This window comes from Neodiprion fabricii, chromosome 1 (assembly GCF_021155785.1).
Source record: "Neodiprion fabricii isolate iyNeoFabr1 chromosome 1, iyNeoFabr1.1, whole genome shotgun sequence".
NCBI classification, from domain to species: domain Eukaryota; kingdom Metazoa; phylum Arthropoda; class Insecta; order Hymenoptera; family Diprionidae; genus Neodiprion; species Neodiprion fabricii.
This window is the reverse complement of record NC_060239.1, coordinates 1,168,315-1,440,950: the sequence shown is the minus strand read 5'-3', so window position 1 is coordinate 1,440,950 and position 272,636 is coordinate 1,168,315. Positions and strand designations below refer to the sequence as shown.

General features: G+C 45.2%; 6 protein-coding genes across 19 annotated transcripts; 3 read left to right on the top strand and 3 right to left on the bottom strand.

Annotated features, from left to right (window-relative positions):
• Nucleotides 1-11,826: 11,826 nt before the first annotated feature.
• LOC124183832 lies at nt 11,827-12,563 on the bottom strand. The gene is made up of 2 exons (XM_046572901.1): nt 12,447-12,563; nt 11,827-12,381 (listed from the first exon to the last, which is right to left on the bottom strand). The coding sequence occupies exons 1-2, from the start codon at nt 12,547-12,549 to the stop codon at nt 12,020-12,022; spliced, it is 465 nt and encodes a 154-aa protein (XP_046428857.1). The 5' UTR covers nt 12,550-12,563; the 3' UTR covers nt 11,827-12,019.
• A 15,378-nt stretch (nt 12,564-27,941) lies between these two features.
• On the top strand, nt 27,942-108,195 carry LOC124177909 (paired box protein Pax-8). Of its 4 annotated transcripts, XM_046560863.1 has the most exons (12): nt 27,942-28,861; nt 42,072-42,297; nt 44,848-44,877; nt 82,501-82,666; nt 85,439-85,636; nt 96,987-97,240; nt 101,821-101,906; nt 102,079-102,358; nt 103,328-103,426; nt 103,728-103,958; nt 104,239-104,334; nt 104,797-108,195. In XM_046560863.1, the coding sequence occupies exons 2-12, from the start codon at nt 42,153-42,155 to the stop codon at nt 105,108-105,110; spliced, it is 1,899 nt and encodes a 632-aa protein (XP_046416819.1). In that variant the 5' UTR covers nt 27,942-28,861; nt 42,072-42,152; the 3' UTR covers nt 105,111-108,195. The 4 variants fall into 4 exon arrangements, with proteins under 4 accessions (XP_046416819.1, XP_046416845.1, XP_046416825.1 ...); XM_046560889.1 differs by lacking the exon at nt 42,072-42,297; XM_046560869.1 differs by lacking the exons at nt 27,942-28,861; nt 42,072-42,297; nt 44,848-44,877 and adding an exon at nt 71,978-72,315.
• Nucleotides 108,196-111,166: 2,971 nt separating this feature from the next.
• On the bottom strand, nt 111,167-117,384 carry LOC124177929 (cysteine-rich protein 1-like). The gene is made up of 3 exons (XM_046560903.1): nt 117,250-117,384; nt 111,802-111,954; nt 111,167-111,567 (listed from the first exon to the last, which is right to left on the bottom strand). The coding sequence occupies exons 1-3, from the start codon at nt 117,287-117,289 to the stop codon at nt 111,524-111,526; spliced, it is 237 nt and encodes a 78-aa protein (XP_046416859.1). The 5' UTR covers nt 117,290-117,384; the 3' UTR covers nt 111,167-111,523.
• Nucleotides 117,385-117,450: 66 nt separating this feature from the next.
• On the top strand, nt 117,451-124,065 carry LOC124177906 (transient receptor potential channel pyrexia-like). Its single transcript, XM_046560849.1, has 8 exons — nt 117,451-119,164; nt 119,401-119,653; nt 119,724-119,926; nt 120,001-120,207; nt 120,279-120,613; nt 121,289-121,850; nt 122,048-122,298; nt 122,389-124,065. Exons 1-8 carry the CDS (start codon nt 118,751-118,753, stop codon nt 122,552-122,554), a joined length of 2,391 nt encoding a protein of 796 aa, XP_046416805.1. The 5' UTR covers nt 117,451-118,750; the 3' UTR covers nt 122,555-124,065.
• A 4,650-nt stretch (nt 124,066-128,715) lies between these two features.
• LOC124177834 (protein pangolin, isoforms A/H/I/S) lies at nt 128,716-259,877 on the top strand. Of its 11 annotated transcripts, none has more exons than XM_046560730.1 (13): nt 128,716-129,129; nt 129,635-130,394; nt 131,721-131,796; nt 148,371-148,474; nt 236,896-237,118; nt 242,729-242,819; nt 244,039-244,134; nt 244,352-244,489; nt 247,816-247,898; nt 248,016-248,146; nt 248,855-249,020; nt 251,993-252,062; nt 255,837-259,877. In XM_046560730.1, the coding sequence occupies exons 2-13, from the start codon at nt 130,245-130,247 to the stop codon at nt 256,276-256,278; spliced, it is 1,770 nt and encodes a 589-aa protein (XP_046416686.1). In that variant the 5' UTR covers nt 128,716-129,129; nt 129,635-130,244; the 3' UTR covers nt 256,279-259,877. The 11 variants fall into 11 exon arrangements, with proteins under 11 accessions (XP_046416686.1, XP_046416677.1, XP_046416670.1 ...); XM_046560721.1 differs by having other exon boundaries at nt 129,618-130,394; XM_046560714.1 differs by having other exon boundaries at nt 128,716-129,380.
• A 2,289-nt stretch (nt 259,878-262,166) lies between these two features.
• On the bottom strand, nt 262,167-267,605 carry LOC124180650. The gene has a single exon (XM_046566398.1). It carries the CDS (start codon nt 267,603-267,605, stop codon nt 262,167-262,169), a length of 5,439 nt encoding a protein of 1,812 aa, XP_046422354.1.
• Nucleotides 267,606-272,636: the final 5,031 nt, after the last annotated feature.

Below are 272,636 nucleotides of genomic sequence, written 5' to 3'. Positions count from 1 at the left end.
ACCGCAACGAAACGGATTGTCATTGGGCTGTTAATGTACCACTGAAGAATGATTGTCTCTGTGTGGCGTCACTTGCATAATTGATTTGAAATCGTCGACGAAGAAAAAAAAATGCATACAAACTTATGCGATACTTCTGGCGAATTCTTATCGGAAGTTATAAAATTTGGCATAATGTACGAGCTTCCTTTCGTAGACGTTCAACTACGTAACCGGTCGTTGAAATTTCTCGCTTTTAAAAAGGATGGCAAAGATTTCGTCCATAGTTATTATACTGCAGCGAATACTGTGTATATATGTATATAATGTATTATGCTTAACATTTTTTTTTCGCTTTAATTAATAAAATTCTTTAAACCGACGGTGGTTTTACCCGCCTCACTCCTACAAACCCAACTCCTTGTGCCTCGACTTTCGAGGAGGAGAAGGAGAAGGAGGAGGAGGATGATGATGATATAATTATTCATAACGGAAGTACAATTAAGGAGCGGCGGCTGGCGAGCGATGCTTCCTTTCCTAATTACACTTCCGGATGAGTGGTCATTATAGTTATATGTAGTTAAATAGGGACGTTTCTCCGCCTCCCGACTATCGGCCTCTCGATCAAAAAGATTTTCGGGCACGATCAACGCTTCTTCGAATTTGAAATCGTATCATTATAGCCGTACCGATCAGATTGCTTCGAGATCACATTCTCTCGGAACGTTTTATTAAAATTTCTCACCCGAGGCCGAAGGCAAAAAAGGATGCGATCTCACTAATGGTCAATTTTTTTTTACCTCCAGTTAGAATTTTATTACGAAGCTCAGCGTCTTATTTTCCCCAATCAACAAGTATTGACCTTTAAATTGAATCGGAAGTTTGAGGTTTCATGCTGTAAAATATTTTTATCCAAACATTGAGAACCATGTACGATGTCGGTACTTGTGCATTGAACGCCGGAGATTATTGAAACTGAAACATTTTTTGAACATTTATACTTCAGAGGAGGAGAACAGTGATTATTAAGGTGGCCATCCATCTGAGGTGGTCAAAATTCCAAAAGATTTCCTATCGCTCGTACAGAGGAAGTGAATCAACACTTAAGAACGAGTTTTTTCACCGCCGTATAATTTATTCGTACAGCGTAGAGAGTTCAGAGTTTGATTTTACTTTTACCTGAAACAGTTGTACGAGCCCATTAATGTATACACGAAATACATCCTAAATTTTGGTAAATAATTTCTTTGTTACATTCTTAGCGCGTAAAAAAAAGAACTCGTTTTTACACACTTCGAATTGACACGTAAACCAATTCTCTGACATAATGTTAATCGTGTAACACGTGTACATTTTTTAACACGTTAAACTCTACGCTATGGTTGAGCAAAATTTTTACTCGTCGGTTCTTTCGAGGGGGAGTTTAAAAAAAAGCAAAGAAACAATAATAAAAAAAGGCAACAAAATGGGTAATTTGAGGAATTCCGCTCCACAGTATGTAGCGAAAGGAATCTAAAACTGGCTGGCCGGGCCTCTTTTGCTCTTTTTTTCCTCTTTCTTGTCAGGGGTTATATTCCTTCTTGTGGGTAACTGCTCAATTATCGGTTAGCGAATTGCCTAGCCCTCGAGTATCGAACCGTCATCGAGAGCGTCTCGATGCCGATGGAAGGATGAAGCGCAGTCCGGCGCAGCGCAGCGCAGCACATCGGAACGGGGCATAAACCGAGAAAGTCGTTGGAGGTTTTACGTTGATCGATTTGTGGTGATTTTATGCCCTTGCCTGTCTATACCTGAAACACGGCTCGCGGTGTTCCGGAGTTCAAACAAGCCGCGATATTTTATATCTCCTGTAAATCCGACACGCCGTTTCACATATATTCCGTCGCGTTACTCCCGCTGCTGAAAATTTCACGCAACACTTGACTCCTTTGTTGAGGAGTCTCTGTTTCTCTCTTTCTCTATTTTCTTTTTTTTTCTTTTACTCTCTATTTACGACCCCCGTAACTCGGAGTATAGCCTGGATTTATCAGCGATCGCCTTTCTGCAAGCGATCGCTCATCCTCGGAAATTCTAATATTTAGCGAATCGGTTATCCGATGTCACTTCGAATTTGCACTTCGTGCTTTTGCGTACCGATCGTGATTTCTTTTTAGCAAAAGCCTATCTGTCGAGTCAACTGGTGTTGCCGTTTGGTGAAATTTGTCGTGAATATATAAGTATTCGAGAGGGGTGTAGAAACAATCCCTACATATCCGTTTCAACATCGTAGACGATCCACCTAATGATCCGGGGTATATTTTTCTAACCGAAAACAACTTAATCCGTCGCATGACTTTTAACTTCAAAAATATTCTCCCTCTGCGTTTTCGGGCGAGTCAAATTTAGTTCCTCCGGATTAAGAGAGCATCCGGAAATCCTAGACGAAATCATACTCTGATGCCTCGAAAAATACTGTATCAAATTTCTATACAGCAGAGAATTGCCTCGATTCCGGAATACGCGTAACGACTCGGCCGTTCCTTGCTCGCGAATTACTCATACCCAGGTATGTACCTAGGTTGCTTATACTTACATATAAGTTAGTTACGTTACTTAGTTCTCGGCACGCGCACGTCGAGTCTATCGCTTCCGGGCATCAGCGTGCTCGCGGGCCGCAGCTAATTGCGCTTTAATGCGCAAGCGGCGTTTCTATATTCTCCTCTCCTCTCCGCTCTTCTTCCATCCCGTCCTCTATATTCTATCATCTCTCTTTCCCCCCTCTCCATAATTCCTCCAGCCCCCTGCAACTCCCATCGGATATAATACGTCTTCTTTTCCCCGTCGCGTTGCGGGCTGTCGGCGCAATCTGGAGCATCTAGAAATAATGGAAGACCAAACTGGTCGCGGTATATACGCGGTAATCGGAAATCACCTACGCAGCCTCTGATTGCCGGAATTTGACCATCGGAACAAGGCACGCCGGGGCTTTCAGGTCCGATATGGCGGAAATCGCTTCTCCTAGTCGGTCCTATTTATTGATAAAAGACTTTTTTCACTGATTTTTACAAGTTAGGGGTGTCGGAAAGCTCGCAGGAACTTTTCCGCACCTTCACATTTGGGTAATTAATCTTACGCGATCTGTCGATTATTGTCTCTCCGACGCCATATTGCTCAGCCTGTAGGGATCGTCATTTTGCAATGCGTCGCATGTTGAAAAAAGATTAAACTAACGCAACCAGGCTAACAACTGACGATTGACAGTCTTTTTTCGCGTGTGGATAGTTGAACAGGTATAATATCGATTACGTCTAGTTAATTTACGTGAGGCGAGTAATTTGAAATCCAACGAATTACGATTTGCTTCTTTTAAAATTGAACACTTAGCTTATGTGGCGATAAAATGGCGCCGCCAACAACCGGGCTCTCTGACGTCATGAGGACATTTTCCAATTGCCGAAAACGAAGATTATATTGCAACAAAATTTCTTCGTGAATGCAGTGCATGTGGAGAGAGAAACTCCAGGGTAGGGAAGTTGCACACGGTTCGAGAGCGGGGATCCGTTTTATTCCGATATTCCATAAGTTTGTTAGTTTCTGGCTCGTTAGGTTGGTCAGTAATGACGCGGGGCCGCAATTTCGAGTAATTTGCGGCTCTCGTTAATTTTGTGGATAAAAATGGTGAAAAAAACGGTATCGCAACAAATGAAATAAAATGAAACGCGGGTGCAGGGGCGCCGAGGCGGAACCTCACTCGAATTGTAAAACCTCATACATATGCACACGCCGGCGGTACTCGGACTCCCTCGTTACTTCTACCTACGCATATACGTATACACCGTACGCGCATGTCACACACTCATGCAAATCCACCGTCCGCCGTAAGAACCAACTGGAAAAATGAATATGCAACCCCTGGACCAAGGCCATGCCATGCAGGGTAGCTTCTGCCGCCGTGCAGATGACGGAAATATTATTATTTAGAACGTGTACTAGGGGACGATGGAGAACCAGCAGAAAATCCTGTTTATCGAGGGGTTATGCATAGTCGGGATTTTTCAAAAATTGTTTTTTTTTCAAGTTCATTTTCGTAATGTACATATATTCAACTATGTGCACAGAAAATGTCATGTCGATCCGACAAATGTTCTCAAAGTTACGCGCACGTTTGCAAATACGTCCCGAAGCGTTTGAAAATGCTTTTGAAACTTTGAAACGCATTTTTATCAAACTGTGTTTTCAAAGATGGGTGGCAAGATTTCTTGGAAACAGCCGAACCGATCAGTCTTAAATTTTTACACGAGCTTTGTGAATATATTTTTCAGTCCTTGATCGAAGGTTTTTCTCGCCGATAAATATTTTTCATTTTATAAACAAATCAAGGCGAAAATTTTTATGGAAAATCGAACTTTGTTTTTTTTTGATTAACCGCCGTTTTGGTAAAACTCAATATTTTGCTGATTGAAAAGACCAGCTAATACTTTATATTAAGTAAATATTTATTAGTTTTTCATTTCGGATAATCCAGTCCAGAGATATATTGCTCACCGCAAGCCGCCTTTTTTTAGAGGCGCTTCCGGAGATCGGTTATAGCTGTTTTAAAAAATCATTGTTTTTACATTTAAAAAATATCGGAACGAAGTTCAATGTCACCCCAATACGTATATAAATTTATATATCAATAAATTGAAATGTCTCTTCGTGAAAAGTCCTCGAAAAATAGATTTACATAACCCAGGATTCGTCACCCCGTTTCGATATTCTGCACCTGAAAGAAATTCTCAGTCTAGAAGTTATCCGGGCGATAAATCCGAGGGAATGATAAAAACGTCGCAGTATAATACGAGTGATAAGGACGAAAAAAATGCAACTCTTTCACCTTTCTAAATCCGTTTATCGTGGGATCGGTAGCCAAGGACTGAACCGGAGAGCGGAGGGCGTTTGAAACGTGCAGGTTATAAGTAGAAGCAGCGCTTATACGGTGCATTTAGGTGTATAATTTCGGGTTGTCCCTCCCGTACGTCGGCGGACGTAGGCCGGCGTGTATTACGTATACATCCAGGTTTTATATACGCGTCTCTACTTTTCTAGAATCGTAGCCAGTAGTCCCTGCACATAAACAGCCGGTAACGCATGGGCCGCATATATCTGGAGGAAACGAAACATTAAATCGAGTCTGGGGGGCTCGGACGAGTCGGCGGGTGTTTCGGTGGGTGCGTCTGAGATTTCCTGTCCGGTGTGGCCGACGCCTATCCTCGCATGCTCGCGAACGATGTCGCCGGCCATTCCCGATCGCAAGTAAAATCCTCCCCTGTACGAACCGAAGGTGCATGAAAAAACGTTCCCACTCTTTCAGGGTGGCGACAGACCCGGAAAACTGGGAATAGTCAGGGAATTTCGTCTATCGGGAAAAGTTGGGCAAAGGTCAGGGAGTTACGACGAATAAGTCGTTTTCACACTTCAGCCATGCTTCGTAAGTTCGGTTAAGCTAACTTTGGAAAATGGTAAATTGTTCAATTTGTAATTGTTTGTGCGAAACGAAGCAATGCGAGGGTGTTTTTTACAACCAAATTTAGAGCTTTTGGTCATAAAAGTTGTCCAACATTCAATGCCAACCGCTTGATTCTTTCCTTTTGGATCGGAACGCAAACCGATAACCGGGGGTTTAAAGACTAAGGACGACGCGTAATAGCAGGATGTTACAAAGCCCGTGTCCGGTGGACGGGCCCAGGCAGGCGGTTACATTATTATGTCTGCAAGTTTCATAAATGAAAGTGTCTTCATTCATAGACGAATAGGTAGAGGTATAGGTGCAGCCGCTGCGGAACAGCGTGCGGGCGCGATGGCTATATTTCCATACAATTGTCCGGGGCCATATTGGCTTATGCCTTACGATATCGACATTCCCTCGCATCATATTATACATATATTTAAACCTGCATACGTACATAGCACCATTATATACAAATTTCACATTATGCGGACCTTCGCTGCTGCATGCTGATAATACAGTTGTTTAGATATTGCGACATTAAGTCGTACTCCCGGAGTAGGTATACGTATGTATACGGTATTCATATCCGCATGCAGAAGTGCTGGCGGTCCTTCGCCCGGTCGGAATATCTCTCTTACTTTTACGCTCCATTCTTATATAAGGACGGCGATAAACTGGAGCGAATGGAACGGTTCGAGATTTCGGTTTGAAACTGGTTGGCGAACGGGATCGAGAAGGATCTACTTTGCCTGGTTTCCGAGGACATGGTTTTGGAATTTTCCAAAAGTATATTACGGATCTGCCCCTGGTACCAGAGAACCACGACGGCAAAGAGGCCGAGGAAAACCCCGAATAAGACTACGAATGTTCAACCCCTCCGAGGGAAGGATGGACGGAAGGACTTCGGAGGCACTCACTGTGACGACCCGTATCCGGTCAGGTGTTCCCCCTTGCCCCGAAGAGCCGCAACGCGGCCACCTCCTCGCTTATGGCCATTCCGCAACGGCCGAGAGATTTCTCCCCCTCGTCAAATATCAAGCAAGGATTTTATCATCCTGGTATTCGACGCTGGATACGACAGAAATGACTTGCTCGAGCGGCCAAAGTTTGACGGAAGCGATGAGAATAAGCTCGAAGTAAAATCGCAGCCCGAGTACAAAGTACGTACGACAAGGCGTGATGTGTCACGGTGCTATAAATAGGAAATTCGTTTCAAACTACGAGTCCGCGAGTGACATCCGGGATTATGACGAGTGGGTTGCGATTATGGTTGCCCAACTCTCGGTCCGTGTCCGAGTTCCGTGGGTTGTTATCGGCGGTGCAATTAAGTTTCGCTACACCTGGAAGCGACCGGACGGCGAGTAATATTCTTCGAGACAATGGCGCGGCGGAGGGGGAGAGGAAAGCAGAGCTTTCGCAACGATTATCCGTTAAAAATCTCTCGTCTCCGGGGCAGCTTCCTGCCTCGGTGGACAGTGGACAATGACCAGACTCCGCTCCCGGCGGTATCGCCGACGATCTGACTCGCGGAAGTCGCCCTTACCCTCGGCGAGGCGATATGCACGCGCGATGTGTGCCGCGCGATAGGTGGAATCTACCTGTGCCTCGTTTCCATGCGTTCAGCGAATACGTGCGTGAGTGCGTGTTTCGTACGGATAGAGCGGCGCGCGGGCGGCCCGCTGAGGATATGATGGCTCGTGGCGTTATGCTCCGCGAACTGTTATGCTCTGCGGGCACCAGCCGACCATAAGCTAGGCTACTTCGTTTCGCTCGATGCCGGGCCGCTTCTCATTATCAACACATCGGCGTCGCACTCCGCGAAACCCGCAAACTTAAAAAACCATCGTCCACACCTGCTTACGCCGTGCCGAACGACTCCCGAACCACTCGTTTCGTCGGCTTCGTAAGCAGCACCTCCAACAAGTAGTCGTGAGCACCTCGGGACGCTCGTCGCAGCCTCACGATACTAGACCTCGACCGTTTCTGCCGTTTGTCATCGACCGAGTCCTTCGAGCCCATCCTCGATATTCCTGTACTTTGACGATGCTCGTCTGGTTTCGCAGGTTTCTCTTCTTGTCTTATTGTTCCGCTATCTGTGAAAATAATACTGTCACAAAGACCATGCAGCATGGTCTTTTGCAAGCTTTCTTATCCTAGTAGGAATTACACGTCGGTATGCGCGAGGGAACCCTGAGCTTTGGATTGCCAGGATGAGGAGGAAGCCGGACTTTCGAATCAAGATGAAGAGGCCCGGATTGGTCAGGGATGAAAAGCGGCTACGCCACTGAATCTGGGCACGAGCCACGGCGTCCTCGTACGTTGTCTTGGCCGTCTCCGGGCGTCGTACGCTCGTCTCCGTCGTGTTCGCTCCACGTATTCATGGCCCGAAGGCTCTGACCCGCAGTTCCTCTCCGCAAGAAGAGGAGCCGACGAGGTAAGGAAGGCGGACGGGAGGAAGACGGAGGCGGAGATTGAGGGACAAGAAGAGGAGGAGACGGAGAAGAAGAAGAAGAAGAAGAAGAAGAAGAAGAAGAAGGAGAGGTGTCTTCCGGGGAACCAAACGATCCGGGACTCGGGTCCGCGTGCCACGCGCACCGCCCACGCCGTCGTAAACACAGGAACGAGAGGAGACACACGCGCACCGTCGTCACACTCCGTTCCCAGCTGGTACCTACCGCTGTTCGTCGTGCGATAATTTCACTCGTTAATTTACCACTACAACAAGACCCGACATGCCAGATATCTCAGACACGCGCCGAAGGCCTCTTTCGGACCAGAATCTTGCGAATTAATTACGGTATCGGGATGTCGGGCACTCCGGAATGACAGAGGCCGCTTTCCAGTTATTACTGGACGTCGTTTTCAGCTTGTCGTTGAATCCTTAACCGTAATCAGGATATCCACCAAGAGTTTCAAATTCTTTGTTCTTTGACTCTCAGTAATGAACAACAAATGCGAAGCTGTACCATGGTGACCAGTGGTCCTGGGAGTCCTTGAGGTGCTGGAAATGTTATATTCTTAAGGTTTACCACGAATGATATATTTATTTGTGTTCACTGAGTAACCCTTGTATAAAAAAGAAATTCCCGGCTAGAATCGCGTTTTCCGTTTTTCCCTACCAACAGGTTGTATAGTAGAAATAACTTACATCTCGTACGTCGCGCCGACTATGTACAGTACCCTCTGACCTCTGCATTCGCGTATTTTTATTTTTCCCGAATATCCTTGAACAGCCTGAAAATGTCCTGGAAATGTCCGTGAATTTGTTACGGACTGTTTAGTGAACACCGTGTATACGAGTTGGTGCTCCAGTATAGTTTTAGAAAAGTAAACTTTTACGAATGACTCGAAGGTGCGTAAGAAAACCGTACCTTCTCGGTACCTGATCATATCAGTTCGATGAATCTATCCAATTATTTCAATATTCCGAACAATTTCTCGAGCGCGATTAGATTAATCAGCGCCGATTATGAAGCCAAAGGATCGTGGAATTCCCCGACCGTACGGCGGAGGATTCCCACAAGCAGAATCGTGGCGGCTGCAGAAAGTGGCGTGGTACAAGGCAGGTGGCTCGAGTCCTCGGCATCCAGATCATCCGGATCATCGCTGGTTTCCCGGCGTCCTCTCGCCTGTGTACCTCTGCCAAGCCAATACACGCAGCTCGAGTGCTGCCTCGCAAACTTGATGGAAAAGTTCTCCGGCAGGCTGGCTGTGGCTTCCGCATGATAATTAATTATCGCTCCGCGTGACAGGGTCGCAAGAAGCCTCGAGGTTCAACAGACGCCGACATCGCGGCGAGAATTTTTACAGGTATCTGCACTACACGCACCCGATGGGGATCCTGATTATCTCTACGGCCTCCGAGTCGCCGGTCTCGAGTCTCAACCAAGATCTCACGCATGCGAATTTGTCGACTGTTTACTCTCTGTTCCGGATCCCGTCAGGTTCCAAGCATGGAAATTCTCGACGTATGTATTTGTTGGGAAGTGATTTCCACTCCCGAACCTTCGGATATCGCCAATTTATATCGCCTCGGGACGGATAAAGGATGCAGGAGCGTTCGAGGAGGAAGGGTGTGGTTGAATCTAGGCTTCTAGGACGTCGTCGTCCGGCGGCCGCACACGTGGCGTCGTGACCCGTCTTCGAGGCTCGTGCTCGGAGGATCCGTGTTTGAGTTATGCCCTCGGAATGCCGCTCCAACCCCTTCCACGTCCGAGCTCGAGCCTCGATGGTCGCGATCCCGTCTCTCGCCGAGCTCCGGTGTCAATTTGTCCTTTTTCGATTATCGATTTCTCCAGTTTTCGTCGGCGAGCAGCCAACTCTCGACGATTAACGGATACCGGCAGCCACGATACGATAGGGAAAAAATCTTCCGTCCCGGCTGCCTTGGCCTCACGGATCGGGAAGGCGTAAAAGCCAAAAACAGCAAATAGGATATCTACCGTGCGGCTTAATCTCTCGAGGTGGTGGTTTAAGTCGCGGCGTCTGCCTGCCTGCCTGCCGACCTGGGGGACAATGCGGCATTGTTTTCTTCGAGGGAGGCAGCGATGCTAGCCGGCTTGCAAGTTGCAGGCAACGGTAGCGGAGATGCGGTAGCCGTGCTCGATAGCCACCCATGTTTATTGTACGTGTATAGCGAACAAACAAAAGCAAAATACACGCCGGATGCCGTGCGGCACTGGTATAGGATATGTCCGTACACCGGGGGCAGGGGTCCTGGACCCCGGCATCAACCTTTGCATTTACCAGAACGCGAATTCTTCATTTTCTGCAAAATCGATATTGCCTCTTTTATCCGATCAATCTTGTACTCGAACTGGTGATACATCTAAGGAAACCCCGTCGGAAAACACAGGAAATGAAAATTGATTACGGTTTTCTTCGCTTCGGAGGCACGAGATATTCCTGTAGTCGTTTCAACGATTGTTCCTACAATCATCTAATGAATGGTTTAATTCAATTATTTGATTATTTTAAACCGCAGTGTTTTTCTTTTGTTTTATGGTACGAAGCTTGTATAACTATAATAAGAAGATAAAAAAATTTTAATTGCGGGTAGAAGGACGTTTCTATTTATCCGAAAGATATATAATATACACGTACATAATACTAGCGCGACGATTTAGAAATCAGCTGAGCTGCTACTCTAACAATGGTAATAACCATGGTTAAAATCTCGCGGCAAGATCGAACGTTGAATAAAAAAGCGCCAAACTGTGACAAGGACATAGTTGTTGTTATAGTTATTAGCATAGGCAAAGTTTTCACTAAATACCGCAGTGATTTAACTATTATATAAATAAATTGAAAAAAAAATTTTTTCAAACAAAAATCGGCAAACAAAGTCGGTATAATATTGGATTAATCGTGTCACGATGGCGAGTATACGTAGCTGTATAGCGTATACATATAATACACGTTAGGTTATAAGTATAAAATATAAATTACGAAGGTAACATTATACGTAGGTATAATAATAAAGAACAGCAGCTGGTACATACATTAATTATATTAGCATATTAAAAATAAATTTGGCAATTTCCACAACAATGGTAGATTCCGGTATTTTAAATGCAAATTTGAGAGAGTCGCGTACGCGGGCGGCAAGGAGGGGAAAACGGGCAAAAGGAAAACGAACACGGGGAGAAGGGAAAAGGGGGAGACAAAACCGAACGAAACGACACAAAGCAAAACAAAGCAGGGTGAAGCAAAAAAGAAGAGAGCGAGAGAGAGAAAAATTAGAAGAACACACCGTAAGGGCATTACAATTTATATTACTACATGTGGCAGCGGTACTTCCGGCGCGAGCATAGGCGCAGTTCCGGTCACTCCGGGAGGAGATTCTCCATCCTACATCGCTAGATTATCAACTCCCGCACGTCGCTGCTGCTCACCGTATACGCGTGTATAAATTATACATGTACGCGGAGCAAAGTAATTTACACTTTCGGACATCCAGATATTGTATGACCGCCGGATTCAAATCTCGGAATAAAAACTGAGACTCGTGCGCAAATACCTGTCTGTAATTTAGCGCGTAGGTCGAACAGATAGGCGTAATCATTTTTAAATAATCGTATTGTTTTCTACAGACATGAAAAATTGGGAACAAAATACAAATACGTTATAATTTATTATTACGTATCTGAAATTTTGGAGGATTTCGTGATCTTCATTCTTTATATGAAATTCCAGGGTGTCGTCGAAGAATTTTTAACGAATCTTCGTCTACATCGAACGATTCGTCAACGTATCGATTTCATTATCAACTTATTTATTATCAACTTGTTCGATTGGGTGAGAAATAATCGCGAGACAAACTTGATGTAAATAAAAATATAAAATCGATAAATTAAACCGGGTGTAAGAACTTCGAGAAGTTTGTAATTCATTTATCAAGTATAATTTGACAAAAAATTGTGAATCAATTTCACAGCCACCAAAACGCGATGGTGAAGTTTCATCGCAATTAAGACGCTCAGAACCTACGCGTAGGAATTCTAATCTACGCATACAAATTCATACGTCGTAGAATTCCTCACCTATCGAAGAAAAGGTGAGAAAAAGTATCTAATAATCGAACCGGCGCTCGTTTCCTCGATCGGCGGGCCGATCAATACCGCGGATCCCAAAGTCGCCACTCTTGGCGAACTGGACGATCCTATCAACGGTGTCTTGGAATCTGGCGAATAGTTGCTGTGCCTCCGGAGCCGTCGTAGATTGAAATATGGCCGCAGCGTAGGCGGCGGTAACCTGGGACACAGCTTCCTGTGCAAGACTGGCGGCCGCCTCGATTCCGTCCGACGGATGACCGTCAGCCTGAGCGGCGACGACGCGTCGCACGTATTCCTGTATAAGTTCGACGAGACGATCGTCACTGAGGGGCAGTTTTCCGCCGGAAATGGCCGCGAGGGCGGCTCGGATGGCGGCGTCTGCGTAAAACCGGGTTAAAAAACTTTTGCAAGGTAAAACGTAAGATCCTCTCCTCTTCGCTCACCTCTCAAGACCCCGCGCGCTTGGGCGTCGGTCCGCAGGATCAGGACGGCCGTCAGGAGCGCGAGGATGCCGAGGTTGCAGCGAAGCCCTCGAGGAGTCTGCATCCTTGCGACAAATGTTCGTTACAAACTGCGCGAATCAGCCGATCAACGCTCTCCTTTTATAGCCGACATTGTACGCGCATATGTGCGCGGATGCAGTTCAGAGGCGGGAGAGACTCGTTATGCGTTGCGCAAATAGAATCGCTGCGACGATACATTTAGTTTTTTTTATTATATCACAGCGCTGGTTGCCGTACCTTCAGAGCGTAATCACCTCCGTGATGCAGACGGCCGATCCCGTGCGTTTTCGGAGGAACGCGACGGCCGAGTTCTCCGATCCGTGACCAACCGCCCGCACTTCCGGTTCACCGATTCGTCCGCCCCCCCCCCCCCCCCCCCGCATTGCCACGAGCTCGAAATTCAGGCCTCCGGACACTCAAGGATCGTCTTTCGACCAACGTTCCGTTGCACGTCACACCTTCCATTTCCTCCGACGAAGTCGAAAGACGTTGGATCAAGCCCTCGACGAGGGAACGAAACGGCGCGAGGAAAACTAGGAAAATACGGCCGCGGTTCCGCTGATGGAAAGCGCAACGTGCATGCGTCGTGGTAGGCTGGACGATAAGCGGGGGAGGCGGCTTCTTCCGGCTAGAGTTGCAGGCCAGTGTATGTAATGACAGTCCGGTAATGTGTATCATTCCAACATCCTGGGGACGACCGACGTCCTTTCTTCGAAACGCTGCCAATCCGCCTTTCCCCCACGTGCCACGGAACGCCGCGGCTTTCTACAACGCCGCGGTGAATCGTACCTGAGGACACTTTGCGTCACGTTTGTAGAACGGAGCAAAGGCGTCGATGATGTCTCAAATCGAGGCGCGAGTATCAAACGGCTCCGGGCCTCACCGCGGACGTAATCGGGGTTCTCGATCTCGGAGACATGCTGGATAAGTCGCGATGTTGAGCAGCTCTTCGGCATTCGCGGGGTGCCCCGCGAACAAGAGGATCCATCCGTCTTGACGTCGGGGGTCGCCGGCATTGTGCGTTTGTCTTTTGGCTCCGATAGGAGAAGAATGAGATGCAGGGACAACGCGGGCTGCGCGCGCCCTCCGTCACTCCCTGCGGGCCCAGGGATTCCGACGACTCTCATTGTCCGCCGGGCCCGCACTCACACCTAGTACAGTCCGATTCACAAGTCGACCCGGTGCCCCCGAGGTCCCCCGGAGTTGATCCAAGATCTTATCGAGTCCGTACACCGACGTGCCTAGACCATCGAGTCTACCATTATCGCCTCGTCACCCGTATCCTAGCCTCTAGCCTCCACGCCTCGGTTATCGAACCAAATGATCCATCGCCCGACCCCGCGATCGATCGTTACCTCGACGATTTTCCAAAGCGTCAAACTCGTCCCATCGACGTTCAATTCGCACCACTTTCGAGTTTCGTGGCTTGTCTCCGAACGATACTGTAACGGCAACGGAGTTTCGGCGTGTCGTGGTCCGATCACTCGACTCCTCGACCAAACTTCATCCCAAGCGGGTTGCTCTCGAGCTCTCGATTTTCGGCTGAGAATCCTCGTGATTTCGCCGATTCGGGAAAGTCGCGTCGCAGTTGGACGTCGCAGGCGACTGGCGAGGATCGGAGCTTGAGGACGTGGCCTGGTACCGCATCGGGGCAGGAAGCCGTGATTCGGTACGGCTCGATGCAGGGGGTTCCGCCTGAACAAGCTACGTCACCGCCGGCCGCCGGTTATGGAGCGATTCGAGTGGCGAGGAGAGGCTCGACTCATCCCCGAGAGAGCCGGGCCACCCCCTTCGAAAAATAAGGGAACCCGTGAAATTAATAAATTTATATTACCAGCATGCCCACCTAGGTTGCGGAGAACCTCGCTCTCGATCGCCTTTTGTTAGGCTTAGATGGGACCGCATGTACGGATGATATTATACCCAGAAGCAAGCGGCTGTAACGCGGATACACCGAAACGAGCCCTCATTTCACATTTGACACACAACGGGACTCGCGCTGCCGCCGGGAAATGGGAATCGGATTCACAGTTGGCTCTGAATTAACCTCCCGACCCGGTATTCTTTCCTCGAAGATTATTATTCCTCAAAATTACCATGCTTCGCGCAAGAACTCCATTCGCCTATAAAAAAAGTCCAGGACCGCAATCGCTCGTAGCGCGGTCGGAACGATTCTTGCGTTCGCTGCGCGTCTTCGCGTTTTAATGAGCGGAAGAAAACGTGACGGATTATTCCACTCAATTTTCATAATTCAATCAAGCTACTTGCAACATTGCCCAACGTTCTTACGAGTCACCAGTCGCTGATTATTGAGTCGATTTCGCGAATAGAAATAGCAGAATCAATTACCTCGTTGTACTTTCTTGTGAAATGATCGAACGTTCGGTACAGAATCAACCATAACGACAGTCCAATTAATTGGGCGGATTTGAATGAAATGAATATCGTAATTTCTTTGTGCACTTTCGCTGATTTTCAAGAATCACCTTCCCAACCGCAGGTACGATGCAGTTTCAGGTTTTACAGTTCTGCGACGAGACTGACGACGAGCCGAGGACAGTTTGCGAGGATGATGGTAGACGTACCACGTGTCTCTGACAAGTAACGACCTCACGGGGATTCGCCTTCCGATAAAATTCGATGTAAACTCGGTCGTGATCGAGATCCCTGGGTCATCGGAGACGGGTAGAAGAGGCGCCCGTTGTCGGAGAGACTGGGATTACGGGCAGAGGTGGAAGTAGCTCTTCTACCTATATAAGACAAGTCAAACAAGTGTAACACGAACAAGGCCGGGTACAAAAAGCGAAACCATTGTTACTCCGAGCACAATGCAGTCACTCTTCCTTTGACGGGATGAAAAATAATCCTACGCTTTGTCTATGATACTGGCGTGCAGAGGCCTTACCCGCACAATGGTTCGCCATTCGCTCGGTTCAGAGTTAAACTCGAGTAGGTGCCTCGACAGGGCGGAATTACACGTTGCTCGTCCACTGGTTTTCAAAACCAAGCGTGCTTTCGATCCGTTTTCACCCGAGTCCAAACTTAGAGTCTGCTGAGCTCCTACGTACGGTTTCGAGATAGTGAAGCATGTTCTATTTCAATGCAATATCAGAAGCTACTTTAACGCTAAAAATGACCAAAATTTCCCAATTTCCCAAGCTTACGCTGAAACTAGAGGCCGTTTAGAACCTCCTTCAACCCTCCGTATGAAATTAAATTATAATCCCAACGCATAGGAATTGGTTTACACATGCGTTTAATCGTATTTTCTGTATATTCAATCAGTTGAAAGGGTTTTTATTTTCTCAAGAATGTTGATTAAATACGGTTGAAAAGCAATCGGATCATTCATCCAATACCATCAAAATAGGTTCAATCGTCTACTGAGAGCGTCAAAGTAGGGTTTGGTACTTCAAGTTTTAGGAGTTGGAGGGTCAATGTAGGATTTCTAAGTTCAGTTTCCTTCAAATTAGGTTCACGCGAACCTTGGAGGGTCAAACGCAGTCGCTAAATTTCGACTCGCGCAAGGGCCAAAAGTCTCTTTCTGCACCTTGCTCAATTACACGACTACGCAGTCTGACGGCAAAGAGTCGTTCAGCCGCTGCATATTCGATCGAACCGCCTGTTGCACCGGCAAAAACGAAGCCGTATCTAGTGGCTCAATGCCGCGAAGAGAAATCGAACGACAAATTGAAGGTATAGGTATAGGTATGGTTATAAGTACGGCATAAGGAAACCTCGCGGCGGAAGTGAGGCGAAAAAATTCTTAGCCCCATTGTGTGCCACCTGATTTTTCCTGCATTTACAATCCGCATGGTCTGAGGTCTGCCTATCCTCTGTTTCTCGTTTCTTGCTCACTGCTTACCGTTAACTCGTTATTTAAACCGAACGAACGCAAGCTCGTTCTCCAGATTGCTCCGCGCCCATTTTGAATCGAAAAATAAAGTTTACCGCGATCTTCTTTCTTGAAAAAAACAAATATCAATCGCAGGTTCTTCGAAAATACCGAATACCGCCTACACTGTCGGAAACGCCGAGGTGACTTTGTTCCGAGAACCTCGATCAGTCAGTTGACTAAATCTGCGGGTGAAAAAATAATCAGCAAACAAACAATGAGCGGATGTTTCAGACAATTTCATAGCAGTTGGTATTTCCCTAAAAAACTTGAGTGACGGTCTTTCTGTACGTAACCTTCACTTCATCGTCACCGTGGTGCGTGTCGCTAATTATCACCAAATTAAAAAAATTCTAACTGACGCTGTCCGATTTAAGGATAGGTACAACTTGACGAACTACGTTGGAAATCGATGAAAACCGAGCGAAGCTCGATCGATGTCGTTAACCCCTGTGCGGCGTTATTATCATCGATCACGAGCGAATCCCCCACGCCGACGGCGATAAGTCTGTACTGCTGTCGCCGTTCCAGCGGCGCAACGTTTCGCATAGATGACCCAATTCTGCAATTTGTCACGCCTCTTATTCCACACCTAGCTTTCACTCGGACTTCTATCGTAGTAGACAGACAACGCGGTTCTACTCCACGTACGATTCCACCAGCCGGATCGACTCGTTTGCATCGGTGTGGGTGACCAGCTATGACTGCTGTTCCACGGAGGGCGGACTTGGACTTGCACCGAGTGAGCTATCACGCTCCTGCAGTCACCCGGACAACCCGCGACACAAGCCAACAATACCTTCGCACAACCTCGAAGCCTCCTAGTCCAGTATCGCTTGAATCAGGCCGCAGAGATTCGTCCCCTGACCCTCGATGCTTGGCGAAAAATTTCGGGCCGTAGACCGTGAAAATTTTCTCACGGGAGTTTGTGATTTTTCTCAGACACGTGCAAAATATTTTCGTGTCGCGGTTCGATTTAAATTTTTTTATTCAAGCTTGACTGGAAAACTGAGGACATTCTTTGCGGGATGTAAAACTTGAAGACTTGGTGAGAAGAGACGAGAATTTTGAATTCTGTTGGTGAAAGAGTCGAGAGAACGCTAATCTTGTGGAATATTCAATCTGCATGCCAAGTAGGGCTCTCTAGCACTGATAGAGACGATAGTTCAGCTCTGATTCACGAATTACGTGCACGCGGCTCTTCTCGACGCTCTCGTTTCGCACACAGGCGTAATGTCGTGGCTCTGGCTTTGATGCGTACTTTCTTCGAAATGACCAAAGGAAGCAACCGGAAAAAGTCGAGCAGTCGGTTGTAATTTGAATAACAATTTTCGTCCATCGTTCTTCGGGACGCGACGTTTTCGGTCGCGTCTGCGTTATCCTGATATCTAAAATTCGAAATTCAGAGGTAAATGGTGCAAAACGTCAGCAGTGCTTGTACTCGGCACCAGACTTATAGTTACCCGATAAACTCGATGCAAGCTTGAGACTCGGGGGATCCTGGAGATTCGGAATGCGCGTAAGAGTGTTGAGACCTCGAGATTGCCGAGATCAGACTGCAGGAAGGCGTTCAGCCGCGTTGCTACGTGGGCCGCCTTTCCATCGGCTAAAAACTTGACTCGTTCAACGTTCGCTACTGTTGCACTCGGGATCTTGAACGGGCGAATTTTCGATCGGCGTCGTTAGTCCCGCAGCGGAAAAAGTTCCAAAATCGAAAGATAGCGCGTCGTGGATTTGTCGCTGCGACGGGAGGTTGGGTCAAAAACCGGTTTAAATCACCCAGGGGTCATTTTTCGAAACGAATTCAAGTCCGCCGTGTCGTTGGGTCAAACCATCTCGATCGCACTTAGTCTTTAGTTGTCTTTATGCGGCATGTTTCCGGTCCCACTGAGGTCGCACGTGACTCCGATCCTCTTGACTTCACCTCGCAGGAGTCTTTCACAATTTAATCCATCTCTGGAGCGATCCCATGCCAGGCCCCAGTTATCGTTTACATGTGTGAATGAACGCCGTTCGCTGGGTATGGGTGAACCGCGAGCTTTACCCACAGCCAGAGATCCGGACGAAAGACGGTGGCCACAGACGATCGGCCGCAGGCCGCGATCGGAAGCCCCGCCTCATTATTTTTTCGAAACCGCAAATCTCGCGGTGCGCGTGTGCGTCGGACAATATAATCCTCCGAAACTGCCGCTCCGAGTGTCGGTCTTTGCCCGAAAACGCGCCTCAGTCCATCCACACCGTCCGCAGGTGTGGGTATAGGAAATCGGTATCGACAGCCACCGTTCGGCAGCTGATCAATGTAATAAGGTCTGATGATCGCGGTCGAAAAATTCACACGTCAAACAGCCCGGCTGGGTTCTCCCTTTTTTTTCCTTTGCTGGAATGGGTTTATTACATTGTGCAGCGCGTAATATTCGTGTTCTATATCACCCTGGACCTTTAATACAGATATTTATTTATTCTCAGATCCTCCGTCCGCACCACCGACTCTAAATGACCACTGCCAAACATGTTCGGTGTGTATCGAAGGTAATTGTTTCTCCCAGTCATCTCGTTCAGGATTTTCCATTCCCGTATTGATCACATCACTTTTCCAATATCGATAATCATTCGCTACCTCAGTCAGTATCGGAAACTTGCTAATTATTATTGCACAACGAATGAAAAGATCTCTTTGGATCGTGATACTGCAGAGTCTGAAACTCGACAGTGAGACTTTCAGCGGGGCGGCGAAAAAGGGGTTGCAGGAAAGTTCGTGGATATTGAAATACGGAGCTAGGAGCTAAGTGAAACCGAAATCGAGAAGAGAGGCTGGAGTACCGGGTGTTTTGGGCTACCGGAGTTACGTCCTGAACCGGTTTACCTAGCGGCCGAATCGATGAATGAACCCAAACACCTAAAAAAGTAGACCAACGGAGCTCAAGCTCGACGCCGTAGCGCCGAAACTCGAAGTCAATCGGACGGCCAGTGACTTTTCCGAAAAACGGATCAGTCTGCTTGAGGGGATCGATTTTCCGCGTGCGGAAATTGATTAATCGAGCGGTTAACGGCAACCGCGTGATCTACGAGGCACCCGCTGCCCGTCACGCGAGCTCCGCAGCCTCCGGCTCGCTGCACGGATAGCCTTGCATCCTTGTCGCGAATTGTGTCTCGGAGGCTAAACATTAGCATAAGCTCGTCCCGGCGCGGCTGCGGTGCCGTTATTCCCACTGCCTTGCCCCCGGCAGGCAGACCGGTAAACAACGCGGCCGATTTTTTTGCCCTCATTTTTTCCGCTCTTGTGCAAAATGCGTTTCACCCATTTTGCTCTCGTTATTTTCTTCCTCGGTGTCGGGCTTCGAACAGATATTGGTCGTAATGGTTCTCGACTCGAGATCGTAATTTTACCCAAGTCAAGTGAATTCGTGCTCCCCGCTTCGGGGGATTCAGAAAATGCAGGTATACACCGTCAGTTTCGTAACTGAACGTGAAGAAGAGCCTCAACTTTTTATTTCTAACCTGGTGCCAGTTTTTGCCCTGCCATTACACTGCCCCGCGGACTATTCTGTTACGAATCGCTTCCGGCTGTTGAATCGACGCTTAAAAGCCGGTCCACGGGCGATTAGGTGCTCAAATACAGATACCTACCGTAACTGCCCCCTAGAAAGTCATGGAATCGTGAAAATAATACATTACTCCAGTCATAAACAGTATTCATCTTATTCGAGGACGTTTTCAGCGACGTAGAGATCAAGAACGAGAAGAATAGAAAGAAAAAATCTTTCGGTCTGATCAATTCGCGTCAAGCTCCAGAACGAATCACCATGTGATCGTTGGATGATTGTTGGTTTTGCGCGGCTGCGAGGCAAAAGAAGACCGTGCGTTACGTTTCTCAGGCAAAAACACGCTTCTGACACAGTGTCCCAAGCATTGGAGACATCGAGTTGCGGATAGCTCTGTTCCCTCCCTGAATCCTGCGAGAAGAACATTCGTCAGTGGTGTTCATCGGGATGACAATGTCGACGGTTGATCAGAGTCTCGTGTAGAGGCGACAAGAAAAGCGTAACGGCCATTCGGCGGGATGAGCCAAGACTCTCGGCGTTCTCCGCTGCAGGCCGTATCTGTCGTTGCAGCGTCTCTTCGAGTCTTGGCTGTGTGTCGTTTACCTGGAAGTGGAGTGCCGCGTCATGGTTGAGCGACCTGGCAGCGACGGCGGCTCGAGCTGACTGCCAGAGTCGAAGAGACAGGTGCATCCAGGTGTTCTCCAACGCCCCCGGACCGACTGCTCCTCGAGTACTCGCGTAATTATATCCACGACGCGTATGAACGATGTTCGGTCTTCGAGCAAGCAACTTGGTTCCTCCTCTTCGATCGCAGCTGTGCCAGCTTATCGGCGACCATTGACTCTCTGCACTCGAGGCAGTTTCCGCAGGCGGCGCTTTTCTCACGGCTGTAGACGTTCGCTGTCTTTCGATGAGAAATTGTGAGAATTATCGGACGGCCGGTCTAAACCGTAATCCGAATAGTCTATCACGACAGCGAATGGCCAATGGACCATAGACCGTTGCTGCGCAAATCTGTAATTGAGACAAGCCGCTAATAGCTCTCCGTCAATATCCCATTTGTATCACCACCTGCGGATAATCACTGTTTACCTCGAGGATTGTGGTCACTGGCCAGTGATCACTGACCAATACTGCAGTGTCCAGTGCGTATTTAGCCTATTTCTGGTCGGATTCAGGTCCAGCCGTGCTCACTGAGGGGCGAAAATCGGTTGATTCGAAATTTAAAAACCCGTTTATATTAGGCATATCCTACTTGGTTTATCAATTCGGTTTCAACCCACCGAGCCCAGTCATACCGGGATGATGAAAAAAGTACTTTACCCTGCAACAGCTGTCGAGGTTTAGTATAGATTTTTCTCTTTTCTTCGTTTTACTTTTGCCTTTGTCTCTTGTTTTCTTGTATTTGCTTCTTTATTTTCCGTTGAGAAATTGGTGAAAATAGTTTCGCAATCTGCGGGAGTAACTCCGCGCGGGTGAGTCATTGACACTTTACGTAACTATCGAGGTTTCCCTAATAAGAGAAGTATGTATATATATAAATATCGTCGGGTTTGCGGCCGCAATAATTCGGTCCTTCGAATCCCAACATTGCACACATTCACGTTATGCACACAGACAGTTGCGGCTTGTTCAACTGTTTGATACGTAGGTACGATGATATTGAGAAACTCCCACCCACCTTACGAATGAAGGATTATGTAAATGATCGAGCTGTAACACACCAATCGCCTGTCACCGAACCTCCACCATTCTTAATTCTGAAACCAATCGCTTCTCCTGATATATGTATATGTTGAATGGGTGAGGCTGTGTTCGTTAATTTGACAGTTGAACGTGTACCTATACAGATATTGATATTAATTCTTTGCAGAGGAATAAAAAATTAACGTGTCGTGATCGTTTACAATATTTTGATTACTCGCAGGTGTTTTTTTAGCACTAATGTGATTGGATATATTTGAAATACAAAGAAAAGCGAAAAGCTCTGATATCGACTGGATCATTCGAGTGCCAAATATGAAATGAACGTGTATGTTCGGAAAAAAGATAAATCTCGAACAGACGATTCGAATCGCGATTGAACTTGGTTGGGTTGACCATCCGGCCGGTATAAAAAGGTGATGTATTCAAGTCCAACTGGCTTTGATACCCGAAATTGTGAGTATTGGCTTATGCTGTGGGCACAATGATCGATAATGCGCACGGATACTAAGAGTACTAGATGGAAAGAGAGAGAGAAAGATTAATAAAAAATGTTAGCTACATCTAAACCGAAAAACGAACAATCGGCATCGATCATGGGAACGTCCTCAACCCAATTTTATGGTTGATTCAACCTCAAAAATATGGTATACCTATTCTTTATTAATTTTATGGTCTAGATGTGTTTGCACTGTCGGATTGTCGTACAGTGAGTAAATCAAGGTTGACGAGAGGGTCTTTTCCTCGTTGTTAAAAGCAAAGATCGAAGAAGGAAAGAAAGCAATCAAACAAGGATCCTTGCTGCATTCCCGAATGGCGCAAACTTCGTTCGTAAAGTCCGCGGGGGTTGAAGAAGCCGGGGTTAATCGGCCCGAGGAGAGATCGGCGGCCCCCCGTGAGTGTGACGGACGTTGGGCCCGCGGCCGCGGGGCCTCGGGTTTCTTTGCCTTGGCTTGTCTCTCGTTGCCTCACCTTGTCTCTCCTCGCCTCTCCTTGCTCGCCTCGCCTCACCTCGCCTCACCTCGCCTCCTCGCAGCCCAGGAGGATAGCCAATGGGAAGTCGGTGGGCGACGCGCCTGGGAGGAGACTGTTCCGCGCCGACAGGCGACGTAATCACCCGGCTCTGGCTGCTAGATGCTACTCTCTGCTGCCCTCTCGCCCTCTCTGCCCTCTCTCGGCTCAGGCCAACGGCGGCCCGCCGGCCGGGCCCAAACCTCACGACCCCGAGAAACTGCCACGCGCCACAAAGCCTATACTGCGGGAGATCCTTGGCTCACCAATCCTCTCCACGCGACCAGCTTCTCATCCTAATTCCAATGCGTCGGATTTTTATACCGTCGTCAATGGTCGCCTGTGCCGCGACGCGTTTCTGGGGGATGTCCGTGGTCGTCGACTTTGACGCTTATGTTCTTGAAATTCAATTTTTCAAGTGATCGGAAAAACAGACGTTGACTAAAGGAGTGAAATACCGAACGGATTTCATTCATCGCTGATTCTGGGACGGTCTTCATCTTCCCGATATTCGGTCTCACGGTCCGTGGGATTTAAAATTAACTACCGACTGACCAGCGGGCCCTTTTCCAATTTCAATCGTTTGGCTTGCCATCTCCGGATCATGATTTTGTTGGGGTATCCGATACTGAATTGAGTGGTGTGATTTCCTGACTTGGTGGAAAACGAAGACCTGCACTGGTATTTTACATCGAAGACGCGACATAAGCCTTGGTGGTGGTTTTTCTACACCCAAGGTAGGTACAGGCCGGTCCTGACGAGCACCAGGCATCGAACATGCGTCGAGTCAAGCGGTAGACAGCCACGCTCTGGCGGGGTGTGTAATCTCCTATTATTTTCTCATTACTTTCAGGGAGAAAGATAGAGAATATATACAGCCGGGGCAGGCGAGCCGCCTCTGGGCAGATCGGGGGACGCACCGTGGAGTGCAGGTTGAGTCGTTTTAACGCGCCGTGGCCTTTACGAACCGAGTTGCCGACGCCGGCAGGGCCGATGAAGGCGTCCAAACAATAACCAGCCAAGGGTCCACCTCGGGCGCCGCATCGACCGATGATCTACCTCCTACGACGTCCTCGTCGAAAGGGTTTACCCTAGGCCTGTTTCCATACTTTTTTACACTCCTCTCCGACGAAGAAGAAAAAGCAGAAGAAGTCGAAGATGAAGACGAAGAAGCAGCGATTAAAGTCGGTGTAGCTGTTGCAGCTATACAACAAAATAAATGAGTCAGCAAGACGGTCAAGTTTCTGCCGCGTGAGAGATGTCTTCGCGAAAGGTTCGTTTGGAACCGCGGTAGCGCCCTGCGTGCATATCCGAGTACGCGCGTATGGTCGTGGAGAGCGAGGAATCGGGTATACCGGAGGCTAGTGCAAGACTCGGCGTTGCTGCAGCCTTGCCGGAGGCTAGGACACCGGGTGCCGCCTCGTCTGTCTCGATTAGCGAACGCGCGCCGCGACGTTTTCGCCGTCACGACGTGGCCCCGCAGGATCCGCTCTGTTCCCCTACCGCGTCGCGGCTAATCGCGAGGTAAACGACGCCCGTTGCTCCGGGCGCTTAGCTCGCCACGCTCCGCGCCTCGGCTCCCTGCCTCCTGGACCACACTCGGCGGTCGAACGAACGCCCGAGGCTTCGCTGAAGCGAAGAACACCTCGGGGAACCAAAGCGCGTCGCCCCCGCCCCACGGGGACACTGGAAACGCAATCGAGAGCCGAGCTCGTCACTCCGATACCGGCTAATCGTTGCCCCGCGGTCACCGCGAACCACTTTGTACTTAAACGACGCGGCTTCGAGTTGACTTTGCCGTAATGGATATCGGCTCCGTTGCCTTCGGTCTTCGACTTCCACAAACGTACCGCTCGCCGCTCCTGGCCCTGCAATTAAAACGTAACGACCGTTATTAGCGCGCGGAAGAAGCTCTGGAAGAAGAGTTCATCACCGCGAAATACCCCGACGGTATGGATATCGACATCTCTAATGTTCGACAGGAAGCTGGGCGAATCGGATTTGGTATCGGCTTTCGAATTCGGACAAAGTGCCGGTACCGGCTGGTGGCTGTCTTCGTCTACCGGTTCATTCCCTGGTCCGTCTTCTGCGACATATAGAATCATGAACGATGTGCGAGTTGAGCCAAAAAGAGAGTCAAATTTGAAAGACACATTGCACATGGTATCTGCAATGTTCGGCAAAGGTCGTAAAAAGCACATAAGTAAGTAAGTCCTCACCAGACAGACTCGAGGGGAAGAAGGAGGACGCGGATGGCGTCAGGTGCCAAAGCCGTTGACTCCTGGTGTCCGTTGGTATCACCCATTAGGCGAACCCTCCACTCACGAAGCGCGTGCGTGTCTTGGAAAAACGGCTGATCGTCCCCTCGTCCTCGAGTCTTCGGAAGTCGAAGAACTAGCCCTGGAGTTTAAGGGCCATGTGCTAGCCGAGGGGAACCGGAGGGGCCCTCGATCCAACGGCGAGCTTCTTTCCCGCCAACGAAGACCAGCTGATGGCATCAGACACGCGGTGTTTCCCGCACTTTTCAACCCACCAATGAAATTGGCTGTCGGAATGATAAGGCGATGGCCATACTTTACACTTTTTGGAACACCTCGTCAATTCACTACGTGAAATCCTAGTGAATATAATCCATGGAATCCATATGGTTCGTTCCGATTTCCGATGGGACTCTATAAGAATCTGGCAGATCTATAGGAATTTGGAATGGATTCTATGAACTTACTCTAGAAATTTTGAGTACCCAATATAACGGTAGCTTCGAAAATTTCAATCTTGAGGTTCAAACCCTGTTTCGTGAGCGTTTCCTTGTCAGGAAAGACTCGTGACTGTAAAATCTGCGAGCATTCCCTTCCATCGAAGGTTCCTCTCCCTCGTTTCCTGGTTTTCAGAGACGCGTGGCTCGAGCCGTTGGACTCGGCTACCGGTCAACGGCTCGAGGAGGGCGCGACGCCTTCTCGTTTCGTTTCAGTTAAATAGCCCCGCGTTTGGCGCTGCCCATGTGTCTGCCGATATTCGAATGCAACCGATGCACTTGTTGTACAGCTGTAGCACCTGTTTCCCACTCGGCCTGTCAGCAGTCGTCGTCGTTCGTCGCCCCCCGAGTAAAGTGCGAGGTAGGAACAACCGCCCCTCGACATCCGTTCGCCTCGTTCGTTGTCCCCGCAGTTCTGCCTACGTGGTAATCGCTCTTCGTCAAGGATTAATGACTGGCTAGCCCACACAACAAGGGTGGCCAACCCCCGCTAGGATTTAATAAAGTAATCAGCCACCATCGAATCTCTGCATTTAAGATTAAAGAACCATTGAAGCACCAATGCTCCGATATTTTGTCTTACATTAGTTTAACGTCGCGTTCGTATGTAAAGTTTCATGCGGTCATCAAGCTTCTTCGATTCTTGCAAGTGATGAGCACGCCAAAAATTAAACCAAGTAATGAGGAAGAAGAAAAGAGACGTTTGTTTGCTTAAAACGATATGACCGGGCGTAACGTCAGCTCTCGGCGTTGCGACATGTCCGCTCGTTCTACATGTAGACATTTTCATGTATCCACGTCAGGCGTTTTTCGTGGTGACAACTTTCTGCCGCATGTGGCGAAACTGCGTTTTGTTATCTCGTGACCACGAGTCGTGGTGACGCATAGAAAGTTTGGCGTTTGTGTATAACGAATGCTGCTCCTTCGAAGTTGTAAATTCACCTCACAATATTTTGCATAACTTTGTGTCACTTGCAGAATTACAAGATTGCAGATGGAATGGGAATCGAATTTCCGCATCGAAATCGGCGAGAGACAGTTTTGTTGCAACTCAAAAATCGTGAACATATTTGGTAAAACGGAAAAAGGGCATTGTGTCTGAGAGCTTGAAAAGCTCAGCACGGGACCGACTGAGCGTGGGAAATGAATGGATAAGGATATAAAATTGTCGGTAATAAGCAAACAAACGGTATAACAGTGTCACGGTATTCGAGCCGGAGCGATGAATTAATTAGTAGATAATCGTCGACCGCGGACGAGGCAGCGATGGAACAATTTCAATTTCGAAAAGCTGAACGATAAAAGTGCGATTCGAGTCCCCGAACTAAAGCTCACCGGAACGATAAAAGTTGGCGGAACGATCGAGCTTTGTGCACACCCATAAAGTTTATGCAAAGAGTCGAATTTAAATGACGTCGATTACGTCGGGGGGAGAGAAGCGGACCATCGCACCGCCATAACGTGACGGCGCACAGGCGGTAGGGGAAAAGCCACGGGGTGTTTCTTGATCAAGAACCGTGCTTCCGCTCGTCGTTCCACCTGTAACGGTATTGGCGCGAACGTTTAAGCGGTTCACAAGGGATTTGTGAACGACTAATGACTGCCGATTCGTTATTTCTCACTTCGCTCTTCGTTCCCCTCACCGCCTCCGATATAGTTTCCAGATCCATTCTCTACACCCACCCGTCGTAACACCTCTTGTGGAAAATTGTACTTCATTTCAATTCGTTCCCTTTTTTTTCGGGTACCTGGTTCTATTTGTTGTTCGACTGTTTTTTCTTTTTTTTTTTCTTTCTTTCCTCTCGCCGGTTTCTTTTATTTCCTCAACGCGGCAAGGAAACTCGCTTCCGAAACTCGTGTACACACAGCGATTAGAAACGTTTCACGACCGATCATTCTATCATCATATTTTCCATACTCATCGTCAGTATCTTCCCTCGAAAAATGAAGTTGACTCTTCGTCCACGGTGACGTTTCAAAATCGACAAATAGAATAAAATAAATCGGCACACAAACGGGCATAGACGGCAAATCGGCAGCTCCTAAGCCCCGTTCATAACATCAGGGACTCTCTAAATCCGAGGTCATCGACCCTCGGAGGCTGGTCTCGAAGAAAAAGCCGATTTGTCCCCCGTGAAAGGGTCGGGCACCTGTCCCTCCGGGGTTGTAGACAGCTCGGATGATCGGGACTCCGATCTCGATTCGGTGTTAGCTCGTTCGTTCCGGTCGCGGGGGCGGAAGGAGTAGCCGACCGGACGGACGAAGAGGGGGAGGGGGGCCGGGGACCCATTCCCCCCTCCCGCCCCCACCGCGCCGATCTATCCCTCCCCCCCCCCTTCCCCCGTTGCCACAACCCCTCACCCCTCATTCCTGGGGCCCAGGAGCGCGAAGCGCGAGCAGCAAAGACAGCTCTGGGACGAAGGTACAAGCGTCAGGAACCTGAGGAGGGGGACCCAGGCGAGACCGAGCACTCCCTCCGCGGGCCCCGACGTCCGCCGTCCGCCGACTAGTCCAGTCCAGGACAGCACGCCTCCCGCTGCACGCTTCAAGAGGTACGCAAGCCTAGGTGATACTCTCACGGACTCTCGCCGACTACGGTCTCGTTACGCTACGCGTTTTACTACGCCCGCGTTTCGTTGCGTTGCTACGTCGCACCGCGATCTACAGCCGACAGATCGATTCCTTTCGTTCGATTTTTACCTCGTCCTTCGGGAGGCTGCGACGAAAGTGCGCGAAAGATAGAAGAGGAAGAGGAAGAGAGAGAGAGAGAGAGAGAGAGGGAAAAAGAGAGGGAGGATCTGACTCTTCGACTGTGACACACATCCAACTGAGGGAAAACTCCAGTGATCATCGATCCGGAAGGATTCACTCGGTGATCAACGACCGGTTCGGAACACACGCGCACCTCGCTTCCTTACTCACCCCCTTGTTGCGGAGAAGTGACGTCGCGGTGAAGTTTTACGGGTGGTTATTTTCCCGCTAACTTTCGAGTATTCCGTTCTCAGTTTCGTTACCGATCGTTCGCCGATCGGCGGATGAAACCACGGACCGGCGTATTTAAGTGGAAAAAATGTATCCTACCGCGGATATGGGGAATAATTAGTGCGCGAGAATTACAAGCGGATCAGTGTGAACTTCGGTAGAATTCCGACAAGCCCGGTCACCGCCAGTGAACAAAACGTAAACCTCCCGAAGCAAACGGATATGAGATAACGGTGTTTGAGAAGTGTCGAGGAATACGCGACAGCGCGGGAGTGCCGATCGCGGGGGAGGATCGATCGATCGATCCGTCGATCCGTCGGTCCGGGCGGCCTGCAGCGATCCCTGGAGATTTGAACGCTTGGGAAACCTGGGCCGCGACGCTTCCAGCGGAAGTTGGACCTCCGGGGAATTGCGGATCTCGACTCGGGCGTCCGCGCGACGGTGAATCGCCGGGCACACATCCTAGGTAAGTAACCGCGGTTTTGCATGCCTGAGTATTGCGACGATCGCGTGTCTCGCGTTGCCGCCTCTCTCAGCCCTGCCTACCCGTCTATCTCTCTGTACCCGCTGCATATACCTCCGCCTGAACCCGGGCCAGCCTGGCTCGCCGATTATATGGGTTAGGCGCACTAGGTGCATGGTTACAGGTGGGTTACACAGCTCGGATACCCGGGCACGGGGCCCGCACGCCACTACTGTGTTTACATTCGCCAATTACAGCCGCGATGCAGTAACGCTCCGTAAATATATCTCCCTTGCGATCGCGTTCCTCGGTGTGTGCACGTATCAACTCTATCCGGAAAATAATGAACGGGCAAATATCGACTTCGAGCCGTCCGTGTGTATGTGTGCGTGCGCGTGCGTGTGCGAGCGTCTCGTAGGCACACCTATGCCCATGTTTCTTCTAGCCTGCATCGCCTCTCTGCGTGCAGCCTGCCTGATTCTACATTATACTGCAACTCTGCATCGCCTTCTCTCCACTGCCCCCGTCCCTCGATCACTACTCGGTCGAGAATTGATTATTATTCCCCATTTTTTTTTTCTGTTCTTCCTCGTTAGAAATATATTCCGACAACGTCTTTTTGCACTTTGTTAAAACATTCTTTCACAATTATTTTACACGATGACTGATATTTTACCCACGATTTTTCACACTCTGTTTTATCGCCCAAAGAGTGACGAGAATATCAACGTTATTGACACCAAGAATTCAATGGGCAGTACCGATCATCGATTTGGAACGATTGCATGAATCGATTTGCACGCTGCCGATTTATGTCCTGAGAATTATTATTATTAACAGTCTTCTCGCGGTTGTTAAAATTTGAGATTTGTTTCATTCACGATTGTATTATTTACAATACTTCAAGATTGGACGTAATTACTCACGTCCCGATAGACACGGTTAGAGATATGCATATTGGATTACCTACGGTACGTTACAGTTACTGCAGGCGAATCGATCTGCGAAGAAGAAATTAAAATCGACGAACACCGTTAAATAGGGTATGATCTACACGTAGCTTAAGCGATGACAGAGGGAAAAAGGCCAGAGAACAACAATTAACTGAATCCGATTGAAAGACCGTTACTTACGTTCTCGAATCTCTAAAAATCCGTCTCTCAAAGCGCAGTAATCCGCTGATATTCTCCGCGTCCCTTTGTAAGCTGTCATTTATTGCTCTTTTGAGATTCGAACTTTTTCGCAACTCTGCGAGCTCTGCCATTGAAAAATACGAAAAATAGCAAAGAATTGTGAAAACGGGGAAAGGAACAAAGTATCTTCCCTTCCGGCGTCGCGGCCGATGGGGGTAGTCGGCGTCGAGCCCCCAAAAGAAGTTCGTTCGTTTCTCCTAATAGTCGAACGTTACACGGTAGCATCTGCCCTTGGCGGGCGCCGCGAGGCGAAGGGCGAGTCACCCTTTTCGAAACGGGACGTGCAACGCAACTACGCGTTCAAGACAACTGCTACTTCCGAGGCAGTTGCTTGAGCGTCAGGTGGTAGTCGGCCCTAGAGAAATTTCAGCAGGCCTGCGTCGGCCCTGCGAGTGTATCCTTGTATTCAACCGACGATTATTGAGCCAAGATAAAACCGCGATGCTCCTGCGATTGTACGTAGGTACAAGCGAAGATAACGAACTCCAAATTGGACGGGTTCATGGCACGAAAGCGGATTGGACCCCAAGAAAGAACCCCGCAGAATCCTTATGGAAACTGGCTTCCCTTCGAATTGGCTGGATCTACAGTATGTTACAAAACATATCCTCTCGATCAAAAGTTTTCATGGACACAAGTCCCGCAAACTAGTTGCTTCCGAGATATAGACTTCGGAAGGGGGGTCGATGGATTTTTTAATATATATGGATGACGCGATTTTTATGAATTACAAAGCTTCGAGGGGGACACGAAATCAAATATAACACTCAAAGACTGCAAAGCCGATTTACAGAGACTCCGCAGACGTGTGGAAAACAGGACAAGTCGATTATTGAAAGAGTCAGAGAGTCTCGTTCTCCAGGCAAAATCTGACGTCGCACCTCCTTCCGGTAAACCAGCGAGTTCATGAATGGAATCAATCACAACTGTCCGCCTATCTTCGAGAATCGACTGCACAGTTATTTGAGTGATTTGTCTGATTTCAAATCCCCTTAAAGTTTCCATGAGGGTTCTGCGGGGTCCTTTCGAAAAAGAGTTGGAAAAAGACGCGAGGCGCGGGTGCGGTCGTCCCGTTTAGTTTGTTGGTATCCAGAGCGGAGACTGCGGAGCTCGTTCGACGGTTAATTGCATAGTGGCATTGCACCGAGTTATACAGTTAGACGTGCGGACGCGCGAACCGGCCGCGTGCACTCGGCTGCATGGACCCGAAGATCAGCGCTAGAGCCGTGCTCCCGGATTCTATTTATAGGACGCGTTATCCTGACACATTAGCTCCTGCGCAGCTGCGCAACTTTCCCGCTCAAATTTTAATCCCGTCGCGGGAATTTTTGCGCGCGAATTAGCAGCGCAGCGCCCGGCAGGACTGCGTCGACACGTTTTCTGCATGCGAAGTGAAAGAACTCGTTTCGCCTGAGCGTATCAATCAGGACTCCGTCTTCCGGATTCGAATAACAGATGTGCGCAATCAGTGCAAAGGAATTCTTGAACGCGTATTTTCCTTCAGTAGTGTCGTCGATAAATACGTTAGAATATCGTTTTTATTTGTGTATATAATTTCTGGGCTTTGGTTACCTGTGGAAAAACGGATTGTTGAAACTGACGCGAATGCAACCGTAAGAGCGTTGCTACGTTGAAGTAGCGACGAATACATACCGCATATTTACGACTGGCACAATATTCACGTGGGTGGGGATAACGGCCGTGGGTTTCGTCCGTGAGTATTAATTGAAAATTATTCGCGATACCCGGGGGCTCCGGAGTGATCGCAGCTCGAGTGAGGCCTGAGTCAGTTGATCGGGATAGTTGTTAGGCCATTAAAGCCCATTGTAATTACTCGGCGCAGTGGCAGCTCGGTTGGAAATTTTCACTAAGTCATAAATCGAGTTATAGTCCGCTTATAAGTCGTAAACTTAGCTATTAGTATGTATATAGATCTAGGATATATAGATATTGTACGTAATAAAGTCAAAGTGCGTGGAACAGGTGCAACCGTCGACTATGCATGAGGATTCCTCCTCTGCCCACTCTCGGGCAAGGTGAAGGCAAAGCCAACCGATAAGAGCGCACGAACTTGAGCTCGAGAAACCGGCCAGAATATCGTTACCTCGGAGTTTATTATTATTCCTCCTCCTCCCAACAACTTGTGCTCGTTGTGAATCGACAATTTTCGTCGAATCGAAGGACGAGGGTAACTCGAGTAGTCCGAATCCAAGCTCCCATTGACGCAGTTTATCGAAGCTCGGTTATCAGCTGCGCGAATAACCGCTTACAGAGCGAGCGATTGATTCCTGGCGAGGAATCTTCGACGTTTTCATTAAAATGCCAAGGAACGAGGGAATCAAATTATCGACCAATAAACCTGGGATGCTTCTGAAACAGTTCGCCTGGCATCGAGAGCACCTCACGCCTCCTCCGCGAAGCCAGACGCGGATAAGTGCAGCATGGCAGTTGCCGCCCGCTCGCCCGGAGTTGATGGTGATTTTGCAATAATTGAACGACGGTAAATCGGCGATTGCTCGTACAGGTGCGTTTATAATTTCATTGCACACGGAGGCTGGATGAAGCGCGGCAACGAGCCGCAGCCGCGTTCATCTTCTCATCTCCGGGATTGAAGCGCGGTTCGCTTCGGAATCGGAGGCAGATACCGACCGATTGCCGACGCACACCCTGCAGACCCGATTCGTGTCTAATCTCTGTACATATACCGCAATTACACGGCAGAGGCGTAGGATGCGCCGCATCGCCTTCCCTCTCGCCGTATCAAACCTAACTAATTGGAATTGCAGGTTGTAATAATGCGAGCAACTAATAGCCGCACCGCACCGCGTTGCTCCCACCGCGCCGGCCCGGCTTCGGCTTGCTGCTGGGCATTACGAAGAAGAGCAACACCCGTCCGCCTCTTCGTGACTGGCAGGATTTCAACGAGAGATCCCTGCCGATGGTCCTACGCAAGGCGAATTGACCGCGTGTGTGCATTAATCGAGTTTCTTTGTTACCGCGAATGCAGCCAAGGATTTCGCGCTTTTTCACAATATTTACCATGCCCTTTTCTTCTGAAATCCAATATATTCAGATGCGGATATACAAAAAGCCGTCATCCATCCAGCATCTCGGATATATGTCTGAGGTAAGTGTATCGGTTCTTGACCCTGTCCCAATTATTTACCATTTTTCGCTGTATCTGTTTGATCCTTAGTTTTGAAATTACCAAAAAATAAATCGGTAGTGTGTATAACCCTCTAGCAATTGGTTTGGTCATCGAGAAATTCACAAGTTGTGTTGTCAATTTACAATTTTGAAAAATAAGATGGTTAATAATTGGGTCTAAACGTGTCGATAACTGGTACGCTTACCTTACCTACGATACTTGTTGCGTATCGAGAATGTTTTTTGCCAGTTTTCGACTATTCTTCGCTTCTGCGGATACAGCGTGGCCAAGAATTTTAGCGATTTTGACAGAAGGTTGGGGAGTCGGTGGGATTTGATAGTTTGAAAACCAGAATAGATACCCATAACGTGAGGTTTTGAAACATAAATTTCGGCAACGATTTCGCTGAAAGAGACGCACAATTTGGTATTATTTCACGCTGGCAGTGTTGCAGGTAACGAAACGGAAAAATGTTTCGTATTAAAATTTGCACGTTCATAAAATTGAATTGAGCAAGAGTAGTGAAAAAATGTAGAAAAGATGGTAAGACGTTATCTGGCGTCCTTGGGGTGGTCGAGCTGCGGCCTCGTAAAACGGGCTTCGCGGGTGTGTAATAAATAGTTAAGACAAGGCGGATTCTCTCGGACGTTGGTGAGTTGAAAAGTTCGTTTCGCTTGTCGCGCCTCGACTTTAACGAGGTGAGACCGGGCGTTGTTTAGCACGCACGATCGGTCCCCTTGTTTAACAATCATTATTTGCGAGCTTCGGGTGATATCGGTAGATCGAATCGAATCGAATCGAATCAGATCGAATCTTCAGCGCCGAGTCAGGAAGGCGAGCGGGCGCATTGTGAGCGTAACACGTTCTCCATACCGCATTTTACACGTTCGCTCATATTTACAACGGAAACCGGCCACAAAACAGAGCCACCGTACAGTTTGTCGTCGAGGTATAAGTCGCTGAGTGGCGGAGAAGGTCCGATTACGGGTAATTGCAGTCGCTTCGAGCTTGATCGAGGACCCTGGGAGACCCTAAGGTTCGAGACTCGAATCGTCCCTCAGTTTTACGTCTTCGATTATTCGCAGTCCGGTATCGCACGGAAAGTCCTGCATGTGCTACAGAGAAACAGCCTAATTTTCTTTCGAACAAAACGGCAACCGCGACAACGGAAACGAGTCAAATGGTATAGAGAGAGAGAGAGCGAGAGACGGAGAGTGAGAGCGAGAGCTAGAATAAAAGAAATAGTAAAAAACGGAGGTATAAAAACCTGAAAGGAATTTGACGTCCGCTGGGAGCATCCGGCCTGAGGGGAACCCGCAGCTCCGCGTATGTCTGTTCAAGTGTACAAACCATGCCTACCAGGCACCTAAATGCGTTAGACAAACGCTCGAGTTTGGCGAGAGTGAAACTATGACTCTCATCGTGTCTTTCGCAATATTACGCTGACGTTACTATTTTATTTCGGTTCTTTTTTTTTTTGAGAAAATGTTTCTTTGGTCCCGAATATTTTCCAAAATCATCGAATGTTGTTCGCAGAAGATCGATGTATTTGGTATTTAATGCAACCAATTATCATACCCCAATAGTCAATTTCCATCGCTTGTCTTTCAATTCCTGCTACTGTACAAGAGATGAGTCTCAAGAACTGCAAGGACCTGAAGTTAGACCGTTATTTTATCGCGTTTCTATGGCCATAACTTTTATTTCTAGTTACCGATATTACAATTATATCGCAATAACCGCGGTTACTAACTCCAGTTGGGCATAATTGTGGTTCTCGACTCGTTTCAATCCCTGAAAATTGACGACAAGACTGACCAGACTGATACCGATTCTCATTCTTACTAGACAGTATTTTTTTCACGTATACCGCGAAACAATCGTAGCAAAGGTAACGCGTAAAGTAGTTCGTCCGAACGAGTAGGCCTAAGCAGTTGGGTTGAAAAGCGTGGTAACGGAGTAGTCAGCCGCGATAAAAACCTTGTCGACTTCCCGTACCACCCACCATCGGCCAAGGTCATCACCGTTACGTGCCGAAGCACAGGGCAACTTTATTCCGTCGTCCGGCATGGCACCTGGTATCTCTGCCGAGCGCGTAGCCGTCAACCTGCCCGTCAAGGTTATCAACGAAAACGTGGGTGAACTTGGATATGAGGAACAAAATTGGCGCGTTGGCATTAAGTGCCGTTTGCTCCAGTTCGCCGCCGCCAGGCGGGCAACACCGATTCAATGAATGAGGCAGTTTTGGTTCGGCAGTCTTATTTCGTCGGAGAAAGATACCGAGATGAAGAATGGAGAGAGTGAGACAGAGAGAACTCGCGGCCCTTGGTTTAGAGTCACCGGCAAAAAGTCTCACTCGACTTTCCCATAGATGCGGGGCAGGATGTTCCAGGACCAATCAATTGAACACGCCGGTCCTTCTCTGTCTCTCTGTTCCTGATCCGTTCCTCCCTCGCCTCCCGTCTTCCTCCTCCCTTTCCCCAGTCTCGCTATCTCGTCTTTCGATTCTTTCCACTTTGCTACCTGGCCTGGCTCTCCCCGATTGATTGCTTGACCAGTGACCGAGCCACGCGTCGGTCGCAAGACTGCGACCGTGTCGAATATTAACCTCATGTAAGACTCTTCCCTCTTCCCTCTTAACTCCGGTGTCGAGCGTCTCGACTTGGGGGTGAGAAAGGGGATCGTCGACTGCCGTTCGTTTGGAAAATTTTCGTCGCAACACTCTTCGTGAGCATTGTAAGCCAGGTGGTAATTTTCTCTTGACGCGTTCTTGATCGGCAGCGTGCCTCGGTCCTGGTACTACATGCACTGGGTGGGTACGGAGTAAAAGAAATTCATGTTCGTCGTTGGGCATCGAGTGTGTTACGGTGTTACACCAATACCGAGGAAACGTCGATTATACACCTGATCGTGCCCGATCAAGCCGCATTGTTAACGTTGCCGCGAGTCGGGAGGCTTTGTAAATCGAATGATAAAAAGCTCGCCGCGAGACGAGAGTTGGCTAGCTCGCATCATCGGACAGATTTATCAACGACCATTCCGAGGCGGTGCACACTCATACTCGTACCTGTACCGTTACAATATTATGTATAACCCATGAAAGAGAATATAGTCGAAAAATTTGGAATGCGAGCAAAGTGTGTCACTACTCCAGATTTATTGTTTAGGTATCACAATAATATGCCAAGCGGTAACCTGCAGGCGTATAAATCGATCCATATTTTCGATCGAGCCAGTCGGACTTTCCCCTCTTCCGCATTTTCGACGTTCTTATTCACGATCCTCACTTGCCAGATCACGTCGCGAACGGCTCGTGATTGTCGACACAGGCGCGCATAATCATCATCGTCGTCGTCATCATCTCTATATATTTACCTGTACATCGCATCTAGGTTGATGCTACCAGCTTCCAGCTTAAAGAGGGGCATCGTCGTCACGATGTAGAGAACAAAACTCGATCACCCGTTGATCGATCGAGCCGTACGAAAAACGTCTCGTTCCACCCGTAATCGGTCCGACAGCCACGTTCCGATAGCCGAGCCAAGAATATACGGCACAGCTACCGCGATCCTCGAACCGGGCCAAGGTTGGAAAATGTGGCACCTAGGTCCTATTTCGAGTTCATTCAGGATCGCGTTGGATCGAATCCTACGTACAGCGTCAGGCGATGGAAATCCGTGCCGTGGCTTCGTCGAATCAATTTATTATACGGGTAGGCACTGTCACCGAAGAATATTTCGAGAATCACGTCGATTCCCTGAGTGTGGGTATTGTAAGCGCGTAACTGTACTCGTTGATGATGCTACACGCTCGGGTCCGATTGATCACAGCACCGAATCAATCCGACCTACCGTTAGCCGGAATAATTTAATCCGTGGAAGCTAAATCGAGTGGCTGCAGAAGCGCAATATTCCCTCAACTTCTGGGCCGATCCATGGCCGATCGTATCAACAATCCTAGAGCCGATCTTCCGGTTCGGGTAAAATCTGCGCGGCGCCGTTCCGTGTGAATAATTGTTTTTTGCAACATGGCTGCTCCGCAGTCGTAATTCATCGGGTATATAGACGTTACAGGTATACCTCTGCATCTGGAGCATAATATCCGTGGCGTCTAGACGACCATGCCGATCGTTTGTTCCGATCCTCACACCACTTTAATGGCCAGTTGAGACTGCCCTGTGCCGATTACGAGTACAGAATGAACAGCGCAAATCACTAGAACCTCTTTCTTTTACCTCTCCTTCCAAACAGTTGCAAAAAAGAGTCTCTATAACAGCTGTTAATCACATAGGACGATCTGAATAAAGCGCGTTTTCGAAAACTCTCACGGTCTTAGGCACGAATTAAGCTGTAAAAGTTAGGAAGAAAAACTTTCAACTGCGATTTGTCTTTATCGCACCGAATGGATGCGAATTCAAGCAGACTCCGTGCAATCGCCAATCATACCTACGTACCCGTCTCGCACATGCGAAGCTGTCACTCGGCTCGCGGACCTCGTGCATGGTTCAACGTACGTGTTCTACCGACGAGGGCTGCGGGAAGCGAACGTCTTTCGGTCCCGGTGAAGAATTTTAGCCATGATTAGCCAGCGAGATGTGTTTGATACCGTGCAACGAAAATGGGCGAACGAGAGACGAGAAGTGGATGCAGAAATACTGCCGGATTGACAGGTAGAAAGCCCAACAAGTCGCAGAGCCATGCGTGCGGTACCTTGAGAGTCGAGACTTGGGATCGTACGTAGGCCGCGTCGTCCTGTCCCGTCGCCATGCTCTACTAGGTACCGTGCGGATTTTTCTTCATTAATCCATAGATTATACCGGGGCCGGTATCATACGCACATTGAATACGTAACGCGTGTGTCACGCGTTTGAGTAATAGCGCGGTCTCGCCTTCCCGTGCAGATATCATACCTACCTTGCACCGTGACACATGCGTCCACCACTCCGTGTTCACCACGGCGACAACGAAGGCTGGGATATTCGTTTGCGCCTGGCTCAGGACGCGATCCAGTACCAGTCTGAAAAAGAACGTACAAACATTGTGTAATTAAGTGGCACGGTAAGTGGATAAGTGCGCAAGCAGCGAATAAGTATGAAGGGAGAGAGGAGGGTATCGTGTTGCCATGAAAAATAATTGTTCCGCGGGATGCGGAGAATCGATGAATAAAAAATGGGCGGATAATAAGACGGGGAAATGAAAATGGGAAAATTTCGCAAACAACGAACGCACCAGCCAGCCGGCAACACTCGAGTCCGTTGCGCAAATTGCTAATTGCCGCTGCGTTCCTTTTCTCGCGGCATTGAGTAGATTGGCAGATAGCCGCGCGTGGAATTAGCGAGGTGCGTGTCAACGGACGAGACGAGCATGGAATCTGCCCGAAGAAGAAAAGTAACGAAGTATAAAACCGCGAACAAAGAAGCCTCGGCGTCGAACCGCGAAATATACGAACGAATTACGTGTTGCTGTGCAGTTTCACAGGTTCCTGCGTAAGGATCAGGAGGCAAGAGGTGCAGGAAGCGAGGAATAGGTTAATAGCCAAGTGTAAATATACATGTATACCACTCCTCTTCCTTTTTCCTCGGGGGTAATTGGGGAGGGGGTGGGTGCCGTTCGAATGCTTCTTCGAATTCCTCGCATAGGTCTTCGTTTACGAACCAAGAAGTTGCATAATGTATGGCAGAACCTGCCATCCTCGCCCTGAACCTGCTATTGCAGCCTCTTCCGTGTTACGCTTCTACTTCCATCTCCGGCTGTTCCGTCAATTTGAATATATTGTCACGCATTGTTGAACCCCTCCTCGAACCATCGCATTAAAGGTACAATTCCGTTGTACAAATCCCACGGATCATCCGCCACTATTACTCTGCTCGACTTCTCTGACTCCCAACGTCTACTTCTCCCCGTGAACGTTTGCGATTTTGGACTCCGAAGAGCCGAAGGTGCAGCTCTCGCCTTTGATCGTTGCCACTGCGACGAGGAGCCGGATGAGGATATGTTGTCTGCACGACGGACACTGAGCATGTCGCGAATCATTCAAACCATCCAGGCGTCGAACTGACAAGATGCTGCCTGAGTGTCTCATCTCTGAACCACAACCCGAGTCGAAATTTAGCGCCCACTTCAAACCCTGCGTAGGGTTAAAGATGGAAAGTAGGTTCTATTTCAATGCAATATCAGACCCTACTTCGAGGCTAAAAATGTCCGAAATTTACCGATTTACCAAGTTTACGCTCAAAGTAGGGTCTGATATTGCACTGAAATAGAACCCACTTTTCCATCTTTAACCCTACGCAGGGTTTAAAGTAAGCGCTAAATTTCGTCTCAGGCAGACGTCCGTCGAATAAAGAGGCCTCCTTTTGGCGGAGTATCTTCTTCTAGTGTCGAGTGGCCGTAGAAAGACGAAGGTCGCGAAGGGTGGGTGACGAGGTAGGCAGGAGGAGAAGAAGAAGGTAGTTAGCGAAGTACAAAGTGGTTGACGGCCCGTAAACAACGGTTAAGCGATGCCTGGCACCCCGGTGCAAACAAACTCCCACGGCAATCTTTCGCTCGCTTGGTCGAGTTAGACGGCAAGGGCCGAGGCAGGTACATCGGTCGGAGGTAATACCTTCGCGTAATACGTGCAATGTTCGACGCACGCGGGGTTATGACGCGAGTAGGCACGGAACATCGGCGGGTGCGGGACTGCTCGAACTTTGCTTAAAACTTACGAGCCAATCTCTCCGGCGTTTACGCAGCGCCGGTCTGCGTTGCGCGTTGCGTTCTCCACCCGGCCGAGGTCCATTAGGATACGGAGCCGTCGTATAAACCCAGAATTGCCGAGTCTGCTGCTAGACTCCGCTGATCTACACTCCTACTTCACTCGCCAAGGCGCTCTGAGTGAAATTCCAGCGAGAGTAGGCGCATCTACGCCGGTTACGACCCACTCAATACTATAGCCAATTTTCTAAACAATTCCCGGCCCATTTTGCTCTTTGCTTATGATCCTCGGACTAGCGCAAATTGAATATTTTGAACGGGCTCGATTCGTGGTATATCCGCGCCGGCTGCGGGAAGAGAGAGAGAGAGAGAGAGAGGAGTGAAATGAAAATACGGGAACGCAGGCGGGTTTCGCTAGTCGCGTGTAATTGGCCCCGGTCTCTTACCAGGAAATAAAAGTTGTGTAAAAGATACCCTGGACGCAAGATGGACTTGCAGGTAGTGGGTACGGCAGAAGAAAGAGCAGAAGAAAGGCAACGCAGGAATTTACCAGCGAAATATAGCACTTTGACTGGATCTATTATACTCGTAGGCTGCACGTATAGGTACTCGTACTAGATTACCGCGCGCGGAATATAATGGCGTTGAAACTAGGCGGGGGCGACGACGGCGGGCTAGCCCAAAGAAAAAGTGAAACAGTTACTTTCCACCTGATTTATATAGCCGCTCCGTCCGTCCGCTTGAGGCCTCTCGTTTCTTTGTTATTATCACCGTCTCTCTCCCCCCGTCGATTTCCCTCTCTCTCTCTCTTACTCTCTGCGGCTCTCAGTCCCGAGATGAAAATATCAACTCCGTACCAATATCGTCCGGTTTTACCCTCTCCCGGACAAGAAGAAAACGTCTCGAAAATAATTCCATCGTCCCTCTCTCCTCTCGTTCGACGAAGAACGAGACGCGTACAAGAGAAGGAAGGTGAAAAAGAAGAGGAGAGCATCGAGCCGACACCAGAAGCCTAGGCCTTTCATTCGTTGGGCCGCAGGTCTCTGGTACCTACCAAGCTCGACTTTTCTTGCATGTACTTCCAACACCGCACACGCTACACCGGGTGCGATCCGGCGGGATGGGACGGCGGCCCTGCAGCACGGTAGGAACGCAATTACACTTCATTCATCCGTTCATTCATCGGCGGTAGCCGGAGGAGCCGAAGGCGGAATATGAGGTGGTACGGCAGTGAAAAAAGAAAATAAAAACAAAGAAAAAAACAAAAAAAAAAAATAAAAAACCGGTAGGTCGAAGGAAGAGAAAAAGCAAGAAGAGTGGGGAAGAAAAAAGAAACGGTGAGCCTGCACGGTAAACCATTACGTAGAAAGGGGCTAAGAAATCATCTACTTTTGACCACAAAAAGCGTAGCACAGGCAATTCCGGAACGTGGACCACCAGGTTTTATTTTTAGAGCTCCGAGCGGGGTTTGGCCATGCCATCGCATCCACCGCACCACACTGGGTCGTTCGAAATGTGTTGGTAACAACGATGCCCAGTCGCTCCGTGCACACTCTATCAGCGTAAGAAGACGTGACCACCGCCGCGGGACGGCGAGGGACACGAGAACCAATTCTTAAAACCCGGAGCAACTCCTCGATCCTTCGTTCATCTCCCCCCGCCGCCGCCACCTCACACGCTCCACTTTTTATTATGCTTTTATTCTAGTCACTCGATGTGGCTATCCATTCCTCAACTACACCAAAACCCGCGCGTGTGTAGATCCGATCTCGATCTGCGTAGGTACTGCACACGTGCACTGGCAGACAGCCTTGTTTGGACTCTCTCTCTCTCTCTATCCTCATAACATCCTCGGTACTGACAGATAAGGTAATTGACTCGCAGGTTCTTCAACTCGATACATACGGGCACGCGGTTTCGTGATCGGATTGTGGAATGTTATAACGATCGCCGTGCCGGGTGGGGCAGAAATTCATTCATTCCGTTGCAAATTAGCCGCTACGGATACCGTCTTTATTAGCATCGAATCACGTTACATTCCTCGAAAGATCGCTCTCGAGCAAGTTTTAACCATCGTTGCTCCTTCGCCGGATCGTACCGGCCTCCCGAATCTCTAGAAGTCGTCAAGATCTCCCGATTTCCCAAAACCCAGCACCCATCTAATTTCGTGATTTCAGGATCCGTTGCGCGTCGGCTTTGGATCGGAGCCTCGGAGGCAGAGGAAGGACGAAGCGGTACCAGGACCTCGGTGCACGGCTATGATCAGCATGGAGCTGCCCTCGCACGCGACGCAGCACGGGGGGCTCCACCTTGGGGACTCGGCGCTGGCGTCGATTCACCCGCACCCTCAGGACTCCCTGGGAATGCACCACCACCATGCCTCAGGCAATGCAACACCCGGAGGTATGAATGAGGACTCCGAGAAAAAACGTATGTTTCTTCTTTCGAATCCATTCTTTTTTCTAAAAATCACACCGGCTCGCGGTGTAAATGTCTCACGGGTGTGACAAAGTCGGGTGTTGAGATAGGATGCCAATCTCTCAGTCGTGTGCCGGAGCGCCTCTTTTCGCGGTAATTGCTCGCCGAACGCTTCTTGCCAGCATTATTCGCGCGTTTGCGACGGGAGCTGGCATTCCGGTGTAAAAAGACACGAGGCGTCGGAACGCGGCTTTTTCACCGTCGATTAAACCGCCATACACGCCGATACATCGCGCCGATCATCTCGTAATTCAACCGCAGTATTATATACACCCGCCCGTAACCTTATACGATCCATACACGACCAGAAACCGACGATTACCCGGCTACGCTGTAACGCGTTCGTATCGGTACAACCGATTAGCCCGAAGGAGACAGGAAAAGTCGGCAAGACGTGGGCGTAGAAAAATCGAAGGAAACGGGGGGATGAATTCGAAACGGTGCGGGTGAAGCGAAAGCGTTTTACGATGCGGTATTAATTACCGCTTGTCGCTGCTATCGGAGTTTCTCTAATGATCAGCGCGGAGCATGACTGTCCGAGATGCAGGGAGGAGCTGGCGGGAAGATTTCTTTGAACAGAGACACTGCCGTGGTACCGCTGTGGTTCCGATCGCGTTTCTACTATCGAGCGATCGAGTTCGAGCAGGTATATTTTCGATCGGCAGTAACCGACGCTGTTTTCTTGCACTGTACACAAACACTCACGTAATACGGTTCGGGAACAAACGGGCAGCTGTTTCGGCCCGTAGGTGAGCCTCGACTGCCGGGGGCTGATGCGGACGGCGTATTAAGCAAATAACCCAGTAGGTAAGTAAGCGGTAAGTAGGTACGGGGCGAACGAGATGAAAGGAGCCGCGGGGGCCGGGAGCCAGTGACACTGCACGAGTCTGGGTCGTTAAACCTAATGATATCAAGTATTTGACAAAGCGCGTCAGACGGACGATGGACCGGGAAGAGACCGGGGGAATCGAGAGGGTCGAGAGGATCTAGAGGAAGAAGCGTGCGGACCACGCACGAAACGCGCTCCGCCGATCGCCGATGACTCCGGGCCCTGACTTTGCTGTTCCCTCGTTAATACGCTCAATATGTAACTGCCTCCCGGTATCACTGACCCGGGATGAGATGCCGCGCTATCCTGATCGCTCGGACTCGATAAACCTGGCATACAAATGGGACTGTCTCTCCGGAGGATCAATTCGAATGCCTCTATATCACGCCGAATTAACCAGGAGGGTTTTAAGATCGAGGGGCGAGGGGGCGTCGCGTCCTCTTCGTCCTTGTCACGATCGGCTGACGGGAGCGCCGTTTTTCCCCGAACGACAAACCGTCCCATCATCGACGCGTCGGGTTCCACGCGCGATATTTGAATCGTCGAAGCTGCAGGATCGGAGGAATCGTCGGGTGCCGGGAACTCAAACTGGTGCTGGAAAAAATCGAAACTGGAAATATTAGCATACGCGCGGCTGTCAGGGACGTAAACTTCGTTAGGAGGCACGTGCATCGAGGTAAATGATCCGGGTGTTCAGGCTGCGCCGAAGCCGACCGGCAAGATCGCGTGGTAGTGCATGAGTTGATTAATGGCGATGATTGTGGCTCGGGGTACGCTCTGTGTTGTTATTCCCTCTGTTGTGGGTAATTTTTTGACCGGGTGACGTCGCTTAATCCGGCTAATTAAACGGGTTTTAAGACATTTTTTACAACCACGGTTACTTAATCGACTTCCGATCCCAGCTGTACTTTGATCGCGGTGTTATACCTGCGTAAAACCGATTCGTCCTGCTCGACGCTGCGCGGCTAGCGGCGCTTTTTACGTCGTTCAACAGTTTCTAAGCACCTTTTACACACGACTCGGAGTCTCGACAAACGCTCCAAAGTCACTCCGCGCTCAGACTTGAGCCGAAGAATTGTAATAATCGCTCGCTGACTGCAGTGAATCACTCGGTACTCGCGATCGGTTGGCCCACACTGATAGAGGCCAGCCCGGGACGCGAAAACCGCTATTTTACCTTGGATGCTCTTTTTGCACGACTTTTACCCCGCGATATTTTGCGCAACCGTCGCGGCAGGGTTTCGGACATTTTTGTCACGCGATCGGGCGCGTATAATGATCAACTTGTATCAATTTTTCCTACCTCGAGATTGATTTTTTGTTCCCTCCACCCGCGGTGAGACGTCGTGCGCGTGGACGCCGGCGAGTGCGGGGCAACGTTTCACATTCCGACGTGTATATTTTCACCGTGTATTTATATGCGAAGGCACTTCAAGATAGCCTTGCAATTTATGGGGTTAAATAAAGGAAGACTCACGATGCGGCGATAGCAGCTCGCGGTACAAATAGGCTCGGCCGTTCGTGCCTACGGTACAGAACCCTGGCAAATAAAGGTATTATCCTGTCCAGCGTCACAATGCACGACGTTGCACCGATTGCGTCGGCCAACCCAGATTCTAATGTACCTCTTTTTTGCTTTGCCACAGATGACGGGAGCCACGGGATGAACCAGGACGGTGAGTAAAGCCCGCATCGTTTTTTATTCATATTCTTTCTCCCCAATGTCCAAAAAACTGACCAATCCAGTACCGGGATTTGGACGGACGACGTCCCTCGGACTTGCGACCTCGTATCAGTATAGTGATTTTTTCCGACCCGCCCGAGGCGAGGAGGGAAGACAGTCGACTTAACAAGTGAGGGGTCAAACGATCTCGCTCTCTGAAAGTCGGGCGCAGCAGTTCGGACGGTGAAGCGTAATTACCCGGGTTGAAGGGGTGAAGAAGGTGCGGCAGCCCGGGGGGGAGAGCGACGTGGTGCGAGAATGAGCCTCTTTAGAGAGCGAAGGTATCTCGAGCCGGGGTATTTACATTCGGAAATTGTTTACGTCAGGGTCAGAGATGAGAAGTGTCAGGAGCTCGTTCTTCGGTGGTGCGTGCGTGGAGCATCTCCGAAGCGTTATCCTCCCTTGATAATTCTCTCCTGCACGTGGGCCCAGCGTCTGTACGTTTATAAATAAACAGTCAGCCGCGCTGTAAACTGGTTTAACGACAACCTCTGCGATACCGCGCCCCCGGCATCCTCATTTCCGTGATAACTGTCGCGCGTTATCACCGAGATTATCGTTAGCGGACCTGCGTCCTCGTCCTCGTGGTTTTCCCACCCCGGGAAATTCAGCCGCGGATACCAATCGCGATTCGCCCTTCAGGCCCCGATATACCGTTCGCAAAAGGACGCCCGTGACGCCGTACGGATCCGGCGGTACCGCAGGTCCGTTGTGTGGGTGCGGAGTGCGCGCGGACCTACATACTTCCAGTATCGCGCCTCTCCTCGAGGGCATCTCCTATATCCCTGTTCCAATACCTTCCGAACGCCTGATCGTTCGGTAACTGACTCTGGTTCGTCACCCGTTGACCGTCTAGATGATCAAAAATTCACCTCCTCTCCAAGAGTCAACAAGATCGTTGATTTTATTAAAGACATATACCATAATCCGTTAAGATGAAAAACAATCATTCTGTCACAATTTACTCTACTGATCCATGATTCGGTTCACGAAACTTTACTTTGAAATTTAACCATCGCGATAACCAATCATTGAAGATGAATTTATTTTGCGCAGTGCTTTTGATACGTAAAAAAAAAACATCCAAAAAAACGGTTCGTTTGACTTTGAGCTTTTCGAGGTCAGTGATATAATTTATCGGGCCGATTTAGCGACTAGGAAACGCGGTCTCAGCTCGCAGGCTGGACTGCACGAGAACAAATTGAACAAGTAAACTACCCATGGAGCCGGAGCAGGTATAGCTGTTATAGGATATGTACAGAGTATAAGTAGCAATATAGTGAGAACACGTATAACTACGCGCATCTGTACGAACGGTTAGGTGTTGGCGTACCAGGTACCTGGGTCCGCTCTTCGCGCTGTCCCAGGGGTGTGGCTCTCTCCTTTGCAACGGTATCATCAACGAACATCGCCTCATGCCTATGTGGATCTAATGCAGAACCGACGCGTTCTGCACGCGGCTGCATCGCAGTCTTTGCACGACTCCCCAGTCTCTGGGCGAAAAGCAAATATCCTCAAATTTGCTCCTCGTACAATACGTCTGTGACGGTCGAAGACGTGTCCGTTGCTTTTTTCCACTCTGGGTCGCAGCGGTTTTTGTCGCTTAAACGCGATGGCGATTAGTCGGAGAAAAGCAGAGACAGGGTACCCCGTTTGCAACTGCCGATTGGCGCTGAGCTGGCGCGTGGGCGTGATTGACGATCGGGTTACGACCGAGCGCCGGTTGTGCCGCGTTATAACATCGGGGAGCGTTAGTTGCCCCACATGGTTCGAGAGAGCCTGTTCTCGAAGCTCGAGGAAAAATGATTCTCGCAAAGCGGGGAAAAATCGACGCTGCGAAAGAACGGAAACCTGATCAGGAGGTGAAAATGACTGAAGGCCGTTGGACGTCGCGAGCGCGTTGACTGGATGTATAGCGGTAAGGTATGCGGGATGACGATAGTAGGTAATACGTGATCATCTACATCGGTATTAACGCGGGATGTCTACCTACCTGTAAAATAATACGCTCGAGTTCTGGTACAACGCGCAATTATTATCATACATATTACCGAGAGATGCTTCTTGCGCTCCTCTACCGCAGTTATTCCAGTTATTTCAATTTATTATTTTAATAGATTCTCCCGGCTCGCGCCCGTCTCTCAAGACGATCGCATAACGCGCCTTCCTCGGCTTAGATCATCTACACGCGCACGCGGCCTTTGCGGATTAGCAACGATCGAACGCTATTCGCGTTCAAATTGGGCAACAGCCGATTTTCGTCCTTTCGGATCTCGTGGTTCGATCGCCGTCTCGAACATCGCGTCAAAAATAAGCCCATCCATCACTTTCATTCGTTCTTTCCTATTTCAATTTCTTCCCGATGAATCGATTCGGTGGATGATGGGAGAAAAATTTATCACACCTTAATTGCGATCCCTCGCTAACGCCGTCAAATTGAATTTCCACATCGTGCACCGCATGCTCGTATAATGCAGTGAGAGATTGCCGAGGACAGCGTGTATAATCGGTATCCTGTTACGTGTGTATCGTGTACGTGCATGTACGACGGGCGATGGGGGCACGTAAAAAATACCAAAGACTGATAGCAGATCGTAGACAGATAATAATGCAGAGCGGAGCTACTCTAGATGCCGTAGAGAAAGTAGCGGGCAACGGACAGTCGGTGGATGCATAGCAGTGGCCGAGCCAAGGTGCTCGGAACACTGGCGCACAGGACGCGCGCCGTTTGCAGTGCTCGTATTATTCGCCAGGTAAATCGCGAAGCGTCGAGATTGCGGAGAGAAAAGTTGGTTGAAAATCCAGTAACGACCGTCCGTCGGTCAACTCAAGCTCTACGGTCATTCGGACGGAAGAGTTTTTAGACTGGACGACCGCTCTACCGCTAGACCGAATAACTGAACAAATTTCTACCGATGGATGAAAATGCGGTTTTTCAGCATCGCGACTCCTTCGATGTAGCGTACAACCAACGACCATAAGTTAATTCCCCGATTGGACACGGTTTCCACCGGCTGACCGGTGCTTGGCCTCCAAGACGACACCTGTTGACAAGGTGTTAATTAAACGGGATCGAACGGCTGCCGAATGGTTAAAATCCTTCATTACAAGGTGGAGGCTTAACGGTCGTTCTTTAGAAACGAAGAATGGGGAAAGGCGGGTGTCGGTAGCTACGCTCCTCGACACGCGCGGCAATTAGCTCGTGAGTAGTGGTTATGGGGACGGCGGCTCGCCAGTCGGCGGGACCGACCCTTGCCCCATAGATTTACCCACCTACGAACTGTAAACCGGCCCACCTCGCCATCTGGAAGCGCGTTCGGAATAGCAGGTTGCGGGACGAATTCCGTTCTCGTGTTCACCTTTTTACACTTCGTCGCGTCATCGTGCAGGGGGGAAAACAAACGTCGGGATGGATGATTTCGAAGATGGCGATAGTCGCGACGCGGGAACTACAAGAAGTCAACGGAGCATGATGTTGAACCCTGTAACAGTGCAGGGATTTCGGAGGGGGGGGTTTGTTTGCAGTGCAGCCACGTCGACCGAAACAGCAACGGTGCATGACGCCGTTACCGTAACGAGGCTACAAGTTGTAGACCATTCTGCCCCGCAGTGTTCAACCCTTGCACTATGTCGCCATGCATTAAACTGAGCTCAAACGATCGCAGCTATGACCATTCCGTATGCGGTTCCAACGTTACACACGTTTACGTGGATTAGCCATTCGTGATGTTCGGTTACACTCGAAGATGAAGAGAAATATATTGCAACTTTGGCTATTTCAGTTTTCATGCTCCGTGCAAAGTCATGGTGTCCGGTAAAAAATTGGTAACAAATTCAAGGACATTAAAAATAGAACATTTCCAGGAGACGAGAAAAATTCAAGGACATCTCCAGGACACCGTGAAAGTGCTTTTTCGTTGACTGCAGCTTCGAACATTCTTCGCTGAGTCGTACTTCTCGAACGTATCGCTTTCGGTTGAGACAGATATCGGTTTGATGAGAGTTGAGAGAAAGACGAGATGAACGGGAAGAGAGCCGGAGGCAGAAGAGCGGGAGGCGGTAAGAGGGATCAGCTGGGAATAGAAAAAAGGGAAGACCCCCCGGCAGGGGCAAACATAAATTAAGATGGAGGACTGATTACGAGGCGAGGGCAGGCTATCATTACTTATCCAGGGTATCGTGACCGGTCGACCCTGCGCCGGTCCGCAGCAGGCTGCACGGCTTGACGTACGCTGACTCGTGCCCGCGATAATACGATGGTGGGGAAACCGCGAATTACAATTCATCTTCCCTTATTCCTCCACGTATGCATCCGTCGATTCACCCGGCACGATACGCGATCGGCAACGTAACATTGTATCTGGTCGGAAGATCCTTCCGCTAATCTCCAGCCAGACGGGGCAGAAGATCCGATTCTATTCCTGATTTCTTCCCAGTTTTTCTTTCTCCTCGATACGTGCAATTAGGCGCAATTACGTTCGCCGTTTATAGTGGATATTGCAAACGATATCGTATATTAGATATTATACGTGTGTGTAGGTATGTAACGTGCAACAATCGATCGGCCTGTAACGGCAGGCGGGCGGACGGAGACCATTGCGAAATGAAAGTTGTTGGTTAGTTGGTATCGGTAGCCAGACTGACCTTTTGACCTTCCCTTGCCCGCTCGCAGGGGCGGGATAGGAACCGAGATACAGGCGGGTATTATGCGCCGATACAATATATGCCTGTATACCTAACCGTAAAGCGGCGATTTAATAACTCGATTTCGAACAATCATATGCCTCGACAATTATTTCAGATCTTATCTGCCATCCACCTGGCCTGCGGGTGAAAGATATAGAAAGGGGAAAAGAGATAGAGCGATGGCATGAGATCTGTCGAAGCGATGAACCTTTCAAATTTTCCTCGAAAAAATATCAAGGGGTCACTAAGGTAAGTGTCCTATTGGCACAGGGTCAATAACTGGGACACTCGACTTACCGGCACTGGTTCCAATGGTTCCAACTGGATCGGTAACGCTCGGTGTACATTCCGCCTACCCTTCGGGGTTGATAGTGTAATGTAATACGCAGTCTTTGGCCCTATTTGCATAACTGCTTTGACTTTTAACGGGGATGACAGCTCGAGTCTGATAGTACGATGTTAGGACTGGTTGTAATCCGGTGCTTCCGCGGTCTGCATGCACGAACCCCGTGCTCATGTACGTCGCTGTTGCACATGCGAGAACTGCGATACGCCCACGCCCTGGATGCTGCGAACTCGAAGACCCCGGACTCGCAGAATCGAGAATCCAGTCCTGCAGCTGTCTCGCTTCTTCGCTACAGAGCGTCATCGTCAAGACCGACGCAAGACACGAACGCCTAATTAACACGTCAAGATGGCGATAGATAACTCGACGATCCGATGGCGAGGCTCTTCTCCCGCTTTAGGGAAAGATTTTTCGATTTCACCTGTTCGCACCGTCGCAAACATTTCGGAACATTTGTAGCTGAGCAGATAAGGAACCGTAGATATAACGCAATATGCGATCACCTTCCTTGATGATGTTGGTACTTCTGGATGACCAGACGATGTCATCCGACGCTTTCCAGTCATTCTAATTTTGCGAAGCTGGCATCTTTCCTCGTCGCAATCCCCATCGCTGATCGTGGTCTGACCAAAAGGGACTCGAGTTCTCTTGTGAGATGAAATATCAACCGATGCATAATGAAAAAAAAAAAAGCGAAGAAAATCTCAACGAGGCATCGGTTTGAGAGTGTGTACGAAGTCGACAAGGATCGACGGTGGTCATTGTCCTCCTGTGTTTCATGGGTTGGTTAACGGGTTGTATTATAAGCAGAGCTGCCAGTCGCGAGAATTGCCCACCGTCAGACTAGCTGCCTATAAATAATTATAAATAAATTATTATCAAGCTCATGGTGATCAGGAAGTGTAGCCTGCCATCTGAGAGACAACGCGGGCTCGTTGGCTCACTCAAACAAATTACGAAGTAGGCAGTCCTGTGTCGGCCTGGAAGGTGTATGGTGTATGCCCACGTACCTGTATACCTACATAGGTTCAATCCGAGGGCTGCACACGAGTCCGCGCAACTCGGTATGAGACGGTTGTTACTCACTGTAGCACATTATAGTGCAGAGTGTGTATAATATGGTGCGCCAGCGAGGCTCCTGCAGAAATAAAGGAAGGATGAGGATAGCGAAAAAAGGCTGAAGTAAACCGAAGCAATGGAACAAAATGAAGAAGAAGAAGAAGAAGGAGAAGAAGAAGAACAAAAATGACCCAACGAGTCGGAAAAGTTCGAGCACATATGAACACCGGGCAGTGATTGGATCGTGGTGCATTAGTAACCTGTTTGTTGCTCGGCAAAACACCGATCGTTTTATCGTTTTAAGATTTATTCGATTTATAGACCGGTCATAGACGCCTTGCAGCGCTGACTACGCGCTGCACGCCTTTCCACCCAACACCACCTTGTAGAGTGCATTCTCTACAGGGTGTGTCCGGCGAAATTGACTTACCAGGGGATGAGCCGGAGAAAGGAGAAGTGGAACTTTTCGTAAAAAATAGGAATCAGCAGCCACCTGGCAGAACGACCTCGATCGGTAAAGGTCGATCGAGTCCAAAGGGAAACTTCCTGCACTCGGCAAAAAACTCACCAGATACTCATCTTCTCACTCTGGGCGTCAACGTCGGCTCTCGGGTCACTCACACAGACGCCAAAGCGTAGCCGCGGCGTCTTTCCGGGGGGTTCTGGACTCGGGCAGAACACCGGAGCTCATTGTCCACGTTCTACCGGGCCGTTGTTGTCTCCGCACATGCATGGCATGCCGTGCACCTCTACCTGCCGGTAACAATGACGCGTTAGGACCGCCGGCCATTGTCCGGTTGACGTGTTAATCCACGCCCAGTGCCCGGCTAATGCGACCTCCAGCAAAGCCTCGGTTCTACGGCGTAACAGGTGCTCTTCGTGATGAATCGGCCGGGTCAACGATCCTTCAGCCAAATTTTCACCTTCGGCTTGCGTCGATTCACACTGTGGAAAAATTATCGGTACCTGTATTGTTTGTTTCATTATGTACATCGCAGATGAGTTATACGGAACATGCGATCGCATTTTCGTTACAAGGCGCTGACAGATATCATTAGAAACTGCAAATAACGGTCAGCGAACTTCCGGTGATGGACAATTTGAAGGTGATTACGTCAGTCTTGGAAGAAGGAACGAAACCGGTGGAAATATAAAACCTGAGGGACGGAGGTGGGGAATTCTTAGAGCAAAAAAGAAAACCAGATGAAACTAGTAAAGAGTTTGCAAAATAAAACAAAATCTCACTTCCGCCGCAAAATTCCTTCGCGTACGGGGCTTTGTCTTTGCCTTGGATCACGATTTGTTGCAGTGCGGATGGATGATTGTTGCTGTTTGGCAGTGGCTTTAAAATATAATAATTTTATCAAGCGTCGCGTGATCCAGTCGCTTCATACTTGCGGATATAAAGATCATTCGGCATCGCCTGGTGAAAAAATTGAACTCTCGTTAAGAAGCTGAACGTGCACTGTTTGAAATTAAGATGGCGGGAAACGAGGGCTAAAGTTGGTACAATGTCTGGATCCGCGGACCTAGGGAGAGGAGAGGAGCCGGTGTGGAGGATCGAAAAGCGATTGACCGGACGTGGATAATGACTGCGGTCTGGTCGCACCGCGGCCGCAACCGCGCTCGCAGTCTGGTGTTCGACGTATGCTGTACAGGTAGCGAACGGCATCGGCATCGGCATCAGCATCAGCATCAGCATCAGCATCAGCGTCGGCATCAGCATCAGCATCAGCTACACGTCGCCGACGCCGCTCTCTGCGGGCTGAAATGCCGTTAATACAATACAACCCTGGCGGTGTGCGGTTTTAGGATAACAGGTTGTCACGCAGCAGGCCCCGCAAATAGTTTTCGGAGATAGGCGACAGAGGCTCGAGATGGTGCGCAGACTTCGAAATCGCCGTGAAATTATTAATTTTTTTGGGGTGGGAATATCAAAAACGGGACGAACGAAACGATTCATATTTGTCTTATATGTGAACTCAAAACTTGGGCATTCGGATTATCGGCGTGAATATAAGGCTTAAAAAGTTACCTGATTCGTATGAAACTTGGTATCTACTTTGACGTTTTTGAGAACGACGAGATTTTGTATGAAGTCAAAGTTAAAAAAAAAAAAAAAAAACATCAAAGCGTCACTGATTCCGAAATTACGAATTCTTACCTCAGATTCGTATAGAACCAACGATCTCGAACCTCGTGATTTTCAAAGTTGCAGTAAACCGGAATCAGCAAGGAAAAACACATGCTCGAAATGGGTAAATAACTAGCTTCCTTGCGTCAATACGCGCGCTAGAGAAGTTTCACTTTCTTGCACTTTACGATCCAGTGTCACGGTGTTCTTGTTGGTTTTATTTATATCCATGTTCTATCCGTTTCAGTCTCTGTATACGTCGTCACATTGATAGGTTTACTTATACCTGCAAATTTTAATTTTAATTTTTATTTCACTTTATCTTCTAGTTTTCAATTTCAGCCTACTCGTACCTTGTTTCTTGAGACAACGGCATGATAAATGAAATTCCATCTGTCGATCCTCGTTTTACGCGCAGCACCTCTGTGCCATTGAGGAAGCTTTCCTGCTTTCCAGCCCAACAAAATTCGTTCCATCCAATCACCGAAATTATAATAAGAACCGTCTAATGTCTGATCATCTTCGACGAACCACGCGTTTTTTTGCATCGATTATCATTTCGCGACCGCATCACCGCGCTAATTGCAGCACGTATCACGGTATTCCGCGGGCCGGTAGGAGGTGCACAAAGCGGCTCGTGTCGGTCGTCCTGACCGACGGTTAAACGGTTAAAATTGTTCAATTATTATTTAGCTTGAAATAATGATATTACCTGAACCTGCGAGCGGTAGGTAGATACCTGCCCGTGTAAGAGGCGGCATAGCAGCTTGATGCGAACTACTCCCGCCATGCTTCGTTGCGTCCACGCGAACGCTACATTCACAACTTGGAGCTCCCTGAACGCCCGACTGCTACAGTGCAGTTATCTATCCACTCGATTGTCATTATACATTAGCATTACAGGTTATTATCGCCCTTCTTATATACCCCGGTAATAATTCAGATCCAAGGCGTGAAGATTGTAATTGAAACTTGTCGCGCTAAATTTTCACGGATCATTTGCCGATTCTCACCTTATTCTTACAACCAATTGGGGTAAGTTTTTATTTTCGAGTGTCGTAGAAAGCCTCGATTTAATCTAACATTCGTAAACCCATCGACCAGCCACCCTATGAATTATTTATCCTGCAGTTTTAGGCTTATACAAATCTACCTCGAATAGGTTTTCAATTTTTTTCAGATATTGTCCCGTACTTTAATCGATGAAAATATCAATCCTGCGCAGAAAGATTGTAAACTTCACAGGCAATGTTTGACAAGTACTTGAATGAAATTTTCGGAATTTGTTCATTTTCTATGAAAATTCCAATGCCGAAAATCTATCCATGGGAATAATTTCGTAAACTGTGTACATTTGACGCATGAAATTGTACGTCTACCGGTTTCAACTAACATCGTCACGACGATGACCGAGGCATACGCGTCTTCCGGTGTCTCGGGATACGACAGACAGCCGAATAGATCGAGAACGTTGTTATTTAGCCGCGTTATAAGCTTATAATTGTTTAGCGAGAAAAGTGACGCCGCTCTGTCCTTGGAGCTCGTACGTTATGTGTAGGTATAGCGGCGTCCGATTTCAAGGTTTGACTTTAGAAAGATCTCAAGGATCGATAACAAGAAACAATGGAAGCTGCGTAGGTATTACACAGCGGCATCGGGCGCTTCAACCGAAGCCCAACATTTATTTACAAACTGGTAGAGAGCTGCGCAGATCCCGCGGTAAACACCCGTAATTACAGCCCTCCTTGTTTCGACTCGTTTCGACGACGACGTTACTCCTATTACTACTCGGAAGAACTCTGCTCGCGGAATTCAGTACCAAATGTAATGTAGAATGTAATAAATAAGCGAATAATCACAGGCACGGAAAAGCTGTATGTTATAGTCGTATATTGCATTCTTCTTGTAGGAATGCTACATTTATTTTTTCATTATTTTCGAGGGAACTGAAAAGAGAGTTGCAATTTTGGTAACAGTACATTATGTAACAAGGGGGTAATCTACTTTTATTTCTGTATGGTTTGTAAAAGATTTTATTTCCGACTCAACTCTGGCCACATTATTCAAGAACATTTTGGAATTTTTTCATTGAAATTAATAAGAAAATAGCCGCGTGGCGCATATCCTGACATCGCGGTTCAAAAAATTTCGAGTTATAAACACCTTTTCGAATTGGAGGTCGTATTCCGTGGGGCTGAACTTCAAAAATCTAGCCACATAGATAAACAAGTTTTAAAGACTATGTTAAAATGTCAAATCAAACGGATAAAAATTGATTTAATTTCGATGAAAAAATTCTAAAGTGTTCTTCAAACTATAAATAATATATCCCGTAAATTCAAATTGCTCCGAGTGTTTTCATTTGATTAAAAAAACAAAAAGTCTTAAGAATATGTACGATTTTGGACCCTCCAAGCTGTACATACCCCTCCGTCTTAACATCACGGTTGAGCCGGGAATAAAAATTATACCCGATACGTTCATCGTGGTTGAAAGTAGCGACGGGGCGGTGGCAAAAGCTGCCGTAGGCAATGGCGACGGGTAAAAAGGTGGGTGAAGATACCGCAAGGTGAAAAGTGCAGGAAGAAGCTGAACGAGCCGAGATAAGCCGACGACAGTTTTGCTTCCTACACTTAGGCGGGCAGGCGGGAATAATCCGGAGGCGGAGGCGGAGGATCTTGAGATGCGCAAAGGATAGCGGTCCGTATCGAAAATCGAGATCGGTAAAAGTGGTCCGGCGAGGCCGACGCGATTTCTATCTCGGGCTCTCGGTGCCGGTCCGGTCCGGGTCCCGGAGGATGATTCCCGATCGTCCGTATCCCGATAATCATTTTACAACCTCCGGTGTAATCTTCCCCCCTCGCCCCGCGTCTAATAAGGAGGCCAACTCGAGTCCTACAGGTATATTCACGACTCCTCGCCTATTCACCATCGGCACACGGACGCCTCGACGGACTCCCGATCCTCCTCGGGAATATCAATGCTATCTTACTGCCGGTACTACGGCTTGCTCCTCGGGCAAACGGGCCCAAGTGAATAGCCCATCTTATGCCCCATCGATCCTCGTCTCATGCTAACAGGTGGTCAGCCCCACGCCGGCGAGATCCTCGGAAAAACGTTCCTTGCTAATCAAACAACGGATTCGTTTCTCAATTTTTCTTTTAATTTTTGTACATTCTTTTCACTTGCTTTCGGTTCGCTGAATTTTCTCGAGCGACATTTTTTAATCGAGGTGAAAGTAACGCGCAACGGAGCTTGTTCTTCGCGATTTATATTTCGTAACAACACGGTCGAGTTTTAAATAAATTATTGTATGAAATGTTGAAAAATTATTAGTTGAATATAAGAATTATGTGTTTTATTTCTGACTGATCGGTGAAGCGAATTGTGAAACAAAATTTGCAATACTATTTATCCCATCCCATCGTCATCGTTTATACATTTTTCTGTACTTCAAACTTGTTTCGATTTCCTAAAACTTAAAATCCCACGATTCGTCAATGAATCGAAGTAGGCAAACTGCACAACCATCTGCAACGTGACTCGTAGGCATAAACCGCGTCAGATAGGTAAGGTCAACGTCTTTCGGCGAAAGGGGCGGCCGATCGAAGGCGGTAATTGCGACGCGGAGAACGAGGTGAAAACTGAATGGGAATATTATAACAGCCGTGCTGTACAAACTGCGGAGTGAGTGATTACTGTCAGGCTCGCCTCGGGGCCGCTGTCTTCACTCGTTTAGCGCAAGGGCGATGATCACCCGTCGAAAAAGATCTCACGCTGCGTCGCGACGCCCACAATGAGACGATCATTGCCCCCCCTTCGTACCCCTCGTCTTATTCTTCTTCTACTAGAGCAATCGACCAAGTCCCTGCCCGGTTCTGCGGTTACAGTCTATTGCCTCGTCGTCGCGACCATGGGAACTCCTTCGCGGAACACTTCCGTGTTGATTAGCTGCCCGATATCCTCCTCCTCCTCCTCCTCTTCCTCGTCCTCCTCCTTCTCATCTCGACTCATCTTCGCTCCTCATCCCTTCTCCTCCCTTCTCTTCCCGCTCCCCCTGGGAGCCGGCATATTCATCCCGCAGGCGGTGGTACTTCGAGCTGTGGTTACGAGTCGACGGAAAAAGTGCGTATTCGATTCCGTGGGACTCTTCCTTCTCGTTCGAAGGCACGGACCGACCTCGGTCCAAGTTTTTGTCGCAAGCTGAAGGGACTAGAACTTTTCAGAAAGAAGATATACTCGCTGGGTGGGTCGAGCGTTATTCCAACTTTTTATAACTCGAGAGTTGACCTTACAGGTTTTTCGAAAATACATTTGTCCGCGGATCTTGACCTTCCGAGACTATATTCACATCACAATTATTCCCTCGCTGTAATGTTGGACTAAAAAGTAAATAGAAAAAAAGCGAATTTTGCCACTACCACTTTTTACAATCAGGTAAATAAAACGCAGGCGATATTCCAACCCGCCAATTTTCAAGACGAAAACTTGTCAAAGGAGAAACGAAAAGGATCAAGATATACGACAAATCGTTTAGTCCGATCTGACGTAGAATTGCAGTGAAAATAATGAAACGATTGCGGGGTATAAGGACTACGACGATCGCTCGGCCATCGTCGTTGGGTTTATAATTTTCCGTTTTGTAAACAATAATTTATCCATAAAATTAGCATAAACGGTCCGCTTAGCACCTTCGACGATGCGAGCAAGCGGAAAGATTTCTTTCGCGGTTGACTGGCTCCGGTTGGATAAATTAACTCGACGTCCGTCGAGTCCGAGCAGCAGCCCTGATCCTGCAAGTCCCGGTCTTGTCTTCCGCAGCGTCTCGATCTCGTCCTATTCGATCCGTCAGTCAGTCGGTTAGTCGACCGCCAATCCGCACGCTGCGAATTACCGATCCCGACTCGCGATTATATTCTGGGTGTAATCGCACCTTCGGCTGTCGAAAGGTATGAAAGTTCCCGTTGAAAGGGAAAAATCCGGAATCGATTCGGGCGGCCTTCTTGTTCCGCGAAGGATGCATTCCGGGCGCTACTCAGGGCCGAGGATATCATCGGCGTCCTTGCCCCGGGGTAAACGGGGGAACCCGGGAGGACCATTGACCTCCGCAAGCCACTCGGTCGGAGCTCGCCGAGAGAGGTTCCAGCTCTTCTTCCTGGGCGATCGAGCGGCCAACGCCCGCGACAGGTGTCCACGACCGGCGCCACGAACCGCGCTTCGCTCCTCTTCGGGTCTTGACCCAGGTCAGGCGGACGCTTGATCCTTCTCGGCTTTCCCTTTTCAGGAAGGACTTTATATATTTTTTTTCGCTTTTTCCTCACCCCTGGTACAATTTTTGAAGAGTGATTTGGTTTAGGATATGGTCGTGGTACCTAGACATTAGGTTTCAGATTAAATGGTAGATGTTGAAATTATAGGAAAAGCTATACCTGCCTATGCTTGAAAAGTCATGGGAATAACAATCGTTGACTAAAAGTTTGTGGGATGCAGTAATCACGAATTGCCTGCACCGACTTTCGACGGGGGGAAAAAAAAGGAGCAGTTAAAACTTGCAACAGCAATGTTTTCACAACCGACTTGGGGAATCGAATTAGATACCGCGGTCACTTATGGAAGCGATATAATGGTATATAATACATTAACGAGGAGAAAATCCGTAAAGTGAGAAGGACGAAAGAATAAAAGAAAAAGAAAAGAAAAAAATGAAGCGATAGCCTTCGACGGAGAATAATTGCGATGTGTAAGACGCCGCGTTAAACGTTGCACGTATAATACTCGGAGACAAATAGCGTCGGGGAAATCGATTAACGTGCTGGTGATTAGCTGTAGAAACGGTAGGATCTGTGACAAGAAACATCGGCAGGCCGCGGAATAGTGTCCTCGAGGAATGGCGATTAGCAATGAAATACACGCGCGAATATATAGGCGAGATAACCGTAACGCGGTTAGATAGACGATAGAGGAGATCGTGAGGCGGAAAAACAGTAAAATCTTAATGACGGTGTATTCGGTCGGATCTCCAGGCTGCATTGAGTCACTCGCACAAACGCGCTTATTGTGTCTACCGCGATGGTGGGCAGTATTATTATTAGCGATATCGCCCGCGGCGAGTCGAGCTTGCAACGGGAATCGGCCGAACGAAACAAGCCGTGATTCTGGATCCCCTGCAGTAGATACGCCCGCCCCTGATCCGCCCGGCTAACCTCACGCCGGATCACTTCACTCCGCATCCCTGCGTTCGGTTTGTCCAATCGCACTTCTTCCCTTTATATATAACCTGTTTTTTCAAGGTGTTGCTCGAAAAATTTGTGACAAATGTTGAAAAAAAGATTGTCGCAAAATCTGGATGAGGTAGGAAAATATTCAGAGGTTTATATACCAATTAATATTAAATTTTTTTATTATATTTGTGCGTACACCTTACGGACTTGTATGTATATATAAGTTTATTTTTCTCGTATCGTGGTCCAAGGAGTATCGCATCACCTTAATATGTCCCTGTTTCGTTTTTAGTACTGATTTTTATGAACAATCATTAATTGGATCGCAAATAAGTCCGTACAGTGTAGACATAGAAATAAATGAATAATATTTCAAATTAAAATTGGTGGCGACATTTAAATATTTTCCTATCTCATCCAGATTTTACGACAGTTATTCCTTTCAGTATTTGTCACAAGTTTGTGAAGTGGCACCTTAAAACAAACGAGTTAAAAATGAACTACCCTACGGGACATGCAAATCCGTGAAGATCGAGCTTTTTCTGCCTGAATCTGTTTGTTTTATACACGCCGATCCTTTCGAGCGATTGAAACGCGACGATAAAAAGCTAAACGATTCGTATAGGAAAGGATTGACAAGTCTTGGCGATCGCTTTTATAAATTCGCAGATCCATCCGATCGCCGTGCAGGATTCCCGGCGCGATTGCTAATGACTTTATATGCATCCGACAGAGAAGATGGATTGCGCAGTAATTTTCCGCCTTATTCCTCGCTCGTTTATATTCGAAGGTAGATAACCGCGACGGCGCGAATGAATTCAGCTGGTTAGCCGAAGACGGCGTTTAGCATGTTTTGTGCGGTCGTAACTCGCGGAAGCTTGACTAGAACGAAGAGGAGGGAATCCAGGATCCCGACTCGTCTCGAAATCGCGAGTCTTTCCCGTCGTCCTCCTTCCGGATGAACTCGAATCGCACTTTTCCGGCACAAGCCAACGTCGTTCGAAAGTTCCGCAGGCAATTATTCAAGGGGTTCGGACTCCGGAGTATATCTACTCAAAAAAAAATAGGCGCGCGCAGCCGAGGCTGGAGAAATGAAACGCGACGTCGCGTCGTTCGGTACCGTAAAACGGCATGAAACGTATGTAGATATGTAGCCCGAGTTCTAACAAGCCACCGGACCGCCGCTGCGGCTCCAGGACCGTTGCTCGTTGCGATCCCCTTCCTTCCTCTCGGAATCCGGTGCCTCGCGTTCGCCGTATACTTACCCAGGTAATACCTACACTGCGCCCGTGCACGCGACCCACATTTTACACCCGTATCTCCATGTTACACACGCGGTCGTTCCGTCATTGTGTGTCCGTCCACATAATATTATAAGGCTTCAAGCGCGAGTCGGACTAGCGGTTCGAACACCGATGCGGAATTCGTAGGATATCCGAAATTATTCTTCGAATTTGTCTTTTCCTCGATGCCTGTTTGAAAAATTGAAAAAAAAAGAAAAAACCCCGCGAACGCTGCACCAAGTTTTCCTTTTTCTAACGATCAAACTGGGGGGAATATATTTGCATGGCGTATCCTTTTAAGGATCGCGGTAATCACGCGCCGCGAAACCGCTCCGCGTGTCGACATGTCGGCTAACGCGAGTGAAACGCAGGCGGTATTCGAACGGCCGAGAATTTCGTTGGTCTGCGACGATAATGTGCGAGAACCCGAGGCAGGCCTGTCTCGCACGTAGGAACCTCCTGTGCTCTCGCGCACTGCACCACCGGAAGTGTGATCACCCAGTGGAACCTGGAATTCATCCGGCGCAGGGGAAAACGAAACGCGGGCCACTCTTCTGGGCGAGTGCAATTTTTTTTTCCCAAGTATAGAACGTTTTAGTTACACTTACGACCAGAGTTGTGGAAAGTTAATCCTGCTTGGATCATTGAATTATAGCTCGAGTCGAAATTTAGACCCTCGTGTAGACCTGCAAGTCCTACGTTTGGTTGGAAGACTAACTTTGTATAGAAAAGAGAATCCATTGTAGACCCAAGCTTGGCTGATATTTCCATTTCTCTCACATTTATGCTTAGAGTAGAATATCTTTAAAAGCTCTACAGGTCATCTCTAGACTCAGGACTTCTACGGGTCCTCTGTATCCTCTATATCCTCATGGCCTCTACGAGAGATGAAAAGCGACTAAACGGCGAGTCTTCTAGTTCGAATCGACGGTATAAGCTTCTCCTCGGCTTTACTCCGAGTGCAAGCTCTCTCCAGGTGAATTTGGCGTGAAAATTATTGAACAATAGAGAGAATAAGGGAAAAGGAAGCGAGTAAAGGATTTCCCGGAATGTAACTCAGTACGAATCCCCGACAAGGATCTTCGGAGCAGGTGCAGCACTCGTGAGCCGGTAATTTCCGTAAATACGCTCGGCGAAAACCTCACTCAGAGTAGTCGGCCTCTATTCATCCAATTCCCGGTGAAGAAACTTTAACAGTCTTGCCTATATCGCCGTATTGCTTCGTCAAAGGATTCCGCCGAACAGGCTCAGCTTTCCTTCCGCAGCTATTCCTCGACCAAGGACGAATATCGACCACCCCCGACGAGATTTTCGAAACTGGAATTGGGTAAAGAGCTCGCGAGCTTTCCTGGGCATTCCGTCTCTCTTGGTTGTTCGACTTGGAGATGATTTAACAGAATTAAAATTAAGGCTAATTTTATGATTTCTGCGGGTTACGAGAGCCTCGAAGTTGTACGAAAGGTACAGTCAGGCCAAATCGAAGCAAACACGATGACAGCGTGCCGTTCCATTATGGAATTCCCTCGTTCTCTCTAGCGATGGCCACTAAGCTAAAAATAATCGAAGACGACTTGATTGAATCGGTAAAAGTCAACCGATTAATCGCTTATTTCGAATTTTTTTTGAAAAGGTGTACAATGAAGCCAAAATTTTGTAAATTTCAGAATGCAGTCTCAATAGCGGAAGAGTTGTTGATAATTTAAAGTTTCGTTCAAGATATTTTTCAATACGAGGTGAAAATATTCATTCATCTTTCACTTGTTATATCAAATAGGTACTTAGTAAGTAGGACAATGATAATAATTGAAATTTTGATCCCATAAATTGATATCGTATCGCGTCGTTCGTGGGAGTAAAAATGAAAAACCGATTGTGAGGAAAATGAATCGATTGTACTCGATTAATCGGGAAAAGATGATCGATTCAGTCGCTTGTTTTTTGTAATTTCCATCTTCCTTCCATTTTCGCCGCAGGCCTCGTCCGATTCTCGAGTCAGCTTTAGCCGCAGGTTGACGCGGTGGGATCGGGAGGAGCGCGACGTGGGAGCGTCCTTGTGTTTGCTCCCGCGGCCCCCATTGTCCGTTGTGTCCCCCTTGACTTACTGGCTGAAACGCGAGCCTCCGCAACGCTCATCGAGGATGCTTTAAACTCCGCGATTCTATAACACACATAGCGCAGGTGCGCGGTGAAAGTGTAGCGCCTCGCCTCGCCTCGGCGAAGTCGAACCTTCGACCCCCGGAGCCCGAGGGTGTCGGATGAAAAACGAAATTAGCCCCGACGCGCCGCGGCCGGCGTGAGAATAGCGAACCGGCTCCGGTACCTAATGGCTCCACGGCTTCGGTTTTTCACCGAAGGTGCGAAAACGCGAAGACGACCCGCTCTGGGAACGAAGTCCGCGTCCTTGACCGGCTCTATCGTGCGACCGATCTCCGAGAGCCGCAATGCCATACGGATCGCGGCTCTCTCTCGGATTTCTGGCGGCGAGCCCTGAGTACCTAGGCCCGTTTTTTGCCCTCCGAGTCGCCCCGCAGGACGAGTCCTGGATTCGAGGCAATTACGCCCGCAACCGCGGTCCGCTTTCATGGGTTTCAACTCCACTCAACTCGCGCCTCGTTATTAGATTAGACCAGGGCTCCCGGTAATTCGGATCCCGCGATCGACGCGAGCCAGATCGGCCCGCTCCTTTCATCTACCGTGACAGAAATTTGAATTTTACTCCCTACGCCGTTCCTGGAAACGTTCTCTAGCGGCGTTAATGTTCCTACGGCTTTGCTCGTTTTTTTTTTTTTTTTTTCTCTATTCTCTCGTCGCAACACAAAGCCGACCGGTTAACCCGTGTGCGCTGAACTCCCTGCACAATGCCATTCTGGAATTGATCCAGATGCGGTCTCGCCTGTGAATCGTTGAACCTCCCTGGAACGAGCAAGAGAGAAGATGAAGGAATGAAAAAATAAAAATTGCCCTGATACAAAAATGAGAACGACTGGGAACAACGCTCGACTGAGAATCTCTGGCGGCGGCGCGTAGTTAAGGGGTTAGGTGGGTTTCAAAAGCTCAAAATAGGTACATTTTTATGAATTTTTTTTTACTTAATCAACAGAATATTTCATTCCATCAATTTAACACATAAAAGATACATATTTTATAAGTAGTTTGTGAAATTTTCATTGAAAAATATTGAAAATTAAGGCGTGGACACGTCGTCTGCTATGACACCTCAAAAAAAAGTTCTCTCGGCGTAGTCAGGATAACTCATGACAGATTCATCTGAAATGCAAAAACCAAAAATTTTCTGTTAGTAGATGTTTAAAACTCGTACTTGGACGAAGGAAAAAAAAAAAAAACAAAAATTACATTTTTGGCGGCGTTGAAAACAAAAAACCCTTATTTTGAGTAAAATTTGCACCCTTCATGGCCTTGAAAAATTACTTGGAATAGAAAAAAAAAAAATTCCTTCGTTCAAGTACGAGATAATGTTATTTTGAAGAAGTGTGCAAGATTTGAAAGAGATCGGTTCATAAGTTTTCGAGAAATCGTGACTACCGATTTCAAAAATGTAGTTTCGAGAAAAACGCGATTGAAGATTTACATTCAAATAACATGTAAATAATCGTACTTACACCATATAATGATGCAAACCCATGTTTTTTGCACGTGCCATCACTTGACACGGTAACATCTGTCGTATCTTCAACATTATTTTCATCACACGTTAATTTTTTTTCTTGATTTGCAGCAGACAACAAAATTGATTCGGCAACAGTTATAACGCACTCATGTATTTTATCAACATAAAAATTGTACGTTGATGCATTCAAGAATGAGGAACTTATATCCATCAAACCACAGAATTTTTTACATCCGGCAAGTCCTAAGCCTAGTATTCGCATCACAAAAATAAATGAACAATAGCTAAGCAGCTGCCTCGATGTATCTGCCTCCATATACCTGCGTCACGCTCGGTTATAGCCTGATGGGTGAAACATCCAAAGGCTATATCTCTTAGAATATGACTCGGATCGTTTTAAAATTTTAAAGGAATATTCTCAACATATTCAATTATAAGATGAGCAAAAAAAAAAAAATTCGATTTTTTGAAATTTTGAAACCCACCTAACCCCTTAAAATAGTGGGAGTCAAAGGGGGAGGTAGTGCAGCGTTCCTCCTCGGTTTCCTCGGAAGGCTCCGAAGCGGAGGGTGCAAAGGTACGGTGTACGGTGTGCACGGCGGGCGGGAGCGTGCTGAGACAATGGAACATTAAGCCGCAGCGCGGTTCTCTAGACAGGAAATTACAGGGATCACGGGAGATTGACAGAAAAACGGTCGAAGCGCTCGGTCGCCGCAACGAGGACCAAACTTCCAACGGCGGCACCCCGGCGCTCGGTCGCCCGAACTTTCCTCCTCCGCAATCCGAAAATTAGATAACCGATTCTCACGGGGAGAGCCGGCGACTTCCGGCCGACTCGGCATCGCCGCGGGTCGGCGCATCCGCTGCGAGCTTGTAAAATCGCGTCCCAGGGCGAGGCGTGCTGCAGCTTTTTAACCGAGAGCCGTGCAGTCGGGATGATTTATCGGCGTGGATCTCGAGGATCCCGAGCCTCGTGCCTTGGCTTTTTCACTCCCGCGTAGACGAGTTTCGTTTTCATCGCGGATTACGAGAGCTGCGGGTGAAAACAAACCAGACAGGCGGCCGGAAAGTGCGAAAGAAAGCGACGAGTGTAATATGCAAGGCGGGAGGAGTATAATATTCATCGGCGCGTAGCTCGATTGCGTACCCGCAACGTCGATGGCAATTATCATTAAAATCGCGTTAATTAATCCTCGTCCTCGAAACTCTGGGGAAAGTTTATTTTGGCCGCTGTGCCGGCGGACGCGGCCGACGATGACGATGACGATCGAGACACACGAGTTCTGTCTGTATTTTGACGAGCCTTGAGGGAGAGGCGCGCCCGGGAGTTTATCATCGGCGTCTGACGACGAGGCCTCGGTCGACCACAAAGGCAGGTTAGGCTCGACCGAAAGCGTGAGTTTGTACGTACAGAACGAGTCGGTGTGAGCGTTAACGCACGCCCGTGATTCACAGACACGCGTATCCTACCTGCGGTAATTGCCTCGATGGCAGAAGCCGGCAGGAAACGATTTGCGAGGCCGGCTGCGAGTCGCTCTGTCCCGGCATCCAGCGGAGCTGCCGCGATGCTATTCCGACCGAATGACTCACCCCGGTGATCCGGTCGTCTCGCTGACATGACGTCAGGCGGTCCGTCCGAAATTAAAATTGTCCGATTTTACCACGCGGCTTATACCTGCGCGCCGATACGCTCGTCCGCAAGGATTTCGACAACGAGTCGCGAGCTTTTGCGGTCGGCGCCGCGCTCTTGCGGTCTGACGGTGAGCTTGCGGATCAACGGAAGCTGCCGAACTCGATTTCAAAGCTAGGGGTGCCGCTCTGCGCGTACCGCACACTCGCCTGACCTCGAGGAACCCAATTATCGGTATCCGCCCGACCGCAAGACTCCGCTAAAGAGTGCCAAAGTGCCCGATCAGGGACGCGCGCTTTTCGCTCCCGGTCACTTATCGCCGCTGGATTCGTGCGGCCGCTTCGCGCGTGCAGTTTTTGATCCTGGTCCTGGTCCCCGCGGCCTCGCTCGGAGAAAAAGAGACACCGCACGAAGCTGATCGGATTCCGTGCTCCCTAAGGACAACGCGCGTATCCGCGGCTTGCGACGAAAGCTCGTGTAATTCAGCGAGGAATGTCTCGACAAAACTCATAACTCGGGTACCTGCCTACCGCACGCTGGGGAGTTGCTCGGTGTTTTGTAACGCCTGTGTGTGTGTCGAGCGCGGGAGTTGCGTAATGCGGCATGCGTTGCCTTAGCGCTCAGGGAGAGGTTTCGACTGATAGTAATGCTAATGCGGCGAACGCTGTACTACACAACGAGATAATCACCGCCTTACCTAATGCACTTTCTGCTGCGCTGCTCTGCGCCAAGAACGGCTTCGACTCGAGCTATGCGTATAAGAGACTGCGATGTTGTGCCCACCGCATGCCGTGCACCATTCAACATTCAACGACTGCATCTCGACGTCGCTTCGACTCCTTATAAAGACACTTCGCCTCGTTCCGTTGCCGCGTTATGATTTTCATTCTCTACGCTATTCAGCTTCTTTTTTCCTACCTCTCTTCCGGTGATCGTTCGCTAAATTTTTCCGCGCGTATCTGGGCAAAAAAATTGAGACCACTTCCAACGTTTACGCACTTCTCCTTTCCGTTAACGCGTCTTGCGCTTCAGTCACGAAAAGTAGAATCCTGCAGAGGAGTTGGTATTGCGGCGAAACTATTAACTCTGCAGAGTTACCGTAAGCTTCGCGCCTTTCGGCATATTTATAAACTTGGCTGGCATCGGTATTCTTTGAGCCGATTCGAGGCTTCTTGATTATATTCCGACCGTACAAACTATGACAACTGTTGCCAGAAGCATGATTTCGTTGCTGTTATTTTCTCGTTGAATGCAAAATCCGCAAACCATGTATTGACGAAAATTCAAACTAAGCTTCTATGGTCCAGATTCGTTGCGTGGGCGATAAAATTTGCAGCAATGGCGGCAGGTTCATGATAATCGGGTGAATTTTTGTTGGTACAAGAGTGAGAGTGCCTCGTGACTCGGGTAACGAGAATCTACGTTTCCGACAAAGTCGGACAATATCCACGGTACACGGCTGCTTCTACTTTTGACGAATATCTGCTGCCACCTAACGCCACACGACGGAAGTGCCTCGGGATCTCCCGTCTCTCTCGCTCGCTCTCCCGCTCTCCTACTCCCTCTTCCTCTCTTCTCTCTTTCTCTCCCGATGCCTCGTTCATTGAGCAAGGATGTCAACCGCTACGTCTTTCGAACTGGTACTGTAATACCGCACACATGACCGTATAACGCGTTATAGTTCCCTTCGGCTCTCGCACGATATCACTAACGCAATTTATTGTTATACGAGTTCTCGTTAATTTATTGACCGGACAAATACGACAGAGAGAGAGAGAGAGAGAGAGAGAGAGAAGGAAGAAAGAATAACAAAAAAAAGAAAACAGAAACAAACATTAATGATAATTAATATAACTTAAGGAAACAGAAATAGAGAAATATTCACACTCGCATAAATCTTCCAGTCGTTTATGACACATGCTTTATTGCTTCTTTATTTGTCTGGCCTCGGGTAATCATTCGCCATCCACCGCCTCTACACATACAGACGACCAGAATGACCGTCTCGGTGTTTCCTGTTATTCATATATTCATGAGGGGAAATTTCAGTGCGGTAAGATTTAAACGAAGAGTCCGGCTCGACGAATTTTTTACGCTACCGCACATGAAAATATTTCTAAAAAAAATTTGTCACTCTTTTCTCGCCTGCGATCATAACATGTAACCCGCGCAAACCGATCGGCCGATCAGCGGAACGGGATTCTGCATAATTGCTCGGACGAGATTTTTTTTTGCGGGGGAGAGGGGACTCGAAGGGTTCAAATTGGAGAGTCGAAAACGTGCGGAGGGACGCGAGGCGATTAGACTGAATCAAGCGGTTAAGCCAACGGCGGGATTATAACGGCTACCGCCGGGTGCGGTGTAATCAAAAATTTGGGGCAATAAATCTCCCCGGAATTGAGAGCGGGGCTCAGAACCAGCCCGCAGTTTCGCCCCCGTGTAATCCGGCGAAAATCGGCGCTCGACGACGCTTAATAATAATTCGACGATATAATAACAGTCCTTGAACGCGTTTACGCGTGCGCCACTTCTGGTCCTTCCTCAGCCTTCGCGATCACTGGCCCGATCTGTATTAACGTATAAAATCGTTGTATACGATCGTTGTTCGCTCGAGTTCGCGCCTGGGTTTCGGCTCAGTTGTCGGCCGCCCTGTAGGGGTGGCTGCCGAGAGTGAGAGGGTGGGAGGGAGGGACAGGGCTTGGTGCGGCCGGGGGTGGCAGATTGATCCGTCACGGAAGGCGAGCACAATCACCCCCATTAGACATTATGTGTTTCCCGGTCACATCGAAATCCAAGAGCACCGTACCCACCCCCCAACCCTCGTGCCGCCGCCCGTTTGGGCTCACCGAAATGCATTTTCGCATCGCCCTGCGGATGGAATCCGTCTATACGACCGCGCTTTGTACGACCTATTCCTGCACTGTGTCATAGAAAACTGTATCGGGGAGATATACGCGAATGTGGTGGGTACCTGGGATGAAATATGAATAGAAAGACAAGAGTGAATCAAAGGTGGTCTCTGATGGTCTTTTTTATTTACTCGAAAGGCATACCGACGATAAGAGGGATCTCACTTTGCTACTCTTGCGAGAGATTATGGCAAAATAGTTTCAAACTGTATCGCGATTACAGTAAAACGTGGCACGATTAACTTACACAGTATAGAATGACTGTTATTCCTGTCAGTACTAAAATTTCTAATACTTACAGCAACGATCTCTCTACGTCAAATTTACTATTGCAAAAGTCGTGTCAAAATATGTCACGAGTGACTGTATCGAAAAATACCTACCTACTAGATTATCTGCTTACAGTCGCAAAACTGAAAATTGTCGATCGTTACTCGCTGAATGAAGAATTTGTTTATATTTTTCGCTGCAGGCAAACCACATGCTGTTATAGAAAAAAAGGTGGCTTAAAATAGTCCGTTTATGAACTTGAGAAGTGCATCGGTTGAGCTGCAGAGCATTTTTTCACACAAGCTGTTTTTGAAAACGCGACATAACGGCATTTGTATCCCGTGATACGTGCAGCAGAGCTATATAAAGCAATGCTGCACCTACGTGCGTTGCAACGCCACTCGCGCGATAATTCATTTTTGATAAATATTGTCCCGCACCGAAACGAGGCGCAATGTGTCACTCTTCGCGGTCCATGAGTCCGGGCTCGTTTAAAAAGCTCCCAGGAAACGAGAAGCACGCATCCGACGCTGAGCATACATGCGTACACATGTACAGGGTGGGCTTGAATAAAAAAAATAGTCAACGACTCGAAACGTTAATAAAATCCAAACGTATTGAACGATTTTCGAAAACCTATTTTTGTTTTCTCGAAAACTGATGCTGACAAAAATTAGCATTAAAGAATGTTCAACTCAATTTCCTTCTGAAATTGTGATTCGAAGATTAATTCCGGCATATTGTAAATTCTCAGAAATTTTATTCACATAACGTGAAACGTTTCTTGTAAAATTAGAATCAAAACCCACGCTTCAAAGTTAAATTTCCGTTTTCAGGACATTCTCCAGAAAGTCGACTGTATGATGTCGAGAAGTTCACCAAAATTGATTCGGTCAACAACCAACCACCAGGCAGTTATAACGAACATTTTAGACTTTTCGAGATGGTGTTGCGACTGACTTTGTTGATATATCGACTTTTTACAAAACCGGGTTTCGAAGAGCGTTTATCTCAGCAGCGAATAAAGATATTTCGGATATTCAAACGCGACATGAAAGATCCATTCTTCCAGACTTGAGGAAAAGAAAGTTTTCGAAAATCGGGCAACGCGTTCGCTTTTTATTCACGTTTCAAATCGTTCCCGTCCTTTTTCTGGCCACCCTGTATTCACCCACACATCGGGCATACGGGGACGGTGTTGCAACTCAGAGCCGCGTAGGGTGTAGGAGGGGGAGGAACGAGGTTGAAACTACCGAAATGAGTGATCGGAGAGTCACGTGTGCGGGCCGATGCAGCTCTTTGATTTCTCCTCCGGCTCCCGCGAGCCGTCGACACGGGTCTCTGGGTTCGGTTCCTCGACTCGTCCTCCTCCTCGGGACCGCGAGGTGCCCGTCGATCCCGATGCCGCGTAGCGCCGAGCCACCCACGACGCCCGGCGTCGCTCGAGGCTCGTTTGTCACGCGACAAATAGCTCCTCAGCCTCCGCCTCTTCTTGTTCTTCGCCGGCTCTTATTCCAACCGTCACCTCCTTACCCAGAATACATTACCGGCGTCGCGTAGGCCTCGCGATGTTCGATTTCCGCGATTTCTCGCCGCGACGCCGGTCTCCTCGGCCCCCCGACGCACGCAACGACAACGATATGGATAAATAAGGAGGATTTTTCTCGCCCGTCGTCGTCGACGTCGACGGCGGCAGCGGCGGTGGCGGACCACCGGTTATTATACGCCGCGTCACGGCGATGATGTATCCATCCTGGTTCAGATTGTCTCTCTCTCCGCGAGATGAAACCACCGAGCGTGAAATATGTACCGCACCCCGGGCGCGCTGGAATCTCGAAGGACCTTCGCTCCTTCCATCCTTCCTTCCTTCCTTCCTTCCTTCCGTCCGTCCTTCCTTATTTTCGAGATTACATCGCCACCTCCAAGACCGAAGCGACATACTAAAACAATGCGACATTACACGAGTCTATAATTCCCATGTCTTGTCAAGCTTCCGAACCGTCATTCCTAAAAAATCGGCAGAATTCTCTTCGCCGTTTTCACGATTGATCGAGGTCGGCCCGAGCGAAAAACCCGCACAAAGAGACTCCGATCCGTTTTCTCCTTCACCCCGTCACCGCTTCTCTCTCTCGCTCTCGGAGGCATTCAGTTCGAGGCGAAGAGTGCAGCTAGTGCGGAGCGGATTTTTAAAAGGCTCCGGCACACACACGCACACACCGAGCCCCCCTGACTCTTCGGGGAAACTCAATGAAACTTTCACGTCGCCGCAAGACGTTAAAGGGGGTATTTTTGGACGACGAAGCAACTATTTCCATATATATGGGCACGGTGACGGGGCATAGATCATAAGCAGCACCCCCTTCAGCCACGCTCAGCCACGCGCCGGCACGTGCCGCAGCAGCCGCGCGGCGAGTCGCGGCGCGGCGCGGCCAAAACGAGCCGGCGACACCGCAGCGACAATCCACTCGAGCCAGCCAACCCTTAATACCCTAGCATCGCCGGAATACAGGGGTTGTTACTATACTTACGCGTTGTTTTTACGGGGGGAAAAGTCGATAACCTCGAGCCAGCGATCCTTCAATTATTCCGTCATCCATGCCGAAAAGAATATTTTATCCAACCGCAGAGGAAGACTCGTCATTCAAACGGAGAAACGTCGTTGAATCGTAACGTCATCGGCGTTCATTCATTCCGGTTACGCGATTTACCCGCTCACCGACATTTGACTCGGCGATCCGAAGGGCATGGAATCTGAGTGAAATCAAAACAAACTTTGAGCCTCGGGAGTAAGAGGATTTGAGTGAGAGAGAGAGAGTGAGAGGGGGGGGGGGGGAGAGGGGAGGACACCTGTCCAAGCCTCAGTCATGAGCCAAGTACCGCGACGGGACGAGCGATTTACGAGTACCTGCCAAGCCGTGTTACACGCGCACAGAATCGGGACACTTGTTGGTGGTAAAAAAAATCACTTGCGTGTGCGGTGAGCGAGGGATGTGTACGGAGTTTATTTAGCGGCTCGTTAATCGGTCTCCGCGGTTACGTTAACGACTAAACGAGTGAATTTAGTGGGGTTCTGTATCGGCGGTTGCGATTAAAAGGTGATCCTTAACGATATGTCAGTGGCCATTCGGCACGCGAACAGCTGCTGGGGCGATGATCAGAGCTGGCAGAAACAGTCCCAGGAACCCAATGAATTCTACGTAGGAAACGAGCAAATATTCCTCTTGAGTAAGTGGTTGTGGTTACGGTTTGTACGATAAGTTTATCTTTGCAATTTTATCCCACCCCCCGTAGATTTTCGTCGTTGCGATTCTGCGCAGGTAGGGATTTTTTTCTTCCCTCGTAGGAAAAGGTTGTGGGAAAAGATACCGTCCGACCAACGAAACTCTCAGGTCGATTGGTTTACGCGCGAAGTTAAGGAGGGGAGGGGGAGGGGGGGGATAATATATATCCTCAGAGGAGAGACGACGCGTGTCACGTAAAGCGAGAAACATACGGCGTGTGTACAATGCTTCGATATTACCGAAAGGCCGAACAGTGACAAGAGGCAACGGCGAGTTTACGTTTGCGCTGTGTACTGTTTGCGGGTCGACAAAGCCTCGGGTAAACTTTGACTGTTTACTTTGACTATAATTTGGATGAATAGAGGGAAAATGGAATGAGAAATAATACCACAAGTCGTCACCTTCCGCCGTTCGTTTCGCCGAGGCCCGGAGGTGCAGGTATGCGTGTGTATACGTGTAATATACGTGAGAGCTTATTCGGCATAAATAAGCTCTTGATGGATAGAGCCTAATAATATTACGATCTCGTGCCCTTTACGTCCCTCGGGTAAGAACTCCGGGGGTGTGTTTGACATTTAGCATTTCCCGCGGGGCGCACCGTCAAACCGAAACCCCGATACATCGCATCGCTGAGTTTTTTTTTTTTTTTTTTTAATCTCTTCTTTCCCTGGCGCAAATGATCACTCCGCGTTGCTCCGTGCACGAGGGATAATGGACAGCTAATGGCTCATTGTTTCGGACTCCCGTAGAGAATAAATCGCGCGGCATCGTACGGTTTGACGATTGCGTGGGTTAATTAGGGACTCCGAATATCCCCGTGTGTTGATATTCAATGTTCAGGTGTAGCAGAGGTATACATATAGCCTACACGTACACGTAACGTCGACAAGCGATAACTTATCGAGATCCCTGATGTAAATAGCGCACTTACTTATCCGCCGCCACCGCCACGTCGGGAGCCGCGAAGTTAAAAATACCGAGTCAAGTAAGGGGAGACTTTTTTTGCGTAATGAAAGCAATCAATTCAAGTCCCTCTCTTTCTCCCCGGGCGAACTCCCAGCCCCCCCTAACCGAACATCCACCCTCTCGTCCCTTCCTCTCTCTCTCAACCGCCGCCACGGGGGAAGTTTCCTTTTCTTGGAACCCCACCCCTGCAGACACCGGCACCAAGACTGCTGTACGTACCGCGATGGTCCGGGTCGAGCGATATCCCGCGACCACTTCTGTAGTCATCATAAAATGCCCTGCTCTCAACTCTCGACGATTGCCGTGCTTCTCTTTTTCCTCCCGCTTCTACTTTTGCTTCTTCTTCTTCTTCTCTTTCCTCTTCTTCTTCTTCTTCTTCTCTTGCGAGGAACGGGGAACTCAGCGGCGGCAGCGGGGGTGTATGAAATAACGAAATAGGGTTTATCCCGCAGAGAGCAACCCGTGCACACAACTTCGCCAACGGTTGTATCCGTGTACAAATATATACGTTTGCACACTGTACAGGTTGTATAGGTGTACATGTATATATGTATGTAAGAGATTCGCGGGACTCGGAAAAGCAGGAAGAAACGAAGAAGGAGAACGAGAAAGAAGGTTGGATGGGGGGAAGGAGGGAGGGGGGAGGGGGGAGGGAGGGACTCTGGCCTCTTTAAAACAGCACTAAAGTATCGTTAATCTTGGGAAAAGGCCTCTTATTTCCTCGTGCCCCTGCCGGCCCCCTATCCTCTACGAAACCCAGGATCGCAAACTAGTTAGACACATCCGACTTGATACTGCAAAAATAAATTGCTCCTTCTCTCTCTCTCTCTCTCTCTCCGTATCTTGATATAATACATTGCACCGATTGTAGATTTTTCTTCCTTCATCTAGCGTGCGCCCTTTTCTACATGGCGTAAAAAAACAATTCTCAGCCCTTTAAATGCGCTTGCAACGATACGCAGCGAGAAGAAAATCTAAATTTGAAAATTGTCGGTAGTACCTACTCCGACGCAAACCCTGGCAAAAAGTAGAATAAAACAAAAAATGACATGATTGATGCTGCGAGGACTCGGCGGAGATCACGAGGAGGACGGGAACCACCCCCGAGACCCGGACGTGCACTGATTACGTGTCCCGGTGCACTCGTGATCGATGCACCCCGCGGCGGGCCGGCTCATCTGCATCTGGCGCTGCCCCCTTTCTGCCCCCCCCCCCCCCCCCCACCCCAACCTCGACCCCCGGCACCCCGATTCGCGTGTTTCTCTACGAGCTGCGGAGATAACCCTGCATGCACCCGAGCGACCTTCTTCAGCCCTGCTGCACCCGTTGCTCCTCGGTGCAATCATGTTACGGACATATTGCACGTCAACGGGGACTGAGCTCCTCGTTAGTTTCCGCAAATTATATGCCAAACTGAGAATCTCACTCCTTTTATAACCGGATTATAAACGGAATTGTGACAAACGATGCCCCTGCCGATATTCCGCAGCCGCCTGCGGTAGGCTGGAAGTTCTTACCGGATATTTTACTTTCGTTACCAGTTTTCAGTCTAGTATGGTTGGGCTTGTCGTTCTTACTATCGTCGTTATTCTAGCGATGAGAGATTATTTTTATTTTTTTTTCCAGGGGAATTGTATTTGTCGTTGCAATTTGATTGAAATTTTATCATGCTCAAATTACACAATTTGATGAAACTTGGAAATACAAAGAAAGGAGCGACGTTAAACCGTGTACCATACAGTAACAATAATATACACTTTGTAAACTGTAACGAGTATTTCCCATTTGGAAAAGGGATAGGGTGAAAATTTTTATCTTCTTGTTCGAACCGAGATACCTTTAACCTTTCCACTCATCGCTATCACTACGAATTAATTATCTGCACAAATTATTTTTGAAAAAAACTACCATCCCTACGTGTTGTATAATTATCAGGCACCTCCGTTACGATCCTCAAATCTCGATGCTCGCTAAAATCTAGTTATTGCTTATGATTTTTCGTCCCTTTTGCCTGACGTCACGCTACGGTGCCGGTGACACATTATCTGCGTTCCATACGTGCCCGTACGGAAACACCGGTCAATCCGCACGACGAAGGTAGAGGGTATGTAACGCGGGACATCAACACGCGAACGTGTCAGCATCGCGCCCTTACAAAGGTGTCGCGATTCCTTAACGTTGCGGCGGCGCAGGAGGACGGAAAGACGTGTAATATACAAGACACACAACGAGCACCACGACGACGAATGCAGGCTGCACCTGTCGCCTCGTGGCCGTCGAGTGTCTGGTGACAACGCGAAACTAATTCCGTACACCTACTGGATGCCGAGTAGGTGTTTAAGTATAGAGCGCGGCTGTAAAGAATGAGTGAAAGAGGGCGCCGGGTTGCGGGGGTGTCACACTCGAACGTAAGCCGGTCCGTGTGAGATTCGCGGCTCGGTGGCGATCCCACAGAGGCTGACCGCACCTTCCGGCCGATCGGGGTGATCTCTCCTCTCCTCTCCTCTGCTCTCCTCCCCTCTCCTCGTCGACCCCCGAGCGAGCCGATCCACCTTCGGTATTATACCTCATAGGCTAGGAGACGCGATGTTCAGTATTTCGCTGATTGTCATCAAAAAACATGATCCTGTATACTGAAAAATATATACTTATATATATTGCGGATTTTGAATACACTGGAAAGTTTTTTTTTTTTGTAAAACTCGCTGCTCAATTCTATACGCGTAAGCTTCTAAGTGCACGACTAGTCTCAAGGAAAACTCACCGTTCGAACTTTTTGGAAAAATTTGATACTGCGAGACTCTTGGTATATCTGTACTTCAGGGTTTTGGGATATCGTCTTCTGGGAGCTAATTTTATCAGCGCATTTTTTTGCAGTCGTTCGAACGGTCACATAATTTTTTGGCTTACGGGTAGAACGAGAAATATATGTTGGATGAAGTGTATTTTTGAAAATTTTGTCTTGTATGATTTTTATTGTTGGTTCAATATTGAATGTTTTTCATTTTGTAAAAGGTTTCAATTTAATTTGGTACTTTTTCAATACAGAAGCCGATCCTAAAGACCTAGACTCAGGCGAGTCTGGGATTATTTTTACTTTTACTTTGGAAAACTTACGAGTTACTCATTATATTAAATCCATTACTCACAGGATACGTCAGTTACGTATGATAGAATTTTTTCAACTTCTACAGACTTTGAATTCCCAGGTACTCCAACTTCGATACGCAAAGCCTGCAATTTTCCGCTTCGAGTCATTTCTCCAATGTCATTTGAGCAAACAAGGAGAGTGCATGCACGTTCGATCCCCTTTTTCAAAAAACGCGCAAAATCCATAAACATGCGTATCGTCACGTATACGGAACGAAGAGCATCCCCACGTGGGCACGCGGGAATTAGCCAAGGGGAATAATCGATATTGTTTTCGTACGGTAACAACAGCCCGAAGCGCGAACGTGAATCCGAGTTCAAAATTGTCGCGTTTATTTGGCGGAATCTTTGCCCCGCGATCCCGTCGTAATCGAGTCGGATAGTTCGGTGGTGCGGAGAGCGTCGCGGGAGCGTCGCGGGAGCGTCGTCGTAGCAACCCCGAAGCTCGTCCCGCCCCTTTCGGCCACGTGACGCTGCCACCGAACGAATCGGTGCCCGGCGTCGCGATGCTGGATCCTTGACTAGGGGTTGGGGGCGGAGCGCCGTTCGAGAGCGAGGAGGAGAGCCACCGCGCTCTCTCTCTCGCGGGCTTCTAGAAGTCAAAATCACACGTGCCACGCTGCCCGCGAGCAGCCGCCTCGCAGCTCCGTCCGCGCCCCCGATTTTCGCGATTACGCCAGTGCGGGAGGGTTATAAGTTTGTTTGTTTGTTTGTTTGTTTTTTTATTTATTTTCGGGGGAAAGAGTAACCGCGGCCGCGGCAGTGCAGTGCGTGTCGGGAGTTGTGGTGCCGGTTGATTATTCGGACGTGTATAAAGGTATAGGTGGTCAGCGGTGCGAAATGGAAACGTAGTAGCCGAAGTGAAAAGGACGTGAAAGGACGAACGAAATCCGTGCGACTCGTGGAAATCTTGTGCGATATTTGTTTTCGATTTTATTTCTATTCCCTTCCCATCCTCGGGGTCGGAGAATCGTATCCTGGGCCCCGGGATGAAGGGGCCGCCGGGCCGCCGCAGCGGTCTCGAAGAGCCACCCGCGGTCCTCGACAAAGGATTTCTTGACGACGGTTTGTCCCCGTGAAAAATCAACGAGGATTTCGTCTGTAAGCGCCAAACCGAGATCACCGGCCTCGGGCTTTTCAAATTTGACAATCGGTGCGGGGGAGGCGATTCCGAGTGACCGGAGAGGAGAGAAGCCCGGAGTAAGAACGGAGCTCGACCAGGTGCTCGAAACAGGCGCCATGGACCTGAGCACCGCCTATCGATACAATCAGAACATGATGGAATATTATACCTGTAAGGGAGACGGATGTTACCTCGTCTAATGAATCTAATGAATCATGATTTTTTTCACGACGAGTCGGTAAAATGCTCGATCGGTTCCTGATAAAATTTACATCCTTCGCGCGTGATTTTCGAACGTTGTCGTGCTAATTTCGCTTCACAGTGACAAACGTGCGGTTGTTAATTAAATGCGGTAGCAACGGTGAAATAGTTTTCTAGGATAAGTGTGAGCGGTTGTTGGCATTTTATTTTTCTTCTTCGTTCTATCAATTTTGCTCCGTCGTTGACGTTTGCTGCTTCTTTTTATTTTAGTTTCAAGGAATCGTGTGACGTGTTTTGATTTTGCGATTTTTTGCACCCTGAGCTCTGTATTCCGTCTAAAAAGTTACATAATTTCTATAATTATTCTCAACGATCTGCACGGTATACTATTTGTGTACGTCAGATTCGTTTCTAGCCAATCGTTGACCAATTTGTTTGTCTGTGACAATAATCTCCGGCGAAACTTTGTTTATACAAGTATTGCAAATTTTTGATAGAGGAGCGGGAATGATGTGGAAAACATTATTATTTTTTCTTTATTTTCTATTGCAGAAGAGTATAATTGAGGAATTACTTGAGCTAATGCTATCTTTAGCGCGTCACTACCGCTGTTAATAATAATACAAATGTTGTTCACTCACGCGATTCATATTTTACTGTCGGAAATTCTGTCCGCTTCGTCGAGCCGTCGCATCGCCGATCGACGGTCTCTGTACTTGGAAACGTACGACGTAACAATCTGGTACAGAATATTCGCAAACTGTGAAAATTGGAAATTTTATTCTTTGGAGACAAGAGAGTGCAAAACGGAAAAACAAGAAAAAAAAAGAACAGGAATCAAATTACAGTCAAAGTCAGAGATTTCGTTCTCACACTCGTTTTATCCATGATATGATATTATTCTACTTCCATATTTCTCATTTTCTTGTTGTGTCAACAGTGCGGATTAAATTTTTTAATTACAGTAAAAAATTGTTAAATTCGTACACTGAGCTTCAATCTGTATCAGTAAGAAAAATGGCAGCTCTTTCGTAGCGGATATTTCGCACGCGGATGCGATACTCCGACGGATGTGAATTTTGTCCAAGACGTTGTTTGTTGGACACTTCGACCACTCGTTGAAAAGATTTTTTACCGTGTTATCACCGTGAGATGTAATTACATTTACACGCAAACAAGTATTGACGATTAATCTTTTTTTACATCAAAAAGTTGCGCAAGGAAATGTTTCGAGTACGACTGTAAGCCAGATATGTCAACGAATTTGATTATCGAATTTGGGATTTGTAACGCGTTTCGTAGTTTTAATGTAATAAATATTTTTATTCCATTTCAAATTATTTTCGGCAAGATTTATCATCTCGATGTGAATCGGCGAGCGGAATAACAGAGTTCCAGCTATCTATCTCGACAGGAAACGACGCGGAGTATACAGAATATACGGTTTATACACACACGTCGCGACAAAAGTATCGAATATCACCTCCAGGATATTCCCGCCGTATTCGATACTCCGTCTTCTCTGGTGACACAAGTCGCGGCGCGTGAGTATTCCTTTACCCCGGTGATTTGAGATCTGCGTGAACGCGCGTGCCTTCCACTTTTCATTATGCATTCACCTTGCATGCGGATTCATACCCACACACCTACGTACAGATACGATTCGATTTTATACTGCGTGTAAATCATGCGTCTAGTCCTTGAAACTAAAGAAATACTAACTCGTCGAAGCAGAAATCGTTTCAATCCTGAATTTTCACTTTAGGGAGGCTTTTTTTTTTGATATGACAGAGAAACTTTTTCGGAATAAAAAGAAAAATATCAGGTTGGGGTAAGAAACTAGAATTTTCGATTGACAGAAGGATCAGAATATCGAATTTTCATAGGCGCGAAAATCTTGAGCATACAATTTTGAAATTCTAAAAGTCCAAGTATAAAAAATTGTAAATATAGAAAGTCGGAACGTAGAACAGCAAAATCGCAAATCTTTATACGATTCTATATCATCGAGAGAAATTCGGACGATTGTACAGTTCGGTATTCCACGTTCTGTCTTTTCTTTTCTTTTACTTCTCCATACCTTTACTTTAAAATTTATTTTAAATTCTATAAATTGAGCTTTCGCTTCTTTAAAAACTCGATATTCTGCTCCATCAATTTAATGATCTTTCTATATTTTTACCCACGCCCGAAACATCACAATTACATAGCAGCGCATCTATAATCCGTGTATATATAATATATATATGTATACGTATATTGCGTGAGTTCGTTTTGTGCTTCGCGATGAATTGTGAAGAAGAAAAATGAAGTCAACCCTGGAGGGTGAAGTGCGGGGGGGGGGGGGGGGGCAATCGGAAGCGAGGCGATGGTCGCTGACGGTCAGAGAGCGATCGGCGTAGGAAATCCCAGAGTGTCCATCTCACAGCGGAGCTTTTTGCGTATAACCGCGATTTCGATGCCCCGATGCCGCGCCGCGGGGCGCAACCATAAACGCGGATAGCAATTGATTTGCGACCGGAAGTCGGGAGCCGTGCAGGCTGCAGTCCGATTTCGATAACGACCGTTCACCGCGCTTAGCCGCAACGCGTATATGTGTCTGCTTTCTCTCCGAATATCCTCATTGTTTCTTTATTCTCTCGGCCGATCGATCGGGGAAAATGAGAGGTGGAAAAAACGCGGAATCTACGCGTGTACGCGCGGACTTCAACTTCCTAGCCATCCATGCCCTGCTCTTATTTCAGCAGCGGGGTGAAAACGTTTTTATCGCTTCTCGGAGACCGACGTCATTTATCACTGCAAGTTGCAGACGTCATTAGTATTCCCTTTACAATATCGCGTTAGTCGAAGCTAGATTCCCAGGTCTGGAAATATTCTCATTCATTTTCACCGTTTCGCTATTGCGGCGAAAAATTTTTCATCTACTTTCGAAATCAACGACGCAGAGTTAACGTTTGTCGCTTTTCATTCGTTTCCACCGCGCTAACCGTCGCAGGAAATTTATCGAGCGTTGCAAAGCTGCGCCGTGACAGGAAACGTTTGAGATTCCGATCACCTCGGGTTCTCTGTTCGCATACCTACTCGATCTTCTTAATTTTGAAAATTAAGACGCTAACCGATTCTTCGACCGAGTTGTGCGGATGAAAAGCAGCCTCTAGTCCTGCGAATTGAGACGACATCTGGCTGCCCCGGGTGGCCAACGGAGAGAGAAAAAATAAGAGAGAAAGATAGAAAGACAGCCTGGCGGTTGGTTATGAGATTATATACCGTTGGTACGGCAATAAATTGACGCATAACCCGGTGCGGCCAGTGGCCTAATATTATAATGGAAGTTTTGGCCTGTCGGGCATGGCAGGGCTGCGAGGCACCTTAACACGCGCGAAAAGGCCTCGGCGACATATGTCCCTGCTTTCGGGCCAGCGCACCAATGATCAAATGATCAGCCGCCCCGCGACAACAACCCCTAAGAACCACCCCTCCGGCTAATAGAATTATCTCGTGCCCTGGTCTCTGTCGACGGTGTTATTACGACTCGATGTTTCTTTCCACGTACGTCTCTCTCTCGGCGAGAAGTTTGTTCGAGCTGCTGTTTTCCGACAAGGCAGCCATGAAATTGACGGTTCGCTGAAATTCATTCCGTAGCGAATCGGGACCAAGTTACACTCGGTACGTTACAATCGTTGACGTTGTTTCAAAAATTGCAATTCTGCAGTGAATAAGCGGATTTAGACTGGTCATGAGCCAGCCTTCGAACTTTCCATTCTCGCACTGCAGGTTCCAAGTTCGTGGCGAACGAAAGAGAATGATATACCGAATTCGAACTTTGAACTACAAATTCAAATTCGTGATTAATGATTTTAAAGCCCTCGGATACTGTATTACATGAAAATATGACGATCTTTTTCATTTCGGTTTCGATTGGTTATCGGTGACCCAAAAAAGTTCCGATTATTGATTTCTACTGTAATCGGGATATTTGAAGATTTTTTCCCGTCATATTGAATCGCTATTTTAGATTTTGCAATCTGACTTCAGATTCGTGATCAGACAGCCAACGAGCCGGCGAGTGCTAATTTTCAGCAAAATACACATTATGTTATTCCATTTTTTCAGCTTATTCATTTAGCAAAATCTCAAGGTACCAATTTTCATTCAAATCCATTAATCCATTCTCAAAATAGCATAATTTTTATTTGCCTTCTTGGAATTTTGTTACTTAAATAATTGAAAAATTACGGTACCGATCAAAAACAAAATCTTATCGGTTCTAAGTATGGAAAAGCCGCAACGATTGAGACCAAAATCATTGAAATCCGGTAACTCGTTCGGTAAAAAAATTGACGACACACGTAAATACATGCGTATAAACATACACGCGGACAGACGTCCATCTGAAAATGATCGGAGGTCAATCTCTAAACTTGAAAATATGGAGATATAGTGAAAACCAAACTGTCGATTTTCGCGGCGACTGCAATAACTTCCTTTTTTCTTTGAAAACCGAGAAACGGACAGTTAAGAAATAAATCGGCCGGTTTTACTTTATACCGCGATCGATTTCAGATCGATTCCTTATTTCGGCACGTACCCACCCATGCGTTATACACTCGGCACGAGTTGACCCGACAGCGTCGAAGGGTAAAAAAAGACTTTCAAGTCTGATCGTTGTTTTTTCTTTTCTGTTTCCAGGCCACGGTGGAGTAAATCAACTTGGGGGCGTTTTTGTTAACGGAAGACCTTTGCCGGACGTCGTGAGGCAGAGAATCGTCGAGTTGGCCCACAGCGGCGTCAGACCTTGCGACATCAGCAGGCAACTCAGGGTATCTCACGGCTGCGTTTCGAAGATACTGTCGAGGTGAGTAGCTCGAGTTTTCCTTCGAGCATCGATTCGCCTTTCGTTCGTTTCTCGTTCTTCCGCGCCTCGCGAAATTTCCTCCGTTCCTTGGAAATTCGCCGCTCCGCGATTGCCGCCGGAAAATTCGGGATTCGTGATGCGTCGCGGTCGAGGGGTGCGCAGGCGAAAGTATAAACGACCCCTTGCCCCTTGCGGGAAGGAAGCTGGCGCGACCGGAAGCTCAAGGAATGGAGGAAAGCGATTGAACTACTCGAGGGTCGAGTATAACGGCGAATATTTTTCTGTTCAATACCGAGATGTGCGCGTCGAATGCACTCCTACCCATTCACAGATAAGTCGACGAGACGTTAAACCAACGTGTTTAAGGTGGTTGTCGAGTCGAGAATCAATACTTTTTAGTCATTTCATCGCGAGGTAGTTGCACTTTGTGTGTTGGGTGAATTTGGGTATCGGCAAGCCACGGGAAATTTTTTAACGACGCAAGACATGGTAGACTAGTACTGTAAACAATGGCTTGTAGTGATTTTTATCGATAGAGCCCGGATTAATATGTAGATAAATGTTTTTTATTAGAAAACATTTTCAGTCCTTATTTAGTTTTTTTTACGTAAAGTGTGATGTTGGCAGCAAGAAAATGCAGTTTCAATTTTCGATAATTTATTTTTTTAAGTCTACATTGGATATACACGTTTTGTCATTTTAAATACTATTTAAATATTTGTCCGGGTACCCAGTGATAAACATAGAGAAATATTGAATCGACTGTTAACAAGAAACTATTCCAATGAATTTGTAAAAAATAGTTGTCCCAGTAGAACGAACGACTCTTATATTCTGCAGCGGAATAAAACTAATCTACTAGAAGATCTGTATTTAAAATCTTGAGCACAATTTCAGTGTTCGGCTTCCTGCTTTGCCTCAGGAAAACCATCTTGGCTCCCAGATGCGTCAATAATTTGTGAAATATTCAATGTTCTATACTATATCGTATCCGAATACACAAAATAGTAACAGATACTTTCTTTTACAAATTCGGGATGACTTTCGAAGTACAATGTAGGGATTATTTTTGGTTCAATTTTACTTTCAAATTTGCAAAGAGAAAATAAATAGAATAAAATAAAATAAAATAAAATAAAATAAATACAATGACTATTATAATATGTATTATTATTTGCATAAATATAATCCAATTTATGAGTGACGAACGTAGCGTTAGAAAATTTGTACGCCTATCTGCTTAGATTTATGCGCTCACTTGGGTAGCAATTCTGGCATGTATGCATTAAGGATCTGTTATTGTGAGAGGCCGCTAGCGTGCGGTCCGGAATCGTCGCCAATTCCGGGGGTCCATCAAACGGGCACGAGGCCGGTTATGCCCGGGACGAAAAAACACGAAAACCGCATCGGGCACCGCCCGGGGCCTTCCTTCCGGTATTTCCCCTCCACCTCTAGCGAGCCCTTCGCCATTTTATCGTCGTCGCGGGTTATTTTTCTTTTTCCTTTTTCTTTTTCTTTGTACTCTGCAATCTGCAATCTTATTTCACACTCGAAGAGTACGAATCGACGCACCTACGTCTCAAATAATACCGTTGTTCGAATGTCAGTTTGTTGGAAAGGGTTGAAATCGCGTAGAGACGATGTGGAAGAAAAAAATGTGCGATTCATACCTTCACGAACCCGCCTTTTTTCCATCACACTTTCAAGTTCACCATGCATTTCGGAACGTTATAACACGTTGCAGCACAACACGTGTTCGGATATAAGCGACTTTCGGTAGATTTGTGAAAACGAGAAGAGTAAATCAACTCTGGAAAAGGGTGTACACGAGGGAGGATATCGCGAATAATAAGAGAGAAGAAAATATCGTACGTTTTAAATATATGTATAACAAACACCCACACACTGTATATTATTCACCCGTCGAGAATATAATACGACGCCATGTGTTCGCGGGTGAAATTTTTCCTTTTTTCTACCCTCGACTCGAGCCGGGATGTGGGGAGGGTCATAATCGTATAAACCTAATCGCACATACAGTGCAGAACGATGCCTATACAGGCTATTCCTGGTCTGGACCCGCCTTGAACAACAGGGCTGAATTTTTATGCGATTTTTATGGAAAAAATTCGATCAAAATTTTACCCTTTTGGAGTGCTTCTTTTATGCCAGGTTTTTTTCTTAGTTTACTTTTTATTTCTCCCCCCTCTACCCTGCGAAAGAACGTTGCGAAATCCCATGGGGAAAAGTGGAAAATTTCACGTTCGCACAAGCAGAGAATCTCAGGCGTATCACGCGTAATATACTTACGTGGAAAACTGTTCATGGGTGAGAATTAGAGAACGCGGCGGCGGCGGCGGCGGCGGCAACGAGACCGGCATCAATCAGGACCTTAAACCGAGTCCGGGGCCACAACCGAACCATTATTGCGGGCTCTCCGTAATTGAATCAAAGTACGAGCGAAGATATTATTTAACTAATTAGGCACAAAGGGCTCGTTGAGAACACGGCCACCCCGCATTGATAAGATCGGACGCCGCCTAGGCCATGACGGGGGGTCCGAATCCACGTATTCTATATCTACGTAATGGTCGATCCTGTTGTGTCCATTTCTCGAACGCGGTTGTTGCGTAACGGTGAAATTTTGGTTCGGGCGTTTGTTTTTCATTGGTTTTTTTTTTTTTTTTCTTTTTACTTTTTTATTTTTGGTTGCATCATTTATTTTTACGAGGCGTTTCCTTGTGTATATACGCACGTTCGTTCACCCCGCAGGTACTACGAGACCGGAAGCTTCAAGGCCGGCGTGATAGGCGGCTCGAAACCTAAGGTAGCAACGCCGCCGGTCGTCGACGCTATCGCCAACTACAAGAGGGACAACCCGACGATGTTCGCGTGGGAGATCCGGGACAGGCTCCTGGCTGAGGGCATCTGCTCCCAGGACAATGTTCCCTCCGTCTCGTCGATCAACCGGTGAGTCGAATGAAAGAATAAATAAAATCAGTCGCTTGCAAACTTATTAATAGATTCTGCAGAGGAATACGATTACTTTGACTCTCGTCAAGCTTATACGATAAATGTTACGATTTTCGACGAGATCCTTGAAGTTTTCAACAGTTTTTGGATAGAAAATTTGACTCGATAAAATAAAGATGGATGTAAAGATGTATGCTTGTATTACGAACGTCATTTAATTGGAAATTATTACACTTGACGATCAGCGGTGACGAGTTTGGTTTTGTTTTCTCGTTTTTCCGTCAGACCTTAACGAAATCAAGAAACGCGTAAACTCCTCTCCCTTCCCATGAAATATAGACATATTTTTCCCCCGTCTCGCTCACACATCGAGTTTCGAATCGGGCATAAAATTGCATTGAAAAAAGTTCATACTTATAGAAACCCCTTCGGTCGATACGTACATATATAATAATAACAGCGACGCTCAACTTCCGCGCACATCTAACAAACTAATTTGCGTGAGGCACCATTAACACTAGTTGATCGCGTTAGCGGATTCCACTTGTAGCGAATTCGATACGCGTTACACTCAATTTCATTAGCACCCACGAAGAGCGCAGGGGGAGGAGGTTGAGTGTTGCGGGGCGAAGGGATCCGGGGTTGTAGATAAGCAGGAGATAAAGCCGACTGAAGTACCGGCTGATTAAATCTCGGGACATATGTGAGCAGATCAACGACGAGCTAGGTGACTGACGGGGGCAAGGAAACTCGGGGGTTGAATGTAGGCTGTGTTCGAGCATTCGACTATTCGAATTTCGGGCTCGGGGGCTGCCTGTGAAGAGGGGCGCCTCCCCCTCCCCCCCCGCCGCCCTTGCCGCCATATCGCCCCCTCGCCACCTTTCCACCCGATCTCGGGTTTGTGCGGTGCTGATACGCCGTAATGCCCTCCCCTGGGGGCGCCGCATCCACCCCCGAGTTCCCGTTTCTGCGCCGGGAACAGCCGGGAACGTGGCTCCGTCGATCGGCCCGCTTCGCCCCCCCTGCCCCAGCCGCGGACCCCCGGGGGCCAAAAACACTTGAATTAATCCCCCAATTCCCTCGGCGGACCTGCCGCGCTTCTCCAAAAGGTCAACCAGCCCTCGGGACTATACCATGCCGGTAGTCGTTGTACGCTTATGTTCGCCGCCCTGCAGTAGTCGCTGGTTGTACTTTGTACCGATGAATAGCGATAAGAAAGATCGCGGGGTGAAGAAACGCAATCAGGTGCGTAGGTACGCGTGTTCAAAGTGAAGATAAGAGCCTGATAATCGTGTTGGATTGTTGTAAGAGAGTCGAGAACCGAAGATTTGCATCGAAAAACAACATGTTGGTGGTCTGGACTGATCAGTGAATTTAAGATACGGATTGTTTTTTCCTTTTCGACTCATTTTGTACTGCAGATCAACGGGATCGATGATTAACTTTTTTATTTCACGGAAAAATTCTCTGCTAACTTTTTGATGAAGATAATGTTTCGAATGTCGTCAGCCTGACAGTGCAGTCGTCTCGTTGTCAGCGATTAGCGATCTCGAGTGTCTTAACCTCGATCCAAACACTCGAGCGATCGGTGTCGGCATATGCCGAAGCGACGGTGCTATCGGTAATGGCTGTATAATATCGAACAAACGACACGGTTGTCTAAACAAAACGAGTTTTCGCTTCAATCATCTACAGTACCGCTGTAATTTGTCAGAATTGTTATAAAGTCATCAGAAATCACGTGAAATCGTGACATGAGAATTAATTTGGAATCATGGTACAAGTCCAAGTTCCTGGGCCTTTCGAACTGATATCGGGTCAAGTTTTTTGAATTCATGAAGTCAATTTTAGTCTTGTTGCTTTTCTTCCCGGGGTACATTGAACTGATATTGTGTTTTCATTCGTAGGCAATATTTGATTGAATTTCAGTTACAAAGCGAAATTCCCGATTCGAATTTCGGGTTTGTAAAGAGCGTTGTTACACCAACGGGCATCAAGTTATACCGCCGCGTCGGAAAACGGTGGTTTCGTATTCCTAGGATTGCAGCCAAGGGTGTGCCGCTGTGGCTTGTTGCTCGAGCGAGGCCTCCACCTCCACCTCGCCACCTCATCCTTATCCTCCTCCTCCTCCTCCTCCTCCTCCTCCTCCTCCTCCTACTCCTCCTCCTCCTCCTCCTCCTCGTCCTCTTCCTCGCTCCTCGTCCTCTTCCTCGCTCCTTGTCCTCTTCGGCCCCGCGCGATCCGAGAGCCCAGATGTCGGGTATTGATCTGAATCTGGAGAGTAGATCGCTCGGAAAAACTCGCCTCGAGTCCTTCTATAGAGAGGATAAACCTCCGCGGGTGGGAATGTACCGGCTTGTATACCAGCCCCCTCAAAGGTTGCGGAGTAGCGGAACAAAAAATTAGGTACAGATCGAGCTCGCGCATAATGCGAACATTCAAACCAATTTATAAATATACCCACACAAGCCTAGGATCCGCTAACGATCTTTCAACACAGACAAATTATACGCGAACGCGGGAACTGAGCGAGAATTTTTCAATCGCCACGACGTCCGGGCAATTCCAGCTATCCTTTTGTTCCACGTTTCAGGATTTATCACCCCAAAACCGACCATCACGCGACATATTTACCTCCGTTCTTCTGTTTAGGGATGAAATATATCCTGGATGTTATTTTCGCAAAGAGCCACTCGACCATTATTTTACTTGTACTAGACGATCGTTTTTCTCGTACGTTTCTTTTTCTCGTTCTCAGTTCGGTTTTTCTTCTTCTCTGTTTCCCCCCTCTACTCTTTGTCCGGAAGTGACGCGCTTGTACTCAAGTGTCTCGGTTAGGTATCCGTTACACAATTACCCGTCGGTTATTTTAAAACGCAAATGCTGCAGTAAGGAAAAATTGAAGCGATCCTTTGACGAAGGGGAATCTGAAACGAGCGTCCTGCGGTAAGAAAAAAAGAAAACATTGGAACAAAACTCGCCGCAATCTAGCATCAAAACTCAATTGGTCCCTTCCGTTTCTGACAAACTATCGCCCTCCGATTAGACTTGTGTTTTGTCGCGCGTAGGTCAGCGAAGGTTTTCGCCGATTGACCGAGAACCACGAGGCTTCGATGGAGCGGAAAAGGATAGAAAAAGATAGGGAGAGAGAGAGAGTGAAAAACGGGGATAAGGCGAGAGCGAGGAAGGCAATTAGTCGGAGCCCGAGCTCAGTGAGTAGAGGAAAACGATCCTCAGCCATCGGCGGTGAATAAACGAGCAAAAAATCCCGGCCATTTTGTACGAGGCAGAAGACACGAATTTGTTTTTGCGACAGTGCGACGAATCGAGATCGCACGGATCCCTTTCCAATCCTCGCCGATTTCACGGCTGTGAACTGACCGAAGCTGCGAAGCTCCGCTCGAACCGCGGCGTGGTGCTTTGCCAGCGAAAAGCGGCCCGGACCACCGGGATTAAGGCCAAGGACGAGGAAGCCGGCCGCAGGGGTGATAAATACGTATCTGGACCAACAGGAAGCCGGGAAAAAGGCTTTCTGCGATGCTGCCGGGGTTGCGGGTTCCATGGGCTCCGTAAAGTGGTGCGGCTGGATAGGCGCGAGGAGGAGGCGGCTGGACTCTGGATGGCTGGATGGCTGGATATCGGAGCGTGCAGGGGAACCTTGGGCAAGCCTGCTCGGTGCCTATCGATCCGCGCCTAAGAGTCTGCCGTGAGCTCCACTCGCTCCTTCCATGCACGTAGGTGTGCCGCCGTGCGTGCGATCGTGTGCGCAAGTCGTATTCCTTAGGTACCCGGCTTAACCGTGGGGGTGTGAGTGCGAGACACAACGAAACGACTCTCGTCGAGCAAACCGTAAGATATACCTCGGCGGAGAACCGCCTGCTCAACCGTGACTCCGCAGCCAAAGCCGAGCCTATCAATATTTCCTCCTGAAAATTCCCCGTCCTTCTCATCCCCTTACCTATCCAACTCGCTACCGCATTTTCGTTGCGCTTTATTTTTACCTTTTTTCAAGAGATCGGTTCAATTTCACTACTTTGAAACCTTGGGAAAAAGACCGGCAAACTTTTGGAACGAAGCTGTCGTCGGCGTTGTTCGATTATGAAAATTGGTCACATCTTTGGTAGTTCGGAAATTATCGTCGCGGATTAGGTACTGGAGTCTAAAATTAGCATTCAAACGGTATCTCGTCAGAAATCAATCCTGCGTTTGATTATTTTTTCGAAGTCAGGATGGTCAGGTTCACGGAAACTGCAAATCGATCGTTGATCCCATGCGAACAATTTATTCCCACCGCTTGTTGCGACAAACCTCCATAGCTGGCTGTCCGAACGGAATATCGCCGTACGAGTATCGTGAAACAGAAAGCAGAAAATCGGATAACGTCAGAGCTGACAGAATCGTTGGAAATCTTTCGTCATGGGAGAGCTAAAATCAACTTGGCGTCTGCGCGAAAACTGCGAGTGTCGAGCTTCCGGTGCTCTTTGTATACCAAGCTTCTTCCAACTTACATGGAAATGTCACCGCACTTGGAGAGTAATCTGTACAGTGCAGGTTAATCGTTTTTCGGTATAGTTTGACAAGGAATTACTCCCTGAACATACTCCAGAGGCCGACAATGGTCGAATCCGAATACGGTAAAAACCGCTTGTGTGGACGGAACGGATGTCGGAAACCATGCGAAAATGTTGACACCGTGTACCCAGAAGGTGTTCGCGGTACGAAGCTGGAAGGCCAGCGGAGCGGGAGAACGGTCGTCGAAGGCAGAGGTGGCGTCGGATCGGACCGAAGGAAGTCGAGCGAGAGGCGTAACAGTTGGTAGAAAATCTGTCGAGCGAAATCTCGCTCTCGGGAATTGTATCAATCCGTCATCGCGTAGATTTTTCTCGGTGTGGATACCGGGAGCGGGACTCTCGACTCTATCTGACGGGTCAATCTGCCGGATGCACAATAAGGGCGGGTCCATTACTTCCATGTCATTTCGCACCCCTGCGAAAACTCCCGCGCAGCCATATGGCCCGGCGTAAGCAACGAGGAACGGCCACGCCGACGCTACTTTTGTGCCACTTACTCGACCTCCGCTCTACTCGAACCCACATATTCCTATCTACCCTCCTCATCTCGCGATTATTAAATTACACCTACATAAATAACCCGCGGAAATTCACTCCGCCCAATATCGCGACAGGTGTACCAACCGTGTACGTACGTACATCTTGATCCGTGACGTGCATTGGTCCGTTTCGCGTCGAAGATGATCGCGGTGCCTTAAGGTGGATGAAAATTCACAGGTGTCAAACCCAAAGTACCTTTTTAAACGATCGAAACGGAACGAATCCTTGAGATTGGCACAAGCGTTGACTGTGCAATTGCGGAGTATCCCCGTCGTTCGACTCGTCGAAATGACAAAGAGGGTTTTCGGGAGTAACGAGATTTACGTGAGCCGGGTATTCGGGCAGACCTACGAGACGAGGAGGGTGTAGGTGGAGGTGTAGGTGCAGAGGAGAGGAGAGGGGTGGGGAACGGGGATGGTGGAAGGGTCGCCATTTGCCTCGGGCGGGTAGACACGGCGGCGAGGGACATAATTTTGTTTTACAATATACGGCATAGAGAGACAATATGGTTCCCGGGTGCGGAGGTACGTTAAAGCGGCCATATTTGCGGAGTGTAACCCTCCTCCCTTATTCGCCAAACGCGGTAACGTCGACGGCGGCGGAGGATCCCCGGCCGACGGAGGGTGAGGGCGGTTACCACCGGCGCGTATCCATAACGGCCCTTTGTCTGAATAACGCAATTATTACCGCGTTTCATCATACCCTCCAGCCCGAAATTAGCCTCAAACGAAGTTACAATTACGCGCCGGTGGCGGCGGATCCCTTCGACTCTCTTACACTCGGAGGATCGGAGAGAACGGGCCTGGGAATCGGGAGGAGGGCAACCGTTGCCCTGGAGACGTCAGAGGACAGACGGAGCCACGACGGGACCGGAAGCTCGCCCTAATATCGGGGACCCTTTTCCACAGCTTCGCGAAAATCCTACCCCGCTAAATTCCATTTTGACTCGACGATGCTGCCGCGGATTCCCGGCCACCTATTCACGCGGGCTTTATTCATTCCGATCAAAGTTTCGGGTAATGATATCGCGATACGCCCACTCGGTGACCCTCGCTTCCGCCGACCTTTTCTACTCGGCGGCCTCTGCGGTTTTCGAGAACCCCGAGACACGGGAACTTCCTCGATTGTCAGCGATGGTTTGAAATCAAGAATCCGAGGTCGGAGGACCGATGCGAGGAAACCAAAGAAACCCTCTCTACGGATACTCAACATTTTCGGATATCCGGTTCGACTGCTTGAACGAGCGTACAGCTCCCATAAAAATGCGGCCTTCCGACGCGTTTCGATTCAGGCTTTGTAGTTATAGAATTTTAATCAGTGCCTTGGTCAAGAAACCGTAACGACCGATTCTCAAAGTTCCAATCAAATGATAATGCAGCTTTTCTGTAAAGCAGAATGTTGCACGTGTAAAGAGGATCAAATCGGTCCGTTGATTGCTAAATAAAAAAGAATAAAGAAAAATTGACAATCCACCGAACGATCGGACCCTTGCCTCGACTTCGGAGGTGTAAAACTAACTTGCCATGCTTCCCATGAGGAGGGTGCCCCCCATGGATGGTGAAAGGGGAAGGGAGGGGGCAGCGTGGAATGATACATCGTAAATCGAGCGAGCTATATGGGACTGCGAGCGGGAAAAGCGTCCTCGTCGCTGTTGACTCGCCGGTGTATTCCGGGGGGCCCCCTGGGCCCTTTGTGCAGTCGGGGACACAACGCAAACAAACACGGCGTCCTCTCGACGGCGGCGTGCACGGCATCCGAGGCGACGGTGCACCGGGACGTCAGGGATACTCGGTTAATATAGTCGTCTCTCACTGTGTACCAGCGCCGCTGAACATCGCGGGTAAATGCTGCTCGGGGATCGGGATGCGGCAGCTGCTCCTCTTTGACAATGCGATTCAGGTATATACGCCGAGATAGGTGTACGTATAATATAATGCACTCCACGCTGCTACCGTACACTATACACACGGCAGTTCATCAAAATGACGAAATGGCTCGACCACCAGGGGTGCTCCTCGTCCTCGAATACCGTCCGCCTCGTGCTTTGTTGTCCGCATCCAGCCCAATACTCGCTGGCGTTGCTGCTGCATCGACAAATTATTCACTACTCGATTACCGTGCTGTACGGACTTGTACCGTTCCGGTATAAACCGGTTCATCCTTGCTAATTCCGATCGGATAATTATACCGATGACGTTGATAATCGATTGACGAAGTTTGTCGTCGACTTTCCCAACGGCGCTGAACCAGACCAGTCATCTCGATTCTCTCTCTTATTTCGTAAACGTTAATCGTATCTCGCGTGTCGCGTTGCTTCACTTTTTCTCCTCGTCGAGGGTTTGCACAAAGGCATCCGTGCTGATTACAGGAAAATCCGAATTACCGCACGGGGTAAAAAGTTACGCAGTGAGAGACCCGACACGGTGGTTTCTCCGAGTGTGCGCGTCGTCGTAGTGCAGTACCTACAACGATCGCGTCGTACATGGTCATGTACGTACCGCGGAGTGTGTGTAGTACATAAGTAGATGAATTGATACACCGTGGCGTTGCCTGCTCGCCTAGGCATCACACGTACGTGTATGTGTGAGTATATGTATAACCCAGTCGTGCAGTCAGAGCATTGTGAAGCGCCGGTGCACACAATGCCCGTGTATATCCGTATAGGTAGAGTGACTCCCGAGTATTGTGCGGCTGCTGCACCGGAACGCGACCCTCTTGACTTTGCCGTTTCCCCGTGAACCGGGGCTCGGTCGAACCGAGTGGGGGATACCAAAATCCCTTGTAATCCGTTCTCGAGTGCCGCAGGACGCCGCCTCTTACCGTAATACTCCTAATACCACTCGTAATAGCTCCATCCCGAAGTGTGAAGCATGAATTTCGCAACAACCTTTTACCCGGGCGTTCCAAATCCGCGGACAATCAAAATTTCAGGCCGTATTTTTTCGCCGGTATAACCTTGCCGGAATTTTCCACACGAGGGGGATGAATGTGTTACGTTTTCACAACTCCCACCGGGAGACACGCTGCGTAATGCGATAAAGTTTTCGCTAGAGTTGAGCTGCAGAGGTAGGCGGGAAATTCGCGTGTATAAAGTTTTATTTGCAATAATTTAGCCCAGTGGATATGGGCGGCCTCCCGTCGGTCGGCACAGCTGGCTACGGGTCTGGATACGCGAATGTACCTGCACACGTATGTACAACGTGTAACGAAGGCACGCAGATACTCCTCCACCACTCCTCTCTTTACCCACTCGGAATGTAGAAGACCTGGGTCATATATTTGATGGGATACTTGGCATAAAGTTGCGCATAAAAGTAATGCCGACGTTAAAGTTTGCGGTTCCAGACTGGAGCCGCTGCTTTGCCTCCGCTTCGTCTCCTTTTCCCCCGCCGTATACAAGTTCCGAAACTCAAACGTTATCCACCTCCCTAATACCCATAGGTACCGGTAACGCTGTTCCACTCCGACTCTCGATTTCTCCTCGTTTTATTCATTTCTAACGGTCGCATGAGATCTCCGTATACGTGTAAAACTTGAATTTTAACAACTTTGCGAAGAAGGCGTCTTTTTGGAACAAGACTTGGTCGGAACGACTCGTTTCATCGGTCACGCGTGTGCGCAGGATGCTTTAATTCCTATTTCCACAAACGATATTCCCTGGCTTCGTCACTTGGAACAATTGTAACAATCATTTTTGTCGCATCGATGAACTTTTTTTTCATCACTCCTGCAATGATTCAAAACGACCGCAGACGAGTTTCCGGCTCTTTCACTATATCGCGTACAGTTCGGAGCGAATCGATGGTACGCAATTCTTTGTTTCTACTCAATTTCTCCTTCTTTCATTCTTCGCTCTCATCGAACGAGGAACTCTTTTCACCGGGCTGTACATACCTAACATCACAATTCTCTGCTCATCTCCCTGTTCTTTATCCTTTTCTGGTTTTTCTCGCTCTTATTCTTCTCCGCGAGAGCCGCGAGACACTCGAGTTAAGACGCGGGAACGACGACCTCGGCAGCGGCGGGGGTGGAGAAGGAGGACTCGGGGTAGTTTAGTCGTCGAGTGGCCGTTAGGGAGCGATCGTCCGGCGCCAAGGGAGGCATAGCTTCCACCCACGTGGCGCCTCGCCTCGCTGCCCCCATAATTCTACCCCACCTTTCCACCCCCCGACCCCCGGCTGCGCCTCCTTCGAATCTCTGCGTCCTACGACCACCGTTCCCGGTTCCAACTTATCCTTAACCTCGCGGTGTTGCGCCGCTTCTCTACAATTTATCCTTTACTCCCTAGTTGGCGTCTATGTGTTGCAACCGTGAATGGTGGTTTAGTTGTTGGAAAACGTAAGGTCGATATTTTGAGTCAAACCGAATCGGTGCGCGGGATCAGGTAAGCGCTCAGAGTTTCTAGATTTTCCGAAAAAGAGGGAAAACTATTTCTAACGATAAATGAAAAGCTGTAAAATTCTATAAAATTTCTTCCGACATTTCGGATCTTCGCAAAGAAAAACCGAATAGATGGAATTGAAATTTGATATCTTTCGGATGAAATCTGCGGCCAGACTTTGTAAACAGTATCTACCGAAACAATGCGGACTCGTGCGAATTTCATAAAATCTCCCTGATCGATCTCTAAGTGATCTTCATTACCACGTGAGGTAATTAAAAAGCAATTCCGGAGTTCGGAAGCGGCAGAACGTCGTTGTTTGCTCTCCTCTCGAGTCCTCGTGTCCTTGCGTCACGTGCCATCTGTATCCACAGAACCTGGAGCACCCGCAGCGCTCCAATAACGCGATACTCGAGTGGCGCCCGAGCCGCGATCACCGAGGGCATCGCAATTTTGTTAAATCGAAGCCAGTCGGGCATGCAGGAGCCGAGATTCGAGCGTAACGCAAAGCGGACACCGCGGTGATTATCGGCCTAGACCGATTTCACAATCGTCTGCACTCGCGGCCCCCGGGATGCGGGGGTGAGGGACGGACCTAGACGCGAGAATCGGGCCTAATCACCCCGAGTTAGCGGAGGTCGAGGTATCTACCCAACTTCCAGAGCTACGGGGCAACAGGTGTCGCCTGATTGATCACTGCGTCGCCCCCGAGCCGAAACACCACCCCTGAATTTACTTCACCACGCATAACCATGCAGAACCCACCGCCTGGTCACGAACTCCTGAGATCGAGATCAAGATTAAACTGATCGATATTCGGTAATCGGTGTTAGCCTCGGGCAATTAGTATGTTTCCTGCACGGTCAAGCGATGGTATCAGGACAGGTTATGGTGGTTGGGGATTAAGGAAGAAGATAAGGTTACCTTCCATTCAAACGCGTGTTGTTTCTATCAATCTGATGAATGAAAAAAACTCTGTATCCAAGTTTGTCGCGTCGTTAATTCCACACCCGACGTCTAGATCTGTAGCTCGATGTTTTCAAGGTGTTGAAAGTAGTTTTGGAGTAGCTTCTTCTACCGATTAACTATTCGCGGCAAATGAGACGAGGCGGCAGTCGACAGCAAGTCGAGAAAAAAGCGCCAACGACAGCGGGTGCAATCTCGAGGGGATGAGAAATGATAAATATAATCTGATACCAAGGGCAAACTAGCAAGTAATACCGGCTACAATATTGGCTAGCTAATCGATGCGGACGTCTAGTGGTTGTCACGATGTATGTAAAGGTTCCCCGGTACGGGGTATCGGAGTGTTGTAGGTACATCATGATGCGAGATCGATGCGGATGCACAATACACGTGCGTAAGTAGACGTCGTAGGTATCTTTACGTGTATCGGACGAAGAGAGGATAGGGGGAGAGGGATGATGTAGCACGGTGAATCGCCGGCACCACGCGGTGTTTCGACGCGTGGCAAAACGCGAGTCATCATCCTGGGTTCCTCGTCTGCATCCGTGAATGCGTGTATCGGCACAGCCGACGTTAACCCGCCCAGAAGGACCTATAATAACGTATAATATACGTGTTGCATACGTCGGCAGTAACCGGGACCGCCTACGAGCGACCCTCCTAATCGTAATTAATCACTCGATAACCGAGGATCCACTCGACCGGTGAAAACAATGCCGCGTGCGGTGAATAGCCACCGCCATGCCAGTTTCGTTCGACTTTGGGTAGTCGATCGCTGCGACCTTTCTTCTACCTGCGTACACGCGTTCGCCGCGGCAGATCAACGACCGTCGTCTAATCGCAATTCTTCTTCTGGTTATTCTTTTTCATGAACCATCCATCGCTTCAGGATCGTGAGGAACAAGGCTGCCGAGAAGGCGAAACACGCCCACCAACAGCAGCAGGCCCAGCAGCAAGGACAACCCCAGGGTCAACCTGGGTCTGGCGGTTCCGTATCCGTCATCACCCACGCCCCCGCCAACGCTGCCGGACACCCTGCCGCCACTGCCCCCAACGCCTACAGCATCAGCGGCATTCTCGGTATCCCGGCTCACCATCAGGACCCCAATGGAAATAGCATAAAGCGGAAACGCACCGACGACGGTAAGAGACCAAATTCCGCTATTTCCTACAGGGTAGATTTTTAAGCGTACTTTACGGTATAAGAGCTGACCGAGCTCTGAACGAGTCCAAAAGCTTCACTTTGTTATATTCTACTTGAAATATTGCAAGAATCTAGAACGAAATGAGATGTAGACTTTTGAGCTATTCAGCTTTTGTTACAATCGTCGTACAAGAAAACAATGCTTTTCGCAAGAAACAAGACGATTATTATGCAGCCGTACTTTGTTGCAAACTTTCGGAGATAGAGTGGCTCGCGGTAGGAGGAGACGGATGTCAAGGGGTGTGCATACCGAGGTGCTCCTCGCTCTGATACAAATTAAATCTATAACAACGGGAACAAAGAGAGAGAGAGAGTGAGGGAGAGTGAGGCCTGTAAAAGTGACTTACGCGAGCGCGAAAAGACGAGGAAGCAAAAAGCGACAAAGAGACGCTGAGGAGGGAGCGGCGGGGAGGAGCGGGGGGGGGGAGGGAGGGGGGGGTCTGAATCGAGAAAGGAAGAGGTTCGACTATATAATTGCAACAATGGCGTATTATTCCGGGTAAAAAGACCGTAGTGCGGTAATAATCGGGTTTTGTTTCGCAACAGCGATGCCGACGATGGCGTCTGTAGCGTTGTAAGGTGCGTGCGATTATCGACACGAATTTCTAATTCGCGCCCGGCTTGCCGGGCTATCGGTCAAATGTCAACGGGCCCGACGCACGTGCCGCCATTCATTTCTACGTCACGCGGCGTGAGTATAACGCGTTTGAAATATTCCCGACACGTGCACGACTACGACGAAGGCGGTGGACTCGGGGCCCCGGGTACCCCGCTCATCCGCCCCTGCGAAACCGTGTCGAATACTCGAGGCGGCCGACCTCCGGTTTCTTCCCTTGGTCCATTTTGTATTTATTTATTTTTTTTTTTTTCTAGTTTTCACAGAGAATTGTATTTCTGTTACATTTCTCTGGGTACGTTGGAAGATCGAAAAATGTTAAGGAATAAAATTAAAAATTAACGAGTAAGGTAGGACAAAAATTGCGATAACAACGGCGACGCGTTGTAACGTCGGTGCCTTGTATACGTATACGCAGATCTGAGTCGAGGAGAGACGAACAGGCATCGGGAAGAGGAACTCGATTACACCCAGGCGACTGCAAAGTGGCGCGTAGGTACTGCGGCGAAAGCACTCAATGCCCTGGCGACGAGCGTCGGGGCGAGCGTATCGGATTATAAACTTCAAAGACCGCGGTCGGTTCTAATTCAAACGGACGGCGGGTGCATTAGCGCTCATCAGAGTCGACGCCCGGCGTCGTTTTCATATTTGGCTAAAATCCCCGGCGACGAGGCCGAGTCACATATGCTGCACATGGTTATTTTTTAACCTCCCAACGTCGTCGCAGCGATTATTATGCTTATGCATACAGCGCAGAATTTCTTGCGCCTTTGATCGCATGCAAATCAATTAGGTATCTTGCGCTGAAAACTGATTTTGTTCCGAAAAAGTATAACACCGAGAGAAATTTTTAGTTCCGGTTACCGCTCGGTCATTAATTATTTTCGTTTTTTATCACAATCGAAAAATATAGTTGTAGGTAGAAAATGAAAATTAGTTTCGTAGCTGTTACCAGAGAGTCTAGCATCCGTTACTATTCTTTCTCATTACGATCACTCTTACTACATTTTCTTGCAACTGTTGCGAAAATTTAATGCTTGTGCAACGATAAATTGACGATAAAGCCTTATTTAACTAAAAAAGTAGAGTACACCGAAAAAAACTGATTTTGCGTTGAAATTACCAAAAAAGGATCGACGGTAGCGCAAAATGGTTCACTAAATTTTTCTAATTACTGTAACAAATGAAATTTTTCTCACTGCAGCAAACTCCGGATGAAAAGTATTGTCTCTAATTGGTCATAAAAATTACCACGGTTATATAATTTGCACAGATTTACACGGTATCGTTGCAATGTTTCTATTTTGCTGATATAATTCTGCAAATGAGGGAGAATAACAGCTGTGTTAAATTGATTAAATACTGGAGTATAATTGAGTTGATTTGCGGTGCATATTTGAAATTCGAATCAATGTTTTCGGTACATCTGCCCCGTCCCTCCACTACCCCCGGGTGAGATTTTGTCCTGTCAGGGTATTTCGAGAGCGTGTGCGTGTCGGACCAACACGTCGACGTTGGTATATTACAGAGGTCGAGGGGTGGGTACGTAGACGGGGGCCGGGTTCATCCCAAAGTCCATTATTACCCTTGTATTGTATCGCTCGACATTGACTCAATTGCTTTCGAATAACGCATGGGAAACTACCGGGGTCCTTTCAAACCTATGATCGAATTATTCAATTTACCGCTCCTTTCAAGGAGACGTTAACTTTTCTGCCTACCTCTGGCGTCGCCGGTTTCTTTCCCGGATACCCTAGAATTTTCCTTATTCATGCCCCCCCTCCCCTCCCCGGACGACGGATACCAGAAGCAGGAGAAGAAGCGCTTCGACATCCGCTTCTCAATGTCAAAGGAGCAACGTCGTGACCCCGAAGAGCCAGCTCAACGCTGCGAATTCCCTGTTTTCCTCCATTTCTTTAATCGGTACCCAGTGATCCGTTGACCTTGAATTATACAGATATCTAATTAAACCTCGCGCCGGCAAGTGTACGGGAATCCGCCCCCGTCCAAAGCCACCCCGGCTTCTCGGGAGGAGAGAGAAAACAGAGAGAAAAGTCGGATGCGCGTTCAATTACAACGACAATTAATCCAAACGATTCAATCGTAAAGTCGAAATTCAACGACCGCGGCTCGGTCAGCTGGCGGGCTGGACGCGCGTACCTCCGGCAAGGCGGATTTTATGGCGGTCATCCCGAGCAAGGGGCGAGTCCCGTACTGCCGCCATCAGCAGCGGGTTCCGAGTGGTAGTGCCGGAGCGGTGTAAAACACGGGGGTTGTGTCGGCGAACTTTGGCGACGCGACGGTGTAAAATGCGTGCGTGTGAGGATGGCGCACGCACACGCGGACGAAACGCCGGACAATCTGCGATTGGAGCGACTTGACAGGGTGGACGGGATTTAACGAGCCCTCTGCTCGACGCTCGTCCCCGGACCCCAGGCCCCCGACGGACCGGTCATTTAATTATTCGAGATACTCGAGCCCCCCTCCGCCCCTCGGATCCACTGTATTCCCAAACGAACCCCGAGCAGCCAGGAGAGCCGGCGTTGTTCGTCGCCGGATGTAGGCTGCGCCCGCTGATAATAAAGATGTGTGTACGTATAATGGAGTCGAAATTGTTTCTCTATATCCATCAATGCCCGCGGCGATGCTGCACCGGCTCTGCCGCTAACACGTGCACAACTCGTTCGATCCCAACCGACGACTCGACGGATTCAATTTAAATCGCACGTTTCATTTGTGTCTTTGGCCTCTCGCGCAGGTGACGTCGATCTACCTGCCATACAGGCCCTTTCCGGATACCGGAAATTCATATATCCGTACCTTGGTTCGAATCGACGGGGCGAAATCAGCCTTTTTTATCAATTTCTGCTCTTGCAGCGGCAGATCCACGTTTTCTGAAATTAAACGTCACTCACCGATTCGAACTGGAAACCTTGCCGTCCCTCGAAGTGAAATTTTTCTCGAAATTACACCTGAATCGCCCTGTATCCGCGGTACGAAACCTCGACTCCAGCTTGGCATCATTCCCTCATCTTACGGAACAATATGCGGGGTGAACGCTGCTCTTGGCGAAATCGATAAGTGTCACTGTACTCGATCCAAGACCGTTCCGCGAAACAGTATAACTATACACCCGTGTCTGATGTCAGAACGGGACGTGTGTTTCAGGTATGTGGGCATGTAAGATCGCGCTGAGTAGTAAAAAAGAGAAATACAATGTACATCGATACGGCCGCAGAACAGCTTCGGGCAAATTGCGGATCATTCGATAGCTTTGGTATTACTGACAATGAGTAAAGTAAGAGGGAACATTGAAGGCCTGTTTTACTCTCCTAGAATTTTCGAATATTCGAAGGGAAAAAGGTCTTCCACCGATCGAAACCACGATCGATCTTTCAATGGAACGAAAACGAGTCTTTCAATCGCATCCTGCAAATTCCACAGTCCGTGGATGGGGCGCCATAACAGTTAACGACCCTACTACCTGCGATATAGGCCAGGCGCAAAAAAGCACATTGAAGAAATAAAACAAAAAAACGTATGGACAGTTCCGGCATCGATGAACCGAATAAAATTTATACATTATAACCATTCGTGGCGTGTTTAACGGGGGCTTAGTTAGGTGTAAAACATTTACGAAGCGCCAGGGACGCGTCATTTTCTCATCGTAAATCCCGATATATAATAAACACGCGATAGATGTGTAGTAAATCTTTTTCCCGGATGCGGAGCGGTGACGGCAAATATGTCCGAGGTATAATAGGCACGTCGTGCATGCCTCCTCTGTACTTGAGATGCTGCACCGCCCGCCTTCGAGCTTTTTTTTACCCATATAATACCCACGCAACGGCCTATTATTTGTATCTCTCCGTACCGTTACACCCCCGCTTTATCTGTCCGCAGACGATAATCGCGACCTGAGCGATCACCCGGAGGACGACTTGAAGAGACAACGAAGTAGCTACAACGGAGATCAGCTCTACTCCAACGTAAGTCGACGTTTCGTTCTATCGTCAGTCGAAATATGAAACGACACCAGTCGAGCCTTCTAGGATTCGATTGTACTGGAGAAACTGCATTTTTTCCGTCACGGTCAAGCCACGGGAGACACGTTTGTCCGACGTTGCTTAATCCTCCTTTCTTTGTTCCTCTTTGACGCAGCTGTGGTCGAGTAAATGGAGTATCAAGGACGAGCATAAGCTCCTCAGTGAACTTGGGGGCGGCGGAGGAGGTGGCGGAGGTGGCGGAGGTGGGGGCGGCGGCGGGGGCGGTGGGGCGAACGCCGGTGGCGGCGGTGGTCCGGGGTACTACGAACACGGGGGATTCCCCGGGTCCGCCGTGGCCACCTCCACCGAACTCTACGACTCCCTCGGCTCCATCGGAACGATGACGCAGGCGCAAACACCCCATCTTTATACCCCGCCCATAGGGGGTACCATAGGTGAGCTTCTCCCTCTATTTGCCCTTAGCTTTTTCTTTCCCTCCTGCTACTTTTTTCACATCGTGTTGATCTCCTTCTCTCTCTTCCGCGCTCTGCTCTGCCTCTTGATTATACTTATCATACGTATATCGCACCTTTGCTCCTCGTCATCGCTGGCCGATTTGCGGCTGTGCAATGATTGCGAAAAGTGCACGTCTGTTTGTTTGTATTTTTTTTTTTTTCCTTTTTTTTCTTCTTCACTTTTACTGTATAATTCAAGTAGGTATAGTCTTGTTTTAGTGGCCGTGAGCTTTTTTACCGTTATATCATCTGCAGGTAAATATCTAGATGCAACGGCGTATCGCTGGCTTTGTGTTTTATATGCTTTACAATTTCGCATTTCCAAACGATGCATGATGGCGGTGGCAGGCAGAGGTCAAAGAACGGTATCGCGGTGGTTTGGGACCATGGGAAGCTCGAATTTGGCTGATTATCATTCCTGAAAATGGAAGATAAAGGCGTAATGTTTCTAGTCGTGAAAAAAAGCCGCGTGATCGACGTCGCCGAACATTTTTTCACCTCGCCTTGCATCGTGTGCGTATTTGGCGCGTACCGAACTGTACAACAATAACCTTCGATAATGGATTGCGTCAAATGTCACTCAGACACATGACTCCTGCACTGTGCCGGAGATCGGAGAATAATAACGTAACGTGGGTTGGGGTGGCCGGATTGAACCCCATTCGAGGGGACCACGGGCAACGACAACCCCCGGCTCTGACCTCGGGAGCTATCAAAAACCCTTTCCGGGTTTTCGCAAATCGGCGAAAGTAACCCCCTCTCCTATTTCGGGTGAAATAAAAAGGACAAAAAGAAAGAACGATTAAAGGCGAGGCGAGGTCGGCCAGCGACGTCGATAATGCGAGCGGATCACTGAACGTTGTCGAGGGATGACTAAATAGGGAAAAACCTTGGGGGATTTTTCGAAAGCAGGTGGTACCTTGACGCCCCTCGCCCCGTTGACGATGCAGGAACTTAAATTAAGCCAAACTCTGGACCCGGCTAACATGTCGCCTTACCATACCACGGGTGAGTTCACGTTCACGTTCACCTTCACCTATGTAGCAAATTTCGCGGTTCCAAGTCGACTCCGCGTGTCGCTGAGAACTCGACGAAATGGTGCATAAGCTTCGATAACACCGCCAGTTGGTCGAAGATCGTCACGAGAATTCGTCGAATATAATTGTCGAAGAGGAAAGCTTGGACCAACCGGGGGTGGAACGCGAACCAGTAGACACCGCCGATCGTTTTTATTTAACTTTCGTTTCGTTATTTCGTTCAATTGGCTTGTGCTTGATTCGAATGTCGTGTTGTGTTGTGCATGGCGTAGGAGAGAACGGTGCCGTCGCAGTGCCGTACGTTGTCGTTGGGGCGGGCGGGGGCGAGCAGAGTCCGCCGATATCGCTCCACAGCGAGGCTAACGCTGCCCCTGCCGCCCCCAACACCCCCGGAGGGGACCCGGGACTGACGGTCCTTCAGCCACCAGTTTCCCAGTCCCAGGTATCGTCGGCTATACCGCCTTACTCCGGCATGCTGCCGAGCTTCGGACACTACGCCACCGGTGAGTACCCACTTCGATAGTCGCGAAACAACGTACTTTCCGCTTCACCGATGCTCCGAACTGACCGACCGGTCACGAGCCTCGAAGAGACTCGCGCTTTCTTTGCAAAAAGTCTTCCGTAAAGTCACTCGAGCTCCTGAATAAGTCCTGGATGCAAAGGTGACTTCAGCCACGCGGGTGACCCCGTTGACCGCAGTTTGATAAACGGAGTTACGACGCCTGCCTTCGCAACGAATAAATCCTTTGCTGACCCGGCTCTTTTTATCTGTCTTATCAACAGGCGGTGGTGACTACGCCTACAGCGCGGCGTACTCTCAGTACTCCAGCGCACCTTACAGCGGTTACGGGTACGGGACGGCGACAAGCGGGTTGCTCAGTAAGTAAACAGTGAGTATGAGTACCGATTAGATCAGGTAGATCCAAGAGTCGTCATTTATTCATCCTAACGTAAGACAGTCTGCTGTAAATTGTCCAGATCCAGGATATTCGCATTTGCCTATAGATTTTCGATGAAAACTCCACCTCAGCTCGATGCTTAAATATAGTCACTCCTGTATCGTACCTAAAGCTGACACTCTGTCTAACGGAGCGAAATGTCGTGAAGATTCGTCACAATATTCCGACGTAGACGTTATTCAGTGTGCCGATATACGAAGGCGCGTATTGACCCGAAGACCTCTTTTTCTCGGATAAGGACCGCTTTTCGAACCTTTACCTTGACGATTAATTTTGCGTTGTTTCAAGCGGTTTGAATAGCGGCAATTCGACGAGAAAGAAGTCTCGATGATCGACCGACCCTTGAGGCTAATTTTTCCCCCCTTGATCTCGCGTTGCTTAGATTCGACGTACTACTACTGCAATGGGGACACGCTGGCGTCTTCCCATAACGCTGGGCAACAGGGAGGCGGAAGTGGGATGGGAATCGGTGTCGGGTGCGGCAATAGCAACAACGGCAACAACGGCAACAACCACAACCACAACCATAACCACAATCACAACGCGGGTTCGGAGAGCAGCGCAGAAGTAGCGAGCCGTTCGCCGTTGGCAGCAACGAGGGCGAGCAGCGGCGCTAGCGCAGCTTCGCCAACCGGAAGCGCCTGCGTAAAACCCGAGCATCCGATCGCAACGCCCACGGATTTGTACCTCGGTTGAATCTCGTCTTTCGTTATCGTGACGACGAAAGTGCAGTATTCGATTTGTGAACTGACGCCATATCATAACGGGGAGGGGGAGAGAAAACGCCGACGAGGGGCTTGCCGAAAGTTTGATGAGGGTGCAAAGGGAAGGGGGAAATCATGACCACTGATCTCTTATTCTACGGACGTAGTATGTCTGATGACGAATGACGTTATTGCGACGAGTTTCGCGGTTCAATTACAACGTACGACGATGCAATGTCATCCGATTGTTGCAACGCGCGGAGAAATTGTAGATAAATATACCAAACCTTCACCCTGAGTGAAAGTATCGAATTGAGGATAATCGTATAATTGGACTTGAATGATAATCGTGAGCGGACGGTGACGCTTTCAGCGTTCGTTGAAATATTTCCTTTTCTGGTTGCAACGTTGCACGTGGCATACGTCTGTCGTGTACTATATGTATATAATGTGCGAATCGGGGTGAGAGGCGAGCCGATACCATCATCGTCTCTGAAATTCGATTAGTGAAAGAACAATATTATACACGCAGGTATATTCCGGTGACCCGCGAGCAGCTGCCGCAGCTTTTAGATAGTTTAATTTTTATCCTCAATTAACTGATTAATCATTAATTCCTATAACATAGAGCGTAATTTTTATGCAATCATTTTGCCAATCACACCGAACATACCTATTTATACACACTGAGATACATGCTATCCTTATTATGACTATGATTATGATTATGATTATTATTGTATTAAATTATAACTTGAATAAGTTGCGTTAACGTGCGCAGATGTAATAATAACGTCTCCCCGGTACGTACTAATTAAAACCCAGGTAATCTTTTGTTATTTGTATGATATCTATAATTAATTATAATAATCGCGGTTTGATTGAGATTTATTTATTTCTATTTTATTTCAATTTTGTTTTCTTTCTTTTTAAATTTTCTTCTCTGTTCAAATTATAACGACACATTTTTATTGCAATTACATCTATTCGTCATTATTATCGTACTTTTAAGAATATATTATATATACATGAATATATATATATATATACATATATATATATATATATATATTTTGTAGAAACCAAAGACCACGAAGTCGTGTTCGACAGGCAGAGTTTACAGCGACTTTAATTACGCGATTCTTATTATTAAAACTATATTATTATTTTTATATTATACTTATCTGTGCAGGTTACTATAGGCATATACACACGTACAAATATACGGAGAGTCCTTCTTGAAAGGACCCGCTCGACAATTGCTACTCGTCTAGTTTATAAGCGTGGCCAACTTCGTAAAAATGTTACCAGCATGGTAGGCAGAGTCACCGACGCGTAGTGTCGATTCTAGGGAATTTGTTCTTACCAGCAAAGATTTGCTTCAGGCTTCAAGCACGGATGTCAGCCAATCAAGATTAAGGAAGTTGGATCGCGCGCGCTACGAACAGATCCTTTCAAGAAGAACTCTCGGTATATGTTATCATCACGATTATATCATACATAATTGTTGTAAATAAAATTTATTATACACGGTGATGCGTGCACGACGTTTTTCAATATTATAGTATACACATAAATGTACCTATATATGCATGCATATAAAAATTGTATGAATAGCTCGAATTGTATGAGAATAAATGGATTATTTTTCTTTCGTAAGGAAGACAGTTTATGTCAAATAACAGCTAAAATAAAGCTGTCGAGGGATATAACACCTGCAGATGACAAAGTCGCAAGTTGATGAGAACAAACAATAATAATAAACAATGAGTGTACTAAAAATCGACTAAATTTCAACTCTTTGACAGCACCTACATGTTATGTACATGTATATAGGTATATATATATATACATACATCTAAAAGCCGGTACGTCACCGTGTTTTTATTATTATTGTCATAGATATACATATATACAAATCCTATGTCTAAACCGACTTTCGTTTAATTTGAAATAAATAAATTAAAAAAAAAAACAAAAGCAAACACGACTGCGACAGCAAGAAACTAAAGAAAAACGAACAAGACTAAAATTTTCGCGAATCGATGGTCGCTGTGTATCCTTCTCGATTAATCTATAGTATATTTGTAAAGACTATACCTCGCGCGCGTTACCCTATTTTTCTTTCACGTCGTAGATCTCTGAAAGAATTTTGACTACCCCGTTTTGCACCCCCATTTTCGGTTCGCCAGTCGGAAGTGGCCGTCGTGTCTCGCCGCGGAATCGCCTTTACAGTCTCCCGATGTCCATACAGGGGCAGAAAAGCTCGCCGGAAATTTTTTTTTTTTGCGAAATGAAACTGAAAGAAAGTATAGAACCAGACACTCGTAGGTATGCTAAAAGACGTACCGTATGAGATGATCGTTCTGATTATCACGTTCTTAATCATAATATTATATAAATGCTTATATATAATATTATATTACTGTACGATAATTACATTTTATTTTCTGTACACTAGTAGGTATATATGATACGATATATCACCACCTATGTAAGATAGATTACATAAATTGTAACTAGTGAAAATCAACCTCTATATAATAGAATGTAACATAAATTGATATAAGTATATATCAATATATTTGTATAAATATATGTATATACATATACTTTACAGGTATATATATATAAAATAATGTAATACTGCACTTGATGATATGTCAAAATGACGATATTCAAAATCCAATTCGTGGTAATTTTAATAATAATTATTATTATTCTTCTAAATTTCCGCGTCGAACATTTTACAAAAATCAGGAAGAAACCAAAAAACTTGAATAATAATAATAAGAGTAATAACGTATTCACCATTAACTCGAAGACAGAATCGCATAACAATTTCGTGTCACGTTTGATTTCCGCGATCCTCGAGAAAACAGAGTCTGATCGCGATCTGTAATAATAATAATTATTATTATCAAATTGGCGTATTTAATTATGATCTTATACGTGCATATTTCACCCATAATTTAAACACGACCATTATCTATTACTTGCTACGATTTATCCACAAATGTACGTACTTTTCATTGTTGAAGCTACTTTATGAATATTATTAATTTTTTTTTTCATTATTATTATTATCATTATTATTATTATCACTATGACTATTATTAGTATTATTATTTAATACTTTTATTATTTATTAATTACATACGATGATGACCTATGTGTAATAAGTTTTGCCAAAGAACACTATAAAAAAAAAACGAAAACAAACAAACAAACAAACAACAAAAAAGAAAAAAAAAACAGAACAAAGCAATATAACGGTAATACTTTATATATTATATATATACAGCCCACTATAATAATGCAATTGAAATAAAAATTTTAATAAATGAATAAAAATTATATAAAAAAGGGAAAATAGAACGAAGCAAGAAAGAATGAGAAATATAACGATTTAAGGAATTATATAGAGAATTATGAAATGGAAAGTCACCTCTCTAATACACATATATACGTACATGTATATGTATATATGTATATATATATATATATATAAAAATATTGAACAGTTACCGTCAGATCGAAAATGCGATTGTGTAAATGTACAACACCGATTCAGAATTCTACCGGTACATTCCTCGTGAAACAGAGCTACGAGAATTTCAACAACAGAGAAAAAGATTACGAGAAAAACTTTCAAATTAACTATTGCGACCGGCAAGTACGCTACAAGGATTCGTATTTAAATTATTTGAATCTGCATATACACATACTTGCAATATATACGTATAGAGCCAAAATTTAAATCAGTTAAACTTTTATTACACGCGTAAAGTATATAGTATACTTTTGTACAATAAATTTATCGTTGTGTTGTGTTGTTTTCTAGAACTTATAATTGATTAATTGATATCGTCCGACTCTCGGCGTTCGATGTGCGTGCGTTTTTTCCGCGGGTGTGATTACGTGTACATGCGTGTTTGAAATGAACAAGCCCTCAACCTAAACCTCCGAACTCGTCGTTCCGTTTGCACCAATCTTTCTCATGTTTCGCTGTCGAGTCATGGAGAATTGAAAAAATTATTAATAGAAAACAGAAGAAATGAAAGAAAAAGAGAAAAAAAAATAAATAAATAAAATACCAAAAGAATGAAAACTCTGTAAATCCTTTTTAAATAAATATGAAGTTTATATATCCTTTCTCTGTGTATTATACTTTCAACTTTGCGTAACGCGATCGTAGCTCAGATTTCTTAATTAAACGTTTGTAAACGATTTTATGATACTTACTCGCATTTTCTTTTTTTTTTTTTTTTTCGCCCCTCGTTTCTTACAACCAACCTGAGTCGCGAAGAAAAAGTATAAAAACGCGTCGCGGACTTGGAATATCTCGCGGTGAAATTTCGGTTCACAGGAATCGGCACACTTAGAGATCTATAACCTGCTTTATCGCGCGATATCTCATTGCCCATAAGCGAGGAAAATCAATCGATACAGAATTCGAATCAAAGCAATACTTGACCGAGGACCACTTACAGTTTGGTAAACAAGGCCCATTTCCAATTATGAGAGGCCGATTTTTCGGTCACCGAACCCTTTCGAATTACGAGACAATTAATTCCGGTTCTATTTTTCATTTGGAGCCGGTAATTGGGTCGTCTAGGAAACTCGCAGCGATGATGAGGCTGCAATTGGCTCCCGCCATGCAGTAGCTGAGCTGTACAACCGAACCGGGACGATTTTTCGCCCAGCTGCAGACCTTTTCATCGGATCGAATTATAAGCGACGCGTTTATTCGCGAGAGCGTATCTTCTCACCTTGCGTGTATAATTGCACCGTTCCATTCTGATTAAAAATATACTTGTAGTACAGATGCCTTGTTCTCGCCTGCCGTCAGAATCTGGAGCGATTTCTAATACGCGCTGTCGCGAATGCGCTTTTTTCAATATACAATTCCATTTCATTCCGCGTCGAAGCTGGGGCCTTTTTTCTACATCTCCGTAGAGGAAATGGAAACTTTTCGGCGTTCGCGATTCGAATTACCGATCAATGAATATCGATATGGGAATCCACCAATATGTGGGCAATATTTGTGTACTATTTGTCAGTGTACGGCACGGGTGAATTAAAAATAATAAATTTGAAGTTCGAGGAATATAATCGAGGAAACAAACGAGGTGTAATCATTGAATTTGGCTCAACTCGACCGCGGTCGAGAGACTCTTGGTGTTGTAAGACGGTTTCGACTTGCGGTTGACTTGCGGAATTTCCGCTGATCGTGTTGTGTTAACAGTTAGTTATTTGCCGCTTCAACTTTTAACGAAACTAGTCCGTTTTATATACGATGGGTGTCAAACCATCGTCGCCGTTTTATACCCTAGATCGGTATTCGTGTGGGTGTAGCGCTCTCGGTGAGCGAAGCTTGTACACAAATGTGTAAAGTGGACTGCGACGCATCTGGAGCATAACGATGTTCGCTTACTTTTATGCGCTATCTTTACTGGATTATTTATGCGCCTATCGAGATCTCGAATCCCCTTATTCGTATTCTTCGCGCCTATTAAGGCGAGCATTAATAAGCCCATTCACCTGCCCCTCGACTCTGTTTCACAATCGAGATGTTTTTTTTTTTCTTTCATATCGAGTTACAAAGTACCGAATGCGTGAATGAAAAAATTGCAGACTTTCTGCAAGAGTGCGTGAAATCAGAATCAGTTCCAAACCGTATACCTAGCGTGGGATCCACAATATTGAAACTTACCGCTGCTAACTTGTCGACTGCTGGTAAGGCAGCTAGATTACCATTCGAAACTGATAAATGGCTGTCTTACCGGTCGAGGATCCATAGCATCTGAGCTTTCCGGCTAATGGAAAGTTGCGTTTTATCTTGACCAGTTAAAGCATCGACTCGTTTTACACTGCAAGCTTACTAATTGCGATATTGCTCGAGCTGCTCGTTCGATAAATTCAAAAGATGCAACTGGCAAAACGACTGCGAGTACACGGGATGAATAAACGGACCTGATTGTGAGATAAGACGTAAATGTTGTCCGGTTGTCAGGAATGGGTAACGAGGTATCGAGTTATAATCACTTACGAGTCATGACGATATGTTTATTAGTCCGAACGATCATTACATGCGAACTTTGTCATGTGATTTTTTTTCTAATCTTATTCTGTTCCAATAAATGCATTACGCTTGAACTTTGTGCGATAGCTATTGTAACGTTATATGCATGTGTAATTACAAAACAATTGTTATTTTATACGCTTATAGTTGAAGGTACTTTATATCAGCGATGTATAATTAGGTACGTTATGCTTATTACATAGATAATGTAGGGTGTATTTATGTGTCGTTAACATATACGGTTATTATACTGGCGTTATTGTGGTTGGAACGTTTCTCTTGGAATGTAGGTCGCCACCACCCTCAAGTGTAAAATGCGTTTACTTCTTGTAAACATAACTCTCAGCACCGCCTCGTCCAAAGCCTGTAATTATCATGGAGGGATTTTATGAGCTATCCAACTTTAAGACGTGAGAATTTTTAATGGTAATTAATTTCTACAAGCTAAATGTGAACCAAAATGAAATTGAAAATTGCTAAAGGAGAATAATAAAATGCATAAAACTTGAAGAAATTCTCGTCCGCTTGTGGCGATTATGAATAATTCTGGTTTCGTTTGTTCGCAGGCATCGAATCGGAGAATCAAAAAGTGTCTCACCTCCGGGGCCGAATAACGCGGCGTAACAAGGCTGATTGCAGTACGGTTTACCCTCATGCTCGGCGTGGCTGCCGGGGGTCAAAGTCTTGTTGCACTTTTCGCATCTCAGACATGCGCTGTGCCAGTCCTTTCCCAGGGAGGTTTTTCGTTCCGCTGCACAAAAACAGAGAAGTATGGAGACTTTACACATATACGCGTTGTAGAAAACAGGGACAAAAGGAAAACCAACGGGTTGTAAAAGGGGGAGGAATAAGCATAAAAATGCGAGACGACTCGCAGGCCGCGCTTTGGAACCAAGAGAAATGAATAAATCGATGCAACCGAGCCGACGCATTAGCAATTTTCTAATTAAGAATTTCAAGAAGACACCAGGCGTCCTCTGGGACCCGGAGCTTTCTTTCTCATGAAAAACCCCTTTTCACGCATGGTGTGAACTCGGCGATATCCGCGGGGAGCGAACATGGAGCCCGCAAAACCGAGCATTGTCGCACCGGGTGTTTTGTTCTTTTCAAAGAATCCGCGGCGCATGCATGCATCCATCATCCCAGATGAGTTTGCGATATCGTATTAAATGGGGATGTTTATTACGCGCCGCTACTCGCCGCTAGGTACTTGAATTACCGCATCGTGGCAATCACGAGTAGATATCGGCAGCCGTAACAGCCAATACCTTTGTTTCTCAACGGCACCGATTCATCGTTCCACCGAAGAGCGTCGAGTGCACCGCGCCGATATAAAATCGGTGCACGTCAAAATGTATACAGATTCACAGTTGTCACGCGGAATCTCATTGGTCCAAATGATCGCGCGAAATTTCTGCGAACAACGGGGCTGATTCGTGAATCCAGAGTAGAGTCATTAAAATTTGACGTTTAGAAATTGGGATCCGCAATCCGTAAGGTCGTGTAATACTCCTACCCTTACCGAACGAACAAACTCACCCTTTTGCTCCCTATATTAGATAAGCAAACGAACGGAAATACTTCAAATTTCGACGGTCCATACGTAATTATTATAATTCCTAGTTCTCGTCTAGCGACTTCGATATTGTATGAAAACAGTTTCACGAAGGCTCATTCTACTCCTCATTGTTTCCGTCATTGCCCAAAGTATCTAAACCGTGCACTCTTTGACCCCTGAAATGCGGGAAATTTGGGAATAGTAACACGTGTTAAAAAACCGCACATTTTTTTGACGATTATCGATGCACCGTCGAAATTTGAACCCTATCCATACGTTTATTTAATATAGGAAGCAAACGGGTGAGTTTGCCTGGTCGGTAAAGGTAGCAGAACTATACGACCTTAACCAGCGTATCCAAACCCTCGAGGGTTAGTTATTAGCGCGAACAATTCGCAGACTGCGGTTGTGTAGTGGCTCTCATCTACGGGTCCATCAGCGTAACAAATCCGCGTTATGTAAACCAGAAGCATCCAAGTCGCTCCCTAGGCCGAGAGATGGAAAGAGTGCTGGCCGGAGGGACGAGGAGGAGGATAACGGATGCTGGGCAACCCCACTTTCATTGCCATTTCGCCGCAAACAAACCTGTCGCTCTCATCTCCGGGCGCCCGGTCCGCTCTTCTTGTTATTACCTAGGCAGAGAAGAAGGCCGTCGGAGCGGGCAGAAGAGCTTTGTTGCTGTCCTCGCAGGCGGATGGATGCTTCATTGTTGTACAGTGGGCGACGGCGATGTCGAAACGCCGGGTCCGTATACGCAACCTTCCTCTCTACGGTTTCGCGCCTGTGTAGATTTGCGCACCGCGTACACCTGGCCAACTTCACTCCGCCTCCGAGTCCTGACGAACTTTCGACCGAATCGCTCCAAGCTCATCAACGACTCCGATGCTGCCATCGGCAACCCTCGCGACTCTTTCGACAAAGACGAAACGTTCGGAGTAGGGTGGTCCTTAAAAAGGTCATTTTTTAATTTCCAGCAGCGCGCCCCCCAAATCGGCCCGACGTAATTTTAAAATAATTCCCTAATTTTCTCAGATTTTTATCTGGACTCTAACCCGTGTATATCAAATCAAATCTACCGAACAGATTTAGACAAAATTTGGTATAAGAGGATTTTTGGGTCGCTGATTACGAACTTCAACTCAGAATTACAAAATTCAAAGTTTCGGGTCCAATATGGTGGATTCAAACCCCAAACGTCACTTGATATTGCCATATTGGATTCACCATTTTCAATTTTGTAATTTCGAGTTCAGATTCGTAATTACCGACCCACGAAACCCCCCTGAACCAAATTTCATCTAGATCCGTTCGGTAAAACTGATTTCCCCTGAAAGGGTGGAACGGGATCCATCCCTTTTGGGACATAGGTTAGAGATGAAAGTCTGAAAAAAATAGGAAATTCTTCTTGAACTATCTCGAGCCGATTTGCCGAGCGAGCCGGTCGAAATTAAAAAATTACATTTTCAAGGATCACCCTAGTGCGCAGCTACTCAAAATTCACCCCTCGTTTCACCCCTCTTCAAGAATCACCCACGCATATTTACCGAGAGAATCAACGCCGTCGAGTGTACATGCATATCGCCGCACCCGGCTGATGAGTCCGGATACTCGGTGGGTAGAATCAGAAGACCGCAATACGGTAATTATTTTTTTACCAACTTTTGATCCCTTGACTAATTTCTGCCTACATGCTCCCGTTTCTGCAGAGTCTACTCATTTTTCACGGTTCCAATTACTCGACCGAGGCTACAATTTTTAGCTACATTTCTATATTTCATAGGAAACGTTTCAGGATTGGTTCGGTTTGTGACCGGATGATACCGCGATTGGCTCGTAGATTCTTTTCGGTCACCGCGTAGGTGCGGTTCCACGTATGGATACATTAGTTCGTATACGCTCAAGTATGCAACGCTGGTGCGTGAGACGCACGACGCTTTCAGCGTCACTCGTCAACGACTCCGAAACAGAGCTGGGCTCTATTCACGAGGTAGACGGGTTTTTATCAAAAGACTCCGATGTACAGCATGCGTCGGTATGCACGAGGTACCGAACCGTGTAAAACGGGGTCCAAAAGTGCGCGCCTTGTACGCGAAGCGAGAGTCGTATTATGGGGCCAGAAGTTAGCCGCGTTCGTTGATACTGGTATGATAATAAGTACGTACTTATTGGAGAAGATTTTGAGCTATATCGAGAAAGAATTGTTGCAGTTACTCAACGCTGCTACGCTCATGTAATCAGCTGTAGTTTACCAATTTCTTAAAGCTTAAATATCTTATCCGCCGACAATTTCGAGATTATTTCACTGTGAGGGGTGTGCGAAGGTTTATCGAATACTACGAAATGTTTCGTAAGCTGATAATATAACGCGATACCGATTATATGGGAAAACAAACAATACACCTAGGCGATAAGCCGCCCAATTACGTTTAGTGCCATTTATTACCGTATAACGACATAGTTTCCTGCTTAACCGTGCAACTGACGCCTGATATTTTTCAACGACTAATCGCTACCTGATAATTAATTTTATACGCTCACGCGGATATCCGTCGGCTTCAACGAAGCGTCAGCTCGCGTAACTTTCCTCAATTTTTCACAAGCTTCTTTTTAACTCTGTTTCTGGTATTTCATTCGCGGTGTAAATACTGACACTGCGCGTCAAGGAAATACGGAGAACCGTGTGTTTGAGGCGTAGCGTTAAACGCTGTGTATAAAATGTTATCTCAACACTCTCGCCGTGAAACCGATCAACGTGCAGAGCCATTTCCTTCCGCAGGGTCGTAATCGTTGCTTTCACCGTCATCACGGAGGGAGGATCTATCGTTAATCAATCGATCGGAGGAGTGAAATTCGATTACGTTACAAAAGAATAACCTTTCGACGATATGATTATCAAATCGAAGGTTTACCGATGTATAAATCGACGCGATAAATGTACAGCTTTTCGAATTCAAGTCTCGTGATCGATCACTGTCGGATTAAAGAGGAAAATTGAACGACGCGCTCATCGGTAAAGGTGAAAGGTATGAAGTTCTTTTTTCTCAACTCGCATGTACTATATTGACGTACGACTTCGAACTGACGTCCATGTTTTCACACCTGTACGTATTAGAGCTCTGTGTACTCAGGTGCAGTTGTAACCTACGCGTAACTCGCAGCGTGGATAGAGAAAGTTCTTGAAGGTTGAGAAGATGAGGTCACGGTTAGGTCCGCGTGATTCATCCGTCCGCATAATTTTAAACAACCTGTGCATAATTTCGCGCTTGGCTCGGATTCGGTAGCAAAAACTCAACGAGAATCGCGTCGATTTTTCAAGTACGCTGCACGAGGAGAGTAAAAGAGAACGTGTGCCTTCTTTCTTACGCATAACTGAGATCATCGCTAATTAAAATACAACTCGAAAGTCGCGTTATCGAGGAATAACAGCGCCGATAACAATGCCTTGACACAGTTCCACCATCCGCTGACACACAACGCGTTTCCGCAAGGACGTTTGTTTCTCTTCGACTTTGTTCGCAGAAATGCGCTCGGTTCGTTGCACCAATTACGCTTCAACGAAATTGTGGACGTTTTCTTTCGTTCTTGTAAAATTGTGTTTGCGAATTTTCTTTCTCTTGTTCGTTCCGGATCGCGTTGCGCTGCAAGCAAACTGCCGACTCTCGCGCTTCCTTCGTTTTCGCAACGTTTGTCAAAAATCGCTGACCAAGAGAGACGCGTAAACGAATCGCCGGTCGTGTTGGCAAGGAATATACCGTCACGTCCAGTCGAGAAAACGTAAATTCGTGTTATAAAATATTGTTAATTTTTACATGGAAGTCTCTCGACATTTTCCGCATCCGGTGGTGCACCGCGATACGGAGCTCAGACATCCGTCACCACATTCGTTTGCGTTTGGCTGATGTATTCACGTGTTGACGCTCACACATTCGTAACGATAATTATAATTAATCACAGAGGGACCCACCCACATACACCGAGGCTCGTAGCTTATTACGGCATAGTCGTAAATAAAAGTGACGCGGGAATCTCCGTATCATCAAAACTGAATCCTAGCGAAAATTGTAAGCTCGGTGCTAAGACCCGCGACACTGTTTTACCTAAGGCTTCATTTGTAATTGATTTAACTCAGCAGCGTATCAACCTGCAAACCGATTTCCCTTCTACATCAAAACCGACAATACGAGAGAATGAAACCGGAGTAAACAAGGAATACTAAGAGCGTTGTTAAGCGAGCCTGAAATTATCCTTGAGTTATATACATTCGGTAAATGGTTTCGACCAGTTAACCGCAGCTTCCGCAGCTCTTTATTTTTTGCCCACTTTATCAAACTTCCTTACAATAATTTGAGTTGTACAACTTCTTTTTCCAGGCAGTGCAGATAAAAATCGACACACCTTTGTTCAGCCTCAAAGTGTGGAACAGGGTGCAGAAGAAAAATGGGGAAAATCTAATCTAAGATGGAAAAGCAGTGGAAGCAGAAGACTCACCGAAGTATACCGGCTTTTCGCACTTTGGGCAGTTCGGCATGATGCAGGCTAACTGGGCGTGAGCGTGGCTAGAAGCGAATCGTCTCTGAAGTCTGACAAGCGTTCTTCGGCGTGGTCAACCGCTGACTAGATCGCGTCTGGTCCCGGTCGCCGGGTTTCCCCTCCTCTGACCTTCCGTCCTGCTTCTTGCGTCCCGCAACGCGTTACGTTCTGCGTTATAATGCATCGCGTTCGATCCGTTCAAGCAGCCACTCGAGCCGATCGCAGCCCGGCTCTGAGAGGTGAGATCACCGCAAACGCTGATGTAATCGGTTCGTATTTTGGCCTTCTTGTCATCCGGCCAATCGCAATGTTTCTGGAATCAATGCAACAAGCACCCCGATTCAAAATGCCTCCACTGGACGCAGAGACCCCGAATTTTTATCACCCTCGTACTCTTTGGCCCAATTTTTTAGGGTCAAGAGCGGGTGATTTGTGCTCCGATCTATTGTGACGCTTGGATTGATTGACATAGTACCTTCAAGGAAGGTCAATTAGATAGTCCGAGGGTTATTTTCTTTCATTCTCTGAGAAATCAATTCATTCGCTCTTCTTTTCACCCGTAGGTCAATACCTTGTATAATTGACTTGCGCCTAAAGCTTATCGCCGCACTTAAATTCGACAATGATCTGTGGTGAATGGAATCTACTGCTTTGGCATAGAAGATTGAAGGAATAAAGGAGCCAAAGGAAAGGAGAGAAAAATAATGGGTAAGAATCTCAGACGCTGGGAGAAGCTCGGCGGGATCTGATATTGATTGATTGAGACAAGGTCGAAGCCATAAGTCATCGAGGCGCAGGCTGGAAAGTTTTGATCAGCCTCTAATACCTACTCCTGTCGTAGTAAAACCTTACCTGCGTCTGCGTAAGCAACCTATGATTTCCTTCGTCCATTCTCATTCTATTGAGTATGAATTTCGTCCCACGCACGTGGAGAAAGCCAGAAAAAATTTATTACGATCTATGCCCTATGATCTCTGATACGATATATATCGAATAATTTTCCAATTACCGCCAGTGACGAAGAGAAATTAAGACTGACTCGAGTGAATTTCGGAACTTTGACCGATGTCGAGAGCTCCGTCTCCTTGGTTCAATGTAACAATTCAGAATCAGGGGCTGGGCTCAATCTCAGACGTAAATCTGGCTTAGCCGAAATCTGTGTTTGAACCAAGATTTCGTCGTTACCAGGCCGATATACAGCGGGGCGATAATAAGGTTCACAAGAATTAACCAGGAGTAATAAGCGCACCGAGCAGCGACATTGCAAACAGCTAAATGACTTCCTCTGGTAACCACATCCTCGAATAAATAATGGAAGTGGAAATTGTTAGTGGTGTTCTTTCGTTCGTGGGTGTTGGGGGTTAGTTGCGTTTGATACTCACGAGATTACAGTCGGAGTAAGGATCGCTCTTTTCTTGAACGCCGTTCGTAGATCCCCAGGTTGAAATCTGATCAAGAGATGACGGTCTGCCGGGCCCCGGCGACGAAACTCGAGCTCATGACGCTCGTCGAGAACGGCGACGTGAAACAAGCGGTGCAAATCATCGAGTCCAGCAACACAAACGACCACCGAAGTTTCGTCGAGCCTTGCGGTTCGCTCCGAGTAACCCTCGTCCACCTCGCAGCCTGGCAAGGATACCTCAGCATCCTCCAGCGGCTTGAAATCTCGAATGCGGACCTTGACGCGAGCGACAAGTTAGGAAGGTGTGCGCTTCACCTGGCCGCTCAGCAAAATCACGTCGACGTCGTAAAGTGGCTTTTGGAGCGAGGAGCTGCCGTCGAAAACCGATTCGAAGTCAGATTCTTACCCAAGGATGAACCTTACAGTGCCACCGCTTTAAACTCCTGGCCAAAGTGCGATATCGGACATAGTGTACGTACAAAAATCACAGTGTGTCCAAGGAGTCGAGTCCGTAGACAATTGATTGTTCAGATATTTGCGAAAGGGAAAGCCGGTTGAGGCTTTTATTTTTTCATTTCGGTAGGATTACCAAATTTTGTAAATTCATTCTTATTTTACAAGTATCCTGTTGATATACGTATAAGTATCCGGTCGCATGGTATTTCCGAATAATCTAAATCTTAATCCAAATCCATCCAAATCCTCAGCTGCCACTGCCGGAATGTTGGGGAAGAACGGCGCTTCACCAGGCGGTGAAAGCTGGACACGTCGACATAGTGAACCTCCTCCTGAACGCCGGGGCGAACCCGGATGCCCGGGACCAGCGAGGAGTGACGCCCTTGCATCTGGCCGCCGTTACTGTGGACTCGAATGACCCAAAAGACATGTCGCGGTTCGAGAGGATCGTCGATATCCTCGTGTCCGCCTCGGCGTCCGTCAACATCGTCCACCCGGACACAGGTGAGTGTCGATCCAGTTCCCATCGTCTGCGGTTCAGTCGCAAATGGTTGACCTCTTGCTCTCCACCAAGGCACGACGGCGCTGCACCACGCCGTGACCCTGGGTAGCCGGGAAGCTACGAAGCGACTTCTCGAGGGCGGTGCCTGGCCGTCGGCTCGTTGCATCGGAACAGGAATCACCCCGCTACATATTGCGGCTAGCGCCGGGTTCCACGACATCTTACGGATCCTGCTGTTTTACATGGACTCCTCCTTCGTCGATGTCCAGGACGAGGTTAGTGTGTTTTTGAGTTCCAAGTTGCCGGCACGAGGTGGAATCCCGACTCACATTAAGATGGCTTCGCGCAGGTTGGACGTACACCGCTTCACGCGGCAGCCTACCAAGGTCACCTTGCTTCCATTCGGGTTCTGGTAGACAGCGGGTCTAATTTGGCCTCGGAGACAAAGACGGGAGTGACGGTTATCGACGCCATATTCGAAAACATCGCCCGGCCGATCACCTTCATCACGAACATTCTAGACTCGCTGGTGCGGGGGACGGACAAAAACGTGAACGTAAGCACACCTCCACCCTAGTCCCTCTTCATCGGCGCTGATCTACAACAAGACTGATATTCTCCTTTCAGCAAGTCGTCTTGGACTTCAAGCCGCTGGCACCCCGAGGCGAACTTCAGATGGCCGTGGTTTCTGCCCTGATTGGAGCTGTGCCGAGCATCGAGCAGATGACGATCCTCCAACACCCGCTAATCGAAGCCTTCCTTGGAATTAAGTGGTACCGGCTTCGTCCGTTCTTCTTCCTCCTCGTGCTCATCCACGTGGTCTTCGTCCTCTCCTTGTCGTGCTACGCGATGATCCTCCTTCAGAAAGTGTTCGACATCGCGATACCTGCAGGCAGAGTCCTCATTCTCTGCGCCTGTATTATTCTTGGCCACAATCTACTCCAGCTGCTCATAGTGCCGAGGTGATTCTTAAGTATGGACGTTTCGGTGTCGAGGTCTTAATGAATAAGGTCAAATTTCGACGTTTTGACTCTGAGGGGGGTCCTCCTCGGAAAAGTATCATGTGTCATTTACTGTAACTGATAGAAATTACATCACCATTGTTTCACCAGAAGGAAGGAAGAAGAAAAACATTGAGAATCACTTACGTTTAAATACAATAAACCTCACGTGGGAGGTGAAACTTTCAATATAAAAGATCAAACAGCCATCGAGACGGTGAAAATACATAAAAGTGTATAACGGCGGTAAATTCAATTAAACGTCAGTTATTCCATGTGGTAGTCCAGTCATCACCCGAGCAATGACATGGAGAGGGATAAGTTTATTCTCACACTGAAATCTACCTTGATCCACCATTCTTAGAATTAAAAAGCTTACCTAGGTTGAGAGAAAAATGACACATTCTTATTCGGTTCCTTTGGAGACATAATTTAATTGAATTTAAGATCAATTAAACGAAAGTCAGGCGTGATAAATTTGACTTTATTTATTGAGACCTTCGAGATCGAGACGTCCATACACATTATCAAGATAACGCCGAGAGAACAGTTTTATTAGCGATTATCAGGCTCCTCGCTAATTGTTGCCGAGTTCATTCGATCGACCGAGTTATTATTTGAGGTTCACTTTTTCAGGCACCACACAAGGCAGTTCGAAACCTGGTTGTCAGCCATCTGTGTGACCATTTCGATCGGAGTGGCGATTGCCGGAGAGTACCGTCCGACCATGATGGAAGCAACGAACCAGGCTGAGAGCGAAAGCTTTCGTCAGTGGATCCTGCAGTCCGTCAGCGTGGCCATACTCATCGCCTGGATCCAGATAATGCTGCTCATCGGGAGATTTCCAACCTTGGGGTACTACACGCTCATGTTCTCGACCGTACTGAAAAACGTCTTCAAGGTGCTCATAGCCTTTGTATGGCTTATCGTTGGTTTCGCTCTGAGCTTCTCGCTTCTGTTCTGCGGCGGCGGACAGTTCACCGACTCCTGGAAGGCCGTGATCAAGACCATGGTCATGATGACCGGGGAGTACAACTTCGACGACCTCGTGAAAACGATGGATATTACGGAGAAAAACGTCGTTCTCCAATTTGTCGGAAGGATCGTTTTCCTCATGTTTGTCATGCTTGCCAGTATTGTGCTGATGAATCTAATGATCGGTTTGGCGGTCAGCGATATCCAGGGAATCTTGAAGGAGGTAATTTAATGACCTTTGAAACTCTACTAGCGTTGGCATGGTCCTGGTGTTATTCGAGAACGACGGACCTACCTGAAAGCAGGTAGTGCAACCAGCAACCCGACCCGGATTGCCCTTGACTATGAGTTATATCTGTGGGAGAGATCGGAAAATGACTCAGCTAATGCATGTAAATTTTGAAATTCCTGCGCGACTAGGGCTACATCCGTCGGTTGCTGAAGCAGGCCGAGTTCGTTGCTCACTTGGAGTGGGTGACGTCCCACCGGATTTTCAAAAGCCGGCTGGTTCCCAGATACCTGAGGATGATGTTCGAATCGAAGAAGATGATCCCGACCCAAATAACGCTCGGCGTGTTGACGGAGTACGGAAAGAAGAACACTGGGATTTCCGAAGAGCTGATCGACGCCCTTTTCGACATCGCCATGAGGAACCGGGAACTTGACAAAGAGTAATTCGGCTTAACGAAACTTTCTACGGCCACAGGCTACACATTGCCTACGGGAACGTTTCAAGTAAGCTTCATTGTTTTGTGTTTCAGGTGCGAAAGTCACTCCCCGTCTTCCAAAGGAAACGAAGACTGTTTCAACGAAACGGTAACTTCCTGCCAGCATGGAGTCAAGGAATTCTTTCGTGAAAATCTGCGCACGCAAAGAATGCAGTCCATAAGACGTAAGCTGGGTAGGCGGCGAAAAAGCGCAATCTGATTGAAAACCATAGGCAACGCGCGTTACGTAGGTACGATGGAATTTTACAAGCTGAATTCTCAGTGCTCGGGCATTTGTTATAGGAAAATTTATGACCGAACTATTCTTGCTGCAATTTTGTTTGCCGTGAACCAACGCTTGAACAATGACAGGTGATGGAAATTATCTTGCAGCCTAAATGAAATTCCAAGCGTCTAATGGTGGCCATATTGAAAATACGTCACAAACATATTTTATTAAGAACTTTAAAACGTAGATTTAAAAATTCAGCCAGTTCCACAGCGACGGATGATTTGAAGCGCGGAAAATTAAAATCTGAATGTGTAGTTAATCGGTAAAACAGGAACACGTAAATCTGAAGAAAAAAAACGTAATACTTATTCAACAAGACAAGTATACTCGATCAAAAGACGTAGCGAGAATAAATATGCACTGATAAAAAGCATAGCAATACTCGTAGAATTCACCTCAGCCGGTAATGAAGGCAGGCTCGTGTGTAGTCGTGTTCAGTTGCCGAGAGACTTGGTTACCCGCGAAATACGGTCCGTTTGTAGCCCTACAGATGTCAGAGGTAGGTAGAAAGAATGCCGATATAAGGCAAGTGAATTATCTGTGTTCAAACCTGAATTTCATCCGATTGAAATAATTCACTGGACTAGCAAATTTTAATGATAATATAGTCACAGCAAGATATTAGCTGTCGAAATCAAAATTTTCAACGCAACAGCAAAGGTTTCACAAGCATAGCCAAGCGAAGTTCCAATGTAGCAAACCCGTCAACTAAACTTGCAAATTCCTGGCTGCTGCAACCGAATTTTTTTGCTACGACGATATTGTTACCAAAACTTGCTGGTTTAGCAAGTTATTTTTTCTTTTCGACAAGTACTCCCTGCACCAGCTGTCCGGAAATCATTTCCTATACGTTGATTCAAATATACATTTTTGTGTTTGTACCGCATATTGCTATTTACGCACGCCGGCCATGCAGCAACTTCACAATCAGTTCAGTTTTCTTAGTCATCACTTTTGATCCGCAGGTACAAATGATCCGAGAATAAGTGATTTGTTTCAATTGGGTTATACATATGATATACTACTATAATTTTCACAAGCGAACAGGCACCTCTGATTTTTAAAGTACATTGTAAACCAGACCCCCGAAATCTGCAAAGTAGTCGGACAATTGTTCGGTCACGAGAAATTTATGATAATCATTTATAACGTGTCGGTGATTAAGGAGAAAATAATTATAGGTCTATATTTTATCACTCGGTTGTATTCGCAACTAATGATTTTTATTTCGTTTATTCTATACTACTCCATATTTATACATTAATTATAATTATTGGAGTACAATTATATACAGCAATGTCACATTTCCAGTAATTTTGTCTGATTCCACAATGATGTCGCATGCGTCTTCTTACCTGTAAGTAAAATAAATTGTGGTTTGTTTTTTTTTATGAATATATGTATATTTCCTTTCTTTTCATGTTCTTCATCTTTCATTACGCGACTTGGTTGCCTTCCAAGGATTCGGTCAGCCGTTAAACGTAAGGACGATGGACAGATCTACAGCAAAAAAACTGTACAGGTTTTTTATACTGTTTTTTTATGGATTTTGATTTACTGAAACCGGGTAAAATACTCACAAAGTACCATCACGTCGGGTTTCTTCTTCAACTCGTGTTTGTAGTTTCATTTAGAGTGAAAACTCCGATTTAATTCGAAGCCCGGTATTCTATTTTTGATTCCAAAAAATCCTGTTCAATAGTGATTCTTTACTTTCATTTAATATGCAGTAGAGTGAGACTGGAAAATAAATACAAACAGGGAAACAGAAAATGCAAAGCGGAAGCGCGTTCGAAACTGTATTAGAGAGAAAAAGAAAAGGTTTTATAGGCGAAAAGAACGAACAAGGAATGTTAAATACACTTCACAAAGAAATTGTTTCTTTAATTTTTATAAGAAATATTGTTTAGTTCACGTAATAAGATATTGGCTTTTTCGTTATTGTTACGTTTGTTTTTATGCAAACACCTTGTATTTTGCAGAAATACTGTACGTGATGCAGGGAAATGAAAGTCATTTTTGGATTCAGCACACTCGAAAACATAAAATTTACCAAAAACATCGCTAAATATTTTTTTGCAGACCTGTGCAGTCTGGAGACCTTTGTGGAATGCAAAGATCAAAGTGATACCTGGAGTTTTAGGCGGTACATAATCACTTGTATAATATTCGACGCAATACAAGGTTTCCGCGACAGGTGAATTATACGTATTAATCTTTAACAAACGTCCGACAAGTGACAACGATAGTCGTTATCGGAATTCTCTTATAATGATCATTTGATTATTGTTCAGCCATCAAGCGACATACATAAGTTATGAAATTTTATCGAACGTGTAAGGTACCCATGCATGTTATAACGATGACAGTGATGCCGGCATTAGCAGCGAGCTCGTTTCTACCAGGCATCGCTTTTCAATCTTGACTTCTCCGTACATCGACACACATTTACAAAAATATGTCGGCCTGAATATCTAATCTGAGAATCTAAAAAGCAGAAAAATACTAATCGGAAACACACCAGTCCTAATCCCCAACTCGTAAGCGAAAATTCAAGAGAGCGTTAATTCCATCGCGCAGGTAATTCACGGAGCTTTTCAACTCGAGCCGTCGATCCGGTTTCCCAGCGACAAACATACAAGGTCTGGTTTGCATTAATTTTATCTATAAATTGAAAATCCGACGAATTTTTACCCCTCCGCGATCTTACAATTAGAGGAATACCTGGGTAATAATTTGAAAGGCCGAAAGCCGTGATCTGTAAATGGTAAAACCCTGCATTCGACGGGACGGGGGATTAACGGATTGAATTCACTGACACACGAGTGTGCATAGTTGTCACCCAACACCGCGAGGAACCCAAAGAAGGTACATACTTACATACATACATACATACTACGACTTATCTCCTCGTCTCCTGGCTTGCGCGCGATACGACGTGTAGAGTGCGTCAGTGAATGACTGTCAAACTCTGACCATGACCCGCGAGTCTATTATTGTGTCTATGTACATCGAAGGCGTGAAATTACATACGATCGTGCACGGGAAGGATATACATGGAATCATCTACGCGGGGTTGTAATTGATATGACGTTAGACTTACACAAACCTGATGCCCACCGATTATACTTGCGCGTTTAGAAATGCGTTACGAAATTTTTATACCTGCCGTTATACGCTGCGTTTGGCGTCGAAGATATCGGGAGTAAAGATTGAAAGATATGAAAATAAAGAGATATAAAGTTAACGTTTAACTTTTACAGGATGTGCTGCAACGCGCGAGTAGGAAAAACGTTTCACCAGAAGCCATCGTGCCGAATTACGTTTACCTACGAAGTGCTGCCATCATTCTATGCAAATTTCTCCAATCTGACAGCTTCTCTCATTGTTTCATTGATTTTCCATTTCATAAGCGATACGCGATTCTGAATTTTGCATAGTTCAAATTGTTCAGATCACAGTTGAATGTACATATAATTCTGCACTTTCACTGAACGCGTTATAGAATGGGAAAAATTTCGATGCCCAACATTATGCCGTTTCATAATTATATCGATGCGGAGTACATGATGAAACGTACCATGTACATGAATATTAGATACACATAGTGCGCATGTATCACGTATCTATAAATATGGTATATCTATAAATTTCGATAACCAGAGGCACAATATCGTTCGAGGATTAACGACCGAGTTACTAATGGATACTCATCGTCGAGTGTGATGCCTGTTCTCCTTAGATAGTCGATTGCATTGTGTTATCGCGAACACACAACCGTTACGGAGATCGCGAGTCGATACGACCGAAATTTTAACACCAACTCATTAGCGTTATTTATATACTTAGTTTCAGCTCCCGCGATCTTCCAAGATCCCCGCAGGTGATATACAATATGTATACATATTTATATACATATATTATATACTTGTACAAAAGTACACGCATATTGCATGTATAATATTCGCACTGTTAATCTGTGACCAACGATCCAACGATAAGCCAAATAACGTATACGTATAACGTTTATAATTGGGATCGGTAGAGACGATGATTAAACCGCGTGCCCTGCGTGTAGATTTTGCAAAACGTGGAGTTGGTCGTTATTGTGAAAATCGTTAAATGTGAAAAGGGAAAGGGAATCTGTTTTTCTTGCCGCTGCTGCAACGTGCAGGTGAAAAGAATCGCGTGACGGTCGCAGCGCACCTTCTACCTTCCACCTTAAGCCTCAGGTGAGCAGCCGCCAGGACACGAACTCCAAGTTGTCCTGCGGCACTGACCCCGGGACGAATAAATTAACAATCTTGATACATTATTGTCACGCAATGTTTGTTTTCATTTCGACTCGACCGTGCAGGACAATTGTGCGTATATAATGTATAACCCCACTGCAGAACAGACTTGCAAATTCCTTACCTCTACAAGGTGAAGTAAAAAAGATGCAACGTTGTAGGTATAACATGTCTAATAAAAACGATAATCTATGATTAGTGTAGGAAACTAATATTTGGTTAGCCGGTGTATAGCTTCTATCGCTCCGAGAGTGAGTTGGGTTGGGTAGAAAGGTTCGGGTACATGGTACGGATGTATTATGTACGTGGGAGCTGTGGGTAAGTCGAGACCCAGTCAAGAAGGGTTTCCAGGAACGCCGGGCCGGGTCAAAAGATCGTATTGCCAAAGATTTCTCAAAGGCTGGTGGTGGCTCCGTTGTTCTCTGAATCACCGAAATCTCAGTGGTCTCGCATTGTTCCCTGCGAGGCTCCCGTTTCTGTAATCCCGTTTCTTAATTCCGATCGTCGACCAAGGCTGCGTGGATCACGAGGGGGCTGAGGAGGAGGAGGAGGAGGAGAGAGAGAGAGGAGGTTCGCGGATCGACAACCTGCGCATACGTAATTCCTCCCCCTTCCTCGGAAAAGCACGGGCTTATTTTCGCGCCTTTCGGAGATGCGAGAGATCCTCCGGGTAGGGTTCGATACGAGGAGGCGGCCCAAAAGACAAAAAAGGAAGCTAATTGAACGGGGCCCGCGCGAGGCCCGAGCCTGCCGGCGCAAACGAGGTAAACTGCATCGTAAAGTACGGCCGGTCTTCGGGGCCTCGGAGGATCTCGTTTACTCCGAAAGGCGCGTATATAAGCTCCGGAGTCCGTGCGTTGTATGCACCTCGGATCGCCGGCCGGCTATAGAATCGCGTACAGGTAGGTGGGTCTCTCGTGTGTATGCACGTCGGGTGTTGCGTACAGGTATATGTATACGAAACTTCGGTCGCGGCGCGGAGCTCGAGGAGGGGGGCGGGCCCGAAACGGCCGAAACGGCCGACGGGTTCTCTCTCCTCGGTTCACGATCTATAGGCAGAGGCACCTATCACGCAGTCATTAGTTTCGTGGCTGAGGAGCCGGGCGTCGGTCCCACCGCCTCATATCTCATCTCGACGTGGAGGGGTGCAGAGGCCCCGGCTCGGGCTACCTATAACACAGGCTCGAAACAAATTTCCCCAAACAGTCCTCTTCTCGGAACATTCCAAGTCAAACATCCCGCTTCCGTACCTTCGATCGTCGGGCCTTGTTGCTTCGCACCGTTGATACGTACGCACGACGATTCGAATTCGGATCGTCGCCGAAGCGGGACTTCTGGACTCCGATTGTTCGATGCACGACGATATCGACGGTTGAAAAACCTTCCAATAACGGGTGAGAAGATTTTCAGAGAAACGAACAACAAGCTAGGGATAAAGGTCCGAAAGCTATGTCGAATCTGTCGTTCCATCGAGAGTCGATAAATTCGTTGGCAGAGCCGTAATCCAGCCTGATCCAGGGTCACTCGGGAGGTAGGCGTGTGTCGCAGGATTGTCGCGCGACGAGAGAGATCCGAGAGCGAGCGTAAGAATCCGTGGCGGTGCGTGGTTTCGTTTCGTAGGATCGAGGCGAGGGCGCAGCGTTCGTGCGTTTCCGGCGTTGCTCGGCCGTCGTCGGCCCGCTGACTGCCATCACTGGTTAGGTCGAGGAAGGGAAGCCGAGGCGTCGAGAGGCTCGCCGCGATTGGCCGAGACTCGGAGCCGCCCGCCGAACCTCGAGCTCCGTTCGCGCCGCCGTCTCGGCAGCCTCGCAGTTAGCACCGAGCAGCCATCAAGCTTACTTGGGGCCGTCTAAACACGTCGGTGTTTACATATACCGCGGTGGTATGATGGCCGTCCGCGTGTTTATTAACCCCGTTATTATTCTACACCACGATCACCCGCTGCTGCTGCTCCTCGATCACTCTACGCGGCCGCCACGCGGTGGTGCAGTTTTTAGGCGCTGCGCGCTCCATGCTCGCGTGTAAAAAAACACACACGACACGCACGCACGCACGCACACACACTCGACACACACGCAAACACGTACATACATACATACGCTCACCCACCCACATTTTGTATATATATATATATATATATTCAAACGTATATACCATATATACATACACGAAACGCAACGACATACACCCACCCACGTATCACATGTACATGTATGTATATACAGTTGGACGTGTGTGTATACAAGTCTCGTGTGTATATAATATGTAATAGTATATTACATGTATACATGCACACGTGTGCAGTGCGCGTACACGCTCGTTGAGTAAACTGGATTTAACGCGGCAGTTGCACTGATAATAATCGTTACAATAACAATAATAATAATAATAACGACAACAACAACAACAACAACAACAACAATAACAATCAAGTTGACAAGTTTCTTAATGAATTTCTAACGGTCGGTTTTTATTTTCTTTTCTTTCCTCGTTCTTTATTCTTCCCATATCTCTATCTCTCCTCGACGTCGTGGTCGTTGTTGTTGTTGATGACCCCCCCCCCCATCGTGCATCGTCTGTCTACCGACCTGTTTTAACACTGTGAATAATTAATTATTCTGTGCCCGCGTGTGCCTGTGTGTCATCGTCATCGTTTCACCATCATCATCATCTTCGTCGACGTCTCTTGTACAACGTAGTTTTGTTTTTGACAGAGAAAAATGAATAATTAATAAAAGTAAGAAGGAAATTCGTCGTCGAACGAGTTTTGTGAACGAAAAGAAAAACAAATGCAGAAAGGACGTGGGAGGAGAATAGTTGTGACCAATAAGTTTTTCGTTACTTTTAATTTAAATTCTTTCGTTTTTTCCCGTTAATCATACCATAAAAATGCGCGTATGTGATTTTACGCTAATAACGTCGTCACGGTGTGAAGTGTGAAGAAGAAGAAGCAAAAGAAGAAGAGGAAGATAACGAGAGGAAGAAGGATATTGATTCGATACATGTACAAGAATTGGCGCATTAATACAAAGTGTGTGGTGATCCTGTTTTGTTTCGTTTTGTTTTGTTTATTTCGGTTTATTATCCCTCGGAGAGCAGTGGTGTCGGTTAATAATCGTGCTCCTGCCGTCGCCTATTCTCTATTCACGGGGAAATAAGGAAGCAGAGGCGGGCATTGAGTTCGGCGAAACGTCGAGACAAAGCCGGACTCTCGCCTCCTGAAGCCGACGCCGCGGACGCCGACGCCGATAACGAGAGGACGGGATAAAGGACAATCGGAGATCGGCCGATCGGAGGCTCGAGCTAATCGTAAGCCGAGCGCAATAATGCCGCACGTCAGCAGCAGCGGCGGTGGCGATGATCTCGGAAGCAAGGACGAGGTCAAAATTTTCAAGGATGAGGGCGAGGACGAGAAACGATCCTCGGAGAACCTCACCGAGGAGAAGAGCTCCCTTATCGACCTCACAGAGTCTGAGGTTAGTCGTTGCTGATGATTATAAAACGAAATATAAATGTAGATAGAAAACGCGGGGCTTCGTTATCGTTGCCAACTTATGGCGATCCGCCTGATTCGCACGAGGTTCAAGTTGGTTGCCTTTAAACGCAGCGAAACAAACGAATCGCTATCGTGCAACTTCGGAGTGCTCGCTTCTCGTGATAAAACAAAACATAATCTAGGTATAAAACGCGGGCTTTGTTGTTGCCAAGTTCGGACTGTCCGGCCGATTCGCACGAGGCTCGAGTCGGTTGCGTTATCGTAAACGATTCGTGTGGAGGAAAAACCGTTGTTTCGCGATTTTGGAGTTGTCTGAAAACCGTAATAAAACAAAAACACTCATATTTCGAAACGTTAATTCCCTAAAAGTCGTTGTAACATTAAGAAAATAGTGATTTTTTCCCCAATGTTTCGTTACGATATCGTTACTAACATCAGGCTCGTTCAAACGCAACGGAACAAACGAATCTCTTACGCAATTTCATAGTGCTCGCTTTTCGGGGAATACGTTAACTTTATCGAATTTCAAACAATTGGAAGACCTTTTATGTCTGCATAAGACTCATCGCTTCTGCGAACTTGAACCTCGTTTGTTATGTTTTTTTTTTCTTCATCCACAAGTGAAATGCGTCCAGTTTTATTACATCACTCTTCTCGGTGACAGGGTGTTGCGGGTTTTCAAAATATCGATTCGTTTCTGTACGATTTACCTAATTTGAAAGGTGTTACAAACAGATCCATAATTCCTAGAAATTTTGTCAGATTTTTTTCCACATTGTGATAAATATGTATTTCACCTTATCATGTTATAATCTAATACCTTGTCTGAAGATTATTTCGAATTGACGCCTGTGAGTTGAAATCGTGACTAGAAAGTTATAATTCTACGCCGCTAATGAGATCGAACGCAAACTCGAATAGCAAACTGACTGTGTGCAGGAGGTATGTATACCCAATAATTTTTGCCCGCGGAGAAAACCTGGGATTATCATATTATAAGCTAGACTCGACGGTGAAATAAGTGTCCGTCCCAAGCCTGTGTTCAGACAACGGACGCCCCGAATATCCTCGAATAGCAGGTCCGTGTTAAAATCAAACAAACAAATAAACAAGCGCGTGCAGAAACGATTCAAGTATTATAAGAAAAATGAGAAACGAGATAAACTCGCTTGACGACGACGATGAGCAAACATCGTCTTATTATGCCTTATTTTAACGTAAACAAGGACGGGAAGTAGGCAGAACCCATCGTCGTTGGACACAGGTGTCACAGAAATCACCACACCCCGTATAATCTGTGTTACAGGAAAAAGGATCACTCTCCGGAGGCAGCTACTCGACGGGAAAGACGACGGCCAGGTCGGACCTCAGCCCCGTTTACGGTGAGTCTAGCTTTTTGCTCTCTGTTCATTTATCTCCTTCTCAACCTTCCCGCCAATCGATATAAATTTTCAACGTCGCGTTTTACCCTGTCCGTCTAAATATACCGTACAATATATTTCTCTCGGCGTATTAGTTCCGTCGGTACTAAAATTCTCGCCCATGGGGTGGGTTTCTGCGTGATTTGTTATCAATATCATCGATCTAATTAACGTTGTCTCCATTGTCAGGAATACAAGACGGGTGATAATAAGTGTGCGAGGTATATTGGAATTGGAAATGTGAAAAATAGATTTGAAATCTTGTCACCAGGATTAACCCGGTCGTCTTTAAGAACGAATTACGAAACGCGAGTAAGGCGGATGGATTGACTCCGTTTCACGTTAAACCGAGCGCCGAGACGACGACATAACAATGAGCGGCAATGATATCTCGTTGCGTTGTCGAGTAATTGACGACGGCGAGTCTCTCGCTCTCTCTCTCTCTCTCTCTCTCTTCGGGTGTAGGAGGCGCGTCGTATTCCCGCTAGATAGCCCCGAGTCATTTAGGCAACCGACTACAGCCTCGCTGGACGCTGCGCCGTTGTCCGTTGGTAGAGAGACACACAATCGACAAACTGCTTTTCAACATCGGCAAAGTTTAGTCCGCGGGATCCCTGCAGCACCGTCCCTTCTCTCCTTATTGTCAGTTCGTTCAGTTTTGTATTAGGCTTTGCCTGTTTTCCACTGCGACGTGTAAATGGAGAGGCAAAAAGCACCAGCAAACAGACAGACTTCTTCTCCTCAGTCGTCTTCTTTTGGTATGCCTAGGTTACACCTACCGCCCGCCATGCCTCCTCTCTTCTCTTCTCGTCTCTTCCTCTCCGCAGGAGACACGGCTTTGCCCCCCTTCCGTGCCGTCGATCCACATGGCACCCAACAGAGCCTGTTTTCTCGCAGTCGGTGCCCGCTCTTCTCACTTTTCTCGACCGCCTTCCTCCTCTTCTTCAACTTTTCAACTCTCCAGAGACAGGATTCGACGGTACCTGCCTTTCTGCTGCCTCCTGTTCGATCCTCCTCGTTCGGTTCAACATTTTGCCGAGTTCTACGGATCTCGATAAAACTCCATTGTACGACGGATATGTTCTTCTGGTAAAATTTCACCCGCTTCGGTTGGCCTGCGAGAGTGCGATAAATGATATATCAAATACGATCACCCGGTATGTCTTGTGGGCCAGAGATGCAGACGGACAGACTCTCCGGGGTCCCGCGCTCTGCTCTGCTGCACTTACTTCTCTTCCACCACTGCAACGTGCAGTCAGTATGGTGTATACACCTACCTTTACCTGCACCCTACCTGCCCGCCTCTCTGCCTACCTGCCCGCTAACGAGGCTACCTGCTGCACTTCTTCTTCTTCTTATATTTGGAGGAGTGCGAGAGAGAAAGGTTACGGGGAGCGAGGCACGAGAGAGAACTTGCCCAAGATCCCTCCTTCATCTTCTTCTTCTCTTCGCCCCCGCAACACACCTTGCCTTTGGGGTGACGACGGTGAAGGTGATGCTGCTGCTGCTGCACCACCTCCCTTTATAACTGGTTAAACAAATTTCTCTTGGTAAGATGCTTTTCCGTGAAAATTTCCGACAGGGCGAGTTTTACCCCCGGTCCTAACGTTTCACCTTCGTTCGGGGTTACCGAGGTGTTATGCCTCGCCTCGCCTCGCCTCTACGTTCCTCATTCCTACATGTTTTTTACTTGATTCATAAACGCGAAACCGTGCAGGTGTGTACAGCGCAGGGCTTAGATGTAGAAATTACGCGCATTTAAACCGGCCGGTCCCGCCATACCTTCTCTTATCCGTTGAGCAATGTCAAATGCTTGCCGGGTTTTTTCGTCTTTTTGAAAAATAATCGGCAAGGCTGTCGTAAATTCGTGATTTACGATTAATTCAATGAAAAAAGTATCGTGAAAATATTGTCGGAAGCTTTTTTGAGAACATTGTACCAATGTAATACTTTTAATTCTTCAAACAGCGTGTATTTTCTTTCTTTCTACTGTCACTCAACACGTGTTTGCTCAGGGTCTTTCGTATACAGAAATTATAAAACATGACGACATTGTACGGTGTAGGTACACCTTGTACTACTGCACTTGCCGTTGCTTTGCATTATTCTTTATATCTTTCTTGCGTTTGTTCGTTCCTTCCTTCGTACGTTTCATGGTCTGGTCCATTATAAGTTTGTACTTATGAAACGCTTTGTTCAAACAATTTCACACTACGAATACGAATACTATTACTACTTCTACTTCTACTTCTTGTACGACGACGGCGACTTGTCGCAAGGCCAAATATTTACCATTCCGGCACTATAACGGGTTACCTACGTACGCGCGTCTCATTGCTTGCTCCATGTTGTCCTTTTCTTTTATCATCATTTACTATCGTCGTCTTATTAGGACTCTTCATTTTCGTTTTCTTTGCACAGATTTGGTTTCTCGGTATTGTCGGTTCATTCTCTATTCTTTTTTCTCCGTTCTTTCGTTTCTCGTTTTTTTCATACTTTTAATTTACTTCGTACATTATTATGAATTGAACGTGCTGCAGGCTTACTGCTCGGAGTAAAACTTTTTGTGTTTCTTTTACTAATTTTATTCTTTCATGACTTATGTATGTCAAAGCAGTTTACGAAATTCGTGAACGATGCATAGTATTTTTATCTTCAAATATTGAATATCGTTTATTGAGTGTATAAGTAATTTAAGGCGAAGAGGGAATGAGATATGCAAAGATCGAGTTCAACGCGTGCTCGTTGAACCGAGTGTAGGTACCGAACGAATCAAGTATCTACTTAAAACTATGAGAAAAGATGAATCGAAAATGAGCTTAAACTCTAATTGCGGAATATTACACGCGCTGATATTGTTCCCAAAAGTATAATTTAATACACTCATCGTCAGCAGTAGGTGAAAATACTCTCTGCAGTATCCCGTGATGTGTCCGGAGGAGAAATCGCTCACACGAATTGACTAAATGACGAGCTTTTTTTTTTCTTCTCATCGTATCATAATTACGCTTCACACGTGGTGACATAGCCTGTAACGAATAGGAATATCAAGGATTATCGATCGTGCGAAGAGGACAATGAGGATAATCGTGGGGTGAAACGAGATAAAAATTAAGAGATAGAAGACTGAAAAGGTAGGGCGGAGGACCGAGAAGCTAAGAACGGTTTCGGGGGCGCGAGGAATGAGAAAAAGAGCGAAGGAGAGAGGGTGTAGGGAACCACCACCACCACCACCACTACCACCACCATCATCATCATCACCACTATCACCATGACGGCAGCACTATCGCCACAAGCAGCGTCGTGGTCGGTCGGAATCGTGGAGCCGCGTCCGTTGAGCGAGGTTAGCAATCTGTGTAGTGTTTTACGACAACTATAAATATGGCCATAAAGCTCTTTGTTTAGAGCAGACCCAGTCTGTGCTCTGTGGGGCTTTCGAAACTGCGTGAGCTCTGCCCCCTCGATCCTCTTTTCTCTCTCTCTCTCTCGGTTCGTCTCTCCTTTCCTCCTCCTCCTTCGCTCCTCTCACGTTGGGTTCGTTGCTCAAAGCCGTTTAGGTATGTAGCTTGACGGTTTGAACGGACCGGCGAAACAGCGGGTACAGTTCGTTTCATCCTTCGTTTGGTTATTACACCTCAATTTTTGTTTTGTTGGTCGAACTTCTTCATCTTCTCTTCTACTCCAGGGTGTCTAACGACCTCGAAAAATCTGAAAATTCTCAAATGTCGTGCAAATTCAATGCGACTCTTGGAAAGTCATGAAATTTTACTAACAAATCTGAAAATTTTATTCCTGTTATTAACAAGTGACTCAGATTTCAGCATTTTTAAAAAAATTTCAGTCTTGTATAGATAGATCGATTTAAAGTAAATGCGATTTGTTTTTTCTTCCTATGTACGGAACATATTATAATATTTATTGCGCGTATTGCTAAGATGATTTGGAAGCCAAAAAATCGTAATTTGAATGTCAAGTCACGCTTTCTATACTCTAAATATTTCTCGATATGGTCATGGGAAAAAAATTCTTATTTCGTTTCTGAGAAAACCTCAAATGCTTATTCGCTACCTATACGCGATTATCGGAGATGGATAAATCGCCGTCCGAAATCTATTCGCGGAGACAAGGGAGGTCCGGATTTGAAGAATACGAATCGGGAGGATCCTCGGGACCCAAGAGAGAGCCAGAGCTCCGAGCTTGTAACGTTCTCTTCTCACCCATGGCCGGCCACGTCGTATACTTGTCCGGTTTTGTTTGACCACTCGCCGCGTCCCTCGAAGCCGGTAGCCGCGGGTCGCACTCCGCGCGCTTCGTTCCGTAGAGTTTTTAATTAATTAAGTATTTCATTAATTAATTTACCCAAATTAATATTACAACCCTACCTTAACCTAACATAACATATTTACGTAACGCATCCGCTGCTATTCGGCTACCTACCGTATAATCACTTGGGGGGAGATAATTTACTGCCTACAAGGCAGTTCTTTTTGTTGTTTTTGTACATTTCGGAAGAGGTTCAGCATTTACGTCGAAAGAAATTATAACAATTTTAGCGAAATTGTGTCTCGACTACACGTTAACGCACGTAACAATTATAATGAATATGCGAAGTTGGTACTGTAACGATGCATGTTTTGGAGCAATCTGAGAAATTTGATAAATCACAATATATGGAACATACTCACGTGTATTTGGAAAAGCCAACTCCTTGAAAGTCATTCGGAATTTGCACAGTGATCAATTGGCTCTCAATGCTTCGTTACGTTATCGTTACTAACTTCAGGCTCTTTAGTTATTACGAATTGCCACTCCTTTTATTATTGTTGTTATTAGTTCGTTTTGTTGTTTTTTGCTGAACAATTTTGATTCTAAAGTTGAAACTGAACTTATGCACAGAAGAGAGATAATTTTACGTGACGCTACAAGAAAAATTGCCATATGAAAATTCAAGTTGGCCACTGGTCAGAGAATCCTGAAAAACCTGAACATGTCACGGAATTCTGAAATTCTGGAATAGTCGGGGAAATGTCAGGGGTTTTTGCGAAAAGTCAGAGAATCCTTTGTTATATTCTTCTTTCGTACAAATACGTCCTACAATTTTTTTAAGCTTTAGATAAATTAGATCGAATATAAACTTTGTTTATCATCCCCGGAAGTTTCTCTTCAAACTTTGAAAAACGATTGCGCTCATCGGCTAGATGGGACAGTCTGACCCAAGTAACAATTCTCACTTCCAATAAAAAAAAAAATTACATGGAAAATACGCGTATTCTCATCAATTTGCTGCGAGCAATTCATCCGAATTGATCAGGGAAAATTTTAAGATTATTGACTGGACAATCATCGGAAAGTCAAGGAATTTTCGTGATGGAGATAGTGCCCACCCTGGCAAATGAAGATCTTGCAGGGTATAACAAAAGTTGGCAACTGGCACTGTATAACAATAACAATGACGATGGTAATCGAAAATTACACACGTAATGACGCGTATTAACCTGTGCCCGTGCAGCGGTCTACGGAATTGGGAAAGCGGTAGGGTGGCTCTTATCGACCATGCGGGGATTAACATAACATAACAAGCTGCGATACTATCTCTTTTATACATAGATATATAGGTGTGTGTGTGTGTGTGTGACATATGTATATGTATAACTACATGTACTGAATATGGCGCAGAGAATTCCAGGAACGACAAGTGACACGGATCCATGTCTTCTTCGGCGTGTCGCGCTTCGTTTGTATTTACCTATACGTACGTAGGGTTGTTACATCCGTCTTTGGCGATAACGAAGTGGTTCTTTTTTTTTTCCTTATCTTTTCTCTGTCTTCACTTCTCTATTAACTGTCATATTTTTTTTTCGCTTGAATTTTCTTGTTCCAAGACACGTTTTTACAACGTACATACTTTAGTTATTACACGTTTAGTTTTTATTTTATTTTTTTCTACTTTCACCTTCTCCTTCCGTATCGTTCAAGTGTCTCTTTCGGCCCTCTTCTGCTTACACGGTGTCGCTGAGCACGTGTGTAACACGGTACACCATCGTAAATGCCGACGACGAAGACGAAGACGAAGACGACGAACGGCATCGTCCTTGTTTCTCTCTCGTTTTCCTCTCCTTATTCAACGTTGTCGTTACTCGTCGGTTGGAAACATTCGAGTCCGCGTGGCGGTGTGCATGAATTGAAATTGCTTCGTTAAGTCACCCGCGCGTGGAATCCTCTAACTTCTCTCCTCTCTTTGACGTTCTACGTATCCACGCGGCGTTCGCTTATAATATTACATTATATAGAGACGAGAGAACGTTATCGAAAATTTTTGTTTCCATTTCGCACACGCTTCTCGCTTCCTTTGGTATACGTATACACTTAGTTTACATTTTGTCAAACCTGAAAGTCGTCACACTGTTACAAAGGTGGGAAAAGAAGATGGAAATCATCGATGAAGAATCCTCGACGTTTTATTTCTTCTTTTTGTTTTCTATAACATCATATTCATTCTACCATTAAGTTTTTCGCTAAATTCGTTTCTTTTTTTTTTCTTTATAGAATCATGCGTGAGAAGCAAACAAATGTTGAGAAGTTACCGACAGTAAATTATTATACATTTTTTTTTTCACCCTGTCTTTCTCGTGTAAAAGTAAAGCTGGTAATAATAACTCAGCCTGTACCTAATTAAGCAGCGGCAAATTTTAATCCATTATTTTTGATTCCGCCTCGCAGCAAGATTATTATTATCGTTATTGTTATTATTATACCTCCTCCCGCAGCGTTCGTGTTTGTTTGCATACGAAGGTTATGTACGTATACGTATGTAATATAATGGGCAATATAACGAGAGATGAGAGAAGAAGAGGGAGTTCAAGCAGTCCAATTGATCTCGTTGAAAAAAAAAAAGATGAAAGAAAAAAATACAAAGTGGAAGGAAAAGGAAGAGAAAAGACACCGCGTTGAAGAGGTGCTAAAATACTTCTTTTCCTTCTTCTTTTTCCATCTCTTACACTTTCGTCATCGAGGGAGGCTAAAGAAGCTGAGGAACGGCGAGAGACGAGGGGGACGATCCGGTGCTTGCAGGCTTTGCTGCGACGCAGGAGGAATTTGCCGCTAATCTTATCGGTCGAGAGAAAGTGAGAAAATGAGAAAGAGAGAATGAGAATGCACGCTGAACGAGGCGGAATTTGAACTCGCGTGCAGTGAAACTTTGGAGGATTTTTTACGACTAGATAACGATCGTTGCATACACTTTGCCGATCATTTTATATTCTCCCGTTTTGTTTTTTCTTCTTTCAAATGCGTATCCGGTTCAAAATTTTAAGGAAACACATGTTGGGATTTTACGTTAATTATACTGTTGAAAAATTGAAAATCAATACTGTTGATGATTTTTGAACAGGCCGAAGATTGTAGCGTCATTGTAACGACGCATCTTTGTAAAAAGTCAACAAATTCAGTTTTCGTAACAATCAACCTCTTCGCCTATTCTAAAGATGCAGAATATTGATTTTTGTTTCAACATTTCGATACATTGACATTACTAACACGAGTCTCGTGATTTTTGTGTGTACGTATACGAATCGCCGTAACTTTTTCCACTTCATCAACCACCTTGGCGGAACTGATGACAGTGATGAGCCTTGTGTGTCGTGATAAAATTGTACACCATGTACGTGTATTACGAATAAAAAATATAAGTAAAAAATAACTCGAAGATGGAAAGAAGATAGATATTTATCGGCCAGTGTTACCGTTTTCGCGACTCACATTACTCACTCTGAGTGTAAATCTCACTCACTCACTCGCTTATTCGATCACTCGCGCCGCGTTGACTGGCTGCTTCGCTACTTCGATGACGTCACTTATAACTTACCACCTACCTACCTACCTACCTACCGGGCTTGTACAGTGCAACGCTATGCGTGCGTGGATATATAACTACAGCATGCGCGCGTGTGTGTGTCCATACCGCGTTATAAATGTACGAAAGTTTTTTACGCTTTCAAAAGTGTGTTTGGATCTATACGCGTCATAAATTCTGCTGGTTTTACAGCGTCTGCAGAGAGGTTATGACAAGGCGAGAGAGAGAACGGGAGAAGAAAAAAAAAAACAGAGAGAAAAAGAAAGAGGAACTTGTTCACACTGCGATTAAGTATACACGCGTGGAATGAAAATCAAAAGTATAGGTATAATATAACTATTCATCGGATAGAAATTTCGTGCTATTATACCTAATATCTACCGAAATTCATTCCAAAAAACAAAAAAGGAGAGCAGATTAAAAGTCTACAAGAATGCCAAAATATAAAAAATCGTCATGGAAGTGTGAAGTATGATAAGCTCGAACTCGATACTCCACCTAGTCTCTTTATTCGTGTTTTCGCGATTTTGTCAAATCGTTTCTAAATCGGTGCTGGGGGTCCCTGGGACCGCGTGGATTTTCGAACGATGCCGAAGGAGCAATAGAAGACGAAGAAGAAGAAGAAGAAGAAGAAGAAGAAGTCGGGGTATCCGGCGAGCAAGCAAGGCCTCTCCGCGCTTTCTTCCTTCGCGGCGTTGCCGTAACGTCGGGTTCGCTCTCTCTCCTTCTCACCCTCTCTCGCTCTCTCTCTCTCTCTCTCTCTTTCTTTAGGCGTCGTGTGTGTCTCGCCAGGAGCGAGCGGAGCGAGCGAAGAGAGAAGGTCGGTCGAACCGGCATCCGCGCCACAACCGTCTAGCCTATAACCAACGACGCCGGCGACGACGACGACGCTGCAGTTACACGCGGCCAGGCAACCACCATACCATGCCATGCCATGCCATGCCATGCCATGCCATGCCATCATCCCATCCCACAAACCGGCGAGATACGAAGCCCAGGAATTGCGCCCATTCCCCCTCCCCCCTTCTTTCATGCTCTCACTTTTCCGTCCGTCTCTCGGACTTGGGCTTGTTGTCGCTGTACCGAAACGACGCTGCTTTTTCTTGTTCTCTTCAGCCTCTTATTCTTGTACTCTCGAGATTCTACTTGCGATCACTCTCACTCGCTGTAATATCGGGATGCGAAATGTGCGATGAGGAGTTAGCTTGATTACGTATGTATGTAACATAATACGGGTCAATGCGAGTTTTGGGTCTGGGCTTTAGATGTCAAATTTTGATTTATTCCACGTAGGTAAGAAAAGAGAAAATGGTTTTATCAGATGAAGTTTACTTTTGTAGAAACCTGACGGATATTTCGGATTTTAAGAAAAATGACCTAGTTTCTTAAACATTTATTGTAAATTACGATTGAAGGAACTTTCATTTGAAATACTTTTATTAAAAAGAATAATATTATTTTGATTTTTTATTACCTGAATAATTTAAATCGTGAATCTTCTTCAATTTTTAAATAGCGCACTTACCTGGCTGCAAAGTACAAAGTTAAGAAAAAAATATTAATTTTCATTTCTTTAATATCACTTAACATATAATAATCACGTGCACAAATATGAAACGCAAAATCTTTGCAGACTTGTGCTAGCGAATTTATTAAATTGTTACGATTTCTCCCAAGACTACAAAAGCAAACTTTGAAAGGGGGTGTGCATATTTTACTATTACTTCGATGCGTAACAAAAAAAAAAACTGATCAACTTAACTCAGGCACAAAAATAAATTTTTTTTTTATCTATTCCGAAGATTGGAAGAATCGAAGTGCCCAAAACGTTAATCGTGCTCAACTAGTTATCTCATATTCTTCAATTCTTTTTATTTCAATTTTACCCCGTTATGAGAAGGGTGTCGAAAAGTATGAATAATTATAATCAATCACGTCGAACGCCCCCTCCCCCTTCAAATGTCTACTTTCAATGGTGCAACGATCATTTTCACAAGTTACACCCATCACCATCATCATCATCATTATCTGCTGGCTGCCTATCCAACATAAGTATGAAGTTAGTAACGTTACTACAACGATTCATATTTGTGAGAAATCGTTACTTCGAACCTTTGACAATATCTGAAATTTAGTAAACCATGATACAGACAAAACATATTTATATTTTGAAAAACCGACTCCTCGGAAGTCATTCTCTAATATTGCGCAGCAATAATTTTTCCCTCCCGTGACATTTCGTTACGTTAACGTTGCTCGCTAACTTCACAGCATCCTTATTCATTTTCCTATCTGTCCATCCACCTACCCTGTGTACATTATTTACCTCTCCACCTCTCTCTTCGTACACTGTAACGCATCTCTCTCTTTCTCTCTCTCTCTCTCTCTCGCCTCGAGAGTCGCGACGGCAGCAGCACCAGCAGCACCACCAGCAGCAGCAGCAAGGCACCCATTGTCCGTAGTCTTGGGGGCTTCTCTTGTTACGGCATACGAGCGTCGGCCGAGCCTCAGGATCGGCTTCCCCGCCTCCGCCGCCTCCTTTCCCGACTCTCGCCTCTCGGAGAGACGACGTCTGGTTGCCTGCACATGGACTCCCCCCCTCAACCTCAACCTCATCCTCATTCTCATTCTCATTCTCATTCTCATTCCGATTCTCATTCTATGCGAAACTCTCTTTCCAACACTCGTTTGTCCGTTTCGTTTTCTTCTTACCAACCTGCGACCGGCAGGATCGGATGTGTAGGGATATCCAAAACGCTGATGTATATATATGTTAATGTAAAAAATTTGAGTCAAATATTCATCTGCGTAATTGTAAAAATAGTATGTGCAAGTGCCGATCGAGTTTCAATAATTGAAAATTTTTTTTTTTTCAAAATCAATTTACAGAACTATACTCTTTGGTATGGCTAACCTCGTATATATTGTTGCAGCGGTAGTTTTCAATTCGATGTGTATAATTACTTCAAATTTTACTTGATCGAAAAAGGAAGAGGAAAAAAAAACGAAAAAAAAGTGCAACACAATTATTTTTACTTTCACTGCTTTATACGTACGTATCTATCAAAAAAAAAAAAAAAAAAGATTTCAAGATCCAATACACTCTTGCAACACGTGATTCTTCAAGGATCCTTAATTCTGACTCTTAAATAAATTTTTCCCTTCTCAGGGATATCTTGTCGTCTGTTCGGAGTCAGAAATTTATCTTTTCTTGCCCTTTTTTTCTCGGAATAATCTTCCGAAAGACTGAAAGGAGGATGACTTACAGCGAAGATATATTTTTAGGCCTTGAAAAACCCTGCGCAGAGTTTCAGTTTTTCATACTCATCGGTCTCCCCCCCCCTTTTTTTTTTTGCCCCTTCACAAGAGCAGGGCAATAGCTGTCAAGCACCCTGTGTTTGTGTCAGTGAACTTTGAACCGCTGTTCACCTGTTATGCCATGCAAACAGCTCATATCTATAACCTGATCCGGTAGAGATGTTTTGCACTTGTTACAGATTTTTGAAAATTTTTTTTTTGACATTACAGGACGCAGGGTGTTAATTGATCTTTGTAGATTCGGTACGGATAATTCGGTATTGATATTTGAACTTTGACGATCACTTTTTCAATCTGTAGTTACGTTCCGTATTTATATATCATGAAACGTAGAATGAATCTCTTGTTTGAATAATTTATTTTACATAGGTACACACTTCCTGGTTAATACTTCGTTGCGTTTTGGATCGTGATCTTTGGGTTGAATATGAATGTCAGGAAAGAAATAATAATTGAAGTGCTACAACGCGATTCATTGCTAATTAAAAAAGTGTGGAAAAACGGGAAAAATCAAATGAGTGCAATTTTTCTTTTAACGTAAACAACCTTTTTATGGGTACCACGGTGGAAAATCGTGAATCATTCTTTTTGAAACATCCCAGTACTTATATATTTTCTCACGGTTAGATTATTTGACTTCACATATTCTGTGATTCTTTCATCTTAGTCGTTTTCCATTCCTTCAGAATCGTCGAAAGGATTTTTCAACTCATTTCCAAAGGGATTCGGGCTTTGCGGACCTGTCGTGACAAGAAAGACAAGGCGAAAGGACGATACGATCGGATCCATTTCTTCTTACCACGATCTTAAAACCGAGACTAATTTCATTATTACCGTATCAAGCTATATATTGGTTCGCTAGAACGGCTGACGACGAGAAGAAATATCCTTTTGTTATTTTCTTATCGTTACCTATCACAGACACATTTATAACATATAGCTCGAGCAACAGAAGGGAAGCAAGACTCGCAATCAGTATATATGCAATATTGTAGCGGAAGAGATTAATTGAACTGGGGAATCAAAGGAAGCATTAGTAAATCGGTCAAGTTTATAGAATTCATACGCAACTTAATGTTTATTGTAATATTTATACGCTCGACAAGTCAGGTGTCAGATCGTGGAAATTTCGATCTTTGTTCACCAGCTTCCCTTGACCCAATTGAAAGAATCGTTACCTCATCTCCTACCTTCAATCCCGTGATCACGTTTTTCTTTTTTTTTTCTTTTTTCTATTCCCTTTTTTCTCTTACGAAGAGTGGATCCTCCTCATTCCTTGGAACGGCCCTGCCGCACCGCTCCAGGGTTCGGATAATACTTATACCCACCACATACATATATTCGTCCAGCATTATACCTGTGAGATGGGCTTGAGAACCTCGGGGTCTTCTCCCTCCCTCCTTCGCGCTGCTAAACCCGGCGTAGGATGCTGCAGGTTGGCCGAAGACGACGACGACGGTGGTGGTGGTGGTGGTGGTGGGTATGCCGTTGATGGACCAGAGCTAATCTAAAAATCACCGGAACTTCACAATTATAGTAATTTACCAGCCGACAACAAGGTGTACACACTAGCTTGTCCATTATAGCCTTAACGCCCTGCCCTTCTTCTTCTTCTTCTTCTACTTCTTCTTCTTCTTCTTTGTCTTCGTCTTCTTCTTCCTCCGCCCCCTCCTCCTCCTCCTCCTCCTTCTTATTCGACTCGTCGTCAGCTCTCTCTGATTGCACTCCTTTGCCAAAATTTATTACGAGAACCAGATTCCTCCCCCTTGAGCCTATGTCGGTTGCTACATGTAGGCATCGCCGATTTGTGTGTGTGTGTGTGTGTGTTATGCACGGGTACGCACATTTTACTTGCTCTCCTTGTTATACATTTGATGGAATGGCGATTTATATATTTATTTTTAATTTTTTTATCGCTGATGAAGTAAATGCTCTGATAATATATTCGGTCCGTATGTTGGACGAAAATTGAATCTCTAGTCAATATTCGTATGTTAATTACAAAGAAAAGAGTAAGGAAGATTTTTTTTTAATGTAACCGACTTTTTGTGAAAAATTTCATGAAAGATGAAATCGATGGACTAAAACTGTAATTCTGACCTAAAAAACCGCGCGTTGTAAAATCGTCGTCGACACGATATACTTGACTGGAAAATTCAACCCGTTGTGCGATAGATGAGAAAATAAAGAATATACATGTAAGAATGACACATGGGAAAAAAGAGAGGCGAGAAATAGAGAATGGAGAGAGAGAGAGAGAGAGAAATATATATAGATAGATCTATTATTACCATCCGAGTATTATTCCAACAAGACGGAGAAGTAAACAAACTCAGAGGAGAGCAAAGCTCAAAGTTTGTGTTTGCAGTTGTGCGCTGCTTGCGCGCAGGTTGGGGGGCTTTCCTTCGAGGGTTGACGCGTATTACAGTCGCTTCGTCGACGACGACGAGGATGCCCAGGAAAGAGGGCCCAGGGAACGTTGACGGCGCGAAGAAGGGGTCTGTTTACACCCACGCGATACACATGCAGGCCGTGCAGGTCGCCTTCGCTTATATTATACTCATCGAGGAGGAGGAGGAGGAGGAACTTGGGAGGGTCTTTCAGAGGGATGCGTTATAAGGAGACAGGAAAGTTGAGCCGTTTAGAATCGGGGGATGCGGGACGAAATGAAAAAGACACAGAGAGAGATAGAGAGAGAGAGAGAGAGAGAGAGTAAATTAATAGGAATCTACCATGCAGGGTGTCCAATTGTCAGGGAAATCTCTGAAGAATCGGGAATTGTCACGGAAATCGGGCACGTGTCGAGGAATTTTTGGATTTTCTTTCTCACTTTAAGTGTTGTACGATTCTTTGAAAATATTGAAGGGGTTAGTGAGAAAAGGGTACAAGTGACGAAAAATATGGTTTTATGTACGATTTATGAAAAATGTGAAGATGAAGTACTGAAAAGCGTCAAATACTCTCAGGTCGGTGTTTCTACCGTCACGTCTCGAAAGAATGGCTAATCCTAATCTTCGGTTAGTTTCTTATAATTGGAACGTTTATTGATGTATTGTAATTGTTTTTAAGAAAAATTGGACTACTTTAACTCACGACATCGACATCTGACGTATAATTTTTAACTAATTTACATGGAAAAGTGCATTTATTTAGTCAAATCAGGTTTAAACGAGTCCTGGAAGAACGTTTATTTTCGTCTGGAAAACCGGGAAATGTCAGCGAATTTGATATTTCATTGGCACTGGGCAACCTGCCTACGCTCATTGTACGTTAGATTCCACATGTGCGCATTATAGTATACGCAGGGTATTGTTATACATAGATGTGCATGCATAAAGCGCTTAAAGATGGCGCGAAAAGAACTATTGTAACTATATGGAGATGCGGCGAAGCGACCGGCGAAATTCTCCGCTGAGTTAGCGAGTGAACGGGTTGGTGCGAATGAGAGGTAAAAAAAACGAGGAAAGAGAGAGAGAGAGAAGGAAATTCGCGAGACGATATCCATTCAACGGACTTACGGGCTTAAACGCGACGACGGCAGAATTATACAAGCCAAGAATGTTGCTGCGAGGGTTGAAATAGATATCTAGGGTAAGTTATATTCGTGCATGCAGGGTAAAACTTGTACAGCCGTGTAATCTGTGGATAATCGCGTGAGTTATACAGCGGCTTGAAAGTATTTTGAGGAATTGAGGGAATGAGATGAGAATGGAAACATATAGATTGAAATTTATAGGAGAGGGAGGACTATCGTACGTTATATAATGGAGAAAATCTAAACAATGTTTACTTTATTTACCGTTCAGTCACGTCTTTCCTGTTTCACAATATTTTTTAAGAGTTTGTTTAATTTTAATTTTTTTTTTTTTTCTTCAGCCTTTTTTCTCTCTTGTTATTCATCTTTTTTAACGACCGACGAATTCCGCGATTCCCGATGATCCTGCATTTGATGTTGGCGCAGCTGAGGAAGCTTTAAGGTTCTTTGCTCGAAAATTGCTCAAGTTATGTTTCGCAGTTTATTAAACTCTGGTGAGATATATAATTGTAATAAAAAACTGACATGTTTCGTTGAAATGCGAAAAGGGGAACCGCGACGATTAAGAAGCTGAACGGGGAGATAAAGTGGTTCTGCTAAAGGGTAAGAATGGCGGCGAAGGGGAAGGAGAGGAAACGCCGCGTGCCGGACTCGACATCGCATCGCATCGCATCGTATCGTCGCGTTGAAATCCTAATTGACTGACAATGAGATGATTCTTGGCATGGATAGACGTACGCGCGTATATCTATAATGCGCGTTGCTGTACGATTTTCAATGTATTTAGAACCAAGTGAGGAAAAACGAGAATCGGAGTAAACGACGACGTTCTCGAGACGTTGTTTAGAAGTCCGAAAGTATATTTTTGGTATCGGTGGCGATGGCGAATTGCGAAATGATTCTTTCCTATTTTCTACGGGAATTTGAGTAAAGATGTAATGTAATAAATTGTCAAAACGTCTCGCAATCATCGATGATTGGATCAAATTTTGCAACTCGTGACTGATATAATAATAATAAATTTAGATGTATATATATATTGGTTTTTTGGTTTTTTGGTAGGAATAATAACAGAAGTTCAGAGAAAACTTGGACCTAGCTCGGGGCGAAATATTATTACAAATGTACTTTATGGGCGCTCGGTCTTTCTTCACCTGCTTCGAAACGAATAAAAGGGTTGAGATAATTATCTTTTTCACCGTCATTATACACCTTGCGCTTCGATACCTGCACCTCGTGTTATTACACAACCATGATTGGCACAACCTTGCGGACCGGATGCATTACCCAGTTCAACGAAACACTGGGCTTATAGGTACTAAAACTACTCGCGCAAAAACTGTACGCGGAGATGTTCTCTCTGGTCATTTTATGAAACGTAATGCAGTCTTGCGCTGTTCTTCGCTTAAATTTTTACTCTTCGTAAGAAGAGGAAGAAGGAGAAAAAGAAGAAGAAAAAAAGACCGAGAAACGCGAGGATGATGGAAATTTGAGAGCGGGGTAAAAATTCCTAATTTGAAAAGTTCCGAAAGCGGTAAAGTCCGGATTTTTTGGTGGTGAAACTTGGAGTAAAGAAGTCGAACTTTGACGACACGTCAAAGTTTTGAATAGTCCGAAAGCCGATGCTCAAAGTCCCGCTTGATACGCATCGATACTAAAAATCGATGTCTAATTTTCGATCAACCTTTGCAGATCCTCATGTACTTGTTTTTTCCCCTCACACGTTGCGTATGATCATATGTAAATTCTTTCATTTCAAACCCAAGATCGATGACGACTCGTCTAATCCGTTTTCTCTTGTGTCGTTGTGTTTTTTTCGGTGGCGAGCAGGAAAGGTGGACCCTACTCCTCATACCTCATCGTTCAACATGGGCTACCTCGTATCACCGTACTCTTACCCAAACGGCGCTGGAGGACACATCCCCGTCTCTATGGTGAGTCGCTTTTCATTTTTCCTAAAATTCAATTGCAACGACGAGTCTTCGATTATCGCGTATCGCACCCGCTGCTGTAAATGACAAATGAAATTCACTGGGTGTCTGCAAACTATATACTCTGAAAGTATTTGGGAAATCTTCAATTCTCAGGGAATATTGGAACGTCGATCGTCGTCTGGGATTTTTTATAAAATATTTTAACGTCGCCTCCGACAAGAAACGCGTAGGTGGGTAAACCTACTTAACCGACAATGCGATTCAACCCTTCGAAGCATACATTTTTTACTTGCAGTTAAATTCTTTGAAACTGAGTAAGTGTAGAAAGGTTCACGAGGGATCGATCGATTTCAAAAGTGAGATCAGATCAAGGAATCTTCAAAATTGAAAATGTAAAACGATGAAAAACTTGTGTCTCCGATCTAACTTATACCTGCGGTAAATAATAATAGGAGTAATAAAAAATGTAAGGATTTTACTGAATTGCCCAAAAAAACCGCATTTCAGAGAGATAATATTTTCGGGTCAGTCGGGCAAATTTTTTACTTCTGCCATATTATACAATTATACGTACATCATCCCTGAAATCTTGACAGCAGAGCGATGATTTTGTATAATAATTAGTTTCGCGGATGCGATTATTAATGATCGCCGTCGGACCGCCGGCAATTCGGTGTTGTTGGTATGAGGAAGGAAGAAAGAAATAAAGAAAGAAAGAAAGAGAACGGCACGAACCGATGGCTGCGCATACGCGCGTAGCCAGCCAAGCCAGCCCCCCATTAAAGAGTCTGGTGTTGTGTGCGGCTCTTCCTCGGAGTTGATAAACTAGCCGGTCGTCGCCCGCCGCTGATGCAGATGGTCCGGATCGGCGTTAAGGTCTCGATGCGTCCTTTGCATGCACTGCACGCGATACTCGGCGATGCTGCTGAGTCGCCATTCTTCTTATCCCTCTTCCTATACTCTGTTTGTTATTATTTTTAATCATTTTTACCTTATTTCTTTATTTATTTATCTATTTGTTGATTTTTTTGTCTAGTTATCGTTCATTCTCGTTGAATTTATCCTCACCCATTGTTTTCTTTCTTATCGCGTTATTCCTGCAACTCTAGTTCTAATTTTAATTTTGTGTTTTAATACACATTTCATGGCTGTGTGTTACATCGCCTGAGGATACTTGTCCCAGGACGATTAAACGCCTCTCTCCTTCTCTCTTTCTCTCTCGTCGTCAATTTATACATTGTACCGGTAACGGTTCAAAATCGCGCACTAAATTTAAAGTAAAGCACTTCTAACACCAAATGTAACGAACTAGGCGTTGAAGAATAAATAATTACTTTCGCGAGCTTATTAAGTGAATTGTCAAGCGGCGAAATTTAATTTTTCGCACAATGCTTTAATGGCAAAATGTCCGTTTACGGTTTAAGGTCTGAAACAGGTTTGTTTCTAAAATAACGATGGTTGGCGCAGCAACCTTACTTTTATTTAAACGCGCATGAAAGCTATATGCATTTTTTATCTACGACGACTACTAGACCATTAAAAAGGGGGTCAAAGCGGGTGATTTTGATAAGAAGAGGAATAAAATAGTAAAGTCGAGAAATAATTATCCTTTTCGTTTCTTCTTCCTCTATTCTCCAATTCGTTGTCTTAAAACGAAGAGCTTGTGTTTAATTAGAGAACGATTTTTGAATTAACGATTGACGACGACGACGACGACTACGGTGATGTTGAAAAAATAGGCGGGTGAGGAAAAGGAGGGGGATGAAAGAGCGCGTATAACGCGGATGCAACTCGAGTTATACGAGCGAACGAGCTAGTGAAATCCAAAACCCTCGTAGGTTCGTGCATACATACATACATCTATACATACCTAATATAATACGTGTACGTTTTTACTCCTCAAGGTATTGAAACGCGACCAGCCGTTGCATCGCGTTACGCCCACTTTCTTAATTCAAAACAATATAATACACATATAATAATGCCTTCTAAAACATGGCCGTCATCTCATCGTCAGCGTTGCGACGTTTTCGCGTCGAGAACACCGGAGCTTTTCACTCCTGCTCCCGAAGCTTGCGTCCTTTGATTTTCATTTCGTTTATTTTATTTTTTATTTTTTGTTTCACCTCGCGATTCGAGTTCACTGTTTTATTTTTCTACATACCTGCTCTATTTTTGTATTGTTATTATTACATGTGTATATGTATAATTCAAACGAGATCTCGCGCTCATGCATGGTATGTCTTTGCCGTTAACCAAGGGGAGTGGTGGTAGAGGTGGCGGGGGGGGGGGGGGGGGGGGGGGGGTATTTCTTTTTCTTTGCAATTTCTCCTCCTTTTTTTCTTTTTACCATACCCGTGGCGTTATTGGCACGAAGGAAGGCACGAGGAAGGGGTTCGCGAACGACGAGAAGGAGGGCGAACCGGCCAAGCTTTGTCTTTCGCACCAGAACGGAAGACGTGCTTCAGGATTGAACGAACATGCGCGAACCTATTGTTCCTCTATTGTTGGTTATGCGGGGTTTACTGCGACGATATCAGACGACGACGTCGTCGTTATTAATTCGACTATAATACACGATTCCGGGGGGAAGATTTCTTATACAACCTATAACTTACGCGTTATAAACGTGCTCTTGGACTGAAATTAATATTGTATCCGCGTTTGCGGTTATTCGAATACATGATATACGAATAAATGTGATAGAAAGAGACTGAAGGGTAAAAAGTTGAAGGCGAAAGAAATTCGATGCGAATGAGCGATTGAACCGTAAAATCCAAAATACGTGCGGTAAGAACGAACCAACAATGAGAGAAAAAATAAGATGAAACAGCGCGACGATCAATCGATCAACATTGACGCAATATTATGTTATACTGTATGTTTATTCATTTGATTTTTTTGCTTGTCACTTTGTCAAATTATCGACAAAAACATTTTTTCTGCTTCGAAGTCAAGGTGAAGAAACGAATGAATGAACTAGAAACGAAAAATATCAGTTTTGCTATCACGGGTATTTGAGATGATTTTTCTCAGCTACCAGGTTGAGTTTTTTTTTTGTCGAGAAAACCAATTTGGCTTGACCTGATTTTTTTTTTTATACATAATATTTTTCTTCAATTCGTATTGAATTTGAACCGAATATCGCAGAGTTGATAAGCTGAACGATTTAGGTTTTAGTAACTTATTGCTAGAACTGGGAAAATGTCAGAGAAAACTAGGTATTAGGTCCTGGAAAACCGGGAAATGTCATGGAATTTTTTTCCCCCAAAAATTTGTGATCACCCCGTCTTGCCACGAAACGATTCCGAATTTATATTTACTTTCAGCTGCGTGATATTTTTTTTTCTCATCTCCTCTAAAACAACTCTCGTCGTTCGCTCGGAGCGACAGGTTAATTGAAATTGGAGGGGAGGGACCTCCGACTCAACTCAACCTATTCCTCCTATTCTCATTCTCATTCTCATAATATTCAACCCTTTTCTATTCTCCGCCCTTCGGTTTGTCGCATTTGCATATATCTCGGAAATTTTCCCCTCGTTTATAATTATGCATATAAATATGACAATATGGTATAACTTATACGCGCTGATTTTGACAACGGCGCTTTACGGACTAGCAGTCGCAAGCCACCGAGTTTATCACAAAGGGGTCAGCAATTATCACCGATACATATACGTATGTAAATAAGAGGCCACTGCTCGCGTATCCGAGAGAATTTAACGTTCGATAGATAATTATATTATATCCACGTTCAATTGTATCCGACACAGTCCGTCAAGGAATTTTTCCCGCATTTTCGTCCATCGAAATTCGGGCTTTCTATAATCGCGCTGATTTAGAAATTATCGTTTATCTCATCCTATCTTTTTTACAATTTTCAATTACTTTGCGTACGACGTTTTTATATAGAAGATAATTGATCATATTTATTTGCAATACAGTGTGGTTGTAATTATTAATAATCATTGTACTTCCGTGCCGCACGTGCCGCGGTTATTATAAATGAGGACGATCACATTTTTTTTCAACTCGTCTGGTTTTTTTATTTCTTCCTTCCGTTTTATTTATTTGTCTTTTATTTTTCTCAACACATTCACTTATACATTCACTCCACGATATAATTGTCTACCTATTTATACGTGTCACATGTATATGCTGTGCAGGTTTTGCGATGGATGTGTTAATGTATAGTATATAATGTATATGTAATATGTATATGTATGTACCGTAAATCACCGATCGCGATGACATTGAACCGCGCAACGGATACGCGTGACAAATATTTCTTATCAATTATATCGATCTTTTCTCACCAATATACAATAATACATACTCGATATCCTCCCTCGCTCTAAAAACACTGCAGCTTAATGATTTAAAACTGCTTCTCGTATAAAAATACAAATCCGTCCGCGGTTATAATCCAATTTTATGAAACAGCAAAACTTGTATAATCAAATTTGATTTGAGCAGCGATCAGCGCAATAATTTCTAATCGAACCGTGATTATTATACATCCTCCGTTATTTTCTAAGATCTATGGAATTCTTATATATAAATAACTTTGATTGCCGTTTGAGTAATTTGATTAAAATATATCAATATCGATATCTTTAATTAGACACGATAAATACTTCAATCTGTCAATTTCATTCGACTTTTGTTTATAAGGAAAAAAGTTGATCCTTTTTTTCGTCTTGATTTTTTAATTACTCACGACTAATTTAGCATTTTCGATTCGTTTTAATTAATACGCATCTTTACCCAATTATCTCGTTTGAAAACTTCCTCTCATCATACCGCGAATTTCAAATTAATATAATTTTTATACTTACACTTATAATGGCGGTTCGTTTAAAAATTTTTTTTTTTAAGGTGCTATTCTAAAACTTTATGGAAAATACGGAAAAGAAGATTGTCGTAAAACATGCAGGAGGTAGGAAAATATTTAGACGTCGCTACCAATTTTGCAGTATTTTTTATTTACTTTATAATTTTCTACTTCCTCAAGGTTTCACGACAATTTTTTTTTCCAGTATTCGTCATAAATTTTTCGAGCAGTGTCTTGTAAAAAAAAAAAAAACCACGTTAAAAAATTAACCACCCTAATACTCTAATATATACGTACGTATACACCTAATTGAAAATTATCCGACCGGTGTAATTAAGATTTGTTTCGTCTCGTTCTCGTCGCTCCATGTTTCAAATCACATGATAATATATACGACACGTGTATATTATATCCATGGTGCACGACTTCCTGGTAATCGCATTTCGTACATTCGTACATGTCCGTCTAATGACTCTAAATAAGTGCCCATGGGTGTATTATGATTATTATTATTGTTATTATTATTATTATATACAAACACGCGACATGCAAATATCGTTCGTACATCTATACGTATATCATCACACATACTCGACATCACGCACACACGGCTTCGCGCGCTACTTTCAACGACGCACTACGATTATGTTCTCTTCTCTGAAATTCTTATCGCTTTGGTCATGGTGTTGTACAATAAACCTCGGTTCTCGCCGTATACGAAAACTGAGTTTTATCTCAATTTCTTTTCTTTTTCTTGTTTTTTTTTTCCCTTCGTTTCGTTACTTTTTGCAAGAAACAATTAGATCGTGTCTGACCTGATTCCGCGAAGGATTTATTATATCGACTGTCGTAATATGTTGAAGTGGTGCTGCTTGAATAGCAATTGATAAAAAAAAAAAAAAAAAAATAAAGAAAGGACAAAATTTGTGGTAACGAAAGACAAAAAAGAAAGACAGAAAAAATCAATTCAGTTGAATTAAAATTCGTATAAATATTTTCCATCACATTTCCTCTCTCTTTACATCGTGATTAATTTTGATCCGATTGTATACATGTTTATATATATATATATATATTATGTACATGTTAAAAGAATGTCTAACGGAAGCTTTGCGTATATTGTATATATATACATATATATTGGTTGATTAAGGAACGCGCGTCGTATTTGGTTGTATATCAGTATTGTATACGTTATACGTACACAGTTTATCTATCGGCTTGACGAAATACCACGGAATCTCTACACTATAGGTAGGTACGTGTATGTCCATCACATACCGGAAGTGCAGGTCGTAAATTTCCGTGCTGGATTCTTCAAGTATCTGTCGTGTATGTATCTACGCGCTGTATAACCTAGCGTATACTCTATTTGTAGGTATACAAGATCGTATACCCGGTTTCAAAATTATTCTCAAGCAAAACACAATTTTGATTTCTTTAACCTGAAACATCTAAAAATATGCACATACCTTGAATGAAAATCAAAAACCACTATCGAATAATTACATACGTTATACTCGTATGTATTAAAAGATTACGGATATGCGTTATATATATGAAATGATTAGAAGTAAGTGAAAAAACGAAAAAAAGAAAATTTAAATTCAAGCAAAAATAGAAAGGAAAAAAAAAGAGTTCGCGCGGCTTTCGGCAGCAGGCTAACATACTACATATATTACTAAGTATACGTGTATGTCAGGCCTAATATTTCACCTAGGCTTTATGTAATACATATAATACCGTGCGATGTAAAAACACAATACGAAAAGTAGGGAGGAGGATAAGACAGAGATAGGAGAAGGATTGGTTAGCCATCGAGGTATATATTACATACAGACTTATGTATGGCAACAGGTATGCACCGTGTGTATATAGGAGAGAAATACCTTTACTTTATATATATATATATATATATATATATATATACACGTATGCACGGACGGACGCGTATATACGTAATTTATAATACGTATATAATACAGGTGGGGTTGTATTCTTGTTTGTAATAGAAATAGCGAGGCGGTAAGCTATTAGTACGAGAGAAGTTGGTCTCTCCGGTCGAGATATTTTGTGTGAGTCTTCTTGCCTGTGTGTCTGTGTGTGTAATTGTGCATCAGCAGCAGCAGCAGCCACTACACGTCTCACCAACCGTGGCAAGCAAAAGCAAGTCCAGCCTTGGCTCGCTGGCTGGCCTGCAGCCTGCATCACAGGGTTTATTCTACATGCAAGCCCGCGAGCCGAGAGAAAGACGCGTGTATAGTCGGATAAAGAGAGAGGACCGTGCCGAAGAGAAAGAAAGTGAGAAAGAAAGAAGGAGAGAGAGAGAGAGAGAGAGAGAGGCGAGGACTACGACGACGGCTACGTCAGATTAAAGGCGCGTTCGGAACCATTAGCCGCATTTTTATGGCTGGATTATATATTCATTTGTCGAATCAATGGATTATCGATAATCAACAATAACAATAACACAAGCTTATTCTGTTACATAAATATCTCAATAGGCTTGAATAAAATTTGAAAAGAATTAGAGTGAAAGTTGTGGTGGAAAAAAAAAAAACGTGAAGCTTACGAACAAAAATTTATCGAAGAATTTGATTACAATTTTCGTATCGTTTATTATGATTGTATTGAAAGTAAAAGTAAAACCTGTTCAGGCAGAAATTAAACGTCGATACCCGAAAGAAGAGATTTTTAAAAATGGTTGAAGGGTCGGGGGAGGGGGGCGAAACCAATGAATAAAAAAAAATTTTCTTTCCGCAAGTCGACAGGTCGCACAGCGGATGAGATAATCGCGAGGCTATCGATCGCGAGAAACGAAACGGCGTAACCGCACCCTGTCGAGCTGTCGCGGAACTTCGTTGACCGAGGGGGGCCCCCAGGGTTAGGGTTGCCTCCGGTTCAGCCTCGAGGGCTGGGTGAAGGGGGGGGGTGATGGAAGGAGGGTAAATGCGGCGGAGGTACCCGAGGCATTGCGGTGGTTGCCAGCGATGAGAGAGGCGTGCCCGTCGTGCCCGGCGTGGTAATAGCGGGTAAGCGGCGCTATTATAACCACGCCGTCAGGAAAAAGCATCGGCGAGGGAAAAATTGACGAGAGAGAGAGAGAGAGAGAGAGAGAGAGAGAGAGAAAAGTAAAGCAACGACAACGACAACAAGGACGAGAACGTGGTGAATGAAAACGTGGGGGGAATAGTGGATTGAAAAAAGAAAACCAAAAAAAGAAAAAAGGGGAGAGAGAGATGACGGAAAGATAAACCTAAATATCTTATTATGCGTGAAGTCATTGAATATATACATATATATACAAGACTTCTTGTCTTATTCAATGAAAATAGAATGAAAAAAAAAACTATGTAATAATTATACATTCTTCCACATCGCGAATAAAACAAAACAAAGTATGGTGTGTATATATATATATATTTATTTATTGATTGCATAAAACGCCACGTTTGCGTGAGTAGAGTGTCATTTATACGCAATAAAATGCGTTTCGAATTGCACTTGCATCTCCGTGTGTCCGTCCGTCTACTATGCCTGCGTGTGCCTGTGTTCGTGTAACGTTTACACCTGATGAATAATATGCCGGGCGCGCATGCCGCATGACCACGGGAAGGAAGAGTAATTTCGTCGCGTCATAAGTCAAACGAACGAGTTAGGCTTACTATACGTATAGGTGTAGTATAAGTTATACATGCATATAGGTACAACAAGCACGCGCGTCCTCGCCTTTTGTTGAGTGATTTTATTCAATTAATTCATTAGCTAATTAGTTCCTCTTCCTTTTTCATTTTTTTTTCTTTTTTATTTTTCTGGGAGTTTGTTTCTTCATTCCCTTTCTTCAGTCTTTGTATGTAATGGGTTTAATCATGTAGGAGAGTTTCATCATTACGTCTATCGTGTTATCACATTATGACGTTCCAAGTGTGTGATCATAATAGGTAGAATCTTTAATTATTGACTACGATTTATCGACAACTGACGGATTTTTTTTTCTGTTCTCTGATACCGTCGTATATTATAACTTTCTGATTTTCGTCTTATTCTTTGATCACTGTTATTATCAAATCTCGACGCAGTTCTAATCTCTCTTCTCCGTCTGGCGTGATATATGACGTATAATAATAATAAAAATAAAAATAATAATAACCTTGCTAAAATATGGAATTGTATATATTTCAATAAAATTGTGCGTTTCATCATTTTGCGTATAATCTATCTACACACATGTAGACGGTGATTCAAACGAAAATTGATCGAGACCGCGTGGTGCAGTCTCGTGGTGCGATAATAATTAGTCGGAATCTTCTTTGACTCGATAGCGATGCTGTTTGTGCATCATGCGGTGCATGTACGGGGCGACGATGGAAAAATAACTTCCGTGTTTAACAAGACAATTTTTAACGCCTCCGCACGCGATGCTAAATAATATACGTCACACACAGATGCACACACACAGGCGTACAAATATGACAGGTGGACACCGTCGGACGATGGTAGAAAAAGAAATGTATCATCTCTGTGAAATGTATAACCCAGGGGAAAATGAGCAGAAGAAACAGAAAATGGAATGATAAAAAAAAAGCGCTATCGTTTTCAAAGAAATAGCAAACTTCGTTGGTTTTATTTATTTATTTATTTTTTTTTTTATTCACTTTTAGTTTAAATCAGGGAAAGAGATGAAGCGAGGAAGAGAGAAAAAGAGAGGGAATAAGAAAAAAAAAATAAAAATATAGAAGAAGCGAAAGATACGACCGACAACGGGAGGTCGGTGGCAACAGCTGCGCGAGACAACGGTATCGTTGTTATCGCCGAGCGTTCGTTCGTTCGTTCTTCTCTCTTCTCTCATCTCTCTTCTCGAGTTGTATCTCGCGCGAGAGAGGCGAGAGTGAGAGAAAAGAAGCGGAGGCCTCCTCCTCCTCCACTACTTCCAACTCCACCAGCGAACGCAACCGGCATACCCGGCACCCACGCAACGCGCACCATTCGAAATCCGGTCTAGCCTAACGTGGTGTTAATTAAAACAACCGACAATCGCGACTACGCGGGGTGTGGTGCACCTTATCCCCGTAGACGTGGACAATCCATGGTGGTCGGGCGTACTCCTTTCTGCGTTCGAGTTTCTCCTTGTTCATTCCACGCGATCCCCCCTGATCGTTGATTACACAACCGTATTTGAGAAAACAATTTAAGTACCTTTTCCGGTGGACTAGACCAGCATACTTATATATCTCTTTGGATATGCTGATAAGAATGACGCGGAATTATCGATTTTTTGAAAACTATTGATCGAAACTATAAATTATTATCAAACTTTTCCGCTGTCAAGACCGCGTGCTGAAATTTACGAAATTTTCATTTCATATTCAAATAATCAATTTATTTTTATCGATTCAATCGAGACTTGTTCGATTATTTTTTTGGATTCGATTAATCGGTGCATCGTTTATTTTTAGCTCAGTAACTATCGCTACATGCTGAATCAGAATCTGGTGTCAAAACATCGAAAACTTTTCTCTGGATTTCGAAGGACCTTGAAGTGTATTGAGTTTGCAAAATATGACCGCTTTTTCATGATTTCAATTACATAGGTACTGACTTTTGTTATACAAGTTCAAATTTTTCCGGGATAACGAATTTTCGATTATCATCCTCGTCGATATATTTATTCAATTGATAATACTTGGATATTCAAAAATAGGTATTACACGAATCATCTTCCTCGCTTCGTTATTCAATCATCATTATTCATAACTAGGTGTGTGCAGGTACTGAAATTCTTCGGGTCGGGTCGAGTCTGGTAGAATGGATTACTTTCGGGTACTCGGAAATTTCGGATTATCCAAAAATTTCTGGTACCCGTAAATCTCGAGTTACCTAAAAATCCCGACTTCCCCGAAAATCTCGGGCTTACCGAAAATTGTAGAGTTTTTGAAAATTTTGGTCACGGCTATTTTCGCTTCTCCAAAAATACCGGGATTACTAAACCGAACAGAGATTTTCGAAAATTTCTTATGTTAGTTCCGAAATCTCGGACAATCCGAAGGACAACAGTTTCGTAGCCGTCTGAAATTACGAATTCCAGAGGTTCTATTCTCAAAAAATCGGACCAGAGGCTTACCGAGAAATATACTCTCGACTTCTTTCATATCTGCGTCATTAGCACATCGTCGTTAAATAATTTTACCATCGACCATTACAGGGGTGTGCGGGTACTGAAATTCTCTGGGTCGAGTCGGGTAAAATGGATTACCTTCGTACCGGGTACCAGAAGATTTCGGACTACCCAAAGATTTCGAGGTTTACAAAAAATCCGTCCCGAAGCCGAGTTTAAGTACCCGAGATTTCAGATACAGAACACCCCTAAACCGTTAGAAATGCGGTGTTAGATGTAGCACCGAAAATATTCCAGAGAAGTCCGCACTATTTTGAGTGTTGATTCCGAGACCAGTTGGTGTCAAGAATCGAACGATTTACACCGACGACGCCTTAATCTTACACTAATCGGCGTGGACTTTTATCGGCACCGTGAATTCTTCCGACAGTGTGTATTCATCACGTAACCATAATCAGACGTGACTAATTTTTGAACAAGGCGTCGCTGTAACGCCAAGTCATCGCCAGCGTGCGACATATTTTGACTATGGTATGTATAATATATAATACGCGGTATCACGGGAACACGTTTATATTACGGGTAGGTAGAGCGAAGAAGTTGACTTACGCACCGTGATGATGGCGGTGGTTCCGTTTACGCTGCAAGCGAGCATGATGCGTTTTTCTTCGTTACATGCCTCGTTACATTAGCGCCCTCTGGCAATTCTCGGACGACGATGCCTCTTGGAGTTCGCGGTGCGATGCGCATTGCGCCGTTGGCGCGCGCGCGCCTCTCCGACCGACTGCCTTTTTAGCTATACTTATACGCATCCTTCAAATTTTACTAACAACCACGCGCGCGGTCTTTCTTCATTCCCGACTCGCCTTTAGCTTCGGTTTGCTTCGCCTCGCTGCTCTTCGTCGTCTTCTTTTTCTTCGTCGTCATCTTCTTCTCCTTCCAACCCTCAACCTCATCCTCACGGAGACTACGCAAGGAACACGAACTTCACGCATAGAAATCTTTTTCCAAAATAAGAGGGCACTAGTGTTCTATAAGTTCCAAAACCCTGCGGGTGGGACTTTCTACGAATCGCATTGCAAGATCATCGATTACTCCATCTTGGGCATCCCAGAAACCAATGACACTTTGGTGCTAAAGGAACACCAGCGACGAAAGTGGTACAAAAAATAAACCTAACGTGTACGATCACTCTGACAAGTTTTGTCAATTCACCCGTTTGAGCGAATCGTGCTCCTTGTACAGTCTTTGCGCTCGACTGCTTGACGCGAGATCACCATAGGCCGTAATCTTTGCGGTTCAAAAAAGCTAATTGCAAAATCGACGATGCCACTTAGGCCCCATTAATCCACCGTTTTTAACAGCCATGACAACGAGAAGGAGATGATTTCGAAACGTTTTTGCACGTAACGTCCAGGGTGAATTACGGTTATATCGTTCGTCATAACGCTGCTCCGTCCTTCGAACAGACTTCTTTTGCACTACCGTGAAAAATACGTCCGACAAGGCTTCGAAGAGCGCGCTTCGCGCAGCTTATGGTGTGCGGTTGTTAAGCATCGCTAGAGGTGAAGCTCGGCTCACGTAAGCAGCTACTACTTTCGGCCTGCCGTATATCACGTGCATAGGTATGCATGCACGCGTCTCTACTAGCCGTCGAAAAAACATCGTCTAAACGAGAGACGAGGATAACGATCACATTGGGTGAAATTCAGCCCAAAAGTGATGTTTTTGCTAAAAATTGGAGTTTTAAAAATCTTGGAAAAAAAAACAAGTTTCCAAGTATTGTTTAAGAATCGCGGCAAAACTTCCATCAGTTTTACTATCCAAAGTTGATTATTTCAATATTTTAAAACATCGGAAAAAGTTAACGAAAGTGCCAAAAATATTTCAAAAAATAGTCCTTTATCTCGCACGAAGAACGACGCCACGAGACCCGATTCCATGACTAACAATAAGAGACTCTGCGAAGAGTTTGAAAAATGTTTGGCGTGAAAATCACCCCAAGTGACCGATTATATTTATATATATTTACATATATTTACCACAGAAAATGTAAAATCTACAATATTTTTCTATTCGTGTAGTACAAGTTTTGAAAATTCTCCCTGATAGTCGATAATTGACAGAGAATCCCAAGTTACGCATCGCGTGAGATAAATATCTCTATATATGTGTTATATATAATGCATACAAGTAAAGATGGATGGATATAGAGGAGAGACAAAGAGCGGTGCAAAATGTCGGGGCGGGGAGGGGAGGGGGCGTGGGTGGATAACGTGTGTAACCGAAGAGTGTCGCGCATTTAGATAATGCCTCTCTTTTCGCTTTTCGTCCTCCTCCTCCTCCGCCTCCCCCTCCCCACCTCTTTGCAACATTCCTGCATTTTCTCTAAATACATGATGTATTCATCTTCAAACTCCCTCTCCGCAGATAGATGATACGGCCCACTCACGTTTTGTAATGCGTCGAGCGATCCGGCAGCGAGGTTCGTTCGTCGTTTAAAAGCATCGTAGTACCGCGGTACTACACGCATCCTTTTATCCTCTTGTGTAAAGTCGGTCTTTAGAGTTTTTCCTTCTTCTCATCTCTCCTCTCCTCTCCTCTCCTCTCCTCGCCTCATCTCATCTCATCTCCGCGCCCTCGCTTCTTATTAATGTCATCCTCGAACGGCGAGGGACAACGCTTATCCTTCCTACCTTTCTTCCTTCCTTCCCACCTTCATTCCTTACTCTGCCTCGTCCGGTGCGTATGGTGGAAGCAATCGGTTCTCGCTACCATAAACGCTAATACGTCGTCTTGGCGGGGCGGGGGGAAACGGCGGAGTACGCACGGGCTGGATATCCACAACCATTGACGATGGTGTCGGGAATACAGCGACCATTAGCGAGGCTGTAATTGTCGCCTACTCACGAGAACAATATTCTTCTCTCCGGTTACGGGAAGAGGTGCGAGAAAAATGTGCAGGGAGATGAAGAGAGAGAGAGAGAGAGAGAGAGAGAGAGAGAGGAGTATAGAAGTATTTGAGACCCTTGTTACTACGCTTCCTCCACTTTACCGGTGTGCCGCTCGCCGCATGTCGCTACTCTTTGGGGGGGGGGGGATTATTTATCTCTCGTTATTACTTACATGTACAGAACTCGGAAATATGCTTGTCGTAGTTTCGGTGCTATAAACTTGGATACCTATAACGTATATTCTCCGGGGGGGTATTACGATGAAGAGACGTGCACACTAATACCTAACAGTATGTTTTTTATCCCCTTGCCTTGCCATTGTTCTCCACTCATCAAACCCCCCCCCCCCCCCCCCCCCCCCCTCCGTACACTTTTTTCGATTATATATGTAGGTAGGACGTCGTATCGTGTATAACTCCAGAGCGACACTCCGATCACCCCCGTGTTGAGTGTTCATCTCGTCTTCGCCACTTTGTACATATTCATGTTATATTTTGTACCTCTGATTTTATGGGTGTAAAGTATGATACTTCGGACATGTATTCCAGATGGAGTGTGATACGTAATCCCTTATACTCTTTTTTTTTTTATTAATGAATTCCTTGCAGTTTTTTCAGTTTTTCGCATAATCCATACCGTTTCACAATTTTTAGTTATACATATCCTGCACCTAGCAATATGCCTGCAGTTTGTAATATTAAGGAGATGTCGGAATTTCGAAAGTTTTACCGAATCGTTACTCCGAAATTATATACATATATATTGCGCAGACTCTCAATTAATAATTACAATATTTCATAGCTGCACGGTGTCGATTATGACGGAAAATGATGAAAAAAATTTGATACCATTATATGTATAATATATGTATAAATATATATATATATATATATATTTATGATACAGGCGCTGCAAGTCTCGATGCGGCTGCAGGGCTATGAACCCCGTATATTTATTACGGGGTGTTATTATATATTATACATCGATACCGCGGTCACGCATGGGGAAGTGGTTCTGTGTTATAAGCATCGATATCGTGCAGCGGGCGGCGAGGCGGCGGGGGGATCGCATCGTTTAATAGAATTGCGGTTTAAAGTCTATCTGACCGGAAATTTTCGATGTAACTAAACGGTTCCCCGAGGTTTAACGAATCGCCGCAATTATATCGCTATAACCATGCAGCAGCCCGCACCCCATGCAGCCTGCTTCCCCTTCTCCCATCGAGTCTAATCGGTCCCGCCGCAGCGCACCTGCCTGCGTCCTATATACGGTATAAGCCGCGTCGTCTATACCTACACAACAACGTCGCAAAACACCATGAAGCACCGTGGCAGCGAAAGGATGATTTTGCTTGTAGGTGCCTTGATCTGTGCAATCTGGAAATTAGTGTAAGCAGGGTGGTCGCACACGTCTGGAAAAACTAGTGAAAGTATCTGTTTTTTTATCATGGGAATTGGGAATGATTTTTTTAAGGCAATAATTTTACTTGGTTTTTGTCGAGAAACTGATTGGCTTTGGCGGGTTTTTTTTTCTTTCTTTTCTTTTTTGTATACATACGTAACATGTTTCTTCGATTCGTATTGAATTTCAATCGAATATTACAGAGTCGATAAGCTGAACGATTTAGGTTCTGGTAACTTATTGTTAGAACTCGAAAAATGTCAGGGAAAACTAGGTTTTGTAGGTCATGGGAATTCCGGATATGTTGTGGAATTTTTTTTACAAAAATTTATGGCCACCCTATATAAGTCATGCTTCTATATATTTTTTACTCCTATAGAAGCATCCGGTAAGCAAGCTTATGTGCTCTAATTACCGATTATTAATTATCGGTTCGCAATTATATCGAATTACCATAATTGAAAGATGCATAATTTATAGACATACGTGTATTATAATATATACTTATATTATAGACTGTTGCGTTTGGAATAGACATACATATATATATATATATATATATATATATATATATATATATATATATATATATATTTTCTTTCTCTTTTTTTCCTCTTTCCAAGACTCCACTTGAAACACTCATTTGAAATCTTCGACGAAGAAACGATGATATCTCTAATTGGTGGAATTTGAATTTTCGCCATTTTAATATCACTGGGAAAAATGATGTCACTTTCTTTTTCAAATTGTTGCCACATAAAAGTAAATCGCGTTAAACTATACGATTTTATCCCGTAGGAAGAACTTTGTGCAAAGAATTAAATTCCGTGCAAAAGTGTAATTCGAAATTTTGCCGTCTAGTCAATATTTGTTCAGCCTTCTAAAAGACTTCGAAACACGAACCTTTACATAAAATTGTCAACTTTGAGTCGAAGGTTAGAATTTTTTTCGAAATCGAAGGAAAAAAAAAACGATATTTCCCTCACGTTTTTCGAATGTGGAGGAGTTCCGAGAGCGAGCTTTTCAAAAGACATCCTTAACGGAAAATACGATATACTTCTTTCTACGTATAAAACAATTTTGTTTTTCAAGTAGAAGCGGCAAATCGTGAGAAACGTTGCTTTCAAACGAAGCCCAACTCCGACACCCATGTACGTATACGCTTACCTACCTCGGTTCAAAACTTTGCAAAGCTTAAATTTCGACCCTCCATTTTATCGACTCGTTACGCATGTATCACAGTTTTCGTGTACATACTAAAAACTTTTACGAGCATAAAATAACGACGACGCGGTGTTCCGTTACTCTCGGGGCTTGAAAAATTATCCGGCAATCTCTCGCCTCTCCTTGTTTCCTACACTTGTGCGCGCATCCATGTGCACGCGGTCGTGTTCGGCAAAGAAGGGGAGGAAGAGGAAGAGGATAAGGAAAAGGAAGAGGGACAGAGAGGGAGAGGTGTAAGGCCCTCGGGACTTGGAGGAGGGAGGATGCTGGATATGTACGGGCCTTGCAGGTATAACGCCTGGGTTTTGGGACCCCTTATAGGTTCCCGTTCCTCGAAAAAGCTCTCCGAGCTGCCCCGACCGCAACGAACGAACCGACGTTGTTATTTATTGCACGTTTGGCGTTTATATTGGATTTACACAACTTAAATACCGAGCCTCAACACGCCGCGGCATAAACATAAATATTGTATTTTGGCTCCTCCCGCATCACCGATCCCATGCAGACCCGTAGAGATAGGGCCCATTCTATCTTTCCTCTCTCTCTCCCTTTTCTTCTCTTCATCTCCTCTTCATCTCCTCTTCTCAACGACGAAACTGACGCCCCGTCGTTTGTTACCTCTTGGAATCATCCCGTTCTCTCCTTCTCCTCCTTCCTGGATGCTCCGTGTATCGCACAAAAGAAAAGTAAGAAGAAAAAAAGGAAAAGAAACGTGGTCGCGAACGCAAACGGAGAATTTTCAAATTTTACCTTTGAGATCGATTTATCGATATGGACACAGCGTGCGAATAATCGATCGTTGTTATTTAAGAGGAATTTAAAGTTACCGATTGGAACGAGATCGGTTGCCGATATCCTTTAGATACATATCCGTGTATCAAAAGAAATCGAAAAAATATTCAGAAAAATGTCGCCATCTTTTCTGAAAAATAAATAGAAATAACTTTCTTCAACGCGTGGAAAAACTAGGAACTTGGAAGTATCAAATTTCATTCCGCAAGGCTGAAACGGCGCGTTTCATCGTCAGACTAAGCGATGGGTGTGCGGAGGTATTTACATCCGTACATTGCACATACATAGCTATTATATACACGCTGGAGTTTGCGCGCAGAGCGTGAAACAAAGAGTAAGAGCGAAGGGCCGGGGAGGGAGGGAATTCGGTCGGAGGGTGGAGAGAAATATGGATATCGAGTTACCATGGCGACCCCGCATAGGCCTACGTTCACGCTTATACGTACCTACGCACCTACATTATGCATCCTGCGAGATGTTTTCCGTTGGGAATCGTGCTCGTTGAAGATTGTTTATTTATAGATATGGGTGGGTGTGTAATTTGGTGAAAAATACAATCGAGAGTCGCGTCGCGACGAATGTCTGTGTCACGTACGATTAACGATTAAGATGTTTAGCCTGTTGATCGTGTAAACATGACGGTTTGCAAACTGTGTGCCGATGTTAACAACTATGGAGATAAAACGAGAGGCGAGGCGAGGCGAACGAAGCGAGCAGGCGAGCGTGATGCACGCGAACTTGGGTATCGTGCCTTTTCAATACCTTGTATTCTATGTCCTAGGTTACATATGTACAGAAAATACCGCCTTCTCATGCCGATCGTAATCACTTGTTGAATCGAGAATTGAGGAGGGAAGAAAATGATCGGAAAATACAGGAACGAAGGAAAGATGAGGTGAACAATTATTGTACGTGTAACGGAGAAAATATATTTTATACGTAGGAATCGAGTCAAGGAACATGGAACGATTTTACGTTGGTGTCAGATTGGACCGTGTGTCAAGTACAGCAATAAAATCACCCTGACTGAAATCGAATTGTTTGTAGAATCACCCCAGTTTTGAATAATAACAGAAATGAAAAGTTGACTTTATACAGTAATTCAAATCTAAATAGAAGTTGCCAGTTCAATCAGAAAAACAAAGTTTGTTTTGATTCCGAAGCAAAATTTGGTTGAATTAAATAAATTCCTGCCTTATACTCATGTTGTATAACGGTTAACCGAATATTTATTTGATTTGAACAAATTATTATCATCGGTACTACGTATATTTTCAGATTTGATTTTCTTGATAGAATGTATGAAATATTTGATTTTACGATACTAAGTAGTATGTCTGTGCAAACGAATAATTCAGTACTCATTTCGGAGGTGTTGTAATATATTGACTTTGGGCAAAGAGGAGAAAAAATTATTCGATCAAATGCAACGTTTTTGCAACAATGTTGGATTTCGTTTTCCGACGTCGGGCGCATACTTTCTTCACTCGAACATTCGGTTCTCATTTGGGCGTCTTAAGGTGATGCTCCGGTCGATTTCGACTTGTCGAATACATCTCCAAGTACCGAAAGTCCACGTATCTTAAAACTCCAAAAGGTGCTTAGCAACAGTCTTATTCTATTCGCAATTCTGATCAAAAATACTCCAGTTCATTTTATTTCTGTGTCAAACGAGAATGCGTTAGAGTGGTTTCCTTCACAATTGCGTAGAAAATAAGATCGTTGAACCTTTTTTTTTATGCTTGTTTGCGAAGTGTCTAAATCGACCAGGGCACCCACTTATAAATGGATCGTTTATTGTGACAGGGTGAAAAACCGGACTTACAGCGTAAAGGTACGCAAGTTTGATACCGCCACTTTTTCACCTCCCCCCCTCCCTCTTATCCTTTTTTTTTCTTTTTTTTTCTTCTTTTCTTTTCTTTTCATCCTCGAAGAGGCCCCGCGACTGCTTGTCCGAGCATGTAATCCGGGGTACCGCGGGCGCGAAGCGCAAAGCGGCAACATTGTAAGGAGGAGGTGGTGCGTTGGTCGGCGGCGCGGAGGAAAAGAGGAAGAAGTCGGTGATGAGGGGCGAGGAGAGGAGAGGAGAGGAGAGGAGAGGAGAGAAGAGAAGAGAAGAGAAGCGTTGCGAGGAGAGGAGAGGAGAGGAGAGGAGAAGAGAGCAGATCGGGGACCGGGCCGTGGGTGCCGTCCGTGTCTGAGGACGTGGACGTGTAAGTGAATGTGCAACGCGTCGAGCGTCGAGAACGGGTCGGCGGTTCCTATCCTCGTTACCGCGACGATGCTTGTCCCCCGCGTGCCCCCCTGTAACCCGCGACATGATCTACCAGCCTCGCTCCTCTCATTCTTCTTGCTCGTTTTCCCTTCCACTATTCACCCTGGCCGCCCCCGCCCCTCTTTTGCCTCCACGACTCCCACTCCGCGGTTTCATTCCCAGGGACGAAGAATCGGACCTGAGAACCCGGCCCCCTCCTCTCCTTTATTTTATTTTTCTTCGTTTTTACCTCGGCGTTTTTCTTTCCTCTTTATTTTTTTTATTTGGTTTTTTCCGCACATTTTTACGCAGACGGTCGATTTTATTAATACGACAAAATTTGGCGGGATACTGACCAGCTACGCTGGGATTGTGTTGAATGAAAATTTAAAATAAATTATGAGTATGTGGAAGTGTTTGAGTACCTACAGAGGGGATAAAATATTTTTGAAAAAGATTTTTTCTTTTTAGTAATTCTATATTCTGACGAAGAAAACGAACTAAGAATAAGACAGAAAACGTCCAAACAATGGTGAAAAAAAAAGAACATCTCCCTCCTTTTCATTTATTCAAAACAATCCAGAGGTAATTTATTTTCTTCCTGCGAGGGGGAGGAATGATCCTTTCGTTCCCTTCACGGTGTGTATAATATATCGTGAATAGATCTGAGCCGTCTACCTGCCTGCTATATAATATAATCGTGCCTCGACTATAGATTGTTCATTAAATTGGATACCCCTATCGGGTGTACATCCTGCATGTGGGATTTCGAGATGACAGAGTCTGCGCAAGGGGTGTCGGCTGGTTGAAGTCCTACCCGCCCTTCCGTAAACGACAGCGTTAATCGCGAGAGCGTAACGAATTTACGACAAAAGATATTGGCTTAAATGGAAAATTTCGCTGGCACGGCAGTCGAAGGGTGACGAACGGTGGAAAAGTTGCGAATTCGAGTGTAGGTAAAAATTTCGAGATCAGAGATGCAGGCGAATTATTTTCGAGACTGAAGATAGTAACCTTATCGTAACTGTACGTCAGGAGGAAGAAAAAAAAAGTCATCGATCAATTTTAGAATGACATTCAAGGATTTGGTTCTTTAGAATAGGAGTATATATATATATATATACATTGTTTATAAACAGTTTACACTAAATTTCGGAAAGACGTTAAGGTGCGAATTAGCGATTTTTCCCTAAACACGCATCGTTGCAATAACTTTACTCGACTCGTGTCTGTGATTTTCATTCCCAGAGGGGCGCCGATGGGTTTTCAGGGTTTTTAGTGGACAGCCCTGGTTTTTCCTCTCCCCACCGGACGTGCCACAACCTACAGTGGTTCTCAACGCGTTGTTGTGGTATGCGATCGTACGAATACACCGAGAGTTGTACAATATACGTCGAATACCGTGCGGACCGATGCAGAGAAAAGGGATAAAAAGGAGTTTGAGAAATAAAGAAAAGAAATGAAAAACAAAAAAAAGATAAAGAAAGGCTGTCTCGCGCAACGCCGCCGTCTCGCTGACGACCTCCTGGTGCATGCTGCTAACATGATCCGTACGTTGTTGCGCTCTCGACGTCGACGACACGTGTCACGTGCCGTGCAGTGACGCGTTACTCGTTAACAAACCAAACCGTTAAACCGCGTCGACGATTAATACTTTAATTTGCCTACAATGGATGCGTCGTACGATTTATCGAACATTTTTATAACATCCTTTCAGACGATTATTGTCATTCTTGCGCAATGATCGAGGAATATACGGATGGGCATGGTAGATTTTTGGAATTTTTCTTAGCCTTTCATTCGTCTTTGATAATTTTATTTTGGTTTTTTCCCCGCGGTATGAAAGATTTGATATTCACGTTGCTCCGTGAATAATTGGCTCTCATTTGAGTCAGTGTTTTTCTTTCAACCGTTCCGCTTTGATGTGCTCGGAAAAGTGGCGAAGTTATTATAGTCGATCGGATACTGGAAACTTGGGTATAATATCACCAGATCGCGACATTTCGAGGTACGGAGATAATCATCCCCGTTACAATAACTCAAAAATTAATGATGTTATCTAGACGAAACTTGGTACATTGCTTAGGTTTTTTTTTTCTTTTTAAAAAAAAAAAGGAACATATTTACTTTGGCAAGTATAAACCTACTGAAATAGCGCTTAGGTTCTAGACTTTATCTATTATCAGACCGAAGTTTGTTAAACGTTATTGTAACGACGCATTTTTAGAAAAACTCGTCATTTTGCAACATTAGGATTTCCTGAATATAAAGCATGAGCAAACTAAGATTTTGTAAATTCAACTTTTCCACTTATTTCAACCTGCAAAATAGCTATTTTTCTTTCAACGTTTCGATACGGTGACGTTACCGACTTCAGGCTTCAGCCGTGATCTTTTCAAAGATATGGAATTCAAAACGACAGAATATCACGGATCGAGCTCTCTCGTTACACCATTGTTATATCCTAGACTATTCAATGCGGTTTAATCGCTGCGGCATGAGCGTCATTACGCGTTATCTCCCTCACTCTCTTCGCACGTGTGTGTACGCATGTCTACTGGAATGACTCCGCGCGCTGCAGAATCAACCACGCACAACGTAAATATATAAATCCGTACACGCAGGGCAGACACAGAGTCGTATACGTAGGATAATATCCTCTATCTTGGATCAAACGAGCCGTCTTGCGACGGTTTTATGTATTTAATTTATGAACAATATAGCGTGCCATGCCTGCCACCATCCTACCTGTGTTCCCCCCTGCTCTCACCCCCCGCTTGGTTTCTCTTCCTCTCTGTAATATGCACACGGGTTACGGTGGGCCATATGGGCACATACATACTTGATGTGAACGCAACGCCTAAATTCCTCTCTTACACCTTCACCGTGTCTACGATAATCGTCGATTAACGTGTGTGCCCTACCTCTCTCCCCCTCACTCTGTCTATCTCTCTTTATTCTTAAATATAATCCCACAAGGTGCAGGAAGATAAGGCGCAGCGTAGAAATTACGTACGTCGTCGTTGGGTTGCTGCTGCAGTTTGCCGTGTAACGTTACAAGGGGCCAATTATCATCCCCTTCTTTCTTTCTCTTTGGGTTAATTTTCCTTCTTTCTTTTTTATTATTTCCTCCATTTCGACTAATCGCCTCGCTCGATAAGAACCCGGGCCCTTATTATATTACACATTCGTGTGCGCTGGTCCTGCACAGATGCCTGTAATACTACTTTGATTTCAATTAATTCTTATTAGGTTTAAAGGTTTGTTGTTGTAGTAACATTTTCTAAAAAATGCGAGTGTTTATGAGAATTTAATGACGCGACGTCTCGCTGTTTTATTTCAAGTGTCTGCAGTAGTATTTACCGTAAACTTTGCGAATCACGCACCGACAGAATATGAGAAAAATGGTACTTTTTTTTTAAGCAATCATTTAATCGAAACATTGTATAAATTTATCGAATAAAAGTATCAAATCCTCCATTACAGACACGTATAAGGAAGAAAATATAGTGCGGGTAAATATTTTCTACTCGGATTATAATTGTACGTGTACAAGTTTGTCGACGTTAAATTCACTTTTTATTTCAATATTGAATCTATTTTCTCAGTTTATTCCATATCATTTCATTTTCAAGCCAACATTAAATCATCGCAAAAATCGCAAGATCATGCACAGCAAAAATAATATCACGTAGGTATATACTCATAGATTTTAATCGTAATTTTCATTATTATCATACGTATGAAAAATACGTAGATCATAAATAAATGGATCGATTATTATACGGATTTATAGAAACGTCCGTATAAATCCAAGCTTAGATTAAACCCCTCTCTGTTATTTGACAGCGTATCGTGCTGCTGTATCGATACACTATATCGCGGAAACTATCACGCATACCTTATTGTATACTTATCGCAATTATCGCGGTTACGAAAAGAAACTACACCACGCCACGCGGCTGACATCCCTAGCGCGCGAAATCAAAGAAATGAAAAAGAAAAACGAAAAAAAGTCGAACCGCGTAGGGGAGGTATCCATATTACACGGCTATATACAGAGTATCAATCCTAAACGATTTCTAAACGTTAGGGGTTGCGGCGAAAAGCCTCGCGCACAATACCAAATAGAATCGAAGGGTTGGTACGCGGGATGACGCTGCTGCAGGTCTGCCGGTGCGTATTATGGGAATATTAACCCGATACCATTGTCAGGCGACGGTCATGCGAGAAAGAAATAATAACCGATATGGGGTTATGTACGATGCCACGGGGCGAGTTCGTGCCGCTGCGATGATCGCGGTCGGGGGTTGGATCCCCTCTCTCTTCACTCTCATGGTGTATTAAATAAATATAACACGTATCTCTGGTAATCCGGGCTGTTACAGGAGCGCCGTGCTCGACCCCATTTGCACCCCATCAATTATTGCGTGCGGTTGTCCATTCCGCACCCACCTATTCCGTTCTACTCTATTCCCTATTCTACTCTGTTCTATCCGCACGCGCTCACCGCCAACACTGATATTTACACACGTTACAGATCTGCTTGCGGCTTACCTCAATTAGCCACCTCCCAACAATTTTCTTAATTAATCCAACCGTTCGCTCGCTACTTTTTTTCGTCTTCTTTTCCTCATCGTTTTTCAATTTCATTTCTCTGTATCCGCGCCCCCTCTTTTAGTCGTCTCGTTGTTCACAAAGTGCACAGACACCTTGGCAGTAACGATGAACAAAAGAAAAACGACGGTACTAACTCGTTCGCTTACTGACTTCGAAAAAAAGAAATGAAAAATTTAATATCACAGGTATTGTATATAAATTTGGTACTTTATCTATGTTTTTGAAATTAGTTTTTACACATATTGTCGGTTGTACACGTTACACAGGGTATACAAGTGTGTTTAACCTGTCTCGTCTTTCTATAGATATACGCGATACGTGTCCTATGCGATACGTACCCATACAATAAGATAAATAACGTACAGGTTGTAGCGGATGAAATGATTTATCAATTGACCGAGCAACCCCAAAGTTGCGGTGTTGAAATATTATAACGTCATTCTATACGGGGATCGGGATCTCACCCCTCTCACCTCCCCCCGCCACCACCCCCCCCCCCCCCCCCTTGACGAAAAGCACACCCCTGTTCACACCCAGGGGTTGCAGGTCGAATTATTAACATAACAATATGGGCCATAATTGCGAGGTAATCGGTTACAAGTGCCGAGCAGAAACGAGGCGAGAAGGGCTCTGATGCTCTCCTCTCCACTCTTCGTGTGTGCGTGCCCGTGTACGTCTATACGTATGTCTACTTTGGCTACCCAACTAACCGTGTAACATTCATATTTCCCCGGTTATACGACTCTCCCCATGATATTTTCCTACACTTCGTCGTCGTCGGGGTTCGATGTTCCTGCATTTATGGTTGTGCGGATGCGGCGTACAGGATATGCTCCGTTAGGCTATCCGTCTCTCGGTCATGTGCAAAGTGTACACGTGGGCGCGTGTGTGTATAATATCCACTCGGGGTTGGGGCGCGACCCCGTTTCGAGTTATGTCTACTCAGTGTCAAAATCATAACCCTACCGACATTAATCCGAAATCCCAACGGGTTCTGCCGCCGGTGGGTTGTATTAGGTAAGATCTCTCCGCACTTGTCGAACGGCTAATCGCTGCTTTTCACTCCACTGATGCGAGTTTGTATGTAGGTGTAGTCGGTAATATAATACGTGCAACAAATAATACGTCTTGTACAACGGATGAAAGAACTATTTTCTTATTTTTTTTATTTTTTTCTTTATTTTTGCACGGCAAATTACACTACGAGATGAGAAAAGCGATCGTCCTCTACTGGTATAAAAATGTAAGAATCTTTCCATCCATATTTCTCTTTGTTGCAATTTTTCCTGAAATTGCACGTACGTATATCGTAGGTATTAAATATATCCAGTTTTTCTCTGTTTGTTATATTTTACAGCAAAGATTTTCATATTTTTGGATTAAACGAAGAGCGTGATGTGCAGTGCGCACCGTTCACGCTGACTTTTCTGCTCCTTGTGCATTATATATACATATATATATATATATAGAGAGAGAGAGAGAGAGAGAAAGCGTCATAATCCCAGCTCGCGTGTACGGATATTTCTCTAGAAATATTTCGAAGACAAGTTCGCGTTTTGCTTCTGGTACCTCTGCAGTGCGCGACCGTGTATTATAATAAACCAGACTGCCAACTAAACTTCATACGCCAAGAGAGGAGGAATGTCGTAGACTTTTCTTTAACATTCGTTTTCGGACATACCTAAAACCGTTGCGTTTCAATAGGTTTTTTTTATTTATTTTTTCTGTTTCCTAATTGTTCTGTCATATCGACTCGTCAAAGCGTGTGTAACTCAACTATTGAGATTTTTCAGTATGAAAAATCATCGCGTGCAAGAGAGAGAGGGAGGAATTACAAATTTGGAGAAAATCGAAGAATCGACTGATCAAGGTTTATTCGTGAGTTTCATTGTTGTACAAAACGTGCTTACGTTAAAGAAAATATTTTTCTCATTCCTCTTCTAAGCTCCCTTTGCAGCAGGCCATTATTATTACAGAGATACACCCGACGTAGGCTGTAACGCATGTTACAATTTTCACAGGATTTTTTTAAACTCCATTTACATATACCAGCGGTCTCCGTATCACATATTATATTATGTTGTATTACGCAGACACATGTAACCTACTAATATAACGAGTAGGCAATCATTGGACTATTGTCATCGTCTACCAATAAATAACAATCCATCTCGACAGTCTGTATATCACGTCGCACACGTGTGTGCGTACATAGATAATACATTCGGCGGTGTATAATTTATACAGGCACACATGCACGTATACGTATAATTTAGGTTTAACGCCTCTCACATAACGTGGATGGCGCTGTTCGTTCGCATCCTGATCACGACCAGGCATAGAGGTATGCTCGCGGTGTGTATTTGGTAGCGAGCATCTAGTCGAATAGCAGTCGGTGTTGCTGGGTGCTGGTGCTTTGCTCTGGTGCACGACGACGGGCCCCGCCTAGCTTTCGTTCAATACTTTATGCTCCAAGTCTGACTCGTTAGCCTTCGCCCCCTGCGCACCCTGCAGCCGCAGGTACATGTATGACAGAATGTAAACTACGGTATTTTATACCCATGTGTGCGTACTAACGTCGTTTGGGTGCGCTGAGGAGTGAAAGCGAGAAAGAAGTGAGGATAGACAGAGAGAAAGAAAGAGAAAGAAAGAGAGAGAGAGAGGGAGGGAGGGAGAGAAATTACATTTCTTCGTATCGAAATACTCGTTAAAGTTTTAACAGCAGGATAGTCTTATCACTGCGATCGATCTATCGTCGATTTTATTACAACGCGTTATACGGCTTCGAATTCTAACCAATATTCTACAGAACTCTGTACGGGCAATCTTTTTCTGGTTCTCTGCAAGTGCCATGATCCGTTGTTTTTCTCATTGCGCGATTTAAAATTGAGAAGAAGAAGGAAAGGTTTGAATAAATCAACTCTCGTTATATCATAAAAGTACGTATACTTCTCGATTGAATCTCGATTTATTCGTGATGTATATGTGTATGTTTTTAATCGTCCACATGTATATGTGACATTTTTTTTTTTTTTCTTTTTAACCATGTGCCTATGGACATATCGCGATGGATGATTCAGGACGAGATCATAGCGATACGGTGTTCTGCTCCCGTTCGGCCCCCCCGCCCCCCCTCTCCGTCTCTCCTTCTCTTTCGGTTCGGTGCTCTCATCGGGTGTTTATATATAGGAAGCAGAAGATCAAAGAGCGAGGGCTTCGCTTAGCTTAGCATCGCCACCGCCGCCGCCGCCGCGACGCGCGGCATCGCTTAGGGAGAACGCCGCGAGAAGAGATGTGGAGTGCCAGATACACTCCCTCTCTCTCTCTCTCTCTCTCCGTCTCTCTTCGTCTCTCCTTGTATCGCGCGTAAACCTGCATGGATGCGGCTAGGAGACCAGCTGTGGTTATCAGCCATGGGTTGTTTTGTCGCACGGCAAAATGCCTGCGTACCGCGCTCTCTTTACACGTGACGAAACGATTTTGCCCACTCGAGAAAGATCCGAGATTATCGCTTTTCTTCCCACTTTGGTTGATAATTCATTGATCACCGAATTTTTCGCTACTTTTGACGATTCGGGAGACTTGTAAGGAGGATGAATGTTCCGTTGAAAGTTAATAATTTTTGGAAATCTAATGACAAGTTTACACTTACAGTTACATGAAGGTACGGTATACTGAGTATACGCAACGAATTACATGATATGTTTGTAAGACGGAAGGAAACGGTTTGACAAAACTATACTTGAAATCATTTTAACGTGGTTAAAATTTTAATAAGAGTCAGATTTTACTCTACGATAATTTATTTTGTTGAGATGACCGTTTTTCTTTTCATTTCTTATTTTGAACTAGTCTATAAAATATCAATCGCTGTTGATTAATGTAGATGAAATTTTACAACAATACTCGAAGTGGGATTTTCTCGTTGTAAAATGAACGAAAAATTAAATCGGTTCTTGACCGAACAACCGGCCTGCTAAATTTAAATTCCCTTGGCTCTTAGAATTCCGTTATGGACTACCGATGATGTCCCAGGTCCATGATGATCTTTCGAGAATAACGCCAACCCAGCGTCTATACTATACATTATACTAGATGGTAACGAAGTATCGTTTTGCATTTTAGATACGGCCCCAGGCATTTGGTAATGTGTCTCGTCGTCTTTTCACACCAATGAATGAACGAATGAACGAATGAATGGAATGGGGAAAAAATTGTCCCTTGCGAGGCTCGTCCCTAATGCCGTTGCATATTATACAGAAAAATGTGAGACGGTGAAATATACGTTTCGTCCCCGAGGTCTTTGTGTGCCGGACGTCGCGTCGTCGTCGTCATCTCTACGCGCTCACGTATCTACCTTTGAGAAGAAGAAAAAAATCATTCTTCGTCTTTTTTAAACCTATAGGTTAGGGAGGTACTACTTACTTTATGTCGTTCGTTTAGTTTCGTCGCTGCTGCTGCTGCAACGATTACTCCTGGTCAATGGTCATAACACGGACATTTTTCTGACTGTAATTTCTCGCCGCTTTCTCACGTTCACAAGGTGTCGCGTCTTTTACCCGCGACGATGCACCAACGAGCGATATACTTGGTCTGTATTTTTGTGCGTCCACCAGGTCTACGGTTAGATTTTTCAGTCCAACACTGCGTCTATAACCGTCTTACGCGTATATACCTGCGACGGCACTTCCTTCTGGATAAGGAGGAGCAGGAGGAGGAGGAGGCGGGAGGCGCTGACTTGGCGTCGCTTCTGGAATTTTAATAGTTAGAGACTGTGTTTGAACGATTCTAGAAGAAGCTGAAAAAGAAGAGGAGGAAGGAGAAGGAGGACCAACGAGAGTTTCGAAAATGGCATTCGGTGATTCATTTCCGGTCCGAGACCATCGATTATAATACACATTTTATCATACAAGCACCGAACGATACTCGCAAGCATTATATTATCACCTACATATATTCGACGTCGTTAATGAAACGTTGTACCGCCGCTGTTTCTTTACACGTATCTCTCTTCGACTATATTATGCATACCTGTGCCGAAAAAGATTTTATTCAAGTTGATTCAACTCCGAAGTGATTCATTTTATGTGACCTTTGCGTCGACAAGACTGGCGTTAGATCGTTGTCTTTTTCTGCTTGATCACGTGGTCAGTTATTCATTTATATTTTTTTTCAATCCGGTCCTCCGTTTCTTGTTTAATTATACACAGTGTTGAATTGGCCTTTTCGATTTTCAAATCTCCCCCCAAAAAAAAAAGAATCGCCTCGTTTTCACCAATCCTGATGTCGGGTGAGGTTGATGGTCGCAAATGAAATATCCTCTCTATTGTAATTTCTCAGAGTTTATTTATTCCAAACGTTGCCGCGTGACTGTACGCGTACAGCTGTAGTAAAATCGAGGCATCCTTGTGTGGTGAAATTTCAAGGCCGCACCTGGGTTTCCAAGGCGTGCCGGAAGTTGGGCCAGAATTGCGATCCAACGGAATGTCGGTATTCGGGATGAAACGTTGATCGTAATTGATGGTTAGTTTTTTTTGTTTTTGTAATAACATCTCGTCTCAGTTATTTCTCCGATATCCTCTCACGATTTGACTCGATTAGTTACGTCTTCGGCGACCGGAAGCGACGCGGTGTAGGATCGTCGTTTCTTTCTTTTATCATCTTTCGGACGAACGACGTTCCTCGGGAGATGAGAACGAGGCGCTGGTGCACTGAACGGGGAGATCGAAATACGAAATAAAAGGACGAAGAGGAGTCCCACTTTATACGTTTACTGCCACCCATATACCATCCAACAAACGACGTGCTAATTGTACGATTTGATATAACGAGATGCGGGTTAGGGAATTACTGCTGGGACGATGATGTCGATGGAAGAGAGACCGCGGTTCCGATTCTTGGTAGTGTAAGCTGCAAGGCTGAGGCTGCAGCTATGCGATTATCCTTATACAGAGCCAATCTTGGAAAGGGCTTGGCCACGTTTCTTTTCTACTTTTTCCCATCTGTTTCTTTTGATTTTTCTTTTACACTCCGTTTTATGATTCTCCGTTTCACCACATTCCTTATTTTCTTTTTTTTTTTTCTTCTAGTCTTGTTTGTCCGTTTCTTCGTCTCGCTTCTTTTCGATCCGTACCCGGCAGCATCGAAATCATAGAGTTCCGTTTGGACGAAAAAAAAAAATAAAAAAAAAAAAATAATAATAATTTCATACCGACGTTTTTCAGCATCGCTTTAGTTTTCTTTTCTTTTCTAAGAAATTAATTTATGGCTTGTACATATGAATGCGTATACGAGTATATGTATGTTTATGTGTATGATACACAACGGGCGGCGGGAATTTATACAAACAGTCGTTTGTGACGCGGTTGATAAAACTCGAAAAGAGGTAAGGTAGCGAGCGAATGAGTGGGTTCTGAAATTGTTTTCTAACAAAATTAGCGGGGACTGAAATTTCGAAATTGTAACAAGACGCCGGATCAAAGGTTCGAGGCGCGAACGGAGTTCCGAACCAACGAGGTTCTTGACACAAGAACCGGTCCGGCATCTTTTTCTCAGCTATTTTATTTTATTTCATTTTTTATCCTTCATCTCCTCTCACTCCCCCTCTCTCGCTCTTTCTCGCTCGTTCGCTCCGGCTCTTCCATTCTTATTCATTAATTTTTCTTCTCTCTCTCGCCCCCCGGCCCTCTCCTCCCCCCCCCCCCCCCCCCCCCGCCCTCTACCTCTCTCTGTCTTTCTTTCCTTCTTCCTTCCTCTCGACGCCGCAGTAGGTAGGTAATTGAACCACGGGCGTACGCGGTCACGCTTCCAAATATACAAAATTAAAGAACGTTTATCACCAGCTGCGATCGCCAAGAGTCGACCATTTCTTTTTTTTTTTTATTCTACTTTTTTTTTCGGTCACTGTTTCTTTCCCCTCTTTATTTCTTACATACATCCAACTTCATGCTGCTTTTCACACTTGTATTCAAGTAAATCATTCTTTAATGCCGGTCCTATCGTAATAATAATTATTTATTTATTTTTTGGTTTTTCCTTCTCTACTTACGAAATAATCACCTACTTACGCGAAGACAAAAAAAAAAAAAATTTACGGGCTTATGTAACTCGAATGTTCGCGTATATTCGCATACACAGAATGGGTTTAGAAAAAAGGCTTACAGGTGTAGAGTGCAACGTCTGATTTATTGTTTCAATCACTTAACTCTTGTCAATCAGCGGTTAAATACATATTTCTTTCCTAAATGCACCGATGACGTTGTCTGCACAGGCGTACACGTTGGCACGCAGGCTGCAGGGAAAAAATCGTGAAGGGTGAGAAAATCACCTGCGTTTACTATATATACATACACATAACCACCGTGGTAAACAACCACTGGCAAACAACCTGCTGCCGCACCACTATGATCACGCCGATGCACGGAACCGTATCCACCAGACTGAAGGGTGTACAAGGGTCGAGGGTGTGGGGCATTATTATCCGCTATTAATATCGTAATATAAACATAATTCACCGCTTCAGCCGAGGTTTGAATCCGGGAGGGTGGAGAAGGACTCCCTTTCCTTTCCTTTCGTTTCGTTTCGTTTCGTTGCGTTGCGATATTCTATAACGGCAGCTAGGGGGCGGGGGGGGGCGAATCAGTCGGTGCAGGCGATGAGAGAGGAAGAGAAGCTCGAGAGAGAGAAATAGGAGGAGAGAACCCCCCGAGTACCAACCAACGTACCTATAACAAGGGTGGCTGACTGCCTGCCTGCGCCCCACGCTAAAGGGGCTTCCGAACCAAGTGGAGCGTTATCGGCTCTCCGGCGATGGCGATGGCGATGGCGATGCTGCCGCGATGGGGTTTACAAATCTCTATGTAGGTACCTACCGACATGCGTGCGCCTCTTGTGTATGCACGGCTGTATGTTGGTTTTTTTCTTTTTGCAAACACATACGCGCGCGAATTGTACGGCAAATTGGAGCGGTGCACATGTTACAGCGCGACGTGTAAAAATTGTTTTATATATACAAGCATTTGTACTCGTCAATTTTTGCGGGACGAATATTGACTCGTGCAGCATGCACTCGAGGTCCATGTTTTTTTTTTTTTTCTTTATTCGAAAGCATTCACTTATTTCACGCACGCGGAAAAGACACGCGTAAGTTTCTCACCCGCACACGTTTCACGATTTATCATAAAATGATAACGAGACCTTATTTTGTAGAACCTTCAATTACCTACAAAAATACGTTCTGTTCTTATTGATACGCTGATGCGTTGACGAGTTATAAAATTCCAAAGTTTGGAATAAAAAAAATTTCCCATGTCATTTAAATGGAAAATAAAAAATCGATAACGCATCTCTAAATATTAATGTTTAAAGCTGAAACTTGGACGGCATCTTTTTCTCGTCATTTGAAACAATATGTTCGACTTGAAGTTTTTATAAAAAAAATATTCGATTTTTTTGACACAGTCCAACGTACATGCACTTTGTAACTGCAGCAGGACCATCTCCTAGGAAGCGAAACGACAATTACGCGGGGCTCAGACATCTACGAGTAAGGAGAGATGATAGTGGAACGGCACGAGGTTTAAAGCACGGGAATCATAATCCCTTTTAGCGGATCTGTTCATTGCTCTTATATAATATGCAGCCCTAGCTGTGGTTCTCCCCCGTCATCATCCCTCTTTGTAAAAAGCTTCGGCTTACTATCTCACGCATTTACGTTACGTGGTTGGTGTGGACTTTTTTTTTTACACACTCTGTAGAGAATTCTCCCTGACGAGCCTTCGTAACGGGCTTACGAAAAATCCAATGATCGCATCCCCCTGCCTTGATGATCTGCCGCAGAATTTATGTACGTACATACATACCGACATGCGATAGCAGCCGCGAAATCCGACGAGGGCGCAGCGTCCTCATATTCATATGTACTCGAAATTTTCACGCACCCTTTACCCCCCTCCGCACTTGACTCCGGCATCTGCGGGATGAAATTCGGCCCTTCGTCCCTTCGTCCCGGTCCTGCGGCGACGTAACATGTGTAGGTACCGCGGATTACGGTTGGTACATAATGACGAACAATAATTTCACCATCCGGCAGACTGAGGACCGCGCATCGAAACCCCGGACGTCCTCTTCGGTGCTTATATTTGCGCGTGTAACCCACTGTGCATGCACCAATGCAATGTACGTACATTGTATATCTACCTACCCCAAGACTCTTGATCATCGCTCTCTCTTTGACTTTGGGTCTATGCGGTGAATTTCCCACCACCTCGCCAATGCACTTGTGAGTCTTGATGTGGTGATAACTTCGAAAGTTATTATTTAAGTGACTCAAAATCACGAAGGTGAAGTTGGTTACGTTCGATATTTTAATCACTTTCGAGGAGTTGGTTTTTAAGAATATCAGTCTGTTTTGTTTATCGTGGTTTATCAAGTCTTAGACGATCATGAAAGATGCGAGGTAACGATTTCTCCTAAATATGCTCCGTTAGAGTAACCTTACCAACTTCATCCTCGTATAAAATTGTGGTTCGTACCGTTGGACGCTGCCTTGCTTTTACTTTGATTTTTTTTTCCTTCTCCTTTCTTTCTTCACGCGACAACTCAACCGCTGACTCTGCAATCGAGAATCGTCGTCATCGTCCCGTGTATTTTTGGCGATATTTCAGACCTGCAAATCAACACCAGTCTAAACACATTCTCTGGTCCTTGATTACGTCGCGTATACTTCCGGTAACCGCGCAGCTAATGGAGGTAAAAAATTGCTCCTTTTTGTTTAGTCTTTCATTTGCATTGTTTCTTTTGTTTTTCATCACTCTCTCTCTCTCTCTCTCTTCTTCCATTCCACCTTTTCCTTTCGAGTTTATTTTCATTTTTCTTCATCTTCGTTTCCCAACGAGTCTGTACATCTTATATATGATACTGCAGGTATACACTACCTGTTATATTATATTCACGTAATAGTACGTTTCGTCTAGGGTCTGCCAACGTTTCGTGCATTATAATTATGTTGATGCTGCTTCTTCACCATACATAACGTGTGTATATATATACACACACACACACATATATATATATATACATAGACAAATATATATGTACATGTACCACAGACGTCTATTCATTCATCGGTGATTTTACATGGGCGTGTCCGAGATTCTGAAATACAGGGCATGTTGCTTTTTATACTTAATCACATATCAAGTTGAAGGAGAACTTGACAAACTTCTCTGTTGGTACACGTATAGGTGTGTACGTGTGTATAGGTATGTAACACATACACACAACGTCTAAATCTTATATTACTTCGTATGAAATTTGAAACGATTTACGTTAACGAAATCACGAAATTCAGTATAATATCGTGTAAAAAACCTTAAAATTTTTCGTCTATTTTAATCATGCTTTGGAACGTTGCTTATAAAAACCGTATGTTGTGCGGTATGACGATAAGGTCTTACCATAAAATGATACCTGCATCACCGATGCAGAAATAGGATATTACAACAAAACATGTAAGTCAGCGTTATACATAATTATTTAGTGAATGAATACAATATCTGCCTTAATTACTGGATGGTCACACGAGATGAGACTTCCGTTCGGTAATCTTTTTCTCCGGGGTATATACGTGGGTAGAAAAGAGAGAAAAAGGGGGGAAACGCTACGGGAGGCTGAAACCCAAACTAAAGAACGAACGAGCGTAAGGCGAGGAGAGGAGAACCTCTGCCCACCCTTATTAAGATTCCACCGGTGGAATTCTACCTGCTCCTCGCTCGCTACTGGTCTTGAGTAAATAAAACACAACCGACCCCACGTCGCCGAGGTCTGCTTGCCTGCTTGCTTGCTTGCTTGCTTGCTGGCTGGCTGGCTGGCTGCAGGCTTCGAGACGAGACGCTGATGCTAGGCTCTCCTCTCTTCGTTGCTTGCACTGTTCCCATTTTCCCGTTGCCGTTGCCACACACGCATCGCCATCACCATCACCATCACCATCACCATCACCATCGCCGGGAGTTACCCGGGAGTAACAAAACGACGGAAAATACCGTCGTTCAACGCTCGTCTCGACGTGACAGCCATGCGTTTGCCTATCTGTCTGTTTGCTCCCCCCTCCCTTCCACCCTCCTACCCTTTTCATTCTTCTTTATCTTCTCTCTTTCTCTATCTCTTTCTCTCAGGCGAAACTCGATGTACAGGGTGATTCAGGTGCGATGAGAGAAATTTTTTCACGGTTTATGAACAAAGTCGGCGACGATAATCAAGGATGCAAGGTGTCGAGTCGTGAAGGGAATTCTCATGGAATTTGATACCGTATGGAAAAAGACCTGGAAATCTCATGGAATTTCATGTCCTCTTTGGAATCTTGTGAACTTGAATCTAGATTCATAAAGATTTAGTCAAATCTTGAAAATTGTCGTTGAAACACTGAAGTATTAGAAAAATTTTGACCGTAGATCTGTATCTATCTCGAGGTTACGAAAATTAACTATTCTTGTTCGTATTTCCATTGTATTTTCATTTATCGTGTACATGAAGTCGACGTGAAAAAATCGTAAGTTTTATGTGGAAAATCGTTTTAAAAAAGAACTGGACGCCCTGAAAGTTATTGGACTTCCTTGTTTCTCGTAATACTTGACCAGAAAGATTTTTAGTGTTGATAGATTTTCCAGTTATTGCGTATTCATGTTCGATGTAGACAATCAGAGAGATATACGTACAGATATGAGTACGAGTAAAAATTTTCAAGTCGTCAAAGATCTGAATTATATTGTTAAAGACGAAAAATAAGTTTACCGAATTATACACATTTTATTAGAAGCCATAAGTGAAATAATGTTGTGAAGTTCAGTGAGTGCGGTTCTATGTAAAATACCTCAAAATTTTTGTTGAACAGATCAGAGGAATTCGTCACAGTGACACATGATTTTTATTAAAGTGAAATAGGGTTGGATTTTATTTTATTCTTTGTTCATTCGTACAACAGTTGAAAAATGTTTCTCTAACAATTAAGGCTTCGCCACAAAAAATATAGACAGTCGAACGGAGTCGAAACTGCTGCTGCTGCTGCAGGGCGGTGGTTAATTAAAATTCGCTCGGATGAGAATCTAGCGCTCAGCGAGTATTCCGTGCATCATTATAGCATTTGTGTGTGTATGTGTGCAGAACGCTTACAGCGTCTTCGGTACCCCCCAATCGGGGTAACGTAGCCTTGGGCTGGTGTCCCACACTTTGACAATAGGAGGCGAGGAGGAGAGTGAGAAGAAGTGGGATCGGTGTTGAGGTTGATTTGTTCTAACGCGACTCCCGGCGCTTCTCTGGAACGACGCCGGATTATGCCCGGAAGTCCTACCCTTTATATTCATCCAACCCTTGCGTACACAGACGTGTGTGCCTTACCGTTGCTGCTGCTGCTGCTGCTGCTGCTGCTGCTGGTGGTTGGTGGCTGGTGGTGGTGGCGGTGGTGGTGATGGTGGTGATGGTGATGGTGGCGATGGTGGTGGTGGCTGCACCGACCGGCCAGAGGCGAACGCCTTCTCATCCCCTTTTTCTCTCGTGCCATTGTGCTGCCGTGCGCCACGAAAACGCGAGAGATGTAAAAAAAAAAGAAAAAAAGCGAGTCGCTCTAGTCGGACTGTGTCCTCCTCCTTCTAAGCCCAGCCGGAGATGGACGGAGAGGCGAGGCGAGGCGAGGTTTCAAATGACAGACGTGCAAACACTGCCAGAGGATATATTAAAAATGCTGCTGCCACGGTGAAACGTCGACCTGCACACAGCTGCGACTAGTTGGTACAGCGTAACGGCAGCCGGGTCCTCGCGATTTTCATCGGCAAACACGCCAAGTCATCAGCACTAAGCTGCATTTTCCGAAACGAAACGATACACCGTGTAACGTGTGTCATTTGACGGTGTGTGTTTTAGGTTAGAAGCTCACGCTGGCCTGGCGCTATTTCATCGTTCTCCATGTCATACACCTTTTCGCGTTCCAACGACGAATGAACGACTCGACTCGCAATCAGTTTCGTTTATGCTCTTACGTGTGGTGCTAAACTCGATCATCATCCTCGTTCGCGTGTAACGAGATTACCGCCGATCCATTGTGCGTCGGTGTGTGTTTAAATGTATGTACCTCTACCTCTACCTGCTTTTCGGGATCGATATATTTCGTCAGTTTTTCAGCTATGGTTATTAATTTAAGGACCTTAACAGCGTTTGGGGCCCTCCAATTAGATCTTGTGCTGCTGCTGCTGCCTCTGTCAGCAAAAGTCTTTTAATAAATAACCAAAGGCTCGTTGAATTTGTGAACGGTTGTAACGTGGCCGTATTTTAATCCGCCTCTATCTCTCTTTCTCTTTTTCAACGTTTTGTTTCGGCTGTACACCCAGCATCCATATATTGAGTCCATGTAAAACCTCACTGAACTGGACGAGGAACGACATGTACGAGACCAATTGTTCTTGGCGGACGAGTTTACTAGTGCCATTGTACAGGGGTCGTTCGTCTGTTTTTCGTTCGTTTCGAAGGACGAAGATCTCAGAAGAGAGAAAGAGAGAGAGAGAGAGAGAAAGAGAGAGAGAGAATCGGACGACCGAGTTGGAAAAAGGAAAAAGAAGGAGGGAGTAGTTCGGTTCGCATTGTGTAAATCGGAGCCCAAAAAGAGGCTCTGTGATTTTTGAACCTCTCGGAGGCGGTCTCCTTCCTGGAAATACGACGTAGACCATCCAAGGTCCTGCTGGTTGACGTCGCCGAGTTGGGCACACCGCATGGGGCACCAACCACCTCGCCCTTCGAAGTTTTAAACTGCGAGGAAGCTAGGAAACACCCTCAGAAACGACGGATGACTCCTTGTGCTTCGACCCTCGCTGTGCCCGGTTGACGACCAGCCTGTATAGTTGTTACTTTTTGAACATCGGCCCTCACTAAAGCGATGCTTTCATACCTTTAGAATCGCTCAGGATCAGAGTTGCTGGAACTGCGACGACGATGACGACGAGATCCGATCTCCCGCAACAACCGCCGTGTCTTCTGGCTCCCCGTGTCTCTCAGCTACGTTGAAACAATGCTAAAGACGGACAGAGAGAGAGAGAGAGAGAGAGAGTGCATTTTAGCACTTTGTGCAAAGAGCTCAGCTTGTGCTTTGGTTTTGTTTCCTTCTTGCATTGTTTGCAAACTGAGGTTTACCTCATTCTGTTTTCATTCGTGTTTCTGACATATAGAGCGAAGTTCTTTTTTTTTAAGTATAATGTAGTCTCGCGTTTTTCGTATCTACTAGTGTATAAAAATCACATATATTTTCTAGAGTGATGAGAGTTTACTTTCTTTTTCTTTCTTTTTTTTTTTTTGCTAAATTAAAGTGGCCTTGGAGTGGTCAGTAAAAATCCAGCGAACTCTGGGCACGTGGAATCAAAAGTAAATAGCAGGGATTTACATATTTGTACGAAAAGGGAAGATGAAGAAGTACATAAGGGGAAGAGGACGCGAAAGTGTAGATACGGTAATGATTGGCAGTGAGGAAGATACGAAACGGGAATAGCTGTAATCTTCAATCAACAGTCAGAGGCTTCACGGTAGAGCGTACAATTATGAATTAAGCATGAAAGCATTGCGCCGAATACGGAGGAGGGTTCTCTTTATAACGCGTACCTATTCGAGCAGTGCGAAGAGGTTGCGATAAAGGGGCCAGGGGGGTAGGAATCGGTCCTCGATGAACACGGAGTGGCCCACTTCGGTTCACTCTCGAATGCAAGACTCGGGAAGAAAGAAGACTGACTAAATCACTGTCTGACTGACTGACTGATTGGTGAGTCGCGGTGGCTCGCGGTGAGGGTGGAGTTACTTCGACCGCCTTGGCTGGCTTCAATCCGAGGATCTCTAATAAATCCTCGGATATTTCTCATCTTTCTCTCGTACCAATTGCAATCAGAATCGTCACCGCTGACAGACAGACGGGATTCTATTATATTCTTGTAAAATTTTCCGATTTTTATACAACAGTGCAGCAGTATCATCATCATCATCATTGCGTTGTGCAGTATTATTGTGCGGGAATAATAATTTCACACGCGTTACCGTCATGGTTACCAGTTGCAAGTGATATAAATTCTTTATTTCGTTCTTTTCGACGGGGTGGAAAGTTTTGACGTTGGAATTTAGCTGTCACGCGATCACCTCGTTTGATCGACGCCGGCTCGAGTCGAGTTTCGGGGTTTCCGAGGTGTCGTTATCGCTTTATCGCTTTATCGCGATTTTATTACTTCCAAATTACCGAGCGTTGACCGATGCTGCGGGATGGAAAGAATGTGACCGGGGGTGGAGATACGGTCTAGGAAATATTGCTGACTTGTCATCTCGACCTGCAGCCGCGGTCCGCTCGACTTCGCGATCGTGATTACCGCGTTGTTATTATTAAATTATCATCAGCGTGTATCGGAGAGCTCGCTGCCGGCTTATCGCTCGTGATCAACCGTGAACGGTGAAGGAGTAGACGGGCAGAGACGGACGGGCTTATCCCTTCGCACAATCGGCGTAGTAATTAAATTCAGCTTTTATAATCCCAACGTCGTGTGAAATTGATCGATGATTAATAACTCGCCGTGTGGAATTCGTCGACGTCTGGAAAGAAAAAAAGCAGCAGTTGGGTATGTATTTGGAAAAGCCCGCTACCGCCGACGAGGGGCCTGCATGCGTGCAGTCGTTGCCTAGAGGGGGGCGTACCAAGAAGCAAGCGCGAGTTGGTCGCGTGTAGTGCGAGCCAACGAGCGAACGATGGGTAGTTGAGTGAGCGTCGAAGGATACCGTGAACCAAGTCTGAACGACGCCGTCGCACCATCCATCCATCCATCCATTCAGTCTGTGCCAACGACGCGAGAAGCAGAAGCAGAAGCAGAAGCAGAAGCAGAACCAGCGGGGCAAGAGCTGAAGAGGAGAGGAGAGGAGAGGAGAGGAGAGCGAAGCAAGTCAGGAACGAAGTTGGGACTCCCCTCCGGTTGCACACCAGTAATTGCTTCCTTTGAGTAGCTGCCGAGGTGTAATTTAGTCCCTACCAACAACCTTAACTAATTAACACACCGAGCGGCGCGCGAATGCGCGCGAGTAGTAGCTGCTAGCTGGCTAGTGAATGACTGAGTGAGTGACTGAGTGAGCGAACGAACGAGTAGAGCGAGAGCGCACGTTCCGTTGATCAAGTCACGCGAATTATCGAGGGACTTTTTTCCGATCTGTGTATCCATAAATTCAAAGCGGTGGTCACCGTTCGCCTACGTCATGTATCTGTATTCCTCTGGCGTGATTTTATGAAAAGTTATTACGATCGTACCAAAAATTTAAAGTTCAGTTTTCAATGGGTCACGACGATTTGATGCACAGGGAATCAGCTATGACCATTCTCACATCACCTTTTCGGTGCCTAATAAACTTTTTGTCTGACGATATCTACATCGAGTACGAATCCAAGGATTTTTATGATTTGGGTTTTAATCCACGAGGTTATTTTTCTTTGATTAGAGGTTAACGGATGTTTAATCAAACTGGATAAGCTGTTCCTGACTTATTGCAACAATTGTAATCCTACGAAAAAAAAACATTCCTGTTCTCGCCAATAACTCTTGATTCGAAAACTCGTTTTTTCGTGCTTCTTTTTTTCATTTTCATTTCGTACAGTTAATTGCGAGTAACCACAATGTTTGAAGGATGGAAGAAATAATATCACCGCACGCGGGGGTTGTGCAGGATGACCCTTGTATTTTAACACCTGATTAAAGGTGGAGAAGAGAAATAATACATCGGACGGGCCGATGACTGAGGGGCGACCCTCCTCCTCCTCCTCCTCCTCTTCATCCTCCTCCTCCTCCTCCTCCTCGTCTCCCTTCTTGCCCCGTGAGCAACCTGATTCGACTTTCGAGCGAGATGAGACCCACCTTTCACGCTATCCCTTGATTCTCTCCTTCTCTTCTATTTTTCTCTCGCTCGTTCGCCCTCCGCGCGTCCCTTCGTTCTTCTTCGCTCCATCGCTCCACCGGTCCGTGCTCAGGATCTCTTTTCCTCTCTCGTTTGAGGACACGAGGAAGGTGGCAGTGGAGGAGGTGGTCCCGGGGCCGAGAGAGAGAAATAGAGAGAGAGAAAGAAAGAGAGAGAGAGAGAGAGACCTGGCCCGGAGCGACAGCGTAATCACCTGAACGGACGGACCGCGCCGAGTCCGGACCCCCGATGCCAATGGCGTATCACGCCGGCGGGTCTTGGCAGCACTTGAAAAGAAGGTGCCACCGAAAATCGCGTGCGCGGCGTCGAACGGCGAGATGGCGGGGGAGGGGGGGGGGGGAAAAACACGTGATGAATAAATAAATGAATAAGCAAATGAAGCCGAGGATAAAACCCAAGACCGGCGGCAGCGGCGGGATGAACGGTTTATAATTTCACTCATCATCGCTATGGTATTATAATAAACACCCGTCTTCCAGTCTTTCTTCCCATACTTTTCGTATTCTTTCGGAATTCGCTGTCTGAGTTACCGGCGCGACGGCCATGCGGTATTTCGTTATTCGTACTTCAGGAACACTTTCTACAAGTGTGAAACTCCTCTCCCTCACGATGACGGATATCTAGATGCTGTGTTCTTTATTCCATGGTGTTATATTCGGCTAAGGACGGCGTTTCGTCGCATACGATTAACTGATGAAACAAAGCTCGAGAAGGAGTTATAATTGGAAGTGTGGCTAGTTTGCTGTATAGTTTCGCGTCTTCTTCTTCTCCCGTATTCTCGATTATATTATTCAAGATAACCTACTCGTCGTTAGTTTTTCAACGCGAGAAATTATTCCTCGTCATAATCACCATCATCATCGCTCCGTCTTCTTAATTGATTTAAAGACCATTCCGGTATTTTATTTTCCCCAACCATCTCTCAAGCGATCCTTCTTGACTTCTGTGTCGTTTGTACAAGAGAAGCCGGACAGATTAAACAATTGTATTTTATACTTTATTGGGAAGATCCTTCACCAGTCTAGGTACAACTAAGAAGACCAGATACTGTCGACCTTGAATTCGGCCGCGAATTGAACGGTTTCTACCGGTGCAGCTACTGTGTTGGAACTTGGCCAATATTCGAGGACAGATGTTGGCCAGGCACACGTGAGCGAGGAACGAGGAGAAGACTCGGAGCGAACTCGCGGCGGAAATATCAGGTTCTTCCGAGGATGAGCTCAGGTGGATACGCAGGGAGTGAGGCCAAGTGGATTTTCGAATAGCTACGCCAATGAATGGCACGGAGTCAGCCCCTTGTTCACCGCATTAACAGGCATGACTTGAAAAATGTGGTTCCTAACGCTGTCTGTCCGTCTGGAGAATGACCCGTGAGATTACGTTATTATCACTGTCTCGTTGCCTCGGCTGCTTCTCCCCGTTCGTTGTTGGTTTTTTTTTTTTTTTTTAATTCTCTCTCAGTCTTCTCCTTTGCGTTTTCTTCCTTCGGAAAGACTTCTCTCTTTCTTTTCCCCTCGTCTTCTTTCATGTCGTTTCTCCGTTTCTCTCGGACTCTAACCACGGCATCCCGATTCTTCGGGGTCGACTTGCATTCTGACTGCGTTTCCATACGTACACCTCGTGCATACATACATACATATACCCAGAATGATCAGCTATGCAGGAAACTCTCGCTTCTTCTCGGACCGGTGAAATTCTTCGACAATCCTCAATAGCCTCCCTTTCTCACTTTACTCCATTCTCCGCTTATAACTCGATGAGGCAAGAAGTACCCGCAGACGGGTTCTCTTATATCCTGCGCCTTGAAAACGAGAACGGAACGTTTTCTCGATGCGTATCGGTACTGGGTAATTGGTCCTTTTCTCTGACCGTTTTCACGGGATCACGCGGGCGAGAATGAACGACGAGCACCTGCGACTCTTTTCTTTCCCCAAAGATATTACAGCGGACAACGAAACTTGTTTACCTATATACAAATTGACTCGCCCGACGCGACTGTCGCTTTAAGTTATCCTTGGCCTACGTCGAACTTGATATATTATTGAAGATGTTGTCTTTCTCGAAGCGCGACTTGCGCTTCTCCCTCTCTTACACAACGCCCGACAATCCTCGCGTGTGGCGTCGTCATAGTCTCGTTCTCTGTCTACGCACGAGGACGAAATCTATAAAATATTCAATCCGTGATTGATCCTGATCAATGTTCAAATAAAACATCTTGCAATCAGAGGTGGTGTACGTCTCATTTTGTGTCCCATCGGTTACTGATCTCTGCTGCAGTCAACCGCCAGGAACGAGTATCCCGTTTAGTTTGCATCAGAAACAGCATTTCTTTTCGACTGATCGTGAGTGACTGAATCAGTCAGTCGGTCGGTCGGTCGGTCGGTCAGCGGGATTTCTCAACGGAGCTTTTAAAACTAAGCCACTCTCAACGCTTCGTCTAAACGGTTCCATTAGAGAAAAGCTCCGTAAAGTTTCTCCTCCTTTCTCTCTTCCTCCGTCTTCCTCCCTGGAGACTCTATAAGCCGGCTATAGAACGGATTGATTCCTGATGGCCTCGGAGGCGTCGAGCCATCCCAAAGCAGTGGTCTCCGCATTCCCGCATCGCTCTGTTCCAACGGACGTGGGACGGACGCGAAGCAACGGCGTCCTAATTCCATGCCATCAAACCCTAAATCCTATTGTCCAAAAATTGACCTCGGCCTAACGAGCTCTCCGCTCGATGCTGCAGGGATGCTGCTCGTGCGACCATCTTACCATTTATCACCGTCATTCGTATGCCTGCGACGCAGGTGCGCGAAGAAAGCATCTACCGAAAGGCGAATTCAATGCGAATGACATAATTGCGTGTGCCTCTATACGCGTACGTATGCGGTGCCCGGCGGATAAATGAAAAGGTAGGCGGATGGATGAATTGGCGAGTGAGTGCTGGCAGCGGAAATGCCATCCGACTGGTGGACCGAGTGCAGAGTGCGAGATGAGGGATGAAAGGGGATGGGGGATGGGGGATGGGGGGGGGGGATGAAGGGATGTAAAAGAGGAGTGTCGAGTCGACGGGAAAGGACGGGCAAAGTAAAATTAAAGCGAGCGTAGGAGGCGTCCCGTGTGCGTGTGTGGATTTTCTCTCTGTGTGCGTCTATATCTCTCTCTCCCTCCCTCCCTCTCCCCCCTTTCTCAATCTATGTTTAATCGCGATCGAGTATTCCGTTTGGAGGGCAAAAGAGTCGGGAGAAGAGGACAGCCGTCCCTCCTCCCGGTTCTCTTCGCTCCTCGCCACTCGACGTATATACATACATATATACGCATACACACGTGTATCGTACTATGTACAAGCCGTATAATTTTTCCGTCTTGCAACCGCGCACCACCGTTCCCGCCTGCCTGCCGGACACCGGAGCAGCTTCGGCTCCTCTTGCTCTTGTGTGTTTCTATTTCCACAGCAACCTGTATCCGCAAACTCTCCTCCCTCCATCCCTTATTTCGACCGCTCTGCGTGTCGCGGAGGGCCGGGCTTTTACCCTCTAAATTTACAATATATATGTATTTATGGATCGTCGACTTGCTCTCTACGCGACCGACTACCACTTCGCCGATGCTATTCGGCAATCCTTATACTCATCTACAGGTTTCGATAAATCTTTTCCCCGCAGGACGGTTTGGTCGACGACTTGGCGCAGTTGGGAGAAATTTTTGGTATTTTTTTTTTTTTTTGCCGGAAAGAAATGTTACAAATGACCCTGTTGTCATTCCGTTCCATTTGTATAGCCTATTCTTGTATGTTTCTTAGTGTTCTTCTTCTTCTCTCGTGTCACAACTGCACGCGTATAATATGTAAGACTTTTGACGACATTTGGAAAATAATTTGTTAACCTTCTATTCCTTCATTTTTTCTGTTACAGGTAAGTCGAGCTGTGAGAGAAAAAACATAAAAGAAAAGGAAAAAAAAACGAAGGTGAGAGTTACGAAGAAGGAGAATGAGAAGGATAAGGATGCAGATGCTCGGTGTTACGCTCGGGTGATTAGTAATTTAAAATAATCTCAAGTGGAAGGTACTTTGAAATAAATTCGGCACGGTTGGGATGTATGCTAATGCAACAGCGGCAGCCTCGGTGGGTTGCCGCAGTCAGCCAGGTCAGGCCGAGCCGAGCCGAGCCGAGAGAAGCGGCAGGTAGGCAGGTATACGAGGAGGTGGGTGGGTTTTTGGTGGAGGCAGAGAAGCGGGTGGCTCGGGAAGGCACCACGCCACCTCGGTCTGTACAATCGACGAGAGCATAGAGAAAGAGAGAGAGAGAGAGAGAAAGAGACGGAGATAGAGAGAGAGAGAGACGAGCCTCGGCCTCTCGAGCCCCTCGATTCATCAGCATTCGTCCGCAAAGAGGCGAAGGAGCGAGCCTGCAGGTATACCTACAGAAAATCAAACGCCCAAACGCGAAGTAGCGGGGAAATAAAACACACGTGCGTGACGAGCAAAAATAAAAAAAAGAAAAGAAGTAAAAATTTCGCTTCGACAAAAGTGGGAGAACTTAGTTTCCTTTTTTTTTTTTCTTTCTCTTTTTTTCACTTCGAAACTCTTCAAATCATGAATTAGAGACTAGCATCTGCTATCTCTTTTTCTACCTTTATCTCCTTCGGATTAAACCACTACTGATCACTGGCCAGCACCAAGTACCGACCAGTTTAAGGTAAGGATTGGACCTACTTGAAGGTTGCACTCGATTTGTGGCTCGGCTTTCAGATCCTGTATCTTACGCTTGTCGGGAGGTATGAAAAAGATTTTCTTCTAATTCAGTGATTGGGAAGCTGAATTTGATAGTTCCGACACCCGGCTCGAAAACGTGCAATTTGATTGAAATCCGAGGAAGTCAAAGAACGAACGTCGCGCTTAGCGCCGAATTTGTGAAAGCTTAATAAATTGGCACAATCAGATTCGAAACGTTGATAATTTGGTAAAAATCTATACGTCAAATTTTTTGCAAGTAATGCCGAACTCTGCATCATCTCGAATTTATAACCGAGGATGAATTTTGGAGGAATAACGAAGTAGAATTTGAGTTTTAAGTGGTTGGGGCGACATGAAGGATATTAATAAGCGCGTTTCGTGAGCTTCGCATATTATATGTGAATGGATATTTCGTATGCGCCCACCTATAAGTAGGTATGTAGAATGGAACAGGTTGACGGTTTATTAACGATCCCATCGCATCGCCGACGATGAAGGGTTGTAATTAACCGTGACTCAAAATTGCTCTGCGACTAATATTTCAGAAAACTGTCGCAGGCAGTACACGATGTCGGACGTATATAACTTACACGTGTAAAGCCCACCTTGTACAAGATCATAGGTTAAGCGCTTAATTAAAATTGACACGCGAGAATACAATCAAAGATTAACGTACTGTCGCGGCGTGTAATTATTATCAGATTCATTATTGACCAACCAACGGTGCAGACCCGCGTACCTGTAACCAACGGATAGGTACATACGTTAAGCTATTATTGTATGTACGATGTACATGTGTACATTAGGGTGGTTCATTTTTTTAACTTTTATTTTTTTTAAGGTGTCGCTCGAAAAATTTGTAGCAAATACTGATAAAAAGATTGTCCGTAAAACCTGGAGGAGGTAGGAAAATAATTAGACGCTGGTGCCGATTATTGTAATATTTTTTATTTATTCTCATGTCTACGCCTCACAAACTTGTATGTATATATTGGTACATTTTTTTCGTATCGCGATCCAATAAATCGTTCATCAATCAACGACAAACTGCGCCTAACAATTCCGCGGATGGCTGTTCTCGTCTTTTATCCGAAAGATTAATCCTCTCGGAGAAATTTGGATAAAAGTTTTTGTCACCGAAATAGGAGTATCGCATCACCTTAATGTCCCTGTTTCGTTTTCGGTACTGATTTTCATGAACAATCGTTAAGCGGATCACGATACGAAATAAATAAACTAATGTATATATAAGTCTGTACGGTGTGCACAAAAAAATAAATAAAAAATATCCCAGTAATTAGTAGCGAATTCTAAATATTTTCCTAACTCCTCCAGGTCTTACGAGTTTTTTTGTTGTCAGAATTTTTCGCAAATCTTTTGACCGTTTTTAATTTTTTTTTTTGCCTCGTCGTTGCTTTTACTCGAAATACTGTATGAAATTTCGATCGTACGCGTATTTTGCAAAACTTATAATATACACCTATATCCCTTACGCCGCACCCGTGAAGTGGCGGAATTACGAGTACGTTTGCCGCAAACGTAGGCTGTTCTCGCTTCTTAGTCCTAAAAAAATATTCCACCCAATCTCACATGCGGGGAAAGCTAAAAGACTCAAAGGATTTTTAAATTGCGCTACGTAAGGTTTTCTTATTCTACAATTCTTTGCCTATACGGCCGCTGCAGAACCTTATATATATTATACGCACATCTAGGTACTCTGATGAATTTCAAAAAAACACTTTTCGCGCCGTAAACCAGAATCCTACGGAAGTAATTACCGCTACGGGCATTTATCCGCGGTTAATTAACGCACGCCGAGTGATTAAAACCACAGCGTATACCCATATAGATACATGCGATATAATATATATGTGTATTATACATAGCCAGAGATTTATTCTTTATTATTATTATTATGATTATTATTACTGATGTTGTTGTTGTTGTTGTTGTTAGTATTCTTATTTTCTTACACTGAAAGCAAATATCAAAGTTGCATTAACGCTGCAGTTGCTTGGCATACGATAAACATGCATAAATTACGCGTGTAAAGCAGAATTTTGAAAATGGTGTATAACAGCGACGGTTTTGAGAACGTTTGCGAGACGAGGATACCCACTGCAGGGGTAGTAAAGCCTCGTTATTTTCTAATGCACTCGTTAATTGACCAATCAGGGAAGGGAAGCGGCAGCACATACCAACCCTCCTCGGCGCACGCTCCTCCTAGTGTTAACCACCGCCGGAACAATTTAATGATCGGTACCGGGGATTATTATTTTCTGTCGAGGATTTTGCCATACATACACACATCTGTATATATGTATATGTGTATACATACACATAGCTATAAACTTCGGTTGAAGCATGATTTTCACGGTTCCGCTGCGGCTCCACGCTTCGTCGCATCTACGCGGTACTCGTACAAGTAGACGATCGTCTGACCGCCGGGATCTCCTCACCTCCCCCTTGTTATAACCACCCCCCCCCCTTCACCCCGTCCTCATATTTCTGTACCTTAAGGCACACGTACTACCCACAACATTCTGCCGCCGTAGAACTGCCGCAAAAGCTCTCGCTCTCCACTCCGCAAAGTGCCGGACGGCCGGATTTCAAGTGCCTCTTGATCTCGATTCGTCGTTCCTTCCTCGGACGGCGGTTGCAGGTTGCTCGGATTTCCACTCTTCCTTTCTCTCTCTCTTTCTCTCTCTCTTTCTTCTCCCTTTTCGAATTCACTCGGTCCTTCGGTGCAGGATATCGTACGTATGTGCAGTTCGTGTGGGATGAGAGACCATTTTTCTCCGAGGTCATCGTACCAAACGCCACTCGATCAATCCTTGCGTTATAACGAACGCGTGAATTTTCATTCCGCAGATCATAGAATCAGCAAATCGAAGATACGGAGAGCTCGGAACTAGCTACATAACAATTTATTGTTGAAGGGTTAAGGCTGAGCTTTCGGGAGTGTCGGTTCAGTGTTGCTAAATGCGCAACAAAAATGCATCACTCGTTGTACGTTACGTACCAAGCTTGCAACTTTTCCGTTTGCTCATCTCCTCTTCGAGAAAAAACCACCATTCGTCACCTTCTCTTTACCTCATCTTCTCCTACGCATCCGTCAAATGCTTTGCGAACTTACTTGCCCCGCGTTTCGCTTCACCGTGTAGGTACTACACATCCGTACAACATACGCAGCTACTTTATCCTCCTCCCTCCCTCCCTCCCCCTCCCCCGCCCCACAACGCTAATACCTTCCTATTGCCAATTCCTCGCCCGCGAAGGCTGAGAGGCTTGCGGGACCAACGACGAAAGCCGCTTTCATACCTCCCAGACTTTGCAGCCTGCCGACGTTTGCGAAAATTAACTGCACGGTTGTCTAACCCACGGAAATTCGCTTATTACTCTACTCGTAGAATTCGAGTGTTGTAGACGTATATGGGAATGGCAATAATCGTATTGTTTAGGAACTAGTCAGTTTCCGGTCGTTTTCGCTGTTTGGTTATTACCGCGGAGGGTGGAGGTAAAGAGAAGTATCTCACATGGGTTTTCAACTGAAAAAGTGTCCAACAAAAAGCGACGGATAGTGGTTCAACAAGTCGCTAGAATGGCGCTAATAATTGGGCTCAAGTTTGCGACGTTAATGTAATGATGAATCTTTGGAAAAATTCGTTATTTTGCAACTTTCGGATCACTTGAAATTTAGTAAACTTTTAATACAGCGTATCAACAAACTCAGGTTTTGTCCATTCAGCTTCTTCGGGTATTCGAAAGGTGAAAAATATTAATTTTCGTTTCAACTTTTCTACACACTGACATTAATATGTAATCAAATTCAATCTGAACTTGACAGTTACGATGAAGCATGTGAAACTTTTCCTAGAGCAACGCCCTGTTACAAACAATTTTACTCTATTTTACGGATACTTTTTATCCACGGAGACAGCCCTCCTTACCTCTGTCCTCCGTAGTTACAACAAATTGGTCTTCAATGCGTTTGCTCGTTATTTTATACACTCACAGTTTTCGCGAACAATACGCGACGCGTACTCGATGACGCAGATGCACGAATTTTACCGTCTGTTGCATACCACGATGCAAGGTCTTGCACTTCGCCGTCACGCGTGTGTTGGTGTCGTTCGCTCGCACGCGTGGAAGGTACTAACACACTCGGCGTATGTCTCGTCGTCGTCGTCGTTCCCCCCGAGGATGAGTGCGCGACGCGACAGTCGAGGGTAGAGAAGCGACGCCCGGCTCAGAATGTCGTATAAACCGCGACCCCGGAGTTTTGCATTAGTTATGTGTCGCCGAGGAGGAGATGGAGGCCCGGGCACCTCGCCGCCGCTTCCTTAAGTCCGGTTTACGCCGCTCATGCCCTTACAATTCCACCTCTCCTATTTAAGTATTTACCTAGCTGCTACGATTTTCTATTTTCTCTATTCTCAAGCGGTGCAGACTTTTCTCACTTTCGTTATTCTCAACCTCTGATTTAGACGACGATTTATTCGTAGAAGAGAGAATCGATGTATCTAGAAAGTAAATGTACAAATTTCCGTATTTATCGTCTTAATCGATATGGCTGCTGATTGAATTTTGACAGAAATATTCCGAACGTTCCTCACTAGTTTGTTGCAAAGTTTTTTCCATCTTTTTCCATCTTTTTATTTTGGTACACTCGAAGCCGGGGATTGATTCCAAGTCGCTGCGCCCCGTTGCGTGTTGTGCAATAATTACGAAGTAATTCCGGAGCTGCAATTTGGGTAAATCATGCAGCAGATTGCATAAACTCGGCTTGTGTCAACCTCGGAGGAGGAGTCGGCGGTCGCCCTTGTGGTTAGGAAACGGGAATCGAACCTTACCTCGTACCTGCGCCACGTCTTAAGGCCTCTCGTAGGTATCTAAGAACGCGGCTCCTCGCAGCCACGTACGGGGAAAGTTTATAAAAAATTCATCGCTCCTCGGTCGTCGTGCATGAGCGAGGCGTTCCTCATGGGTATAAGAGGCTTGCGGACACCCACCTACGCCCGCAAAACATCTCAATTTACCACTCTCTATTATTTTTACCATCCAACCTTCGCCTTGTTGTACGCACAGGCAACTTGCAATCAAATCACGGGGACGAATCGACCCTCGTTCGTAGGTCAGAACTCTTTCATGGTTCAAGTTTAGTTTGACTATATTTATGACGTATATTGTCATGGCAGAATGGTCAGGAAATTCGGGAATAATCAGAGAAATGTTGGGAGTTTTTGCGGAAAGTCGGGAAATCGTTTACTATATTATTATTATTATTGTTGTTGTTGTTGTTGTTGTTGTTGTTATTATTATTTTTACAAATACGTCCCACAATTTTTTTAAGCTTCAGATAAATTGGATCGAAAACAAATTTTTTTTTACCATCGCCGGAAATTTCTCTTTGAACTTTGAATATTCCTAAATATTACCTTACAAACGATTGTGCTCACCGGCTAGATGGGACAGTCTGACCCAAGTAACAGTTCGTACTTTCATAAAAAACAAAAACAAATTATCTGGAAAATGTGTATATTTTTATCAATTTGCTATGTAACCAATTTATTCGAATTAGTCAGGAAAAATTATAAGACTTTTGTCTGGAAAACCATCGAAAAGTCAGGGAATTTCGTCGCGGAGATTTAGTAGCCACCCTGTATATATGTATGTAAGTTTAATTTGGCGATGCGACCTGTTGGGAAATACTTTCATTGTTGGACTATCGTGAAATTAAAATCCCTTGTACATAGTGTAGACCCAACGAACGATGATTGATTCGATTTATCTTGACTTTTTATTTCTTCGTGTCTTTGGGAGAATTTCGCGACGAGTGGTGGGGGCGGTTTGCGTTTCCTTTTTTCATTTTCTTTTTTTCTTTTTTTTTTTTTCGACGAACTGAGATCAGACGACGAGGATCGTCGGAGGAAGGAGCAAATGGCAGAAAATAGCTGAAATTCCTCTATCTGGTTCAGCGCCGCGCCCTGCGCGCGCTTCTGCCTTCTTTTTCCTCCTTTTTCTTTCTCCTTTCTCTTCGTCGTCAGTCTCCCCTAACTAAGTTATCGCTTCCTGCTGCCTGCCTCCTTCTCCTGGGTCTTGGCGCATTTCGTGTGTTGTATATTTTGTCCTTCTCCCACTCATCTCTCTTCTTTCTCGTCTTCTTTTCTTCTTTATCGAATTTCGGGAAACGTAATGCGATTTCATTCGAGCAAATAACCAATCGATTTATCTCTCTTCCGGTGGTTTAATTTCTTATTTCTCTAACGTACACTGATGCCTTTACCACTTGTGGAAGAATTCGATTTTTACGTTTATTAATATCTATAAACCGTCGAAATAATGTGAGAACTAAAAACGTGAACGAGCAATGTAACAAATGGTACTAAATTTTCGTAAGAAGAAAAAAAAAAAAAAAAAAACAATTTGACGCCTCTCATAATTTGAAACTGGTCGGAACTTTTCTTTCAAATTTTCTCATTAATAATTCCAGTCTCTCTTTCTCTCCCTCTGTCTCTTCTCATGGCCGTAGAAGAGTGAAGGATAAGTTTTGCGGTTAAATGAGAAGCCGAAGACTCGCGTATAACACAGGGGACGCGGACGTGGAGGATAAGGAGCGACGTTGCAGAAGTCAGCAAAATGCCGTGTACGCAGGCAGTCGTTCGATCCTGTATTAACAGAGATTAAATATCACCGCCCGGCTTAACGTTCGTCGCGGAGATCATCCCCCCTTATTAATCCGGCAAACGACGAAATTCTTTTCCTTTGTTCTTATCCTGTCATTTTCTTTTTAATCAACCCGCGCGTAGGCACTCAGAATATGTTTATTCTTCATTTGGCTGTACGTGATTTTGTAAAAAAAAAAAAAAAAAAAAAATGCAATTTGGAAAAAATAAACCTACCGTGTTATGAAAATCGAGGATGAAATACTTCCGATTGATTTCCTCTTTGAACTCTCACTCATACGCAGTCAATCCACCGGCACGTCAAGTCCCAGGTAGCGTGTTTTCCTTAAATCTGAATAAAATCGTGCAGTGCAGTCCGTCACGCTCGTCCGTCATTTCTCGAGATGCACCCCTAGTAGATAGAAGGTATCGTGCCACTTGAATCGTACATATTTCATCGTCGCTATCGAGTTATTCCGCCTAGAAAATTACTCTCCTACCTGAACGTGATGTCTATCGTTTCGCATTCACCCTTTAGCGAGCAGTGTCTCAAACGAACGATGATTACAATCGCGCGCTAATTATTATATCGACACACGGTAGATACAATGTGATGTGAAGTATGAAGAACGAGAATACACCGTGTAAAATCGAGCGATTATACCGAGTTTGTAGAAAACGATAGCAAGTAACTAATCAAGAATCTTCTACTTCCCCTATTTTTCTCGATACCGTAGACCTATTTCTGTATTCAATAACGAATTTTATGAAAATCGTGCGACACGTATATACAACACGAACGACGCCAGCTCTTCTGCTGTAGGTTTAAACCGACGCAGGTGATATTGAATGACATGTTTGACTTGATATACAACGGTGTCGTACTCTGCCAATGTTATCAACGGTGTTTGGTAAATATTCCGTTACCGTAACACCGTCGCTGCAGTGACTGGTGACGGGTGAGGGATGGGGGGGGGGGGGGGGGGGGGGGGAGAAATCATCGGGGGGAGTTGTGAGACGATAAGGGCCGTGTAGGGAAGCCATGCTTGTTTCCACCGCTGCCTGTTTGCCCGGAATGATTGATTGGGATACACACAGGACGCTTCGAACGCAAATAAATCAGTGACAAGGTGAACTGATAGTTGCCGCTGCTGCCGCTTCGTCGAACCACAGCATCAGGAGTTGGCGTTGTCAGATAAGCCGTGGCCATAGGCCGAGTATCCTGGCCAATGCCAAACCCTACTCGTTTCAAAATAATCGTAAAAATTTGAAGGAGGAGCTGTCTGATGCGCGACCTGAACCCAGCTTAAACAGTAACGAAGCATTGAACTTATTTCGATGGTGAATTTTCACGGTTTTCATTATAACGAAGCAATTGTGCGGAATGATGGGTTTTCCGTGTTTGTATACAAGGTATGTGAACGTGAAATAGGCGAACCCGAGCTGATGTACCGAAGGTAATTTCAAGGCTCATTCCGTTGCACTTTTATATTATATTCGTTGCAATTTCGGAGGATCTGCATTATTCGTGTGCAAAAAGCCACACGATACAAAAGAGTAGGTAGAGCAGCAGAGTCTGTCGGACGAGTTGTAGAGCTGCGCTGCATAGTCGAGAGTAAGAAGAAAGAAAGGGCAAACAAACAAACAAACGAGAAGAAAAGGTGGATCTCCTAGGGAAGGAGAAGGAAGGAAGGAGAAATCAGTCAGAATCCCTTGCGTGAAATGGACCGTGGCCGGATATAATAATGGCGTATTATGTACTAGCCATCCGGGGAGAGATCCTCTTGTGAATAGAGGGCTTAGCCAAGGTGGATAAATCGAGGGTAAATATTTGGACGTTCGTTCGGTCGTTCGGGACGCGGAGAGAAAGTGAGCGAGCGAGAAGAGAACGTCGCCGAAAGTTGATGGTCTTGTCCCTTGGCTCTCGGGCCAACGGCTCACTCTGTGTGACCACTAGGTGCAGGACGAAGCGAAGAAAGGGGCAGAAATATCCAAGAGACGCCACCATCGCTGATGGAGGAGCAAGCAGATAAGCGAGGGGAGTCTCCTCGGGAGATTTGAACGACTACGGACTACCACGACTATCGTGACGGGGGAATCGAATCGGGAACCAGGGTTGAGGTGGCGGTGGACATTGTCCGGCGCCGTAAGACCGGGAAGCCATCCAACCACGATGACGCCGCTCGACCGGGGAATTCGTGGTCAGTCATACATATATATACATACACACACACATAAAAATACACATATGTGTAGGTACGTGGATGTCTATCGTAACCCAAATCCCATCCATTGTCAAAATTCACCCTGATTTTTCGACGTAGGAGGAGGAAGAACAATGACTCAACTTACTATTTTTATAAAGACTCGTCATCGGAATCAGTCTTGTAAAATTAATTTCTTTATTTTGACTTCCTCCCTCCTCCACCGCATGTTATAAGCAACAACAACCCGTGTCCCGTGGCACACGGCCTTATCTTAAACGGGGACAGTGTTATATCGGAAGGCCCAAGCACAGCCTGTGTATCAATATAACAAGCTGTGACCATGGTTGGTATAATATATATGTGTATGTGTACACACGTGTATAGTCACATTATGGACGTGTGTTATGTACCTGGAATGACGCGAGCAATGCGCGACCGACCGACGGACAGGCACAATATTATCTCAGATTGTTAATCCGCCGTCGATCACCGAGATTGATCGATTTTTCCCGGCTAATCCGTATGAGCAATCTTTTTCTTCCTACTCTTAATGCGGTTTCGTGCACGCTCGTCGCGTTGTAATGCCGTCCGTGCTTTACTACCGTTTTATAAGCAGCTTTTACAATTAATGCCAAGTTGTCGTACATGTATACACTTTGGTGACAAAAAGAACGTATCGAAAATTCAAAGGCCCTGCCATCTTCGTCTTTCATTTGCCTCCTCGTAACTTTCACATAACTGTATATCTCGTCTTGATTTTTCTAATTCTTTCGGTTTTTTAAGAGGCGGGAAAACAAGAAGAAGAAAAAAAAAAGCAAAAAATACGTAACGCGTATACACAAAATTCTTTTCCAAGTCATAACGATGAGTAGTTAAACCGATCTGCGGATTGGATGGGATTCGAAGCAAACAAATATGCATGCCAAATGAAAGGAAGGAGATGAAAGAATGAATGAATAAATAATTATAATGAACGAGCGCAGAAAAGAGCATGCAAAAGTGTTTCGCGACGTCGTGTAATTGAAGTGTCGGTATAATATAGATTGCACGTTGCAAAAAAGCTATGCGAACACTTGATGTATAGCATATACCTATACATATTAATAATGTATAAACGTGTCGTATGTATATCCAGATACCTACCTGTGTACAGATTATACAGTATATGTACAGGGGTGCGTGTTCCCTCTTTGTTGTTTTATTAAAATACGATCAAAAGTCGTTTGTCGTTCATACGCCTCCTACAAAGGTACAACGTATGTATATAAAAAAAAAGGGTTACTTGGAGGACGTGTCATGTAACGTACTATGTATAAACTGCACAATACAGGATACCTACATGGTATTCAGATTCACACGCGTTGCTTTTTTTTCTCTATTGTTATTATTTATCATATCCCTTGCGCTGACGAATAGGTACACCTACCTTGAATGATTTTTTTCCATCCAAACCGATCGCCGCGATTCAGCGATTTCACGATGTAAATGCGAAAATAAGGATAGGTATAATAGAAAGCCCCCTGTCCCGAGGTGAAGAAGAAGGAGAAAAAAAAAGAAAAGAAAAGAAACGAATTTGAAACACGAGGATGGGGGGTATACGAGGTGAGCTACTCCTCGCGAGTTCTCTCTCGTCCTCGTCCTCGTCGTCGTGTGTGACTTCGTGTTTGCTTTAACGTCTCGTCGCCCCGAAGATTTCTTCTTCTTTTCCCAAGTTTACCCATGGCAAACAAACCGCGTGTGTGTGTCATTCTTTTTTCAACTTTTGTTTTATTTTACTTTCTTCTGTCCTTTTTTTTTTTACATACCTTCTTTTTTCCTCCAATTCTTTTTTGTTTTGGCGTGCGTAAGCCGACGCGATGGAAACTTTGGAATGCATTGGTTTGAAAAATGGTTGGTAAAAAAAAGGGTTGGAGGGTATAAAAGAAAAGATATAATTTAACTTTTTCCAAGAGGTTCACCCACGGCGATTTTCACCTGCATGTACTCCTCGACAACGCTGTTGAATTCATGAAGAATCTACGAGAGAAGAAGGGGAACAAACCATGGTTCTCTATATACGCGAGTGCGAAACAGCCCCGCGAAAGAAGAAGAAGTAGGTGGATGGGTTCGGTGAAGGAGGCTGGGTGGCGGGGGTATATGTATATCGGGTAAAATTTATTTTTATCAACTATGCAGGAGGCCTGGGGCTTGCTTTGATGTCTGCCGATGCATAGACATTAGCGTATAAATATTTAAACCCGCCTCCGATAGCGAGCGTACTACAGATGCTATCTATCTCTCTCACTCTCTCACTCTCTCTCTCTCTCTCTCTTTCTCTCTCCCTGTACCCCCGTCTTTCTATCTTTTCATCCACCCATACATCCTCTTCTCTTCTCTCCTTCCGTATCCCTTAATATACTTGATTACACCGCATGTGCATCAGGGGGCTGCGGTAACGGCGTGTCAAATGTTTAAAAGAGAAAAGAGAAAAAAAAAACGCTCCGCAGAAACTTGCGAACGCAACGCCTTGAATTGATAATCAATTTTGATCATTGCACACCGTTCGTCCGAAATTATCTCGACGTTGAATTTTACGACGCGCGGAGAACGTCGAGGTATACGGATTAACGGGGATATTGGAAATGGCGGCGAACTTCGGCGAGGACGAACGGGAATGGCGAGCGAGGAGGAATTGTGTGTGTGTGTGTGTGTGTGTGTGTGTGTGTGTGTGTGTGTATGTATGTGTATGTATATACGCGTTCCGGAAAACGGGCGGAACCAGGAAGGCGGCAGCGAGGCTGCGAGGCTGAGAGAGGGTGACGAGAGAGCCGGAGAGCCGGAGAGCAGGGCAAAGAGAAACGAGGGAGAGCGAGTCGGGGGGGGGGGGGGGGGAGAACGAGAGAGAAAAGGGTAATTACCAGATATAAAGGGTGGGTCTCGACGGTTCCCGGCTCTGGAAGTCTGATGAATATTTCACCGCGGCTGCTGCATTAGCTCGTAGCGAGAAGAACGTCGTCGCACTTGGCAGCACACCTACGCGCCGATCCCCGCCTCTTTTACTCCCCTTTGTTTTTCCTTCTATAGCAATTTCGTTTCCACCAACCCAATTCCACCTAACGATTACCATGCCTTAGGTAAAGTAGCAGCAGCGGTAGCAGCAGCAGCGGCGGCGATCTGATCGTTTGAGGAGAACAACGGAAAAGAAGAAATAAAAATACTTACCTTGAAATTTTTAGCCATGCGATTATAGCTATGAATAACGTGTGTAAGCGCGGTAGAATATATTTTAAGCTTCTTGAATCCCGAATGGACATCAGACTAAGACTGAAACTTTGAACGCGGCTTGTTCTGCCAAAATTGCACCTCGTTAGAGGTAAAATATCTCGACGTTTACCAGATTTCTTTTGTCGAAAATTCCCATAGTTAGGTGTTGGGCAGGCAACCGTACCCACCACCTAGTAATTCAACTCGATTCAAACTTTCGCGTGATGGTGATGGTGGTGGTGGCAACAGGTTACAAGAAGTACAGGGTATTATTTTCCCCGAGGTGCAGGTTAGCGTGATCGTTTCAATGCGGCTCTTTTCGCCGGTCGGCGCGCAACTCGCGTGGATTAGAACATGGCAGCGAGGAAAGAAGAGAGCTGGGACAGGTGTAAAAGGAGGAAAAAATATCGCGACTTTACCAGTGAGAAATCAAGCAGCATGTATACGCGAAGAACGCCCGCTTCGCTGATTGTGACCACCACCTTTTCAATCTGAAAACCAACAGGCTTGTATACAGGTATCTACCTGGACAAGTAAAAAGGATGCTATGGTCAAGGATACACCCACATTTCTTCTACACGTATCCACGTCGCATCGAGAACCGCAAGGCGAACTCGCGGTCGAGCAGCAGCGAATTTGAATAAGGTGGGGACGGAAATTCAGCTGTCGTCCTCCGGGCAAAAAACGACAAAAAAGATCGGGATCGGATGCCGAACAACCGGGTCTGGGAATTTGTAGAAATGCCGTTCCCTATACACGGTGTTACATTCGAACGAGAATTGAAGTAGATTCGGATGTTTGAAATTTGGTAGTTGGAGCCACGTCGATCTTCGCAGCAACTTCGAAACTATGACTGAATGTTTTCGTGAACGAGAATTACCGCGGTGGCGACACGCGTGCTAATCATTGCCTAAAAAATGTTATATACAAAAGAAAATTGAAAGAGGAATACGAAGGGCGTGGCGGGGTGGTAGGAAAGGGGGGAAACGAAAACAACGGGAACAACAACCCTGTCGAATCGAGACGCGGTGAACGTACGGAACGAAACGGAACGGAACGAGCCATCGACTGCGCGGAGGACCACTTCAGGCCCGCAACGACCCTTTTTGGAGTCGGGTATACACTCGAGGCTCGACACGCACACGGGTCCAGGTACATTCGGAGTTATCGGCGCGTGTATGAATATTCAGAAACCCCGGGGACACACGTAAATAACGCATATACTCACGTGCGTGCCGTACCGGCAGCGTGGTCTCGAATTATCAGAATTTCGAGTACATAACACACATATGCGGCTCTGTCGTTTCGTTCCGGTGGAAAACGAAGGCACCTCTGCTGCCTGACGTGCTCCTCTCTCCCATATTCGTTTCAATTGGGATGCTGGACGGGAGGGGTGCAGGGGGGGAACTTCGGTTATATGGAACTTGAAAAGTTTATTGTCCGCAGAGGGACAAAGTGCGTTCATTGACTTTCCGGTCACATCCCCCCTCCCCCAATCCTCTCGCCCTTTTGCATCCCGACGCAATTTCTTCAGCAGCTTTTTCATTTTCCGATTCGTTCTCTCCGACTGTAGCATATGTGTATTAAATACATATTATTGTACACATACGTGTGCGTATCTCTAACCTCTTCAACGTCGAGGTTAAGGTTGTAACACAAACAACGTTCTCTGTTTTTCTTTTGATTGACAACGTTTACCCTGTGCTCGGTCAGATTTTTCTCGATCCTATCCACCAAAGGAATAAATAGAGGGAAATAAAACTGCATCTGAGATCAAACGGTGTCTCCGTGAGTCGCTGGAAGTCCAACAAACCGACTTGACCCGTGTGCACGGCACGTGTATAACTTATCTTTCCTTTCTTGTTGGAAAAATATATATATATGCATGTGGTATGTACGTATCGAGTAATTTTTGCCTCAAAATTTGAGCCCAAAAAGAAGAGAAAAGAAACAAAATATCGCCAGAGTGTTCTCTTGTGGTTATTTTTATACACGTAGATATCGTGTGGTTATTTGGGTGAGTCACGGTCGGGTATGTAAACTATACTCTACCCCATCCTTCGTTGATATTTTGGCACTAGCGGTGGAGAACGGCACGGAGAGAAGCATAGGACGATGCCTGGTGAGAGAAGCAGCTATGGGTTCGGCGATTGTTTTTTGTCCGAAGATCAATGCGACCGGTCTTAGGTTCACTGGATATCCACACCGGCAACCAACGCCAACGTTCTCTTTCTCTCCAACTCACTGCTGGTTAGCTAGGTGGCCTCTCGACGGATGATGCATCATTTTGCTCTCCGGCAAGCCTGAAGAGGTCCCCAAACCAACCTACCTTCGTTCGCCCCCCTGCCGACTATACCATGTTTCGCGGACTGTCTCCGAATGGACCTTGCAATTACAAAGAATTCAAGAATCCACTCTACACGGTCAGCCTGAGGTGAAAAGAGCTGATTTCTTAGGAATTATGTCGGGCAAGTCAAGTCATGGGAGAAAAAGCGAATGAGGTGAGTAAGGAGCTTGTCGTTGACGCGGCTGCTCGAGCCAGCAATGACAGAGTTGTGCTACCCTCTCTTACAGAGGGGTGAAAAACCACTCGATGAGTAAGGCGATGATCTTTTTCGCGTAATTGAGGTTAAAATGCACCCGAATGAGGCTCCATGACGTTCTATACAAGCCAGACGACGGGGGTCGTGCCCAGCTAACAATACGTCGACCCTTCCCACACCGTTGTATACAGGGCACTCCGCGCACCGTCGTATTGCCAACAACGGCGTTCGCTCGCGAATGTGTTCGGTTCGGTCCCGGTCGAAGTGGAGGCAACGTTGGCGCTAATACACCGAAGCGAGCGAGCTCTTTGCCACTCCGCGGAGCAGAAATTGATACGATAAATTCCGGGTCTGAATTGGCTCCGTCGAGCTGGAAAGAGAGAACCACCCCACCTTCCGTCTCCTGCTCCTACTCTTCGTTCGTTCTCCACACCAGATTCAAACTCTAGCCTCCGAACTTCACTGTGTTCGCCGATCTAAAGTTTCCAAGAACATTTCCAATGAAGGCAGTATCATCGATACCGGATGGTGGAGGTGTAAATTCCCCCTTAATTGAAATGTGTAAATTCACGCGAAAAACCATTTATCGTGTCACCAAGGATTTCCGAAAGTTGAAAGAAAAAAAAGCAACGACAAGAATCGAACAGCCGATTTATCATATCACATGGTATTACACTCACTGGACATCGCAGGGTGAAACGAGCGAGTGTCGCCGCAAGCCTGAGAGTGGGGAGAGGCTGGATGCACAATGCACACAACTGTTGGATCCATTATGCCTACTTAATTAGGCTATAGCATGTCATGCCCCGGTTGGTAAGCAGGCATGTCCGTCAATAGTTGGACAAGATAGTATGCCTACTACATCATCGATGAAGCGGTGGCCGCGTGCATCACCAGCAGCAGTATCAGCAATCCACTATACAACGCGAGTTTAACCAACTCTCTCTCTTTCTCTCCCTCTCTCCATGCACGGATCGAACTATGAGGGTTTTTGGCGGACTGGATATATACACGCGGTGTTCAGGACCCCTGCATCAGCGAGGAAGTCCCCGCAGTGAAGAGCAGACAAGATTATAATCTGTCCCATTATTGTGCCATCGACGTCCCGTAGGGGATTTTTCTATTTGACAATGCAGTTACACTTTTGTCTGTCCTTTTAACATTGCGTATTCCCTTCTCTTCTCTTCGCTTCGCTTCTCCGCCCTCCTTTTCCCGTTACGCGATGCGATACGCACCCTCCTCGATCCCTCCGCTCGCGTATGTTCATACGGGATCAGCACTACCGCCGACGGGAAAAGGGGTTCCACGGCATAATCCTACCTGCATGCATGCGATGTCCTATCCCCATTGTTTGACAGCCCCTGTGACATACGGGAGGACACGTGGGGCGACGGGGGCTTTACTGTCACGTCGTAATCGATTGTGTTCTACATACCTTATATTGCTTGTCCGACGTACGCGGACGTCTGACGATGGGAAAAGGTGCCCGGTTAAAAAGACAGCGGACGGACCGTTGTTTCAAATATCATTCGTTCTGCAAAAATGAAACACCTCCAAGTTGGCGCACAGTGCCGGGAAAACCTCAAAAACATTCCAACGTTTCGGGTTTGAATTCAATTTTTAACGATCAGAAACAACTTGTACAACTTTTCGAGACGATTAGACATTTCGATGCGACTTCGTTCGGCGGAGGTGCAGGAAGTTACGGTCTGCTGTCTCAACTGGTTCTCCTCTCCACCGGTGTTTCTCTCTTCCCCGCTCGCCGACATACGTGGCTACGTACGGTATATAATACCGTCGAGTGTGTAGCCTGCCAGCGGGGGCCGTAACCACGCATTAAGTACTGCCGAGGGTAAACTGGGAAATTGATTGTCATATGTAATAACGGTTATTAGGTAAGCGTTGACAGCGGTGCTCCCACCCCGGGCACGTAACGTGCCGAAGGCTCGTCCTTCGCTTCTTCCTCCTCCTCGAAGAAGGCGCGCTGCGTGCACCGCGTACACGGCGTGCTACACAAGCGAGCCTGTGTAGCAGAGGCTGGTGGTACACGCACCTCCTACCTGCCTACGTGGCGGCGGAGCACGCATGTGTGTATATATTATACCTACCGTGTCCAGAGGCCCGATTTCTCGCTCGGCCAGAGCAAACAACATGGGAATCGCAAACACCAGGCGCACGGTGTACAGTCAATAAGTAAATACACACCGTGCATTATATGTTGCGCAAACTTTGAGGTACGCCCCGTGATCCGGCTACTCGGGATATACCTACAACCGGAGTATGGATTACATCCCTGAGGAGATATAATCCAAAATCGAGAAGAGATGACAAATAATTGGCTAACCATATGGAAACGAGGAAACGAAATACCTGGGAGTTCTTTCTTTTTTTCTTTCGCTTTCAAGGCTGGTTAGCGGTCATCGTGCCGCGTTGAAAGTTTGGGTACGGTACCGAATTATAGTGAAAATTGAGGGAAGAACCGTGGTGATGGGCGGGGCGCGGTCCTGGACGACGATTATCAGGTCCCGGTGGTCCTGGCGGTCTACGTTTTCGTCCTTTTTGGTAGCGGCTACTACCGCGGTATCCGCGTGACTGTGATTATCATCCCCCGTTGAGTTTTGTTTGTCGGCAAGATCAAGGCGCCGGTTCTGCCCGCAGTGGCGAGCCGTGCAGGCCGGTTGGAGAGGAGGTTGTTAGTTAGTCCGAACGAACGGGCTGCTGCTGCTGCTGCCGTTGCTGCCGAGCTCTCTTCTCGCTCCTCGTTGCCCAGTGACAGTATGGCGCGAGCAGCCCACACACACAGACACAGACACACACTCGCGTACCGACCACACTTGCTGCACTCCTCCTTCTCCTCGCCGACTCCTCGGCCTCTCTTCGTCTTCCTCCGGTGGGTGGCCTTCTTCGCGTCCGCGGCAGACCGCCCGTAATTACAGGTTCCTTATTTACAGGCTGTTACACACTTCGTTAGCACGTCACTTATAAAGTAGTTGTAACCACTTAGTAGATAGCTGGCTCGGCGAGGGTCGCTGATGCTGACCGAATGAGCGAACGAGCGCCGGACCTAATGGCTGCTCACCTCTTACGAACCGACGTCTTACGGTTGATCGTCCTCGAGGACCTCGTCGTCGGACCTTATACGTCTATGACGTCTTCTGTTCCATCTCTCTGTCCTTCGCTTTCTAGTTTTCCCACTTATGAATGAAACTCACCACCGCGGTATTCTTGTAGTCGGTTTTGTCCCATGCTGCTGCTGATGTTGATCATCCCAAGGTGTACTAGACCACCGCCTATCTCGTGAATGAATCGCGTGCTGCCCGATGCCCGCCTGCTGTTAGCTGCACCTTACAACTGCCAACTTGCTTGTTTGTCGTGTATCTGTCGCTACCGTATTATAAACCGTTGAAAAAATTTCTTCGACAATTACATGCTTTTCTTACCAAGGCTGTACAACCTCTCACCTGACAATTCCATAAGGATCTCGTTTTTTGTCTGTAGTAAAAGACACGTCAGTTTTATTACACTGAGAGGAGAAACAAAAATTTCGTATAAATTGTCTTTGAGATTAAGTTCATGTCAGGATAAGTAATCGAAAATTTCCCAGTCGTTTCCCGTGACGGAAAATGATTGAAGATTGGTAATAATGGTAATATTTTCGCCAAAACCGACCCGCCATAATCAAGGTTGAGGATCTATGCAACAATGCACACGTCACACGTTTTTTCTCTCAGTGAAATGAAAAATTTGAATTTTTTTTTTCAACATTGCTCAATGCAACGCTTCTTTGATATGAGAAAAAGCTCGAATATTAATTCAGTTTTGTTCGTACATGTATATTTCTTTTCTTGATTATTTCGTCTTGATGCGTTGTGTTGTGTGTTTTCTTTACATATTTTCTTGGTTTTTTTTTCTCCCTCCGTTGCCGATAGTCCCTCGCTTCTTCTTTCTAATTTTTTTTTTTTTTTCTTTCGTTGACATCCACTTTGGCCGGGCAGTAATGAGATTTGAGAAAAGGGAAACACCCCTGTAGTACCCTTGTCATTACGTGGAATTGGATCTTACACGTTAGGTACCTGACGTATTTCAATTTATTCTTCTCTGTTTCGTTTTTTTCCCTCCCCCACCTCCCCTTCCTCTTCATCCATGTTTTATTTTACATTATTCATTTTGTGAAAATTTTACCAAGCGCGCGCGTTTCAACGTTGTCGTTTGCATCTACTCGGCGCGGCCTTGCGGGGATTGTTAGTTTGTTGCATTCGAGCAAAACTTTCTTCGAATAATTACGATTGTAATTAAAATTTTACTGAAAGATGCACGAGATGCCGGGAGGATACCGACTCTCCTCCCCCCTTCTCTCATTTTCTCTCCTCCCGCTCCTCCGATTCTCCTCGTCGCGTGTCACCGCGACTAACACGCGCAAGAGAGAGCATCCCAGGCCCATAATTGGGGCTGCCGCGCGCATCACGAGAGCCAGAGGCTGAAGCTGAGCCAGCAACGGGGGACAATAGATGCATCCGACTGTAAAATATCAAGGAATCTCTCTCTTCTCTTCTCGAACGCGAGTCATCTCCCAGTCTTTTACTCGATTCGCATTCCGTACACTCGCATAATCTGTATTTTCAATGCATTTTTCCTCGATCAATTGACACACCGTTATCAAAGGAAATAACGCTACGTCATCATGATTAGCGATGATTCGTTTGATTCGTTTAAAAAATGTCAAAGACGTATATATGTACATATATGGATATCGTCTTTCATTTGTTGATTTTTTTTCTGGTTATTATATGCATTTTTAATACGATACTGTTATGATGAATCTTGGAAAAGTGAAGGAGCATGCGAGGACAAGAACGAGAATGACGAGAACGAGAAGCGATATTCCGAATGAAATACGAATGGCCAATCAGCGGAGACGTTCATTTAAACCACAGCTTTGCAGCAGCAGCAGCAGCAGCAGCAGCAACGCCAATGAAAGGCATTTAGCCAATCTAAAAGGTCTTTTCATTAGACATTTCACTCTTTGTCTCTCCTACCGCGCTCGCTCAGGTTTATATTTTAAATGCTAATTGCAACTTTTTAATGGGCCAGCCAGCCAGCCAGCCAGCCAGCCAGCCAGCCGCGGGAATGACTCCTCACTGCGTGGCGTATATGTATAGCGAAAGGAAGGAATAAAGGAGGAGAGAAAAAAGTATTTGAAAATAAAAAATGTAAGGTATAAAAAGGAGAGAAGGAAAAACTAGCGCCGAGGGGCGAGGAGAAGAAGAAAAAGAAATTCCTCCTCGCCCCCGTCTCGCGGTCCTCAGGAGCATGGCGGACGCATTTTTGTCTCGGTAGCATAATGGAAAAATTACGGCTTTCGCGACATTATACTCTTCCCTTTTTTTTCACCCTCTAACCAGCGGCAGCCACCAGGATCGAGGGTTCGGGCCACTCGCCTAACTCCACTCTTACTTCTCGCTGCACGTATGAACAATATCGCACTCTCGCAGAATTTACCCGCTGGATGAAACGACGGGGATCGGTTTTAACCATGGAAGTACCTTGGGTCGGTATTTCCTGCATACGCTCCGTGTTTGTCTCTCCGCTACTTACCGTCTATGGAAACTACCTACGACGTTCGAAGTGCGTTTTCAAAACCAAAAGCTGCACCGGATGCGGAATCAAATGGAAAAGCAACGGTGCCCGCGTGAATGGAGCTGCGGATTCAGTTGGCTCCCGCATTCATACACCGCTTTAGTCGTACTCTCTGCATTTGGTAATTAAATTAACCGTTTATAATCATCATTATTCAGCGGAGAAACTCGCTCCTCATTCCTCCTCAACTTCTATACTCTGTGTGCTCTGATTCAGCTCTGCAGGACTGCAGTTGGCCACGAGGCTCGTAATCAACTTGGCCGTAATAAAAGAGTCTGAACGAGAAAGAGAGAAAGAGAGATAAATCGAGGTAATGGATGGATGAAAGAAAGATATTTAATGCGGAAATTATGAAGAAGGGATAAACTCACCTCAGAAATAAAAAAAGAAATATTGTATTACTCCCCGTTAAAATCGACGACTCTCGTCGATGCTTTTTCATACTCTTTTTTATTTTTTATATTTCTTACGAATACTGGTACCTAGGTACATCAAATGCATTGATGTGTACAAATTGGTGGACCAATTAATCGCAGCTTTAAATGATAGTACAAAATATTTATCTAATCAGACCATTTGCGTGTGTGTGTATCTATTGAAATTGAAAAGTTCATCCATCCGTTAGATTACAACATTATTTCACTTTTTTCATCCTGTTTATTTTTTTTGTCTTAATTTTTTTTTTGCTAATCTTAATTTAATCACCAACCAATTTGCCGTATCGTAGTAACAATCTTGGCGTTTTTTGTATCAATATAAGGAGTACAGTATGCACTATTGCACATTCGGAAGACCATCAGTTCTTGTGTTGAGCACACAGACAGCCATCGATGGTGCACAATAGGGAAAAGCTCGCGGCAGTCATGGAGGAGGGGTGAAAAATGGAGTCCGATCGTCTTCCGGTCCTTGTTATGGTCCCCGTGCCTAATCAGTGAATTAAAGGAGCTTGCCTAAGGACGCCGTGGCGTCGTTGCGGAGTGAGAGACGAGATGCTCTTCGAGGCTGGCGGTGAAGGCTAGGGTGTTCTTTCGAGACCGGAAGTGGCTACGTGGCGGACCCAAAGGTCGCGCGGATCCAGCGCTAACGACCATTCTTGTATGTCGGTTACACCCTGAACGTTGAACACACCCTAGCACCGATTCCTTGATAACAATTTCCCGTCAAGCGGGTGGAAAATGAGAGGAAAATCAGAGATCTTAGGAACACGGAAGACGGTGTTGGAAGAAAATAGAGACACTCTGTCAACGTAAACTTCGGTACTCTTCGAGATTCGGGATGAAAACAAGGACAAAAAAATGTTTTTATTCATTTGTCAAACAAGTTAACTTCAAACATGCTGCGGTTTTCGCAAATAAGGGTGCTTCGATGTCTCCGCGTAATCCATGGGTATTATCGCAGGATTTGTGGAAGGATAGGGATCAAGGCTCGGCTGTTGTTGACCAGTCGATCTTGCGCTACATGCACACTACATCGCGGTGTAATAAAGGCAAGGGACAGTCTTTGTGCAAGCAACAGTTCGCAGGGACGGTATTTTTGACGGAAAGAGGGTGAAACCCGCGAGACCGGGAAGAACGGCAGAAACTCTTGGGTCGAGTCGAGTCGAGTCGAGTCGAGTTGGTCGGGTTGTTGCCAGGACGGTGTAACTTTGTCCGTCCATTGGCATCCTCTGTCCCAGTCCAGAGACCGACTTCGGACTTGGATTGTGTGATGATGCGGTGCCCTGTGAAATCTCCCTCGAGAACCGGGGATGAGGCCATACCAATATACTAAAAGCAGAGGGAAAATATACGCAAACGTGAATAAGAGCGCTGGCCTCGAACGCCGTTCCATCCATATCGCCGCCTGCTCGCGTACGTGTGTCCTTTTGTCCGCCTCTGAGGTTCGCCATTGTGTGTCCGACTCTCCGACTACGATGGTCCTTCATTTTACCTCTTCGGCGTCACTCTTAATCCATCGCAACCTCATCGTCATCATGACGAGTAGATCCGGACTATCCTACGATTATTTTCGTGGTCGAGTAACGTCTCAAATCAAGGATTTGCACGTCTCAATATTGAGAAAATTTAATATGGAAACTGCAGTCTGTGTTATTGATATAAGCTTTCTTCGTTTCATCGAACACCTTTCTTTCGCCCAACGAAGTTATTGCTCTGAACTCGGTCGTGTAATCTGTGCGGCGGATAAACCTGTTTTCCCAGCTATACTCACCGGTACCGTGATTCGCAGTGTGTGTGTGTGTGTGTGTATGCACAGCATCGCGCTTTGCTAATTCGAGCGTTCGAATTCCCTCGACACTTGGAGAAATTCTCTCGCCGGAGTCCTTACAGATCGTAGGTTGGATTGCAGGGTGTTGGTAATGTGCATCTCTATATCGCGTTCGAGTCTCGCTCATCAGTAGCTAAACAGAAACAGTCCGGGTTTTCCTGATCTGTAAGCAGCCAGCCAACCAGCCAGTCAGTCAGTCAGTCAGCCAGTAACCTGCTCGGCAAACTCTCACACACACACAGACGCACACGCGCGCGCGTAATTTTCGATGCGGAGAGACCGATGGTTAAATATTTGAAAGTTCCTCCGGATATTCAGTACAAATCTATTCCTCGTTTGCTAAAATGCGATTGGGCTCGGATTATTCAAATTAGTCAAGCAATCGTTACGCGGTACATCAGAAGGTACTTTTCTGCGTTGATTTGTTATTCTATAATGTACTTCTTTTACGACGGATTATCGGTCTTTGAAATCGATTGGTACCTACGTTATTTTTTGCCAAATCGTGCAAAGAGCAAGTGGCGAAAAGGTACGAAATAAAGTGGAATGGATGTGCATGCATATAAAAAAAGGAAAGAAGAAAAATAAAGATAAGGAGGAGGAGGGGAAAATGTTTTACCTCCCGAAGCCAGAGATAAAAATAAATCGGCTCTCGCGAGGTTTCCGCAACGTGGGGTCGGCCGTGTCCTCGAGGAAATAGGTGGGAGGGGGCGGGCGGAGAAAATCGGGAGGTGGAGGAAATAACCCCCGAAGCCGGTGGGCGAGGGGCTGCTCTTAATATTTGTAAGGTTTTCCATCCGATCGGGAGAGCGAGAGCCAGCGTGGGTGTAAAACGCGCTGTGTGTGCGTGCAATACGAAATACGCAAATCCTCGTACAATCCGCAAGCTTTTCTTGAAAATGCGAATAAGACCCAGGGGGAGAAATATTTTAAAGATTTGGTCTGCCTAAATCGGCTCCGCACGATATCGTGCGGACTCATCGGGAAATCGAAACTTTGCATTTAAAATGTAAATCGTACGATAAGGCGAAATCAGATTCGCCGTAAATTACCCGTTTCAAAGTACGTTCCAATCTCTGTAACCTTACGAGGCAAGTTCACGTACAGGTATGTAAAATGTGGTCAATTCTAAAACTCCACCGGATGAATTGAAACGGACAAAACACCGAACAGCCTAGCTTCGTGCCCGGAAAAATGATCAACCAGCCCTTGAATCCGTTCGGGATCGCCGTTGTAGCGAGCATGCTTAATTATTACACACGCGCACATGAACACGGAATGGGAACGACGACGGCGTTCTCGGTGCGGCGACCCTCCCACCACCACTGTGTGCCCAGAGTTTGACGGAGAACGTGGGGTTAAGTCTTTGGTGTCAACGACAGAACCGCGGCGAGGCTGGTGAGACTTACCCTGCTGCTTGCCCGTGGGCTCGGGTAGGTAATTAGGCTGTACCTGCCCTCGAACGAAGGTACGAAGCGCCAAACGCCGAGGCCATTTCCATTTGTCACGTCCAGGAAACTTGGTGCGCTAATCGCAAACCTGCCGGGGATACGTCAACTCGAGTTTAATACAGGCAACCGTCTGCCTCTCCATGCCTCTCCCACCCTTCCTTCCTGCATCCCAAACCTACGCTGCTTCACTTTAGTTCCGAAAGTTTAACCTCCTCTGTCTCGAGCAGATCTACCAACCCACACACCGTACGCTGATAGATACTCCTGCTCTATCCGGAACGTTTTGCTTTCGCGGATTCATTGTCAAAATCAAGGTGCCCGTTTATCACCAATCAGGAGCTGAGAATTTTGTCTAGAGGATAATACCCGATTCGGAGACCCGATTTTAACGGAAAGATTAGTAGACGGATGCTTGAAATCAATAACTGGATTAGGATCTGATAAGCTTTATCACAAAAGTATCATCCTCTTGGTGCATAACAAAAAAGAAAGGGGAATGGAATCCATGAACTTTCATCGAACCATTTCAGTGATTCGTAATCAGCGAGATCAAATGATTGATCCAATTTCAACGGATAATGGCTCGTTTTATTCCTAAATGAATCCTATACAAATCCCATAATGTGAATGAATGATGAATGTGAATGTTTTTTTTTTTTTTTTCTTCAAGAGCGTTGTGCATCTATACTATTTGGTCGACCCGAACTGTAGTTATTCGGTATTTGTTTCGTAATTCTTTCGCATCTACATTGCTTTAATCGTTTAAACGCGATACATCTGAACTACCGCAGCATGTCTTAGATTCGATAAATTCGCGGGTATACGAGCAAAACGATTTGTACAACAAGTATGACGAATCTTTGGTATGCGTATTGGGTTATCAAGTTTCTACCTAGTAACGTTTTCCCAGATTCGTCGTTCCTCGAAATCGTTGCAAAATGATTACTTTGAAATCCTCCTCTATGTTACAGAGGATTGCACGTTCGACGTACGTCGTTAATTCTTCGATCAAAAATTCCATCGCATTCCGAAATGTCTGGACAGCGTATCATAAGTAGTAAGATCTTAGCTACTACCACTTTAGCAACGATAGCAACAATATTTCTTCGATATTTTTTTTGTATCTCCATTCGGCGAGATCATCGCGGCGACGCGATGGTCAAAGGGACAGAATCATCCACCCTATAGATCGAGCAAAGGAAGTAGGTACACACAGCCAGGGTGAATAAATCGAAGGTCCGAGGTTCGGCGTTCTCGGCGCTGCGCGGGCTTCTCGCGTTCCTCTCCGATATTACGTTCTCTTCGCTCGCCGAGGCCGAAGCCGGGCAGGTATTTACGCGGGGGTGGGTCGGTGTATCGGGTAAGGATCGACCGTATTTTCCAATCTCCCGGAACGTATTTGAATTCCAGCGTTGGCTGACTACGCCGAGGCCCGTCCGAGCCCCAGAGCCCAGAGGCCGGGGGGCCGCGATATTCGTAGGCGGGTCGCCGGCGCGGCCGTTACACTGCGATTGAATGCTAGGAATTTCATCATGAGTTGGAGTCGGGGGTTCGGGGGTGGCTGCGAGGAGAACCGCCCTCGGCCACCCTCAAAATACACCCCGAAGCCACCCCCCCTCGGCGACGACGTCATCCCTTGCCGTTGCCGCTGCTGCTGTTGCTGCTGCTGCTTAGCCGGGACCACGTCGGCCCGTTCCAATCATGATCCCATGCTGCACCGTTTGAAGTTTCGATTGAAACGGGGTCGGGGGCCGGGGGTTTTTGACTAAAGAACGACGAGTGGACCTATACATACACACATATATATATATATATATATGTATGGATGTATATACATTGGATATATATACACGCATGTGTACACACATCGGCTATCCGGCTCCCACAACGCTCTCTCTCTCTCTCTCTCTTTCTCTCCCTCTCTCTGTCTCTATCTCTTGGGGGGTGCGGCCGAAAGTACATACATGGACACGGGTATGCTGATCGCGCAGGCTTTCTCGTACGCGTTATCCTACGCGTTCAGGTTATATCGTATCGCATCGCATCGCCCGCCGCTTCAGCCTCTGCTCAACCAACACCGGAAGTCAAGGATATTTTTGATCGTCGCGAGAATACGAAGGAATGTAAATAACGTTTCGAAATAGACGTATAGCTCTTTCTTTCTTTCTTTCCTTCCTTCTTTATCCGTCTCAAACTTCTCTTCCTCTTTACCTCCCCGTACTCGACGACGACGGTGTAATCTCGAACGGTGCAATGTTTATTTTATATTCAAACTAGCTGGGGTTGGGAAAAGAAATCCTGGGAGTTTACCCCCGTTACTTTATTCTCTTATTTTTTCTTCTTATTTCTTCACTTTTCCTTTTCTTTAACAAATTTCTTGATTTAATTTTCTAATTTTACGTTTATTCCGGTAAAACGGTTGTGAAAAATAAACCTCTCTCGGGTCAATTATCTCAGTAACGAGTAGAAGATAAATCCACAATCTTACAGCATATACATAGATACATATTTATACACACACACACACACGCACACAAACATACGCATCACTTGCGGCGATCCCTTGACGTTGAACGTAAGAGACGCTCGATCGGAGAGCAGCAAACGAAAATGTGTGACACTAACTGTATAGGCGGTGTAATAAATCGTGGCGATAAACGTAATTGATTCCGACGAAGAAGAAGAAGGAGAAGAGATGGAGAAAAAAGACAAAGTAGTGAAAAACGAGAAGCGAAAGCATGCGGTGCTAATTGTCGCGTTCGAACGAAAGAAGCGGCCTGCAGCGGCAGCGGCAGCGGCAGCAGCGGCATCTCGAACGTATTTAGATTTATCGTTTGTCAGGCGGTCGTTCCTCGCTCCTTCTCATCCGGCTGCCTGGGGATCTTCTCGGAAGATGTTATTGCCGAAAAATCAATTTTGTGAGGGCTCGTTGTCGCTGTCGTTTCGAATGCAAAGCGGCATTCTGCTGCGGCACCTGAATTACCAAATTTGCATTTTTGAGGAAGAACGAGAAGCCCGCGAAATTGCCACCATTGAAACGACGAAGGCGGATTTTAGAATTTTATAAAGGTCCTCCTCAACCTTGTTTTCCCTTGCAAACCAATCGGTGGTATAATCTTCGTCACGCTTACCGAAGACTCGCTGTTTAAATACATTCATGTGTTATTTGTACCTCTCGATACGATAAAAAATTAATTTGGCAGATTTTCGATCACACGAATTCGTATAATACATAAATTAGAGACGAGAAAAGAAGCGCAAAAAAAGAAAAGACAAACAAACATCAAAACACCCGAATTTCTCCAACGTGTCACGCTCCGCACGATATAATTTTCACGATTTAAAAACGAGAGCGTTTTTATCACCGGGTCGAGATCTGGTCCACCGAATGATCGTAGTATTGCCCCACCTGGCAATCAGCGATGCAGGAGAGGGTTAAATGTAAATGAAGAAAGCGTACGTACGCGCCCCAACTCTCACCGGTTATTACCCGACTAATAACGCGTCGGTAATAACATGTAATTTGGCAAGATCACTTAGCTCGGAGGATCGTATCAGCAGAGTTATATCGTACGTACGTATCGGCCGGTGCTGCGTGGCAGCGACATGCGGCGGAGGCTGAAGCGGACCCTGCCTGCATCCATGGCTTGGGCTCAACGATCTCGCTGTTTGGCAAATTAATGAATGAACGAACGAGCGAACAGACGAACGGCACAGTCCCGAAAAATACGGGGGGCCCCGGAGAGACACGTGGACTGATCCTATCGCCGATCTCTTTGTGACCAGATTCGACACAATGATACGTGTTGCGCACAGCTTTCGTTCACCCCCTCCCCCTGCCCCTCCCTGAAATACATATATCCTCCCCCCTCATGATACATGTATGTAATACTCTGCTTTTTACGACCGCCTATAATGGCCGTGTATGTAAACCTTGAAGTGCAACAAATTTTTGGGCATTTTCGTTTCGATATTATTAATCATTCGATCGACCATTCCGCCAATCGATTAAGGACCGTTCCGATGTGTTTTATGATCGTCGTAGTTTGTGAAACTTGGAAGTCGAGTCGAAAGAGGGTTAAACCGAAAACTTGATAAAACAGAGGTTTGAAAAGTACAGCCGAATGTACAGTATAATCTAGTTTGTTGTACATCTAACTAGAAAAAGTTTCTACGATGGCGGGGTAAGACGGTCAACATTTCGTGCTATTCCTCTCAGTATGTATGTATACACGAAAGCTTGAAACGTCAACGCTGTTCGGAGAGACGAGAAATTCAAGTGCATTACGTCCACGTTACCTCGGTATTTACCTGTGTGTGCGTTTAGGTGACGGTGTTTTAAGAGAGAACGACGCAGACGGTGCTGAGGAGAAAAGGCGGAAGAAGGGGGCAACCGGGTGTCAAAGTCTCTAGCTAGTTTGCCTCGTAATTTAGGGAGGTACATACTATCGCGTCGTTTGCAATTAACTCCTCTTGGTAATGTCACGTCAGCACGTCCCGCTCCTCATTTCCAGCCCGGTAACAATCTTCGCGTCGCTCGACGTGTTAACGGCTCTCTCTTTCGCTCCGTTGTTGCGCGCTTTTATCTTACCCTGTGAAAATTTTCTAATCGAGTTTTTACAAGCCCCCTTTCAGTTTTGCCGTTATACAGGTAGAGGGGCGCAGGACGGATAATGCAATTCGTGTAATAGAAAATTTATCAGCTCTCTCTCTCTCTCTTTATATATATATTTATATATATATATATATATATATATACATATATATATAGAGCTAGCCTGCAAACCTCGAGGCAGTCGTGCACTCTGCATTTCCCTCAGGTTCGCTTCGCTGTATATACATACATACAGCGGTGAGTTAAAAGTCAAAGAATCCGATTAACTCTCGACAAAATTTCATCCGGATAAAACAGAGCAAGCCGCGTGCTTCTTTCCTGGAGGTACGTACCAGTCTTCCTTGCTCCGCGGTGTATGCAATATTAATACTCGCATACTTGCCGCACGTTCTCCGTTATGCCAATCCCACCTGTGCACCAATATGGAGCGAGCAATCGTCGCGAGGCAAACCTTCCACACCCATAACGCGTCTGTCCGCAGTGTCCGTAACGGTGCGAATGAATCGTTCGTCCCACATACCTTCGACGGAGATTTAATATCGGGCAATTACACCGGGCACGTGTAAAACAATGGATGACTGGGAGAGTGGACATGTAATTTTGTCTAGCCAATTGCTCTGCGACACGGTGTATAGCTTTGAAAGTTTACCGACCGACGTCGCTCGTTCGTTTATGCACAAGCTTATGCATCAGGCAGCGTGTACCGATCATATACGAGTATGTGTAACGGGTGCGTGTCACCGCATTATCTTTGTCCTCGCAGGGCTGAATATTCGCTTCTTCATTCCTCTCCGGAGCGTTGGGCAGTCTGTTAATAGCCAGTAGGGCTGAGTATCCGGATCCTCGGCGTCAAAGGGCACTTTGGTAAATACACAGGAACATAGCGCGTACCTGTACTTAACATCCCTTCGAGCAGCCCCCCGCCTTGAGTGAAGAAGATACTCCTGCTGCCTATACCTACATCCCTTATCATCGTGCAGGGGTGAAATTGATTCCTTGGAATTGTTCGCCATCCCATCCCTCTCTGTTCTTGAACTAGATCGCATCTCTATCCCTCTCTATCTCTATCTCTCTATCTATCTCTCTCAGTTTCATCATTCCGCGAGCATGAGAACAAACAAATATCGAAATCGTCTATACGAAACGTGCTCTGCATGCAGACGTCGATTTTCACGAGTAATAATATCTCCAGCCGTTCGTTCAACCGTGTTCATTCGTCTTCATTAAGAATCTCCCGGCAGTGTATAAAGTTTTTACTACTGCATACGTTACCCGAAACAAGGAATGGAAAAAGTTTACAATTGGGAGAAACATCGTGTAAACTACACAACCAGGTACGGAAGTGGTGTAACGACTGTGTGTGTAGCTGCGTGTGTAACTCCAGATCGAGGAACTTTGCCCTTCCTGTTCAGTATGCATTCTGCGAAGTGTGCCAAAGTCGAGGCCATGCTGGAAGGAAGGAGGTTTCGAACCCCCGGGGTTGTTGTGGGGGAGGAGGAGGAAGAAGAAGAAGAAGAAGGAGAAGAAGGAGAAGAAGAAGAAGAAGAAGAGGGCCGAAGATGCAGGAGGGTCGCGAGGCCAAGTGGGGTGTAAATCAGATTTGCTCGTTGTCGCCTCTCCTTCCCGCGTTCCTCAAACTCAGCCGAATGCCTTCCCTCGCACAACGCGGACCCGTATTTGTACGCATGTATATGGGATGTACGCCGGTCCGCTTCTTTCCTTCGTGGATATCCGTCCATCCATCCCTCGCGACGTATACGTTCTCGATCGTCCTCTTCTCCTCCCTCCTCCCCGGTTTTCCTCACTCGACGCAGCAGTCGTCTAGCGCTAGCGCCGCCCTTTGATCCTGCCGACAGCCGCCCTCGTCCTTGTTCTCCTTCTACTTCTCCTCTTCGGCCTTCGTCAACCCCGACAACACTCGATGTCCTGATAAATATGCTGCCAATAGAGAACGACGCACGCAAATATCCGACACCGTAGGCCTCTGCTTCCCACCGAGTGCATACGAGCCGTTCTCTACTTTCTCTCTCGTTTTCTCTCGAGATCCCATCCGCGCGTCTTTTACTCTCCTGTTATCTCACTTCTTTCCGCTTATCGTCGACTCTTGTTGGTCGATTTTGTTTTGGGGGTTGTGATGCCAAACGAGCGGTATCGCAACGACGTGATTTCAAATTTCTTCATACATACAATACATTTTGCTCACGTTAATTCGTGATTTCGCTATTTATCAAATTACGAAAACACGCAAGTTACACGGTGCCAGTTATTCGTTATGTTTACTGCTTGTTTTACACCCCTGCATTATTTGTTCTTTTTTTTTCTCTTGATCATATACACATACGTTGTACACGTTTCTCTTTCTCTTTCTCTTGCTCCCCCCCCCCCCCCCCCCTCCTTCTATGTCTCTTCAGTTTCAAATGCGAATGAAATGCCAAAACGGTGATGGAAATTTAATTACCTCTGATATAATCAACGGCCTCGTTTCTCACAATCCCTACCTTTATTTCTCTCTTGACAGGGAAACGAAAAAAGTTGAATAATAAAGTGAAATAAAGTAATTGTATACAACCACGTGACGTTTCTGAGCGCAAACGTTTTTTCTTCTCTTTTTTTCTCCTCGTTCAATTGACCGTAATATATTTAACGCGGTGTTATAGAAACGAGGAGAGTTAAAAAAAGGGGGGGGGGGGGGGTCTGAGATAAGTATAATCTGCTGTATCAAGGCCTGGACAATAAATTCTAAGATCTTTGTGCACGGGCCCAGTGAGATTTAATTCTGTGAAGTGGAAAGGAAGCTGCGATGGATAAAAAGAGCGGTGGAAAAGGAAAGAATTGATTCGAGACGTAAACCCGGAAGTTTAGAAAGGGTCGAGTAGCTGTGCCAACGGTGCGGAAATTTATCGCACGGAGATAAGCGAGGTTGGCTGGCGTTATGGTTCGCGGGTCATGTGTCGGCTTCAAGACCCATTAAAGTTCCGACTGCAACGCTGCAACGGCGGTCGGCGGTTCGAGTGCATTCTCTTGTCCTTCTCGACAATAAAAAGGAACCCAGGAAGGAAAGTGCGAGAGACAGAGAAAGAAAGAATGAAAAAACAACGATAAACACGAAAAAAAAAGAAATTTCGTCCTGATGCAATCTCGAAACCGCAAGCTTCGGGTCGTTGTCCTGCAAATTCTCTCACCTCAAAGGTCACGCTTTTTTACGCACACGCAGTATATGCAGGAGATGTGCAGGTTTTCTTTAAATCAGCACAAGAACCAGGGACTTAGGCCAAAAGAAGCAAGCTGCCAATAATCAGACCGGAAAATTTTGTCCCGCAACATTTATTTTCATGTATTACCGACGAGTCATTCGCGCAGGCCTCGCGTTGTTCATGCAGAGTTCCTCTTATAGCTGCAGTACACCTATAAACGCCGTTGAGAACGGAAGTAAAGTTGGAGCTATTAGATCGTCGAGTGGCAAACGAGCGCGTCGACACGCAGGAAACACTGAAGCCATAGAAGATTAGGTCGTTGAGTGGATAAAGTACCACCTCTATACTCACCCTGCCGCACTGGTGCCGAGCTGAGCTGAGCTCGGCTGAGCTGAACTAAGCTGAGCTCGAGGAGGCGTCGAGGTTCACGGGAATCGGTCTTCTTATACGAGAATTGACGTGGTGGCGAAACAGAGAGAAAGCAAAAACAAGGCCAAACCTTGTCCCACAGAGAGAATATTACGAATAAATAATCAGTCGTGTCAAACTCCAGCTCCAAAGTTGGAGTTTCGGAACTCCCGTCGCGGGATTAATCCTTTCAGTCACGCAATTCAGTTACCTGAAAGTGCAAAAAAATTCAGGATCTTGCACGGAATATAAAAACGAAAAAAAGGGTATCGCTGCAATAGCTTCTGTGATCGAAAGGGTTGAGAAAACACCATTGCGGTTTTCAATTGAAAATATTCACCTCGGGTCGTCGACCGAATTCCGGGTTTAATTACAAGGGGCGTCAGGTCCGATTGGTTCGGCGTGTCTAACGTATGCGGTGTCGATGGACCAAAATGAGAACGGGCGTCACAAGCAGCGCGGGTGAAAAATTGCTGCGCGATTGACTTGGACTGGCGTTTTAACGGATGATGAACTTTGACCCGCAGGTGGGATTGTGTGTATAAAAATTTTTCAGATCAAACGACTGCTGGAGGCTCGCTCCTCGTTGATTGTAGTACACAGGGCAATGCCGGTGGATGTCAGCCTTGCAGCAGCTTGAACGTCATGGCTTTGCCGCTAACCCCGACTTAGAGGACGACGATGTTTCATGAAGCTGAGACTGGCTGTTTATAAAAAAAAAAAAGAAAAGGAAAAGAATAAATCGAGGAAGTTTTTATTCCGCGGAAAAGTGTACAGCTGAACGAAGAAAGAGAGAGAGGGAAGGGAAAAGGGCGAATGGATGTAAAAAAAAGTTGTTTCCCGCTGACGATCAGTCAGCGGCAACGTAATCTTTGTACCTATGTATCCATGCGGAGGCATCGGCGTCGCGCAGAGTCACCGCGTGCGTCGCTATCCCCGCCTTTGATGCCATTTTTGCCACGCATACAGCTCAAGCCTATCGGCGGAAAGGCCGGCACCGTCATGCCACCATCACCATCGTCACCACCGGGAGAACCGCTCACCGAAAATAGGTTTTGTATATTAAATAGGCCGTACACACCCCTCGGCGGTAACACACCCACACCGACAACGCCCACCCACCTTCGTGCATCCGCTTACTTTAAAAGGATATTTTTGTAGTCGAGGTACGCGAGATCAAAAGCGCCTTGAATAAGTCGTTACTAGGTAAACATACCTCGAGGAAAACGAACCAGCGAACCAACGAAAGCACCTCGCGACCCCCCCATGCCTCGATGCTCGGTGCTGCGATTCTTCAATCCAGAAATGCTAGCGCGCTGAGGGTGAAGAAAATGCTGAATATAAAATGAAAGATTCGGAAATCGGACCCGGCTTTACGTACCTACTCGATATAATCCAGGGTGGCCACTGGTCCGTAAGAAACGGGAATCATCTTGAAAGTAAAACGCCTGATTGTAAGTGAAACGACGTTCTAACGATGCGCACGTAGCACGAGCCGGCAGCTGTTTTGTGACTCGCACAAGAGCCAGCTAGGTCCGTGTTAGCTGGTGCACAGACGACGTTTTGGATCGCGTTCGCCAGGGCGCGTGTACGTGTGCGCCTTGTCACAACTGTCGCTGCACCTCGAATGTAGGTAGGTATAGAGTTTCCCCCGTAACAGTAATACGTAATTACGCAGCGCCAACGTCAGGAAGTTTGGAAGGGTCGGGGGGGGGGGTGGTCGGCTGCTGGGTTTGGCAGTCCACCCTCGGGCCTCCGGTTAAAGCGAGGGCGCGGCGGTGCCCCGTTCAATTGTTCAAAGGCTTTCGAAATAAACAATACGCTACGGCGAGGACCTGAACCTCGTCTGTGTGTAGAGCCGTTAGCGCCGGCTGTCGCCGCGACGCTTCGGGAGAATAGTTTCAAGCAAGATGTAGAAGAAGTGTGGCGGAGAAGTAGATTCGGATGTCGGGGAAGAGGAACTTCTCGACTTCTTTCTTCTTCTTTTTCCGTCTTATTTTCAACTTGTTTCTCGCCCCCCGTACCTCGACTTCAGGCCATTCTTGGGCTCAGCCTTTTTCTTCAGTATCATTATTCTTGTTGTTATTATATTCGAGTGGTTGAAGCGTGAGGAGCCACGTGCCTGCAGAGCCTTTTCTTGCTTTTTCATATTCGCTCCACTCTTCTTAAAGCGCTTCTATTCTTCTTACATTTTTCACCCCTCCGGGATCTCTACCGCCCTTCCAAAACTTGTCGCGAACGAGTGTCCCAGAGGAAATTCCCGGATGTTCGCCAACCTTGAGACCCACTTTTCCTCGAAGAAATATCCCGGGGTGGCAGAGAGCTCTCGTGCTTTTCTGACCGTTCAGTGTACTCGTGCCTTTTTGTCGTTAAGTAGACGCACTCGGTGTTGCAGCGACCCAAAAGCATACAACCTCAACATATTGAAAGAAACGGAACATCGATTTAAAAAAAAAAAAATAAAAAAAACACATCGGCACATTGGGCCACTCAAACGTAATGCTAGACGATTATTTTGAAACGAGAAGTTTGCCAAGTGTCGTAATACGATCTAGCGGATAATATCGGGCCAGGTTTGGCGTTTATAAAGTAAAGTAAGTTGCGGGCGACGGGATTTTCTCGGAGCGCTCGACACTTGGACGGTATAACCATCGTTGTAGCGGCAGCGCGGGGGCGTGAGTCTTCGGCAAAAGTAGAACGTGCACCCCGTGGACGCAGGCGCCGGTTGCCATGGCGACGATTCCTTCGGATTGGCCGCCGCGGCCCTCAACCGGCCCTCTCCTGCAGGTACGCCATGTCCTGCACAGCCTCCGGTGCGGTCCGTCCGTCGTCGATAACACTCCGCGTACCAGCCGGCCAACCTGTGCCATCCCCTCCGTTTATCTTCATCCTCACACATGGGATTCGGCCCACTTCGATTATGGTTAGGTACATGTATACGCTAACGCTAATGTTTGCCCAGAGAGGAACTCTCTTGACCCTGTTTGATACGAACGGAGAGTCGAACGTCCCGTATCTTTGATCATAGTGGCAAAACAAAAATTTATCGCTGTTGTTTCGACGGAGCAAAATCTCAATTTCAGGCAAACACGCGTCGATTGGCTACTGCCGTATGACGTCACTCCACATCGCCAGCGGCGCCATCTCTAGACGGTTGTAGGAAGCTTTTTGCCCTACTTGAAACCCATCGAATTTTCACGAAGAGAATTTAAACGGTTACGGAAATACGTTAATTGTTGGTAAAATAGAGAACCACTGATCTCATCTCGGGTTAGCTGCAGAAGTGTTTCCGTAATCAAGGTCACCTGATCGGAGCCGCAGGTTCAGGTAGGAAAAGGTTTCAACTTTTGCTCGTGGAGATCAGAGGAGGATCTCCTTTGCATTTTTAAAACCTGTGCAACGACCCAATTCGAGCTTTTAAGGGGTCGGCGGCGAAGGGGCGAAGGGGCGAAGCGCGAACAAGTTGAAAATCTAATCAATAACTCTGTGCTGTGGTCCTTTAGCGACGGGTTGCGTCTCGCACTCTTGTGTCTTGAAACTTGGGGCGAGCGCGCTTGTCTCTGCAAACCCGTGCCAAACTAAATGCAGCATATACAACTCTTTAACCCAGTTGTCTGTCAGGTAGGTGCCTTACCTTTTCAGGTGTGTGCGACAGCTCTGAAAGGCGATAATTTAGCAGCCAATCCTTTCACCGGGTCAAATTGCCAGCAAATTAAAGTCCCTATTATATGGGTATACGAATGGAACTCGTTCGATCTGTATTATTTTAATTTTTTTGTTTTTTTTCCTCCTTCCCTCTAACGAGTCTCTTTGGGTAGGTATGCATGCACGGATAACAGGCAATTATCGAAACTCTCTGAGGTAATTTCGTCTTGTTTCATCTTATTTCCTTGTACTACTTACGGAGGTGCGATTCAAGGGTTGTACCAACTCGCTTGACGGGGTTACCGTGCGTATATACCTGTAAGTGTAACGATTCAACAAAACTTGTGAATCGCTTTGTCGTTCGAGTTTCTTCTTCTTCTCCCACTTCTTCTTCTTCGGAGCACATGCAGCACACCATCCTGTTATATGCCGGTGTTCCCTTTTACTCAACAATCGCGAATCATTCAACCGTGATATTTTCGATGTATTTTATTTCCTTTTTTATCTCGACGTTATTTCGCGAGCCTTGGATATGTGCGTCCCATAAGCGTAGGTGTTGCACGCCTTTGTTGCGCTCGAGCCCCTCTGCGTGTTCCCTTTTGTCGCGCCAATGACACAGTTTCCAAGTCGCGAATCGCAGGAATTTTCGCAGAAACGTGCCTACTTGTGAAAAAAAAAGAAGGAAAAAAAAAAGAATCGGCAGGAGCCTGTGAGACACGCGTTGTTGCACGTTTGATGTCGCCTCAAATTTGGACCGGCAACAAGAGAGACGTGGACGATCAGAGAAAACGTTTCGAACCCCCCTCGAATTGTCTCTTCGATAAAATAAAACGTTCCGTAAAACGAATCAAGGTATTTTCACTTCTGTACACTTTTCAACGATTTTTAACACCCAACTTTCCTGCCGTGTACACACGCGTAAGTACACGTACATGTTTATGTAGGTATAACACAAAATGTTGCATGGCTATATGTACCCATGTATATACAGTCTATATTGATTTGGGACAACATCAAACGAATCGACCGATCGCAAGGGGTCGCTATAAATTACACTTGCACCCTGTATAATGCGTGGCTCGAAATGCAAACTGATCATCTCAACGGAGCAGAATGCAGGCAACCCCTTTATCCAGAGACTGAAAAATAGATATAGTTGAACTCGCGATTCGTTATGAGAAAAAAAAATTACTTAAGGGTGTGCCCTGGTCTATTTCGACGTTGACGTGTATATCTCTAAATATTCTTTATTTCTGCGTCAAAATGTATCGGAGTATTTTTGTTTAAAATTGCTTAAAGAATTAAGCTGATAAGCTCTTTTTAAGAGAATAAATGCAGTGACGGTATTATGGGTTATACCGTCAAACTGTAACAATTTCTGCCTGTAAACAGATATGTAACAACAGTTTCAATAACCATCAGCGGCATTTGCGTACACAAACGCACACATATACACACACACAATAACTGTACGTCACGTTCGCCTGGCTGTCAACTTTGACGGTGTCTCTTCTGTACATCGTGTGTGTATATAAAGTTACCGCCGTGGGATATAGAATATTTAGCGTATCCTTTGGCTCTCCCAACTCGTCGTCCCCTTTCGCTTCCCCTTTCCCTTTCTCTCTCCCTCTCCCTTATCCTCAGCCCATCTTCCCAGGCTTGAGCATCCTCGTGTAGGTATCGTTTGATAATTCGAGCCATCATCGAGACTGATTGTGAGCTCCAACAACTCGGCTGTCCGTCGTTCGTTCGTTGGTTCGTTCGTTCGTTCGTTCGTTCATTCGTCGGTCGCACACCTTCCCGCATCGTTCCCATCTCCATCTCCGCGTCCCATTCCACCCTCGCCGTTGAGCACCGCCACCCCCGGTTGGCCGCCTCCTCCACCTCCTCTGGCTCCCACGTTGCCCCGGCAACTGAGCTCGGGGTTGGCCACCACCGCCCCCGGGTACACCGAGCACTGGCTCCATTCAACGCCCTCATCCCCCGCCTGCACGGGTAGGAAAATGGAGGAACTCCACTGGAAGCCGTCGGATTAATGTATTTCGAATAATTCATGCACTTCCACCGTGCCCCGCTCTGGCTGCTGGCGCTGGCGTTGGCTTTGCTTTGCTTTGCTTTGCCTTGCCCTGTAAGGTATATAAGGCAGGTGGTGCGTCACTACCGAGAAAGCCAATTTCCAGACATTTTTAGATCCCCTCCTCACTCCGCTTCGATCTCTCGCTATTACGTTGATGCTCGCCTTTAGGCTGCTGCTGCACGCCTCTGCCTCTTGTGCCTTGCTGCAGTAAACGGCATCTCCTCATTCATGACTGACTCGAAAACACGATGCTGCTGTTACTGCTGCCGTCTAAAGACTTCCCACTCCGTTATTCCCTGGTAACGAATCGCGTAAAGAGGAGAACACGCGAGCTGCTGGAGGGCGGCCAATCTCTTATTCGATACAGGCCATTCGTTTATCTCGATCTATTTACTCGGAAGTCGAGAGAGCCGAGCTATTTGCTAAGTAACTGGCGGTTCGAAATCTTGAATAAGTTATTACCACTGATTCGGTAAACTATCCACTACGCCATCTCTTACCTCCCCTGTATAGAACTAACGGACAGCTTCTCTCGGTGTATGACTTTTTTTTCGTTCTCTGCAGACTGCTTCTTTCTGGAGATAGACAAATGCGCTGTTCAAATATAAGCAAGAAATAGAAGAAAAGTACGCAGTTATCATCGAAATTCACTCATTCAAATGTAACACGTTCAGGTAATTCATTAATTCAGTGGAATATTTTGTTGCCAGGTAGATAGATTTTCACTCGTTGGTGCGTAGAAGCGACATTGTGATTATCTTCCAAAACTGATTTCCACAACGTGTAAAATTTTTAGGGGGTCTGCTTTTTACTTTATCCTTTTCGTCCGTGTCCGATTCGCTTCGGGGAGCTACTACTGGTCGATTTCATACCGTGTGTCAACTCCGATGTTTATGTGGTTTCAGTTCCGCGAAACGTTCTTACGGTTTGGATTATTGTCGAGTTAGTTATTCCCAGCTTGTTTACGCGGCGACACGGATTCCTGTCGTCTGCGCCAGCTCGCATAATTCGTTTCGATAAACGTTAATCACTGCGCTGCACCCGGCAGGCAACAGACCGCAAACGTTGTCACGCGTCGGGCTTTGATGTGGGTGAATTCATTACAGGCTTGCACGTTAATTATTACATAACTCGCGTGCGGCACTCGGTCGTACAACCACCAAAACTTTCATATTGAACATATTTTTCATTACAAATAGAAGAAAAATAAACGCTCTCGATCAACGAGACAATGAATATCGCTAAAAACTTTGGAGTTAATTTTGTTTCCTATTTTATATCCGCTTGTCATTACATTGATTAAACAAAACTACACGTATTCGGTAATCTGCAATTTTACTGCCATTTGTATAATCACCGTGGCTTCTAGTTTTATATTCCACTCTTCGCTGTCAGCTCTGTACTGTTTTCTAATCGATTAACGCATTTAGAGAACGGTTTCGAACTCGTTTTACTTTTTGAAAAACAAAAAGAATTGATTCGCAGAGTTTTTTCTTATTTTAGCAAACGTCAACTTTGAGGGTCGACGACGTCACCCACCAGTTCAGTCTGTTGATATATTTTACCAAGGTCTCGACAAGTTTCGGAATACCTTCGCGGTATAGCCAAGCGAGATACGAGGCTGCATTTCCGTTTCTATTACAATCCGTGGATAGCGGCGGGCGGATTATAACACGCGAAGAAAGATGCCTTGATTTTGCAAATTTGGGTTTCGGTTTCGGCGCCCATCAATTCGGCTAACTTTCGCGGGCGACATACTACTACGTCGTCGCGTTGGCGGGTCGGAGGGTCGCGTTGGGGTTGCGAGAGAGAGAGAGAGATAGAGAGATAGAGAGAGAGAGAAGAGAGAGGAGAGAGATACCGAGAGAGATACCGAGAGATCCCCACGCTCCTCGGTCGCTTTCGCTTTGTGCGCGATGGGCGGCGGAACATCAAAGCCCTCCGGTTCCCGGTCGGGCCTTTGACGGTTGCGTCGCAGCCGCTCAGTCACCTCTCGGTCGCGGGACGGCTCGCCTGATGCAGCAGCGACGGGAGCATCGGTAGCGCCCGTAGCACCGTGATCAGCAGCGTCGACGTAACCGGCAAGCCCGGGTCGTGCGTGCGGAGTCCTCTTCGAGGAGTCGCGATGTCGCTACGGGGGGTGAAAAGTGTGCGTGCCAGAGTGGCGAGGAGAGGAGCGCGTCGAGTGCGGGGTGGAGTGTTCATGCAGCAGAGCTGCAGCGGCGGCCCGGAGATGCCGCCTGAGAAGGAGGCCGCGGCTCCGAGGCGGCAGCGAGAGGGTCGATGCCGAGGCGCGGCGCGCCTGCGCGAACCCCTGGACGCCGAGGGTCTCGAGAGCGCCCTGGCGCGATGGGTCGAAAAGTGCCGACGGGGCAGGTCCGACTCCCCGACCTCGACGACGCCGACGACGACGACGACTACCACCACGGGGGTGCCTGGACCGGATCGTCTGCGCCGGAAGGCGCTCGGCATAGCGCGAATCGCCGGAGCGACGCGCGAGCTCGTCGACTCGATAACCCCGGATTGGATCCGGAAGTGGCAGGAGCGGCATGGCCTGCCGGAACCGGAACCCCCCGAACCTAACCAAGACGAGTCATCCCAGTCCCCCGGCGGTTCCGGCTCCGGCTCCGGCTCCGCCTCCGCCGCCCCCAGCCCACCGGGCATCCTTGAAACACTCCGCTCGACCTTGAAAGAATTCGACCCCGGACGCGTCTACATCGCGCACGTGTGTCACGTCGACTGGAAGGCTCTGCCCGGACGGCGTTCGCCACGAGGAGAGAGAGTCTGGGTCGTCGGCGCAGCGGACCAGGAGGGCCGACATCGAACGCGACTCCTGGTAGCGGGGAGGCACTGGAGACCGCGGTGTTTATGGCGGGTTAACATGGTCACTCAGCCAGTCGTCTACGCCGGCGGGGGACGCGGTTCGCTGACCGTCGACCTCTTCCTCTGGTGGTTTCACCACGAGTTTGCACCGGCCGCGGCCGCCATGCATCCCGACGGAGCCGTGCTCGTTGCGGAAGGCGCTGACTACCTGCCACCGGAAGCGGAGTGCGTCACCTCCGACGGTCTCGTTCGTCTCGTCGTCGTTCCCGGCGACGTCCTAGAGCCTCGGCTCGTCACGAACGAGCTTCGAGTTCGCCTGGCAGGTGGTTTGCTGGCCAGCGGTATACTCGACATTCGACGGGGGGCCACGGAGCTCGGGCTCGCCGGACACGTGAAGAAGTTCACCCTGAAGGAGGCCTTCGTCGGGCTGCATCGCGCCTGGCTTAACGTCCGGCCGGAAACATTCGCGCGGAGCTGGTCGGCCCTACGTGGTGAACCGGAAGCCGCTCGCGGCCCCGTCTCCGGTCCTCCGGGTCCACCGCCTTGGCTTTCTCCGCGGCTACACTCCGTCCTTGAGCACAACGAGGACCGGATGCTACTCGACGAGCTTCGGGGTCTCGCTCGCGACGTTGGACTCGACGTAGACGACGCGGATGTCGCGGCCTGGGTCCTCGACGACGTTCCTCCGCCCGCGGAAAGCCTCGAGCCCGTAGTCAAGAAGGAAGTTGAGCCTGACTACGAGGCGAACAACGTCGAGGAGTCGGAACCCGGTATCGAGGAGCGGAAATTTGACAAAGAACGAAGCGAAAATTCTGAGGATGAAGACGAGTCGCCGTCCCGTTCCGAGGAGTCCTGCACTCCCGAGGAAGCCACCACGCTACTCTCTCGAGTTCTTATGTGGATGGAGAGCGAGCCCTTTGATCCTGGCCTCTTACTCGCGGTGAGATCAATCCGCGATACCGCAGTCCTCGTGGTAAGCACCGGTTGATTAGGGCGAAACCACTCCACCCATCGACCACCTTCAGTCGGTCTCTTCTCTCTGTAGCCGCGTCTCAATCGCTCGACCGAGCGAGGAGGGCGCAGCCTTCTTCCTCCCTCCCGTTTCGATTGAAAAACATCGGCTTGGCTAATTTTAGCCCACTGCCTTTACGCTTACCGGCATACGAATAAAGAATTTTCAATGCGGAGAAAACGGGACTGAGAGAGGGAAAAAATGTAAAATTAGTCCTTCAATCTGAACGAGTAGCTCTCTGCGAGGAGGAGCGGGAGGGAGAATATTCTTCGGTCGCTTCTGTATTCCGCCCCGGTTGATAAATATCTCGCTTGTATCTCTGCTGCAGTCGTTCGTTCGTTTCTACGTATCAAAGTTCAATTTTCCCCGGTACGCAGTGATTCAAAACGACGGTGAACAATATTCGTTGAAAAACCCACTCCTCGAATCTCATCTCTCATCATCTTCTTAGAATCCTTGAATAACGATATACCCTCCATATTATCCGCGGACCATTCAAACCTCTTATTCACAGGTCAATCATCCAAAGATAAGAAATCACGAGGGGTAGAATAAATTATACATTGTAATTGCCGTTGTATACTGATTCTGAGAATGGATTACAAGACGGTGAAAAGATACTTAGCCAATGATATTTTCGGTTCGCCAAGCTCTCGTCGATGCGAATCATGGTGCATAATGGCACAAACTAATCGAACTACTATCTTTTTGCCCCTTTCAACGATTAACCTAGCATTCCGCTGTTCTGTTTCAGGCGAGCAAGATGGGCCTGGCCGGCACTCACCCGAGTGGTCTACCCTTCTTTTGCCCGAACGGTGATCACCTGTCTCAGCCACCCCCGGCGCACATGGGAATTCCACCCTATGGCACGCTGGACGTGAGCAAAGCGGCCGCGGCCGGTGAGTATTGGCCACCACACGGCCCATCCACACACCCCACGCACTGGAAACGACTCCTTGCCGCAGCAGCCTCCACAGGTCAGCAGCCCCCCCGCCTATACCCACCCAGAACACAATCAGCCATACTAACACGCGCCGTCACACCACCTGCACCCTCTCGCAACTCACAAGCACTTGCAGCTCGGTCGGTGCTCCCACTCTTTCCTTGAAATTCTCCCGACAGAGATACCACACTCGCATCAGCTTGCACGGATTCAAAATGGCGTCATCTACGTCACGTAACATCCTGATGGCAATCCCACTTCCTGGAACCATTCATAGACGAATTCTTTTCCCTTCGTTCTTTCGGTATAACGAGGATGCTAAGAGACGTTCCCCGCAAAACTTTCACTCGAACCTGTATAAACTAGTTACCAACTTGTTATCATATCCAACTGTGGCAAAGTTTTCGAGAGGGGAAATTCATTTGTTGACTCGGATCGGATGTTGATACAACAGTTGCCGTACGGACTGTGAATGGGACACTTTAACCCAATGAAGCTCAAATTATCCTTCGTCGGGAATACCGATAGACTTTTGTTGTTCTCAAATGTTCAAAGAACTTATGTTTTGTGGAGGGAAGATGAAAATGATAAAAAGGGACAGTTGTGACGTTGCATCGATGTAAAGATTCCCTCTTTTTTTTTATTGTAACGAATACATTTGGTGATGGAAATACTTGAAATTGCATTGTTCCGTTGTACCTCATTAGCTAGGTGTTGCAGTTAATTAATCGTCACCAAGCGATCAATCATACGTTTGTAGGTACGTAGCCGCACCTGTATTCGATCGTTATAAACATAGTGGAACAGTGAATTGTTCGAATGAAAGGTGGGTACAGGTCATCATTAGGGTGAAGGATCACACGCCTCGAGTAAGTTGTACGGAAATTGATAATGAACCAGTGGCTACATAGAATCGTACTTTTATTTTCAAATCTCTACATACATGTACCTGTATCTACAATATTTATCTACGAACCTAAATTTCGATAAGTATTGATATAACGAACCCTCGTGTGTCCAGCAACAGCTTCAAACGTAGGATTTCTGTTCCGTCCATTACGCGTACATCGGGAATATCAAGCTCTCGGATCCGTTTCGAGGGTGACCCGGTATTTAGCGGCTTGAAATGAATGACGTGACTGTGAGTTCGCAGGTGGATTCGTCGAGCTGGGTTGCGCGGAGCACCGGTAGCGGGTGGGGGTAAATATTTACATTTTTAAGCGAATAATTGGAAGAATATTTCTCTCGAGTCAAGTCGAGTCGAGTCGACGCTCGAGAGACGCGACCAAGAAGCTTCTGTGGGGTTGTCGAGAGGCTGCAGGGACGGCTCGGGGTCCGAGGGTCGGGGCTTGGAGCTGGGGAAGACCCTTCTGACTCGCGAACTGGCGTCGAGTACGAGAATAAGAGGAGAACTCACCATTAGGCTAATCAGCCAGGCATGGCATGTCTCCCTTCGGCGCCGGGTCAAGGGGCTTCTTCTGCGTCTCATGCCGCCGCCTTCGCCCTGCGCCCCGATTCATCCCCTCGCCGCCCCCATCGGCGCGGATAACCCGATCGACGGCGTCAAGCAAGAATTATATTTTTCTCCATTTTTACCTATGTCTTGTCTTGCCAGTGGAACCAGTGTAAAAAAAAACCACGTTGTAAAAACTCAATGGTGTAAAAAAAACTATGACGTCACTTATATTTAATTATAATTGTCGTGGCTTTGTTTAGAGCACACCTTGTTTCCGCGCACCATGGTTTCACCCATTCCTACGAACCAGACGTGGATTAGTATTTCTCTATCCATCGTCAATCGTATAATTGCGAGAAATGACAATGAGAGATATATACCTACTTATCGTCGCACCCAATGGAACAGCTCATTGCTATCATCATCTGATGCTCCAATAGCTCTGGTTTCGTGTAGGTACAGCCTACCCCCTGAAACGGCTCTATAAGGGCGACGACGTCGCTAGTCGCTTTGTTAGCAAACCGTGGTGACTGATTAATGAATCGGTTTTCGAGGGTGACTCTCACGGTTTGAACCTAGGGTTTAGTGCATAGCTCGTACCACCTTGCAGGCGGAGACGCTATCCAGTACCAGCTTGCACTGCTTGAACTAGACCCTCGTGGGATTTTAGCTGTCTAGCTTTTTCCCTGAACCCCATGTTATTCACACGAGTCATGAAATTAGCAGAGTTGAAAGAAAAACGACATGGAATCCAGGAGGAAATTCGCAAGATTCGAACGCCCTGTGGATTTCCTACGTAATAAATTTCCTCAGAGAGAGTATTGCGGTTAACCCAAATTGCTCGTTAATCTCTTTGCACGGATATATAGGTCTTGAGTATTTCATAGCGGGGGTGAATAGAGCTGTTAGGGAGATCGTTGACCGGGTTAGGAACGAGGGTACGGTTTGAAGATAGGATTGATTCTGCGGGGGGGCTGGAGACTCGTTCTGGGATTGGAATTGGGCCTGGCCGCAGTTATCCGCGGCGAAGCAACTCGAGGAGAATGAAGGCGTGGGGGGGGGGGGGGGGGGGCGGAGCGGCGGAAAGTGGAAATCGGGGGAAGAGGGGTCGGGGTTGGGGGGTGGAAAGGGGGCCGCACGGCAATATCCTGGCGAGTCCGCGAGCTCCGTCATGTGTGCTTAATCATTTTCCAGTCGACTCGGCAGTCTGCAACCCCATTATCGGCGTCTCACCACCCGGAAAATTACTCTTTTATTCACGAACAACCACCCGAAGTCCCTTATAGGTATATCTAGCCGGTCGGTACTGTACATGCACCCCTCTCGGATGCATTACACCCTGATTTGGAAACGGAAATACCGGCTGTGTTCGTACCTCTTTCATTGTCGGCATTCCGATAAATGAACGATGTCGATGATCGATTGCTGGACTTTGACATTGTGAAAATTGTCGAAAAATATTACCCTTACGGCGTGATTATCAGGAAATAAAGCTTAATACGGGAACTGAAAAAGCTACGCATCCTGCAGAGATGAATCGTCCAGTCGATCGAGCGGCGGAATTAATATACCTTTAGCTAACCGGGTAAAATTATATTCGCTACATCGCTACATTCTACAGGGGTTACAGGGGTAGAAAATTGGAGTAGAGAGAGTCCTGTTCACCGGAGTCTGTCATTAAAACCCCGTAGGTGGTGCAGCACGTGGAACGTGTGTCGAGCTGAGTATTTTATTCCGCGTTCAAACTAAACACGCACATACGCAACACGTGCGCGTGTGTCGGCGTGTGGGAGAGCCACGGGTATCGAGGGGCGGTTTACAGTTACAAAATCGGGAGCTAAAAGCTCGCCCCCCCCCCCCCCCCGCGTTCGTCCGTCCGTCTGTCCGTCGTTCCGTCAGAAAAAGACTCCTCGTTACGTCGCGACGTCGATAATTACGGAGAACCACGTCGTGGCCGTATCGGTCGCCCCGGATCGTTCGTTTCGAACCTGCTGGGCGTTATTAGCATCGTCAGTCGTTTCGGGTGATCCGCGTCCCCCTCGCACTTACTTTATACATTCGAGCCCTACAATCGCGCGACGTTGTTCTTCTTGCGAAAGGCACGCGCCCTTCTCGATCGCGTGGTCTGTGATGTTTTTCCCATTCAATTTTTTTTTTTTTATTCCTTTTATGTTACTCTGGTTTCAAACGGGTTTCGGTACGATGACGAAAAACGGATTTTAGCATCATTTCGTGAAAGTTGGCGAGCGTTAAATGAACGCAACAATGTCGCGGATGAATTAAGATACATTGAAAAGGTTCGTTCTTCGTGAGATTAAAAAAATTCCCGTCGCGCCCACTTTGAAAAATTGATTTATCTTTCGCTCTACCCTTCTATAATTCATCCCCCTAGGTTTCCATCTATTTATTCACCTTTCGTTAGTATAGAATGTCGGATTACACCTCGGGATAAATCTCAATCATCGCGTGGTTAGATAATAAACGTTTTCCGCACTCAATTGGACGAAGGAAGAAGAGAAAGGGAAAAAAGGAATGAAATGAAAAATAAATAAATACACGGTCTTGACTAAAACCGACGTCGTGCAGGCGCGGGGTTTATTGTTTCCTTTTTTTCGGACCGCAACGGCAACGACGTAATTACGGTCTCAGCCGGCTCCAGTCGTTCGTTCGTTCGTTCGTTCGTTCGTTTGCTCGCTCGCTCGGTCTTTTTCCAATTTTCTGTGTGTCTGGTGCCTCGTTAACGAGCAGTCGGAAATCCTGAGACGAATGAACGAACGGACGGATGGACGAACGCCTTCCAGAGCGCAGGCAAAGCCGACTCGGCGTATCGCGTGCTGCGGTGCATTTTCACGCACGTGCTTGAAGAAGATGCCGCAGCAACACCAACGGTGCCAGTAAACCAGCCTGATTACAATTCCAAATAAATGACCGTCAGATTATAATAAACGTTTCGCGGTCCAGCCCTCGGGGCAAATATTTCGGAATTCATTTACGATATTAAACAGCTCGGACGTCCCTCGCAACGTATTTTGACAAAACGAGATTTGAAAAAGAAAAGAAACAAACAAATCCATCGAGGCGTATCGTACGCGTACCTTTATTTACTATGTTACGTGTCCGTTTGTTTAATATAAAACATGTACATACATTGCTCGAATTTAGTTGTGAATATTACATAGGTGTATAAAAATACACGTCTACTCGACGAGCAAACATTAAAGTGAAGCTTATACCGTCGAGCAAACTCCGCAACCAGCCACACCCTTCGCTGTATAACGTACACTCTATACGTGGTAGAAATACTACGTGCCCACTGATCGTGAAGGTACCGCGCAAATAATTAACAATTATTCCGCAATTGGTAACGATCAAGACTGCACCCGAGTAGCAATTCGATCAGGCCAGACTGATGTCCCAGCAGACCCTGGTCAAGGTATTTCGGACAAGGAACCATATCTTTGATTTCATTTCTGTTGTAATATGTCACAGTAGACTAAAAACTAAGCGACACGTGATTTTTTTTTCTTATCTGCTATTAAACACTTTGAAAGGGGTGAAAGTGATCCCCAAAGATGGACACCCCACAAGATGATTTTTTGACACGCTTAATGGATTCGAATGAAACCTTCTATTCATTAATAAAACATTTCAGCTTTGTTTCCATTCAAGTCCATCAAGCGTATCAAGAAATCATCCCGTTGGGTGCTCATCTTTGTGGGTCATTTTCACCCCGTTAAAGTGATAATGGCAGATCAAAAAACATACGCGTCGCTTAGTTTCTAGTCTGCTATAACATATTACAAAAGAAATCAAATCGGAGAGGCAGAGTAAGCCAAGCCTGATCATGACTTTATCGTCTGATGAAAATTTCTATTCGGTCAGTTGTAGTCACACACACTCGTTCTTCCGTAACTTACCCTGTTTCTACTATCCTTGGATGCCTCTGTCCGCGTCTTTCTATTTCAGTTATGTCTATCGGAAAAACCACTCCTGGTGACACGTTGGACATTAGCTTGATCAAAAACAACACGACCGCCTCAACGTCCACGATCCATGTTTTACCCTGATTACTACACTACTAACTCTCGCCTCTCTCGTTCACCTTTTTTTTCCAAATTATAATTTTTTCATTGTATTATCATGCGGAAATCGTCGAGCGATAGAAAAATCTTTTGATTCATGTTTTAGGTCTGGCAAGGGCGCCGATATACCCCTTTCCGACTGGCCAATACTCGTACCCGATGCTCAGCCCGGAAATGACGCAAGTCGCCGCATCCTGGTGAGTACAGTGGTTCATTTACCACAAGAATTCCTTTTTGTGTTGCTTCTTCAAGTTTGACTTGACTCGAATGAACCTCGACGTTATATTTCATCGTAAGAGTTTTTTGTGTGACACTCAATCGTGTCAGGATTCTTTGCCTCCCGTTGTTTCAACGTTGTCCACTAACTAGATGCTACTTGTCCGAAAAAGAATGGGGATTCTTGCAATTTTTAGCTGTATGCTAAAATGTCGATGTAACGTAATAAACAATCTGTTCTAACGTTTCTTAAAATGGGTCAAAATTCTTGCAAAAGTTTCTTCTATCGAGAACAGTAGATCGCAATCATTTTCTATATGAAACCTAATTATGGCACCCAAGAAGTAACCGATTAACATACAACTTCTATATGATTAGGTTGTTTTACATGGCTCCTCTATAATATTAACCGTGTTTCGTTACAACCTGTTCTTTTTTTTCATTCATTTTTCATCAAAAGTGTTTCAAGTCTTGCATCTCTGGATCACGGATCTTTGTAATCGCATATCTTCCCCCCAACTTCTCACGTATAATATGTAAATGTGGATACCGAGATTTAAGCAGTTTCTTAAACGTGTATTCATTTTCAACGTATGCTCGTGCGCTGGAGGCGGTTTTCGTTCTTTTCAACTACCGTCTTTGACGTACCTACAACAGCAGACACGTGTAGCCCTCCCGTCGATTCTATATAGCGTGAGGCTAATTCGTCGAAGTGGAATTCCCATGGGATCGTTGTTGTACGGATTCTAGTCTTGTTTCTCAAGAAAATCTGAGCCCAAGTGGCGCGAATAAGGGTCGACGTCGGGTGGGGTGACCGACGGTCGTGGCGATGGTGGTCATCCTCTTGGTTCCGGTCTATTAGGTCAAATACACCCTCGTTCACTCGTCTCTGGCCCCCTTTGCCGGTCCTCGGCCTCTTCCATCGCCTCCGGTTTTTTTCCCTGCTCGTTATTTGCCTTCTGGCCGACCCGCCCCAAATTGAGATTTTCCACGCCCGATTACGCTCTCTTTCCGTTTTCTTTTACTTTTTCTATTATCCTCGTCCTTTTTCCCTCGCTCACGCGTTCTAATTTTTTACGGTTCGAATTTTCATTCTTTTTTGTCTTCGTTCTTCTAACTCTGTGTGTATATGTTTGCGCCTGTGTTTTTCTTCACTGTTAGATTCTGAAAATAAACAACAAAAAATAATTCATCTTACAGGCACACCCCGAGCATGTATCCCATATCTCCTGCCAGCGCTGGATTTCGGAGTCCCTATCCAACGGGATTACCAATCACCAGTTCAAGCTTACCAAGGTTGGTACCGATAGGCTAAGAGAAGTTGAGAGAGGGGTGAAAATTAATTTCTTTACATCTTATATTCCATCATACCTGTAACACCCATTGACTAGTTTATTTCATCGAAGTATTCGCATCGCAGTAATCATGCTCCGGATTGCAGTAAAGTCTTTGTATGTTCATTAGGTTCGATCAGTTATTGCAAGTGTGTAACATAACCGTGTGAATTTTTCAGCGAGCTGTACAGATTTTCACCAACCGGCCTCATGCCTCCACATCCTGGACTCAGTCCGCACGCACACGCGTTGGCCTCACATCCGCTGGTCTCTTCTGCCCCGAAGCCGGACCATTCTACCTTGGATCACAATCACAGGTGAGGATTAGTCGGGTTTTTTCTTCCTCCGTCAAACGATTTACGGACCAATTGTTACGCATCTGCTGCGCCGATGTAATGATCATAATTAAACATAAAATAAAATATATCGCGCGTAACAAAGATTCGATAATATACAACCGTAGACGAAGTGCTTTTCATCCCCACATCAACAGTCTGCACTCACGAATAAATAAATATTATTATTAACGATGGTGAGAAAATTGGATATCTGTTCGAAAGGATGTACCTTATAGGTACGATGTTCAATAGTCGATAAAAAATGTGACCACCACCACCTCCACCTCCATGACCATCACCATCACCATCACCATCACCATCACCATCACCATCACCATCACCATCACCATCACCATCACCATCACCATCACCATCACCACCACCACCACCACCACCACCACCACCACCACCACCACCACCACCACCACGCTCTCTTTCGATAATCGCGTGAAGATACCCTTCAGACAGAATGAATCAACGAATGATAAGGAAGCTCGTATAAGGCATTTATCGGGGGAGAGACGGTGGTGGTGGTCCCTGTAGCGGTTGTGCAATGGGTAAAATAGTTTCGCGGGTATCCACCGGGGGTAGCACCTCCCTCAAAACTACCCTTACATCATTCGAAGCCACCCCTCCGCCGTCAACCTAGCAGAGACAGAGGTTCGTCGTTGACGTCGCCACCGCCACCGCCACCGCCACAGCCAGAGCCACAGCCACACCGCGTTAACGCTGAACGGTTTTGAGAGTTGAGTAACGCGCGCACGTTACGGAAAAAGAGAGACGGGGCGACATTAAACGCACATACAGAGGCAGATGGACAGACAGAGAGGGGGTCGTAGGTAGGAATGAAAAGAGACAGATTCGTGGATCGGGCATCAGGGGGGTTGTGCTGCTGCGTGTGTATGTATTTACGTGTGTACCTATGTACCTATGTATAGGCACACAGGGCGTCTGCGCTGCAATAGACGACTTTGGGGCGGAAAGGAGGGGGGGGGGGGGGGGTCACGTTTATTGATCATTACTACCCTCTTAACAGATTTCTAATTTACATTAGTACCTGGTTTCCCCTGCATAATTTTACTTGCGGATCTCTCCGACGTAAACTGACGCTGCATTCTGTATGACTCGCGCCGGATGTATGGTTCCCCAAAGGAAAATAGTGAGATAAGGAGGAGGATTTGATGACGAAATAGGAAAAAAGAACTTGCTTACCTCTAAATAAACATTGACAACCGGGGAGAGTAAAGAATCTTTCAAAAGAAAAGAGACTAATTGTAAGATAAGGAAACAGATTTGTTGGGGGGGGGGGGGATAAAAAACTAACTGACATCTAAATAACGGCCGACAACCGGGGAGAGTAAAGAAATTTTGCCGTGATTGCAACTGTAGCGCAGACCTATTCAGCATTGATTTACGTAGAATTTTAGATACCCAAAATTGAAAAGAGTTTGCAGCTACAAATCCTCTTCATGTCCTAAAGTATGGTTAAACTTGCTGCGGGTGCCGATCGATAAACTCTTAGAAACTTCAACGGGATCGTCGTAAAACCCCCGCCGACTGAATAGTTATCGATAATGATAAAAACAACAATAACAGTAACAATAATGATAACCAGAGGGTTAACAATAACAATAAAAATCTGGTTTTGTAAATCGTCAAGCGTCGTCGTCATCGTTCTGGTTCTCGCGGCACGGGAAAGTAGGTTGTATTATTAGGATCGGGATTGAGTTAACGGAGAGAAAGGGTGAGGTGATTTTTGAACCGAGATGAGAATGTAATAAATAATGAGTCGTCGTCGTGTAGTAGTAGTAGTAGTAGCAGTCGTCGGGTAAATTCGCGCGTCGGCGCTTGAAGAAGGGTGGTGGATGGTAACGGTAGTGGTTGTTTTGCGTCGGGCGACTGTAGCGCCGCCCGCGTCCCGCCAAAAAAAAATGCCATTTTCACCCCCTTGCGCGAATTATACATTGATAGGGTACTATACACCACTACAACAATGTAGTCGTAGGGAAAGAGAGAGAGAGAGAGAGAGACAGAGAGAGAAAGCGAGAAAGAGAGAGAGAGAGAGCTCCATGAATTGCAATGACGACCGTGTGCCGTGTGCAACGAGACGACGGTCCTCGTATACAGCAAATAATCAATCGTACGTTCGCGGTCATTGACGAGGCGAAGGGGGGGATGAAGAGGAGGTAGTAGAGAGTTATTACCAGCAGCAATATTGAAAAGGGGGTGATTATTATACACGCTTAAAATATAGTATATGTTACAATAATACCGGGGGTGCTACGTAAATGGATATTTAGGTGTAGTATGGTTTCGCATTGCATTGCTGCGATTTTTGACGTCGATCTTGAAACGTGAATATCAACACGCACGAAGAGAGGGAGTAAATAGAAGAAGACCGGAACGTAAAGAAAATGTCTTTAATGGAGTGAGAAATAAATAACGCGTCTGTCAGACACTGGCGATAATAGACGTTTGAATATACGTATATATTACATACCTGTATAAATGAGAATAAAAAGGAGATACACACATACGTAATTTATAATTTTGCATATGGCGATATGGAGCCCGAATGTTTAGAGCCATTAAATTTAGTGATAAAGAAGGATAGTGGAGCGTATGAGGGGGTCGACGAATCTTCGTTTATTAAAAATAACAATTACAACAGTGTCAAGACGAGGGAGAAAGTCATCGACGAAGAAGTAAGAGCAGCGGCTAAGGAGGAGGAAGTCGAGGAGGCTGAACCCGAGGGTGACGAAGAGCAACTCGACGATGACAATATGAGAATATTTCAAGAGGCGGTAAAGACAGCGAATATCAACTCACCGACTACTGATCATAAAGTGTTGACGGCGCTGTATATGAGCAGTCTAGTTCAAATGTCTAATATGACTTTGCCAAGGAACGTTGCACCTCCATCTTCCTTTAATACTCAGCCTAATTTTATGCAACTACTGGCTATGGTCGAGGCGAGACATAGAATGTGGCAACACATGAGCTGGAATACAGCCGGGCCTCAGAATTTTATAAGAAATCCATTGTCGATGCCGCAACCGTTCTTCGATAATCCTGTACCTAGTATAACGGACCGATTGCATAGCACGCAGAATTCCACAGTCGTATCGTCGTCACAGTCTATGAAAAATGATACTTTGTCGAGCGATACTAACAAACAGAGTTATTTTAAACGGTAAATTTTGGGTGCTTGGATACTGTGTATCATTCACTGTGCCAAATACTGTGTTCAAGTTGTGTTATGGCACGTCCGTTTTAGTTATTTTCCTTTTCGTTTTTGATTTCAGGTCTACGATAGATCAGAAAAATTCTACGTCGTTAGCAACAGATAACACAAAAAATCAAGACACGGGTCAACAGAATAATCAAGGTGAGATAATCTGCAATCAAATTTCTATGTCACGTCGTGCTTCCGTCAATAATGTCTATGTAATCGATTGAATTATTGTCGTTAAAAAAATTTCTCTCTGTTTTATCTAATCATCAGATAAAAAGAAACCCCATATAAAAAAACCACTCAACGCGTTCATGCTCTACATGAAGGAGATGAGGGCGAAGGTTGTAGCCGAGTGTACGTTAAAGGAGAGCGCTGCTATTAATCAAATATTGGGAAGACGAGTGAGTAATGATTAACGATGATGGTTTTTTTTTTGGTAGATAAATCGGTCAACCGAATCCACGTCAGAGATTTGAGGTAACAGTAAAGACCGCGTCAATACTCAGATTTATCAGTTTATTCCTCAGACCTCACGATGTGCGTTCGTATACCACGAGACAGTCGATTGGAATTGAGAGTCGAGATTTTGTTTCACCGTACCAGAGATAGTTTTTATTTTTTCGCCAACGCCTAAATATTCCCAGCAAAAATAATTGGACATCGATCGCAAAATCTCGATACGACAAACCATATGAATAACAGTAACATAGTTGTATACATATACTCCAGGTTTGCATGCCTCTCTCTTTGTCTATCGTAACACTTGATTTTTTTTTTTTCTATTTTTGTATTTTGTACACCCGTACACAATTTGTAAACTATATACTACTAAATACTATTTTCATTCAATCAATAATATACATATAGAGCATTGTAGGTGGGATCTATGGAATGAATATTATGTATCACGTACACGTACGACGGAAAACTTGGGTGGGAGGAAAATATTATTTTGTGTTTTGATGGCGTACGTGAACAGAAAACGGTACTAAAGAGTTTGTGACAAAAAAAAAAAAAAAAAAAAGTAAAATAAAGCAGCAGAAACGAAACATTAGAATAAAAAAAAAAATGGAGTAGAGAAGATAACAAAAAGGGGATATGATACGCAGTGGCACTCGCTAAGTCGGGAGGAGCAGGCGAGGTATTATGAGGCTGCCAGACAGGAGCGCCATCTTCACCAACAGCGCTACCCTGGCTGGAGCGCGAGGGATAACTACGGATATGGAAGCAAGAAGAAGAAGAGGAAGAAAGAGCGCTCCGCAGATCCCACCGGAGGTACCACTTTCCAGTGCTAGAACAGCAGGCCCTATTAATCATTATAATAATTAATACTACCTATTGGTTGATTGATTGAAACGATCAAAGTCTTTGTGCGTTTTTTTGTTTTTTCATTTATTTTAATAATTCTGTATAATTCTCTGAGCAAATTGCTATTTTTGGATTGTCTGTGGGGATTGTGGAATGTGGCAGCAGAAACGGACTTTGCGAATATGCATTATCTGGCCAACTCCCTAAAGCGGTATTCGTCTCAAAGTCTGTACAGGATGTCTGGTAGGTAGGTCTAGTAAAGGGTGTAGCGTCGAATTCACTCCTCATCAAATTAATCACTGTTGTTTCCTTTTTTTTTTTTTTTTTCTTATTTCATATTTTGTTTTTCTTATATTTCATTACCTTACCGGCTCCGCCGTTGGTCGAATATGTTTTCTGTGGATTTAAACACCGGTACGAATTGTAAATTTGCATCATACCTGTAACACATGGTGTAATTACGCATCACATGTTACACAGTGTGGAGTATTCTAGTTCTGCATTTTTTTTGTCTCTCAATGAATGTGTACCTATTTGTTAAATTATTCTTGTTTCATTTCTATCTGTTTTTATCCGCTTCAATGGTAATAATTATAATATCTTTTCTCACAATCTACTTTGCACCTCTGATCTGTCCTTGTTACTTTTCAGAGGTATCTTCATCGTCGTTGAATTTCCTTGATCAATATTATCGGAAAGAGTTTTACTCTCTAAATTTTTCCTCGACATAATAATGGAATATCCACAGTTAACGTTGTTTGCAACAAAATGACCCGTGTAACGTTAGTAATGAAATTTGTTGATAAGTTATGAATTCTTTTGAACCACTTCGAAACCCCTATCAGACACCCTGTAATTATAGGTACCGATCGGATGATAAACTAAAGCGGTGCAACCGAGGGGGGCAACTAGGCTGTTCTTCTAGCACTTTAAACGGAAAGTAGGGACCCCAATGTTACTGAAATATTGAATATAGATGATTCTGTCCTACATGATCTCTAACTTGAGTAAATTGCAACAGCAACAATATACAGGGTGGCGGCAGTAGCATAGATATTTCCTTGATGACATTACCTAAATAATTGTTTAGACACGGTTCTTGTACAATATTACAAAAGTGTTTGGTTCTCTCTCGGTAGTGGCACGCGCTAGGGCGAGAGGAACAGGCCAAGTATTATGAGTTGGCACGACGGGAGAGACAGTTGCACATGCAGCTTTACCCTGACTGGTCTTCCCGCGCAAATACCAACCGAACTAAGAAGAGGAAGCGCAAACAAGACACAAACAGTGATCCTGGAGGTACCCACATGCCTCACTCCACACATTCTTACAATCCCCCCATTATTACATATATTATTACATACTATATGATTATGATTATTATTATTATGATTATTATTATTATGATTATTATGATTATTATTAAAATTATTATCATTATTACTATCATACTACATTATGTTGCATGTTTCCCCCATTTCGGGGTTTTGGGTCAATATCATATATTACATAATGTATACGTATGTATGTGTATACGTATATCAACAAATACATATGCACACATTTATGTATATATATGTGTAAATTTATATACACAAAATATTTTTATATAATGTATAAATTCATGGATATATATTTATACATGGATATATATATATATATGTTGATTACGTATACAACTTTGGGGACGCTGGCCATCTTGCATTTTTACAGGGACCTTATACTCCGCAATCAGACAATCCTAAATGTTTAATTTTTCTCACAAGTCATTTTTCTCCTGTTCAATTTCAATTATACATTTTTTTTCCTTTGATCGTTTCAATGTTGCCTGATCCTTAATTTTTTGTTATTATTTCTAATTACATATCCAAGTACCTGAAATCCATTTTAATTCGTTTTAAACGCCTACAAGCTTAAGTATCTATATATATATAAATATAAATACATACATATATATATATTTATATATTTATTCAGTTTAATGCCTAAAGCTTGTGACGCACTTGCCGAAAAAGAAAATGTAGTTATCTTGTCTTTTTATGCTCTTAAAAGTGTTGCATGACATACTTATCATATATTATTATCGCTTGCTTAGGAATTCTTTTAACGTACCTGATCGTAGAGCTTGCAACATAATAATTTCATTGCAACGTATCAATTTATGTTGCCGAGTACGAGTTGCCTAAATTTCAAGTACTGCATTTCATTTATTTTCAAATTTCTTACCATTCTATCACTGGGACAATAATTCCAGGTAGCTTTAAAATTTGCCAATTACTCTTTATCCCAAGCAAAGTATAATAACATTTTAACAAAATCAGTTGTCCTTAAATTTTTCCACTAAGTGATACCAATGTATCTTATAGAATTGAATGCATTCCATATTATCAATACGTAGAAGATGTACTTGATTCATGAAAGATTTAAATAACAAAGCACCCATGACCAAGATGTAATTAGAAATAGCCAAACTCTTGGATGGATATACACAATGTACACAGGTTTTTTTTTTTCTCTACTGAAGTATCGTACGTGCTATAAGATTTCATCACAATTTGGTTCTATTTTGGAGAGCCAACGTTACAATATCAATATAACATGTGTTTAGCATCTCATCGAGGGATTTTCCCTGACGTTCTTTTGCTTAAGAAATGAATTCTATCCGCGTGATGATCTTTTGTCTTGCGGTAGTTAATTGCAATTTCTATTTTTGCATTTTTAGCAATCGGTAGTTTGTCTATCCAAGACTAATGTGCATAAAAATTCTTCAGAGCTTTTTCCGTCTATTTTCGTTTGTATCGATCAGGCCACAATATCACTGCAAAAGTTCCTAATTATATATATTTTTTTTCCTTGATAACAAACTTAGTGAATATGCCTGTTGTTTAATTTTTATAATTTCTATACCTTGTGCTAAAATCTTATTTATCAATCCTCAGGTAATAACATGAAGAAATGTCGTGCCAGGTACGGACTAGACCAACAAAGTCAATGGTGTAAACCTTGCAGGTACGTCTTTCGTACTATTACTTTATTATATTTAGCCATACTACTAATATAGGTGCGTGGTGTTTATGGTTTCTAAAGCTAAAGATGATGGTGATGATGATGAATCTTCACTGAATTTCAGCCTTGACTACACTCGTTAGTTGATTCATGTGTGTATATATAAATATAATTTAATGGAAAAGGGTAAAGGAGAGCTTTTGGAATGTTGTAACTTGTATAGTTAACATTTGACTTTTTTGGAAAGCTTCTAACTGCGAGCACCTTGAAATTATATCGTTGCACCTACTGTCGATGGTCATTTTAAAATACTTGTATACTACGTAATTCAACACATAGTCTCTGTATAACTGTAAATACTCGATTGTGAAACATCGTATTTATTTAACGAGTCTAACAAAGAAACAGGTTTTTATCGTAAGGTGACAATATGATTGCAATATAATTACGTTTGACAGAAATAACATTTTTCCTTGACCCTTTCCATGTTACTATCAAGAAAACCGTACAATCTATAGCCTTTGCATTTCGTATACTCTATACTTATACGAATAATTTTAATAATTACGAACAAAAAAGAAGTGGCAATGAAAAGATTGTCAGAAAATGTGTCTTCCAACGTACGAATGCAATTTTTTATCCAGTAATGGACTATTTATGATATAGTACCTATGCTGCTTGTAAATAACTCTTCTAGAATCCACACAGTAGTATTGCGATCATACCACCTGTCTAGCTCCACTAACTTCTGTACTATAGAATATCCCAACAAATGCCCCTAACTCCTACGACTGGGTTTGTGAATGTCATGTGTACCTCATTAAAGGGGCGAAATCAATCCCATTATTGCATTTATGATGACAAAGAATCTATTCCAAACACAACAATATTGTGATAATTTATGTGATACTTGATTAACACAATCTGCACGCAGTTTTATAATTTTTCAACATCCTTTGAACTAGCGAACATCTGCAATTAGATATTTTTTTTGTTTTCATTTAACTTGATAAACGTCCCCCCTTGTATACGCTGTACGTGAAGTGAGAAAAATTTCGACGCATCATTACTGTAGAAATAAACAGTTTATGCAATGAATTTCAATGTACTTGTAAAATTGAGATGTTTCAGCTTGAACTTCTCCAAAATTTTATCGTTTTTGATTGTACACGAACGATGAATTACCCCTAATTGAACAAAATCATACAAAATTCCTTTCTGGTCAGTAGATTATTATAAGGTATGAGAGACGTTGTTAGATATCGAGAAGTGGTACTTTTACGATACGTCAACATTGTATGCTGATTACACTATGAGTTTTGACTTTGAAAGAAGGCGAAAGGAACGTTTGTAAATTGATACTTGGGAGACATATTTTCTGATTAGTGAAATAATTTACCTGTGTTCGTTGATAGACTGTTTGAAAAGAGCAAAAATTAAAACAAAAATGTGACTCAGTGTATCCGACGAACATTTGGATAAATTTAGTAATTGTGTATGCGTGATGAAAATGGTATGAAGTTTAACACGTGGGATTAAGATGTTGAACGAGCGCCCCTTTAATGGCTGGTGGTTGGTTTTGGCAGCCCAGTGGAGCATGGAGCAGGGATGGGCATCCACGCGAGCATAATACATCATGGTGTGGGAAGTAGCGCAGGGGCCGGGGTCGGGGCTGGAGGCGGCGGTGGTACAGTCGGGGTATCTTCCGCCCCCTCAAACACTAATACCGCCTCCAATGCCTCCTCGCCTCAGCAGGAACCCACTTATGTTAATCTCTAGTCAAGCCTATCGCCTCCCTTCTACTGCAACACTTCTTCTTAAACAGTGGTCAGTCCCGACTTAAACCTATGGGCTAACTAGCACTTACTTTGTTCATCAGCTTTCAAACTTGCCTTCATTCACACTAAATTCAAATTCAGCTTTCTCTCCCGGCGTAGGACATGCAAAATTAGAGTCACCCGTGACTATGAAATTTGCTACTGTTTGCAGTTGGGATTTAGTAATTTCATTACTACATCAATCTTAAGCATTGAACAGAGTATCGAGTCTTCATAGTTATTTCAGTCGTAATGCCGTCGGTTGAAGATTTGAAAAAATTCAAGGATAATTAATATCAATTTGTCTCGATTTGGAGTTTATGATGATAAACTGAAGAAAGTGAAGAAAAGATGTCTGAAAGGCCGAGCTGATAACATAGTGAGCGGCAGAGTAAAGTCCTAATGCTCGCATTGTTTCTCATTGTTGTGGCTCTTTACAGCTTATTATTGTTATTATTTTGTCCTTCTTTCGTTACACATTATTCGATGTCACCCTTAGCATGGCTATAATCTGTATAATATATTATAACAGTTTCGGTTCAAGTCGTTGATATAGATTTATAATTCTAATTTAGCATGGCAATTCATATATAATTACAAATGTTGTGTTGTATACATATGTGTATTTAGTCTCTAATAATATATTTTTTTTCCTTTACTTAATTTTCTTAATTTTAATATAGCGTGCGTATTGTTTTGAATATTCATGCAATAATGACAGTCACGTGGAACTTGTGTGCCATACTATCCATATGCCTAGGTAATACTCAGTTTTTCACGTTCAATGTGTGTGTAACAACTATTGTATGTATTCTACGATATTTCAACTATATAATCGTTTTTCAATAATAATAACTAATAAATTTAGCTAAGAGGTAAATAATGAGAGCCAATGGCAGAGCGGTAAATGTCTCGACTGGAGTGCTGAAATACCGGCAGGTTCGATTCCTGCTTTCACTTAATATGCCTTGAAAATTTGCAGTAGTATTTCTTTTATTTCAGTTCTTATTGTTAAGTATGCATGGCAAAGATAAGAAACCGCTATAGTAAGTCTATTGTCTTCATGTCATTAATCCTTCTTTTGAATCTTTTGATTCCCTTTATTGAGAAGAGAAAAGTTTATTGCACAGATTGAGTTTTTAAGAACAAATCAGTCCTATTTACAAATCATAGCCACTTGGGTTTTTGATCTATCACAAAAACTTATCCTCTCCCACAATCGTCACATCTCCCATTTTTTAAGTTGACAAATAGATCTCACTTTGACGGTAGTTTATTGCTTTGCTATGCAAAATATTTACCCAAATAATCCAATTCATTGATATACGCCAATCCTGTAATATTTTTTTCAACAAAACTTGTAGTCTGCAATAAATGGACAGAGGATAAAATAAAAAAATGACAATAAAAGTTTCAGAATGCTCAGTTTGCCAATTGGCACTTCATGAAATATCAGTCACATACCTTACAGCAAAATTATCTTTGATACGCGACCAAACTTATTGCAGGCTGATTCGTTCCTTCGATTAATTTTTTCTTTAATGTGTATTTTATACGTTATGCTTGTTCGATTTTTAACTTTTGAGCATGACATTTTCTGCGACGTGTGTTCAATTACATACAAAGCTTGTATTACAAATTTAAGAGGAAAGCAACATATATATGTATGTATGTGTGTATATACAAAAATATTATACGTGCATAACAATTGGATACGAAGGGAACTGAAACTTTTCTATATCCTTTTGTTAGCAGAGAGCATCTTATACATATATAGTATCTTGTAATGTCAAATTTCACATGTAATACCAGTTTTTATAACAACGACGAGTGAGCATGATGTTTTATTTTAGTTATGTAATATGAATATTCATATATTTCAAACTTACGTATACAATATTAGTTGTTAACTGGAAAAAATCAACTAATCGATGAGTAACCAGTCCCTCATTCATTCCAGACGTAAGAAGAAATGTATCAGGTATATGGGGGAGGGAGGAGATGGCGATGGCGACGGTGACGGAGATGGGGACGGAGATGACGATCATTCGGAGGACAACCTGGGCAGCGTAGGGGAAGCGGGCACTCCTGAAGAAGATGAGTCGCTGAGCAGTCCCGGAGGACTTTCGGCTCTTTCTAGTCTGGCCAGCCCGTCGCTGGTATTGCCTTCGCCTTCGAGCTTAGCCAGCCCGTGTCCGTGTCCCTTAACGCCTCCGGTGCCTCCTCCGCCTCTGCCCCAGATTCAAGCTCAGCCAGCGCCTCCTCATCGGAACCCGGTTGGCACCAATCCCCATGACATCAACAATCCGCTCAGTGTGAACCAACTGACAGGACAGTGTATAAAAAGTGATGTGGGACCTGCCCCCTCGGGCCCATCTAATCCTGCTATCAGTGTCACGTAGCCCTGGGCAGCCCCAAGTGACAAAACTATAATATTCGGTGTCATCGGGGTTCAACTACGTTTAAGTTCAGAAAGGCTGGATAATCGTAACGTTTGAAACTAGCTTGTTTTTTTCCTTAAAACACTTACGATTTCTTTGCTTCCCGCGTACCTTCTTGCTTTTGCTAATGGTCAAAGAGATGGATTGGAAAAGCATGAATAAGTCGAAAAAATGAAGTCATTTGACGAACCAGTTTAAAAATAATGCATTGAAAATATTCTTTTCATTCGGGCGGCGCAATAATGTGTTGATTTTGCAAAAATTCAATTTACAAGGAAGAGAGGAGGTGGTCTTAACATTTACGCCACCGCTTGGCCAGTATACCGTGTACTGGCTAAGCTATAGTCAAATAAATATAAACGTCGGTTATTTGAATATACATTAAAATCACTGGCAGTCTAAAAATTATATTGAACTTCTGGTATGCTAGAAATGAAAAAGTACTAATCGATCCAGTCCGTCTTTCCTTTCAGCCTCTGAATTAGTAAATTTCACTTCTTGTTTGTTGCAAAATTTCGTCTGTAAAATATTTCGTTTCTACTCAGCTCTGACTTCACTTTTACCCAATTTTTTTGAACATTTCAAAGTAAATGAATAGTAAGTTGGAAAAAAACATGATGACGAATAATTATTTGGAAATATGTGTCCAATATAGTTTTGAAACACTTATAATTATCCAGCCTTTTGCAAATATCCACTTGTAAAGACAGTGTCTGAACAACCAAACACACACATATGAACAATGTAATGATGAAAATGATGCAGAAATACTCAGGACCAAGTGTCTGGCTGTAGTTAATCGCTCGATATTCAACTGCATTGATGATGAAAGACTTGAAGTGTAGTGTGAAGTGCGTATACTGCAGCTCGTAGTCCTTGTTACGTTGTGATGCCAATGACTGACATGTCATGTTCCTGTGCCAGGTACTATATTCTATAAATAATTATATCACAAGAGAAAACACATAGATAAAAGAAGAAAATAATTAATTAATTAAGTAAATAGCGTTTATCATTCATTTATTCAACGTCATTGTGTCAAAATATCTATCTTCTGTATGTAATTTGTTATTTTTTTAAAAGTCTATACAATTGATTAATTAGCATAAGATCTTTTTAGTGCGAAGTCGTTAATTTAAGGCTGTTTTTAGAATATCAATCACCCCCTTTCTTACCATCTCCCATCCCCCTTCAACTTGACGATAATAGCTATATAATTGGCAGATGTCTTACCAATGTTGTGAGTATTTTTTTTTTTTTTTAATTTCTCTCTGTCTCTCTCTCTCTCTGGGTTTTGTCAAATTTACCCGTTTTGTTCACCAAATCTATCCGTGGATCTCCGTAGCATAATATTATGGGCCATACTTAGATGAATATTGACAATTTATCTAACCAATCGGTGATTTTTTGTATTAATTCAGAACTTCTTTTCATTCTAATTCTTAATAGAATCATCTGATGATACAGTAATTATTCCGCTTTTTGCTAGCTTTGCGATACAAGGTCTCGGCTGTTTTCAAATAATACGAAACTTTCCTAAACGAAAATTGTGAGATTGTCTTGAATTATCAACAAATGTACCTCTTTCGTTCGTAATGTTTCGTTATTTAAAGATTTCATCTGTATTGAAGATTTGGAAAGTCACTTCTGTAACGTTTCTTTTCTATCTTTTATTTTCTTTAAACTTTTTTATTCCCTCAAGTGTCGCTGACATTGTACAAGGGTAAGAGGGATTTTTTGTTTTTTTATCTTCATCCGGCAGAGCAATGAACATTTCTCACATACAGAGGTGTCAGGGAGATATTTTCTTTTTTACCGAAAGATTGGAGATCCAAACATTTCATCTTGGGATTCTCAAGGCCTTTACATTCTTACACGAAAGATAATACAAGAAATATTTTATGATATCAACGATACACTCTACCATATTTTTTTGATTTAATTTCAAACGAGTTCGAAGAGGAAAAAAAAATTTGTTTTCAACAATTATTAACGAAATACATTGTAAGATGATTTTATGTTATGATGTTTAGAATATATTTTAAACGTTCGATTTATTTGGTATAGTACTTTATTTATAGATTGTGTGGAGCTTGAATGAAAGTTATAAAATTATTACATCATTGTTACACGTACAATCATGTAAAAACGTTCAGTTCCAGATTTTCAATAACTTTATACATACGTTAGTAGTTTTTAAATCTTAAAATTTCAGTTCTAGGTCTTATGCAAATTTATATATACAGTTACATTATATATCTCTGACACCTTGATCCGCATCGTCCGTGAAATATTATTCTGTTTCGTTCTTCTTGATAGAATTTTAATGACAGTTTGTACATTATAAATGTTAAATTTGAATTCTTTTAAGAGTGCAATAAGTAATTATTATTTACCTATACAGTACTGATAGAGCTCGTACGAATTTCGACCAATGAAAGGGTTGCTCCACCGATCATCTTCCACCAATCATATGACGCATTCTTATGTTTTTCAATTTTACTCTTCTGAAGTACTAACATCGAGAAAATGTTTTTCTGTTGATTGTATGTCGACTATTTAGACCATTTCCTTCATCTTGTTGATTAATCTTCTCCGTTTTATTCTTCATAACCAAATCATGGCCGTATTTATCATTTGCTGCATTTATATCCCTGGGTCTACATATGTACTACTGAAGATGAAGTATTGTACTTTTTCATGTTTGTAGCTCAGGAAAAACCTTTCACATTTGTTAATTATTAATAATCTTACAATAAACAGTTTTTTCTTTGTATTTCAAATTTGTGTTACAAAGCAAAAACATGTTCCATACTTCATTTCGCGAGCCTCTACTGTACTGTAGTATATGAAGGAAAAGAAAAGAAAACCCAAGGTTAAATATATTTAAAAAATAATAGCCTCCTTTAATAAAAATTCGTTACGTAATCATTAATCGTTGATTTTTTTTTTTTTGCACAGTTTTTGGTGCAACTTGAATTTTTTCCCATCACCGCGAATGTGAAAAGAATAAAAGGAGGGGAGCAAAAAGTGAACAGAATGCAATAGAGATTTTACACAATTGTTTGAGTGAATATCTATGTTTATACAAATAGCTGCTTGTGTACATACATACATGATATATATTTTAAGGTGCATTTATTGTCAAGATGGGAAAGTGCAATGGAGGAATTATTAAGTAAAAAAAAGAGGGACGAAAAACTTGTATATCACACTGTACACAATAGAAAACGATTCATAGATGTATCTAAGCTAACGAACGAAACAAAAAAAAAAAACTCGTGGAAATTCTTGACTGAATCCAATGTTTGTAATAATGATTAACATGTATACGTTGCTGCGAGACCACGTAAACATCGAGAATAATATTCTAAACGTGCCATAAGAACATCATGCCAACATTATATATGAATAATAGATATTTTTACAATAATTATTTTGATCCAATGGCATCATCTGTCGGCCGCTGCCGTATGTATTCTTGAGGTGTGCAATTTTCTGAGCTTTTGTTACAAAAATAAAATAGTAATAGCAATAAAAATAAGTAAATCCTAACAATAGATACAAAATGAATGATTTAAAATCTCTTTCAAATACTTTTCCGTTGATTTAGTTTTTTTTTTTTTTGTTTTTTTCCTTTTTTGGGGTGATAATTATTGCCAATTATTTGTAGAGATAACTTGGAAAGGCAGAAAAAGTGCACACTTCAATATCTCAAACCAGAGGTCATGCTCTAGTGTCGTATATAAGAAATATAAGAATTGCGAGTTGAAATATCGCCGAGACGAAAACCGCATTGTCTAACATAGTGTTGGAGAGGTGTATCTTGTTAATACTGATCCAACATCATCGTGGCTTCAGATTATATAATATTGCGTTTGACAATAGCAGTAAAACCCGCATAGTCGACGAAAGGATTAAATGATAACGTGTCGCGATTGGATAAAGAGATAAAGTAAATAAACGAACAGAAAAAGAAACAATCTAATGGATTGTTCTACACATATTATATAATTAAAATAATAATAACAGACACAACAAGAAAAGACTATAAAATTGTATAATGTATTCTATTGACACCTGCTGTAATGTGCTTTGTGGCGCAGGTAGGAGAGCTGGGCCGGATCCCTGTATACTATACCGATATAATATTAAAAAAAGAAGATGATTATTTGAGATACACGAATACAAATCATACCTACCTGTGCCACAATTTGCAATTTTACACTTTTAAGGAATGAGACAAAACCAGAACGGCTTTTCAGCAATGTGCCCATTAAATTAAATGGTTCGATCGTAATCATCGTGCAACCTATCGCATTTCGATTAGCGTTATCTAATTAGTTTTTATCGCAGTTTGTAAATTGTGCATAACGTTAGAGGCAGCCAAATACACCGATAGTAAATATAGAAACGCGTTAAATGTTAATGTAAAATTAATTGATAAATGTAGCGTCTTTATCGCTGAAGCAGGGTTCAACATGTGCCAATATTTTCTTTCATTTGGCAATTTATTACTCTGTAAACTGAATTGACGATTTTAAAAACCGATTACGGCAGCTTGATGTCGTAATTTGAATTATAAATAACGTTATCCAGTGTATAGTTATACCGTATTGTTGCGGTGAATCTACAACAGTCAATATTGTGACGAAAAGGCTTCCACGATAAATGCAAACGTACTGTACGTATTACTGTTGTAGAACCAACAGAGCAAAAAGAGTCGAAGCGAAGAAAAAGTCTTGATAATCATATTCTTAGTTTACTTTAGCATTGTGTGTACTTATATTCATGATTTTAACTTTCTTTATTAGTCTTCCACTTTTATATACGTGTACAGACACGAATGTTCGACGGTAAATAAAGACATATATTTATTTGCCTCGAACGACGTGCTATGTTTACAATCGTACTATTAATTTTTTTTGTTTTCTTCTCATTTCGATACTCGGGCATCCAGCCTCGAGGATAGTGTGGTGCGTCTGCCCATTAACGGGAAAAACTCCGGATTTAGTAGTACCAGAGGTATGACTAAATAATAAAAATTCAAACGATTTGTTCGTCGCTTGGCTATGTCTCATTCCCAAGAGTGCTTGTATTATATGTAAAGTATCTGACAGTTCAGCTGCATTGTACAGTGTTTTCTAAGTATCTAGTTTATAGCGTGTAACTGAAATATTGTATTTACACTAATAAGTGATCTGTATCAAACAAATTCATTCTCGTATAGCATGTACTCCTACTCATATAGATGCTAAAAGTGATTTGTGTCATAAAACTATAAATAAAAATTAGCAATTTGAGAATGTAGTTTAACAGTCCGTTATGTAATATAATTCACTTCAAACCATTCCAGCATCATTAATATTTCAGCTAAAAATTTTAACACTACGAATTATTTTCGGTCAATAAATTTTAAATCAGACTCGGAACTGTACGCGATACGCGTGAACACTTACGTGTGAATTTTTCTCGATAAATTGACGATTTTCAGCCTTTGCTCGATGGTGAAATCATAGCTAAAGTATTTTTGACTTTATTTTCCGTCATGACGGATAGCGCTCGTTAACGGAGAAGTGATAATCATGATCTAAAAACTAAATCAAAATTTTAAGCATGTCGACGTCTCAGTTTTGTGCCATTGTTTAACTTGTTAAACATATTAAAAAAAAATTTTCTCGGGTCTGAAACATTTGTTCAAAAATTCACCATGGATTAATTCGCATGTGTGCACTAATAGAGTTTATGCGGGAATAAAATGAGAGTGAATACACGGTAAGGCTCCGATAACACACTGCAGAATTTATTAGTATTGACAAAATGGACGAAGAATATTTCACGCTTGAAGTTTATTTAACACATGGTGGCGGACATTCGTTTTTGGCGTCTGAGAAAAAGTGCAGGCTGAGTACATTAACAGCATTGATAGTGTAAACAGTGGGTTTTTTGTAGTTGCAATTGGATACAAATATTTTAGCCATCCTCGATATTGTTTCGCACTTAATAACACACGATTGCCCATCCGGGGTTGCTCTGCCGGCTTCGTCCCTGGAGAACGGCTCGACGAGGTAGAACTTTCCATAGTGTTGCATCACGGCGACAGCCACATTCGGGAGATGCAGTATGCCGGAACAATTGTTCCTAAAAAAGAGGGTCAGTCCCTCGGTAAGGTCGTAGACATAGAGTAGGCCGGCCACTGTGTGATGGTGGATGTTTATGTTGGCTCGAAAATCACCGACGATGAACACAGTGAGCAGTTCACTCGGCGAGAGTACGCGAGCGCCGGGTCTGAAGACGCGGACACTGTCGGCGTGAAGCTGGTCCCCGTACACCATTATTGCGCCGAGCAAATCCGGTGTCCAAGTCGAGGGTACGTGAAGCAATCCGACGACAATCGCGACCGCGGCGACCGCGGTGCTCTGAAGTCCTCGAGTCGTCACTGCGAAGCTGCGATCGTTGAGATGACCAATCCCCCTGAGAACACTCAGTTCCTCGTCGACGTAAAGGTATTCCGAAAGAGTCTCCACGTCCAGAGTCGTCAGCTTCTTTAATGGGGAAACGGGGATCGGCGGAGCGGTGCAATCTTGAACTGGACGGAAACCAGCCGGGCACGGCAACGGCTTGATTAGGGTCGTCTTGATGATCACCCTGGCGATCGAGTACCCCCCGTACTTCTCCTTCTCGTCGAGATTTGCGATTATAACGTCGTAGAGGGGCTCGATGCAGGCGAACCACATTACGCAGGCAGTTCCGGGATCTGCCTGCAGTCCATGCTCGTCTCTCGATCTCGGATCATAGATGAAGTACACCCCCAGATCTATCCAGATCGCGACCATGTATCTTCCGGCCATCAGCACACCGGCACGATTTTTTTCGAAGAACTTCGGTAGCCCTTCTTCGAGCATTACTGTCGGTGGTGGAGGCGGTGGTTCCCGTTTCGTAACTCCTTTCTTGCCTTGCTTTCCGCCCTTGTCTTTCTTCGGTTTTGCTGTCTTCTTGCCCTTGCCCTTACCCTTCTCCTCGGGCTTTGGCGGCTCTGGTGCAACCTGCCCGGTCAGCGTACCGCCCTCTACGTCAGCCGTGAGGATGTTCACACCGACGTAAAAGACCCTGATCACATCTTCCGGCTTGATCTTCGTCCGCGTTGGTCTAGCCTTCGTAGTTTCCTTGTGCACGTTGCTGCCCACCACCAGAATTTCGTCGAGTGATTTCTTCGTCCACGTTATCGGGCTCTTTATCACCGATAGGCCCAGGGCCACGACGCAGTTCGCGGCGGTCTGTCTGTTCCGTATGGCGACTGGGAATATTTCGGAACCCTGGTGTGTCGTACCGCGTAATATGGCACGTGCGCCGGTCATCCGTTGGTAGGCATTCAACGGTGGTAAATTCGCGGGACGAACGCCGAGACTGGGGTCAAATTTCCAGGGTGGAAGTCTGTTCCAGTCGACGATATCGACCCCGCTTATTTCGTAGTCTCCCTCGCTGCCCAGGCTTGATAGCAAGTTCTCCACTAGCAGTCGGGTGTTTGAAAATCGGAGGACTCGCGGCACACCGGAAATATCTCCGCCATCTGAAGAATTTGGAATTACAGAGTAGTAAAAGTCTTTGAACTTCCATACCGCTATATTGGTCCCACGGGATGAAATCACCCCGGAATCATTTCCGTCGAAGAATTTGTCGATTCCAGCCTGGAGGTTTTGCATTTTTGGTGGTTTCCCGGCAAGATCGCCGGCCTGAACGCAGTCCTTGACAGTGATGTCAATCCGTCGATTCGATAGGAAGAATTCTGTGATTACTTCGTTCACCTTCTGACTTCCGTCCCGGCCCAGCCTCTCCGTGCACTTTGAATGCAACTTATCCCCGGTGATAATCACCTCGTCGAGAACCTGGGGCTTCCAAAATCGGGGTTGATAGACCTTAGAGAATACCACGGCCATCACTGCGACAGCAGCTGACTGATTGTCCCGATTTTCTTCTTTGAATTTCTCATCGCTCATCGTCACCGTACCCGAGAAGCCCCAAACACCTTCCGACAACTTCGGAAAGTTGTGCCATAGTTCTTCGGTCGAAGTTGTCCTCTGCAGACGGTCTCCCTCCGCCACTCGAGTCTCGTACTCGTTATCGACGGTGACGCTGTCAATCGTGAAGTCTTCGTCGGATTTTTCTATCGATGATTGTATGCTACTGGCCAGGGCTGCGATGTTCATGAACCACATTACAGCGGCCGTACCATCCTTCTCCTTAGGCTCGCCGCGATTGTCCCTCCCCTTTGGATCCATCGTGAAGAAGACATTCCCCTCCTTCCAAACGGGCATTATCACCGTACCGCAATTAAAAACACCGTGCGTCTGTTCCTCGAAAAATTCCTCCAAGGACTTGGCTAATTCAGATGGTTTCCCCGTCACAGTTTCCTCGTCTAAGCCTATGCTTATGTGATTAACACCAATGTAGAACTCGTCGTTCACCTCGTTCGTGTGGAGGTAGTCTCGAGGCGTTTCCTCCTCCTCTTCGGGCTCTGGAAGGTTCTCCAGACTTTCGAAGGTCAACTTGTTACCAATCTTAAGTACCTCGTCCACTACTTCTCTGTACCACAGATGCGGGTTATACAATTTTGTCATCGCCAGCGTGACCAGAGCCGTTCCTGCTTGTTGTTTGTTACGCGTCTGGTGCTTAAACATTACTTCGTTACCCTGGTTAATGCTTCCGTTCAGACAAGCACCCGTGTCACCCACAGCCGTGTACTGATTTAGATCCGGCTTCATTGGAGTTTGCTTATCCTTCTCCATCTCGTCTTCGGTCATAGGTTGCCCTATCGAAACAACTTTTATGCCGTGTATCATGAACTCGTCGGTGACTCCTTCAGCGTCTGGGTTAATATTTTCCTCGACATACTTGGCCAGCAGAGGTAATTCTAGGGTGCGTATCACGCAAGATGCAGGCTCACTTTCTTCACCCTCGAAATTTCGCTGGCCCATCTTACCCCTAGCGTTCGAATCAAAGTAGTAGTACGAAGTTTCCTTGGATTTATCTTTCAGCTCTTCTTCGTACTTCCATACAGCGACATTCAGGTCCTTCACCTGAACTACGCCGTATTGTTGGGTATTGAAGAATTGCGTTATTCCTCGCATGAGATTCAGCTGGTCGCCATTCTCTGGAGCCTTTAGATTGCCAACGATTGTACAGTCCTCGTACTCCACCCTGATCTTCCTGTTTTTCATGTAAAAATCCTTCCGGAGATCGGTGACGAGGAACTTCCTGTCCTCGTCATCGGACTGTATGAGCTCCTGGCACCAGTTATAGTAGGCATCGCCATCGCGTATCGCTTCGTCAACCGTGTCCATTGTCCACTTTGCAGGCGGAGTTTCCTTAGCGTTGACTAACGCGACAACTGGAATCGCCAGGCCTTGTCGACCAGCGCTCTCCTCCTCCAGGGACTCGTCTTCGTTGGTGATTGATCCCTGCAGCACCCACTTTCCGAGTCCCCCAGGTGCAAAGTCGTTCCACGCACGCAGACCGGGCAGATCCTCAACCACGATTACGTGCCGCAACGTAAACCGATCGTTCTTTTTAGCTGGGTCAATGTTCTTCAGAAACAGACCGACCAGGGAGTCAAGATTCGGAAATCGTATCACACAGCACTTTCCAATTATCTTTTTTTCGCTCGAACCTACCGCAGCCTTACCCTTACCTCCCTTTCCACCCTTTCCCTTCTCCTCCGCAATGCGTACCCCTAGTGGCCCGCATTGTCGAGGGTCAAATGTGTAGTAGTAATCCTCCTGAGTCCACACTGCGACAGCCATTGACGTGCACTCCAACACGCCTTCTGTATTTACGAGGAAAAATTCTTCCAAGGCCTGTCTGAGGTTCAAAACTGAGGGAATCTTCGAGCTGATCGTTCCGACCACGGTCACAAGGTCCACATCAACGATCAGCCTCTTGTTCTCGATCTTGAACTTCGTATCGTTCATGTCACTCGCAGTCATTGACTTTATGCTCGGTTTCTCCACCTTTACTTCAGCGTAAACACTGTCGCCCAGGGCAAGAATCTCGTCCAGTCTTGGCCTCAGCCACGACCTGACCGCGTGTACCTTCTTCATTCCGATCGCCATGACGCAATTCGTGACGTTCTGGGCCCCCTTGCCTTTGTAGATGTCGAACCCTTCATGTGTCCAGCCGTGCAGTATGGCCATATCCCCTGGCAGCTCCTTAAACGTTGACGGCACGTTGACGTGCATATCGTAGTACTCGTAACCGGTGTCGAAGTTATTACGGTCAAAGAGAGGCTCGGCTGCGAATTTCTCTCCTATACTGTAGTTTGATATCGTAATCGAGAGCGGCTCCTTTTGCACTTTCATATCTGCAGATACCGCTGGCTTAGAGTTCTGAGGACCGGCCGTCGCACAGCCTGGTTTCCCGTCTTCTACCTCGAGGGGGTTGATCGCTTTCAGCACTTTGTTGTTGGGTACCATACCCGAGATCTGTGCGACGCATTCACCGCTACCCAACGAATCGAAGCCACATCTCTGGATGGGCGTAACTCGAAGGATTGTTATCTTGGCGATGCAGTAACGGGAGTCAAACTTCTTCTCCGTGTTGCTCAGGAAAAGTTCACGCATGTCGTTCATACACTTGAAGTACATCAGGCATGCGGTACCCGATCTAAGCTTCCTCCCGTCTTCTCCTCGCTCTGAAGGATCGAACTGGAGGAACCCGGAGCCTCGATTACGCCACATTGCCACCGAAATACCTTGCGTCGTTACCACGCCGGCGTCGTTAGTCTTGAAGAATCGCTGCAGGCCGTCGGTGAAGTCCGGGCAGCCCACGCTTTCGCTGAAGAGGTTACCGTATACGCTGCTGCCCTCCGTACAAATTGTACACTTGTAATCACCGACGAAAAACTCCGGATATACAAGATTCACGGTCATGTACACTCCCGGGAGAACACGGTTCCTGGTTGCGCTCATCAGGAACAATTTGTCACCAAACTCAAGGACGCTGTCGACCATGTATTTCGTCCAGTCCTTCGGCTCGAACAATTGTCCAAACACAATGGCCACCACAGAACACGGAGCTCCTTGATTTCCACGACTCCTTGGCTTGAACCGTGGATGAGTCATCGCCCACGATCCTCGAAGAATAGCAGAAGATGGATCTAACATTCGGAAGTTATGCCAACGTTTGCCAAAGTCATGATGAACTGTTGCCTTTTCTTCTTGATCTTTTGATTCTGCAGCATCTTCGAGGTTATTAGTTTTATCATCATTTTCTTTTTCTTCCGTGTTTGCCATGACTTTTCCTTTATTGCTACGGATTATGAAAATCCCTGGTCAATTACACAGAAATATTCTGTCTTTGACAACGGATTGATTCCTTAGTCGCTCGACTAAGCAAAATTAGTAATTTTATTTGATTATTACGGAATGGATTCCATTGAGAATGTATGGTGCAATACGTACTCTTGTGAATTCTAATAAAGAGATTATGGGAAAAAAATTTATACAAAACGACTTACCCTGCCATTTTCATTTATTTTTCTCAAAACACCATACAGTACATAATATGGTTAACTAAAGCGTAGATAACCTCCAACCATGTGTGAAATTCTTATAAATATGCAAATTTTGCAGAAAATTGTTTCGCTACAGATAACTTGAATGGAATAGCATGTTACTGTAGAGATAATGTGTCAGTATACTTATAAATTTGCATTAAGACCAAAATAAATCAGACAGAACGATAGCGTCCACTGCTTGAGGGATTGACGTGTAAAAATTGGGTTGAAACAAGTGATCAATTACAAAGAATGCGGAATTAACGATGACAAGTTTGCAAAGCGACTGTGAGTCATTGTGTGTTTCGATGCGTTTCAGTTGAATTTCTTACAAAGAAGAAGTCTTATTTTTACACTTTTTGGATCTTCTGGAATCCGAAAAAAATACCTGGTAATCAGAAAACCAACGTCTGAGAAAATAGAAAGAGAATATGAAGAACTTTTCGGTTTTTCGGCTGTATCTTTTGATCTATTATCCACATCAACTTTGAAGTTCGCGCAATTGATTTGTGTGACTAGTGCGTCGGCAATGAAGAACTACTACATGTGGTGTAAAAATCGTTGAGATAGCGACAATCCTATAAATATATTCGAGAATGAGTATGACAATGTAGTACTGATAATACAATTTTCAGGGTTGAAAATGGAACCGAATGCTCAGAAGAGCTGTAAGGAGTTGAGACGAGCACCGTATCTCTGTCGGATATTGTGGAGCAAATCAAGCAGCCTATGGGGCAAGGAAATTCAGAAGAACAGTTCAAGACGATGAAAGGTATAATTGTATGTTCGCTTTTTATCAGATATAAAACTCGTAGTAGATTTTCTTTTACGCCGTTCTCGGAAATATATTTTTCATGGTGACTGTCAAATATTCTCAAACACTACCTGCCCGAATTGCGTGAATTTCGGTACACGGATTATTTGTAAGATTATCTGCAGTATTGCATGAAGTTCTTGCGATACGCTTCAACATTTTCGTTTGGATTGAAGTTGTTTGGATGACCTGTAGGTTCAAACTCGAAGGGGGGTGTATTAAGCGCAATTCTTTTTCGACTTCTATGCTATACCATGGCCACGTCATCACTAAATAATGATGAGATGTTTCATTTTATTGTTTCAGATGTAGCTGAACCTCGGAGAAACGAAAGCCATCACCGCGCGGGACGGCAAAAAAGCTTGAAAAATTAACACACAACTCCTACATTTTTAAATGCTTGAGTATTAAATATATGCTGTACACATGAATCATGACTGAAAATATATGATACATTGACATTCAAACTCTGTGCATTGGTAACTTCCTTATTTTCATGCGATATTAGAGCGTATTTTTGGTCTCGAATTCGATTGAAAGGACGCTTTCCTGGCTGATTGGACCCCCAGGAACTCAAAAAACGCAGCGTGAAGAGCGAAGGATCGACGGGTGAGATATTACAAAGAAAGAAGCACCTGCTGAAAGATGTCGAAAACACAGGTTCTCGTTTTTTGGCTGTAACTTTCGATGCGTTGATCGCAGCGTATTGGGACTGCGCCCAATCGATTTCTCTCGCAAAATTACGTCGGAATAGTGTCTGAAAGAGTTGATTCCAGCACTTTTCAAAATCGCGAAAATTTTCGCCTAAAATACAAAGGGGTTAACCTTCCTTTTTTTTTGACCAAAAAATTTTTCGTCTCAGAATTGATTCGTATGACTCTCTCCCGTCCAATTGGACCCCTAGGAACTCAGAAAACGCAGCAAAAGGAGCGTGGGATCAACGGGAGAGAAGATACGAGGAAAAAAGCACCTGCTGAAAAATGTCGAAACTTCAGGTTTTCGTTTTTTGGCTGTAACTTTCGATGCGTTGATCGCAGCGTATTAGGACTGCGCCCAATCGATTTCTCTCGCAAAATTACGTCGGAATAGTGTCTGAAAGAGTTGATTCCAGCACTTTTGAAAATCGCGAAAATTTTCGCCAAAAATACAAAGGGGTTAACCTTCCTTTTTTTTTGACCAAAAAATTTTTCGTCTCAGAATTGATTCGTATGACTCTCTTCCGACCAATTGGACCCCTAGGAACTCAGAAAACGCAGCAAAAGGAGCGTGGGATCAACGGGAGAGAAGATACGAGGAAAAAAGCACCTGCTGAAAAATGTCGAAACTTCAGGTTTTCGTTTTTTGGCTGTAACTTTCGATGCGTTGATCGCAGCGTATTGGGACTGCGCCCAATCGATTTCTCTCGCAAAATTACGTCGGAATAGTGTCTGAAAGAGTTGATTCCGGCACTTTTCAAAATCGCGAAAATTTTCGCCTAAAATACAAAGGGGTTAACCTTCCTTTTTTTTTGACCAAAAAATTTTTCGTGTCAGAATTGATTCGTATGACTCTCTTCCGACCAATTGGACCCCTAGGAACTCAGAAAACGCAGCAACAGGAGCGTGGGATCAACGGGAGAGAAGATACGAGGAAAAAAGCACCTGCTGAAAAATGTCGAAACTTCAGGTTTTCGTTTTTTGGCTGTAACTTTCGATGCGTTGATCGCAGCGTATTGGGACTGCGCCCAATCGATTTCTCTCGCAAAATTACGTCGGAATAGTGTCTAAAAGAGTTGATTCCAGCACTTTTCAAAATCGCAAAAATTTTCGCCTAAAATACAAAGGGGTTAACCTTCCTTTTTTTTTGACCAAAAAATTTTTCGTCTCAGAATTGATTCGTATGACTCTCTCCCGACCAATTGGACCCCTAGGAACTCAGAAAACGCAGCAAAAGGAGCGTGGGATCAACGGGAGAGAAGATACGAGGAAAAAAGCACCTGCTGAAAAATGTCGAAACTTCAGGTTTTCGTTTTTTGGCTGTAACATTCGATGCGTTGATCGCAGCGTATTGGGACTGCGCCCAATCGATTTCTCTCGCAAAATTACGTCGGAATAGCGCCACAATTGATTCATTCCAGCACTTTTGAAATTCGCGAAAATTTTCGCCAAAAATACAAAGGGGTTAACCTTCCTTTTTTTTTGACCAAAAAATTTTTCGTCTCAGAATTGATTCGTATGACTCTCTCCCGACCAATTGGACCCCTAGGAACTCAGAAAACGCAGCAAAGGAAGCGTGGGATCAACGGGAGAGAAGATACGAGGAAAAAAGCACCTGCTGAAAAATGTCGAAACTTCAGGTTTTCGTTTTTTGGCTGTAACTTTCGATGCGTTGATCGCAGCGTATTGGGACTGCGCCCAATCTATTTCTCTCGCAAAATTACGTCGGAATAGCGCCACAATTGATTCATTCCAGCACTTTTGAAAATCGCGAAAATTTTCGCCAAAAATACAAAGGGGTTAACCTTCCTTTTTTTTTGACCAAAAAATTTTTCGTCACAGAATTGATTCGTATGACTCTCCTCCGACCAATTGGACCCCTAGGAACTCAGAAAACGCAGCAACAGGAGCGTGGGATCAACGGGAGAAAAGATACGAGAAAAAAAGCACCTGCTGAAAAATGTCGAAACTTCAGGTTTTCGTTTTTTGGCTGTAACATTCGATGCGTTGATCGCAGCGTATTGGGACTGCGCCCAATCGATTTCTCTCGCAAAATTACGTCGGAATAGCGCCACAATTGATTCATTCCAGCACTTTTGAAATTCGCGAAAATTTTCGCCAAAAATACAAAGGGGTTAACCTTCCTTTTTTTTTGACCAAAAAATTTTTCGTCTCAGAATTGATTCGTATGACTCTCTCCCGACCAATTGGACCCCTAGGAACTCAGAAAACGCAGCAAAGGAAGCGTGGGATCAACGGGAGAGAAGATACGAGGAAAAAAGCACCTGCTGAAAAATGTCGAAACTTCAGGTTTTCGTTTTTTGGCTGTAACTTTCGATGCGTTGATCGCAGCGTATTGGGACTGCGCCCAATCTATTTCTCTCGCAAAATTACGTCGGAATAGCGCCACAATTGATTCATTCCAGCACTTTTGAAAATCGCGAAAATTTTCGCCAAAAATACAAAGGGGTTAACCTTCCTTTTTTTTTGACCAAAAAATTTTTCGTCACAGAATTGATTCGTATGACTCTCCTCCGACCAATTGGACCCCTAGGAACTCAGAAAACGCAGCAACAGGAGCGTGGGATCAACGGGAGAAAAGATACGAGAAAAAAAGCACCTGCTGAAAAATGTCGAAACTTCAGGTTTTCGTTTCTTGGCTGTAACTTTCGATGCGTTGATCGCAGCGTATTGGGACTGCGCCCAATCGATTTCTCTCGCAAAATTACGTCGGAATAGTGTCTGAAAGAGTTGATTCCAGCACTTTTCAAAATCGCGAAAATTTTCGCCTAAAATACAAAGGGGTTAACCTTCCTTTTTTTTTGACCAAAAAATTTTTCGTCTCAGAATTGATTCGTATGACTCTCTTCCGACCAATTGGACCCCTAGGAACTCAGAAAACGCAGCAACAGGAGCGTGGGATCAACGGGAGAGAAGATACGAGGAAAAAAGCACCTGCTGAAAAATGTCGAAACTTCAGGTTTTCGTTTTTTGGCTGTAACTTTCGATGCGTTGATCGCAGCGTATTGGGACTGCGCCCAATCGATTTCTCTCGCAAAATTACGTCGGAATAGTGTCTGAAAGAGTTGATTCCAGCACTTTTCAAAATCGCGAAAATTTTCGCCTAAAATACAAAGGGGTTAACCTTCCTTTTTTTTTGACCAAAAAATTTTTCGTCTCAGAATTGATTCGTATGACTCTCTTCCGACCAATTGGACCCCTAGGAACTCAGAAAACGCAGCAACAGGAGCGTGCGATC

Coding starts and splice junctions, on each gene's coding strand:
- LOC124177834 (XM_046560730.1), top strand. CDS start 130,245: ATGCCGCACGTCAGCAGCAGCGGCGGTGGCGATGATCTCGGAAGCAAG. Junction 237,119..242,728: donor TGCCGCAGCAGCCTCCACAG/GTCAGCAGCCCC, acceptor TTCATGTTTTAG/GTCTGGCAAGGGCGCCGATA. Junction 248,147..248,854: donor ATCAAATATTGGGAAGACGA/GTGAGTAATGAT, acceptor TATGATACGCAG/TGGCACTCGCTAAGTCGGGA.
- LOC124177929 (XM_046560903.1), bottom strand. CDS start 117,289: ATGCCGAACTGCCCAAAGTGCGAAAAGCCGGTATACTTCG. Junction 111,955..117,249: donor CGAAAAGCCGGTATACTTCG/GTGAGTCTTCTG, acceptor GTTTTTGTGCAG/CGGAACGAAAAACCTCCCTG. Junction 111,568..111,801: donor CGCGTTATTCGGCCCCGGAG/GTGAGACACTTT, acceptor TGATAATTACAG/GCTTTGGACGAGGCGGTGCT.
- LOC124183832 (XM_046572901.1), bottom strand. CDS start 12,549: ATGCAGACTCCTCGAGGGCTTCGCTGCAACCTCGGCATCCTCGCGCTC. Junction 12,382..12,446: donor AGCGCGCGGGGTCTTGAGAG/GTGAGCGAAGAG, acceptor GGTTTTACGCAG/ACGCCGCCATCCGAGCCGCC.
- LOC124177909 (XM_046560863.1), top strand. CDS start 42,153: ATGATCAGCATGGAGCTGCCCTCGCACGCGACGCAGCACGGGGGGCTC. Junction 97,241..101,820: donor GCGGAAACGCACCGACGACG/GTAAGAGACCAA, acceptor ATCTGTCCGCAG/ACGATAATCGCGACCTGAGC. Junction 103,427..103,727: donor GTCGCCTTACCATACCACGG/GTGAGTTCACGT, acceptor TGCATGGCGTAG/GAGAGAACGGTGCCGTCGCA.
- LOC124177906 (XM_046560849.1), top strand. CDS start 118,751: ATGACGGTCTGCCGGGCCCCGGCGACGAAACTCGAGCTCATGACGCTC. Junction 119,654..119,723: donor CATCGTCCACCCGGACACAG/GTGAGTGTCGAT, acceptor CTCTCCACCAAG/GCACGACGGCGCTGCACCAC. Junction 122,299..122,388: donor AACCGGGAACTTGACAAAGA/GTAATTCGGCTT, acceptor TTTGTGTTTCAG/GTGCGAAAGTCACTCCCCGT.
- LOC124180650 (XM_046566398.1), bottom strand. CDS start 267,605: ATGGCAAACACGGAAGAAAAAGAAAATGATGATAAAACTAATAACCTC.